General features: G+C 38.5%; 17 protein-coding genes across 41 annotated transcripts in view; 6 read left to right on the plus strand and 11 right to left on the minus strand.

Moving 5' to 3' along the window:
* LOC116262050 (uncharacterized) overlaps positions 1-3007 on the plus strand; it is a 3557-nt gene extending 550 nt beyond the window's left edge. The window contains exons 2-5 of the mRNA XM_031641066.2: positions 1066-1205; positions 1631-1993; positions 2319-2381; positions 2686-3007. Of these exons, the coding sequence (XP_031496926.1) occupies positions 1066-1205; positions 1631-1993; positions 2319-2381; positions 2686-2922 (803 nt within the window). The 3' untranslated portion in view covers positions 2923-3007. The remainder of the gene's footprint in view (positions 1-1065; positions 1206-1630; positions 1994-2318; positions 2382-2685) is intronic.
* Positions 3008-5869: 2862 nt separating this feature from the next.
* On the minus strand, positions 5870-19470 carry LOC116262049 (uncharacterized). Its single transcript, XM_031641065.2, has 17 exons — positions 19050-19470; positions 17988-18076; positions 17420-17539; positions 15734-15823; positions 15456-15571; positions 15256-15355; positions 10162-10233; positions 10025-10072; positions 9870-9947; positions 9658-9777; positions 9328-9433; positions 8756-8919; positions 8356-8490; positions 7804-7934; positions 6698-6760; positions 6519-6597; positions 5870-6330 (listed from the first exon to the last, which is right to left on the minus strand). The coding sequence occupies exons 1-17, from the start codon at positions 19369-19371 to the stop codon at positions 6238-6240; spliced, it is 1926 nt and encodes a 641-aa protein (XP_031496925.1). The 5' UTR covers positions 19372-19470; the 3' UTR covers positions 5870-6237.
* Positions 19471-22693: 3223 nt separating this feature from the next.
* Positions 22694-28516, plus strand: LOC116262203 (uncharacterized). Its single transcript, XM_031641338.2, has 7 exons — positions 22694-22852; positions 22952-23026; positions 23465-23522; positions 24948-25003; positions 26483-26545; positions 27635-27703; positions 28159-28516. Exons 1-7 carry the CDS (start codon positions 22802-22804, stop codon positions 28420-28422), a joined length of 636 nt encoding a protein of 211 aa, XP_031497198.1. The 5' UTR covers positions 22694-22801; the 3' UTR covers positions 28423-28516.
* Positions 28517-29276: 760 nt separating this feature from the next.
* On the minus strand, positions 29277-33440 carry LOC116262202 (probable L-cysteine desulfhydrase, chloroplastic). Its single transcript, XM_031641336.2, has 2 exons — positions 31692-33440; positions 29277-29689 (listed from the first exon to the last, which is right to left on the minus strand). The coding sequence occupies exon 1, from the start codon at positions 33037-33039 to the stop codon at positions 31693-31695; it is 1347 nt and encodes a 448-aa protein (XP_031497196.1). The 5' UTR covers positions 33040-33440; the 3' UTR covers positions 29277-29689; position 31692.
* A 2546-nt stretch (positions 33441-35986) lies between these two features.
* LOC116262074 (protein translocase subunit SecA, chloroplastic) lies at positions 35987-54651 on the plus strand. Its single transcript, XM_031641124.2, has 20 exons — positions 35987-36487; positions 37821-37893; positions 38655-38861; positions 40269-40372; positions 40531-40710; positions 41289-41507; positions 44297-44410; positions 44498-44611; positions 46039-46206; positions 46301-46476; positions 46986-47052; positions 47145-47291; positions 47699-47794; positions 47908-47976; positions 48547-48648; positions 52149-52400; positions 52578-52645; positions 52791-52908; positions 53192-53431; positions 53940-54651. Exons 1-20 carry the CDS (start codon positions 36089-36091, stop codon positions 54057-54059), a joined length of 3033 nt encoding a protein of 1010 aa, XP_031496984.1. The 5' UTR covers positions 35987-36088; the 3' UTR covers positions 54060-54651.
* Positions 54477-60333, minus strand: LOC116262075 (uncharacterized). 5 transcript variants are annotated; one of them, XM_031641126.1, is made up of 8 exons: positions 60043-60333; positions 59851-59965; positions 58607-58684; positions 58298-58355; positions 57177-57299; positions 55938-56105; positions 55489-55607; positions 54477-54611 (listed from the first exon to the last, which is right to left on the minus strand). In XM_031641126.1, the coding sequence occupies exons 2-7, from the start codon at positions 59898-59900 to the stop codon at positions 55530-55532; spliced, it is 555 nt and encodes a 184-aa protein (XP_031496986.1). In that variant the 5' UTR covers positions 59901-59965; positions 60043-60333; the 3' UTR covers positions 54477-54611; positions 55489-55529. The 5 variants fall into 5 exon arrangements, with proteins under 5 accessions (XP_031496986.1, XP_031496987.1, XP_031496985.1 ...); XM_031641127.2 differs by lacking the exon at positions 54477-54611 and having other exon boundaries at positions 55293-55607; positions 55944-56105; XM_031641125.2 differs by lacking the exon at positions 54477-54611 and having other exon boundaries at positions 55293-55607.
* Positions 60334-62244: 1911 nt separating this feature from the next.
* Positions 62245-86706, plus strand: LOC116262258 (uncharacterized). Of its 4 annotated transcripts, none has more exons than XR_004174436.2 (22): positions 62247-62494; positions 62686-62777; positions 62923-62995; positions 63921-64043; positions 66263-66429; positions 67994-68143; positions 68894-69040; positions 70338-70404; positions 72489-72775; positions 75723-75854; positions 76753-76869; positions 77189-77269; positions 78183-78299; positions 79313-79443; positions 79552-79664; positions 82086-82220; positions 83692-83846; positions 83997-84146; positions 84304-84436; positions 84514-84668; positions 86052-86289; positions 86355-86706. XR_004174436.2 is itself a non-coding variant. In XM_031641437.2 (21 exons), the coding sequence occupies exons 2-21, from the start codon at positions 62724-62726 to the stop codon at positions 86082-86084; spliced, it is 2520 nt and encodes an 839-aa protein (XP_031497297.1). In that variant the 5' UTR covers positions 62245-62494; positions 62681-62723; the 3' UTR covers positions 86085-86706. The 4 variants fall into 4 exon arrangements, 2 of the variants coding, with proteins under 2 accessions (XP_031497297.1, XP_031497298.1); XR_004174437.2 differs by having other exon boundaries at positions 86052-86262; XM_031641437.2 differs by having other exon boundaries at positions 62245-62494; positions 62681-62777; positions 86052-86706.
* A 6009-nt stretch (positions 86707-92715) lies between these two features.
* LOC116262532 (probable polygalacturonase) lies at positions 92716-98999 on the plus strand. Its single transcript, XM_031641984.2, has 6 exons — positions 92716-93287; positions 94111-94431; positions 94613-94733; positions 94889-95063; positions 95186-95256; positions 98216-98999. The coding sequence occupies exons 1-6, from the start codon at positions 93177-93179 to the stop codon at positions 98920-98922; spliced, it is 1506 nt and encodes a 501-aa protein (XP_031497844.1). The 5' UTR covers positions 92716-93176; the 3' UTR covers positions 98923-98999.
* Positions 99000-100405: 1406 nt separating this feature from the next.
* Positions 100406-103074, minus strand: LOC116261991 (uncharacterized). Its single transcript, XM_031640963.2, has 2 exons — positions 102736-103074; positions 100406-101012 (listed from the first exon to the last, which is right to left on the minus strand). Exons 1-2 carry the CDS (start codon positions 102881-102883, stop codon positions 100864-100866), a joined length of 297 nt encoding a protein of 98 aa, XP_031496823.1. The 5' UTR covers positions 102884-103074; the 3' UTR covers positions 100406-100863.
* A 1991-nt stretch (positions 103075-105065) lies between these two features.
* LOC116261767 (uncharacterized) lies at positions 105066-109535 on the minus strand. The gene is made up of 7 exons (XM_031640615.2): positions 109023-109535; positions 108160-108212; positions 107799-107891; positions 107490-107713; positions 106915-106981; positions 105860-105970; positions 105066-105307 (listed from the first exon to the last, which is right to left on the minus strand). Exons 1-7 carry the CDS (start codon positions 109456-109458, stop codon positions 105284-105286), a joined length of 1008 nt encoding a protein of 335 aa, XP_031496475.1. The 5' UTR covers positions 109459-109535; the 3' UTR covers positions 105066-105283.
* A 5847-nt stretch (positions 109536-115382) lies between these two features.
* On the minus strand, positions 115383-140192 carry LOC116262079 (uncharacterized). Its single transcript, XM_031641137.2, has 26 exons — positions 139796-140192; positions 138832-138887; positions 138225-138300; positions 138093-138138; positions 137347-137513; positions 137197-137252; positions 137002-137077; positions 136584-136644; positions 132261-132327; positions 131699-131765; positions 130344-130427; positions 130171-130212; positions 128955-129110; positions 126854-126931; positions 126706-126774; positions 126539-126604; positions 126326-126454; positions 125807-125863; positions 123654-123743; positions 121922-121987; positions 119724-119792; positions 119549-119653; positions 119030-119155; positions 117094-117152; positions 116994-117030; positions 115383-115738 (listed from the first exon to the last, which is right to left on the minus strand). Exons 1-26 carry the CDS (start codon positions 140162-140164, stop codon positions 115523-115525), a joined length of 2490 nt encoding a protein of 829 aa, XP_031496997.1. The 5' UTR covers positions 140165-140192; the 3' UTR covers positions 115383-115522.
* A 4194-nt stretch (positions 140193-144386) lies between these two features.
* Positions 144387-147885, minus strand: LOC116262807 (protein S-acyltransferase 18). Its single transcript, XM_031642312.2, has 9 exons — positions 147589-147885; positions 147383-147496; positions 146960-147283; positions 146168-146236; positions 146000-146071; positions 145789-145917; positions 145591-145671; positions 145112-145276; positions 144387-145025 (listed from the first exon to the last, which is right to left on the minus strand). The coding sequence occupies exons 1-9, from the start codon at positions 147628-147630 to the stop codon at positions 144477-144479; spliced, it is 1545 nt and encodes a 514-aa protein (XP_031498172.1). The 5' UTR covers positions 147631-147885; the 3' UTR covers positions 144387-144476.
* Positions 147886-152485: 4600 nt separating this feature from the next.
* On the minus strand, positions 152486-155687 carry LOC116262724 (uncharacterized). The gene is made up of 2 exons (XM_031642211.2): positions 154768-155687; positions 152486-152614 (listed from the first exon to the last, which is right to left on the minus strand). The coding sequence occupies exon 1, from the start codon at positions 155534-155536 to the stop codon at positions 154772-154774; it is 765 nt and encodes a 254-aa protein (XP_031498071.1). The 5' UTR covers positions 155537-155687; the 3' UTR covers positions 152486-152614; positions 154768-154771.
* Positions 155688-161812: 6125 nt separating this feature from the next.
* LOC116263163 (probable transcription factor At3g04930) lies at positions 161813-163450 on the plus strand. The gene has a single exon (XM_031642779.2). It carries the CDS (start codon positions 162041-162043, stop codon positions 163283-163285), a length of 1245 nt encoding a protein of 414 aa, XP_031498639.1. The 5' UTR covers positions 161813-162040; the 3' UTR covers positions 163286-163450.
* A 12781-nt stretch (positions 163451-176231) lies between these two features.
* Positions 176232-184127, minus strand: LOC116262018 (probable WRKY transcription factor 47). 3 transcript variants are annotated; one of them, XR_004174392.2, is made up of 7 exons: positions 183325-184127; positions 183016-183087; positions 182736-182891; positions 182220-182501; positions 181884-181997; positions 177523-178305; positions 176232-176738 (listed from the first exon to the last, which is right to left on the minus strand). XR_004174392.2 is itself a non-coding variant. In XM_031641012.2 (6 exons), exons 1-6 carry the CDS (start codon positions 183598-183600, stop codon positions 177583-177585), a joined length of 1623 nt encoding a protein of 540 aa, XP_031496872.1. In that variant the 5' UTR covers positions 183601-184127; the 3' UTR covers positions 177112-177582. The 3 variants fall into 3 exon arrangements, 2 of the variants coding, with proteins under 2 accessions (XP_031496872.1, XP_031496874.1); XM_031641012.2 differs by lacking the exon at positions 176232-176738 and having other exon boundaries at positions 177112-178305; XM_031641014.2 differs by lacking the exons at positions 176232-176738; positions 183016-183087 and having other exon boundaries at positions 177112-178305.
* Positions 184128-197528: 13401 nt separating this feature from the next.
* On the minus strand, positions 197529-204356 carry LOC116262439 (guanosine deaminase). 16 transcript variants are annotated; one of them, XM_031641823.2, is made up of 6 exons: positions 204332-204356; positions 203425-203522; positions 203273-203335; positions 202748-202938; positions 198526-198630; positions 197529-197828 (listed from the first exon to the last, which is right to left on the minus strand). In XM_031641823.2, the coding sequence occupies exons 2-6, from the start codon at positions 203438-203440 to the stop codon at positions 197640-197642; spliced, it is 564 nt and encodes a 187-aa protein (XP_031497683.1). In that variant the 5' UTR covers positions 203441-203522; positions 204332-204356; the 3' UTR covers positions 197529-197639. The 16 variants fall into 16 exon arrangements, with proteins under 16 accessions (XP_031497683.1, XP_031497692.1, XP_031497690.1 ...); XM_031641832.2 differs by having other exon boundaries at positions 203273-203332; positions 204332-204355; XM_031641830.2 differs by lacking the exon at positions 204332-204356 and adding an exon at positions 204198-204315 and having other exon boundaries at positions 203273-203332.
* A 5774-nt stretch (positions 204357-210130) lies between these two features.
* LOC116262340 (1,4-dihydroxy-2-naphthoyl-CoA thioesterase 1) lies at positions 210131-215205 on the minus strand. The gene is made up of 3 exons (XM_031641618.2): positions 214662-215205; positions 214318-214509; positions 210131-212905 (listed from the first exon to the last, which is right to left on the minus strand). Exons 1-3 carry the CDS (start codon positions 214788-214790, stop codon positions 212753-212755), a joined length of 474 nt encoding a protein of 157 aa, XP_031497478.1. The 5' UTR covers positions 214791-215205; the 3' UTR covers positions 210131-212752.
* Between the last annotated feature and the right edge of the window lie 18065 nt (positions 215206-233270).

Consider the following 233270-nt stretch of genomic DNA (forward strand, 5'->3'; position numbering starts at 1 on the left):
ACGATTTTATGATGCACACACGTCTTTGAGGTGGATTTGCTATTTTTCTCCGTCTTTTTTAGCCTTCCCTTCCGCTTGTTAATTGTGCATTTTCTTTCAAAGGCATCTGGTAGCATAGTGAAGCTTGCCGGTCCGAAAATGATGTACAAGGATTCCTTAGACCAAGTGAAAAACTTCTCGGAAAAATTTTTCGTTTTATGGGAGCAAGTAGTGGAAGATTCTTATGAGGGACATGTTGGCTAGTCTGCTATATTGCGCCCTTGAGCTGATCCTTTTGCTTGGCTGGCATGATGCCTTGTTTTGTCCTCACAATGAAAGCGCTATTTGGTTGCGCAGCATGGGAATGAACTTGATGCTGGCAAATAACTGATTCTGCCCATCTTGTGGATAACTGGAAGAGGAGTTTTAGTTTCCAAAAACCTTGATTTAACATTGTAGGATAACCATTACGTATTTATAATTCACTTATTGAAGGCGTCTATTTTTCAAAGTACTAGCTTTATATGTTCTGGTATCATAATCTTACCGATATTGTACATTGTAATGATAGGCATTGTCTTATAAATAATGAAAAGCAGACGGATTCATATGACTTGTGATTGGTGGATTGGACTCTTTTGTGTTTATTATATTTGTTTCAGTTCAGTTTGGATGATTAAACATCTAAAAAAACTCACGTAACTTGAGTGGCTGGTTGTTGATGGTTTGCTTGATGGGTTTAAGACTTTGATCTACAAAAGGAAAGGAATAGCTCTGCCCTGGATTTCCTGTACTTGTATCAAACTGTGGTTGTCTTTCTTTCAGAGGTGGTTCCTTTATTTCTTATAGTGAATAAATGGATACTAAGAACGTGCAAAGATACATAGGATTAAGGAAACATCTCCAGCATGCTGTCATTGTCTTTGTGCTCGATATGGCATCTGAGTTCCTTAACTTTTTGTTCTCATAGTGATGCTACAGGTATTATTTATTTTTCCTTTGTCGGAGAAATGAAATGAGAACGATGAGAAGAAAAATATGCAAGAAAAGCTTTCTTCAACTGATCATGGCTTTATGACTTGTTAGGTTGGCAGTATCAGCAAACTCCAGCCACCGTCCAGTCCACCGTGGAGAATGCCTTAACAATTGCCACGAAATTGGGGCGACGTGAACTTGGTTTGGTTGGGGCAAGTAGGACTGACACTGGAGTTCATGCATGGGGTCAGGTTTGTCTCCCTAGGTGGCTGTGGACAGCATGATTGATGAAAATGTGCAAATTCATGAACAGTTCAGATGTGGTTTTCAACACTGTACTAGCTCCAGAGAAATGGAATTGCAGACCAGTTTGACAAATGGCTGGGGATATCTGCAGGATATTATAATTAGCCTGTCAACATTTTCAATATTATTTTCTGTTACATCTCAGGGGACTTTCATTCATAAATCTTTGCCTCTCTCTGTTAACCCTTCATTTGCAATCCCTAGCTGTCATGATTTCTTATTTATCAGAACTTGTCAAACATTCGGTGTTCTATCAAATTTTTATTCATCGAAGTTAAAGATTCAATTTTTTTTCAGTCAACCTTGTCATCTAGATCGTGACGGAAAGAATGTCTAACTAATAGGTTTCGCCGTTTCGGTATATTTTCAGGTTACACACTTTGTGACGCCTTTTCCTTATGACACTCTAGTGGAACCGCATGCTGCACTTAATGGAATACTTCCTCCTGACGTTCGAGTGAGAGAAATTAGTCCTGCATTGCCTGAGTTTCATGCTCGCTTTGCTGCACACAGCAAAATTTATCATTATAAAATATATGCTGCAGCTGTCATGGACCCATTTCAGCGATTTTATGCCTATCATTGTGCCTTCAAACTCAATGGTGATGCTATGAGGGAAGCTGCAAAATATTTCATCGGAAAGCAGGACTTCTCTGCCTTCTCTAATGCTCAGCACAATGATAGGAAGCTTGATCCTGTTAAGGAGATTTTTCGTTTTGACGTTATTGAAATGGTACTTAAGTCACACTTTGTACTAATTGCAACTCTCCTTTTAGTGAAGAAAATTACTGGTTCTTTTTTAATTTTTGTTTTTTTGGGGCTTCTTTCATTATTCTCATTTTCTTCCTATTTCACATGTCTGCACCTCAAAGTGCCAGGTTTTTTGGAAGTGGTAAGTGGGAGTTGTTCTGAACAGTCAAATGACAAAATATTTTTTCCTTTTGTTTGTTCTCCTTGGCACTCTTATCTTCAATCAATTCCTTATCTGCTACGAATGCTACAGTTTGGCTTTGACTAATATATGGACTTCATTTTCTCCTATCTCTCTTTCTGGATAGGGTGATCTTTTGCAGCTTGAGGTTGAAGGTTCTGGTTTCTTGTATAAGCAGGTTCGGAACATGGTATGACATCTCTATCTGAGATCATAAAGCTGCAATCTGTTGCTTTGTTAGACCAAGTTGTCTGAACATTTTTACTTCCTAATGCTAATTTTATGATACCAATGACTATTATGGGTATCCTCAATTTTCTGGTGGAGATGTTCATGCCTTTCTATTTAGTAATTATTTGTTGTGGAATTGCCTATCTACAATGTGAAAGCAATAACCATTCAGCATGTAAATATGATAATTTTTTTTCATTCCTGGAGAATAACTCATGCCTCTGCTGTGACTGCTGAAACTGTGTAAATTCACTTTTCTGCAGGTCTCCTTGCTGATTCAAGTTGGGAAGGAAGCACTCCCTCCAAATATTGTCCCTGAAATTCTGGGAACCCGCGACCGAAGGGAACTTGCAAAGGTTGCTGCCACTGCCCCACCTCATGGACTCTGCCTTGTATCTGTCAACTACAGCCAAGAAATCCTCCAGTCTCCACCCGGTTCTCCGCCCATTAGTTTTGGCAGGACTCATCAACTAACCAAATGTAAGCTTCCATTTTACTAATTACCAGCTGTTTATATGGCTCATTTGCCAAATAATTTTTTCAAATCTCTATCATATTCTTTAGTATTCCTATTGTGAATTTTAAGTCATGCATCCCGGAACATAGCTGAGTCCATATCATTCGATTCTACCATCTGTGACAGCTATGGCCTTTTCACTCAAACCATATGTGAATGTGACAACGATGAACTTTTCCACAGAATCATGGTCCCATGCATTATGGTATAAGTCGACTGACTTGAAGCGATTCATTCTCCTTAAAGATAGATGATCTATCATGGTGGAGTGTTAAAGTCACCTTCATTCCTAACTTTTGCTGGCCTCAGCAGTTAAAGGTGAATAAACATTAAACAAAATGTGATTTAGGGTCGTAGACCACATTTGGGTCTTAATGCTGAGGGCATTAACTATGTTAAGATCCTGCTGGACGAGAAGCAAATGCATGAAATTTTGGTCGTCGAGTTCAGTCCAAAATATCCGATCAAACTCTGGGTTCAAATAAAAACTGATCAATTTTTTACCTGCTAGTCTGGCAATCGTCTGACAAGTGCCTTACTACAATGAACATGATATGGTGGCAAAGCACCAAGGGATAAAGGAATCTGACTAATGGTCTTTCACGCAACCTTGTTCTCTGCTTACAGGGCAAGCAAGCACTCTCGTTTATTTACAACTTGATCGAAATTCTCTCACTCAAGTCGGGGATCCTATCAAGCATTTCACAGAGTAACTCCATCACGCATACGAAATGACCACTACGAGGCAAATAAATTTGAGAAACTAACAATTTCCCATCTTACCGTAGCACCGAAGCTCCTTGAGGTTCCCTTTTACTCCAGAGGAAGCATCTCAGTGAACCAACTGGCAACAAAGTTATTCTTCCAGACCGGACTGAGAACCTCTGTGCTAATTGCAGACAACGCCTGCCCAGATCAATTCTGCTTTAAGAACACATCAGAGAAAACTTGCCAGGCCTCAAGGTTTGCCAACTTGACCGACTTCACTATCCCCTTATGCACTGCTAAGTTGCGAAAACCCCACATCTTCCAGATAGCAATGCTAAAACAAGCTAGCCAATACCAGCAAAGCTCTTTACAATAAACTCAATCTATTTATCATAATTGCCAGCTAGCCTTGATAGACACGATGCATATACCTTGCATGCGTAAATGCATCGCCATCAAAGCAGACACAACAAACATCTTTTCGAACTCAAAGGTGTTTACCTCAATGGAACTTAAGCACCTGCTGTGAATTTTCTAAATTCTAGTAGTGACGCTTCATTTTGACCCAAGAGTGGCACCCAAACGACAAAGGATCTGAAGTGGAGCTCATTTGCTTATGAGTCATGTCTATCTTGGTATGGCTCTTCTGGTCAGAATCATAACTGTACGAAAACGTGGATCTGATGATCCCTCCTTTTTGCATGGGATTGTAAGGAACAAGTCAGATTCATGGATTCGACAGGTAACAATACACAAAGACGTTATTTCGTCTTGCTCGATTAGAAATATTTTCATGTAATATTTGTCGGCTAAATTTATTCTGAAAATGGTAGATAAACGATAACATTTCAAAGTCATAGCTCCACATGGCATGTTGGCTGTTGCTATCTTTGTCTGACCCTAGTGTAGGTCACTGGGGCTTGTTCTTAAGACTTTTTCTTAATCCTTCTAATTTACCATTGTTCTCAAGAGGTTTTCTTCATCCTCCTAATTTAACATTGTTCACAGTACCGTTCGAATCTTATCAGATATGAAAAAAAAAAGAAACCTTCTTCTTTTCGTTAAATTCGGTTGAAAAAAGCGCGAGGGTGTATGTAGCGACTTCATCGTTGCATCTTTCATTTCAAACTGAACACTTGGGAGATTTTCATGGAGAGCAAGGGTCAAGTATCTTGAGAATTTTAGGTATTTGCTTTTGAAACCACAGATGAACATGTTGAAGTTGTTGATCTGAGATGTTACCGCATCTCCCCGTACCCACCAAGAAAGGTCTTGTCACTGGTTCAGCCTGGTGATAACAGGTGCATGCTCGGGGCATTGTACATTAGGCTTCTTCCAACTTGAAGGCTTTAAGGCCACACAAGTTAGCCAGGTAGGCGGAACCCTTTTGAGTTGTCATGGGAGTTTGGGATGGATTGGGCTCAGCTCAATTTATAAAGAGCACTGCTGAGCTTGCGGAGCATCCCAACCAAAAAAACCAATCAGGTTTCAAGAAGTCCATCTCACCTCTTCAAACGTCAAAACTTGAAGCTGAACTATTACCATGACTTGTAAGCACTTTCCTCCGCAAGCTGGATGCAAACTGTAGCCCTTGACATCCTATTCGACTGCAACACTGGAGCCAGGAACTCTGAGTTGTTGCAGAGTGGAGAACCGTACACTTTTTAAGGTTAATCAGAACCTGATACAGTTTGAAGCAACAGAAACCATGTGGAATAAAGAAAATGAGTAGTGTAGCTCCAGGAGTGAAGACACTCTTTCTTTGGTAAAAGCATTGTTAATCTGATGGTGGCCCATTCCCTAATCAGAATGGCCCCTTAAGTGAAGGCATCTTTTTAATATGTAGAATCTGTAGATTGCCTTTTTTGTACAGTTTCCTTTCTGACCCTTGGAGTTTTTGTCTAGCTTTGGAAGGTTCTTTCTTTTATCCAAGAACCCTGCTTACCCAGCAGGGTTGCGCAACCGTTTTTTCACCCCTGTAACTGCAAGTTTCTGCATACTGTTTGGGTGCCACGACCCCCAGAAAAGGGTATCCTACTACAGGATTTCCTTTTTCTTTTGTTTATTTAACAAGCCCACGCTCATGACCAGCTGAATAAGCAATACTGTATGTGAGAACAGATTTATTTTCTTCCTGGACAACTTAATTTTTGACTTTCAACAAGACGCAATTTTAAATCAAATAAACGAAGAACCAAAGATACCTGAGAGTAGAAAAAATGGAATTTAAAACTATTGCACTTTCATTTCCTTAGTAGGCATACGCCATTCTATTACGAAGGTCCAAGGGATCACTTTCAAGTGTACAGGGTATAGTTTCCAAACTTGAGAATCGCATATGCGATCACTTTTAAAGTACAGGGTATAGTTTTTTTCATGCTTTAGATAGAATCATCTAAGGTAACTCAACGTCATACATAGATTACAATACAAGTTTTTCTCGGGTTTTTCTTTTTCCTTCCCATTGCAGTACACACAAATCCTATTTCGTCTCTTAGTATGTTGCTTTCTCTGCTTTCCAAATCCTTCTAAAAGTCAAATATCCTGCTTTGGACTTCAACCTCTCCAGTTTCTCATTCAGCTTCCCGCTCTAGCAACTGGTTGAGGGTAAATTTAGCATGTCAACTGTGAACTCGTTATGACCATCAAGTGAAGAGAGGGAATACGAGTCATGAGCAAGTCTCTGCAACACAGCACGATGAAGACAAGTTCAGTAGAACTACAAGGGCAAGTGAGGAAAAGGTTGGAATCTTGATGCAAATAAGAAGAAACATTTCCCTAATCAACAGAAATGACAACTAACAGTTATTCAAATAAAAATTGAGCCTGAGAGCAAGTTTCTAGAGACATAAGGTCCAAGTGGTTAATTACCTGCTCTTGTGACCGGAAGTACACAAATGGAGTATAATACAAGAAATTTGATACTCTAGATGTATATATGTCAGCATATCTGCAAAGTGCACAAGTTTTAATGAACAGATCAAGAAAATATTCCTTCAACTTGAGCAGTAACAATAAATTAGAAAGAAAGAAAAGAGGGTATCACTAACTTCTCAATTTGTCTTGTCAAGTGGCTTTTATCCCATAGCCCCGCACGGCAAAGATAACCCCACCTGGTAGGAACAAGAACAGATGTTACTGACAAGTACAGATATCCAACCATGAGATTAATTTAATAGGCCATAAAACCAATAGACAGTGTATCTTCAACATCAAGGATAAGCATAATAATGCATATTACTTTGCATATTTATAATGCACATTGAACTCCTTAAAAATAAATAACGGTAAGCATTAATCTGATAAAACAAAAAATCATACAGGCTACCATTTATCAGCCTTCACATAGCAATATCTTTAAACAGAGAACACTGAAATATGAATTCTCAAGAACAATATACAATTCGTACTTTCAACTGCATGCTAAAAAAATGGAAAAATGGAAAAAGATAGAATAGTTGAGCCCATGACAAAATTAAACTATCTAAAGTTCTTTATTTATCCATTACATGCATAAGGCTTCCAACAAAACTTCGTGGGAATAGTATTTTTATATAACATGGGTGCTTGATAACACTCCAGGTGAGAGCATGCATAGTGACTTCAAAGAGAAAAACAGAATCCAATTCATTGCTATTATCAACATAACATTACTTACAATTTAAGGCAACCAGCAACACAGACTACCATGCTACTCTTTGAACGGCTTCATATAGGTACAAAATGCATACTGAAAAATATACGAAGCAATGTAGAAAGAAAATCCAAACACATAAGCTCCTATCGAACATTAACCTGATCATGCTTTGGTTTATCAGATCCTTGGTTTGCATTAAGCCTGACAAGGCCAGCCTAATGACAGGGCATTCCTTCAAGTATGGGCTTGGCTAATGAAGAAGTTCATCCATAAGTTAACAATCATCCACAAGGCGAAAGCACATTAGTAGGATCCTCACTGGTTTAGTTGAAAATAAAGCTACTTCAAGCAGTACACAATCAGTGCATCAGACAAAAAAAAAAAAATCAGAAGCTGCTTGCACATGGCTATCAAATCTAGAATATATTTTTATGCACAAACTACAGAGGATATATTTAAAGGAGGGGAACTGTCCTGGAACCCTTTTTGGGAATATATGAAACATAAGTTTGTGGTTACCTTTTATTGAATTTTTCTCCATCTGCTTCTAACATGGGAGCAATTTTCTCATCCAATCTTTGCATAACAATCAGAAGCTTCTGCATGGTCTCTGTAAGTTCTTGATCACCCATACTGGTTGCAGCAAGAGTCTGCATAAAGGCATCAGAAAAGAATAATTATGGGAACTGCAACATCCCGGATTGAAAAAGAAGCACAAGTCAATCTACGCGAAAAAAAAAAATCTTTTGTGACAATAGGTAAAGCATATGAAGCTCACAGATGACGATCTTGTACATTCAAACTTCTCTTTTCCAATTTTTTTCCTTCTCATTTCACATAGAAATTTACCAACAGGAAATGTCTCAAAATCCATAGAGGCATAGACACTATTGATGAAGGATACTGGAACACCATCTATGGTACAGGTGTAAAACAAACTAAATGCTAAAAAAAGCTAAGGCATACTGATCATGTTGCAAGCCACACAAGTGATATATAAGAAACTCAAACAAGGTATAAGGCAGAAGTTTGGATAAATAGACTACACAGAAACAGCTAGCTAAAGTTCACCTGTGCAGGACGCTCTTTTGTTCGCCGTTGTAATGCCAAGCGCAGCTGATTAAAAAGTTCCCCCACAGTTTCCTTTTGGTTGATAAGTTTTATCAATGCAGTCCTATGATTTTTGCTATCAATGAGTGCCTTGTACTGAAAGTACACAATGATGGTAACATCAGTGAGCAATCTAGGAATATGACTTTAAATGTGATTATGAAAACAATTTTGTCCATTATCAGTGCCACAGAAGTAACCTTCTCTTCAAAGCAACAGATGATAAAAGTAGAAGGTTGAAATACGGTTTGAAAAAAATACATCTGAATACATTCAAACCAGCTAAGAAGTAGGAACACCATCTTCTTGGAACAGATATTCCACAAATTCAAACAGGAAAACATCAAATAGCAAGATTCACCTCTTCTTCCAGCTCCCGACAAATAAGAGCTGTTCTCCACCGCAAATGGACTTTGGATTGGCTAACATCAGTATAAATATGGTCTCCAACATATAGTATCTCATCACCATGAATATTTAAAAACTTCTCAACCATCAGGGCACTTCCTCCAGAGTAGAGTCCCCCTACCAGAGCAAGAAAATGTAGTCTCATTGCAAAAAAGCACACAAAAAATGATGAACTATTGATGGAGACACTTTGTTCAGACTCCAGAGATGATTTTATGGCTATTATAGCCAAGTGATCTAGTATAACCCAAGTAAATGCACACCTAGATAATATACCCAAAACAAAAGAGCTTGACATCAGTCTGAAAATGGCCTCATACCAAAAAACTTAGTACAGAAACAAGAGTTGCTGATCCTAATGGCTTGAACACATCATGAATTTCAAACTGATACAGGAACCCAACGAAGGATACCGACTACAGAGCCATGTCAGAACATGGAAGTAAAAAATGGCCCATCAAAAGCACCACCTCTTAGGCATTTCATCAATATGTATATTCTACTGAGAAAAAAAATTAAGTTTACCAGAGTGAGCCTTAAAACAAGGCCGCATCAGTCCATCCTCTGTCACAACCTCATACATTGGTTGAGATATTTGGAAGAATTCTGGTTTTCTTGCAGAAACTATTACCTGCATAGAACATATGGGATAAAAAATATCATAAACCATTTGACATACTGCCTACACGTTGTTTTCTAGATATCCCTTTACAAACAGCCAACAAAAACTGTTGGAGAAAGTTTCATTGGTCATGTTCATGATAGAATTTGATTTCTGTGACCATGAGAAGTAGAATAAAAAAGCATAAAGGTTTTGCATTTTCTTGGAAAATTAATGCACCGGGAGGATCTCACCATTTCAAAAAGATCTCTCCATCCCATATCATTTGGAAGGTACCTATTGAAAGCATGCTGCATCATTTTGTTTGTGTAATGGTAATCTGAGTTTGTAATTAGCAGCAACTTTTTACCTGACTGAAAATATAGCAAAACAAATATCAGATCTACAAGTGGCAGGCTAAGCCGCTAAAGCTAAACACTGAAAGACATCAGGAATAATCATTTACCTCCTTTTGGTCCAGAAGAGCTAAAGGTAGCTCTGGATCAGGTATTACAAATCGTTCCGGCTCACCAATAATCTCACTCTATGTGCAGGAAGATCACGCATTGGAATGTGAACGACCAAATCAATCTTAAAGGATGAGGCAACATAGATGCTTACCTTCAACCGCCCTTCTACATGAGCATTGAAAAGTGCCAAGGTAACCGCCTGACAAGAAATTATAATTTTCACCATCCTGCTTGATGTATTGCTATTGACAAAGACCTTTATCCATGAATAAGGAAGGCAACAATTACTTTATAAAGCCCCCTGTAATCCAATGGCCCCAGCTCTGCTGGCAATGCACCTTCATCCAGTCTGTCAACCATCTACAACAGAAAAAAAATGAAACAGCTTATTCCCAGGATAAAATGGTGAAAAATTGCAAATTTAGGTAAGAGAAAATGTAGAGGTTGCCCTTTTGTGTCCTTTTTGTTTCAAAAGGCCTATGTGTGCCCTTTTGTTTCAAAAGAGCTCATGATCAATTTAAGGTAGACATTACATTTTAACAGCAGCAACTTACTATAGACAATTTGCTCATAAGTGAGAAGACGTGTGCTTTTGTTTGAGAAGGAACACTGGAACAGAGTCCAGCTCATAAAAATGTATTTTGTACGATTCAGATCTGTTTATGTTATACGTCAGACTATTTAATGCACAAGGTTTAGATTCCTGTTTGTTTGGCTCGTCCAAGGAGATATATGAAGCTGAAACTCAAGGATGTGTTAATACGAACCATATATATATATATATATTGTAGAAACACGAACCACAAAGAGAGAGAGTGGAGAACGAACACACAATCTACGTGGAAAACCTCAGAAAGAGGTGAAAAACCACGGGGAGGCTCTGACCTAGGGGCTCACCGCAACCCCAGGAGAGAGAAAATTATATTTCACTTAATTCAACACTAAACACAAGTGACAAAATAAAGAGGGAGAGAGGAGAAGCCGCCTAGGGTACCGAGCCCGCCTCGGTACCCGCGCCCCATAGAACCGGGTCCAGGAATGGACCCGGTTCCCACAGCAACATATTCTAACACTCCCCCTCAAGCTTGGCATACATGTCAAACATGCCAAGCTTGCTAACATTCTTTTCGAATGAAGAAGTACAAAGCCCTTTAGTTAGGACGTCTGCAACTTGATCTTCAGACTTCATATATGGCAGAATCAGCTCCTTTGAGTCAATGCGTTCCCGGATAAAATGACGGTCAATTTCCACATGTTTGGTCCTGTCATGTAGAACTGGATTATTGGCAAGATTAATCGCAGACTTGTTGTCACAGTACATCTTCATTTTATCTCCCAGTTCCACACCAATATCAGTCAAAAGAATCTTCAGCCACAGCATCTCTGTAACCCCCATTGCAACAGCCCTGTACTCAGCCTCAGCACTAGACCTCGAACATACTTCTTGCCTCTTACTTCTCCAAACAACTAGGTTACCTCCAAGAAAGATACAATACCCTGTAGTAGACCTCCTTGTGTCAGTGCAACCTGCCCAATCTGCATCTGAGTAGCCCTCAATAGTAAGTTTGTCTTGTCGAGTATACAGCAGTCCTTTTCCTGGGTCATTCTTTAGATATCCCAACACTCTTTCTGCACTCTTCCAGTGACAATCCGTGGGAGCATGCATAAATTGACTTAGCACATTTACCGCATACGTGATATCAGGGCGAGTTAGAGTAAGATAGATAAGCTTACCTACTAGCCTCTGATATCGCCCTTTTCCTTCCTCATCCAGAATAGTGCCCGTCTTGATACTTATCTTAGTTCCCGACTCTATAGGAGTAAGATAGGGCCTACAACCAAGTTTACCTGTCTCCTTTAGTAAGTCGAGAGTGTACTTCCTTTGATTCATAACCAGCCCTGTCTCTGATCGAGCAATCTCTATCCCCAGAAAGTATCTCAGCTTACCCAGATCCTTGAGGTCGAATTCTTTAGCTAATCTCTCCTTCATCTTTCTGTTTTCTTCTTCATCACTGCCAGTGACAATCATATCATCAACGTAGACAAAGAGAAGACTCACCAGACCATCTCTCTGCTTTATGAATAGGGTATGATCTCCATTTCCTTGCTTGTACCCAGTAGACTTCATAACGATCCTTAGTCTCTCAAACCAAGCTCTAGGCGACTGCTTCAAGCCATACAAAGCTTTCTTGAGGTGACAACATTTTCCCTCTTGAACATACCCGGGAGGCATGCTCATATAGACTTCTTCCTCCAGATGGCCGTTCAAGAACGCATTTTTAACATCAAGCTGGTCCATGCGCCACTTCCTGTGCACAGCAAGAGCAAGAATAACCCTCACGGTCTTCAACTTTGCAACAGGGGCAAAGGTCTCAAGATAGTCGATCCCATACTTCTGGCTGAACCCCTTTGCAACCAAACGAGCTTTATATCGATCTACAGTGCCATCAGGTTTGTACTTCACGTTGTAAACCCACTTAGAGCCAACTAAGTGTGTCCCTTTAGGGATATCAACAACTTCCCATGTTTTGTTCTTAGCTAACGCACCCATCTCCTCTGTCATAGCATGTAACCACTTGGGATCATCCTTAGCATCATCCACCGACCTGGGAATAACAACTTGGGATAAGGTTGTGATAAAACATTTGTAATTTGTACTGAGCTTAGCATAAGAAACAAATCTCTGAATAGGGTGAGAAGTACATGACCTGGTGCCTTTGCGCAAAGCAATGGGGAGCTCTTCATTCGATGGACTTGGGTCATCCGGGGAGATCACAGGATTGGGATTGGTTCTATCCTCATCACCAACATCTTCCACTGTGGCTTTCTCCTTTCTGACATAAACCTGGCCAAACAAGTGATCCCGGGCAACAATGGGCTGAGCATCCACCGTGGCCCCTTCCATATGGCTGCCCTTCTCATTACTGACCGTGACCGTGTCAATCACACTGGGACTAACCTTGTAATCCAAAAACTCCATAAACTGAATCAGCTGATTAGAGGAATACTCTTCCCCTTTGTTCCCAAGACACTCCCCCTGAAGAGGATTCATCGAAAAATACGACTCATGTTCATGAAATGTGACATCCCTCGAAACATACACTTTGGAAGTAGTGGGATCCACACATTTATACCCCTTCTGAGTGGAAGAGTACCCCAAGAAAACTCCTTTAATAGACCGGGGATCAAGTTTTTTGAGAGTAGGGCTATGATTATGCACAAAACAACTGCACCCAAAGACACGAGGAGTAAGAGGCCACGGATTCTGAGTGGGCCACAGGGTAGAGTAAGGAGACTGACCATCCAACACCCTAGTAGGCATACGGTTAATGAGATGTGCACTAGTGAGAAGTGCATCACCCCAATACCGCTTCGGGACATGACGTTGGAACATAATGGCCCGGGTAACATTCAATAGATGACGATTTTTACGTTCAGCTATACCATTTTGAGGAGGGGTATAACTACAAGAGGTTTCATGAACAATACCCTTGCCTTTCAAGAATTCATCAAGGGATTGGGAGACATATTCCCTTGCATTATCCGTACGGAAAGCTTGAACAGTAGTATGGAATTGAGTCTCAACAAAGGCAACAAAGTTTTTCACAACTGCTGGAACCTCACTACGTTCTCGCAACAAGTACACGAACGTACATCTAGAGTAATCATCAATAAGCGTCAAAAAATAGTGACAACCACCACACGTGGGTACTCCAGAAGGACCCCAAACATCGGAATGAACTAAGGCAAACGGATGAGTGGTTTTATTCAAAGAAATAGGGTACGAAGCCCTGACATGTTTAGCCAATTGACACACTTCACAAGCGATGAGTCAATGGAGACAGAAGCAAACAAATGAGGAAACAACTTTTTTATTAACTGGAAGGGGAGATGTCCAAGACGCTCGTGCCATCGCAGAACAGTAGATCTATCGTTCACACCAGACAAGTGACCACTCGTGGCAGAAATCAATGCTGAAGCAACTTGTACCGGCAGCCTGTAGAGCCCATCAGTAACCGAACCAATCCCAATCTTCTTCCCCGTCACCAAGTCCTGCAGGGAACAATGATCAGCAGAGAAAATCAGATTACAGTTTAATTCTTTAGTAATACTGCTGACAGAGAGTAAGTTCACAGGAATATTTGGAACATGCAGGGCATTGTGGAGACGGTATTTGTTCAACAGGGACAAGCTCCCTTTCCCAGCCACAGAGATAGAAGACCCATCTGCCATAGACACGCGTTGCTTGCCAGAGGAAAGTTGATATTCTTGAAAGAGTTTAGAGTCCCCTGTCATGTGGTGAGTGGCTCCACTATCAACAATCCAATCACCAAGAGAAGGGTTACCTTGATCAGTCGAGGCAACGAGGGCTTGGGCTAGCTGAGCCCCGTCAGACGTGGAGGACTCCTCAGGGGTAGTAGATAGACGGCTGATGTATGCCTGTAGCTCCTTGAGTTGAGCAGGGGACAACTTGGACTTTGCACCACTAGAAGAATTGCTCTGACTGGAATCAGACACAGAAGGGCTACGCTTGCCAGAGGGAGGACGACCTCTGACCAGTCTCTTCTCGGGATGAAGATCCCAACAGAAATCCACCGAATGCCCCAACTTGTGGCAATGAGTGCAATGTCGGGTAGGACGCTGCCCAGTCCCTGAGGCACGGCTGACAAAGGCAGAAGGGCCATGACAGGTGTCAAGATGCATCACCTGGCGACGTTGTTCTTCAGACTCAACACGAGCATATACTTCCTCTATCCCCGGAATCTCATCACCATTAAGAATCTGGCTACGAATAGACTCAAATTCATCCCGCAGGCCTCCCAGAAACAGAAACGTACGGTCCATCCATTCCTTTTCCCAGTAGAGGGAATGATCTGAACCGCACGTCCACTCATCAGTCACACTCAGAGTGGCGCAGCGGAAGCGTTGTGGGCCCATAACCCACAGGTCACAGGATCGCAACCTGTCTCTGATACCATGTAGAAACACGAACCACAAAGAGAGAGAGTGGAGAACGAACACACAATCTACGTGGAAAACCTCAGAAAGAGGTGAAAAACCACGGGGAGGCTCTGACCTAGGGGCTCACCGCAACCCCAGGAGAGAGAAAATTATATTTCACTTAATTCAACACTAAACACAAGTGACAAAATAAAGAAGGAGAGAGGAGAAGCCGCCTAGGGTACCGAGCCCGCCTCGGTACCCGCGCCCCATAGAACCGGGTCCAGGAATGGACCCGGTTCCCACAGCAACATATTCTAACATATATATATATATATATATATATATATATATATATATATGTGTGTGTGTGTGTGTGTGTGTGTATTTATATTTATATTTATTTATTTATTTATTTGAAACAAGAGTACCTTAAATTACCTGCATATACATCACTGCCTCTGATACAGAAAAAAATGTATTTAAGAACTCCCACCTACTCTCATTCCTTAAATCAACCAGCTCCCTTCCATACATCTCACTTCACAAGAAAAGAAATAAGTCAATAACCACATTTTTATGGCTGTCGAACAAACGTTCACAATTAAAGAAGTCGAGACAATGCAAAGGAAGATTCACACCTTACAGCTTTAGTTGAGAGCATTCTGGTACCATGCATAGCCCTTTTTACATAACCAAACCGATCAGCCTTTACTAAGTTTCCTCTCTCTTTGTCCATGATCAAACCTCTAATGACCTAAAGTTTGAGGAAAAAAGCAGCTTTGACATTCCACCTATCCATAACCCAAAAAAAAAGAACATTGCACGAGGAGGAAAAAGAACACCTAAAACTTCACAGATTACAGACAATGTTTTCAATAATATGATGCCTTTCAGATGGCCATAGTCATAGTATTACCAAGTCAGGATCAAATTTCAGCCCATCAACAGGAAAGCCCATACTTTTAAGGTTAGCTTTGCAGTAATCATATGCTCTACCTTCCCATGCCTGCAAGAACATAGTAATTTATGACTTATTTCTTACCCATAAGAATCCCCGCAAAGGGCAGAGCAGATTGTTTGAAAAAATACACTAGTGAACTTCAAATGCATCAATCCAGCTCCTGAAACTATTAAGACAATTAAGCAGCAAGATGGGAAGAAAAAATTGAATTACTGCTTCCTACACATAAAACAAAAATGAGAGCAATGAAGAACTTCGTAGACTAATCACAGAAGTGGAATTTGATGATTGAACCAAGAGAAACAGCACAAATGCACGATACACTTTTTTTGCATTTGCAAATATTAGGCAAACAATCTTTTGAAAGGGGAAAGAGAACACTTCCATGCACAGTATGTAGTTTTCAGTCTTTTTAGAGTAGTTCATTCTAAAATTCTAAAAATGCCACAAAATCTTCATGTTGGATCAGCCTTGATATGGTATTGTTTCACAGCTTTTCTGCTTTATCTTCACAAACTTTCTTCATGTCAAGCTCAATCACTTCAAGTTCATAATGCCAACAAAAGCTCTGTCCACCGGGCTAAGGGAGTTGTCTTAAGACCTTAAAGTTAACAGAGCTTGAAGCATGTTCTGATGCAGATCCGCTTAACCCAGCTTGCGCATATATTAATGTCAATGGGAAAAAAAAATGTGTGTGCCCTCGCTACAACATAAGAGTATGCCTGGGTGAATTGATTATGAAAAAAAATCTGTCAGTCTTCATTTTGCCTGTTGTATTGACACGGATAGCCAGTGTCGCTTCTATTTTGTGGTCCACAATGCAACAAATTTCTAAACTAGACATGGCTCTCTTTTGCTCTTTTCTCCAAACCCATGAAAGCTCTATCTATTTTTTGCATGTTGTACTGTCTTCTAGTAGTCGTCACAATATGTGCTTGTTATGTTGACAGACTTTCTGTTGTGCAATTTCAAGAAAACTATTTGTGGTTGGCCTTTTGATGCCAATAATTGGCTTTTTTCTTTTCATTTTTTTTCATCACATTGGTCTATGTATGTGTCCTCATGATAAATTATTTCTTCCTCTGTTTCCTATGTTGAACACGCATGATTGCATCAGCAAGTGAACTTTTTCTTTGTTAGATGACATAAGAATGTTAAACAAAAACTATATGAAAAATGTCACAAAATGAAAATGGTAGTTTATGTTAGGTCTTTTTGATTTGCCAAGTCATCAAACAATCTTTTGTTGATACAGGCATAAGTCAACCGTGCTACTTCAGGAAAGAATGTAAACTTTAACATTTTAGGTACTGGTTTGTTTGGCCTACTGAAGCTGATCCAAATTTGACTTCCCAAGTATTTAGATAACCCAAATCTGGACCACTTACATTCCCAACGTAAGGTTGTTCGCTTTTAGCATACTTAAGATTGTTTATGCAGCATTTGTTCCCCATGTCAAGAACAGGCTTCATATTTTGTTCATATTCCTTTGATTCCTTTCCCCTGAAACTTTTCATGAAAGAATCATTATCCGCTAAAGGAATGAGAACACAGTAACTTGAGGGTAACACTCCAAGAGTCACTAATCAAAGCAAATAAGGAACAATCCCAAATAAATACAGCACTGGAAGCATTACTCACCATCACATTGTATTGAATCAAGGTATAATCCATATCATACCCAATAACGCTGATTGACCTAAGATTTAAGGTCCTACTACAAAAGATGCCACGAGGTGAATGTCTTGACGATAATGGAGCCTGCACAGCAAGAGTGTAGGTTAAAATTTTTCTTTTCATTTTCGCTGCACCCACCGTTGACATGCACTGGCAAAAGGAGTACTAGGACATATAGGTAGACCAAAAACTTGCAAGATGTGAACAGATACTCTAAATAGTTGACAGAAAGCCGTAATTGTTCCTTTTATGTTCAATTTCCAGTAAGTATCGAGTATTTTTTTTGTATATCTTTTATAAGCTCCCTTTCACTGCCAATCACAAGCATATAAGCCTACAAGAGGACTGACTCAACGGGGTATAGTCAGAGGATAAAAAAACGTTGAACATCAGTCCTTTAATTTTTCACAAACAGTAATAAAACTCGTTCATAGGATTCAATAGATCATTATAAAGAAACACTAATTGACGATGCAGTAGTTGAGCAAAAAATAACTAAACGATGAAGCAAACAAATTATATAGCTATATACAGGAAGCCCCAGCTCATTTAACATGGTATCCGCTTCCATAGCCTCGATTCGAGCAACCTCTTCGATCGGACCTTCCCGGCCATCAAGGCCTACAAAAAAAAAGGAGAACGAACGCATGTCAATGCCTGTATGCCACTATAAAAATTCAAATTCAATTACCAGAGTAAAGAAAGTTCTGCAGCAAAATATTCTGCAACTACTACAGCAATCGACTGACAAAATAAAACATAGTTACAATAACCAAACAAAGTCTCATAACAAGAATACGAGAAGCTTTTAGAAAGACTATTTGAACATGACCATTGCAGCTGACACAAAAACGAGAAAACCCATGTCCTGGTATTCATCAAATTATGCACGGCTCAGTCGGGTGTGACCATACGAGCGTGTGAAGATCAAAAGAAGTGCCTACCTTTAAGTGCGTTTGAACTATTGATCACATCATTAGACCTAGCCAAATAAGTTTCTCACTGATCCAAGACCTTAACAGAAAACTGAAGAGTAAAGGCAGCAGTTCGGTTTGTCTTGGATTAAATTATTAACTCTAGAAGCATGATAAAATAGCCAAGGCAAAAAAAATTTGCAGCTAGAAATATGATAATATGGAGAAGACATAATTGTTTTCATCAAAAATACAACCCCGAGCGCAGCTTGTTTCGATGAGAAGAGTGCACAAAGACATAATGTCGTTCGACCCTTGATTACCCCAACGGTCTCCCTCGTTCTTTCCACTTTAGAACCAGGAATGAGAGGTTTTTAAATGTGCTCAGGATGAGTATGTAGATATTTTTTTTCATGTTTTCTCCTACAACTTACTTTAACCTGTGTCTTCCTTCATATGGTACACTGGAAAACGTTGTGTGCCTATCTTTGACTTCTGTTGGAGAGTCCAACTGAACTTTGTGCTGTTAAGAACCACAAAGATTATGTGTATCCATACACTTGATTTGCTTGGTTTCATCCACGTTCTCCACAACAATGAGCGTCTCACAGAAAGTACAGTCAAAACGCAAAACAGAGGCGATAGAGCCAATAAGATTCTCTACCAGAATCTCAACTCACCTAAACTGCCCAAATGCTCCTTTTTGACGTTCAAATCTCCCTTGGTGCTTTCGCCCAAGTAATCAATGTCGCACTTGCTGGAAGAGGTGACGGAGAAAAGGTCACCACCGATCAACTTATCCCCCCTGTTAGTGTCTTCGAGAACCCCCTGATCACTCTTTCCACCTGAGCAACGGACCCTGAGCCCGCTCCTAGAGCAAGAGGAGCGCGACCCACGTGGGGAAACCGAACAAGCGGCTGGATGCCTCAAGTTGGTAGTAGCCATAACCGAAGATGATTGCCCGGTAGCAAAGAATCCGTTGAACACCTCGGCACAGTCCATGGTTTTCCTAGCTGAGAAGGACAGAGGGGGAGAGAGGGAGGAAAGTTAAAAGAAATAAGCCTCCTACAGATTTCTCATTGTCCACGCCCTCTTATTAGCGTCTTTTACCCTTGCGCCTCGTCTGCCACCGCCAGTACTGTAATTGATGACGTCATCTCTCTCTCTCTATATATATATACCCACTTACTGAGTCTTTTCCCGTCTCTTCTCCTCGTATCTTCTCTTCGTCCACTACTTTACCGCTCAGTAGAAACTAGAAAGATGGGGAGTCGCAACCTTTGCCCGCGCGAAATCCGAATCAATGATGTCGGTCCGCACTGACGTCCGACTTGGAAAAACCGATGGTAGTTGGAGTAATCGACTTAAAAATACTTCCCATGGATAGAAAGCAGCAGCAGGTGAACAGTTGATGTGGAGGAGGTGAACGCCTGAATCAAGTCCAAACTCGTCGGCTTTGGACAAGCACGTCTCCAATAGTTGAAACGTTTTTCTTCTTTCCTATGAGATGACTATAGTTTTCCTAAGAAACTTCCGATTTTTCTTGAAAACTTTCAATCACCGTACGTGTGAAATTCTTCGTTTTTTCTTTTTAACCGCATCAAACGCCCCTTGTAAGAATACAATCCCAGAGGAAAAGCTTAAGGTTGCAAAAGGGGAGAAACGGAGTTTCACCTAAGCTCTTCAGTCTTCATCTTAGCACAAATCATTTGTGGAGTAACTAGACTTGCACTTTGGAATTGGAGTCCGAAAATGTAGACGACAGTTTATTGCATGGAAAAGTATTAAAAGGTCTGGATTAGTGAAATATAGTTCCCCGCTTGTGCAGTGAATTATATCAATTGTACTGCTAGTTTCTGTGCTAACCCGTGAAAGATAAATCTACACAATTGGAGGGAAAAAAATGAAACATTTGATGTTTTATTTCATGCACTTACATTGCACTTTACTGTTCCTTCTGCAAATTTGGCTATTGGAAATCGACAAATGTTGATGGTGCACTGCTTGGGATCACATTCAGGAGCCAATGTTGTTAGTCTACTAATTAAGGTCAGGGAGGTATGTGTGATAAAGGAGTTGCAGGAATTGCTTCCATGAGAGACCAGGTCAAATTTTCTTTTTCAGTTTTATTCCTCTCAACATTGGGTGGTCATGGTCAACTGAGTTTCAAGATGAGGCACTAAAGGGTTCAATATTTAAAGAGTTGAATAATACTTTTTGCAATTGGTGGGGCACAGGTTCACAATTAATAAATGGCCAAAAGAGGAAAAGGTGAACAATGATTAAAGGGCAGAAGAAAAGATGCTCCTCCAAGAAAGAAGACACACAGGTCATGAAAAAATGTGTGAAATATAACTAATCTAACGAAGACACGCTATTTTTTTTTTCTTGTGCTGCAATGTATTTGATTGGAACCAATCTGTAGTTTATTGTTCCAAGCAAAGGCGCCACTAGCAAAAAAGTAGTGGTGCAAGTCATGAGAAGATGACAAAAGTTTGAACAATGATCACAAATAATATTATTTTTCATTATTGCTTTAAAAACCAATTTTTTTTTATAACTCAACAACTCTGACCCACAATTTTCTTCTTTTATATAATTTTTTTTATGGCAATTGCGAACCGGAATCAACAATCCTGGACAACATTATTGGTAATTATATCCTACAACTAAATCGCAATATTAAGATTTGGTCAAAAAGCTTCAACTTGACCTTAAAATGGTTTAGTTTAAGAGAAAAGTTTGGAATCGGTAAATGTTTGTTTTTCCATTGCAAAACTTTTTTCTTGCTATTATAGACACAATTCTTGTTTTCCTTGTTGCGCTGGTAAGGAAAATAAAAGAGTTGCTATACGGGGAAAAAAAATTATTGTTTCCAATTTAAAGTTTAAAACAATTTTTCTAATTAAACTTACAACGAAAACCCGAATCAAACATGTATCGAGCTCCTAGTATGCAAAACGAAGCATCAGAGTTCATTAACAAGCTATGGGCATTCCGGTTCTTGCCTGAGATATTCATGTATTTAGCCAATTCTAAGCCCGCATTGGATGTGTTTCTTCAGTTTAAAAGTAGTATCTGCCACTGTTGCAGTAGAGAATCATGCTTATGAGAATCGAACTGGCGATCATGCTCTCATCATCAGTTTGTCATTCCGACCAACCATGCTACACCCCTCAAAACATAAATTTGAGTGAATTACTTTACTGTAGAAGGCATATAAATTTATAAAATTTAATCAAATAATTAAATTAATCTTACTAAGTACTCGTATAAGAGAGTTTACTCACTAGATTAACTTCGACACTAAAATTGAATTTTACTCATGGGGGCCGGTAAGACCAGCCTTAGTATTACTCAAGCTTGCAAAATCAAGTCAAGAGATGGGTGCCTTTATCAATCGTAGAGCCAGCAAAGTGCAAACATATATATATATATATATATATATATATATATATATATATATATATATATTATTTTGTTGAAATAAAGTTTTTGTATTTCATTTGATCCTGTGAATTATATTTCATTCCTTAATTATATTTCATTCCTTTTCAGTTACTGAAAATCCGAATCCAACTCCGAATTCAGTGCATCACATCTACCTGACCGTGGGACTGCATCGGAAGATCAGTAAAATCAACATATAATCTTAATGTAGACCATCGACAAAAGAGCCACAGGCCCACACGTAAAAATATGAAAAGAGATGGTTTAGATTAGGATCATATGTTGATTTTACCGATCTTCCGAATCAGGGCTGCCCACTAGCAAGGGCTCCACTTGCTCAAAAATCTTGAGCTTGAGCTCCGCTCGCAACTCCAGTCGAGCTTCTTATGACAAGTTAGAATTCTACTTGTTTAACCAATTTAACTTGTTTAAGCGTTAACTTATCTAACTAAACAATTTAACTTGTTTAAGCGTTAACTTATCTAACTTGTGTAATTTATGAAAATTTGTTTTTACCTTAACGATTAAATCCGAATATTTGGTGAACCGATTTTTGGCAATACTATAAAGTATCGATTTGTGAGTCGAGTCGAGTATAAACTAGTTGGAGTTTTTGAAACTCAAACTAGTTTAAACTAGTTTATTGTTTTGAGTATAGCCTGAATTCGACTCGTTTATAAACTAGTCGAGCAGTCAAGTTTTTTGAAGCGAGCTTAAGTCGAGCCCGAATTGGCGTGGTTCGTTGTGCAGCCTTGGCCAGGTAGATGTGATGCAGTGGATTCGGAGTTGGATTTGGATTTTCAGTAACTGAAAAGAAATGAAATGTAAATCTGAAAGTTCAATCAAGGCCCGATCCGTAGACTTCGAACGGGTTTCACTTCCATTTGCCCTGTGTTTTTGTTTGGAGCTCCGGGAAACGAAGAGAACAGCGTGAAGAGAGAGAGAGAGAGAGGGAGAGGGAGCGCAGAGGGGAAGGGGAAGAATGGCCGAGCCTCCACCTCCCAGGCTCATGAATTTCGTCTCTGAACATCAGGTTCTTCATTTCTTACCATGTCACCCTCTCTGTCTCTTTCTCTTTGCAAACCCCTAAGATTGGTGCTTAATCTGATTGTTGGCGGGGAAATTTGAGCAGTTGGATGAAGCGAGGAGAACGAGGGGAGAGCGTGTCGAGGACGGGACCGCGCAGAGAGACAAGCCTCTGTATCAGGTAAAACGCTTTGCGCTCTTTTGATTTACGTTCTCTTTTATTATTCCCTTTCGTCATCATTTCTCGGTCGAGTCGCTGCTTTCTAGTCAGCGTCTTCATGTGAACGCCTTTCCTGGGGCCAGGCGTTATCTGTCTAATTCATTCCCCTCAACTTGTTCTTTTACTTGCCTGGCTGTTCTATACCAAGAAGAAGAAGAACTAGAAAATCGTCCACATTGTCTTTCTACAAGATAAATGTGGCAGGCTAAGGAGTACTGTCAACTGGTAGATGCTACTGGAATAAAGCATAGAAGTTATAGAGATAGAGATAAGTTTAAGTAGCCAACAAGAAAGAAGGCGGTTCTTCATTATACCGCCTTCAAAGTTTCCTGACGATGCTGGTAATGGTGTCGAAGGTGTAAATTTATCTTTCTCTATTTTTTTTTTTGTTTCATCTAGATTCTTAAAGAGAACAAAGACAAGCGAGACGCGGAATTCAATGAACGGTTCAAACATAGTAAGTATAAGGAGATAAAGCTTTTTGATTCTCCATGTTGGCTCGATTCAATGTTTGCGCGATGTTACTTCAATCTGGTATCACAGACTTGTCTGAATATTCATACACCTTTCACGTAATCGACTAGTTGAAGCAGGATCATATAGGAATAATGTTTATTATTATTATGATCTTTTCATTGTTATGTTAGTTTTAGAATTTAGATTCTACTGGCCAGTGGTTTGTGCCTTTGTGGTGTTACATGCACTTCATTCGGCCGTGATATATTAACTCTTGCAAGAACAGATGGATTCGCTCATTTTAGGGCCTCTTTTCCATAAGCTGCGTATGTACCTTACAGTGTTTAGGTGAAGTCCCAGGTCAGCTCGGGGAAAAATGGAACACATTTGACTTTGCCAACATATGAGCACACTCAAATTGCTCTCAGGGAAGACATCCTTTTGTTGTTCTAGATATTACTTCATCCCACTGTTGTCATGCGACTCAAGCCATTTGATTTTGAGGTTTTTGAGGATCCGACAAACTTGACGTTGATATATATAGTTTAAATTTCTCTAACTATAGCTCATTATACGTATAATTTAAAGCCAATCCATAAGCAAAAATACTACAGTTTAATAAATTTGTGTAATTAGAAATTTGGCTGTGCTTATAGGAGAAGGCCTACTCAAGTTGTAAAATGTGACCTATTTTGCTATTAGAGAAGTGCAACTCTTAACTGGGGAAGAAAATCTTATCACAAACATATGTTGTTTATCTGAAAAACTCATTTAGGTCCTTGTGGAAGTGAGAAGAGCAGTAGTTCATTTTCCAAATTTCTTGATTATCCTTTATTTATTTTATTTTTGCTATTTAAGAACTCAATCTTATTACCAGATTTGGGAATATGATTTTTCATCCTCTGTTTGGAAGACGAGCACTTCTATAATGTGCCAATATGGAATGACAAACTTTCGATATTCTCCAAAATTTGTGTACTTGCAACAAGAACGGATAGTGCACTTCCATATTAAGTTGCACTATAGCACAGCTCAGAACCATTTGCTAATTGTAGATTGAAATCATTTTCATGTTTCTGTTTTTCTGAATTTAGTTATCCATGTAAATCATGGCTGACTGTCTCTGATGATTTTCATACTCTTTATGACTCTGTAATTATCATTCCTGACAATGTTGAGTAGCAGTCTTGGTGATGTTTGTCTTGGAATTTGCTATCAAGAACTTTCTATTGTATTTGACTTTACCTGAAGGTTAACATGGATTGGAAACTTGTGCTGCATCAATGAATTTCAAGTTTTTCATTATTTCTGTGTGTTTGTGTGATATTTGAAGTTCTCGTATCAGCAAGAATGTGTACAGAGAAGTACTCAATGAATTGGAATATGCAACTTTACTAATGCTGGTTTTCATGAACCGAAATTTCAGGGCCTCCCAAAGCTTTGGATGAAGATGAGACAGAGTTCCTGGACAATTGGGAGATGGTGAGAATGGGTTTTAAAGATATTCACTACTTGGGTATGCTTGAACCAGCAGACTGGAAAGATGAGAGCATTCTTCTGCTTTACTTAAAAATAGAAAAAAGCAGCTATTTCATATTACATAAACGATTTGATATTACATAAACGAGAGAGAGAGAAAGAGAGTGTGTGTCGATGGTTGGAAGAACAATCTGCATAAATTTGCATAAACTTTGAGACCATTTTATGTTTTCTGTGCAATATCATATTTATTACTTCTTCTTTTATCTTCATTTTCCAAATTGCTAGCTGTAGTCATGCTTATACTGCTGTCTGTGCATCTATAATGGTAGTGCTTTAGGATGCACATCATTAGTCTGTGTTCTATTTCTGTCATAACCAGCTTACATGCATATTAAAGGAGGAAAATGAGATCTTGATTCAACTGAGACTTACCACTATCCGCCACAACCTATAAGTTAAGGATCCTTCATCTAACCTCTCTGACTCACAATCAAGGAAAGAAATAAGAAGATGACATCCACTTTGTCTGTATCTGTTGTTTCTTTTGTGGGAGGGGAATTGGCGATGAATGGCTACTATGTGCACGAATAATGGTATCCAAAACACATCAATAGTAATAAACTGATCTACCGCACTTCTCTGTTGCTCTATCTTGGAGTGTACTCTTCTTTCTGCTCAAGGACATCTCACTTTTTCTCTACAGCCAAAGCTATCAAATCATTATTTATTTTTCAGTCTAAGTACTGGCAGACCTGTAACTTGCAAATGTAAGTGATCTTCCTGATTGGACCTTTTTTAATACCAGCGTGGATGTAGGAAAATGTGTGGATGTAGGAAACTGTGCATGCTGTGACCGGCTTTGGTTTCCTTTATTCTTTTTTGTGTATTTTATTCTAAAGTATGACATCTGCTATTCTCTGAAGTCTGAACAGTTCTTTTAGAGCATAGTAGGTCTTCGTTCTAATATAAGATGAATGTTAAGTAGACAATCTTCATTTTTTTTGTTCTTGTAAAATTAGAGATGTTGCGAGATTAAAGATTATCTAGATAAGTACTGTTTATGAAAGCAAAATCATGTTTTCTGTTTTAATTACATTAGCATTTAATTTCCATGGGGCATTCGACTTTTGTCTTTATGTACAGTTTTCAGCACAATGTATCACCACTTCAACCATCGGCTTTTACTTAATGAAGCACACATATCCTGAGGATTGGGAGCATATCCTTTTAATTTTAGATATTAAGATTATTCTTCATTAAAGAAGACTGTATGCTGTAATCATGGTCTTATAGATTAATTTGTGCTAAATGGTCTTTGTTCTGGTGTAGAACTGGATTTGTAGCGGCTTTACAAGCAGATTGTTGTTTCATTTTTTTGAGTTTTGTTTCTCCATTCTTGGAAGGCATTTGCATGTCAGCACGTTTTGTTGACATCAAATTTTTGTGGATGATTTTGGGATTGTGATGCCTTTAATGTAGTCAAAGAGACAGTATGAGCAGCAGATGGCAAATGATGAAGCTCAACAGCTCCAGGGTTTCCAGGTAACATTTTCTCGCTGAATGAATAAGTATTGAATGTGTTATTTGCAGGTTAGGTCATAACAGAAGTAATCTTGTAAACGTACAGCAGCCTGTCCGTATACCAACTCATTGGCCAGGTAAATGGGTATAGTTTAACGTCCTGTCTGCATGGACATTTTCAGCCAAAAAAGTTCCATTCACTTGGCTGGGGGTTTTGATTCAAGTCCTTGAACTGCATAGCCACAAATATCCGATATTAACAAGAAAAATAAAGAAAACAATAAAAAAGGGAAAATATCGCGATATATTGAAAAAAACGTTACAATGAATTTATCATGATTTTATCACGATTTTTCCCATTTTTCATTTTTATTTCATTTTTCTGTTTTTATTTTTTTCAACCTTTGTTTCGTTGTTTTATTTCCTCTTGTTTTAGGTATTTAACATAACCTCCTAAATGCAATACAATACTTGTTAGTTTTTCATTTCTTGTATTTTTACCTAACATTTTGATTTTTTATGCTTTTAGTTTTCCTGAAATTTTCCCAGAAAAAAATAACTATGTCGTTAAATACCCAAGCAAAACCTTGTCAATAAAAACCTGAGAACAATATTTGTGGCTATGCCTTCAAGTTGAAGGAGGCCAATAGTTAACAACACTTGTTCGTGTGTATGCATGTGCAAGAGAGTGGAACTCCTGCTCCTTCATAACTTCCAAGTTATTCTCTGCCCTCCCTCCTCCTCGCTTTTTCCCATTAAAATTTATTAATTTCTAAAGAATGGTTCAATCGAGAGCCATGAAACCAACATTGATGTGTATAGCTTATACATCCCATCTGCAATCTTGGAAATTTTGGACCCTTCAAACATGAACCTGCACTACGTGAAACTAGATTCTTCAGTTGAGTTCTTGCTGTATCTGATATGCAGGTACTGGTTATCTACTTTAAATTGGTGACATAGTAAACCTTGTCTAGGACCTTGTTGGATCAAATAAATGAGCTCATTTGCCCTTACAAATTTCAAATAGCTTCTTTTGCTTTTCCATATTCGTTGTTGCTTCATCATTGTTAACTTTATAGCCTTTTAACGTATTCTATTTGTTCTCAGGAAGCAGTCGCGGCACGTGCATCTGTGGTTCATGAGTTGAAAGTTGTGCCTTCTGAGTCGAGAGTTGAGGTGTGTTTGTTTGTACTCGAGTGTGAGATCCCTAGTTAAATATTTGGTTGTGGGTATATTTTTACAAAAGTAACCAAATGAATGTGTTCTCCATGCTTGAAAATGTAGTTTTTTTTTTCAAGTTGGATAGAATTTTGTAAGCTGAGAAAAATTAAAATTTTTACCTTCAAAGTTCAAATTCTTAAAAAACAGGATTTATGCACCAAAAATTCTTGATTTTCTAAACCAAAGTTTTCAAACATGGAAATCAAACCCGTGGGGTTAGTTTTGCAAAATTGTTCTGGACTGACATATTCTGCCGGTGAGTTGCATTCGAGTGTGCATTACATATTTATGTGTGTATATATATATATATATATATATATATATATATATATATATATATATATATATATATATATATATATGTAGGGAGAGAGAGAGAGAGATGATCTATTTTGCTGCTTTTTTCCTAGGAACGAAAACCTGTTAGTAAGAAGAACCCACCAGGACGCCCTTTTGGCAACGTGATAATGGTAAAGCCTCTAAAGAAGCAGAAGACAGATGCTCCAGATACTAGTCTTGGCCCCACGTCAAGGGCGTCTAATACAGACGAAGATAAAAAGTCCAGTGCTGTTGATGAGACAAAGCCACAGGATACAGATGAGAACATTAATGGCAACACAGGCCTCTGTGGTTTGGTGTCATATAGTGATGAAAGTGAAGATGACAGTGGTTAGAACACCTGTTTTATCTGGTCCCAATGTAATTTTTGCACCGTGACTATCACATGCCTTTTTTAGTCAATGGAATGAGTTCTTTTCTGACTGGTTATTTCGAGTTCTTTTCTGAATGTATGTTATTGACTGCAAGGCTGTATCCTCACAAAGCCGGCTTCGCGGTTGGAGGAGCAAGATTTTTGCCGTGGATGTTGTTTACTAGTGCGTTCATTCTGATAAATGATCTCAAACCCCTGGGTGCTCTCCTTTTTTTTGCTCACATTCAACAGAATCTGTACAAAGACTCTTGTTGAAATAATATTTCAGGTAGGAGTCTACCTAAATCCGAACGAAAAAAATATTAAGCCCCCTTATCCATTCAGATCAGGAGGCAATGGGATCGTATCTCAAAAGCAACCTTGGACGGCGGACCTCTCTTTTTGTTACAACCTTTTTCATAACACCTAGGGTCCTCAACCTCGGCAGACGACGGTTCGATTGGTTTCTGCTTCCACACTTTCTTTTTCAAAGATTTCGGGCATTATGTGTGGGCCTAGCTTCTGAACCTTAGCCTTAAAAGGTCCCTGCCATTCAGAAGACGGCGGGCCTAGCTTCCAGGGCTTTTCCACAAAGGCTGATGATTTTCGGGGCTCTGGATTCCTCCCGCCATGAAGGTAAAAGGTTGCATCAAAAAATTTCCGACGCTTACCGCCACAAGTGAAGGTTTTGGTCTCCCGGGGAGGAAATTCTCTGACGGGAACTTCGACGTCGTCTTAGTGTTTTTCCTTCATCGTGGAGTTCTTGTTTACAAACGTTCGTCTTTCACACAGTATTATTGGCCGCACTGTACCATTTGTGGAATGAAAACCCCCAGCGGTTAACTGCATGCGCTTCAAAATCTTCAGCAAATGTGAAGAGTAGAACGATTGTTCTACAAGCCCTATGGAATGAAAGAGTTGCTTTTGACACTTTGTACAGAAAACTAAGCCTTAGAACATCTTCATTTGAGGCTGGTTATTCTACTTAAAGCCCATGGAGGCTACTAGTAGCCCGGCGTGCTGGGCGTTCACCTGCCTGTCAAAATGTTCTAATTTATGTCATTATAGAAACTACTTGCTGTAGGAGCCCTAAACCTCGGTGCAGTTGATCTCTTGGTGGTTTCTCCACCAAGTTACGGAGAGACCCTTCGAGGCAGAATTAAGAAATGCTGGTGGTTCACAAACATCTCTGCTTTGGGGCAGACCAACCTCGTCACGGCACTCTTGGATCTCTGCATTCTACCATCAGCCTGCAGAAAGAAAGAAAAATCCCTCATGTCGTCAGCTGGCCAAATATGAACAATAATATAAACATCAGGCATTTGAGCAGCAAGCTAACATTTACACGTACACATCCACACGCATAAGTCCCTATCAAATCTTTTATACAAAAACACATTCTGTGGAAGAAAAAAACATGTAATACAGCATCTAAACCTTGTTCATCGGCATTTCTACGTCCATAAAATCACTGAAAACAAAATATAAAACAGAAATAGCGATAAACATCAGCAGACCATTCTTTACTGCAGAACCAATTATATATATCTAATACCCAGAAGCCAGGAGTGAAGCTATCTTGCCAACAAACCTTGGAATATGCAGAACCGGCTGTTTGCCAGTTTTGACAGGTTTTGACAGTTCTCCAACTTCGAAATTCCTAATATGAGCAATCAAGAGGATGGCTAACGCCACCTCAGATCCAAAAAGGAATCAATGGAGAATAAATAACCCAACATGCAGCACAAATACAATAGATGCGTTGGAGCTAGCGATCTTTCCCATAAAGGTTTGAAGACGGAACTAAATTGCATGAAAAGTAATATGTATCACATGAGTGGTCAGCGACTCAACAGAGCAGAGAAATCAGACAAGTAGGCCTTTACATGGGCTTGTGAAGGAAGATGAGGTGCCTTCGGAGCTAATATTTGCTACATAATAGCATTGGAAAGCTCAACGACACCTTTCTTCTTTGCCATACCGTGTAACAAGATCTGAAATTCTTCTCTCTCTTTTTTCATCCAAAGATAGTGTCATTGTGAAACTGGAACAACCCTAAGGGTCGAGAAGGTGCAGGCCTAGCACCTTGGACCACTAGTTGAACACCTAGGATTCTTTAATATTTTCAGGAAACAACTATGCTTTGGATTACTTAGATGATTGTAATTGATAAAAACATCCTTAAACATGCATAAAATTGAGAATATGTGAAATGATGACATTTTTCATGCTCATGGAAAAGGCTTGTTGCCATATAGCATGAACAACGCATGAAAGACAAACAGCCAACGGTGTATGACAATGATAATTATGATGAACAATGACGAATTGTTTTTCAACCAAAACAATTTGCCCATCCTTATCTAAAAGAATATCAGCCGAGCACCAGATGTGGAACATAGTCCATTGTCTTTGATGGTCAATAACATGGATGATGAACCATGGGAAACAGACAAATAATAAGGAGCAAGGTCAGTTCATCATGACAATTTCAAATAGTCTGCTCATCTAGGTTCACATTACAACGATGGAAAAATCATAGCTTATCAATGGAAGCATCTCTTTTTGAATTTCCTTCGTCTGTTACAATGATCATTTGATTTCACACAGTTTTCATCATCAAAGCAACTGGGTCCTTTTGAAAAAGATAATACCATGAAAAAGAAATTCATGTAAAAATGACATGTTTAGTTCTCAATCTTTAGTTCCCTACGCAATTGCTGTCCCGTCAGAAAAGGAAAAGTGTGATGCACCTCTTAGAAGGCCACGTTGCCGGTAGAAAAAATAAACCGAAACATGGGCTATCTGCAAGTGCAACCAACCTGAGGTCTATGAGGTGGTGCCAAACATGCAAATCAGATTCATGGATCTGGGCCATGTGGCCAGCTTAAACACACAGCAGGAATGCAAGTATAGCATGCAGAACGGAATGAATACCCCAAACATTGAACAACAGAAATCAAGATGAGATGCTTCACAGACCAGCTACAAATGTGCAAAAGAATTTTAAACTCCAAATAGCCGAATAAACTAAAGGACTTCATCCAAACAGAACCAATTAGATGCACAGGGAAGATCATCCATCAATAGAATAATGATAAAAGATAAAACTATTATAATTCAAGATTTTGCTGAACTAAAACCTGCAACAGAGAAACCGGGAGCAGTCGCTGTCAGGCACATCAAAGTACTTCACATCCATAAGAAGGGCCATGCTGTGTATCAAAAGACTAGCGGGGAGAGAGAGAGTACCTCAATTAGCCGCAAGCTTCTCGCAAGTTATTGAATCTTCAACGAGCTTCTTAATGGCATCTCTCAACTTGTAATAGTCATCAACGGTATTATAAATTTGATGCGAAATCCTAGCATACCCACTGGTACAATTCTCTGTATCTCGGCCTTCTAAATCTTTCGGGAAAGCATAGTGAATTGGAACCTCTACACCGAAAGTCACTCTTAAATGGGTTCTCAATTTTATAGCGTCCTGGTTACTCTGAATCTTCAAACTGGATGGCAAACCTACCATTATCATACTGCAGCTCATCTCTGGAGGCGCACCGAGTTGCGTCCCCCATGCCTTCGCCAACATCTTCCCCATCTCAAGAACATTTGCATGGTTTCGTTTGCGAATCCCATCGATCCCTCCTTCGAAGTTCTCAAGGAATTCAAAGACCGAAGGAACAACAAGCTGCGAACTATAGTCTCTGGTGCCAATCCAAGCACTCTCGATCGCCAACCCGTTTCCATACTCATGGGAGACCACCGGGTGGTGGACATCAGCTGATGCCGTTCTTTTACAGTACAAAAAGGCAACCGATGGCGGGCAGAATAACCATTTGTGCAGATTGCTAGTGTAGAAATCTGCCCCAATCGACTGAAGGTCAATCTCCACGTTTCCTATCGCGTGGGCAGCATCGATGAAGACCCGATCGACGCCCTCTTCCCTGCAAATCCTCGTCAATTCCTTCACCGGAATCACAACCGTAGGCATCGAGGTGATGTGGTCAATGACCGCCAACCTAACTTTACGGCCGCCCGACTTCCCCTTCTCTAAGGCCTTCCTGAACTCAAGGATAATCTCTTCGTCCGAGCTCACCGGAAACGGCATCTGCACCTCGACAACAGTGGCGCCTGCCCGAGCACAATAGGCATGGATGGACTTCTTGACTGCACCGTACGCGTAATGAAGCATGATAACGGAGTCGCCCTTCGGGTACTTCCCCTCGGTGAAGGACCAGGCTAGGTGCTGGAGCACGATGGCAGTCGCAGTGGTCGCGTTGTCAATGAGGGAAATCTCGTCGGGATGGGCTGCATTAACGACGGCTGCTATGGCCTCCCGGGAGCGGCGGATTCCTTCCTGGAGGGGCCCGAAGTAGAAGCGGTCGGGCTGCCTGAGGAATTCATTCTGCCACCGGCGTTGGGCGTCGAGTATCGACGCCGGGCAGCTTCCGAAGCTGCCGTTGTTCACGCGGGCTACGTGGGGGTCGTGGTGCGCGAATTCCCGCCGAATTAGGTCGGAGAGATTGTCACTCTGGTGAGAGAGCTTCGGCTTTTTCGCAACCTGATGGTTGTTCGTCCCGTTCTCTAGGACTTCGTCCATGTCGGAGTTTCACAATAAATGGGTAGGGTTTCCCGTCCCCCTTTAGCACAGTAGCTAGGGTTTGCAGCAGACAAGGAAGAAAAAGAGTGAAACCACGAAATTGGGGTTCGTAGACAGAGCACGCAGCAAAACAAAATCAGAATCAATTCTGATGTACTGCAGGGTTATCCGATGATCAGAAACAAAGAAAGAGAGGGAGAAGACGCAGGCAGCGGCAGAAGCGTCCGTGTTTGTGAGTTTCCGTTCCCTAACTTTTTACCTGAATAACCTTCATCAATCATCATTGCTAAAATATTCCTCTCCCAATTATAAAGCTAAGTACACATGATTTTGTTTTCTTTCTTGGGTTTCCTTCCATTCCCACTGCCTGAATTACATCGGAGCTGAGATAGGCAGTGGACTGCTTTCACCTTTCTCTTCCAAACTACACAAACAGGCATTTTAATAAGTCATTTATTTTCTTTACATCTCATTTATTTCTTCAATCACCATTTCCTTTTCTCTTATTTTCTTTCCATGTGAATAAAATACAAAAGAAAAGTTTGAATGGCAGCTTTTTGAAGGCAAAAACTGGATTTTGTCATCTAAGTTTGTCAACCAGATTTTAAAAACAACTTATTTATTTACATGGCAAATGTCTGGTAAGTTTTCTTTTCTTTACATCAACGTTAGGTTATTGCAAATAAAAAGAGTGGCGTGGTTAAATCAGCTTAAGATATGCACTATAGGCGGCTTAAATTGAAAGAGACATCCCACTATAAGCGGCTTGGTTTTTTCTTTACAAACACTGTTCTTCCAAAATAAATGCCCCTTTTTAGTAGGTCGTTTTCACAATATCCCGTGGATGAACAAAATTGAACACTGAACAGCTGACTGAACCAATCAAACAATGAACTATTGGAACCAAAGTATCATGTATTGAATGCAAGTGTACTTGAATTTTTGTAACAAGTATGAAGTAAATCAAGCCATAACCCGTAAAGCAATTTGCAAAATTTACAACGTAAATTAAGTCATTTTTTTTGCAATAGACTTGTTCGACACACTCGACCGATAAGTTTTGCTGGTGGAGAGAAAAATATATAAAAAAGTAATAGTTATTTTTATAATTTAGTATTAATTCACGCGTTTTTTATATATTTATTTTCTCAGCAACCTTCGTGACTAAACTGGACGACAACCAAAAAAATATATAAAAAAGTAATAGTTACTTTTATAATTTAGTATTAATTCACATATTTTTTTTATGTATTTATTTTCTTAGCGATCTCTGTGAGTAAACTGGATGACTCTAGGATGAAAAGATCGTGCACATCAAGACCAACTTTGTTACGGATCCAGGTTTGATCATGCTCGATCCATTCACCACCTTTTCAGTTTTCCCCTCCTGCGACTCGCGAGGCGTTGAGGCTAGTTTGGTCAATTCATCTCTGCATTGTCCATTCTTCGATTTCGGCACTTTTACGAGCTTGAACTTCGGGTAAAGATTTCGGACCCGATCCGTTTGAAGCCGAGGGGTAGCATTGTCATTGGGGTTTAAAGCGGCCCCCCGGACCTGGTGTCGGACGTCAGGGACAGGGAAAATCTGGACCTTTCCTTCGTGTCGCGTGGACGTCGCCGCATGAAGGCGTTTATTTTACCGCATAAATGCGTGCTAGCAGATTTGTCTTCGCTCAACTAATTTCTATATTTTAATCATCGTCATTTCTTTCGTTTTTCTTTATTTATTTTGCTCTTATACTTAATATTTTTTTTTTTTTATCATTATTCGTCGTTGGATTACGATCAGGTTATGTCAACTAGACGCTTCAGTCATTTGGACAACTTGAAGGTATTCAATTCGTCCACTAAGGCAACTGGATGAAGATTTTATTGGCTATTTTCTTTTTTTAAAAAAAAATCGTTTGGATATAAATATATTTCAATAGTCACAAAATCTATGTTGAAAATGAAGTACGTGGTGCACCCGTTAAACTGACCGCGGCCCTTTTACTTGTACTTTAACTTTTCAAATATTAAAATCAGGAGGCCGTTAATTTGATATTTTTCTTTTTAATTTTTTTAAATTTAGCTTGTGTAAAAATGTTGAGATCTCCTTAAAAAAAGAAAAAGAAAATGTAATATAGAGACTTCCTAGAAAAACCTTTAAGCACGGTAGAATTCCATTTGATTTGAGGTTTGAAGTTTGAACTAACCAGCCACGCTACTAATTCCTGGTAGGTTCGTTAGGCGCGAGTAGTTGAAAGGACGCGCGACCATTCTATTTGGATTTCAACTTTTTAATGTAGTTTCGTAACCAAGAGTTTAAAGTTCTGTGATTGATTGAATGAGGATGAACGTGTGAACCGTGTTTTCTAAATGTAAGAATACGATTTTAAATGTTTTGGACGTGATTAAATATGAAATTAGTCGATTGTCAGATGTGATTAAATATTTTAAAAATAGTTACTAAAAACGCCATGCTATGTGAGCATAAGTAACATTTTATGGTGGTTGATTTTTCTATGTGAGTGGAGGAATCAAAATCAGTCAGCTGCCTAACGAATGATTAAATATCTAAAAAACCTTCCTTTCAAATCATCATGTCACATGAACACTAGCAATTGTTTGTGGCGCAGCGAAGTGAATAGTACGATTAAGGCTGTTATTTGAAATTATTAACAATGATGGGACCTAAAATGAATGTTTCTCTAAAAATATTACCTCCCGCCCCCGCTCAACGCCCAACGGCACGTTTCCTGGAGCGGATACGGTTCTTATGGGTCGCTGATCCATATCCAACTATTTTCCCGCGTATTCTGTAGTGAGATCGATGACACCGAGTCCTATCCGTATCGATTCGGCATAGAGGGGATTGACGACCAATTTCCCGGTTCAAGGAACCGAGTCTTCACTGCCCGCCTCGCCTTATCCTATCCGAATCCCCCACCTGGCATGAAGTGGAAGGTTGTTAGATGACTCCATCGCGCGCGACGGAAGAGACGACGAGCATCAAAAAGCAATAATCCGTCGCTGAATCGAGAAGGACGTCCCTTCAATTCCCTCAGAAATGGCGGCTCCGTCGTTTCCGGGGACGACCATAAGGAGCTCTCCTTCTTTCCCGCCACTGTCCTTCTCTCCTTTAGCTTTCCGCACGGATTCTCATCCGCAGAACGAGATGGGAACCTCCTTTTTAGGTAGAACCCCGAGGTGTTATTCGAAAGTCTGGAAATCAAGGCGCGGGAGAGGAGGTGGGTCCGCAGCAGTGGCGTCGTTGGGCGGGTTGCTTGGAATGTTCAAGGGGGACGATATGGGGAAATCTGCAAGGAAGCAGTATTCCCCCACGGTTTCCGTGATCAATGACATGGAGAAGGCGGTTTCGGCGCTTTCCGATGAGCAGTTGAGGGAGAGAACCGTGGAATTCAAGCGGCGTGTTGCAGTCGGTGATTCGTTGGATTCAATTCTTCCCGTAAGTTTCATCACCCATGTTTTAATGCTGGATTGTACATGGTTGTACAGGTGCTCAGTTAATGGGCAGTGAGAATTGAAGTTTCTTTTTCTTGGTGTTTCTTCTGTTCGGTGTCTCGACAAGCCATTGGAGGATTATGCATAACAAGAGTATTGGGATGCAGTGGATTGAAATCATTTCGATTTTTGTTGTTAATTATAAGTTCTTATCGATGCAAACGGCAGGAAAGTTTGGTTCTCTCAGTTACTGCTTGCTTATCGTACAAATTGCGCTAAAAGCACCTTGAAGTGTATACAAATGCTGCATAATTTGATTGCAGAGGACCAAAATTCTGATACCCTAGTTCATGATTAAGGGTTGCGATGCATAAACTTGAGTTGTACTGTGTAGATTGATATGGCCAGTTTTAGGAAATCAATACTTGACGTGCCAATGAGGGAAGAAGTACATAGCTTTGTAGATCAGCTCCGAGCAGTACTAAGAACTAAGCAGTATGGTCTTGTGCATCACTGGGCAACAGAGGAATATTGCATGGTTTTGTTTGTTATTTCCTTTTGGACGACATTGCCTCTGAAATCCACTAACCTAACTTGAAATTTCCTTGTTCCTGTCCAATAAAATTCTTTATCGCTTCCAATTCTTGTCTGCTTATACAGATCCAAATCAGTTACTGGTTTCAGCATGCCTTTATTAAGTTGTACATCTATGTTTAAAGTTTAAACTTTGAAGGTTGAACAGCTTATGACGTGTATCCATAGGTGCTACGTGTAACCATATTTGTTTAGCTGTTATCTGTAGTTTATGCCTTTATGGAATATCCTTTTTCACCATTTGTTTTTGGGCAGTTTCTGCTTACAGATTTAGAAAGTTTTTCTGAAGGTCATTTGGGTGCATTGTATGGTTCATTGTCTCGTAACATCTGTTGGAGGTAGAAAAGTGCATTAGATTTCAACTGAAGGTAAATAAGTTTTTAGAATGCCGTTCTATCAATGTCGTCTTCATCTTATTAAGATATTCACAATTCATACAATGAAAAGGACATGAAGACCGCAGATTGCACTCGTTTTGTCAAATGTTTGAGCATTAACCTAGAAAAATCACAGGTCTTATTTGCTGATCTAAATTGTAACAACATTTTGATGCTGAATTATGCTTCTTAGATGGTGTAGTATGTATAGCCTATGTGTATGTGGATTATTTTGTGCATGCTGATGCTTGGACATTATAAATACTTTTCTCTAATTTCTCAAATTTGTTTACCAAGCTCATTTTACTTGTAATGTTGTTTGTTAGTTCCTTGCTTCTTACGACAGATGATGTCTGCTATTGACAGGAAGCATTTGCTGTTGTCAGAGAGGCTTCAAAAAGGGTCTTAGGCCTACGTCCTTTTGATGTGCAGTTTATAGGTAATTTTCTTTTAATTTTTATGCTTCATAATGTTCTGGGCATTTAGTATTTTGTTCTCTATTGATACTTGTAGTGAAAGAAAATACCTTGATAAAAAGGAAAAGCAAGACTGTAACAAGTTACTGCTTCTGAAACAGAGTTTCATTTTTTAAGCAAACTGAATGTGTTGTGATCACCAGAAGGTGTTGAAGAGACAGAAATGAGATATTTGATTTATTGATTTGAATTTGTTTTTTCTGTGGGATCCTCATCCCTAGCAGTCCCATAAAATCCAATAAAAAAATGGATGAATCTTCATTTTCTGCCATCTACTGACCTTTGTTTGCCTAACTAATTTACTTCGTCCATATAATATTTTAAATGTCTCTGCAGCCTCTGGTTGCCCAAAGAACAAGCAAGTACCAAGTTCAGTCTTTTAGAGCATGTCACTAGGTTGTTGAATCTTTTTAAGTAAAGTGCATCATGTGGTGTTTGGTGCCACTTGTGTTCCAAAACATGAAGTTATTGATCACGCTTTATCTAGCTTCCGAGTGAGAAATTGGGAGCTTCTCACTAAATTTTACCTAGTTTCGCTTAGACGAGCCAAGATGTCATTTCTTCTAAAGAACCTCGGTTGCTGATTTCCTTGTTATCTGTCATTTTGGGTGAAGATATGAAAAAATAATATTTAATATGGCTGAATTTCAGGAAAATATCTCTTCCTGGTTTTATTTTAATGGTTACTTACCTCTTGTTGCTGTAACATTCTATGTTAGTGTAGGTGGTATGGTTCTTCACAAGGGAGAAATAGCAGAAATGAGGACAGGAGAGGGAAAGACTCTTGTAGCTATCTTACCTGCTTATTTGAATGCTCTGAGTGGAAAAGGAGTACATATTGTTACTGTAAACGACTATCTTGCCCGGCGAGACTGTGAATGGGTTGGTCAAGTTCCTCGATTCCTTGGACTACAGGTTGGCTTAATTCAACGTATGTCTTATCACCACTTAATTTTATGTTTTAGTTTTTGAAATAATTTATTTCCACATACATATTTTGTGGCACTTGAGAGTTTGCACTAGTTATAATAGCTTATGTATCACAGCCACTATCGTCTCCCAAATTCTGGAAGAATCTTGATACCAATTAACTTTAGGACAAGTGTTCATATTGGTGAAGTATCACATGATATTTTTATAATATCAATAAAAATAAGATACCCCAATAGTGTGACAATGTTGTTTTCAATAATATGGTGATGTTTAGACTTCATAAAGCAGCGCTGTATCTTCACAAGAATCGTGATGTTTCAAATATTTATTCCACAGATGCACACGGTGCAGCTGAAATATCTCATAAGGCAAACTCACAAAGCACAGGTGCACTATGTCACAAACACATAAATAAGTCCTTATTGATCATCAGCATGCTTAGCTAAAGCATATCCAATAAGAGGGACTGGCCCCTCCTTATAGACAACAGAGTAGGGCAGAACTAGCTGTTGGGCTAGTCCCAATGGCTAAATTGAGCCATTGGGAGTTTCAGGAGGAAAACCATGTTTTGCAAAAGCTCCTGAGAAGTCACTAACTACAGTATTTTCGACTATGGTGCTAGTGCTTTTACATATTTATGTTCATGGATAAAGTAGGGTACATTCCTAGACCAATTTGTTCTGTCATTATTTATACTTGAACTCATTTTTTGAAGTAGTGATTGCAAAGTTAAAACCTAAACTGATCAGCAGATTCCTGGAGTGAACTTTCTCAAATACTGAGAGATAGAAGGCTTCTTTCTAAGTTCAGATTTCATGGGGCTTCTTTCCACAACTGCTTTCATGCAAAAACCAAGTTTCAAAATTCTATGCCATTAGACGGTGTCAAAAATTAGGTTTTATGCTTGAACCTGGTTTGGCCCAAAGTGTCACCAGACCAGGCCTTGGCAATTTCTAGAAATCGAAGATACTGGCCTGCCTGGTTCTGATGGGGCACCTAACCTGACAATATTAAAAATTTCCTTTGCTTTTAGTTTTCCATTTTTTTCTTATCCTAATGTGTACTTGGGTGGCTCTGTGTGAATGTGTGTCTTCATCCATTGATTAGGAAAAAAACCCATTGCTAAAATTTACAACTCTTCATGTGTAAAGTGTCATCTTGTGTGCTCTTTTCCAGGAAAACAAAAGAATCTCATAAAGTGGTCCAAATTTGCATACCGTTTGTCAGATTTGATATTCTTAATTATGTACAACAGTGCAAACATGTTCACAGCTGTCAGCACCTATAGATAATGTAACTATCTAACTTCTTTGGATTATTCATTATGACACATTTTTGTCACATTTACCCTTTTTTGTTATTGCTGCTGCAAATGACTGCATAACTTGAATTTATGTGATGACAGAGAACATGACCAGTGAACAAAGAAGACAAAATTATGCATGTGACATAACATATGTCACAAATAGTGAGCTTGGTTTTGATTATTTGAGAGACAATCTGGCAACGGCAAGTTTACTCTTATCTTGATTGTCTCTACATATTTATTTTTTGCTGTTTTTACGCTGTGGAATTAACAATTTCTGTGAGTTCCATAATGTCTATATTGCTGTTTCTTGTGCTTTATAGGAGGTTAGACTAATTTAGTTATCATATGTGGACAACAGAGTGTGGATGAGCTCGTACTGAGGGATTTCAATTATTGTGTTATCGATGAAGTTGATTCCATTCTCATTGATGAGGCAAGAACTCCACTTATCATCTCTGGATCTGCAGAAAAGCCAAGTGACCGGTATTATAAGGCTGCAAAAATAGCAGCTGCTTTTGAACGAGATCTTCACTACACAGTAAGAACTAAACCGTAGTCGGATATCAAAATGTTTGAACCTGTCACATCATGAAACTGGGATACAGTTGGTTTTGAGTAAGATTAAAATGCATTAGAAATTTAGAACCAAGCTGTGTGGATCAACTTGCATTCTCGTGTGTGTGCAAAAAGTGGTTTTGGGTCAATAAGTTTGTCTGTATAGGCTGGTGTTCTGTTTCACAAGACATGACCTAATAAAATCCTGTTCTACAAGATTGAACCAGGACTTGGCCCAAGTCTCTCTCACCCTTGTTTTTTCAGCATGGATCGAAGGTTCATGAGAGGCTGATCTGCGGCCTTTAAATTGGACGGCCAGAGATGCTGCTTAGTGGGCTAACGGTTAGCCGAACCTGGTTCACCAGTGGGTAGGATTGTGCCTAGGCCTGAATTCTTTCAGGCCTTTTGGCTTGATGGCCTGAATTTAACCTGGCATAAGGATGTCCATGCAGCATGTTATTCTCTGTAGAGCTGGTCTCTCGCTCATCCTTATTTGTTATTCTAAATAGATACAATATTGAGACACATTTCCCAGCATTCACCATCTCTGATTACTTTCAGGTTGACGAAAAGCAAAAAACTATCTTACTAACAGAACAAGGCTATGAAGATGCTGAAGATATTTTGGATGTAAAGGACCTTTATGATCCTCGAGAGCAGTGGGCGTTGTATGTTCTTAATGCAATAAAGGCAAAGGAGCTCTTTCTCAGAGATGTCAACTATATTGTTCGAGGAAAAGAGGTTTTCATTGTTGATGAGTTCACAGGACGTGTTATGCAGGTAAGCTTTTCAGGTTATGTGTATAAGAAATCAAAGAAGTTATATCTCATCGCTTCCTGTATAAATTGGAAACTTGAATATCTTTATGAACCAGTAGCTGAATCTATTAGAAGTTTCTTCTTTTTTCTGTAATTCAGAAGGATCTGGAAATTGCCAACTGATATATATATATATATATAAGACCACTGTAACTTCATGGCAAGGAAGGTTTTGTATTCATGCATGTGGTGTTGTACTTGTCAGGTCCCATTAGATGTCTGCATTCTTCAATGTTTAAGTCTTCAATCCTTGTATACGTCTTTTAGCTTTCTTGTGACATCAAATGCAATCTGTTGTCGCAGGTTACTCATCTGATAAAACTAGCCAGAAGATAGGTATTAGAACCTGAGCATAATGATTAGAATTTTAAAAACGTGAATACGATCTTATACAGTCTCCTTATGACTGGAAATATTCCTTTCCATTGCTTGGCTTCTTGGTTTCCTGCTACTTCCTTTTTTCCTTAACGATATAGTTTTTTATTTCAGTCTTATGCTTAAAATTGGTGTTGTGGGCGCATGGTTCTATGATTTTTTACCCTTTATCATTCTTGTGCTTATGAATCTATATGCTAGATTTCCTATTGCAGCTTCTTTTGTTTCTTCTTCTGGTCCTCTGGATTGTATCATCATCCTATGGCAACTTTACTTTGATACCTTTATGCTCTTGCCTGATAAAATGCGATTCATAAAATTTCTTGTGGCTTGGCATGAATATTAATTTTTTGTTCATAAAACTTTGGACTTTTGGAAGTCTATGTTTGCATTTTCATGTTCATATTTAGAGATGAACCTCTACATTATCTGAATTCATTTTGGTTATGGCTCAGTGCTTTTCTTCGTGATTTGTGCTTCATATTTGTATTTACTGACTGCTCAAAAATGGGTTTTATCACTCTTTTACTTAACAGAGCATATCGTATGATATGTAACATAAAACTCTTAAGGGTACTGATATGTTACACCCCTAAGACTAGTTTCATAGATGTAGCTACACTATATAGAATGTGAATTATGATACATCCCTGTACATGATATGGAGTGTATCTTATGTCAGACCTTCAAATTACAAAAGCTGGCAATTTTTTTTTTCTTGAACTTAAAGGCGCATAAATTCCTTGAGGTTGAATATTAAGTTTGTCATGGAAGACGTTTTTATACATTTAAAGTTAGAAAAAAGAACTGGCTACATGCAATAAACTTAGGGCTTTCATGGTTTTTCATATAAGAGCTTATGTATACCTCCATAAATAATTTGGAATTTTCGACCAGTAAGTTGTTTCAAGACTCCAAGGTGTCATACAAAATAAAACTTATTTATCTGATAAGAGTCATAAGACATTTAAGTATTGAGGGCAATTTAAGCGGTCAATTTTAAATTTCAATTACTGCTAAATTGCTAATGAAAATGTATATGTTATAAGTAGCATGTAATTGTTATTCCGTTTTATGCAATTCATGTTTTCACAAAGAACTTTTTCTTTTGCCATTTTCTACTTATAATTTTTTGTTATTTTTAACATGAAAAAAATTAAAATTTTGGTTTTGTTTGTGTCATGTTACCTTATGTATCTAAGTTGGGCCAACTGACACGGTTTATGATACACATTTTACAATGTTGGATGTTATGTGAAATTTATATCAGTTAATGAAAATAAAATTTGGAGATGCTCAGTCTGAGAAACTATTTTTGCCATCCATTTGAAGGATAAACACAAGTAGTTGTTTTAGATATTTTGACACAGTATAACCTTTCACATTGTTTATGAATTATGTCTAATATAATTGATAATTGTTGACCTGTACCTTCTAAAAGACATGTCCAACTCTTGTATACATGTAGAAATAGGAGAGAGGAAAAAACGCCCACAATGAACCCTTGATTTTGTTTTATGGTGAATGGTTTCACCTCAGGTCCTTCATTAGCATGTAGTTGTGCTGGTAGGGCTGTTCAGAATGGCACTATACAACAGTAACCATTCTCTAGAGACAGATGCACAGATGTCACTAGAATTAAATTCTTCAGACATGTATGCACATGGCCAGAAGCATCCAGATGTCTCACATTCACATTGCAGTATATTAAACTTTGCATATAAGAATAGTTAATGCATTGATAACCTTTGTTGGAGAGGTGCACATGTGATGTTACGCTCTTGTTTTCTTTATTCATATTTAATCTTGTAGCTGTTGCTATTACATTCGTGTTCATGTCATAATCTTCACTAACCAACAGGACTCTTGATATTTGACCGCCTAGGCTATTTCTTGTCTTGCTTATTGATGAAGAATATACATTTGCTTTCCTAGTTTTCCCATACTTAGACACAAGCTTGCTTCAAATATTGCATATCCAAACAGGTTCATAGCAAACTTTTGGGCGTTAATGGATATACTTATCATTCATCGGCAGAAAATAGCTCACTTTGTTGTGGCCTATGCATAGCATCTAAGTGGTGTTTGAGAAGTCAGATTTCCTAGCACTACCTTTAAGATATGGTGATGATCCTTTATGCGTAGTTATCTACAGATGTGTTACATTCTTTGTTCATTCATGTATTTGCTTTATATATAACAAAGTTGTTAATCTGTTCAAACTTTAAGTAGTTTGAAATATCATTGGCATTATCTGATGATTTCTAGGGGGGTCCCCTTTCTATTTGTTCTCTTTTTTTGGTGGCTCCTAGAAACATTTGTCCTGATGTCACTACCATTAAAGTTTTGACTGGTTTTGTGCTTGTCCCTGCACAGGGAAGGAGATGGAGTGATGGGCTTCACCAGGCAGTTGAAGCAAAAGAAGGTTTGCCAATTCAAAATGAGACAGTTACGTTGGCATCCATCAGCTATCAAAATTTTTTTCTTCAGGCAAGGATGTCTTTTTGCTGATGTGACTATTATATTTATCTAGTCCCAGTATTTTTTCATATTCAAACTTTATCTGCTACAAATCAGTTCCCCAAACTCTGTGGCATGACTGGGACTGCAGCCACTGAGAGCACAGAATTTGAGAGCATATACAAGCTGAAGGTTACAGTTGTCCCAACAAACAAGCCTATGATTAGGAAGGTTAGTGAAAGAGTTCGTCTGTTGAATTTAAAAGCTTTTATTGTCTGGAATTTGCAATAGGAGAAACTTTTAGCATTGGAATCAGCCAATCAGCTAAGGCTTGTCTTTTAGTAACACATTTTCCTGTATTACTTGCTTCTACGAGTTTCTGACCTTGCTTGAGTCCGTTGCCTTTCATCTGGTTTTTATTTTGATGTTGAAGCATGTCTTCCTCTTGATAAACTATAATCTTCTTGTACTGATGCAACTGAGGGTGATGTCAGAGGGGAAAAACGTTTCAATTGTACATTCAACACCTGCCTTGGGATGTAGCGAGATTAAGGTTCTTGACAGTTGCTCTGATCTAGACATTATACTATCATAGGATCTCTGTAAGCCTGAAACAGGTTAGTACTTGTTTGGAAAAACAGTTAATATGATCTCGTGTTAGGAAGACTGGATTTATGGTATGCCGATGACACAGGAATAAAGCTGAAAATACAGGGATATGACCGTTTTCATTAAGTTTCCTATTAAATTTCTGTTTAAGTGGATATGTCAGAGGAACCAATCTAGAATATCCCTGTGTCTTAGTCGTATGCAGAATGAAAACTGGAATAGAGCTGAGGATACAGGGATATGCCATTTTAATTAAGTTTCCTATCAAATTTCTATTTAAGGGAATGTGTTACAGGAACCAAAGTAGAATGTCCAGGTGTCTCTGACTCTTAGTGATATGCAGAATGAAGAAATAACTAATAAGAATGCAACAATAAAAAATATCAAACTGAAATCATTTTTATAGAAATACAATGCCAAATGGGAATGAAGTGCCCTAAGAAGTGATTATGCACTTAGAGAGAGTTGTACTCCTAAAAGGCTAAATTCTTTATAAATTCCTTTTGAACTTCCAGTGAAAAAAATTGCACCCTATTGTAATTATGTAGTGAAACAATGTTAATTGTTAGCACATTATAGTTCCATATTGCAAAAAATGAGCAAGATCAAATTTGTTTCGCGAAGTCCTAGTTTGCAGACATGAAATGATAACTGTGGGACGGTTTCACTTACAGTTACAGTGATCTAATGAGTTCAGTAATTGTGATAAATCTGTGCTAATCATTTGCCATGTAAAAATTTTTTAGTCATGTATTTTATTGATTGAAAAATGTTTATTTTAGTTCACTCAGTTCACATTTAATATCTGGAAATGATGAAGCGGATAGAATGCTTACTGTTGACAGAAGCATATCAAAATGAATTCCATTGATCAACTTCTTGTTCACTTAGTTTTCTTCATAATAAACAAATTATTGTCATTCTGACGATATTGAGTTGTTCATTTTATAGCTGAAAATGACCTTCATATTAAATCACATTTTCTCAGTCCAGCATGATGATTCTGCAGTATGCATCTCGGAACTGAACTCTTTCTGCTGCTTATCCAGGAGGAGCCGGATGTGGTGTTCAGAGCAGCCACTGGTAAGTGGCGTGCTGTTGTGGTAGAAATTTCTAGAATGCATAAGACAGGACGGCCTGTGCTTGTTGGTACTACAAGTGTTGAGCAAAGTGATGCCTTATCTTTGCAGTTGCGTGAAGCAGGCATACCCCATGAGGTCAGGTGTTCCGACCTCAGCCATCAAACACATGCTCTCTTGTTGTCCACTCCCTCCAAATGGCCATCTGCTTATGATTTGCTTTCATCTGCAGGTTCTTAATGCCAAACCAGAAAATGTAGAAAGGGAAGCAGAAATAGTTGCTCAAAGTGGACGGGTTGGTGCAGTTACAATAGCCACTAATATGGCTGGGCGTGGAACTGATATTATTCTGGGAGGGAATGCAGAATTCATGGCAAGATTAAAACTGCGAGAAATGCTAATGCCAGGGTACATAGTTCATTACCTTTAGCTGTTTTCCTTATGATTTTATCTTCAATTGTATATGAACTCTGCCTGTTGAGTACCTGCCGGGGCAAACTTTCTCTTCAGGATTTTCTACTAGCTTTGTTTTGATTTTTGGCACCCTCTGCTCATCATTTATTTGTTTGTATTCCATTTTCTGACATTTATGTGTGCCATATTTCACTGACAAATGTTGACAAATATGTAAAGTTGAAACAATCAGGCATCATGAATTCAAAGTTCCTTAGCAGATTCTCTTTCACATAATGTCTATTAGGTAAAAAAGCATCGAGGGAAAAGTGTGTGGTTTTGTTAATGTGGTTCAATCTTGAATTTCATAAAATTCACATTTACAATTTTTTGATGCTTCTGTCTTTAAAGGCTTTCCAAAATTTTGTGGTATGTATAGTATATTGTTCTACTATTCACGATTTATATGCCTGTCTGCTATTCATGATGTAAACATTTTAATGACCAGATGCTTATGAACACAGTGTTGTTAAGCTGACCGATGGGGGTTTTGTATCTGTGAAGAAACTTCCTGCAAAGAAGACATGGAAGGTATGATCCATGGAAAATCTATCAAAGTCATTTTTGGTTTAAATGGTCTACTCCTAATCCATAGTTCACAGCGGTCCTATTTGGAATTTCAGGTAAGTGAAAGTCTGTTCCCGTGTGAGCTTTCCAAAGAAAGGATAGCGTTAGCTGAAGATGCAGTTGACTTGGCTGTCAAAACCTGGGGCAAAAGATCATTGACTGAACTTGAAGCAGAGGAAAAACTTTCATATTCATGTGAAAAGGTTCATTTAGTTCCCCTTAAATTCTGATCCTCCCCTATTTGTTTGATCCCTGAACTTTGTGAAATTGAGTAGGAATATGTCTGCATGCTCCAGTGTAAATTTCTGGGTAAGCATTCAATTATCAAGGAAATCAAAACATGCACTGATTTTTTGGTACTGCACAAGGACATTGTTGGGATCTCCACATCTATGGTTTAAGAAAACAAGTCGAATGGAACCTTGGTGTTTACTTTGCCACAATCATGTTATGACTTTTTTATGTGGTCTTTGTTTTTTGAAGTTCAGAAACTTTCAAATCCAACAGCTTCATGAACTCTCCAAGCATGTTGATCTATAATTTCATGTAATAACAATTTGATAAAATACTAACAAGGTCATTGATTCAACTCATTCTGTCAAAATTACAGGGGCCAACAGAAGATGTTGTCATATCAAAGCTCAGGCATGCCTTCAAAGAAATTGTGGAAGAATATAAAATCTACACTGAGGAGGAGAGGAAGAAGGTTTGCTCATCATATCATTTGCTAATGCTTGTCTTCCAATTTCAGATTTTGTTTTGAGCAGTTTAAGATGAACTTCACGTCTAATGTGGCCTTTTTTATGTTGTCTAATTTAGGTAGTGTCAGCAGGTGGTCTTCATGTTGTGGGGACAGAGCGCCATGAATCTCGGAGAATAGATAATCAGGTTAGTATTTCCATACTTCCATCAGGATGACTATAAGGTGTAGCTGATGCAATCTCTACATGATTGGTTTATCAAACTCTTGGTTCAGCAATCCATTCTTTCTTGCTTTCTTGGTTCATTTTTTCTTTAGCTCTTCAAATTTTAAATTAAACTGAATTTATGCTCTCACAATATGGGAATGAACAAATCTTATCAAATCAACTTTATTATTATCATTTTATTTGTTTAGATCGTCTTCCTAATGTTGTATCTTTCACCATGAAGGTCTTTTTCCTTGGTGGCCAATGTTCCTTCTTTATATGGAAAGTCAAGTTCCATACTTTTAGCTACTCATTGATGAAGTTTGCAGAAAATTTATTCAGTGGATATCTTTCTGGTTGCAACATCTAGACAAGATTGTCAGCTATTGGTTTAACTTTTTTTTCTGTTTTGTCGTAGTTTTTTTCCAAAAGAAGATTAACATTGTGATTTGTATGCATTAGCTTTTACATCTGGCATGAAGTTTGCTTTTGTTTATTATGTGGTGAGATCTTTTCATGCTTACCATTTATTGACACATAATTTTTATAGCTTCGTGGTCGAAGCGGCAGACAGGGTGATCCTGGGAGTTCAAGGTTTTTCCTGAGTTTAGAAGATAACATATTTCGTATCTTTGGTGGAGACCGTATTCAGGTTTGTATCTGGATGTTTCTCTTCCCTTCTTTCCTTGGGTTTTTGTATTTGAACTGCTATAGGAGTAGAAAATGCATGATGTCGGTTATAATGCCAAAGTATGTACCAGGATTATTATACTAATTAAACTTGCCTCCTAAGTTTCGGTCTTGCATATCCATCTGAAGGTTGATGGTTCAACAACGCTTGTTCTGGAAGTGGGACCATAATTGGATGCCTTGTGTTTACTTTGGTCAAATTGCGCAAACTTACCTCTGTGGCTCACGTAAGTCTATCAGGTTTCTGTTGACTGGTCAAATTGCCCAACTGTTCAAAGTACCGCTGTAGCTTGCCTAATTTTATCAGGTTTCGTAGTCCTTGTTTTGAAATTTGAACTCATGATGTGCGGAAGTCTATAGTTAAGATCCAAGCTAGGTAGAAAACAGAGACAACAGATAGTACATGTAAACAAGTTCTGTTTAAGGTCAAAATTAATTAATCATGCGGGGTTTGACCTTGCATCCATTGTTTGATCACCTGGATGGTGTTATCCAGGATTTCGTGTGTCTGATTGCAAAATGTCAGCTTTCAAAAGAAAATTCTTTTCTTTTCAAAGGTTCCTTCTATGCTGTTGTGAACATCATGCAGCACAAGGTTGGCATGATCCATTCAATGTGCATTTGATTTTACTGTATTCGATGAATTGGTAGATCCATTGCATTTGGTTTTACTGGTTTAATGGCTCAATCCCTTTGGTTGATCCCCAAGATGGACAAAAACCTCAAAATTTTAATCACCGTCAATTCATACTAGACTTCCAAAATTCAAATCCAGGATTTATTGGCTCAATCCCTTCCACAGCTTCATGATCAGACATTCACATAGCTTCATGGTTTGACAAGCCATCTTTCAGATTATCGACAAAATGAGGAGCCCAATTATGAATCCAAGATATGCAGAAGGAATAAACAAAAGAAGGTGGGGTGGGGAGAACAGAGCAACTTGTTAATTTTGCCATCTTAAAACAATTGACTGCTGCTGATGGCTCCTATCAAACTGCAACCATGTCAAACTAATTAGGAAAGAAGCTAGTAATGGCTCTTACTAGCCACGTGAAGATCTTGACAACTAGTGTGAACAAAGTTCAAATTGGAAAAACAGGGGGATTTCTCCTCTTCGTGATCCAAATTCATTTTGTTGTACCCCTTGAATGCCTTTATATTGAGTACTTTTTTCAACACAAAATCATCCCCAACTCATTACTGCACCCATGAGGTTTTATGCCAAAAAAATGAAAACTTTCAGTTCCGATCTTAAAGCGTCGTCCTTTTAAGAATCAAGTTGTCTTGGCCTGTGACAGTGATGGATAAACGTTGAGATCTTCATAGGCAATTAGAGGGGAAAAAGGGAAACATGGGCACAAGGAAAGGGTTTTGGGCACCATGGATAAAACCAGCGGCCAGTGGCGGAGCCATGTTATGCTGCGGGTGGGCACTTGCCCACCTTATGAAATTTCAATTTCAAAAATACTAGTTATGGTTAATCATTCCTTAAATTACTTTAGTACCTCTACCTTAAATGGTGCCGCTTGAACCATTCTCTCTCTCTCTCTCTCTCTCTTTTGCATCTCAAAAATGAAAAATAATTGAAAATTTGAAACTTGAAACATAATTTATGGTAATGTAAAAAAGAAAATATGCAGATATGTAGTTTTATTTTTTAGGAAAGGGTAATATTGAATGCATATAATGGTATTAGTTTACGTTCTCTGTGGAAAAAAAAAAGTTCGCATCTACCTCTACTTTAGACTTAAAACTCACTTTAAAAATTAATGTTTTCGAAAAATTTTTGTTTGAACTTTTTTTTTAATAATACATAAATAAGTTTTAACGTGCTTCTGAATGTTTTACCTTTTTCAAAAGTAGAAAAAAATGTTACTGACTTGAAACGACTATACAGTTTATGTCATTTTGATTTTTGTATAAGTTGGAACAAATAAAAGGCTACCATTCTCATTTTATTGTTATTACTTATGAAAATTACAAAAAGTATTGTTTTTAGCTAAAAAAAAAAAGCCATGTCGCACATCCGGTTGCCATGCCCAAGCTGCAGCCCCTATTTCGCACCCACAGGTGTGGCAACTTTTCTGAAAATTCCATGTTGGGAAAAATGTTTGTAATCAAAATGGATTGTTAATAAATATTATAAACAAAATTGATTTATATTATCATGTATAGATAATATTTGTGAACATAACACTTCTACAAAGTTCTTATATAGTTTTGAAATTTTATTGTTATTTATTTTTTGGTCCTAATATTTTGTTATGTTTTCATTTATTGAACTGTTTTTATTAATGTATTCTTAAAGGTTTCTGAAAAATGGTGAAATGATTTATCCTGTTCAAGATTTGCGCCAAAATGAGATTCTAAAAATCTAGACAAAATTTCTTGCTCGGCCACTTTCAACGACATTTGCAAATCAATCAATCTACCAGCCCGCTGGCGGAAGAGAAACAGAAGACGAATGCAACCCAGTGCTCTTCGTCTGCCCAACCCCTTTGCCAGCCTAGTGGCGGAAGAGGGGAGGGAAAGAGAAACCTAGTGGCTGCTTGTGGTGGTTGTAGTGGCTGCTTGTGGTGGTTGTCAAGCTCTCTGGCGGCATGGATGGTTGGTGGTCAGCTACGACAGTCTCGTTTCTGTGATGGTGAATTTGCAATGAAAACTTAGGGATGCAATGAGGAGCTGTGGTAGTAATCCAATTTGGGATGCTTGACCAGGTGGAGAAAGTCCAAACACCTCAGGGCCGATTATCTTCACCTAATTTCCTGTAGGTAAGGAGAAAGGGTCCTCCTCCAATGTTTGATAGTCTCCCTAACTTCACCCGAATGTTTTTGGTTTATTTATCCTTGAGAAATTAAAACTTTCCCTAAGGACGAAAACTCCCTCCCTTGAAAAGCTCAGTCTGACCCAGCTTTAGATCCCCGACAGAAAACAACTACTCCTAGTTGCGGTGAGACTTCGCCTGCAGTAATATCGGCAAAAAGATCTTATTAGTAGTTATTGGTATAGACAAACAACAAGTTTCATGTAGCTTCAGAGAAATGGAAGGCAAGAACGTCCAACCTAGAGGAGCTTGGTGAAGCTTAACTCTGTACATATAGATAAGACAACCAAATTCACGATATGCTTGGGTATGTTCAGAATTGTTCTTAACTGCAATTTACAAGTATGAAACTGGTTGATCCTTGTATGAACACCGAAATTGCTACCAAAGTTGCTGAAGTTAGTGTCTGATGTCTTTTCCAATACCTTCTGTTGAAGAGGAAGGAGTGCAACTTTGAAGTACCCTTGGTATAATTAAACCGCATGTATTCTTCTTGATCACGTTAATCCTCTGCTACTTGGAGATTTTGTGTATGATGTAATAGTCTCACTATATCTAGAAAAGAACATGTTTTAGATGCATCCTTTCTAAAGGAATGGATATTTTCTCTAACATATTGATTGTGCAATTTCTAGGGTTTGATGAGGGCCTTCAGAGTTGAAGACTTGCCTATTGAATCCAAAATGCTAACAAAGGCATTGGATGAGGCTCAGCGTAAAGTTGAGAATTACTTCTTTGATATCCGGAAGCAGTTGTTTGAATATGATGAAGTCTTAAATAGTCAAAGGGATCGTGTATACACAGAAAGAAGACGAGCTCTGCAGTCTGACAACCTGCAATCTCTTCTTATAGAATATGCTGAATTAACTATGGATGATATTTTGGAGGTGATGATAGATTTGTATTTTAAATACTGTTGGTGAAAGTCGGTTCTGTTGTTAGGTTTCATGTTTCCTTCAAGCATCTCATACTTTGTCAAGTACTCAGTTTTGTTCACGCAAAGATTCGCTGCTTGCTTCCTTCAAGGTTTTTCCCTCCTTTCTAAAGTGAATCTAATTTTCTAGGCGAACATTGGTATAGATGCCCCAAAGGACAACTGGGACCTCGGCAAGCTGATCGCAAAAGTTCAACAGTAAGTATTACCTCATCAGCTCGATATATATATATATATATATATATATATATATATATATATATATATTCTTGTTTTGAAGGATATGTTGATTATTTGGAATGGAAGAAGATTAAATTGCTTAAAATTGTGTTGATCTTTACAGGTACTGCTATCTCCTCAATGATTTGACACCAGAACTGGTTGACGGCAAATGTCCAGACTATGCAAGCTTGAGAGAATACCTTCGCCAGCGTGGACGTGAAGCATACATGCAGAAACGAGTAAGTGTAAATTAAAATCACACTCTAGAGGTCTACTTTGTTTGTTTAGTGAAATTTTTAAATATATATAATTTATTATGGAGGCTTTATGCATGAATTTGAATCTAAAACCCTGGAGATTTTGTGATCTCTAAACATGAAACTTGTCAAACGCGATCACCACTAAATTTTCAAGTAATTCTTAGTTGACCTTATAACAAGAGTATTCTGTCCCCTTGATGCTTGTCCTTTATTAGTTTTTTATAGCTAACCAGCCCCTTTACTCTCAAAATCTGTTCTGTAGGAGATCATAGAGAAGCAAGCACCTGGATTGATGACAGAAGCAGAGAGATTTTTCATTCTAAGCAACATCGATAGACTATGGAAGGAACACTTGCAGGCGTTGAAGTTTGTTCAGCAAGCTGTTGGATTGCGAGGATATGCACAGCGAGACCCACTTATTGAATACAAGCTAGAAGGATACAATCTGTTCCTGGACATGATGGCGCAGATCCGAAGAAATGTCATCTACTCTGCCTATCAGGTACATATGAAATCTTTTGTCTTTCCGTTCCATGTGTTTTCATGAGAAGACATGCCCTTATATTTTTTATGACGAGGGAGCATTGGTCTTGTGGGCAACTGATACAAATAGTTTTAAAGTTGAAAAGAAGGGTAGAACCAGAATTGAAGAATGCGCACTCAGTTTAGTACATGTGGTGGTTGTTTCAACTTGCATTGCGTTAGAGGAATAACACAGCTGATCAACATGGATATTAAATCTGTATGGGGAAAATATTATACTAAATAAGAAGCCTAAGCTAGTCAGGTGGCCGAACTTAAGACCCTCAAATTGAAGAGTGTAGAGCTCCCCATTCTAGGTGCACCTATGTCGGCATTTCCTGGTAGCTCTTCTGCCTAGCTTTGGCTTACGAAATATTTAAAGGGTAGAAACCAACGTTCATGGAATTTCAATAAGACACCTTATGCTACATTTGAATTTATTTCATTAGCCTTTTTTTAGTGATTGAATGTTTCAACATTTGCAACAGTTCCAACCAGTCATGGCAAAGGATCCAAGAGACGAGAAGAAGAGCGCAAGTGAGGATTCTAATGGAAGTGCCAGTAACAATGATGCCAATCCCGCTATCCCAGCTAAGGCTTCTTCATGACCACATTGGCGGTTCCTACTCCAAAATTATCATAGCGCCGGAGTTTTTGGTCTCTCTGTTCGCCATGGTATTCATAAGGAAAGGGAAAAGAAAGCGTGAAAAATGTAACATATGCAGACCTAAAGGAGCAAAATGTAGAAACTCATCTTCTTGGTGCGCTTGTTCCATAGTTGTTCTTACGACAAGAAATTATTCCACTAGATCTCATGCGTCTGGTACTTGAAAAAAAAAAGGTGCCGCCAGCTGCTTTTGGCCAAGAATATGAAGAAATCGGTGGACTCAAAACTGCTGACATGTTCCACAGGGCTGATAGATGTCACTGGCTTTTCGTCAGCGGCCAACAATGGCTTGATCCTCAAACAGGCCCGGTTCATCCTTTGTTTTACCGACTGTGCAAAAATGACACGGTTCCATCTCTTCCCACTATGTTTTGCACATCTGAATTTTTACAAATGATTCTTCTGAGTTTGCGAACAAGTGTAACAAGCCTTCTTCTATTATGCCAACAAGATCTTTGGCGATAATCTCCATAATGTAATGCAGACACAATTTCTGTTAATGAAAAGGTGAATCCTCATCAGTTTTTCGGTTATTAGGAGGTCAATATATCAAGACAAGCAACCTTATGAAAAAGGTACACCAATTGGAAAAATTGTTCACCCTTTTACAGAAACATCAGCGTCATGGAGAATAGCTCCGTCCACCTGCTTATGTGTTTGAACGTAAGGCCTTCAAGTTGAAGAAGGTCAAGGGCTCATGCATGGAGTTAGTCGCTACTCGCTAGGTAAAGGCCCGCACTTCTCCAACTTGCCCTTCCAAAAGGGAAAGATAATCATACCGAGTCTTTACTGTATACCCTATTCTCAATCTCCCACTGGTCGCCGTAAAGCTCTTCACATCAAGGGCATGATTTGAATTTTTTATGGATTTAAAAGTTATCAAATCAGACCATACGTTTTTGAGATAACCGTGTACAACATTTGAATTTTTCTGAACGAAGATGATCCGACGGTTAAAATTTTTCCCCGTGAATTCTGCTAGCACGAACCGCGTTCCTAAATTTGCAATTTTGCACTCTTTCCCTCCTGGGAATATTCCGTGCACCAAGAGTCAGGATCTCCTGGACCCCTGGTGGAGGCAGTAGAAACCTATGATCCTCTGAGATTTTCCCCAAAGTACACGAAAAGATCCGAATCAGTTTACTCTTTCAACACACGTAAAATTCACTTCCTCTAAAAAAATGTGTAGGTTAATTAACAATAAGAATACATATCTTTTGTTTTTTCAAAAAGCGGAAGGACAAAACCCAGTCCTGAATCATCACAGGAGCAGATTAATCTCTACAGAGTAGATTTTCTATTTGAACAATTAATTACTGCAGTTGACAAATGAACAAAAAGCTGCTAAAATTAACTGATCCTTGACCGACCTCCATTTTTGCCATATGGCTCCCAGGCATGCAAATGTATTTCACTCACCACCTTGTCCAGTCAAGCACCTCCTTTCAAGAAAATTTGTGACAAACTTGTTGATACCGCTCCCATTAGCCTGTGGACAAGCACAATGTTCACATGTGAGACACTCAACTACGAATTCAGAAACGAAAACCAGTATTACTAAAATCAGCCTGAATTTTGTGGATTCAATTGTGTGGCCGATTAAAGAGTGTCATTTGTCAGTTTTCAAATGTCGTTTAAATATTTTAAGAATTTTTATTTTTTAATTTAATTTTCATGTTTTTTTTTTAAATGAGTTTCTAGTAATTTTTTCACCGATTCATCTAAACCAGTGAACCGGCTGGCTCACCAATTCAGCTCCTGAATTGATTCTGACAACACTAAAAAAACACTGTAAGGGGAGTTCTCGTATGATCCAGACCTTTACCCCTATAGCGATGGCGGTCTTTAGTTTCACAACTTCACCTAGTCGCAGAGAGCCTGCCTTATTATCTGCGATGGAGATTAAGGGAACTCCTCTGCTGTATGCTAAACTTGGGAAATGCTTTATCAACCACTTTGAACCACAATCTGATGCTACTAATAAAGCCTGCATATAAAACACAATATTGATGAGATGCACTTCACCCATGCAACTCTCCCATAAGTTCCTTTATAAATCAATTTAAGCAGTAAAAGATGTCGACAGAATTTAACAGAATAAAAATGAACAAGAGTAAGGAAGATGAAATTACTAAACAGAATTTAACAGAATAAAAATGAACAAGAGAGTAAGGAAGATGAAATTACTAATGCGAAAGAGAAAGAGAGTACACCAAGATAAAATGCTGTGCATCTACTATTATAAAGAAGCTAATGCAGGTAAATAATGACTACTGTAAAAAGGGTAAACCTCAACTAGCTCACGTATGCAACATAAAGAACTATGTCATGGTGCCTAAGTACATTAGGTCATATGCCTGATTAAGTTCACAAAATTGGCCTGAACAATAATGGAGAGAGCCATTACTTTCACTCAACATATACAAAGAGACATCATTGAACATGTGTACCAAAGCTGAGACAGAGAGAACAACAGAGACATGCATATTTTCGATAAGTTCACCATATCAGCAAACATTCTTTGATTTAATCTCAGTTCAAGCCATTAAAGTACACTGTGAAGGTTTCTAGTTTCTACAGCCCTACTACAGAAGCGCAGGTCACTTTCCTGTTTTTTTGAGTGACGTTTCCAAACTTTTAGAAACTCCAGCAAAATTGGAGAACACAGCCAGACACATGAGCACAGAGCAGAATGCATGAAAATGAATTCTAAACCAAAATATGTAAAACTGGTTTATGAAACAATAGTGAAGCTAATGCATTCTCATCAGGTTAGTGTCTTAAATAACAAAAAAAAAAAGCTTGCAAGAAAGCAGAGCATCCTATGTTAGATGGCTGCGATGAAAGATAAAAGAACCAATATGATTAATCTATAAGATGAAAAGGAAGTGGAGTCGGATGGAGGATCCTCAAAGACATGCCATAGACCTATGGCCTCTTGGATCAGAAAGCAAACAAGAGAAATGAATTCCTATTTCTAACATAATGGAAGTGTTAGGAGTTTTGCCTTTTGAGTTAATCAAGAGAACAACGAAATTGATCAACTGTAGGAACTTACTTGAAGTTGAACTGACGACTCATTCTTACTTTCAGAGGGCATTGAACACTCTGGAATATCTTTAGCTCTAGGCATCCTCTCCAATACACGTGTGGTATCATTGACACCTATAGAAAATTGTTGCTGCACAATTTCAGACAACTGGCTTTAGCTTTTGTCCATCTCAAAGTAAACAAAATCTTGCTAGTTACTAACGTTCTCCACATATGCCCCATATTCCACAAGACAAAAGCCTCCAAAGTCCAATGCATTCAAAGCACTTTGACAAGCCAAAAATTACGCAGAAAAAAGCACTTATTAGAAGAATTGTTGATGCAACTGTGATCCATTTGCTACACAAAAATGCTACAATACAAACCACATGTTAAAATTATCATTTTAGAATAGCTAAGTCGGCCATTTTGAGTAGGTGCAAGGGTTGATTTGGGACTGTGACAAGATCTCAACCTACATCCATAGCCACAACTACCATTTTCCAAATACATCTTCCTCATGAAGATAATAAAAGAAAAAAGTGACCAAATTTGAAAGGAAAAGCAAGAAACTGCAAGAGTTTGTACTTCTTAAGAGCACTCAAAACGTTTTGTCCTAAAAGTTGCAACCTGAATGTAATTAGTGAATGCTTCCTTTTTGTAATTTGATGGAAGAAGTTTGACATCCAGCCGAGGAAATAAATTGTTGCTGGAGCTAAAGATGAACGCCCTTATATTTGTGTACAATAATGTGCTTGTGGTTGACTGCTTCCTTCAAATACTCTTGCTTCACACGGCATCAGCTGGCTTGTTCTCCAAAAGTCTCTTTCCATCATAACGGAAATGACAAAACTACCACCATAACATCATAACAACAATGACAAACTGCAACGTTCATTTTCATGCCCTCACAATTAATATGCATTCCTGAGTTTAATTATGTTTTCTAACCCATGATTAACCTATGAATTAACCAGTAATTCATCCAAGGTTCATGAAGTGTTTTCCAAGCTTTGGTTTATGAATCAGGACAATTATCAATGGGTGAAAATGAGCTGGAAAAAAGGGAGAACCTTTCTTTTCAGGAAGATCATTGGAAGAAGCATATGATTAAGAGAGAAATAATGAGTTTTAAATTCCCTCGCTTACCTTCATCCAGATCTTTTCGGGAGCTGCTCCCCTTGAAAGCTTTCCCAATTCTATTTCCCTGACAAAAACTAAAATAAGAAATTATCATACGTTCCAAAGAGCTTATATTAAGAAGCATTCAGGTTATGATAAATGGCGTGGCGTGTTGGTTTTTAAAACTCTTGAAAACCTTGTATATATGTCACAGGGCCTTGGGATAAAACAGTTTTTCCACTTCTCACGGTAGAAATTAGAATATAAGCCAGGTCTCATGCTTTCAACCAACTTTGAGCTAGTAAGTTAGAATATCACCAACTGTAAAGTAATTACCTTCCCAATAGTTCCAGGAAGCTGCTAAGATTTTCCCCATCAATGATGCATGTGCCCATCTCACTGCCAGTGACACCTCTGAACAGAAACAAAGAACCAAATGCCTCAAAACAGTAACAGGAACTCATGAATATTAAAATCTAACCACGCTAACGGAAGCTCATGATTGTTGAAAATCTGATCACATTCAATGGCCTAGAACGACAGTCTAACGGCCTCATGAAGACAGTTACACATGATACACGGCATGCTCTGCCAAAGCCAGATTCAATAAGTGAGAAAAATTGAATCCTTTTTCCTACTCGAACCTGTTTCATTCTTCAGGCGGGTGGAACCTGGGAAGTGGGCTAGTGCCTAGAATTTAGACGCATATATCCAACTACTAATTGGAAACAGAGGTTGGGAAGACCAAAACAGACTTATCATAATGTAAACGCCTTTTAGAGCTCAACCATAGCATGCCCGTCAAGTGGCATTTCTTTGTTCCATTTTACACTGAGGCATGATCAAGATTGATAACAAGGATGACATGATCGGCATTGTAAAAACGTGGAGCTGATAAATCTTGCACGGGCACAGTTCTTACAAGGGGAAACACCCAAAGGGTACTAATAGAGTCGGGATCCACTCAATTTTCATTAAGGAACTCAACAGCTAACCAATGGATCAAAATAGTTAGTCGAGTGATAAAGACAGACAAACAACTGACAGAATGCGACAAAAACGAACACAAATCTCCGTCGCTTTATGTTCTTTTTGCTGCAGCACTCATCCTTCCAAACAGGAAATCAGGACCTCTGAGTAAGAGCATTACACTTTAGCTTTCATATCACCCTACTTACACTAGCAATATTCGGACTACCAGACAGGGTGGCAAACTATTAGATGCACAAGACCGTTAGGTTTAACTCGGGCTAATCAATAACCAATCCAATAAACCAAATTAGAAACCACGCCACTAAAAAATAATTAGATTTTGGGCCTTAAAATCACCGGTTGGAGGTAAACTAGAGAATGTACAGAAGAGATTATGCCCGTCAGCTTTTCTCGGTACAAAGATCAATCCCCCAAAAAGGGAGCAACTGAGTGTCTCCTAAAATACTACTATGAACCCTCACAAGACTGCGGCGAACAAAATACGAATTCAAAACAGGCGAATGCCTCCGGTTTGCCAATTGAACGGATGAAAAGACAGGAATTATAACAAAGTCAAAACACACTATGTCTATGAAAAACTGCCCCACCTAACATTTGAAACTGAAGGGCTCGACTGACGCTTCCTCTTCTCCCCCATCCCTATGTTCGACGCTTCGGCTTGTCTCTGCAACGCTGTTTGCTGATTAAGTCGAAGGGCTGCTACTGCGGTAGAAGAGAAGGCGAGCTGAGCGTGAGAGGAGGTAATGAAAAACACAAACAAAGAGAGAGACGTGCAGTACCTGAATGGGGCGGTGGCGGTGGTCGCTGGTGAAGCTGGGCGAGGCGGTGGTCGGAGGTCGCTGCCGGAGAAGAAACGACGGCCTGAGAGAGAGCGCGCGAAGGAGGACTGGGGAAACGGCTAAACTTTGTATCCGCCGATGTGGAGACGGGTTGAGAGATCGAACCATACAAAGAACGAGGAAGGCGCACACGAGAAACGGCTATACTTTTTAACGGCGGCCAAATGTTCGACCTGTTTAGGTCCGACGTTTATACCCGGGAGAGCACTGTGGAGTGTGGGCGTATGTATTTTCTCAGGTTTGTGATGGAGTGGGGATGAAAGGTAAGGTGAGTACTAATGGTCATGTCCTTTCATCGTGAGTACTAATGGTCATGTCCTTTCATCGTGAGTACTAATGGTCATGTCCTTTGACCTTTCAAAAAAGGTCGGTCCTGACTTTGAAATACAGTATTGACCTTTCAAGAACTGTCGATTGATAATGTTGATCCGCGGTCTATAATAACATTTAGCGCTTGTCAAAAGTTAGGGGTTTATGAAAAAAAAAAAAAAATCAAGTGAGGAATATCTCCATCTATAGTGCCCCTTAACAGTCTACTCCATAATATTGAAGGTTGGTTATATGATCCGCTGGCAATTGATCTTAAGTTAAGTTGGTATTATCCTAAAATGTGAGAATAATGTTATAAGATATTAGGTATATGAATTATACTGGATAATTTATTATCCTAAAATGTGAGAATCAAATCCGAATATTCTCATTGGCAAGGAGAAATCTTAACTATATCCGCATTTTATTCGTTTTTTCATGTGTCAACATGCACTCGTAGGTTCCATATGTATGTATGTATTTATGTATACTGTGTTCTTACACACCCTTATACTACTTTTCAGGAATTTCAAATTACCGATCAATTAATTCAAAAAGTTACTTTTGAACTCGATGTTAAAATTAGTAGTTAACTGGATACAAATTAGTAGCCAGTGTTTTATTATTACAATAGTTATATTAATATTTCTTTCGTTGATGTTAAATAAATTATATACGGGAAAGCGAATGTACTGACAAAGGAAGTACTTTCTTCATGCTGATTTTTAAAGATCTTAACGCATTTTGATCGATTTAACATAAGGTATAATCTTAGAGGTTTTATGTTGAAGGCGGTTTGTCTTAAGCAAACATTCAAAAGAATATATGAAATTTTGCATGTTGATTTATGATTTCCGAAACAAACCAACTTAATTAATAGTGTGCAGTGTGTTGCATGGAAGTTGCATTTTCAAAGTAATGTAAAAGTTGTCAATTTACTTGTTTTTAAAAATGATATACAAATGGCACGTTATGAACTGCCAATTAAATCGGTAACATGGCTAATTGATGATTCGCATAACTCACATTCTTGTTTCAAGGCATCCTTTGTTTCATTTCACTTGTGCAATAAAATATCCTCTTTCCTAAAAGAAAAAAGGTTATTTCTATTGGTCTATTGAAACGAACATTAGGAACCCACTGTTTTATGGGAGTCGTTGTAAACACTTTCGTTTGAGGGCAACCCAACTTTCTTATAAAAAACAACATCACTTTGCTTTGTTCTTACATTTAAACTTTAATATGGCAAAACATTATATATTTTCATGCGAGTAATCTCCATCATCCGAACAAAAGAACTCCAAAATTGCAAGGAAAAGGATGAATGAGTTTAACTAACCCATTGAAGTGAAACGAAATAAACTATAAGAATCAAAAAAGTCTCCAATCATCTTTACGAAAATAACATGAATCTTTTAAAAACTCTTTTTGCATTGTGGATGACTCTCTTAAAAACTCTTGATACATTGTAAATAATTTGTATGAATTATTAAAAAATTAATCATTAAGGTTCAAATAAGGTGCCGGGGTACGAAGTTGACAATCAAACCCATCTTCATAACTGAGTGGGCCGAGGTTGGGCTGCCAACAAAAGCTTTGAGCTCGTTCGAACCTGAATTTGTTGAGCCGTAGGCCGGCGTGGTTCGGCCGATTATCCGAAAACGGTTTTACCGATAGATACGGATACCCATCGCCCGGAAAAGTGAAACGTCAACCAGTGGCCGCATTCGATCTCCTATGGCTGCGCTATCTTGGACTTCTTGGACCTCGGTTAGCCGTCAAACTCTTGTCCGGCTCAACGGTTGATCGGCCTAACGCAGTTTCTTGTGGAACTATACATGTTTAAAAACGATAAAAAGGAAGGAAGGGGAAGCGCGTACCGGCTCTCCCACCGTGTCACCCGCCCCCCTTTCACACTCGTCTCACCGCCCCGCCAATCTCTTCCCCCCCTCATTCATTGTGGTCTCCCGCCAATCTCTTCCCCCTTTCTTTGTCCTTCATATTTCCCGCCGATCCCTCCTAGGGTCTATCCCTCTCGGCCCTCTCTCACACAGTCTTCGGTGCACGGCAGGCGGTGGCAGGGGTAAGCCAGTCTGTTCCTCCTCGCGTTCCTTCACATTCTCTTGTCGTTTAGATTATTTTCTCCCTTGTTCTGTTTTCTTCCTTGTGGACTTATCAAGCATGCCTATTTGGGATGATTGCGATTATTGTATTTCCGTGAGCATCGATTTTTTATGGTTAAGTAATATTGTCCATGGTGCTCATCTAGTGTAGGATAAGCACAGTTGGGCACTGTAGAGGCGATCACAAGAATGGTTCGGTCCAGGGTTAGTCTGAGCAAGAAGCCGAAGGGCGTGGACTTCAAAGTGATCTCTCTTTCTCTCTCTATCTCTTCTGTGTGTTTGCTTGCTCGTTCCTTCTTTACTGTTGGATAGGAAAAGTGGCTGGGCCTGAGCAGTTTCCTCTGTCTAAGGTGGTTTATTGAAATGTGCATTCTATGAAATTTTGTAGAAAGTGCGACGTAAGATTGGACGCAAGTTACCACCTCCAAACAATGCCACCAATACCCAGATAAAATCCAAAGGTATAAGGCCGATTAGAGCACATTATTCTTTTTATTTGCTTGCTTCAGGTTCTTATTGGATTGATTTATTCAACATATTGCAAGTTAACAATACAGAGAGAGTCTTGCCTGAAGTTATTATTTTTGAGCTTCTTTTTCTGTTTGGAAATATCTCTATTTTTGCAATTGGATCAATGGGATGTTGGAAAAATGCACGATATGATATTTTCTGAACCGTCCTTTTTAGCATTCAATTGGATTCTCGAAGTAGGTGTTGACTGCATAGGTCTTTTCATTCTGAATTACGGATACCAATCAAAAGATTTTAATATGGACTGCAGATGTTTTGGGCGATGTTTCAGTGGGTCTAACAAAAATTTAGTGTGAAGTATACGCAACGTCCATTATGTGTTCCTTGTCTAATCAGCTGGAGTTTATTATTTCTGGATTTTCTGGAGTATAATTTGGCAAGAGATCTTTGAGAGTAGTCTTGTTGCAGTTGCTTATAGTGTACGTGCATGCTTTATGCTGTATACAGTTTTTCATCTATTTTGTTTCGTGCTGGCACATCCTGGTTTTGATCATGCTTCAGTCCGTCTTTGTTTGACCATCTCTTATTCTTTGATCAAGTTGGCATCGTATACATGTTTTTGGTGCTAAACAGGCCTTGCTTTCTCTGAAAAATTACTTGTTTCTTATCTCAGTCCCTGTTAATAATTGTTCCTGGTAGTAGGTGATTTTTTTCTGGGATTATGTATGCTTCTTTCATTTTTTGGTTCCTCATTTGTTTATTTATTTATGTATAGGTTTGCATGCTTATTATATGATAACTTTGTCTATATCCGTGCGTGCGTAATTGGTGCATCATTTGTACTGGAAAATGTTACTACCATTCATCAAAAGTGGTGCATATACTCATTAGTTTATATTTTCTTGTAATGTTCAGCTATAGTCCTTCCCGAGCAAAGCTTAGCATCAAACAAGGAAGGGCTTCTTCTCAACAGCAAGGGGAAGTCATTGACTGAGCTTCTGATGCAAACAAAACATTTTAATCGGAAGAATCGAACGGGTAATTTGCACATGAGTGCTCAATTAATGATGGCCTAACTACCAAAGATATGGAAAAGTAACATCTTATGTCATTGCTTTGAAGGATTTTACCCTTTTATTGAGGTCAAGCCTGATTTCCATTCCCATAATCTGCTTTTTTTTTTTTCCCCAATGCTTCACTACTATCATGAACTAGATTGTACTTGGTCTCAATATGTTTGAAACATAAACAGTGGGTGTTGCTGTTGTCTCCAGATACTATATTGTTGCTGAAGGCTATTGATGTTTATTTGGCAGTATTTTAGTTTATTCTGATGAAAAAATAATCAAGGCTCCGTAGAGTTGTCTTGATCAAGCAGCACATGTGCAAATAAAAACTTAACTGCCTCCCATTTTAAAAACTTACTCTCAGCTCTTCCTGTGGCAGGTTCTGCTTAAGTTCTATAACCATTGTTGAACTTATTTAGTATCTATGCAACTAGCTTATGAACTCATGGTTAATGGTGAAGCTAATTTTTGTCAATCAATTAGCCTTCTCATTGAATTTACTAGGAATAGGAAGCTCAAAAGCTAATAAGCTGATGGTTGACTTACATTTTCACTTTCCAAATGTGGAATTTCATTCTTCTTGTTCTTTTCTACTAGCACTGCACTTGGTCTTGTATGTCTTTCTTGTCTGATTGGCTCTCTGATTGAACTTTATGTGTCTCAGTTGAATCATGTCAAAGGTTGATGAAGAGGGAAATGAGAAAATTAAAAGAAAAATGAAAATGAAAGTATGAATATCTTTCTCCATGCCCAAGAAGTGGCAAAATACTATGAATGGAATGTGAAAAAATTGAAGACACAAAAAAATTTTGAGATTTAAATTGCAACTAAGGTGAACACAAATTTGGTTCTTGTCATCATAAAGCAGGCTCGTATTGAAACAATGGTAGTACAAAGTACAAACTACAAAATCCCATGCTGAATTACTACTTATGCAACATTGTGAAGTTGTGAAGAACGTGTTTACTCTTCCGCACGATTAAGAAATTTTACCAGTAGATGCTGACAACAAATGATCAGGTTTGATAATATCTACAGAATGTTGCGACTATGCAATCACAGCATACATAGATACAAATTTTCTTAAGAAAAAACACATAGGACTGGGAAAACAAAGAACAAAAAGAAAAATTGTGATATCTTGAAAAAAGGCCAAGGATGAAAGTATTGAGTTTTAACTTTTATCATATTTTTTTGAAAATGTTTCTTTAACATTAATAATTATTTGATATTTTATCGATATTTTTCAAAGTACATCAATAGAACTCAATTTTTGATGTTTTCTATTATTATTATCCATTCTTTTGCACTCTCAAGTTTTTTCTTTCTGAAAAAGACAACCCTTCCCAATTAATACCTGACACAAACGTGGCTGATGAAACTGGAGAACAATATTCATGGCAGTGGTTTCAATTATATCTACAAAATGTTGCAATTCTGCAGTCACAACAAGTACCAAGTCCAGTACTTGGACTGGGGTGGGTTGTAGCACCTCAACATAGGACTTGAAAGTTGAAGCTAGTCTTAGATAGGATAGGTAGAAAATCTGGGAATATATTTGGAGTTCATATATCTGTATGTCATGCTACTAGTTTTCTTTGTTGTTAGCTTTTTCTAGACATGAGCTGAAGCTAGCCAGGGGTGAGTGGGATCCGTCATATGAGGCACTTGGGGGGTTGTTATACTCCTCCATTTTATAAATGCGTATGCGTTTCATCTTGTTTCTATCGCTACTAAAGTTCTTCTTTAACTTTCACACATTAAGATAAAAATGATATTTTTTAACATCAAAGATTTTTTACTCAATAATTTACATTCCATACCAATTTTGTCTTTCTAGTGATCTACATCTTAATATATATATTACTTTTAGGTTTAATTTGTTTATAAAATATAATTTTCAATATTTGATGTAACTAACTTGCATATCTGGGGCTCGTGCACATGCTGCACATATGTGTGTGAACATATATATTCTTGAAGTAGAGATGCTTTCTTTGTATCAGATATGAAAGCATTTTTTAGTCGTCTGGAACACTCCTATTCAAGGTATTTTGAGTTGAGATTTTCTTGTTGAGGTTCAAGACTTGGCTTTATGTTGTAAGCTATACGAGACTTTTCCATTTTGGATTAGTTGGCAGCCTTGTGGAAATTCTGGGCATGCACCTAATTGTTTTGGATGTTTACCAGATGCATTGATGGGTTTAAGGGATCTTTCTCTCCATCATCTTGGGGAATTAAAGTTGCATACAGCTGTAATTGTGGAGACTTTGAGTTTGCTTATCAGCGATCCTGATAAAGGTGTTCGTGAAATGCTGCATTCTTTTCTGTTGACAATTTTTCGTGGACTAAAAGAGGTAAATGGAAACAAAAACACTGGTGTCAGAGTCAGCAGCTCCGTTTACCAGGGAGCCTGCATATTGACATACATGTCTGCACGATATGTTGATGATGCTTTCCTGTTAATAATTTATTTCTCAGAGGGACGTTTGCAATATGGAATCAGGTTATCTTATGAATTAAAATGATAAAAATAACAGTAGATAAGTTTCCCTTTTTCGTATGGGTTCCATTAGCTTTATTTTCCTAGCGCCTTAAAATTTTTGCAATCCTGAAACGATAATTCATGTGTCATTGTTTTTTCATACATTCTGCAATCTCCCTCTTTCCCTTATTTAACTATTTTATTCTTTGGGTTTCATGGGTAGAGCAGTATTTGTACTGTATTGTTCAATTAGAAACAAAGGTATACAGCAAAAGCTTTTCAAATCTTTCTTACTATCATGCTGTTGATCCAAAAATTCTTTAAATAAGGTAGACGTTCCTTCACCTCTACAGATTTCCTGTTACAATATTTTTAAATAAAGTAAATTATTTTTCTGACTGGAAACTTCTTAACTACTTCTATAAATATTAACTGAATGGAAAATAACGACCTCAGTTCAGAGGAGGACTCTGAAACTGACTATGCAGATTGATAATGTGGTTCACACAGTTTGACTTTGCTTTCAGTGTAGACTTGGACTTATTTGTTAAATCCTATTCACATGTTACTCATTTATTCCTTTCATATTCAAGATCATTAACTTGAGCCTGCAAATTATTTTCCTTTTCATGGATACTACCCTCCCACAGTTTCCTGATGGGCTTAAAATCTCTGGTGAAATCAAATAGGTTTCATTGAAGCACATAAAGAGATGGTTTTGCATCTAAAAGTACTACTTAAAGTACTTATAGTTAACTTTTGTTCCGTCTAGAAGTTCTATGCTCTAGGTTGTGAAGCAGTAACAGGATGCATGACATATTTGGAGAATTTAACAAGAGCACAAGTAGTAGAGCCTCCTTGATTTCTTGACTCCTTCCTCTGTGATGTAGCTGAAAAAGGAGAGCAAGGAAAGGTGGGGTGAAAGAGGAGCACTTTCGGAAAATTTGGGTTGGAATTCCTAAGATAAAGGAAAAGTTCTCCACTTTGAGGGAGAAGCAGCCTTTCCCATGTTTCATTAATGTCAAATATTAATGTGCAAATTTGGCGCTGCCTTTTAGTTTTACTCTATAATCCCTTCTTGGTGTAGTATAGAAAGCAGGGGATGATGTCACCCACTCCTGATTACAACCATCTACGATTCTGCATGGACATCTCAAGAGCTTGTTATCTATGACAAACAGTGGAACAAACATTTAAACAAAGTCATTAGTTTTGAACTTTCTATTGAATGATAACCATCATTAACTATTTTTTTGCATTCTGATTTCATGGTAGTCAGTTTTCCTTTGGTTAAAACTTAAAAGGATATTATATTCACTGTGCTTGTGTGTGCACACATATGCATGTAGCTTTCATGCTTTTGTATTTTATTATCTTTTTGAGAAAAACATATAAATCTTTTTCTTTATACTTTGGCTGGATTTTGCTTTTCGCAGGACATCAAAACGCCCATTATTTCCAGAATGATGCTACATATTTTTAATGCTATGACACACTTGCAGCCTGATATTAGGTTAATGGCATTGAAATTTTTGGACCTTATTGTTCAGCACTATCCATCATCGATATGTCTGCACATTGATAAGGTTAGTTTCTTTCCTCATTGCACATTGGCATCAGACCCTTAATTATATATTTTCAATGTTCAAGAACCTCTTCTATTCAGCTTCAAGTTTTTCCATGGGAGATTTATGGCATCCTCTAAGGTACTTGCATACTGCATCAAAATTGGATTATTTAATAGCATTGTGAAGATAATGGAACAGTTCCCTTTTTCATTGCATTTGAAGCATTAACTATGCTTCTTTTAGTGTTGATTGGGTTGCTTGTATTCTTCCAGGTACTTTTGTAACATAAATTTGTGGAGTGCACATTTTACTACGAGTAGATATAAGGGGCTTCCCCCAGTAAATTTTGGGATAATTATGCTCGTTTTACTGTGGGTTCTGGCATTGGGTTTGCTGGCCTTTCCTTATTGCTGTGCTTTCTTTTCATATGTTTGATTTGGTAGAATTGCATTCATTTCTTTATTTATTCCCTCCAAATATTGATGTCATCTTCTAGCTTAATTGGGTTGTGTCGCGCCATGCTGCTTGAGTGTAAGAAGTTCCGAGTTCGAACTTTATTTGCTGATATTCTCTCTTAGCTATAGTAATGTCTCAAAACTGTTATTATTTTTAACATTTTTATCTTTTTAGAGCTTCCTGAAGTTATTTCTTCTCAATTTCTCATTCTGTTTATTTTAGGTATCTTATACTTGCACTTTTACTTAGATGAATGGAGATATTAGTTCTCTTCTATATGAAGCTAAATGCTGCTTGTTTTTTATTCAACAGGTCCTTGATAACTATATCGGCATACTCAATAACCATCATATTTTTCTGGAATACTCAAGCAAACTCAAGGATACACTTGATGTGCTAGTTAGCTGCTTGGCCTCATTGACATCACAGAAGCAAAAGGCACAGCCTTCATATGAGCAAGTATATCTTTCTTTATCCAACTCATCTTGGTTGCTGGGGAATACTAAATGTCCAATTTTATGACATTCTGACATGTATGAATGTTTGCTGGGATATCATGCTAGCATCTTTGTTTACTAAGTTGGCAAGCACACTCCTTCTGTTGAATCTCCTGTTTTTACAATTTTTCATCTTCAAAATTTTATTTCTTAATTGATACATCCTATCAGGTCTTCTTTGCTCTGGTACGTTCATGTGTTATTTTTCTGTTTTTTAACTATATTTTTTCTTCATTTGCCTGCGTGTGGTGTTTCTCTGTTGTGTTTGTGATCTAGTTTTTGATTAGTTCCGAACAGCTGGATTCTACAAGTTTAGGTCTAGCCAATTTCTAGGTAACTTCTCTTGATTTGTCTGGGGATAATTCCTCAATTGACATATGGCTCTTGCACGTGTTGTTATAAGAGATTTGTACTTTATATGTGCTTTGGTGCTTTTGTTGTTGAAGTTAGTGAATGGCCATACCTAGTTTTATTGAGCTGTTTGGTGAATTATTGCTTTTACTTGAGCCATTTTCACATGGTTTAGGGGCTGGGCTACTATCTCCTTGAGAGGGTTTGACTCTTGCCTTGGTAAGCACGCTCTGAGGCAATAGCCTTCAACTTAATCATCTTGTGGTTGGGAACTTCTCTATTTTTATATGTCTGAAGTCCGATTCAGGTTGTGTCCCTCTACACTTTCTAATCTAAACCGGACTTACCAGGTTAGAAGGAGTGGACAAAATTCTTGAATGGGAGGACTTTTGCAAAAGAGAAAAAAAAATACTGTAAGATATTGTGTGAATAGAAGAGAATTTTTGGATTCTTTCTTTTAGTAAAATAGATAGTCAAATGCTGCTAACATTTTGAGCTTCTGTAATGCTTGTGAGGCTTGCAATTATGTTAATGGGTATACCGTGGAACTTGATGACCCTTAAGTACTGTTGAGAAGAAAAGAAATTAGAAACACCAACCAGTGTGGTCTTTTCTTTCCCAGGTGCTGTAGAAGAACATGAAGAATTTTGAGAAATTAGTTTAATGAGTCTTTTTGAGTGCACCATATATTAAAGAAAAATATCTTTTCCCTTTCATGTGAAAAATTCATGCTTAGCAAGCAGATCTATTTGTCCTTCCATTAATTAGTAGCTTGCAATTGTTGATTGATTCCACCACTGGGTAGCGTTGTATCCCCATTTACATGCTTGTTTTGTTGTTCTCCTAGTTGAATTCTCTTTACTTTCCTGGTTTCTCTTAAGTAGATTGACTGCCTTTTTTTAATGTAGGAAGCATCTAAGAAAGGTGTATTGCATGCATATTTGGACTCATTCCCGCCGACGAACACTGATAAGGGTACTGCTTAGGTTTCTCTGCTTGAATGCAAGTCTATAGTTTTACAGTTTTACTGCTTGCTGTTTTTGGTGTATACGTGCTCCCTAATGCATTTGTTATCATCATGATTTTGTATGTCTATTATCCTTGCATCTTGGCACTTAATAATATTATTGTTTGACTAACGTTCTTATTTCCATCACTTAGATTTTGCTAGGGAAATGCTGGGATTTCTTTTTTCAGTCCCTTATTAACAAGTATTCAAACTGCTTACTGTTTGACAGCATTTGGTCCTGCAACTGAGTTATATTGTGCTTTCTTTCCAAGTTGCTGTAGATATTTTTTTCAGGATGAGGCGTGGATCTCTCGTTTTTTTCTCTCTCTCTCCCTCATGCTGTTTATTTTCTTGGTAGCTTTATTATCTCCAACGACTTGGGTTGTGAACTGTATTAGATAAAAATGGGATGGAGAGAGAAATCATCAAATAAAAAGGGTGAATCGCTGGAGCTCTAGGGTATAGAATGTGATTATTCAGCATGTGCTTGTCATTGATCCACTTCAACTGTATCCATGGAAAGAGTGCTTGCATCTTCCCAGGCTGACCTTACTTGTTTTGTGTGGATCATTGGAAACAAGCTTATTGGGATTACTGCAATTGGAAAGCAGCCTTTTTTCTTTGAGTTCCACTCCTCTTGTCTTTCTTAAATGTCAGGACACATGGGACAAACTCTGTGCAGAAACGTGACAAAGTGTAATATCCAACCTTATTACTTTTCCATATTGCTGGACCTACTGAATAGGATCATGGATGAACATTCTCACAGATAGTGGTGTTAAGAACTCGGAAAGCAGTACAGTCAAAATCCCATTATGCAAATAGAAAATAAAAGCTTGCCTTAATAAATGTCATTGTCTCAAATATCATTCTCATGATTTATCAGTGAGTTTTTTTCTGGAGCATTAATTGGAGAGTTTGTTTTTCCCAATAATTAAAAATAAAAAATTAAAAAGATACAAAAAAAATGTGTTCCTTATTTTCTTACAAAAAATGGTCAAAATTCAAATATTTAAAAATGCATTAGGTGAAACCTCAAACAAAAATTAAAATTATGTTAAAAAGTATTTCTTGTTCTGAAAAATGTTAAAAAGTTTGATAAATTTTTTTAACTTAATATTTTTAAATATCACTATTTTCCCTTTGTTTCCATTGTCTTTAGATTTCCTATTTTTAGTGTTTTTTGAAAAAAAATTGATATTTGTAATAGTGATTGATATAGCTGATTTTCTTAGAAACACACCCTGTTGCCGGAAAAGGTTGCCTTAATTGATATATAACTCCAAATGCCTCTGACCTGTCCCGCCACTCGTGAAACAGGTAGTCTACTTTAACTATTCATGTTAGAGATTTAGATTTTGTTTGTTTACTGGGTGAAACACTATAGAGGCCGAGGGGAAATGGTACAAATTTCCCCTCTTTCATCAAACTGGGCAATTTACTTGGTGAAGTTAGGGCATCTTGGTTGAAACTTGAAACTTATGAGAGTAAAAAGTCGAACCCCAGGGGATCCAAATATTTACCTAGGTGAATTTCACCTCCAGTGCCCTTTCATCCTCAATGCCCTTGCACCCTCATACCTCCAGCGTCCTTTTTTCCTCAGCAACCATTCATCTGCCGGTAAGGTTTCTTCATTGCTGTTGAGAATGGAACTCCCCTCCCACCCCTTCCCTCTTCTCTCTCTCTCATTTTCCCCCTGTCTGTTTGATTATATATGATAAAGTTAGTCAAAGTTGAGCAAGTCCATAAAGGACAAAAAAGGGTGTAGGCCCTGTAGGGTGTATTGACTGCTCTGCACATGGCTTTGACAGTATTCTAGTATTTTTTGTATGCATCTTTGTCGTGAAGTGGTTATACAAGTTCAACAGCTTTCCAAGCATGCCTAGGAAATCCTGAATGTTTACTATATCATTTTTATCCTCTGGGTGCTGCCAAGAAGACGTTGCTGTTATTCTTTGTATTCTCTTCATTAGAGTAAGCTCTTATTCTTTCAGTTTAGTGAAATTGCTGTGGGTTTTGTCAGTTTTATGTTTTCTTCCTGATATTGCAGCATTTTCAACCATCTATAGCAAACTTCAAAAGCTAGTCCTTATTCTTGTCAGCTATTGGAAGGAATGCATTCAGTTGGTCAACTCAGAGCTTAGAACCAACGGGAAAGAGTTTGATTGCTTACATTACATGCTGCAAACTGTTAATCTTTCAGTCAAGTTGGTTGTAGGAGATCAGACATCTATAAGGGATTCAATCCTATCTTTAGATAAGGGAGCGGCTGGAAAAAGTTGTAACCTGCCTGAGCTGTTAGAAGAAGTATTTGGACCCTGTTTTTCAGCAATAAAGGTTATATATCCAGCTGGAATGGTCTATTTGTTGGCTGTTCTTTCTTGTGCTTGTTGAATGACCATATTACTATTTCACTGGTCTGAATTTCATTTTTAAACCTCATTTTCTATTTGAAAAGTTCAGCATGAAGATAACCATTTTTGTTCTCCATTTTAAGCGCATGCATAATCTAAAATTATTGCATATGACTTCTCATCAGGTGATCCACTCCGAGGAACTCTAGAAGGCATTTTTTTATTAAATGCGCTGTTTTAGTGGGCAGCCTTTAATTGAGGTCTTAGATGCCTTACTAGAAAGCAAAAGTGCATGTGTAATTTGAAGATGTGTTTGTGCACGTATAACTACAATTCTGTTAGCAAAACCAATTTTCATATGTGCAATTACTTTTTTATATTGAATTTTGTCCAACATTTTCTTTTGGAATTAAGGACGAGCCTTGACCATTAAGCTTATGAGGACTTCAATAGGAAAGCTCAGCCAACAGAATGGCAAGGTTGGGACTTCATCCAGAGTCTTCGACTTGACACCCTTCATATTCCCCTTCTTCCACCTGTTCTGATGCAAATCAGCGAGAGATAGGTCTCCCAACCTTTTATTGATAAAAAAATAAAGCTATGCAAATCATAGGAACAAAAGATTGGAGAAATCTGCTGCATAACAAAAACAAAAACAGCAGACAAAACTAGGACAAAATGGAAACAACAAGCATAACTCAGGACTGCAAGGCTGGTCAGTCCAATGAGGACAGGGATTTGCAGCTCTACGCTTCGGAAACAAAAGGCAGTCTACCATTTGGACAGGAATGTCATCTGAAGATAGCTGAATTGATGAGGAGGAAGCCAGCAGACCTTGAAAGTGGCATAAGAGTCTGTAACGACCTTCAGAGACTCTGGTAAGGAAAGAGAGTGGAGTCTCCTATCATTAGTACATACCATAATAGGAACACCGCCTAGTTCATGAGACATCACTATATAGTTAAGAACCTTCAGCTGCGGCAGAAGTAGATCATTACATCTACAGAAAGCTCCCCACTTGATGAAACCCTGCTGTTCATTTCCAATAACGTACCCAATACGAAGATCTTTGTCCAGGCAAAGGGAGAGAAGGTAGACTTGAAGCCTATCGGCATAGGTTGAGAGGCGGGGGCTTCACTAAAATGCCATAGCAGAGCCGCATGTGAAGTTCTCTCCTCTTGGCTTTACAAGCAAGGCTGAGGAAGGAGTCCACACAGGTTGGCCAAATCTTCTTGACGAAGGTGGGGTTAGATAGAGCAGCCCCCTGGTGTAATGCCTCATTTCTCAACAACCAAACCTTCCAGATGACAGTAGGAAAGGTAATACTCCAGCATCTATTAACCCATCCTCTCTTGAAGGAGGCCAATTTCCACCTCTTGGGTTCTTGGATAATACCCCGTTGGGGTGTTTGAGATCTCTGAAATTTCCTACCTATGTACAACCAGCTATTGGACTAGTAACTACAATTAAACAGGGGGTGGTTGAGACTTTCTTCATATCTGAGACACAGTGGACAGCAGCGAGGAAGGTGATGGCCAATTTTCTTTAGTCGACATTGGGTAGGAAGTTTGAGTTCACTAGCCATGAGTAAAAACCATTAGCCCTGGGATGGCAGGGGTTGGCCCATATCTAGTCATGCCAAGCATGCTCGGGGAATTTTGTTCGGATGAAATCCCAAATGCCAGACCCTGCCAATGAGGATACCTCCTTACTTCCCCACATGAGCTTATCGGGGAGCAGCAGCATAGGGGAAGGAGGGTAATTTAGATGCCTGCAACCAATGAATCCAGAAAGCATAGAATCAAATCTGTAAGGCTGCGAAAATTGTCCCATGTCATGAATGCTAAGAAGAGAATCATGCAGGACCATAGCTTAACGCTCTCCATCTAACTCCAAAAGTGGAACACCAGAGCCCCATCTGTTAAGCCAAACTGCTGATGGTATTATTAAGTCCTATAAAACCATGTCTATCGCATTTTTAGCATTGTTTACAAAATTATTCCGTAGGTGCTATTCTATCCTATAAGAAGCTAGAATTGCTGTACTGGTCTATTTCCTTCCTCTAACCTTAAAACTTGGAAATTTTTTATGAGTGAGAAGAAAATAGCTTTTTGGTGATGTCCTTGTGAAAATAATTGATCAATGTGTCAAATTGGCTGATTCTGTTGACTCAAGAATTAGCCAACTAACAGAATCAGTTTAAGGAACAAGCTTGCGCCATGCCCACTAGCACAGAAAAATCACAGATGCAGATAGTTGTCTTGGTTAACTGAACAATGCCTGAACTTATTTGATTCTATTTAAGTTAACAAAAACCAATCCAACTTGGTAGACTAGAACCTATTATTTCTGAAATCCAGGGTCAAGTATTCCAGAAAAGTGTTTGAAATCCTTAAAAGGATCGTCTTTCTAGTGCTTGTCTCAGGCATGATTTGAAAGACCACTTTTTTGGCCTTCTAGCTGATGCATATATGAGAGTTTCAAGAATGACCTCCAAAGAATGAAGTATCACACCAGGTGTTAATTCCAACACTTTGTCTGGTAGCTTCTTGGATACTTTATAGCCTGGATTTAGTTGCCAAAAGAGACTTCCTATACCGTAGACACACAGTTATTTTAATTGTTCCAAAAGCTGATAAGATGCTGTTCGTGGGTGCAGGAGCAATGGAGGTCCAAATTATCAGGTCCTTCATTCTCCTTAAAGTACGAAGCTGCAGCAACAAAAGATAGAAAAAGACTAGGTTTATATTACTGGAGGATAAGATAGGGGTGAAAAAGGGCTATCAATGTCCCAGAGGAAGGACAAATTACCAGTTCAAAGTGTGACATGCATTAAAAAATATACACATAAATTTAGCTCAAAAAATGATAAATTAAGTAGCTTGCTTTTTTATTCCAATGCGGTCTTATCTCGTATATATAATTTGCAGGATGGTGAGAAAGAATTCATTTTGAAAGCTGGCATTGCTGAAATTTTTCTACGCCTCAATAAGTGGATGGATTTCAATCAGGACTCACTGGCAGGTTTTCTTGGTTTTATGGAAGATTCATTGTGCGGAAAGGTACTACTTCTGATTAGATCAGATGTTTTTCCCATGAAGCATGCATGGTAGGCGAGTTTGGGGCCTTTGGGCTATACCTCTCTGAACACATCTATGGGTGAGCATGAATGCAGGGCACACCTCAGACAGGGAGTCATCTTATCTGGACTGGATTTAGTGAATTCGTTTTTTAGCTTGTTCTTTTCGATCTTCTGACTTAAGAAGGGTACCTTCTTACTATATCATTTAATTACAAACTTTACAATAATATACTTTCTTCAATTATGTGTATGTATCTATGCATATGTGTGTGTATGTGTGTGTGTGTGTGTGTGTGTGTGTTTGTGCATACTTATATATGGTCCTTGGTTAAGTACCACATTGTGCTTTTTTTTTTTGGTAATTTGTATATATATATATATTTATTTATTTATTTATCAGCTGGCTACCTCTATGACCGGATGGTTATATTTTTATTTAGCAACGCTAAAAACCGTTGCAAAAGGTGCATTTGCAATGGCTAATTTGTTGGCCACATAATGCAGCTTTTGTGATGATATAAATGCATATATACACCTAGCCATGCTTTTGTGTCCGCATTCTTTGGAAATGTATACCAAGATGATGTAGTAACTTTTGCTATTATTGGAACACAAATTTGCACAGTAGTTTGGTTGGTAGCAACTAGTAACTTTACATGCTCCCCTACTTTACTTCTATCTTTCAGCATTATGCATTCCCCCAGATTGGAAATGGTTTGGTGCTTTTCTGTCTTGGCTTATTTTAGCATTTATTATATCTTGGTTTCTTTCTTATGGGCGTTCTTATTTTGTGTGTCTATGTAGAATGCTCATCCTTTTTATGTGCTTGGTGTTCCAATTCTTGAGTTTTTTCTTTTGCTTTTTGTATTTAATTGTAGGTTGGTGGAAGCATGCAACCTTTCAAACTTGTAGAGAAGTATTTGATATCATGCATCTATTTGATCCCAGATCTTGTAACAAAAGTGACACATGATAGGGCCTGCCGGCTTTTACAGGTCTTCCTGGCCATCCTTTCTCCTTTTTCTTTCATTCATATGTTTATCATCTACTGCTGCTTTTGTTTTTCTTGTATTCGGTGACATTAAAGTTCAACTCTTCCAATTAGTGGGATACCGTGTTTGGAACAAAATTGAATCTTTTTTTGAATTCTAATATCCAAAACATTCAAAAGTTTAATAGTTAGTTTCTATTAAAGTGTTTATGAACTAGTGGTTAAGGGGGCCCAAGTAGTGGTTAAATGCTTCTCTAATGTTATTTTTTTTTCATTGTAAGATGTTATATTCTCATTACATAAATCTTTCTTCTGGAAAACAGGCCTTTACTAGTACATTTAAAGGTTGCAGATCCAAGTCAGAGTTGAAGCTGGCTTGCTTGTCATCAATGAAACAAATTTTTGTAAGCACACTATTGGCTCGTTTTTTTGTCTAATTGCTCTGCACATGCATAGTCTAAAAGTCACCTTTTCCTTTTGTTAAATGGTTACTTTTAGATATGCTTTCTTTCTCCCATCTGACCTTCATTGTGGATGTTGGGGAATACTTTTAAGCATGTCAGTGAGAAGAAATAGAGCGGTGAGATGCATATACTGCTGAAATATGGTTTAATTGGTGCATTAGTATCACGTCCAAATGGTGAAATTGTCAAGATGTTTAAGGGCATAGATCCATGCTGCCATTTCTAATTTGCTTGCAGCATATGCATAGAGTTATGTGCATTTTTTTTGAATTTATTTGATGTACAGAAGCTTCTTAGTTTTGGCATCTGTGGATTAATAGAAACTCAGAAAGCTTTAGTTCTAAATGCATATCTATTATTTTTCCATGGAACTTGCAACATTATGTGCTATTCATATTTACTTGAAGAGTAGTATCCAATTTATTGCTTGAAGGCACAGCCATATGCTGTTCAAAGTTTGAGCTAGATTTTTTGACATGTAAAACTCATGCTTTGTTTGGTCTACCTTGTTCATGCATTACGGGGTCCTCAGATGTCTTCATTTGAGGATGATGTATGCCATGTATGATGGAACTCCTGAATGTGCTTCCATGTGTATTTGTGTGTCTTGTAGAGATTATGTCGAATGCTGCTTAAGTTAAGTGGGAAAAAATTTGAATCAGATTAATTCTCTTTCTCTCTCTCTTTCTTTATATATATATATATATATATATATATATATGAGAAGAATATTTTCGGATCATTGTTTACGCTTCATGGGTATTGCAACTATTTACGAAGTGTCATGCTGTAAAATCAACCCAATTTAAAATCTACTCTAATTGCTGATCCTTATTTGTGTTTCTGTTTGAAGGGGAGTGGACAAGATATGCTTTTCGCCGATTTAGGCAGGGAAATCCTTAAAATTTGGGTTCAAGCACTACCGAGGTTATTGTTGGATCTAGGACAAGAACATCCTGCTTCTTCGGAGGTGCATTCTCTTCTCCAAAGGAACTTATACACATTTGATTAAAGTTCATTTCTTATTCCTTTGAAAGGATGACATTAGTATCTGGATGGACGTTTGGTGTTCAGCATGACATGTCTTGAAGACATTAGGAAACTACTTGTCATGACATTTATTGTTGTATTATGTGCTTGCAATATAAGGGATTGTTTTAGGTGGTCATCTGCACAATGAGGGTTCTGTTAAATTGTTTATGATATCCATTCTCATCATTATGTGCGAGGAACTTCGAAAATTTTTTCATTTTTAAGATCTGCTCTCTCTCTCTCTCTCTCTCTATGCATGTGGATGTATGTGTAGTATTTATTTATGTGTTTTCTCTATATTTATAGTTCTGTATTATAAGTAAACATCTTTAATACTTTCAGTAGGTCAAACCTTTTAGTATTCATCATGATTTGTTGTGTAGAGAGAAAATGTATGTGCATAAGTATGCATGCTTGTATATACTTGTCTGTATATGTACGTATATGTTGTATATAATAAATCTCAGCTGTCTCTTTCCTACTTTTTGTCTTTATTTTTTTCTATTGTTTCAATCCTTCTCTCTTGTTCCTTTTCCTTTTTTTCTTCTTATTTTTCTCCTTATCTTCTTCTTTGCGGTTGCTGCCTCTTCCTTTTTTTTCTTTTTCTCCTTTTCTGCTTCTCCCTCTTTTTTTCCCTCCTTTCTCCTCTTCGGTTGTCCTTTATTCTTTTTCTTTCTGTCTTGCTTTCTTCGTTCCTCTTCTTTCTGTTGCAGCCAGCTGCATGGCTCAATTCTTTCCCTTATTGTCCTCTTTTGAGATAGATATGGAAGCAAAAATTTTGCTGCATTCACCATTTCAAAGCTTAAGGATTATTAAACTTAATGTGCTTCAAGCCATTGGCAAGCAATACATTATGCTATGTGTCTAACAGGAAGTGTAAGTGCAATCCGCCTTGTTCCTTTATGTTGAATACTTACGACCTCAATTTGAATTGAATATCTTTTTTTGCAGGTGGTTCTTCGTTTTTATCTTCATATTTTACAATGTGAATGTATGAATTATAGCATTTATTTGGCTTGTTTCTCTGGAGAAGACATAGAGCCTTTTTATAGTTGTGGTCAAGCAGAAGGTGGAGAATGTGGTAATCATTTGTCATTACTCTATGTCATTATTGTTTGGTGATGATATTGTTAGTTCTTTATCACAACACTTGTTACGGATTCTAACTTGGTTAATTTTGCCTTCACAACAGGGCCGTTTATGAAACTTCCTAGGGTCTGCCAAGAGATTGCAGTTTGTTGCTTATACTATATGCCAAAATTGTCTAGATCATTGCTAGAAGCTTTAGCTCAATGTTGTCAATGTAAGTCAATAATACTTGCAGTCCTGGGTGCTTATATTAGAATAGATTTACAAAGATTTTCTTTTCAGGTCGTTTGTCTACTTTAGTCACATTCCTGAAACTTTAAATCTGTATTTTCACTAAGAAAACGATTTTCATCACATCTTCAGATGGTGTAAAATTGTAAATATCATTATCTTAATCGATAATAGTTCTGAAGACTGGACATTTAATGACCAATGACCAAAGTTCATTATGCATTAATATCTCCTTGGTTGAAAATGCAACAAATATAGTTGCTGTATTATCATGACAGTTTAATGCCTTTTAAATAATATGATGACCTCTTTGGGACGTTGAGTTCCATGCTGCTCAATGTTAGAAATGTTTACTTGGTATGTGTAACTTATGTGTTCTGGCTGTGGCTTATACACTAGTGACAAGTGAAATGACCAGGCTACTTAACTTTGAGCTGGGGTCCATCTCCTTATTTGGACAACATGAGACGGCTTTTGCCTTATTATGTATTAGTGTTAGTTTACCTCCACAGTTACATAATTCAATAGTAATTAATATTATGGTTATCGAACCACAGTCCTATAAGCAAGTATCTCTTTATACCGGCACAATTTTTTGGGGATGGATGGGGACCAATGGTGGAAATGATGCATTGTGATCGTCATCATCTTGTGTGGGAAATGGTGGCAGTGCAGCTCTTGTTATTCATCCCCTTCTTTGATCTCCTCCATGTAGCGATGGGCTCTTCACATAGATGAAGCAGAACTTACACATCACCTCTCCCACACATGACCATTTGAAAATTTGGGATTTCATTGCTTGCAATATGTCAAGTATCCCTGCAATTTGAAGACAAGAGGACAAGACTAAAGTGTCCGATGATTCAATTGTTATGCAATATTTCTATGCCAGGTCACTTGCTTCATTGCCCAATCTTTTAAGTTTCAGCTAATAGATGAGAAAGGTAATTTGAAAACATTGTAGAAAGAAAGAAAATAAAGATAGGGTGGGCTGAGGGGTGTAGTGGAAGCAGAAGAAGAAGAAGAAGAAGAAGAAGAAGAAGAAGAAGAAGAAGAAGAAAGATAGTAAAAAGGAAAAAGAAGAGAGCAGGCAAGTGTCTTGGGAGGAAGGAGAGAAAAGGCAAAGACTTATCCATTGTGTATTGCAAGAAGAAGAAGAAGAAACAAGAGTTTTGGTGGGGCATATAAGAGAAGAAAAGAAGAGTAAAATGAAAAAAAAGAAAAAAGAAAAAAGAAAACCTCTCTTGCTGTTCTTCTGCATCTCCTCCTCTGTGTCCTCTTTGTTTAAATAAGCGGAAAAAGGGCCTAACTGCCCCCATATATAACTGATGGCAAAAGAGAAAGAAAAAAAAAGTGAAATATATTATTGTGCTGTATGGTAGGACACAGTAAAGGCTATAACTTACACAATTCCACTCAAACTGACACGTCATAGCCTTGACATAATGATTATAAAACGTCATTCTGTGAGTTGATGCTATGACCAGTAATCTTGTACCATATGGTAAAGTGTATCTCTGTTATGTTGTTTCTAATGTTAACAGCTTTTGTTAAAAAGCACGAAAACACATTTGTCACAAATTTGGAAGAGGCATGAATTGTATGAACAGTTCAAGAATGCCCTTAACTTTTGAATTATTTACAAATATGTGCCGTTTGCTTCAAAGTATTTATGGATGTGCATCTAATTGTTGGAAATCTATAAAATGCTAACTAAATGAAGTAAATGTTTCACAAAAAGCTACCACGACTGATTATAGTAGGTAAACCATAATGTGATGCAATGTTGGTTATTCATCTCTCCTCATAAGTGAGCACTAAACATGGTTATTGTTTTTTTTTTTTGTGTTCTTAACTTACGATACAATTCTGCTTTTGGTTGAAAGACATTTTCCTGCTATTGTAACCTCCATTTTTGGTTTCTATTTCTGGTTTTATTATTTCTTTCTTTTGTTGAGTAGCTTACTGTACATCAATCTGTTTCTTGTAGCCAAAATTGTTTTTCTCCATTTGTTTGTAGGAACTGTTAAGATAAAAGATAAAGGGTAAGATACTGACCGTTGTTGTGCAAACTTGTAAATGATTTTTTCACTACATTAGGGAATATCCATATGTAACATCTCCTTAGTGTCTGTATACTGCAAATGCTCGTATGCCGACTGAACATAATGCCTTCTCTTTTTTTGTTTCATTATAGCATGCTTAATGTATGCTTGTATGCAGACTGAACATAATGCCTTCTCTTTTTTGTTACATTATAGCATGCTTAAGGTCACTATAATACCTTTTCTGCAAAATATTTTTCTGGGATGATACACTTTGTTGGTTTGTGGACTTTATTAACCATGAACTGTACATGCGTTTTTTTTCTTAATGATAATTGATGTTTGCTTCTGACTTACAGGTCATGATTTAGAAGCAACTTTAGTGTTAAAGGTCATCAATGTTGTGCACTCATCATATCAAGCTGGCCATGTTAGTATAGAGGATCATATCAGTTTCTTGATCTCAGTTATCTTGTGCTACCAAGTAGGATCTGGTATGTACCGTGTGGTCTTCTCCAGTTTCTAGAAATATTATCCCCGTGAACAATGTTTTGTTTTTATAAGCTTGGTATCAATCCCTTTTGTTTTGATTCGAGGTAATAATGTGCAGCCTCATATGTAATGTCGATGTCGTTTATGGCTTATGCATTTATAATTTGGAGAGAAAAAAGAGAGGAATCAGTGAAAAGTTCATTAATAGTATCTAAATCAGTACTATTTTGTTGTCTGGTATTGCATATTCAGTTAGTGTAAATCATAACATTTAAAGTACCACCCTTTAATAAACTAAAAAGTTGTGTGATTTCCTCTTTTATACAAATTCTCTTGGTGCTCTTGCCATCTATGTTGCATGGTCAATGATTTGGGTGCTGGTAGGAGGCATGGGTATGAAGTGTTGGATATGGAGAGCCTTAAAAAAAGTACACTATATATGTGCATATATATGTATTTGTATAATAGGAAGAGATAATGGTACGAGTGAAAGGGATCCTGGAACCACAACTTCAGAAGTGTATTTATCTGAACCACCGCAAAATATGAATTGGTGTCAAATGTGCAATAGGGATGAAGCTGGGAATGGTTGGGAGGATCCAATACTGCAGCGATCAACTATGGTTCAACCATTACCACAAATGTTGTTCTCAGATATTTAACAGCCATGTTTTTCTTGAATTTTTTTTTAACAAATGTGCAATAGGGATGAAGCTGGGAATGGTTGGGAGGATCCAATACTGCAGCGATCAACTATGGTTCAACCATTACCACAAATGTTGTTCTCAGATATTTATCAGCCATGTTTTTCTTGAATTTTTTTTTAAGTGTTTTTTCTCTGGGAAATCTTTGAAAATTTAAAAAATGTAAAAATATAACAAATAAATAAAAAAGGAATTACGAATTTTTTTTACTCATTTTTTGTGCAAAAACATTGGTAAGTTCGATTTTGTTTTAAAATTTTAGATGAAGAAATAAATGGAAAACATACAGTTAAAGTACATGGTTTTTTTGTTTACAAGCGGAAATGGTTGTGATATTTATTTTCTGTCGATAATTTGAAATATCACTTTATTTTCCTAATATACATGTTTTCTTATTTTTAAGATAATATTGCTTCAACCATTTTCACGAATTGCAATTTTCTGATGATCCATTCCGTATGTCTTGTCATCCAATATTAAAATCTGTGAATGATTTATCGTGGTCTATGGATGCTTCTTTCTTTGTTTATACTTGAGTCTCTTAGATTTCCATTGGTAGCATATGCTTGGTACGTGTAATATGTGTCAGTTGCTCAGTCTACCTAAATGTTGTCTGGTGATGATTCAGATAGTTCTGCTTGGCTTATTCAATTAATCTGTATTTCAGTTTTCATTTACAGCCAGCCCAAGTTTACTCTTCGCCTTCTTTTAGCTTATTGCAAAATCAGTCATTGCTTGTTCTTATGTCACTCTGATATGCTTCTGGTAGCAAAAGATTTTTCTACTATGGGAATCTGCAAGGAGAGGGATACATATTTCAGAAACTACAGGGTCATTGTGCGTGCAGTATGCTCTTGCCTTTCTGACATGGGTGACGGGGATCTCATTTTCAGGATCCTTCAGCCTGTCATTCTACGTCAGCTGGTAGGATTCAGTTTGATGATGCACTTTTATCTAATCCTGGTCATGCTTCCTTAAATGCATGTACTTTCATTTTATGCAGTTATTTTAAGTGTTTTTTTTCTCACTGTATGGTCATTTTCTGGTTTTGTGGTGCCAATTGATGCAATGCAGAAGAGCGATCTACCAATTGACAAGAAATGTGCTGTGATAAGGATGATTCTTGTTCTGAATTCGAGATTGGAAAATCTTCCTGAGGACATTGTGGATGAGCTGGGACATTGGCTATCAGAATATCTGATTAAAGCTGCTGCCATAGCGCTGGTTTTTCTGCCAACTCATTTGTTACTGTTGATTTCATGCTGTCTTGATGCTATGTGTACATTTTTTTGTAAAAAAATGTTGTAGTGATTGTCCTGGCATGATTTTCTTCTTTCATTTGAATGGTTTTACTATAAATTTACTGATTTATATGTGTTAGGAAAATGAATCTGGTGCTGGACAAGCCGATTGGAGAAGAAATGACATGTACTATATTATCCCATGCATTTATCTGCTTCACCAAAGCTGGAAACTTTTTTCTGTGGTGCTAGAATCATTTCTTCGATCACATGGTATGCCCCAATATCGCTTTGACAGCTTTTTAAAGATTTCTGGAGTAGTAGATATCTGACGTTCTCTGTTGTCCCAGAGTATTCATCTTCTACTCTGTCAAGCCAGACTAGCCAGATCCAATGCATTAATTACATTCTCTCACACATGAATGGTTTCAAGATATTCCAGAGACATTCTTTGTCTTGTGAAGCACTTATCATGGGCATTATGGAGAAATTCAGAAAAGCAAGAGTATGTTATCCACTTTTGTAGTGTGTATGCGTTCAGAGCCAATGTATGTATATATTTATTTGTATACTTTCAAAAGCATGGTCTTCTTTTGTGCCTAAGTTTTGATATTTCGTGAATTTAAATAAAGTCTTAATTAGAACCGGACACAAATGCCTATAGTTTGCAGGAATTTTCAAGTGTGCAGCAAAAATAGAACTGTAAGGTTCTCTTGAGGACTAAAAGTTGCCAAGACATTTGCACTGTGTCGATGATTACTGCTCTGAGGTTTATATCAGATGGAGTTTGCAAGGAGATCCATTTGATCATGTTCATTTTTTACTGATGTTAAAATCTCATTTTAAGTCAGCCATTTGGTGTCACAAACTAAAAGCACCATAGAATCAATTACTTGTGCCTTTAGGATAAAGACTTCTGTGAAGTTATTGTTGTCCAGTCCTCAATCTAGTCAGTTTGTGGATGATCCTGTAAACTAAGGCTAGTTTGCATTTTTTCTTTGTGTACTGCCTCTTATCCTGGTAGCTTGCTTTCTCTTCGTATAATGCATGGCCTTCCTCAGTCTACCTTGCATGGGCTACACCTGTATAAAGTGGCTACAGATTTCGATGAGAAGTCCTTTGTATTGGCATGAGTTAAGTGGCTGAAACTAAAGCTACTTGGTTCTGCTTTGCTCTTCAATGGCTCAACCAATGTATTCTCTCATCAGCAAATAGTTCGGTAGCTGTGTTCTTTTTTTTTTTCCTCTTTTTTTTTTGTTTTTTTATCAATAATTTCAATAGAACTTTTTCAGTCTTGCTTTGTTAAAGTGGTAATAATCCATAATAAAAGTTCTTACCGAGAACACACTCTAAGCCACGGTGAAGCTATCCTACATGCTAGCTCCTCATAGAAGCTCCTGGTGGTGCTGGTCCTGAATTAGATCTCTTGTGAAACGTTTTTCTTTGTCTGCTTCTTTGGGCACTAGGATTTTTTTTTTTTTTTGCTTTTTTTTTCCTGATAAAATGGTGTTGCAGACGTCCCTTTATTATTTTGATTAAACTTGCTCAACCTAGATGAGATGAGAGGTGACATGAGGAGACGGGTGATGGTGGGTGATATGGGCAACCACTGAAGCTCCCCACTCTTTAGGGATAAAACCGTATTTGGAGATGGAAATGGAGAAGGATGGGGAAATGAAAGTGGTGGGCCTCGTTCTAGTTTTTAGCTATATTGTTATGATATAATTGGCAAATCCACCAGTCCCTGGATCCATCTCCGTCTTTTCTACAGTTTATAGGCAGACCGTCAGTGTCGGTTCAAGGTGATGGTTTCTTTGTTCATGCATCTCTGTTTGTATGTTTCCGGTAGGTGACTCATTTGTTTCACGTTTGTGCTTTGCAACTGCAGGAGCCTCTTAGAGAATCAAGATGCATAACCTAGTGATGAAAAATTTGTTGTCTACTGCATTCTGATGAAGTGGCTCATCTCTTCATAATCCATGTTTGCACGCTAAGTTGCAGCAGGATCAAGGAACTTCCATCTAGGATCTGTAAAGGACAATCTAATCACTGATGGCAGTTTTTGATGTGGGATTATTTGCACGCTTGAACTGGCCCTTGTGAGCTGTCTGAAAATACTTTTGGAGGTAAGCAAGTTTTGAGCCTTGATGGGAACTGAGGTCATCTTGCTCCGTGTTAATGCTTTTGACAGGTTTGTCAGCGTACTGATGGCACACCAACTAGGACATGTGGCTGACACTAACGTGCTAATTATCTGGCACTCCCTCGTTGGACTGCAAGGGTGAACTGTTATTCTTTTAGGAGCTTTTATTTTCTTGAAGAACAAGATGCAAGTCTGCGAAAGCAAAGGACGGATGTAAATTACGAATTTCGGATCTTGCGTCTTTGCTTCTGTTATTGGTTTTTTGGCAGTAATTCTATCTGGTGCTGAAAATTTTGTCTTGACAGAACCCTATTTGTCATGTCCATCGGGCTGTGTATGGATATCTCACAACAATGAGCAAATAATTTTTGAAGTCGCAAGTAGATTCCAATAACTTCAACTCTTCTTTCATTGATAAAACTTTATGGGGTCTCTGTATGGTTGCGCTGCGACACTCTAATTTCATTTGTCATCACTTCTTTCAACATGATTCAGTCGTTTCTTTCTTAAAGCTGGTCGGTTGAGACATAGACGACATGTCAACAGGAAATGAATGAAAGGATGGTAAGAGATTTGTGAATGGGAGACACGGGAAACACTACGAAAAGGGTGTGGCAAGCATCTCTAGAAAGGACCACTTGAGAAGCTGACGTGATTCTGACCATATAGAAACAATGGAGCGATGATAGATTTTCAGCATAGAACGTTGGCTAGAATCGATCTAAGAGGGATGAGGTATAGAGGGGATTGAGGCTGGGAGGAATAGGATAGATTGGTAAGTGTAGGAGTTAAGTAGGTTCGCGTAGACTCTACAGGACGGTTAGGGCTGACATGGACATTCCTTTGGGTGAGTTAGGGGGACTGCTACACCAAGAAAGGAAGTGTTTTTTTAGAAAAGAAAGGAAGTAACAGGAATTCAATTCATTGCATTGTAATAAAACAAGGTTTTGATTCCTTCGTTGACCAACAATCTCGTCATACCTGTAACGCGATTTGTCGATATTGCTTTGCGGCGGCTCAGAATACTGTATGATGGAGGGTCAGAATGAGGAAATGAGGTTTTCTGGATTCACAGAGCCTAATGATCGGTTAATTCAGTAAGCAAGGGGAGTTAGCGCGTGATTTTGTTGGTACTATTCATTCGAGCCCAGTTCAATCGCCTACTGATTTGACAAGTGACATGGGCAGAACTTGAATAGCAAATCTTGTGAAAAAAGAGAAGTGGGAACGCGGCACAGGTGGTTTTATTTTAAGGCTGCAGATTCAGTAATCTTGTGTTGTGCATACCCAACGAAGATGCTACTACTATACATAAGCGCACTAAATTTGGGTGGTCACGGGCACGTTTGACTTCATATGAACTAGTCGTTCATGAGAAAACTACACCCAGGACGACTTTCTTGTTGGCTTGTTGCTGCTGGCGGTGTCAAGCCCTGACCCTGCATCTCCCGATTCTAGAGCCAATGGCTGCTTTGGCTTCCGATGAGAGTCGAACTGTCTGCCTATCAAACAAGGGCCGGCAAGCACGGTTAGCTCTCATTGTTTCGCTGATAAGTAATTGGAAGACAGGGAGTGATGGACAAAAGTAGAGGCTGAAAAGATCCGAGATGAAGTCGTTGTCGTTGCCATTAGGACTGGGCTAGGGAACAACAGACCTGGCATGTTCAGATTTTGAAAGACCGACTTGTATTGAAGTATGTTACAAGCGTGATTCCTACTACGAGCTGACGAAGAGACATCTTTTGAGATTGACAGTCTCTGCTCTACAGGAGGTTTTACTGCTGGGAGCATTTCACTGTGTGGTGTACTCGTCTGCTTCTGTTCATGTTGTTTTTACTTGGGCAGTGTACGAATTTACTTCACAGTTATAACTAAGTTGAAGGTGCGCGTGCTTTCAACTTGGCCTCATATATTTTGTGCGCAATGAAATCAGAAGAATCTCCACTACTGTTTCAGTAGCTAGAACGCTTTCTCTTTCTTAGGAATATGCCGTGTCTGCAAGACAAAAATGAAGAACGAAAAAGAAAAAAAACAAAACAAGAAAAGGTTCCGATTGTTCATGCCGCTATTATTTCGTTTTTGGATTTGGCAAGAAGTTATCATTTGATAGTGAGTTGAAAACGTCCTTCTTCAGCTTGTTTGTGTTTTGCCTTTTCCTTTTTGTTTTTTTTTTTGACAAAAATCAACATGGCTCGCTTAGTAGCTAGCAAATGGATTCTGATTCACGCAATAGCAATCTATAAGCAGATTTTTCGGCCCTCAACAGGACGAAAGATCCTAGGATTCCCAAGCTGAAGAATGTGAAAAGCAAAAAAACACATGGTTTTGGTTTCCTTTGACTCTACAAAATTTGGCTAAATTCATTTCTCCAAGTTATTTAAATTATCAGAAGTCAAATTTGTTTAGAGCATCATAGTCCAAAAAGTTTGATTCCTGGATGGTGGGGTTAAAGGCCTCTGGCCCTCTGTTGGAACGATCTGCTAAGGGTCTGCCTAAGCCCCTCTTGTCTACCAAAAGAAAGAAAAAAAAAAAAACAGAAAAGACCAAAGGTGCAACAGCATTGGAAATTTATGGGATTCCAAAAATCTCTGGAAAACAGAAAGATACAAATTAGGGAGGTCAGATCGAACCAATATAGCTTGCACGCAAGTTTTGCTGACAAAACAAAAAAAGTGACAGCTTCTTTCCTACATTTTTTCCCCCATTTTTTGAGTCCATCAGGTGCTATAGTGTGAATTTTGTTTTTAATGCATGGAGAAACTACCTTGGGCATAAAACCCTAAGATTATATCCTTATTCTATTAAGGTTTTTCTTTGTTTTGGGGTTTGGTGAGATTTATGACACATCTTCTAATTCTAGTGTCACATTTGCTACCATTTGCAGCTTAAAAAAATGACACACAAAAATTTGGATTTAAACATTGGGCCCCTTTCTACGTTGACGTCTCATTGAATATAGTGATTAGACGTTTCATTGAATATAGTGGTATACAATAAGCTTTTTGAAGTGTAGATGAAGCTTATTAAAAACATATAATTATGACGTGACGTGGGTCAACCTAAGGCCTTAGAAGATCAATCTCACCAGATCACATGAAAATTTTGTGGTCCAAAAGTCATGACTTTTCATAATTAAATTGGGTAATCAAATCAGCACATAGTACTTTCCCTGCAAAGTTTTAATCTCTCTGTACTAAACAACCAGACTGGTAAGTGGTAACAACTCTTATTCAGGAAATAAAGCAAGTGCTTTAAGTTATTCGTTATTTAAAGTTTAGCTTACTGCAGTTCTTTTCTTTTCCCTTTAATAGCGATTAACTAACCAGGTTGGGTAGGTTTTCATCAGATTATGTGGACCTCCTTGCACTTCAACTTAAGAGTAGGATTTGGAAGAGTGACAGTTTTTATCCACATATTACATCACCCCATTCTTCCGGAAACAATTTATCCCTTCTATCAAATACGGGTGAATTTTTACCTTAGAATTATGTCCTCCTTTTTCAGATCCCAGGATCACTCTGAAATAATATTGGAAGAACAACTCCCAAAATAAGAAAAACGATTTTCACACCAAAGAATAGTGATAAGTTAAATTCACATAAAGCTTATGTAAAACCTTCTAACTAGTTAAAAGAAATTTCATCAACCGCTTAAAAGATTGAAGATCCTAGACAGAAGCTTGAAGGAAGGGTCTTCCAGTTAGATTCCACTTCCATTGCATAGAATTATAGATGATGGGCCATGAAGGCCATTTTGGCAGGAAAGATGAGCAAGTTGGGCCTTTCCAAGATTTGGTCTATAATCTCCATCCTTCCTTCCCCTCACCCAACCCCAAACATTGGATCCCACTATGGTCCCAGCCACAGCAAACACCCGTACGTGTTTGCTTTTGGGTTTCTCTGGCTTTGTCCCCTTCTTTAATTATTAAAAAAAACCAGCTTTCATTTTTTTTTTCTCTTTCTTTCTTTTTAGTTGTTCATTTCACCCAGGACCAATCTGCCCTCCCCTCCCAACCATCCCTACATCAGTGCTAACGAGAGACTGGTAGAAAGCCCATACAGCTGCACACCAAATCCTCTGTTTGACACTGAAACATTTTCATGGGAAAATGACCAAGCTGTCGAGCCACCAAAAGACCTGCCTTGTTTCGCTATTTTTTTTTTTTTTTAATGTGGCAGCGTGAACATTAACTTGAGCGGGGGGTTATGACAATGGGAGTGGTCATGCTCGTTTGATGGGTAGATGTGGTTTGACCTTTTGGTTGTGTTTGATAGTATTAAATCTATTAAAAGGTGTGTTTTGAAAAATCCTCAATGTGGGTAACGTCTATATTAAATTAATATACTAAACAGTTGATTTAAGGCTCCAAGCTTAAATATCTAGATCTTAGATCCGTGGCAAAACAAACACACCCTTAGAGCTATAGAACCTTGGTCAGCAACACTCGAGATTTTACTACACCATCAGCGGCAAAAGTCTTTCATGGTCACATGAATATCAAGTTCTATATCATGTTCTTGATGAAGCCACCAACATCTCGTGTTTGAATAATATCACCAAAGGCTTGGTAGCTAGGATGAACCTTTTATTGGCCTCAGTTTGTAATAGAAGTAGTAGTGGGTTCCAAAGAGTCCACGATGGGCTCGATCTAGAAAAGTGTTAACTTTGGAAGCTGGTGACATGCTAAGGCTGGCAACGGGCATGGTTGAACTGGACTCATGATTCACCTGGTCTAACAATTATGACTAGCTGCGTTTAGGTAACCGGCCCATATTATGTCAGGCCAAGCAAATGAATCTCATGGCCAGTTCAGGAAAGTTAAGTAGTTATGTAACCCGTGCACTTGGTGGGATATCCAATCATTATGATGACCAAACCTAACCAACGTATTACTGGTGAAAAAAAAAGGGTTATCAATTGGATTTCCAATTATGAGACAAGAACTTCCATGCTTGTGTTTGGTACGTACTAAATTGCTGGTTTCCATTACAATGCCGACCAATTAACAGCCTTAATAAACCTCCCAGTGTCCATAAGTTCATGGTAAAAAACAAGTAGCATCTTACAACTCCAATTGAAACTGGTAGCTCATTCGACCCAGGCATGGGGCATCATACGGATTCTATTACTTCGATGTGAATCATGTGGATTGATAAGTGGTTGACATTTGGTGCATGGCCTTGTAGTTTATGGAAGACTGAGAACTGTTGTCCCTTTCCCGCACTGCAACCGACCTCAAATAAGCATATAAAGGAGCTCGTAAAGGGTGCAGCATCGACACATGAAATAGCACGCAGTTGCTTCCTTTTCTTATTCGGCGTTTGGTTTCATTTATGAGCAAACGTTTCCACATTTATTGTAAAGGGGAGGACGTTTCCGAACATGGCTCAACAGTTTCCATTTTTTGGCGTGTCCACATGGAGAGGAAATCAAACGGACCATTACTAGAGTCTAAGCCGGAAGTATTTTGGGATGATATGACGAATACCATGGTCTTTCATCAATCAAACGACTGCCAACATGCTTTCCTTGTACTTCGAAATAGACCACCACTGAGAATTCACAAAGATGGTCTTAAACTTTGGAAGAGAGAACCAAAATGAGCTCGTTATATAGAATCCACTAGCTTAAAAGGGACATAGCGCAGCTGTTAGTAAAACGGCTCACACTCAAACGGTTCAAGATTCAAATCCAGTGTTAAGTTTCTGAACTGCAAATGATGATAAGTATGACATAAGTCTATTCAAAGCTCGAAGCAACCACGAATAAAATATGATTTTAAATGTTTTATGCGAAAAGAAAAGCGGTTTCCCTTCATTAAAAGGGAATAAAACCCACTAAGTCGACATGATCAATGAGTGATGCTTATGCATAGGTTAGGTGATGCTGCTACCGGAATTGGTTTATGCCTGTCTGGCATACTTGGTCGGGATCTTCATGTTTCATTGTTTCAAAGCTCCACAGAAGGAAGAAAAGGAAAAGATCTGTTTGATTTCGAAACGCACCCTACGGAATGTTGCAGTGCTTTTCTTATTTCGGTAGGAGCGTAGCCGCGTACTAATGAAGTTTATTATGGGCATGGCGCCTCAGACCAACTCGGCCATCGCTACTGCCTTTGACAAATGCAGTTTTTTGAAACTTGAGGTTTTTGTAGTTTTACTAAAAGTTAAGCGCTCTTCGTAGAATATTCAACCCCCATGGATGTGACATATACTGCCAGCTCACGGGTCTCCACTATGAATACATATGAAAATCTCACGCATTCAGATCCAGGTTGGAACAAATTTCCCACGAAACACGCTACTCTGAAAACGCACACTGCACAGGGTGGTATGAGTGCAGTTTTTCTCAGAAACAAGGCCAAGAAATCATTTTTCCAAATTTAATGATTCCAAGAATGGTGCGCATAAATGGCATTTAAAAATTCAGTTTTTTTTGCGATAGACATCGATCAGTAGTTGCGTCATGTGATCATCTGCATGCTTATCTTTCTCTCTCTCTCTCTCCAACCAATCGCCTTCTTCTGCAACGCCAAGCTCTCTAATGGCTTCCAGCATCCCTTTGAAACTCACTAGTGAGTTTCGCTATAGCAACAGTGTGCATTTCTGAGAAAACCATCTTTGTACTGTTGTTTTTCTTTCCCCTTTCACCACTTAGGTGTAATGCTTTTTGCACACTGGACTCCACTTTGGGACTCCTAACGGACATATATTGGTCCACAGTCTGTCCGTTGTTGTTTGGCGGGTACAACAGTCTCTTTCATGCATCATGATTGTCTCTTGGGTGGCTCTCAAAAAACCCATCTACTCGACTCCATTCTGATGCTTCCTAGCAAGGTTTCTGGAAGGTGGTCCTTCAGCTTCAATTTGCATGCACATCAATCATTCTTTTTGGGGATCAAAAGGATCAGCAGAATCTGAAACCCGTGTGCACAAAAGCAGAGGAGGAACTAGCCGGAGGCATATGAAGGGATCAACTTCTGTGAGTATCAGATCAGCCTTCTCGTCGGTCTTCATCTTTTCTTTGCAATTCTTTAGTTGTTTCACAAGGTCGGTGTATGATTTTCTTCCTATTGGAGGAAGGCTGAAAACTGAAAAGCAGTTTCTTGTTGTAGTTTGTTCTCGATTTATGATTGGCATAAAAAAGAACGAAATTTCGGGAGTTTTTGTCCATCATTCATGGATTGTTGCTCGGCGGATGCCATTTTTATTGTCGGTGGCTGCTTGCTATCGACCCTCCGGTTCTTCTCTGTGAATGGAGGGAATTGTTAGTTTTGATTGATCTTGAAGAACTGAACTGCGGCTCTCCTTATTTTAGGGAGGAAACGGTTGTTTCTTTTCCGTGGCACTTTCGAGTTTGTAATTTTGTAACTCTATTTTAAATAAAAATTGAATTTTAGAGGAGTTGTAACTGCTTGCTTTGGAAGAACTGAATTGCTAATAGTTGATGGTTTTCTTGCTCTTGCGTGCTTGAGCACACGATGTCTGAGGCATTTAGACTTTCTGAGCAATGTCTACTTTTGAGAATCCTTCTCCTAGATCGTGTGTCACAAATTTTCCCTATTCGTTGGACAATTTGGTCCTACTTGTTGAAATCTTTTCTTGTATGCATTCGAAAGTTTCAGTGCCCTTTACTTCTTTTGTACTATTTGACCACTAATATGAACGAGGCCATTTAATGGCTCGGTAAGATGTTCTCCCCTACGAATATAGGTATGGTGCCACAATATATGCATTTGAATTTCTTGTTTAGTCATCACTGACATTAATCGTATGTCTAATTGAGTTTCTTTCTTCCCCTGCAGCTGTTAGAAGTGCTACTTTTACTTGCATCTATCAATGTGATTGGATGGGGAGTCGCAGGTAGAAGCTTTGATTGTCGACCAACACCTGTTACCAAATTTAGGCCACACAGAGTCACCATAACTGAATTTGGTGCTGTGGGAGATGGGATCACCCTTAATACAAAGGCATTTGAAAATGCCATGTTTTATCTTAATTCATTTTCTGATAAGGGGGGTGCTCAGCTTTTCATTCCACCAGGGAGGTGGTTGACTGGAAGCTTCCATCTCATCAGCCATCTCACAGTGGTACTGGACAAGGAAGCTGTAATTCTTGGGTCAGAGGTGAGGACTTGGCCTGTACCCTATCAACTTTGACATTTATAACTTGGTATCTCACTGCAGTGATTGTATTGAGATGTATGATCATCATCAAGCAAGTCACAGATTGCTTAATCATATTATGCACATGTTAGGAGTTTTGCGCTGCTCCAGAATGTTTCAGGTATTTTATGTAATTTTGTAGGATTCAAGTGATTGGCCAGTCATTGATCCATTGCCTTCATATGGTCGAGGTAGAGAGCTTCCTGGTGGAAGGCATAGAAGTTTGATATATGGATTTAACCTTACAGATGTCGTCATAACAGGTGGGTTTAATTCCACAAAAATTCTACTTTACTGATTTTGTTTTTGATGTTGAGGAGAGTAACGATCATGAGATTATTGCGGGGTGAAAAGTAAACTAGGTGGAAATCTGATTTTTCCTGCTCTAACTCTGTCTTTTGATGCTCCCATGTCCAAGGTGATAATGGAACGATCAATGGACAAGGCAGTGTTTGGTGGAGCTGGTTTCAGAACAATACTCTTGATTACACTCGTCCCCATCTAATTGAATTGGTGCACACAGATGGGGTGGTCATCTCGAACCTAACTCTTCTGAATTCACCATTCTGGACCATCCATCCTGTATACTGCAGGTTTGTTTAGCAGAAATGTTTCTTTTGCAAATTATATACAAGTTTTCTGAAAAAAATTTTATAGTTCAGTGCAAAATTGGAGTTGTAGGTGATACTTGAGATTATTTTTGCTGGTTGAACAGCCAAGTCCATATTAAGCACGTCACTATTACTGCTCCTCATCACTCACCGAACACTGATGGAATCGACCCTGGTAATTAATAGTAAACTTATATTTCAATGTCTTGTTCTTCTGTTCAGTTTCTATTTTCTGATGGTTGTGCACAATGCCATTGCATTTTATGTTCACACTTTTATGGATGGTTTACAGCTGAAACAATTTCATCTTGTGGCACTGCTTGTAATAGGTACCATGATGATTATTTCCAAGTGTCCTTCTTGGTTAAGAAGTTGCAGCTTGTTCCCTTGCATCTAAAACATCAGTTTTCTTAGCTTTCACTTTCTTAGTGGTGTCTTAAATGATCTTGGCTGCTAAATTTTATCAAATCCGATCATTATAAGTATCAATTTGATAATGTATCGAACTTCTAATGTTTGATCAACTTTCGCTTGCTGAAGCTGTAGGCTTCATCTATTTTGGGGACGTTTCATGCTTTCAAAATCAGATGCTTGTATGAATCAAATAATTTTTACCAGGTTGTGTTGCATAAGTTTTACCATGAGTTATGCATGTACAAAATGTTCATGTGTCTATTATTATTCAAGTACAAGAATAGTTAAATTTAATGTATGGTCGTATAGGCGCTGTGAAATATTTTTACTGACAAGCATGAATAACCATTGTCTCTTCACTTATGCCAGAAGTTGGTTAAAATTCTTGCTTAGGCTCTGTGTTTATATCATGCATGCAGTCTAACTTTGGCCAGCCAAGTGAAGCTTATGCTCTATCAAGCAAGTTCCATAGTCACAAATAACGTCTTGGAGTTTTAAACGGCGAGGTTTTTCTCGGGTATAATACGGCGAGCTTGAAAAAAACAGAAAAAATACGGTAAATTTTAAAAAATTTTAAAAACCTAAGAATGGAAGAAAAATAAAATAAGTGAGAAACTAATAACACAAACATCACAAGATAAGTAGATTTGCAATAAGTAAAAAATAGAAAATGAAAAAAAAACTCTTTGGCATTAAAAAAAGTGGAAAAAGTGAAAAAAAAGTGAAAGAAACGCAAAAAAAAAAGCGTTAAAAATGTGTTTTTTTCGTTTTTAATGTTTTTTTCAAAAAATATGTTTTTTTAAAGTTTTAAACGGCCATTTAATTTATCACGTTTTTTTTTCACGTTTTTTTTTTCGAAAAAAAAACACGTTTTTTTTAACTATCTCTATGCTCGGCAGTACACTAAGATGCTTGAGAAATACAAGACAAAGCAACAGATACTGTCAAATATTTTATTAATGTGTTGCTTGTCTGCAAACATAGGTCAGATTACCATATCCATATTGGATTCAGTTTCCAATATGCTACCATTGACCTGCTAATGTACCGAGCAAAATGGTGGTTAATGCTGAACTGTATACTCCTTGAAAACAAGGTCGAATGTCCAAATCCACATGTGAAAAAAGAAGAATTGTCGAGATTGGATGTGTAAATGTGATTCTCTAACCCCTTTATTTTTGAAGGGTATGGACCATTCATCTTCATCCCTTATAAAATTTGATCCACATCTGTTTTCAATGATTTTCTTTTAATGCAGACAAATTTGGACATTGGATTCTAAATGGTTTGATTTCAAAAAATTGGCCAGTCAGCCAATGAAATTGGATGGTCAAATTCTTGGACCCTATATATTGTCACAAATATTGGTGTTTAAAGAAAATGCAAAAAAGAGAAAATAAAGGAAAACAAGAAAATTGTGGAAATTGCCCCAAAATGAAAAATATTGCATCTTTTTTTGATTTTTTGAGAAAAAGTGTTTTGCAATAAGTTTAACGTTTTTAGGTTTCCTTTAAGATTTTCATAACTGTCTTGAATTTTTTTCAATTTCATTGGAAAAGAAAGTAGAAAAATAAAATTTCATAATTTTTTGTATTATATATATTTTAAAAAATTTTGGATTCCCAAGATTTTCTCGAGAAAAATAACATTCTGAATAATATTTGATAGAAACCTCGCTGATAAAAACCTGAGAACAATGTACATATTTGCACAAAGGCTGAATTAATATCTAATATTGTGCCCTTTGTGCCACAAGGCATGAAAGCCCATTGTTAGCAGCATGTGTTGGTTCTACATTGGTAAGGTCCACATAATTTCATGCTTCTTTTCTGAACTGCCCTTTTGTTTTAGAAGACATGCAAGTCTTCTCAAATGACAGACGTTGGCTGTCATCTATATGTTAATAAGTGCATCTCACTGCACCTCTTCTCAAAGTTCTGCTTTGTGGTTATTTTCTAATAGATTAAGACATGCTGAACCCAGGAAAAGTGTCAGATCTTGATTAAGATTCTGTCTTCTTGTTAGGGGGTAGCTTTCACTTTTAGTTAACATGCTGAAAATGCTTTCCACGTACTTGAAAACCTAGGAAGAAGATTATTTTTCTGCATTTGTTCTCTAATGGGTTGTTTCAATGTGGTCAACCTTCATACTAAAAGTTGCTAGGAACTAGCTGAAGTTGGAAAATGTGTAACTTTCTTGCTAAATTACGAGGCTAGGCAAGCAAATCATGTGAAGAGATGCACTCAGTTGAAACAATATTCTTCTTATAAATAAATATAAATGAACCTATTTTCTTGTAAGGCAGAAATACATTCAGTTTGCAGATTCCTTAGACTGAAATTCTCCTGTCCAATCACTATGCACTGTTTGTGTGCCATGAACCATTGAAAAATAGATGCACATAGAATCTTTGCTTCCCTTCTGCATTATAGACAAAAGATGAACTAAATGCATTCAAATGGTTCTGAGTTTATTATCTACCATTTGGAAATCATGGCAGTTTACGTCTGTTTTATTGCTATTTTCAACCAAACTTAGGGCATTGAGATTGTGTGTAAAATTTTAAGCATGCGAGCAACTGCTTTTCCTATGAAGTGTTTCTACCAACTTATGAATTTTTACAGCCTATGGTTGATAAGTGGACTGCAAAGGTCTCACACATGGGCATGCATGTTTGTGGATGTCCATCACAAACGGTTGCTAATACATCTTCTCTTCAGATTCATCTAGAGATGTCTGCATCGAGGATTGTTACATTAGTACTGGTGACGATTTGATATCCATCAAAAGTGGCTGGGACGAATATGGAATTGCCTATGCCCGCCCTAGTTCCAACATAGTGATAAGAAGAATCAGTGGAGAGTCTGGAAGAAGCTCAGGCATATCACTAGGAAGTGAGATGTCAGGTGGCATATCCGAAGTTTATGTTGAGGATGCACACATTTTCAACTCTGTCAGAGGGATAAGAATAAAGACTTCCCCAGGCAGAGGTGGTTTCATAGAGAACGTATACATCTCTAAAGTGGTTATGTCGAATGTAAAGACAGCTTTGAGTTTCACCAGTCATTATGGTGAGCATCCGGATGAGAATTACGACCCAAATGCTCTTCCAACTATAAAGAAGATCACATTCAATGATATAAGTGGAAATAACATCATTTATGCAGGCTTTATGGAGGGCATTGAAGGAAGCGTTTTCCTTGATATCTGTTTGTCCAACATCACCCTCAATGTTATGTCACATTCCCCCTGGAACTGTTCTTACATCCTCGGGTACTCTGAATTTGTTTCTCCCGAACTATGTCAGCCTCTGAGTCAGAAAATCCCCACAGATTCTACTTGCTATGTTCCAAAAGATTTGTCGCCCCAAGTCTCGCACGCCAACCGTCTGATCAGCACTATTTTTGGGTTTGTGTGGGTTACCTAATCTCATTCTGGTGAAAAATTGCCTGTTGTTACAGTTTCATTCTTTAATATATATAAAAGAATGATTTGTTTGCATTCCATGTGAAGTATAAGAGAGAGAGAGAGAGAATGTATTGTGCCGTGCGTGCCTTTGTTTCTGCAACAAAAGTAGCTGCCACGAGTTTGGACGTTCCAACAACAGGCCATGAAACGCCACATTCACCAAAAGTCCGTTTTAGAATTTGCAGTGTAGGACTGCATTGTCATCCTCCCATGCCTACCGGCAATATTTTCCTACTGGCTTTGACCTTGTGTTACGGTAAAAGGTACGCCAATTTTCTTCAACTTAAGGCCGTTCACTGGAAGCAGGTTTCATGTCCAACCCTTTGGCATCATTGACTTTCAGAAATTTAGAAACCCAGACCCCTACGGATCGTGGATCCATGTCCTTGTGTCATTTTTTACCGTGCCAAACAGAACCCTGGAAGAAGAATAGCAGCTCAAGTCTCATGCGCAGGAAGGAAAATGCACTAGGTTTTAAGCTAGAACTCCACAGACTCGCAGTGACCGGACGCCATCAAGAGCACATTGAAGGAATAACATGCAAAACATAGCACGAAGCTGTGAAAAATATACAAATTTGCTTGATTGTTTTCTGCAAAGGAGCCTCTAATGTTCAAAGTACACAGAATTTTCTCACCTCACGAGCAGCCATAGATGTCTGCCATGACCCATATTTTCAACATGGAGTGAATTTCATGAATGGTATGGCACACCCTTCTGATTCTTTCTCTAAGAATGAGAGTTAACGATTTATACATTAACCACCATAGAGTTAATGATCCAGGAGTTGCACCCTGGGTCCAACCCTAACTCTGCCATTCTACAGTATGATCTTTCCTTGTTATGTTGCTCAAGAAAAGCATGAGTCAGGGCTCATCCTGGCCTTTCCTTTCAAGGAACATGCTGATTAAGCTGTCCGAGCTTTGAAAGGTACATAGCTCAGCTCCTCTGCTCATGCATAACAGCTTTGACCCAAGAAACAGCATTACTCTTGCAACAAGGGAGATGCACCCAAACTCTATAGGAAAGCATTCTGACTGTACAACAGTATCAGAGAAGTTCAGCGTGGCTACAGTGGTACCTTTCATTAGTGGCATTACTTCCCTGTATATGCTTACATGTTGGAAACTTTCCATGTTGAGGGCACGTGGACCCAAAAGTCTTCGCAAGTTGGATGAAGCAACCATCCATTGCTCCAAGCATGTCTCCATTATCAACATGCAGATTCATTTCAAGGTAATGTAAAATAGTCCTCATGGTCATACAATGAGAAGCGCAACGGAGAAGGTGAATCTCTTAAGGTAGCTGTTTGTCGCTCTTTCTTACATATTTTTTCAATTTCTATATACAAGATCTGAAATAAAACTATTATACGGTTCAAATATTTGTCCAAGGGTCCAGAGCACGGAAGTCAAAATATGCATTCGAGAAGCATTGAGCACTGAGCACAAAGACACCAATAGGTCCAATACCATAAATTCCAACTCAAGAACTTTAAATTGGAAAATACAGAGAAATAAGATATCCTTGCTAAATTGATACTAGACACACGATCAAGCCTGACACTAATACAACTAGAGATAACACAGCCGCTCCAATGCAAAGCTACCATAAGTCATGAAAACCTCCCCAATGCTGGTTCATCACCCATCAAAGGTATCATGTCAGTCAATTTGGCCAACAAAAGTATGTCGACAGATTTTCTTCTGAAGTTGAAAAGCTTACACATGTTACAAGCACACTCACTATTGTTCAAGAACTGCTATTCCATTCCACCAGTAAGGCAAAACAGAAATTGCCTGCCCTCTTGCATCTTACAAAGCCACATCTGCTAAGATGCTAAAAACAAGAATAACCATTTCGACAAATGCCTATCTCTTCCAGTCTAACCCATATCATATTACTTATTCTTAGGCTTGTCGTATGCAGCAATATTCTGAGGTTCACATTCAGGACTAAAGAGACGCACAAGCAATGCCGTTGTTGAGCTGACACATACTGCTCCACAACCTGCCCACCGAAGTTGCCGTGGCACAGTTAATCTTGGACCTATGACGAGAATACAGATAGTGGAAATCAGAAACATAAGTCATTCTTTTTCCATTTGGAAAAAAAAAAGAATAGAGACTACATGCAAACTGATTCAGTAGCAAACAGCTTTTCGTGGTCCGACTTGCAATCATGAATAGGATGCTGTTTTCTCGGTAGAAATCAACTTTGAAGTAGTCCCCAACATAGGGCCACCCAGATATCGCTGTTCTCAAAAACCCACCAGGAGAACCATGCACATGCTGGTTTTTACTCCCAATAATGGAACAGAAATTACTCCGCACATCAGACGGAGAAATCATTTGACTAGGCCAACCAAAGCATAAGTTAGGTCACATCAGCGACATACAACTGGAGCAAGTCTAATGGACTCTGGGTTGTTAAAAAATAGAATCATACATTTGACAATGTGAAACAGATTATTCAAACCCCAAAAGAATAAGATAGGTTAGTGAAACAAGAATGTAACTAAATATTTTTAATAATGAAGATTATTAACAGCCCCAACTCTAAGATAGACAAAGATTTTTCAATCATACCAGTTAACATAATATAGACAGCAGCAGTTCCCCAATATTTGGCATGCAAAAGTGTATGGACAGGAATACGAAGGTGAGAGAAGAAGGAAAAAAGAGATTGTTCAGCTTAAGGCAGAAAAATAAACAATCCTCATACTCAACAATCAGCCAAAATGTCTTCTGCAGTTTAAACGCTCAGACATGTCTAAACAATTAATTACTTTCAGAAAATTAAATACAGTCATCCATCGGAATGACAATCTACTTTCTTACATGTTTAACAGCCTTTCTTGTTTCTTTACATTTTCCTCCTCCGCCCTCCTATTCTCTTGTCCATAAAACAACTGATTTCCTTAACATGATTCTTCATCATTTATCAGAAGCAATAAAACAATCGCCCACTTGTTTATCCAGTCATTCCGAAATTGAGCTGATACTATTTGAACCCAAACGACAACAATAAACATAAAATAGATATTAGAAACCTATGAAGAATTAGCGTATGCCATATTCATTTTTAAGAGAAACATGATCCATAAGAATGCACCACAGTGGAGACTTTTTTCGCCCTCACAATTTTCACGAATCATAATCACTTACTCGAATAAGCAGGATCTACGGTACAGATGACCATGCCAGGAAAGCCCTTATCCACAAACTACGCTTATTTATTTATTTAATCACGAACATTCTATAAGAATCTAATTTTACGCACAAATTACCAAGACTAGCAGCTAGAGCGACCGTATGCCCATAACAGTAATCTACCAGTTAGTCTTCCACCATGAACGAAGCTCTAACAGGTTGCCTTACTAGAATCTCAGAACAATTTTTCCTTATAGAGAAAATAAATAAATCAGAGAGGCAAAGAAAAACAAAACTCTGACACGATTAGAGACAGAACTGTAGCTTCCATTTTCATAAATCAGGTGACGACGTGCAACTACGATACCAAACATTCCACACTTGAATGTACAGCTGACAGACGTTTTCATGACGAACTAAAGGAAAACGCCTAAAAGGAACCCATCTCATTATTTTTTTCAGAGCCTGTATATGTAACCAAAAGTATATGAAAGGCAAAAAGCATCGGTAGCCATCGTTTTATAACCTGTAACTCTGTTTCTGTGGACCAACAAGGAAAAACGGCAAATTAGGAGCACAGCAGAGCAAGCGAGGGTGGGGGGGAGAGAGAGAGAACTGACCGTAGTGGGTCTTGCAGAAGGTCCAGAACAAGAGCGCGCCGCCGACGGTGAAGATTCCAGCGGTATGGCGCATGAGTCTGGAGCAAGGCTTGGAATCGGACCTCATCAGCTCACCGTCTGAGAACCCGAAGAAACGCCTCAGAGCCATGGGATCACTCTCTTGCTCTCTCTCGACGATGCGAGTGCAAGAGCGTCAAAGGAACAGCCCCCTTCTTCTAGACCCCGCGAAGCCTTCGGAAGCAACCAAATGTAGCTTCCAAGTTCTAAATATTCGCTTCCACTCTCCCTTCTCCTTCCAAAAGAGGAGGGGCCTGCCTACAATGGGGGGACGGTGGACTGTCCGTCGAGAATAATGGGAGTAAATAACAAAAACCACAGTACATAATTTAACTTCTCTGGGTGTTGTGCTTCATCAGAAAAAGGCACTTAATGGCCGGTGGGATGGTAAAAAATAAAACCAAATAAACTGGAAAACATTTCCTCTTTATAGAAATTAATATAGAAAGTGTAATAATACGAAACATGCTTAAGCTTACTCTTCTTCTTTTTCAATGCTTCTTTTATAAGTATTACAACGCCAATTTCTTAACCGTTAGAGCAGTTTTTTTGTAAAATTTTCCAATAGGAACGGATGCTTGAGCTCCCATTACCTAGAAACTGGCATTTGCCTTGAAACCTATGAGGAAAGCAGTATGGCAACACGACGAATTTCAATTATCCAAAATGACTTGCAAATCCAAGAATTGAAGCCTAAATGACTGAATTACAGGCAGCGGTGGTACAACGTTTGCAACTCAACATTACAGTTCTGAAATCTTGCCGAGCCTTGTAATCATACGCTTGGAAATTTCGTCGGTGAACTGTTACTTTTGTCGAAGAAGGAAGCTGGGAAGAGAGAAACCAACTGGGCAGTTCGCTCTTCCAGACTTTGTTGCTTTTGCTTGCTGCATTCAGGAAGCAGACTCCTCACAGGAATAATGAAAGGAACCACAGATATTTCAGCCTCAAGTTCTAATGAAAGTGAGATGTGGACAATTTACATCCAATTTTATCCAAATAGAGACTTGCATTAGACCGTGGTTTAGATGATATAAATGATTAAATCAAATATGAATATGTAACTTTTTTTTTGCTTTTATGTGCAAAGACAGATTCTAACAATGGCTTGAGTCAGATCCAGAAGAGCAAAACTTTGAATCAAATCCAAGTTTGACAAGGTATCTTTAAGAATGAGATTTCTCAATCCATTTAAGATAGTGCCACGTTTCTTTTGGTAAAATTTAATTGAAAATGAGCATTTTAGACGACAACCGATCTTGCAACCAACATTGAAAATATAAACAACCTTGAAGTAAGGCATGATTATACATTTGGTATGAGGGAAATGTGAAAGGCTTTGAGTTGAAGACCCCAGATCAATTCTCAACTTTGTCTTTTTATTGCATAAGCTTTCAGATGATGTCCTCGCAAGGCTTGGACACAAATTCATTCTCTCAAGCTCTATCACGCAACAGTCACATAACTCTAGAGAAATGCAGCAAGACATAATATTTCAAGCCCAGGTCAAATGCTTTCAAGGAACCTGATATGTTTTGCATGCCAATGCCTAACCCTAATTAAAATGAACACTGCCCACAAAGAGAAGTATCAATGTCGACCCGAGCGACATGGATACCCATGCGGGTGAGACTATGGACACAGCTTGGGTGCGGGTGCGATTGTGGACACGGGCTTGGGTGCAGTTCTGACCGTGTTGAGTGCGGTGAATGCCTCCAGAGATAAACTTGTCCAATTTTGGTCCGAAATAATCCATGTTCGTTTTTCTTTTAAGTTTACACGGGACATTCTTCCACTTTCATAGGCTGTTCTGCACAACAGAAACCTTCGGCATCCTACCCATAAACTTTTATTTTTAGACATCCGTAAAACTTCCCCAGTTAGTGGCGGCATTCTCCAGCGAGGCAACCACTTTTTACAGTGAAGGCACTCTTGTCCTGTCACGTTTTTCAGTTTTTTTTTTTTCTTTCTTTGATTGCCTATGCTGCAAGAAGAACCAATTTGCTGTTTTTTCTTTAATTTTTGTGGCTCCCTTTTCCTTTGTATCTACGCCTCTTTCTCTTTCCCTGCAGATCCTCACATCTTTCTCACGTGTTTGAATAGGACTATAAAAGCGCATCGGTTCTTCATTATATATACAACTGTGGACCGTGGATAAGTTTGTATAGAATCTTTGGTGTGTGTACGTACGGCAGTATCACCGTACCCAAAGTACTTGCCCATACCATCACCCATACCTATACCCGTGTCACAAAATTTTTAGCTTATCAACAGATCTCTCCAATCATGCAAAGTGACTTTAAATTACAGGCCGTGTAAGTCATGACGATTACAAGATTAACCAGTAGCACTAATCAATTGCACTGACCTTCATAAAACATGGAAGACCACTGGTTTTTACCGTAACTGTGAAAGGGAGAATTTAATGGAATTATGTACACAGTCTTTAGTCCATATGTGGCAGCAAAAAAATGTAGTTCATGCCAGTCAGCTACTCAATATCCTTAATAGCTTCCTGCAATAACAACATGAAGTACTTAAAAGCTTAAAATCACAATCTGCACCGTTGCCTCAAATAAAACAGTAATGCACATCCTAATAATCAAATACCATCCCATCATGTCAACATCACAGATACATAAAAATAAAACCATCATGATTTATTCGGAGCAACTGACAAACTGTCACTGTCACTGCACTTAAGCTTTTGCTTGTGCAATTCAGGTGTTTTTTCTCCATAAAGAAACATGATCGAAAGGTCAATTCCTACCTCCACTAAAGCACCTAATAGGTTAATCAGGACTGTTCATTCTGAATAGATGGCAGCAGAGCTAATTCTATATCCGGATCTTTATGATTTCCTAATAATTTTTCACCTGTTTTTGTCATAATGTCCAGCATCAGACAAATTGATCAATGGAAGAGAATTTTTTGAAAACAATACATACCCTGTTCTACATTTGTATCATTTGAAACAAAACTCTAAGCTAAAAGCTGCAAATATACTCAAAGACAAGCATTATTCATTTTGGGTAACAAACACGAGCATATTTTGGAACAGCTCTACCTTGGCAAGACGTGTGACGTATGTTGCAGCCAGAGCCGTTGCAAGAAGGCCAAGACCGAGGGTCAACAATTGCCCATTTCCTCCTGGTAAACCAAGATCTGATTCTTCTTGCTGAAAGACCATAACAAAGGAATTCTAGTTACTCAACAGACAATTTTCAAATATCCAGATACATGAAGCAACCAAAAAAATGGACAGCAAGATTTAAGAAAAAAAAATTACTACAAATGGAACAAGTGGAAATTATATTTTTCAAATGAATATAAACTCCACAAAGAAAATAAACTATTGTTACGGATCAACCACTAGAATACTTGGTTCTCGATAAAGATAATAATGAATCACATACAGATGTATACATAGTGATTGGTTCCTACCAATGATAGGTGGACATGGACCATTTTACTTTTCCTATTATCTCAGTTTCTTGGGTTCCATTTAGAATTCGTCCACATGGACGTGATATAACTCATTCGTTTAGCAGGCAGCCACCGCCAAGTCCTCCATTTACAAAATATAGGCAACTCAAGTAATTAAAAAAAAAAAAAACAAAGAAGACCATATAGACTGCAGGATGATCCACACTGCAGTAGATAACACATTAGAAATTTACAATTGGTCGATAGGGACACAACAAGGCCACCTACCAAAGATTAGGAAAGGCATGTCACTGGAAGCAAAACATACCAAAAGTATTTACATATAAACAGCAGAATTATGCTAAACTATGCAGATTTCAGGAGGGGTTCTAATTTAATTTCCATATTAAAATCTGAAAGGAGGAAAATGGAAGAGACACTCTATACCAGGACAAGAGTCGACGTACTATGAAAATTATTCTCTTTTGTCAATGAGACATGAACAAGAACCCAATAAGTATGAAGAGGTCTTAATGTATAGGGGACAAACAACAAGCACACCCACTCAGACCAGGTTACTGTAGGTTTCAAGGAGATGAAAATTATTGTCGGAACATATACTCAGTCTGGAGACTTCATAACATGTGAAGTAAACAGTTTGATTACCAACAAACGGATAAATCAAAGGCTGCTTACAATGATTGCTCGACCAAATGCCCCAGCACTGACATAAGCCCATGTCCCAGGCAGCATCCCTAGCCAACTGCAGTATAGATAACATTTTTTAAGTCATAAAAAAAAAGTGGTAGATCAAGTTCCTCTGCCAATGTAAAAGAAGCAGTTCCAAAAAGCCTTTTGCAGACAACAAAATAGAAAAATACAGGCTTGAAGATAAATTCATGGTTTTCTCCCACTCACTGTAGGACAGCTTAAAAAACGAGGTTGGATAAGAGCATAAGACAGAAATTCATATGGCAGAAATTTCTTTCTTACTGTCTGAGGTCCAAAAGTAGGAGATATATCAGAAACATAATAGCCTGGTTAAAAACAATAACAAATTCCAGCTCAACTGGTTCAGAATCTGAAAGAAAATAAAAGCCTGGATAAAATGGATAAAAAAGCTTAGATAAAAACAGTCAACTGTAATATGTTTTACAGCTTCAAATGCATGTCCACACCGAACTAGTCATGGCCAAGTACCATAAGCCAATCTATAAAACATTTGAAGTTAATAAAGAACTGGCAGAATCATCAAGGGTTAAGAGTAACACCTTCCCAGCACATATGGGACAAACTTCACTGAAGTAAGACCATAGAGATAGTTCCCAAGAGAAAATGGTAGCAACGGACTCAGACGCAACAGAGTGACCACTCTGAAACCATTCTCTCCAATTGCTTTATCTATTGCTAAAAATTTCTTGTTGCCTTCCACCAATTTTAAGATACGTTCACGAGCAAAATATCTGGCAATTAGAAATGCAACGGCTGCTGCCACCTGCCAAAGCCACAAATATATAAAAAACCACAAAAAATGAAAATTGTTTAAGCAAGAAGGAGAATACAATTTCGTGAACTAATACCGTTCCACTGATGGAGACTATGATGGTCCCTGTAACACCACCAAAGAGAAGTCCCGCAGACATCGTCAATGGAATAGCTGGAATTGCAAGGATCTAGTAGAATATAGGCAATTCAAAAATCAAACAGACCGGAAGATGAGAAAACCCAAAATTGGCATTTATGTTTGAACTCCTCAAATAATCAAAGTTTTACATTACTGCAAAGGGAAAAAGGAAAGATGCATCAAAATACCAGTTTACAAAACCAAAAGCCATCCAAAACACAATGTGTTATTATGGTCAATTTAGTACTGCAAAACACATTAGCCCTGGTATGGGGCGGACGAAATATTGGTAAAGTTTAAAACAAGTGGAAGCATACCTCCAATCCAGCATATACAGCAACAAATAAAGCGTATCCTGCCGGTCCATAACCTGTATATGGGAGCACGATCAATACTAGGAAACTAAAAGCAAATAATCAAACTTCTCATCAATATGCAAACCATAGGGCGATTAAAAGTTGGCAGGGAGATGATTTCTAGCATCAGTAATGCAAAGACTAGATGCCCAGAAAGTCCCAGTACTTGTTAGAGATTGTAAAAAAAAGAAAATGGAAGTTAACGAAATAATTTCATGACAATTTTCACGAAGATGTCTAATCAGTCAACAACGTATGGGATTACGGGTCGCAGATAACCATTCATGCCTAATATTTATCGATCCTTTTTTGCGCTTCTGATGAATGAAAAGGTATGAACGGCACCATCATACCAAAATTAGCCAACTATATTGCTTACTCAACACCATGCGAGTCAATGCAGGACAATAATGCGGCAACAAGAAATGCCAAAAGAGATTTCAATCCTGATATTTTGGAATAGAGCACTGTTATGAAGAGCATTTACAACTACAAAAAATGAACTCTAAGGCTCGCTCATATGTCCATTCGGCGTTTGCTGACTTGGGTCCAACGAATACACAACAGTTAACATGGCAAGACCGTATTATACCAAGTTGGCCTAGATCCCTACTTCTGCTTGAATCAAAGCAAGAAGCAAAGAGAACCAGTAAAAACCAATGGCCGCATCACAATTTCCTTACCTTCTATCCAAAAACTACACCCACAAATCTAAACCAACAAATTGCAGAGGCAGAATAAAAAAACTGTCGAAATTTGAAACGACAAATCATGTGAAATCTGCAAAAATCAAACGACAATCGCGAGAAAAAAAAACTGCCGACCTTCAATGAACCCAGAAAACTGCGTCAAGAACGAATTTATCTGGTCCCGATAGATGTAGCCGATGGTGCCGAACCCTCCGACGACACCCACGAGCAATAGCCCTGCCAAAACAGTCCCCTTGAGGGCAGCATCTCCCTCCAACCCACCATCCCCGGCGTCCTTAGGTCCATCGTTCTCCTCCTCGCCGGCGCCCGGCGCCTTCCCGATCCTGGGATTGGGCGGGACGCTGGAGACCCTGTGAAGGGTTTGCTTCTTGCTTTTCTGGAGGGAGGAATGCGGACGGAAGAGGTGGAGACGCCTGGACCTGAGAGAGAGTGGGGAGTAGAAAAGATGAGACGAGGAGGGCCTGAGGGGGGTGAAGAGAGGGAAAGAGAGGTCGGGCGGCTGCGATGGAAGGGCGGCGGAGGAGGAGACCGGTGGCCTCGATGGCCACATTTTTTGAAGGCGGGAGCGGGAGGGATAGGGAGCCGCGGGATGCCATCGTCTGAGTCTCCGGCTCTCCCTTTTTACTGACAGACCTTACACTTCTTTGTACAAAAATCGGTGGGTGATCTGAGAGAACAAAATTGTGTGGATCATGGGGAGCCATTGCAAGAGCCCAGTAGGCCCACGTGGCATCCAAAGGGTGGTGATTTGGAAGTTACCGGGTCGGATAAATAAGACTTGTCCCGGGCCAGCATACTTTCCAATGGATCTAAATCTGGTATCCAACCCAAGATTTGTTTAGGGAAAAGACCAAATACAGTCTGTTGAAAGATCGACATTCATGGAAATGCATTTGCAAGGTGGGAACTTATCGCTCCTAAGAAGAAAGAGCCTAGATATACGCAGTTTTTCTTTAATAAGAAGCTTATGTGATGAATGTTCCTAAAAGGGAGACGCATATACAAATAAGTGATTGAATGGGAAATTCAGATGTAGAACTGTCGACTCTAGTATTGGAGATACATAAATGGTTCGGTTTCCGATAACCAAATACTTGTAAACTAAATTCGGAATAGCCAAAAGAGGATTCCATTGCCCTAACAGTTTACATCCCTAAGCAGGAAAAATAACTTAAACACATCCACTTTAACTTATCAATTGATTTGTTCTAACTTCTTCATCAAATTTTATATTTTTGTAGTTTTTTTTTTAAATCCTAGCTTCCTTGAAACTTTATTTTTGCAATAATAGATTATATTTTCCTTTCACCTTCTTCAGCTTCTCTTTTATTGGTATTTTCGGTTAATTGACACCGGTTTATCCATAGAGTTCATTTATCCATTCACACCCCTATTAGTTATTTTAGCATTAATTGGAAGGCCCATGACTCAAGTGTGTTCCAATTTATACAAGATTTTTCAGGGTATCAGTTAAAAGTATAGGGGACATGACAATTTCGATATGCTGAAAGAATCCGTAGACTTTAAAAAGGAAAGCCTGAACTCTTACTTACATCATTATTGTAGAGTTCATAATGTGATGACAATGTGGACGTGTGGCACCACTGACAACTTGTCAAAAGAAAAGATTCAAATCTACAAGCCCTCAGTAAACCGGCCCCCAGCGCAGCGCCGTAGGGATCCGTCTTCTTCAGCCGGCCGCATTTAAGGCGGCACCGACAATCCAAAATGGTAAAATCTATTTTACTCGTCATTTTTTGTAACGCATATAAAAAGCATGCAGATCATATGTACAATGTTGAACGACCAAAAAGCCAATCTTTTGCGAGAAAGTAAAATTCTATCTTGTATTGTCAACATAATTGACAAAGTGGGATGATATTCACTGGGTCGTAGGAGACCAACGTTAACAAGCTCGTTGCTACCCAACCCAAACCATAAGGTCTTCGCGAAAGCAATGGCTTTGAAACCCCAATGTGGCGGTGGAAGAGAAAAAGTAGCGCTCACGCGCTTCCCATTTTGATCCAATCTTTCAATCCAGCAATTTTTTGTGTTTAAAGAAGACAGGCAAGGTCCTGTTCAGCCAGGAGAAAGAGGCAACGCACTTAGAACACTTCTCGGCAGATACGGTGTTCAACAACGTGGATGACTAATGGAACGGGAAGCACATGAATCACAGGGAAGGCAAGGGATCGCTGTCTCATAGTTCATGGCAGATACATTTCAGCAGCTAAGGAGATTCAGCAACCACGAATGGTTGGACCTCCATGGAATATTTGACACTATCCCAAGGAATATTCTAGCAGCTATACTCTGACCTCCAACATACTTCAGAGCCACTCGTTTTGGAGTGGGAAGCACCGTGCAATTTGTCAAGCACATATACCTAAATTTCTATACATGGGCCTTGTTTTTTTTTTTGGAGGGGGTTTGTGTGTGTGTGTGTGTGTGTGTATATATATAGGGAGGGGCAATCTAAACACAACAGTCTTCAATGCCATCAAGATAGCTGCCCTTCAGAAAATCAAACTAAGAAATGGTCATAGACTAACACACCATGCAACAAACATATGATCCAAACAATACTGAAGTCTCTTTGAACCTCATGCCGATCAAAGCATTGGAATTGAACCTTACTTGGAGACCATAGAATCTCACCTGTTGAACCCATTCTAAGGAGATCTTCTTGAAACATTCAACCACCAAGACATTTGAAAGACTTTGTCACTTATATTGTTGTTACACATCCTTTATAAAATTTTTTAAGTTATCATCACCACCCCAAACACCATGTGGCCTTCCTCAGTATTGTGCTCTATCACTTAGTGTGTGAAAGAGAATATATATATATATATATAAAGAGATCCAACTAATCCGTGCGCCACCTAAATGAGACCAAGTAATTCCTACTAGTAAACCTGATGCTGCAAAGACTAGGCTCGATTGTTCACACCGCACAATGTCCCTCGAATTGAAATGCACATGACCACACATTCGCATTGCTTCTCCAGTGACATCTGATAAAATTGAAACGGTAGCTACACATTTGCACACACGCAAACGGCCCATCCAATCCTGTTAAAGCCTGGTGAGTTGTGCCATCCACAGGCACGGGCTAGGTAACACATTGCGGACAGAAGAACAAATGTAATGTAGGACTTAAAGAGTTGGATGGACATATAATTCACGCCTAGCTTAAAACAATAGAGTACATTTCTTGGTTATTGTTTTGTTGACTGAGTATTGGAGTGCTGCTGCTCTTCATCGACAGTGGCTTTGAAGGTAATAAAGAATACTCAATTTGCCGCATGAATCTTGTTGATTTCTGTTTTTGGGTTCAAAGTTTGAACAGGTATCAGAGGTTGATGGGTGAGAGTTGATCTGGACGCATCATATGCTGCAGTTTTCGTTGATGTGAGTGTCGGTATTCCTGCTTGTTTCTGGCTGAAACTGCGGCTGAGTTCTTTGGTGGGAACCTTTTATCTGCTGCTGCTTACCCATTTAAGAGGTTATCTTAGTACTGCTGGTTGAGTTTCCGTTGGCAGCTAGGTAGAATATAGAAGCATAAGTCTCTAAGAGGCTATGACGGGAAAGGAAATAGTGGAAAGTTTCTTAATAGAAGAAAAGATATGAGTAATATTTGATTTAATTATTGTATATGAAATTCAATGCCCAATTTTGAAGAAGAAAGGAATCCGTGTTGTTAGTTCATCTGTGGATGAGATCATGAGAAGAAGCCTTAGTTCTTGTCTAGGGAGTAAACTTCATGTTAATGATTTTTATCACGTCTCTTTTCTTGCTATGAACCTAATTTCTTTAGGCCAGGTCCCTAAACATAATCGTACTGTCATTTTCTCTCATGTAGATTGTGTTGCGCAGGATCAACAGTCAAGGAAAAGACGATCGAAGACGAATCAATGTTGTGACATCAAGTGTTGAGGCAGGTTTAAACATTCGGATTATATTAGAGATTTTTTGTGAGTTAAAAATTGTAATATCTGATGACAGGGAAAATTGTAAAAGCAAAGTCAGAGAATCCATTTGACTTAGTTCATTCAGATGTTTGGGGTTCATCTCTCATTTTATTAAATGGGAGATCAACTTATTTATGACCTTCATACATGATTGTGCCAGATCTACCTTGATATACTCTATGAGGAATAGAAATGATTTTTTTGATATATTGGAAAGATTCAGTGCTATAGTAGAAACCTAATTTTCAATTAAGATCAAGACTACATTCAAATTCAAAGGAAGAACACAATAGACAGCTATTTGAAAGTAATTTGCAGTTATATCAAAAGTCTTGTTCTTACACTCCTGAATAAAATGGAGTAGCTAAAAGAAAACACATATTGGAAACTACCATATCCCTTCTTTTTTATACTAATATTCCAAAATAATATTGGCAAGTGTATTAAATAAATCAGATGCCAGCAGCAATTTTAAATGGAATATCTCCCTACTAGAAATTGTATGGGTAGAAGCCTAACTATAACATGTTGAAAGTGGTTGAATGTATAATCTTGGTACTCATATCATATCCAAACAGTTGAGAGACACTTTATCACCTAGAGTAGCAAAATGTTGTTTCTTGAGGAGATGAAAAGGACTGTAAATGTTATAATCCAATTGGAAGGAGAATGTGGGTCTGAAGATGTGTTTTATGAAGAAGAACAATGCTTGTAGTAGAAACATGGATTTGTCATTTTCACTAGTATACCTTAGTGAAGGCAAAGAAAGGTTGTTTGGGAGTCAAAATGAAAACGATAAACAATATAGGAAATGAGAATGATGTTAGCCAGGTATATCAAAGGTCCAAGGAGGCATAAAGTAGTTATACATGTGTCATTTCTTTAGCTGTTTACTGTTTAAAGGATTTAAAGGAAGACATGAAAAAGTCAATTCTGATCTAATTCATACTATGGGTCCCGAGCCTCTAATGCAAAGAGAAAAAACCTTAATACATTCTTCTCTTTTTTTTTTTTTTTTTTCATTCCTTTGTCATCTCAGGTACATCGTAGTTCAAGAGTCTCAGTTCCTCATTCTCGCTTTGTATCTTATGATTCTTTTCCCCCCTAAACATTGTGCTTGTCTAGTTTTGATTCATTGAAGAAAATCTTAAGTCGCATGAGGAAGCAACAACCAAGAATGGTAGTTTGCTATGACGGAAGAACTGAATGTTTTAGAAATAATGAAAGCATGTGATTTAACGAGATTTCTGCAATAAAGAATGTGGTGGGCTCCAAGTACTATTCAAAGTCAAAACACATCAATAGAACGCTGTAAAGCAAGATTGGTGACAAAAGACTACAACCAACAATTCGAAATAGACTACTACTTAGAGACATTTGTTCTTATAACACATACGAACACTATCGGAACTTTTCTAGCAATGGCATTGACAAGACAACTGAATCTATAATAGCAAGATGTAGAGGATGTCTTCTCCAATGATGACCCTGAAGAAGAAGTTTATATGCATCTTGCACCACCCAAAAGGTAGTGTATGGAAATTAAAGAGAGTACTTTCTAGGTTAAACCAAGTCTCAAAAGCATGCCTTGAAAATTTTAACAGTTGAAGAAATTCGACCAAAACTTTCTTCACCATGCACTATTTGTATCATCTACCGAAAGAGGTAAATATTTACAAAAAAGTTTACCACCATCAAAGTTCAGAAATTTTGTTAGCAAACTAGTCTGATGTGATTTAATCACACCAAGTTTGAAAAGGTGACGGGGGGTGGGGGGATGCGTGTTGAAACTCACGAGTTTATCACAAGCCTTGTTAGTTACAAGGCTACATTCATCCTCTCTTCATTATAACTTGTTTTAATCTTATTTACCATATCATCAACCGTTGCAAGTGAGGGCAAATCTATACGTTACCGTTTTATATGGGTTTTAGTTAGGGTTTTCGTCCTTTTCTAGTGGCTATTGTTTTCTTGACTGCTTTAGTATTGGAGTGTTGCCGCCCTTCATTGACAATAGATTTGAAGATAGTAAAGAATAATGTTTGCGGCATGAATCCCATTGATTTTTGTTTTTTGGGTTCGAAGTTTGAACAAACGTAAGCTGAAAATAAAAAAGCCCATTCGAGACAGAGAGAGACAAAATATTGCAATTAACCGGTAGCATTTGGGGTCTGAATGAACCTGCCACGGGTAAGCTCAACGTGCATGGGGTAGGATGGGTGTGCAAGGCTGCAACTGCAAGCCAAGGAGGAAAGCAACGGCCTAAGTCAACCAGATCTCCGGTTATGTTAAGAACAAAAACCGCAGAATCCCAACCTATATTAGACAATGACCAGCACGGGAAGAAATTTTTTGTGGCTTCGCTTGGCTATTGACAAGGACCTGGCCAGACCAGGAGTACGACGTTTCAAAGGAATGCATAGTCAGTACCCAAGGATTTCAGCCATGCTAGTAAAGAGGAAAAACATTTCCCCAAACTTTTATGCTAATTCCAGCTGCGTGACGTATAATTGCTGAGAGGCCTTTCTCACAAAAGCAACCAATAGATATACATAAATATACATACTTGACCTAGATATATACATACAGTACATAATACAAGCATATGCTCGAAAAAATACAGCACCAACTGATGCAAACTCATGTCCTAGGCTTCTTCGATGTAGGAGGATTAGAATCACCACCATGACTGCGATCAGGAGGCTGACAGCGCTTCAAGAACAACTCTAGGCTTAGCTGCTTGCTGGGGCTGCACTTTGGCTGGCTAGACGAGACTTTTAGACTTGCCTGCTTCATGGGACTGCATTTGGGCTGACTACCCAATATCTCCAAAGAGTTATCACGGCCATCAAGCACCTGACAATTCATGATATGGCTTTTAAAAGCACAAAAGGGGCCAACATGATACTTCGCAAGAGATGTAAACAACCTTATTAAAGAAGAAAAACAGAATGCGAAGAGAGACAGTATCAAAGATATTATGTTCCACATGGGATCCCATCAATTTGATGTGGCAATAGCAGATATGGGCATGAATAGTCAACAATATAACCCAGTGACAGAAATTGGATCAGTTCAGTTTTCAATAAAGGCCCACTAGAAGACAATGTGAAGCTAAAATCAGAACAGGCCTGATGGAGAGATAGGAAGAAATACAAGCCTGTTGGTGAGACTACTGTGTAAACCAATACAATGTTTTTACATCCAGACGTGTTAATTAAAGGCATTCTGACCTTTGACGCCCCAATATGTTCTATTTTAGAAGGCAGAACATCGTGGGTCTAGTTTTGGATGCTGGACTGCTGCTACTGCTGCTCGCCAAGGAGAACATGTTCTCAGTGTCGGTTGTTGCTGCTCAGAATCAGGACAGGTTCAGATCTGCCTTCTCCTTTTCTAACAAGATCTAATGAAGTTCATGCAATCTTGCAGAAAATTAACGTTCATACTTACTAGTAGTTTGGTTCCAGGAATTTAACAGGGAAGTTTTCAACTTCATCAAATTTTAGCAATATTGTTGTTTGTTGCCATTTTGCACATACATTGCAATATCATTTGTTCTATGACTTCCTCACGACCAAAGACTCTTGCAAGACTAGTTCCTAAAAGAACATATGGAAGAACTAAGACACATAACCGACATAGATTTTAATAAATGATAGGTAGTTACCATCATGTAACAAGAACAAAATACACGACATGATTATACATTTCATGCACAGGGAATGCTGTGGCTACTAAAAGAACCAATAGGTTTCCAATAACGATTGCAAGCTTTTAAAGGGCGTATAGATCATGTGGTTTTGCTACTGCTATTTACACCCCCAAGGCCCAAGCAGATATATCAGCCACAGCAAACGAGTTCCATCAGTTCAAGTTTGTCCTTGTGAACGGTCACAGAAGGATTTGAAGGAAATGTGAGATACCAAGGAAAAGCACTCAGATGGTCTTACATGTAATATAAATGACCAAAGGACAGTTGTGATTCTAAGAAGACAGAAATTTGCACGGCATATTCGTAACCATGGTTTCACAGAAAACAAATGTAAATAAAAATAGAAAATTTCATTTCTCTTAGTTTCATTAATAGCTCCAAACAGGGAAAAAGATGCACCTGTCCAAGATTTTCCAACTTGCTTTGGATGACATCCCTGCACAAAACAGAAGAATTTGTCATTGAAGTCCACAGCAAAGAGAAAAAAAAATGCATTTACCATATTATATCATCTACTGTGTCATTGGCCAATAGATAGTAGACGTTAACAGATGAAACCTGCAATGACAAAATCAAACCTCAGGCATCCAAGGTACAAAAGATTTATTATGAATCAACCACTTCCACCCCATATAGTACTGAAGAGCATCTATAAACCAAAAAGATAAGACATACATCAGCGCGGTATGTGGGGGAGACCTGTGTACCTGTACCGGTATGCCAAAACAGGTACACAGTGGTATGCTTTGGATCGGTTCCAGGTTGGAACCTATACAAACCGTGTTAATTTTTTTTAGCTTACCCACCCAACGTCTTTCCTCTTCTGCCATTTCCTCTTCGACTTCCACATTCTTCACTGTTCTTCCTCAAGTCCACAAATGGTTGGTGGTATAGAGATCTTCGTCCACCGGGGTATAGAGATCTTCGTCCACCGGTGGTGGCAACCGGTGCCGGACGGTTGCAGCTTTCAGCATCGCCGACGGCATAATCTTCTTTCAACTAACTTTTTTTTTTTAGGTTTTCTGCAATTTTTCCCCCTTTTCTATTTTCCATATGCTCTTTTCCTCTTCTTTTTCATCTAATGAAAAACGTTTTTTATAATGCAGTTTCCCCCTTTTTTGTTGCATCTCATTTGGTATTAGATTTATCATCATTTCCTAGTTCTTCATTTTTCCAAAATCTGTCTTACCTGCACCGGTTCTTCAAAATTTGCTGCATAATCATCTGCCCCTACTGCCATTCTTCATAATCTGTGATTCCAACATGTTCGTTTCTTCACAACCTATCGACTTGCCCTCTTGGTAAGGTTATTCACGTCTAGAACTGTACATATCATTGATCTTTGTAAAATTGTGCATATTGTTAACCGTTAGAGCTTATATAAATTATGCTTGTTGCCCTATTGCTTACATTATGCGTCAAATTCAAAACCTGCCGATTTGCTCTGCGTTGCTGTTATGTTGTGCTTTGTTAATTGTTATGCTTCATAGTTATATATTTATATTGTTTAAGGTTATATATGTTTTCTAGTATATTTATGTTGTTTGTTTGCTTAATTATCTTTCTTTTTTATTTTTTGGAATTATATATATATATATATATATATATATATATAATTATATAAATATAGATAATTTTTCACCATACCACTGTACAAAAATTTGCTAAAATTGTCGTACCTGTACCAGAACCTGTACCTACGTGACATAGAGCCTGACAGGATATAATGTTCCCAACAACACCAAAGTTAGCAAAACAAATAAGAGATCACCAGGACGTTGCAAGGAAATATATGCTAGACAATTACAACGGTCATGAATAAAAATAAGGCAATTGAATCACATCTGTAGAATTCTTTAAAATTCAGCATTCACTCTAACATGTTTATTACTCAAACTGAGTTTTTTACAGTATCTTGCCTACAGGCAAATTTCAAACTGCGGACTTGATGCCCATTTGCTTCCTCATTCAAGTAAAATTACAACATTGTTCTTATGATGAAATCCTAAACAATGGCTTTGAATCCATAGCATGTCTCACAAACAAACCACAGGTGCTGTGCAATAAAAGCAGATCAGCCACCAATGACACTAATCTGAAAAAAGTTAAAACAGAGAACTGATAAAGCCAAATAAGAGGAAAATGAACTATTCAGTTTTGAAAGCAGAGGTAAACATGAACCTGAAAACAACTTGTAGAAGCAGGCCACTGAAACTGTGACAACATATAATAGGTGATAACTGATAATATGAACTAACTACATCAGCAATTTAGCATCAACAACTGAGATCAGGTCAAAAAACAACTCACATGCATGGGACAGGGTTAGCAGCATTTGAGCACCCAACAAGAATAAAATTCATCAAGAAGCCAGAACGCTGAACAAAATAAATTTTAGAAGCTACTACGCATTTCAGAATGGCTACTATAATTACTTGACCAATTCGATGAGCACGGTCTTCCGCCTGAATGATATCACCTGGAGTCCAGGATAGCTCAGCAAAAATAACTGTGCTTGCAGCTGTCAATGTCAATCCAACTCCACCCGTTTTGATTGACAGCTAAAAATTTGTTGTAGTCAGAGCAAAATGGTTAAGAAAATCTAATGCAAAATGAAACAGCAGTGTAGGACTTTCTGAGCATGTGAATCAGAAAACAGCAGGATAAATAAGAAATAATGTTCAGCCATCAAATCATATTAAATTAGAGAGCTCATATTGCCACATCGAGAGCGTATTCACATTTCACAGAGTTAAATTGCAGCATTTTTCATGTGCCAATATGTGAGCTATCTGATCAAATCTGACCAGGCAACTCACAACAGCTCTCTCTCATATTGCAGCAAGGCCAATACCAACTAAAAGAATAACAACATGAATAGTTCAGAAAATCAAAAGAATGATAACAAAAAAAGAACAAAAGACAGCTAATGACATTGGAAGAAATTAGCATACCACAGCTGCCCTGATATCATCTCTTTCCTGAAAATCAACAGCTAGAGATTGTCTTGATGATGGAGGAGTTTCCCCATCAATTCGGATGCATCCAACCTTCTTTTTCTGGAACAGTTGGAAGTGACACATCAGTTATTACTAAAGAAGAGGGGGTAAGAAACAAGATGGACCTTACCAGGAGAAATTCATGGATTGAGTTGATCATCGGCCGATGATGGGCAAATATCAGGAACTTGCATCCAGCCTGTAACAGCAAAAAGGGCTTGAGAGAACACAGAAATATCAACACACTCAAAGGCAAAGGGACAGCTACCATTACGATGAATATTGCTAAAAACAGTAGAAAAACAATTTTTCCTTTCACAAGCTTAATCAAGCCTGTCCAAATCTACTTACACTAATGGAGAGTGAGCAGGAGATCCAGATGCTAGGAGATCAGTCCCAAGGTATTGTGTTTCTAAATGGAAATTTTTATATCTTGGAATAGTAGGAAGAGAAAATCCATTGCAAGGTTGAGTTACTGAGTATACAAGTCGAGTTCAGGCCTACGGCTGCCCACATATCTATGTTATTTGAATAAACTATGTTGATAGCTTGAATATTTGAACATGTCTAATATGGATTTCGGATCAGAATATATCCAAATCCACATGTCTATGTTATTTGACTAAACTATGTTGTATGCCAATGAAACTATTGCACTTGATTTTTATGCATAGATTTAAAGTTATAAACTAATAAAAAGTTGATGGAATGCAGCCCCAAGCCTCATGTTGAGGATGTGAGTTCCCATCGTCTCTTTTATCCTTTACTCCATCATTTGAAATATTTCATGGTGGTAAAATAATTTCATAGGTTCTGTTAATAATCACACTTGCTAATTGATATAATCTAACACAAGTTCATATGATTATACCTGTTTATGCTCATCAATGTAATTGTTAATACTTAATAGTGCACACAAGCTTATTCAGATTTTCACCTCATGCCATTAGCAACAGCACTTAAGCAACACAGAGAACAGATGAAGTCAAAATTAATCTAAGATTTTATACAGTCGGGAAATCTGGTGGGTCGATTTGGATCATCTAGGACCTGGGTCACAATTCAAGTTTTGACCCATAAACACCGAAGTTTTAAGGGAATCAGATCTAAATAATGCAGATTGCTAAACCGCCGAGTCAGATCTGGATCAACTGAGTCTGGTCTGATATGATATATGACAATATGTTCCAATACCATGATTTGTATCACATCTGCAAGACTGCAACATAGAGGCTTGAATAAAAGGCCAAAATAAAGGGGCAAAGGTTTAGGCCTCTCTCTCCCACCCCCCCAGAACATGGCGATAACCCACAAAAGAAGGGGTGCCAATGATGAAACCCGAAGGGGTTCCTCTCCCTCTAGAATGCATAGCAGTTCCTTGTTTTTTATTGTCTTAAACACAATAGCCAGCAGATAGGATCTGGTTCATCTGACCCTTCATCTGTTCCACCATCTTGCTTTTTCTTAGCTGATTGGTTTTGTTTTGACGAACACCCTTGGACATTCATTTGCAATGTTGCAGCATCTCTCTTTTCCATGCATGAACTATAGTGTGTGTTCCACATCTCTCTCATTCACCTTAGTGTGGTTAACTTATGTTTGAGTGCTCAATGCTTAGTTAATGTATTTTTGAAGTTACGAAGTTATTGCTACTACTTCAGCCTTAACATGTTCAGTTGATATCAGTTAATTTAATGTGCTAAAATTTAACTTGTGATTCTACTCCACAGATTCACGATAGTTTTAGTTCAGTTCTTTGGTTAAGTAAGTACTTAGTTTTTACTGCTTTATATTTCTTGGTAATAAAAAAAAGTTTAGAACATAATTGGACCTGAGCAGGAACACACCATGCCTCTTCCATGTTACCATCTTTTGCAGTATGCTTTATACCATATCAGGCAATAATTTAGATACTTTTGTAAGTCAGAGAATCAGCCGTCTAGTACATACAATATTATAATGTGCATTAATATCACACACCTATTTGATATTTTCATTATACCTGAACACTTCCTACTTGTTAGATGTTTATTAGTTGTTAATTTAATTGTTAAGTCCTAGTTGCATATTTGCAACTTATGCTGAATGCTCCTCCTAAAATATAGTTATTAATTATATATACTTGACAATTACTTTTTTTAATAGATATGCCCAACTTCTTCATTGATTAGTAGTACAATATTGAAATTTATGTCCAGACCCGAATCAAGTTCCAGACCTGTGATCCAATAGTCAGGCAACTCACGGGCTTGACAACTATGTTATAACTTGTAAGACATTTCATTTTTCACACATTAGAAAACTGAAGTACAAAAGCAAGAGAAGTACCTCAATAACAGTTCCCAAGTAATCTATAACTGCAGGAATTTTGGCTTCAGCAGAATCAGTATAAATCTGAAAGAAAAAGGTATGCCAAGAGTCAACTCAAAGAAACGACTCAGTACTAAAGAACAGTGCCACGATCCAACAAATATATGTCTGGTATGTATAGGTTTGGTATGTAATTGTAGTTCCAGGAACAGGACCACTAGGGCAAACATATATTCATAGAATATTTTGAACATGTTACTATGTTAGTGCTCTATAAGAGGGGGATAGCTGTATTCAACCCCAATGTTCACCATGTTCATGCCACAATTATTGTGTTAATATGAGCACGTTGGGAATTCAGAAGCACCCATATGACCTAGCAGTGAAACCTTTGGCAGAAAAAAGAACAAGAGATAGTGGTTTGAAACTGAACAAACCAACTCATAAACTATCCAAATGGACATAGTCAATTTAAAGGGAGAATTAAGTATAAAATGAACATCCTCCACACTGAATACAAAAATGACATATACGAAAGAACATGTTGCCATTTCACCCGGAATATTAAAAATATCAGCAAGTTAAATGTCTTATGGAAACATTGTGACATTGTACAGAATAACTAAAGAACTAGAGAAAAGTTAAGAAGGGAAACTTTGGAAACAAAATTTCCAGAAGTAACATTTTCTTATAACTTTTTTACTCCATATTAGGCTCATTTCATTTGCTGAACAATACTTTTTCCAATTTTTCTCCATGCTTTCCCCACAATCTTCTCATATCTCAAGACTACTTTGAAATTTATTAACATGCAAAGGTTTAACCTTGGTTGGGATAGCACAAGCAGAGACCAACATTTGTGATACGCCTAATATGTAAATTCACTGCTATGAGTCTATGACTACTTAATGCACATGGAAGTACATATTTTAAAGAAAATATGCATATCTTAGTGTTATGTTGCATACACAGTAACAAAGATGAATATTTATCAGAGTACCACATCAAAAAAAAATATTGTTATTTGATGCAAGATTTACACATCTTTTCATGAGACAATCATAAATTCGCTTCATTATGAAAGTTTGAAATATTACAATGAGAGTCAAAGATCATGATCATCCTGTTACTTTTCTAGGTGTCAGGTTAAGACTGTAGGGCGTTCTACCACAATAGTTACCTGCACCCTCTAATGTTTCACTCAGGTTATGCCACCATGTAAACCATGAAGGAGATACCACCTTTTATGGGCATAGTTTCAGCCTCATCCCGCTGACGCCATCTAATGATAGGATAAAAGTAAAAAGATGCACTTCCCAGAAATTTTCCAATACAAGAAGCGTAATATGAGACTCTCTCCCTCAATATTTATATTCTTTATATCCTCACATGTGGTTTTATATCAATTTGACATCCTAATTTGTCTGCAATAAATGCATTCAATCAAAATCAGAAGAGATTTTTCAAAAAAAAAAAAAAAATTGTGGCTCAGTGATGCATACATCTTTTTCCATTTGCGAAGAATATATACCTCAACCATATTGCATAAACAAATAAGAATTTCAGACTCAGCTTCTCTAATGGAACCAAATCCAACACCAACGTGATCAATATAAAAATAAAAGTACTAGCTTTTTTTTAGTCACATACGTAAGATCCTTGGTCAACAAAAGGTCATAGAGATGAACAGACCATATTTTCAGAAGAATTTGCAATCTAATCAGCAGATGAACTTAAAACTATAACAGACCTTGTTAATAAGCTGCTTTTGAGAATATTTGAGAGATTGGGCATCCTCCTCGGAAGCACAGTTGTTAATTTGTTTCTTTATTATCTCTAACTGCAAAAGCAAAAGACCCAGAACAAATCAACTGCCATTCAGGCAAACCAATGTGCAAGGCACAACAATGAGATTCATGACAACGGAAAGGAATAACAGCAGAAAATAAACACCACAACCAACAGTCAGAATACTACAATACCTACCATAAACAAAAAAAAAATGGTACATTAAATGTTCGTCAGAATATTTGCCTGCACGGCCATCTAGAGGAAGAGGTCTATATGAGAACGCCTCCTGGGTATGCCCAAGGTGGAAAATGTTGTCATCTCAAGAAAGCCTTGTATGGACTAAAGCAATCTCCTAGAGCATGGTTTGAACGACTGAGGGTAGTAGTGAAGACTAATGGATACAAACAGGGAAACGGTGATCACACCCTATTCATTAAGCAGAGAAATGGTCTGGTGAGCCTTCTTCTTGTATATGTTGATGATATGATTGTCACAGGTGACGACAAAAAAGAGAAAAGGAAGATGAAGGAGAGGTTGGCTGCTGAATTTGATCTTAAAGATCTGGGTAAATTAAGGTACTTTCTGGGAATAGAGATTGCTTGATCAGAGACAGGACTTGTTATGAGCCAAAGGAAGTACACTCTGGATCTTTTAAAGGAGACGGGTAAACTGGGATGCAGGCCCTTTCTAACTCCAATGGAGTCTGGTACAAAGATAAGTATCAAAACTGGTAATATCCTGGATGAGGAAGGAAAAGGACAATATCAGAGGCTGGTTGGTAAGCTTATTTATCTTACTCTTACTCGCCCTGATATTACTTATGTTGTAAATGTGTTGAGTCAGTTTATGCATGCTCTTACTGATTGTCACTGGAAAAGTGCAGAAAGAGTGTTGGGGTACCTGAAGAATGATCCAGGGAAAGGGTTACTGTATACTCAGCAGGACCAACTGAATATTGAAGGATACTCTGATGCTGATTAGGCAGGATGCACAGATACTAGAAGGTCTACCACAGGGTACTGTATCTTCCTGGGGGTAACCTGGTGGTATGGAGGAGTAAAAGGCAGGAAGTCTGCTCTAGATCCAGCGCTGAGGCCGAATACAGGGCAGTTGCTATGGGAGTTACAGAAATGTTATGGCTAAAGATTCTTCTAGCAGATATTGGGGTTGAAATGAAAGAGAAGATGAAGATGTATTGTGACAACAAGTCTGCGATTAACCTAGCTAATAATCATGTTCTTCACGACAGAACCAAACATGTGGAGATAGATCGCCATTTCATACGGGAACGCATAGACTCAAAGGAATTGATCATGCCTTATATGAAGTCTGAAGATCAAGTTGCAGATGTCTTAACTAAAGCCCTATGTACATCTCAATTTGAAAAGAATGTTAGCAAGCTTGGCATGTTCGACATGTATGCCAAGTTTGAGGGGGAGTGTTAGAATATCTTGTAATAGGGAACCGGGTCCGGATATGGACCCGGTCCCATGGGTGCAGGTACCGAGGCTGGCTCGGTACCCTAGGCGGGCTCTCTACCTCTCTCTCTCTTATAATCTCCACTTATTGTAAATTTGTTGATTAAGTGGAATTAAGTTTCTCTCTCCTAGGGTTGCGGTTTTGCCCCTAGGTTAGAGCCTCTCCGTGATTTTTCACCTCTTCTTGAGGTTTTCCACGTACATCGTGTGTTTCTTCTCTGTTTCTCTCTTCCGTTGCATATTTCTACAATATCTAAAACAGTTATGTGAATGTTTTCCTTTCATTAACACTAGAAAGTTAGTCAATGACTCAATGGAAATCAAGAAATGCTAACAAAGTTAGGCACATTTCATGTTATTTTTAGAGGGTAAAATTGTAATTTTACCAATTAAAATAATCTTAAGGATCTTTGTTACTGACCAAAGAAACCTTACGTTTGTTCTTAACAACATCAATCTTTTATTCATTATTGCCAAACCCCTAGGAGTGCTCCTGAAAATTTGCCTAAAAAATACATACATTCATGTATTGCTACCCAAAGCGCCATTTCAACAGCCAAAATTCTGGAGAAAACAATGCGAAAACTGAATAGAATAGCAACTTGGAGTAAACTCTTCCAGTAAACAAGATTACCTCCTGGAATAGGACACGAATTTGCTTCATCTCTTTCTCATTCAACTCTAAGAAAACCTGAGGAGGAAAAACCATAATTATTACCATGGAAACCTTGGCAACTGAACAAAATGAGAGGCAACTTGACTACACAATTTCATTACATTCAAAATCTATTAGGTGCTGATAAAATTGTCAATTGTTGGCAAAAGAGGCAAGCCTTCAGGATTGCAAAAAAGAACTTGGGTTTTAACAACCACAATGAAATTATTCTAGTGATTTATGTAGACACACTTGGAGAAAAAAGAAAAATTTTCTCCTTGAAAATCAAAGGTGATGGCCAATTCCGATTCCTGAACCTCTATAAAAGGAGCAGTGGAGCACTTGACTTCAGTGGCATGCCTCAATTTGATAGACAAATGTTATTCATGTTTGCCCTATGCATGAACTGTGAAACACATAAACACTAAAAGAACCAGAAGGCTAGCCAATAGACATGGGAGATAAAAAACACAAAGGAAAGGAAATGCCAAATCCTACCTGTTGTCGTCGTTTTACAGGTAGCTCGGATAAAACATCTTTCTTAAGTCTTCTTATCATCACAGTTGCCTTCATCAAATTATGAAGCTCATCGTGATTGCTTGCACCTTGGTACATTCCAAATGTACCCTGACAAAAGCAGAGGTAACTCTTAATTCAATTTAACTAAATAATAAAAGATCACACAGTAATTGAGTAAGAAACAGAACTTACACCCTTGCAGTATCTGTTTCCATATTCATGAACACTTTTGTATACATCAGGATACAATGCCTGTAACTGGATGTTCAAATCATTTTTTAAAATTGAAGAAACAGAAGCAAATTCCTGTCAGCAGTAAACATTCATGAAAAAAGGTGGAAAATATTTTAGCAATTGACCTGCTTGAAGAGCTCAATTGGTCGTGACAATGCTGGGGTTCCAGTCAGCAAGATGGTAAATTGAGCTTTCTGACAAGAACATGGTATGAGAAATCGTTTCATACAAAGAACCTAATCTGTAATCATTCTCCTCCCTGGAAAATAATACCTGCAGGACAGGAAGAGAAGCGTTTGTTCGTTTTGCTTGAGCATTCTTGAGAAAATGAGACTCATCTGCAATCACAACCTGATAGAGGGAGGGTCATTCCAATGTAGGACCAGAAACAGAAGCATAACTGACAACTAAAAGACTTGAAATCTGAACCAAAGGGTTACTAGAATCGACCATGTATATAAAACTTTGTTTACGCATGCCTCTAAAGTTAGGTGCAAAACAAAAGTTAAGAGAAGCCTCCAGCATTAGCTAGCCAATTGAACTTAAGAAGACATGTAACCATGCCAGCAAGAGAACATGTGTATAGATAGCACTTTGCTTCACACAATTTTCCATGTGTTTTACTTTAAACTAATTTTGAAGACATTTTAGAATAATTGAGGTAGCAGACAAGACACATTTAGGGAATTTAAATGGGTAGGTGTAGTTTTTAAGGAATTAAAAATAAATTACCATAAAACACCAAACCCTTGATGGTAAAAAAACATTTTTTTAAAATAAAATTTAAGCTTGCCAAAGCAAGGTCTATAACAGGTAAGCAATATCAAGCAAATCTGTGTTTTAATTATGCCAAAAGTAAGTCAAACTGTCAAAGTATTTTGGTTTTACATATTTCAATATGTTCACTGTTCATGATATAGACTGCCTAGGAGCTTCCAGTCACTATACAAATTACATATACATACATACATATCTACCTACCTACATACATACACACTCTCTCTCTCTCTCTTTCTCTCTCTCTCTCTCTCTCTCTCTCTCTCTTTCTCTCTCTCTCTCTCTCTCTCTCTCTCTCACACACACACACACACACACATATATATATATATATATATATATCATTATCATAAAAATCTTGCCCTGGGTCTTATGGGTGAGTTTCTACCCAGGTATCAATCAAATAATATGTGTCTTTAAGGAAAATCTTGCGAATTTAAATAATTACAATAATTATGGTGAGTTCCTTCTCAGGTAATAATTAAAAAAGTATGTTTTCCTCTGGAAAATCACAGGAATTCAAATAGTAAAGATATAAAAATAATAAAAAAAAGCTATGAGTTTACTGATTTCCTTACAGAAAGATTGATAAAAATCAAAATAGTTATCAAAATGTCAATAGAACAAAAAAAAAATTAAATATAACACATAAAACTTAAAGCGCCTTTCAAAATCGTGATACATTTTGGCAATATTTTCAAAAGATAAGAATAGATTCCTGTTCTTCATTTACCTGTCTTTCATGATATTATTGCAATATTTTGAAAATATATTATCAATATTGATGATGACACACACACACACACACATTCCAATCTTCTCTATGTGCAATCTAGATGTGTGTAGTTACATTTTTCTTCTGTTTATCCATTTTTTGCCAACTAAGTGACCTGTCAGGCTTCTTTGGTGGAGATTAGTTTTTGAAACAGTAAGAACTTGCGGTGGTTAGTAATACATTTTCTAAGCTCAACTAATAGTTTTCAATAGAAAACTAAATGTAGGTAATGAGCAGGCTTTGGATCATCTTCAGTTCACAGAACCATTGAACAAGTCAAAACAACATCAACAATGAGATCCCACCTAGAGAGTCCAAAATAAACATACAAATCAATGGCCATGAAAGACGGCCCAAATCTGACGAATCACACTTCTTGATGAAATTCAACAGGGCATTAAATAAGCTCACTAAAGAGCAGGATCTATTTGCAATATAAACTAAAGATAGAATTCTTCATTCCAGTGTTATCATAATCAGCGTAAATCAGCTGATTTGAATCAAATCGGTGGCAAACTGGTTTGACTCTACACAATTCAAGAGTGTGAAGTTTCAAATTTTAACTATCTATTAATAAATCTTATATTTTTTTATTTTTAACTCTTTCTACGCATTTTTTCATGTATTTTTCCAGAAAAAAAAAATTAAGTATCTTTGACTGATTCACAACTGACTCAGCTGGTCAGCGCATTGCCAATTCACTGAATTGCAGCTGCTAATTTGGTTCACAAACTGATTTTTAGGACAGTGTTTGATTCAACATAAGCAGAAAGTAAGTTGCACATGGCATTAAATTGGAAAAAAAAATCACTATCAACTTGCCTTATATTCATTTTGCAAAAGAATGTTCTGCAACTTTGGAACAATATCATAAGACACAATATTGAATACACCGTCCAAAAAGATATTTCTCATATTACTTGACTGTACAATTTTAAAGCCGCCTCTGTTGGATCCACCCATTTGTGATAAAACAACCTGCAAGCAACGTATAAAAAAACCTTCCAATCAATGCATATCAGCATGCAAACAAAACATATAGATCGAAGATTCAGAAAAATACATGACAAAAATTCTGAAAAGGAAAATTGCATGTGTCTAAATAAGCATGCCAGAAATCTAGTCTAACAAGGGAAGGGAAAACATATTAAACTTGAAGACAACAAAAATTGGGAGATTGTGCCTCATTACATGTTGGAAATCAGGAACATCACATGACAACCAAATTTGAACACAGAGAATGTAGGAGAAGCTATGGCAGTGACAAAACCATAATACAGGGGTAACCTGATCTCCTTTTCATTACACTTAATAGCTTAATTTCACAACGGACAACTATGCCCCTAGTAAGTAATGACAATTAATATAGTATATACCACAACACCTCTGAACACAAACCCATACCTGAATCCAAACTCATACAACTTAACATCCCCCTCAGTTGTACAAGGTTTTGAACCATGGACAAGTTGCCTTTTGAAAAATGAAAAACTTGTGTTTCATTAAGCCTTTAGTGAAAAAATCAACAATCTAATTCTCAGCATGCACGTAATAAGATCCAACTTTCTAGTCTTCAATTTTTTGTACAATAAAATGTTGTTCAATCTCAATATGCTAGGTCCACCAGTGATGAATTGGGTTGAAGGCAAGTTGTATGTCACTTTGATTGTTGCAAAGCAAATAGACTCAAAATAGGTTCCCCCAGTTTTGTAAACAGATATTTGATCCATGTGACTTCAGCAGTGGCACTGCCATAGATTTGTACTCTGTCTTTAGTATTAGATCGAGCCACTAGTTTCTATTTTTTCTGCTACTTCAAGACACAAGCTTAGCACCAATAAGAACACAATAATAACCAAAATTTAGTTAGGACTGCATTTAAGCAGTCAATTTGACATGGGCATGGCATTCAAAATGCTGCATCAATAAAAATATCATAGGTTTCAAATAAAGAAAGATAAACCCGCAACACTATGAATAACTGAAATATCATTATATGAATTGTTTCATCTCACAAGAAGGTTCAAAAGAAACATGCCACTATGTCACTTGAGGGGATGCATAGCCACTGCTGGATCATCTGTAAGACAATATTAACACATGGAACAATAGAAACACTTTAGACAATATAAAAAACCGAGGGATTACCAGATCAACAAAAAGAAACATTTAAATCAAATTGCATTTATCAGTACAAAAGATCTTAATTACAGTGGCCCAATGTAACCGCAATGATGAGGGAGTAAGCACAAGAACAGGCCAGGAATCTTGAACACAAGAAGCCACCGCAATTGCCTGAAAATGTCAGAAGCATATTAAATTTCACAAGCTACAAGCTCGAGGCAGCATCTACTAAAATACACCAAAAGGCATTAAAACAAATGGATTCCATAAAACAGAAAACAGATATGCAGAAGCTCCATTGTCTTAATACAAAGTGCAATCCATGTTAACTAAACTAACAACCACAAGGAGGTGAACGTTCATGTCAACAAAAAGATCTACAGCTAGTGGTGACAAAGGAAACATGCAGTTTATCTGCAATTTATGTCATACACAATTTAGTAGTTCACATCCACATGTTAAAGCACATGTTTTGCAGATTTGTAGACAAGGGATTAAATCATGCAATGAAGTTAACAAAAATATGTAAAAAAGTTCTGAAGAAGACACAAGAGACAGTTATAAAGAACAAAAAAGTCTGACAAACTGATCTATATCTGTTGCTAATAGAGAATTAGAAGATTTTCTGAACAAAAGAAATATGAAAGGGAATAAAACAAACAGAATTTGATCAAAAAATTGGTAAACACTGTTGCTTCAAGTTTCATTCCTTTCAAAGTAGCCAAAAAAAATTCTTATTGGAAAGATATGATTATATCATTGACAAATTGTAAATGGTTGGTTATATGCCTCCTAACTCATAAAAGCTACGAATGAACATTCTTGCAGAGTTTAAAGAAAAGAAAGAAGTCATATTGAAGAATTGTTAGAGAGAAAAAAAATTGTATAGAAATGAGATGGAATCCTTACTATTTCTAATGGATTGATTGATATACAAAGGCAACCCTTGATAAATTTTATTGCATACTCATTTAATGGGAGTATATGGAGAGTAAAAGATTTCAAGTATCTAATTAAAAAATCAGTGAGGAGAAGCATAAATCCTTATTGATAATGCACTTGTGTGTAATCATGCAAAAATGAATTTGGCAAGTGATGACAAGTACTGTAACATTATTTTAGACTCCTTGTGTAGCACATAGTTTAAAAATGCAGTGGATGCTAAATGTACCACAAACTATTTTTACAACAGCAGTGGATGCTAAATGTTCCATCTTATAGGATAATGTTCCATAATGCATTCAAATAAAACCCTCTTCTAATATCTGCCTACACATATACTCTTCGCATCTGATCTGACATACCAAACTAAGAAACAAGATTTATATTTTCTTATAACCACCATTTTGACAAGAAAATTAAACAATATAATGCCACATAAGACAAATATAAATAAATAGAGAAAAAGGTTGATAATGAGAATAAAGGATAAATTGCAATGCCTGTAAAGTCTTGCCAAGTCCCATCTCGTCAGCAAGGAGAGCCCGTCCAGCATGTTGTAAAATGAACCTGGAAACAGGCAAACTCATTGACTGTTCCCCTCAGTGTACAAGAAAAAGGGAAACCATCATAAAACTTGCAAATGGAAATATAACTGCTGGAAACAAGGAAAAACAGTTAATTTTAGAAGTACAATCTAGTTTGTTTACCAGCTACCTCCACAAAGGACCAAAAAGGAACAAGAACAAACCAAAAGAAACAATAAATTAAAGCAGATATAAAAACATCCAAATGAGATTGTAAAACCAGAAAATGAAAATGCAGTAAATCAGAATAAGAAATTGTAAGTGGCACCAAGTAAGTTGGATTAAGAACAATGATATCATAAGAACACAAATGAATAACTATGACAACAATAATCAAAGTTACAAACTTCATAATTCTCTAGATACTGCACAAGATTTTGGTCCTGCATGACTACCATTTCACCATCAAGGCATTTTGCAAGTGAATGGCTTTCCAGTAACCAACAAATGCCAAACATGTGAAAATAAACAAATATACCTGACACCTTCACGCTGAAAAGGCAGGAGTCTTGATTCAATATATTCAGGCATAGTATCATATAAATCTGTGATTAACAGAAGTGTCATAACCTCAAGTAATAACATAATAGTTAATGGTTAATGTACATAAAAGCTATCGTCTGTCAGTGCATCTACAAGTAACTTGAAGAATATAGTGACTGAACCCAATGAGAGTAACAATGACATGTCGAAGTAACAGCTAGATATCCTAACAACATCAACCAATCAAACAATGGGAGACGAAGGTCACAGCACTTCTTAAGGTATTGCTAGGAGTTGGTATAGCCCCATTAACTTAGTCAATACAGATATATTGCACAACTCTTATTAAGTCATTGACATGAACTTTATGACATTAATTTGAGGCAAATGAAAGCGAAAAGCATAAATAAAAGCACAAAACAATGGAGACATGCAAAGGCATTCCTGGGAGAGGAAGACAGAAACACCAGAAAATACCAAGATCATGTTCCTTTGATTATTCATTTCCTTTATTCACAAGAAAAAGGAGTCCCATCTCAGATATAAGCAAGCTAACATAAGGAGACCACAAAAAAGCAAGAGCATGTGATCAGCAGCTAAGAAAAATAAGAATCAAACAACATGTCAAAGATGATGTCATTGAAAACCATGAAAAGAAAGAAAGGAAAATCAAACGTTGAACTCCATATTATGTGGCCCAGGATTAGTCTCAGACCTATGGGCTCATGCCAAAACAATCATGATAAGCTGCATGAATATTATCAGCCAAGACATCACAACATGGATTCTCTAATTACATTGGTGCTGAATCTCCCATCCCCGAAAAAATGTTGAAAGAGAGAAATCAAATGATGTGTGGCCCATGTTATCGAGGTATTGCCTAGGCACGTGTGTAGGCGACACCTAGTTGCTACCAGCCTACCCCACCTGCATCGCCTAAGTCCAAGCACTTATGCAATGCAGGTGATATTGCGCCTAGGCACACGCCTACTATGGACTAGGCATGACTAGTCCAGATTGCACCTAGTCCATAGAAGTCCAAGAGTCTCTCAGTCGGGCTTTCTGTTTGTAGATTCTCTTTCATTATAAGTTCTGTAACTAATTTGACTGCAGTCTGTTTATTTGTCTATAATCTATTTGACTGATAATTTTAGTGTAATAGTCTTTATACCTGCCTCATTGTATAGTCGGTAACTCTATTTGTAAGTTGTAACTCATTTGATAACAGCCTATTTATTTGCTATTTACAGTCTGTAAATCATTACAGCCAGTTCATAATTTTTTCAGTTTTCCTATGAAATAGACATGCCCTTTTATAACATCAAACATTTAATTTGATAATGCAAAGCTTTCTAAAACCCTTGATCTGGGAAGTCTGATTTCTGTTTTGTGAAAAATCTGATTCATAATATATTGACTGGACTTTAATCTGTATGTATCTTTTTAAAGTCAATTTTGTTATATTTTGAGGAGCTAGGTTTGTTTTACAGCCTTTCTTTTACGTTTGAAGTTTGAACAACCCATTTTAAACCTTTTCTTGAAAATGATTTACGACTTCTGCTAACTGTTCATCATTTCTTAATCCAAAAGGTCTCATGTTTAGACTTTTAGGTAGTTTAGAATTCAGAAATTGTAGTTTGTCATGATTTTTTGTTATCTTTGTAAGATACGTGGCTCTGCAGAAAACTGGTTTTTGAAGAGGCATCTCTAGTTCTAGGATAGTAGGATTTACGTGTTAAGTTTTCTAATATTAAGTTATTTGCATTTTAATCTCTGGATTTGCCTAGGATCACCTACAGCATGCATGCAATTTTTGCTGGACTATTAGATAAGTTTTTGTTAAAGTTATTTCCTGATGAACTTCTGAATAGTGATTCACAGATTCAGTGAATACTCTGTTTTTGTTTGTTGTTAGTTTGTTATATCCTAAACAGCATAGGCTTAGAAAAGGCTGCGTTATATACCTAAGAATTTATGTGTCATACTGTTACTAAGAATCATATTCTGTAAGTAGTAATTGTCACCTAAGTGTGCCAAGGCGCTAGGTGCAGCCTGTCGCCCAGGGTGTGCCTAGCGACTTCCATAAGTCATAACAAAGGCTGTGCCACTTTTCAACTTCATAATTCTCTTGCCTACAACACAGTTAACAACCTCCAATTCCTTGTTCCTATTATATCAACAATGTCACATGAGTTCAGTTAAAAAGACCCCTGAGAAACGCTGCGTTTGCTATAAGAAATACAAATTTCTTAGGGACAACAAAGGGTAAAGCCTACACTATGAAATACGATCGACAAAATTTGATATCCAAAAATGTTGAGATAGGCCAAAGCCTCAAAGCTAAAATCACCTATAATGAAAGCAATCAAATGACAAAATGATAAGGGTCTCCTCACTTACCAAGTCCACCTTATGGTATCTTGCCTTGTAGATTATTTTTGATAATTAACAGAGTGTTGTTTCCCCCACTTCGGAATAACAAAGGCTACAAGCCTAGACTATAAAATGCAATCAACAAAATTGCCACCCAAAAAAATATTGCATCGTGTAAAGGCTTCAGAGCTCAAATGACATTCTAAATAGCAATGAAATCACATAATTAAAAAAAGTCTGCCCCCTAGTCCACCATATGGCATCTCGCCTTGTAGATTGTTTTCGAAAATTAACAAAAGGCTGTTCCCACACAACTACTCTTAATTTCAAAATACAACTATCCAGTGGATCCCAACAGTTCTTACATCCAACACAAATGTTGATGAAAACATGCCCTTAACAGCCTATGCCCCTCATTGATCCTCCAACAACGATTTGGATCTTCCATTTCCAAGTCTGTCCTAGTTCGCTTAATGAAATATTCAACTACATCCTATGATTCTTCTACATTCTCAATTTAATTTGCCAACAACGAACACCATTCTTAATTTCACGGTCAATCAATCTCTTGTATGGCATTTAGTTCTAACTAAATCTGCTCCAAGTGTTACCCAACACGGTACTAGAGTAATATCATTTAGGAGGAAAGCTTAATAATTTTCCTACCATCCATGATGAACTTTCTGAGGCAGCTCACTAATTGCCTAATGTCCTTCAAAGCCCAAGACCGGGCTTTCAAATCAGAACGACAAAGATGCAAATATGGGAGAATAAGGTGGCATGTCACCATGTTTGGCCCCACCCCCTTGGTACGAGAAAACTCCGAGAATTTGTAATATAAGTCCGCACGTTCTTCAGGTTATTAAATATTCAGACAAGGTAAAATAAATGAAATGTGAAGTACGTGTAAGGTATCAATATGTTAGCTAAAATATAAGAATTGGACTCTTAGATCTGGATCCACAGATGCATTTGTTTTCCATTCTGCCTAAAATGGGGGATGCACTGACTAAGACCAGAAAAGAGAAATTCTTCACTCATTCTTATCCTCCACGCTCCAGCAGAAGACCAAAGGACAAGCTAAAACTACCATTACTAGGAACTGAAAGACCCCAAGCAAGTAAATTCAGATGAATAAAAGACGAGACAATGTTTCCAGCTCATAAAATCCACAACAAGGCCAAGTGCTGGAGATTTATACAAATGCAAAGAGATACAAAATATAGCATCCATGAATGTATTTACGACAAGAGCATATTGAAGATAGGATACAGTAGCACTTAATATAGAGATACTTGGATCTCTCAATCTTTAGCCAAAAATAATCAAAATACTTGGAATCTATTTTTTAATGAAATTCCATGAAAAACAAAGTTCTTCTAGCATTCAGTTCACAAGATAACTCATAGATGAATTAAGTGATTTTTTATATTGTCAAACAACTAATTCATACCAAATAAAGTTTGATTCCCATTTTAAGAAACCACCTACCATATGAATTAAATCTTTATAGACGTTAATCTTAATAATAAGCAGAGCAAATAAAATGATGTGCCCACAATACAAGGATGTAGATGAACAAATAATCTGCCCATGCAGAATTAAGGGATCCTACAACTCAATTTCCTGTTAATGGATTAAAGGCAGCATATGTAACTCGATCTCATCAGACGAACTAAACTTGGTATATTAACAATAAATCAATTAACATGTAGAATACTTTTATCTAAAAACTGTATCAGTAAACAGTGAGATGGAAAGAGTAGCAGGTGGATTACAGGAAACAAAAGACATCAGAGAGAAGTGACTTTGACATGGACACAATCATCTGTTTCTCCAGAATTCTTGGAGCAGAAACTAATGCTCTCATCAAATTCATAAAATTTTACAGTCCTCATATCTTGATGCAGACAGACCTGTAAGATGGAGAACAGTTGGCACTTACATTCTAGATTTGGAACAGTTGAAGCAACATCTAGAGCACGTTGTACCAGAGGATCTAGCTTCTGCACTTACAGGTTATTGTACAGAAAACAGAAAACATTTGAGAAATGAGAAATAAGCTAAGCTAAGGAATTGGAACTTTTCACCAAAAGTAACAAAAAAAAAAAATAGGCCCAATGGATTTCCATTATCAGCCACTCTTATGATAAACAATGTGTTTTAACTTTAACTTGATGGGATTATATGTATGATCAACTATCAATTGTTGTGTATGTATGAAATTTTCTTTATATATACACACACACACAGTGCACACACCTTGTTGTACCTCCATACCTACATTTTCTAAAATTGCCATGTACAAATCAACAATATCATACCCGCACCCATGTGACTTAGCCAGAAATCAAATTTATTACCTCAACACTAGCATCATGGATTTGGCTGAAAATGTTTTCTGCAGAAGACAGAGAAGAAACTGGGAACATCCACAATCTGCAACAGCATCCAAGTTGTAACAGCACTACCAACAAGGTTAAAAAATGAAGAAATAGAAAGCAAGATCCACAAAGATATTGATAGAATTCCATTTAGATGAATAGAACTGAATAAACCTTTCTTTTGCATGCCAACTAGCTTTTGGGATCATATGCATTGCGCCTACTAGCAACTGGAAGGTTAAACATGGCTATCAGATAAAGTTCACAGTACATTGAACCAATTTGTGATACAACGCAGAACCTACATCATGTATCTGAATGTACCTGATGATAATCAAACTTAGCAGCAATATTTCCACTAGAATGAAGGAAAAGCCTGAGATGTAGCTTGGGCACATCATTTATCTTATGATCTTCCACATTATTGTTCCTTTCACCATCAAAACAGTGCTGTGAATTCAGTTTTACTGGAGAGCCTACTCTGCAATGGCCTGCAGTTAGAAACTATATTCATTGCAAAGGAATATATCGACTGTAGATGTACAGTTTATGGAATAAATAAATCATTGATTGTGCTGTTAGTTCAGCCCACATAAGCGTATATTTGAAACAAAAGAAATGAAGCATAATGTGGATAAGGATTAAAGGAACTGGTGAAAAGATTCAGACAGTTAGCTGATCTAGAGAAAGAGCTCCAAGGAACCACTACAACTAAGTAATAAAGAAATCAGATCTCACATAAACAATAATGAGATATACAAACATATAAAAGGAACTTGTAATGATTAGAGAACTGTAGATAGACAGCAATAGCATTTTCTCAATTTTTCATGAATTTGTTCTCAAATTTTTCATACACATAATGGTGAAAAGAACCAGTCATACTTTAATATTGAAATTTAAAACAGAAAATGCCACCACCATCCATCCAAAGGAACAAGCATTAAGCGAGCAAATTTTCACAAAGAAGGGAGTCACATATAGACGCATTATGTAAATGAACTTAAACCAACTCCCAACTATGCAAACAAAAGAGAGTTAATAAGAAGTCCAGCTAAGCAATCAGCCACCTTCTGTGTATTCTTTATGTCGCTTAAGTGGGGGCAAAACTTCAACCTGGCAATGAGAATATAACAGGACATTAATAAACAATGAGAGACTGAAAAAGTGAGCAAAGCACCATCAAGAATAGGGTCACTCACACTGGATAAAAGATTCCCAAGTGAATCAAGAGCAGCTTCTACGTTCCATAACTTGGACTCAGGGTAGATCCAGATCCTAACAAAAATAATCACTTATTATTCATAGTTAAATTATTTTATATTAACAAATAAATAAGCAGATACTTTAAATGCATGACTGATCTGTAATTATAGAAGACAAAGTAAAAAAAAGAGCTACCAGAAAGCTGATAGATCTACAATCCATGTCTTTCAGAATCCTAGCTTTCAGCAAGCATCTTAGTGGAAAGTGTATATCCTGAAAAGATTTAAACACACACACAGACACACGCACGCACACTAAACAAACAAGGATTTAAAACATTTTATAGTAACTCTTGAAAATCCAATCATTGTGCAAAAATAACAAGCATAACACCTTTGTAGACAAACTAGTGCGAACTCAATGTTCAGAGTCTCTAGACACTTTCTCACCAATAATTGCTACCATAATAGAACCATTTAAGCAGAAGAATTATCACACAAACATAAAAGAAAGATAACATGTACTGCAAATGCAATTTGTGCTTACTTAAAAGAGCAGGGGAGGTGAAATAAAAACTATAAGGGAAGGAAAATTAGAAGTTACCTTTTATTTCTATCCCATTCACCACCACCAACAGACTTCAAAGCAGCTAGCAGTTGCTGATTATGTAGAAAAATTAGAAAAAAAAAAAAACAACAAACTTTTAGCGTACGTGTGCATGTCCATTAATTTAGGTCGATACCAAAACTTCAGATTTGAGACACATATATATGCAAAGAATTGTGCAAAAGAATTCCTGACTGCACTTCGTTACAGCTAGCAGAAACCATCAAGGAACGGAGTGTTGATTATATTAGTTAAAGCATAATCATTCATAATCACCAGCATAACTTATGGAACCAATAGGAGACACCTTGCTTACTAACGAATGTTATATCTTATAACTGCCTCGCAAGATCAGTTAAGCATGATTTAATAAGTTATTGAGCTATTAGATATTTTTAGTTCCCTGATCACAAGAACCGTATATCGTACGTGTGAAGACGCGCTGGATCTGGATTCAAAACTGAGCCAGAACAACAAGCAACAATTGTGGATATCGTTTGAATGCGTCTTACTTAGCCACGTTACTATTCACTCGTGTAAAAATGTTGTGCAGCCCCAAAAATATAAATCAACAGAGCCATGGCCCCATTATCAGGCTGTGACTAATGGCATCTCTTTGTCCTCTTCTTCGTTGCTCAGAACTCTTGACAAGGCAGATAACTGGGCTACGGTTTGAAAATCTTCAAACAGAAAGATGATGTCGATGTGATATGAACGCATTTTAGGAGAAGCAGTCTGACGCAGGGTTTGAGAATCTCAAAACCACAAAAGAACCAAGAATTTCTTAAAGACGAGGACGACAACGAAGATGGGCAACGACTAGGATGAATTTTAGCTACAGCAGATCGCTTAGGGTTTGAAACCTTGAGTAACGAACAATTTCTCGAGGAAGAAAACGAAGACGACGACAACTACATGCACACGAAAAGATAGAGAGGGAGGGAGGGAGGAAATGTATTACAGTATGGTAGGGGGATTCTACGGCGATCTTCCCAGGGGAATGCCAAAAGATCTTGACGGAAAGCCTTTTGGAAGGGGAACTTAAATGGGATGGATTTTTGACCGGCGACGCGGCGGGAGAAGCGGATGAAGTGGCAGAGGAGGAGGCCTGCCTCTCTGCGACCTTCTTGAGGGCGTCCCTCTCCAAGGACTCCAGGTCCTCGGCGTTAAGCCACCAGTCATCATCGTTCTCCATCGCCCTCTCTCTCCCCAGCCACTCTCTGCTCACTCGTCTATTCACCCACTCTTTGAAGCCCCGCCCTTCGGCTTTTGGGCGGGAGGCACACCTTTTCGTTTTGCTATATCGTCCCTTCCCTCCTCTACCATACATACGTAACGAAAGCGTCCGTCCGCACCAATGGCGAACCATGCCCTTCTTTCTCTTTATTCCCTTCTTATTGTTGTTTGTTCGATTCGTACAGGCGGCAAGGCAAGTTCGGATATGGCTCGGGTTCTCTATGATCCTTCCGTGATTGGTTCAGAATTGGAGAGCTTGGTCCAGACCCACTGTGCATCTTTCTTGTGTCCCATTTCTTATCAAAAGTTTGATGCAATCTAATGCTCTCCCGAGTCGTTTGGCAGCATGGACATTCAATCGGTATGCCCTAAACATTGGAGCAAATTATCTTATTCAAGTAATAAGTCGATGAGTGTGTTTGATAGTCTTGTTTCTCATATCCAAAGCTGACCTAAGATTTGTACTCACAGTATAAATAAACACCAGATTTTGTCACTATGTGGAGAAATAAGGTTTGAGATCTTCAGTTTATGACCAAAACTTGGTCGGTTAAAATGGGGTGTGACCTAAACTTTGCAAGATCTGAAATTCCTAAAGACCTGAAAAGAGAAAAAAAAATCTAATTTCATTTTTTGGATCTGGGTTTTGCTAGATCCTTCCCTGCAAAGCAAAGTGGCAATACGTAGTGGAACTCCTTTTCTTTTCTGACGAAAGAGACTAGAACCAACCAACGGCCCTTGTGAGGGAGAGCACATTGCTAAAGCTAATGCCTTTTCTCCTTTGTTGCTTACTTTCAAGGTTGAAAGATCAATGTGACTGGACCTCGAATCTTATTTGATGTCAGCACAAATATGTCGGATGCTTTAAGCTATCAGTCTTTTCTTAGTTGAAGGGGAAATTCACCTTACTGAGTGACGCTGCAAAAGTAGTAAGGACTACGGCCTTGCTTCTCGTTACTGATATCCTCCAACTGCATAGACAACGAGGGATGACAACAGATTGGATTTGAAGCAGATATACTTTTATTTGATTTGTGAATATTCACATGTTCCGATTCAAATATTAATAAACAAAAGTAATACGCGAATCTGATTTTTACATTCATATCCAAATTTCATCCGAATTTTGAACCAAGTTGATTTTCAATATGTAAAGGTGTCAGATATAGGAAATCTATTTAAAACTAAATATGTTCGGAATCCGAACGGATACCATTTTTTAAATCCAAATATGATATTAATTTATTAATCAGATATTAATTTTTTTTTTTCAATCCAGACTTTTTTGGAACGGCTCGATCGTATATCAAATATCCAAATCAGACAACATTTCTATGAACAAATTGGCGAGGTATTGCCGTTTCATTGCTTTTGAAAAATATGGTGCAAACATCAGGTAGTCAGATTCAGCGATTTAAGAAGGAATTAAAGTCACCTGGTGTCCTTTACGAGTATCGAGAGTCCCAAATTGTTACCAGTAAGCTTCACAGCTGGGTCTGTCACTTCGGAACTGCATCATAGACGCTGGTGTTTGAATAAACTGAAAGTGAATTCAGAAAATCTGTGGATCATCATTTTTGATGAGTTCAACAGCTGGGTCAGTCTTTCTCGTCTGCCTTCAGTGGTGGAGGCAACTCTATTGTCCGTGGAGTGGGGGAAGATATGACTACCCGTGCCATCTGCCTCAAAGTCTGTGTTCTGTTTGAGAAGTTCTCTTCGAGTTGCGGCCATTAAAGAGTTAGGGACAATGATAAGCACTTTGGCTAATAATAGAACGAACTATCTGGGGTCTTATGCTCTGTGAACTAGACAAAATTTCCGGTAATAACTCATCGAAGCTCATGTTCAGAGGCATTTGTTTCCACTATATTCAACGAGAGAAAGGCTTCTTTGGATCACAACCCCATTATCCTTCATTCATCTAAAGCAATTTGGTAGGAATCTTTTACTAGATCTCTTCATGTTTTTTCTCTTATCGCTAAGTAGCTAGAGAAGAATTTGGTACGGTGGTCAGGAATAGCCGGAGCATAAATGGTGATTGGTGACTTGAACAGCCTTTAGAAGCAATGTTGTAAAAGGCCTAGCCTTAACTTGTGTTGGTAAAGCCAACCCATATGCCGTATTGAAACGTATCATAAACATTATTTAGCGTATTGTAAAATTAATTTAATAATTTTTAAAAATATTAAAAATCACAAAAATAAAGAAAATCATAGAAAAAAACCCAAAAATAGCAAAAAATTAGAAAAAATCAAGAAAAATGTATTTAAAAGAACATTCATGTATATCAATAACACATTCAAAAATAAAAAATCAGATATTCAAAATAAATATAATAACCATCCATTATAATTTTAAAATTATAAATTTCATATCATTTTAGGACTTGGAGTCTTAGAGTTTTACCTTCATGTTGTTTGAAACAAAAAAAAAACTCTCTTTCTCCAAGCTTTCCATTGTTCCCACTATGACAAAGCTCATTCACCGACTAGTAGACTCTCTCAAATCGATAAATTTTTAGTGACTTTTAATGAAAATAAACAAAATCTCTCTCTCCTACATTTCTTGCAGTATTTAAAAACAAAAAGAGAGAGAAGAGCGTAGAGTCTTTAAAACATAATGCATAAAGGGTTATCGGGTCCCTTTTTATCTTTTTTCCCGTATCGTACGATGTGGAGGTGTATCACCCTTATCATACGATACGGTGCTTGTTTTGTACGATAAAGGCAACACACTCAACACACTTGCGAATATACGAACGTATCGTGTATCTTAAACATACATATAGGTTTTCTATCGTAAGGATGGCACTTTTTAGAAGTTAGTTGAGAATGGTGGTGGATATTATTGTGGACTTGATAGATTCATAAAACAAGATGAACTGCGACCCAAAAGAAGAAGCAGAATATTGAAGACAATAAGCCTGTCGAAGTGGCTAACTATTGGGGATCTTTATTCTGGCTCGATCGGTCAGCAAGGTATCAGTATTCCCCTTTATATTGTCAGACGTTATGGCAGTGGATGTCTTGGAAACATTAGTTGAGTATTTCAACTTGCTCCTGCTATATGTGACAAATGATTGGTGCCTCGTTAGTCACGAGGATAACTCCGACATATTAGGAGGGGGAATGATAAAGAAGTCAGGTGAGTCGTTTCCAACTCGGATAGCAACAATATCCCCTGGGTCCGATGGTGGGGCCCTTTTTTTTTTTGAAAAAAAAACCTTTATGAATATTAGAATGCTCGGAAACTTTTCAACGAGGGGTTGCTGGTATAAGAAGGATGAACATCTTCCTCTTTGTGTTGGTCCCTGAAGAAGGGTCTGATCAGCTCAATAACTTTAGATCAGATGCTTTAGTAGATCAGTAGCAGTAAAATAAGAGGACCTTTCAGTAAAGTCACGAGTAGAATCCAAGTAGCTTCCTTTCATGATAGGCAATCCAAGATTTACGTTTTCTTGTTCATAAAATGCTGAGATCCTTAGACAAGGCAGTCAAGGGTTCGTTTGTGCATGAAGCTAGACCTTAGTCAAAATTATGATTGCGTCAATTGGAGTTTCTCTATAATGCTCTTTTTGCACTCAAGATCAACCCAACTTGGTTTCAGAGAATTATGACTTGTGTTTCTTCTACATTCCATGAGTGTGCACTAATCGAAAAGTTGGGGAGGGTTTTTTCAATGGTTTCATAGCCTCTAATAAGGGGATCCTGTCCCTCCGATTTTATTTATTGTTATCATGGAGATTTTTGGTATGCAGGCCTAAGAACTAACGGATAACAAAGAGATCCTAGCCCCAATATTCAAGAAAGATGTTTGTAGTCCAATGGCAGTGCTTTTTGATGATATTATGTTGGCTTCTAAAGTTGATAGTCGTTCTAATGGAATTACCAACAACCTAGTTGTTAGCATGGAGGAAAGGGTTACCTTGGTGCTGCGGGACCCTCAAAGAAATGTCCAACAACAGGGAATCAATGAAGATGTGCAGAGCCAAGCAAGGTGACAATGTCAGATGGAATGTGGAGTTTAGCTTCTGCAGAAGTTTCACTTTACACGTGTCTTATGCTCAAATGCTAAGCCTGAATATAGCTGAGTTCATTTGTCTGCGGTGCAACCATTATGTACATGGCCAGGTGATCCTTTTTTACTACCTCTGGTATGTCAGGTTGTTGTTAACGGAAAAGGTCCTCGTGAACCTGTTGCGGTTTTGGCAGCCTGTATTCTTGTTTTTCTAATTGTTTGGCAAATAAGCATAAGTGCAGGTACCCAGCAGGTTGAGGGGAGAGAGAGAGAGGGAGAGAGAGAGAGAGAGATCTTGATTGCATCTAAGAAATCCAATGTAATATACCAAGCAATTCTCAAAGAGTGAGAAACAGTTGAAATGATGATGTGCTGTTGTAGTGACTAGTTTACATCGGGGACTCCTCTCCCCTTCCTTTCTTCAACATTGAACTTAAAACCTGTTTAGAGATATAAGTCTCTAGTTCTATAGACACCTCCGTCAGCTTCAAATCAAAGGTATTCTTGTACACTCGAGGTGAGTCCAAGGGACTCTGGCGGCGGGAGACCAGCAGTGCACTAGGACTGCTGGAGAATACAGTTGGGGAACTCGGAATTCTCCTTCTTGGACTTGATCTCACCGGTGAACTAGGCAACCAAACTCTGGTAATCACTGGATCTATAGGAGGACAGGCTTTTCTTTCTTGATTCATCAATGGCCCACTCTTTTGCTCCAAGGGAAGTGGCTTTAGTGATGCTTGTATATCCAACTCGTCTCCTTTTCCTTTATCAGGATGGACTGGCGCTTGTTTCCTAAGTCTTTCACGAGCTTTCTCAGCTGCCATCCAGGCTTTTTCTTTGCTCATTTTTATAAGTCTCCACGGGTCAATCGGCACTTTGAAGTTGCTTTTCGTGCTGGAATTGTCCATTTGTCTGTTTACCTTTGCCAGTCTGTCGCCCTGCGGTTTCACCAAAACAAAATTAGAAGTGAAAAACAAGCTGAACAAAGGAACTTATTAGATCATGAGATAAATAAATAACATACAGAGTTGGTAGTGCATCCTTTGCACGTGAATTTTGAAGCAATGGAAAGTTTCTCAGGAGTGCCAAGATCAATGCTCTCATCAGATGAAAAATCTGATTCGTCCGATATGTCCATTATCTCGTTTTCTTCCTTCATTGCAAGAATGTAATCATATGTTCTCATTCCCTACATGAGGAACGGGAAGGCACCAGACGAAAAGGATGATCATTAGAGATACGTCATCCACAGAGAAACATCAATCACAAAAAAAAAATAATAATAATGATGCCAATCCATCACATTCCGCTGCTGTGTCAGGGTGAAAAATAAATTTATCTGCCAAAAATAACATAATATCTAACAATTTGTTCACCAATGGCAGCTCGCCAAAGCTTTATTTGCCACTATTGTCATGTCATGCTACTGAATCAACTTTTTTGAGCAAATCATGGAAAGACCATCAACAATAATTATGCTTTCCCAACCAATTAATATTGTACCTTTCGAATAAGAACTACATGAAAGAAGAAGAGCTGCCCAAGTGCTATGGAACTGTACGCTGCAATTACAGACAGGGAGGCCTGCAAAAGGATGTCAATGTGAGCTAACTAGCTCCACTTAACAACAAACATGCTCAAGAGTTGGCATGTTTTATTTGACCATTAATACGTGAACTTAAAACTGGGAAGGATGCATACAGAAATGGTTGCAATGACCCAAATTGGCAATCTAATGTGCAGTTTCAGTTCTGCATCCTGCATGATGCCCGTTCTGTCAGCGAAGCAACGTACAAACACCACAATCCCTATTCCTCCTTCAATTGCCAGCTGAAAAATATGGAAGTTAAGCAGAGTGAGTACAGTTAAAGAATCCAACAGTAAATTCATGTTGTGTTGTGGGAGGCCTGACCATTAACATAACGAACACCATCAGGAGGATGAAGGTGGTATAGTTCCTTTTTCCAATACAATTGTTCAGCCACTGTTATTAGGTAACCGTTAATGCCAATTTAAAAATATTCGGTACGAGAATTAGCTGAAAACAACAACTCATTTAGTCTTAGTTTGGTCTTCTAACCCTGCAATGGTGATCAAACCCATCGACACAGCGATCACAACTCCTGCAGTGCTTGCTGTGCTTTTTCACCTGCAACATTTTAACTTGGATGTCAATTATGCCCTACCATGTAGTCAAACGCAATGATGTACTTAAACTATAAATCATAGTTCTGCAATTCTTAGAAGGGTTGACTGTTTCAGTTGGAGACACGAAAATACATATCCATGAATTTTTCCTTGATTAAGCAAAATTTAATTCGTTAGATAAGGCATTTATTCTATTTCTAATTGTCCTGTTCTGCCATCAAAGCATGATAATAATGCTTCAATAAGAGGTATCGCTGATAAGTCATTTATTCGGGATTATTATTATAAGGGTTAAAAGGAATGTATTCTTTAGGGCAAAAAGGTCAAATTTTTGCTTGTTAAGCCGAAAGAAAGGGAGCAAACTATCATAATATACATTTTGCAGAAGGTTTTCATGTTCTCAACGAGGAGCAACAATAGCGTCTTTGATAGTGAATAAAACCACTCTGTTGGATAATATTCTACTCGTCAAACTACATTCTAAAGCATGCTGGCTTTACAATCTTGCCGAACGGGCCACTTTAACATCAAAATTCAGTTCATTGCAATTTAATGAAACCTTGAGACGTTCAGCCACTTTCCAAATACAGTGACAGTTATATCTTTCAAATTGATGAATAGAAAACTTGGAAGAACCGACCCCTCAAAATAAGCAACATATCAAAGAAGCAAAACCGGAACTATAACATTCTGCTATTAAAACAGCATAAAAGTGTGTCCCTACCTCAAGGTCACAAAAGGAACAGAACGAGATGTCTTCATATTTCAGATCAGGCGAAACTGCATCGTCCTTGTCAACAAGTGGAAATGGCAATAATGGCTCTATCTGTACAGGAGATGTCCATGTATCAACGTAGTTTCTCTTCAGGCAACCCCTCAGTACCTTCTTCTCCATCCTCCTGATGAACCTTAACACAATCTGAACCAGAAGAAATCTATAATTCAGCCTCGAAAGCGCGTTGTGCTTAGACCGCATTCTCTTCTGATGAGTCCGGTCAGTCGGATCAACAGCCGTGCATCTTACATACAGCACCATTACTGAAAACGCCTGACAGTACAAGAACCACAGAATTCAGTACTCAAATCAAATTGAGCAGCTCGTATAGAACAGAAAGTGATTCGAAACAGTGGGGAAGTAGGCGCTTACTGTGAAAGTGAAGAGGGTAAGTATAGTATTCACGGCGACCCGGTTTCCCACGAAGAGGCCTAAGAAGACGTAGAAGAATACTACCAAGAAAATGTAAATTGAAATCCCCAACATCTGAAGAGACGAAATATTAAATGATTAGAGATTTACTGAATTGGGTGTTTCAGATTTACCAATCTGTCGAGATACTGTGAGGAGTTGATCACCTGAAGGGGATGAAGAGGGAGCTGCCACCCATGGCGTCTCATGGCTCTGTGAGAGAGAGGGAAAAAGAGACTGATCGGGGGAAAGGCGTTCGATTCATAAACTCTTCAGGTGGGGATTAGAGTTCCGCTTCATAGCTAGTTGCGCGACGGTTTCGGGATCAAGGAGGAACGGATACCTACACCATAGCCATTTTGCCAGCGGCGGTGGGCCTCGTGAATAGCCGAGACAATGAACTCCAACGGTCACTTCTCTTTCTTTTGAAATTTGAACCCAAGAGATCGGTTAGGGAGTTTTAACTCTGAAGCGACGGACTCACTCTCTCTTCCCTCACTTCTCGCTAGAGTGATTTTACTAGTAAAACCAACATATTATTGAAGAGGCAACATAAAAGCTGCATTTACATTGTGGGCCTGCGAAGGAATCAGGCTCAGCAGGTAATCGAAAAATAATTGCGGAGCTAATGACCATTTTGGCGCCGCTCAACTGGCAGGAGGGACAACTCATAGATGTCCGCAAACTGAACCGACTTGATTGCTTGACACTATGAGTTCAACAAGGTCAAATATGTGTTTACTGGTGAACGTTAGAGAAAATTTATATCCACTTAAAAGGGAGTGTGCTGGTTCAAGATCCCTTTAATGTGGGACCTATAATATAAGCAAACATTGAATTTCACCCCTATGTGAAAAAGATGTTGGAGATCTTTAGTTGATGACCAAAACTTCATATTTGAGATCAGATGGAAGGGGGTCAGACATTAAATCTGAGGATATGAGATTGTCAATGATTTCAAATCATCTCAGAGCTTAAATTTAGGGATACAAGTGGGTGTTTGATTGCCCCTGATTTAAAATCATTACCATCGATTTAAGGTCTGACCTGCCTCTATTAAATCTTAATTTTCTTTTTTCAAAGCAAAAAGGTAGAATAATGATTTCAAATATCGGTTTTAGCTCTGACCTAATAAATCATGGATTTTACCGTGGATATTTTGTCGTGTCAGCAAAATACATACCAGATCAGATCCATGGGTTTGGTTTCAAGTTTGAAGTAATCAAATGCCTCAAGGTAGGATTTTGTATCAAGAAGAGAAGACCATCGAACATGCAGTCTTTATAAGTGAAAAAAATGGGGTTCAAGAGGAGTGACTTTCTTTTCCTTGCTTTTATGCTTTATATCCCAGTGAATTTATCCAGGGCATCAAACACCCCCAGAAAGGTCCGTTGGTGACAAGATAAGAAGTCATTTTAAAGTGCACCCTGCCCAAAATGATCTTACCGCAATAAAAAAGCCAACCTAGACTTTTAATCCGTTCCATTTCTATCAATTTGAAACGTACGGCGTTTGAAAGGGTCATGTACGAGAGAGACATTCTTCAATAAAATAGAAGTGAAAAATGTTCACCCATCACATGCGCCTTAAAATATCACTTATTTGTCATTGGCAGAAATTTAACACTCCCATTCCTCAAAACTAAGATCTGGAGTAATCAAAGGCAACTATAAAGTTTTATGGTTCAATCGTTGCCCATCCCTATTTCCGATGCAGTGACTGCGGGAGAGTAGGTCTCCCAACCTGTATATAACAAAAATGAGCTGCATGAAACAAATTCCGATGGTGTCTGTGGACTTCCTCTTTACAGGTTTCACTCGGTCATCCTCATGTGGAAGTGCTCAATATTGTTGACTACTAATCACATTGCATCTGATGAATGTTTTCTCAGTTTGTATAAGAAACAATGTAAAGATTGATGCACGACCCGCTCAATCTAGTTTTTATTGCTCCTCTCCAGCATCGGTGGTACTGCTCTTTAACTAAAGAAGTTAGTGAGAAGAAGACTAAGAAAAATTTCAATAGAGAGAACCGTTTGCACGGGCAGAGACACAGACAAAAGGGTATAAGAACGTCAAGTCGAAGGTACGTTGGTGTTCAAGGTGCAGGTCATCGAAACGTCCAAAGAGATGCTTTTTTGCTGAAGGCTGACAAGAACACGCACCTTGGGTAGTGAAGTAACAATAGGTTTCAGCTCATCGAATCTTAAGAACAGCAATGTATCTTATAGGTATTAGACACTTGTGATTTTCTGACAGAGTCACAGGTGCCTTAGTGGTATCTGCGTGAAAACATAGGAGTTGCCATGACAATATAAAGGAACACGGGCAGGTGCATAAAGCATCAAATTGTAGGAGGTCCAGAGATCAAAATCGTATTAGGTCTGCATTTCAAAGCAATGTTAAACCGCCTTTAACAGAATAAAAAGGTATATGGGAGTGATAGGAAAAAGAGCCACAAAAGAAGCTAAAAAAGAATATGACAAAGATTTGTGAAAGCAGTTATAGAAAGAAAGAAAGAAAGAAATACATCAGCCAGAAATTGAGCCGAACAACATGAATAATCAAGTGAAAGTGAAGACTCTGGTAAGAGAAGCATGAACACACCAGCGGCTTATTGGAAATAAATGAAGATAGGGGTCCATATAGAACCAGCCCCAATGGTCGGCACGGGCTTCGCAATGGTGCCTGACTGCTTGTACTACTTTGATGGTTTACCTGTCCTTTATCTTAGGTTGAAAAGGTGAATAAACACAGAATATGTTCTGTCTAAAAAGAAAAGGTCCCTGCAGGCTTGGAATATGTTCTTGCGCATAAGCATATTTTAGACAGAATCTGCAGTAATGGCAACCAAAGTGTTTAAACGACGATGATACTTGTATCTTTAACATGCAAGGATTCATTCTTGTCAACTCTCTCTAAGGCAGTGAGCATGAACGCACTATCATGTAATGTTCCGCCTTCTTCTGTTTGGTCATCTCTCTCTACCTCTCTCTCTCTCTTCTCTTTCTGTCGCTGTGTGTGTGTTGTTGGGTTGGGGGGAGGGGGGTGGAGTGGGTTGAGCAACTATGAGCATTACTGCGAGTTGTTTGTTCAGTCCAATCAGACAACTAACAGTTTTGTGGCTCCAATAACAACTTTTCACAAAAATAATTGACAGCTAAAGTTTGATTTCAACATATTTCTTTAAACATGTTAATGTTTGGTTGTTGGATCAAATTTGACCACACTACTGACACGTTGTCCTCTTAGCCCTTTATTTATTTATTTATTTTTTATCAAAAGCGTCGGAAAACACATCTATTATTCTACAAGTTCAAATCAGACAGGAAAAATCATGTAGTAGGTGTGTATGCATGTACACATACAATTTGTTCAGAATTTGCTATTGTTCTTTCAAATTTGTTTTGGAAATCCAAACTTACAAGTCATGATCTATAAAGGTTGTTTATCGTTGAACAACTCTTCAAAATTTGAATTTCTTGGTTCCAAACAATATCGAAGTTGTTTTGGTGACTAAAATATCAAGCGCTGAAAAATATATCAAATTTTGTAGGTCTAGAAAAACCTGTTAAGATGAGAACACAATGTAAAGGATTGATTTTGTAGGTTTTTTGTTATAGTTGAACAAATCTCTTTACCATCAAATTGAGTCCAACCAACCTGGATTCAGGATCCCAACTATATTGTATATACAAACATTAGTATCTTATGTGTGTTTTACAGAAGGCATGGAGTGTTTATGCCTAGAATTACTTGTGGACAATATTAGCAATAACTTATGGACCAGTTAGCAAATACCACTAAAGCAGAAGAAACCTAATATTGGCCATAGCTCAATAAGACTACAACCTGCAGACAAAAGAAAACTTTCAATGTCCTCTTGGATCTTGCCATCACCAAACACCCCCAAAAGAATATCACAAGGTCCTTTTACATTGCCCAAGGCAATTATTGCAATTTCATGAATGGTCAAGGCTTTATTATTGTTTGCTTTGCATGCTCTATCTAGGTTAGGAACTTAGGGCTACAAAAAGTGACATTGAGCCAAAAACATCTGCAGCCTGTGGCTTCTTCATAAGCATACTTCCAGATTAATCTTATGATGTTCTAAACTATTTACTAGCAGTAGCATATAATGTGAAATTTCAGACTGCACCTTTCACACCCATTAGGCATTATAGTTACAGCTGCCATGAATCACCAGCCTTTTGCTCCCATGGTCCAAGTTTTATTGCACCTGGGATGTCTATATAGCTTTGCTATTATGCTAGACTGTCAAATCTCAGAATCCATACAGTTCCATGTTGATCTGGATTTGCACGATGGATCAATATTCCTACTCACGTATCCTTCCAAAGGAACTACCAGGCACATTGTTATAGGCACATGACAACCATGTGAGGGTTCTGCAGCATTGTCTGGTCAAATTCAAATTATGCATCTATATGCTCTCTTACCTGACCCTGGTAAGATCTCAATAGGTATGTCCAGAAAATGTATCTCCATTAATCCACACAAATTTGTTTTCTGCTGTGATGCTGGTGATCGTGTGAGTTCACTTACAATAACTAAGATCCACAGCTTCAGCTGTGCAGCTCACAGATACAATATGATAGGTTCAAGGATCAAACTTGCATAGGTTCAAGGATCAAACTTGCATAGGTTCAAGGATCAAACTTGCAGCTGCCTTCCCCTTCTGCATGTTGTTGGCATGTACAGTAGTTCAACTTCTTTGCTGATGAATTGCTTCAAGCTGGGTTACTTACTAAAAACAAATGGGCGAGACTAGCAAATGAGTGTTTGGGTTCCTTATTATCTTTTCATTACATAAATGAAAAAACAATGACAACCAACTCATGGAAATGCCATTTAGACTAATCAAGGTGTCAGTTCATGCACATCCTGAATAGGAGAAGATGATGGCATTGTGCATAAAGTGCATAACATATGGAATTCTATTGTTCTGTTATATCAACAGAAATATATGGAACTCAGGACAACTTACAAACAGGCAGTTGATAAATGTCGCATTCTTTGTCCTAGTTCTACCTAGACATCTTGTTCTTTATTTGTGCTTAATAATATCCAAAATATGATCTAATCCTACTGGAAATCTTAAGACCCACAAAGATATAATGGACACGTCCTGCACCATCTGCCAAATGTCCATACCTATATGTCTTCTGTGAACCTGTGGTGTTAGAAAAGAAAACTGCTTGACAATCTGGCAAGGCAGAATCTTGAAAAATAGCAACAAGGATTCCAGAAGCTAGCCACAGCCACAGCCACAAGACAAATAACTAGAACAACATGAGACCCAAAAGCACAAAGCAGCAAGAAAGCAACCATGATACAATGACTTTGATCCCCATTCCATCAGACATGACAAGCACTGCACCCGAGGGGAGTATCCAAATGCTTCAGCAGAAGAGTACATTATATTGGTTATTTAATTCCTTGCTGCTACTTCTAGATTAGTTTGCAAGGTTCCATATGCAACTGCTTTGTTTGTTATTGGTCAAGACTGGAATAAAGACTAAACCTTAATTACTTTCAATATCATTCATCTTGCAACAACAGGAGACCAAGATCTGTAGAGCTTTGAATTCAAAAGAAGTAGCACTATGTTAGTGGAGTTTCAGCAACGCTTTTGGGCTTACTTATTACACTTTGAACAAATTTAGCAGAATCTCGTCCTGCATTAATACTTGAAAACAAAGAAAAGGAAATTCTCTAACTATGCATTAACGAGACAGATATCATACTCTTTGGATGCACTACCCAAAGAATTTTGATGAATTAATGAAACTATTGTGCATGACCTCAATACATAAGGCATGAATAAAAAAGAGCAGATGTGTGTGTGTGTGTGTGTGAGAGAGAGAGAGAGAGAGATCATTATTCCTGTATACTCAAGTAGGAGAGAATGAATTGCAAATGACATTTGTCTACTATTTACAGATTTACTCTATGGGCTGCTAAAGCAAGAGAATGCCAATCGCTAACTATAACATCTCTTACAAGCCTTAGTGCATCTAGCTTAACGAAACATGCTAATAAGGTACCAGAAATAATAGACATTTCATATACAACAACTCGATCTAGACACTAATAACTGCTATAGACTGTGTTGGTTCAATTACAAATTTACAACCTTTCACATGAAGCCTCCATCAGCAGCAGCTTTTGCATCTGTTTAGGGAGTATCAATAATTTCCTGCTTTTTGGTGAACTTCCTCTTTGTTTACACAACATAGGTAATTGATAGAGCTTCTTATGCAGCCATTGGCTCAATTTCATTCCATAAGTACTACTTGCATTTGTCTGAAACTCTACAAGGTATGGTCATTACTATAGAGTGACACGACGAAGAAAACAATCCAAGAGGCTTTAACAATAATTAGGATTTCAGTTCATGGATTTGAGTTATAATCCAGAACATCACTATTGGATTGCAATTGACGATGAAAGTTGGCATACACCATGTATTTGAGTCATTGAATTTTGAATTGAAGAACAGATGGGAGGGCATTAGAGCATGTTCCCTGATGTTAAGGTAAGTGATGATTTGTTCATGGTTAAAGATGTAAACAACTTGCTTCTTCGACACGATTATTTTCTGGTCATAACATTTGGAAGATCGCTCTTTTAATTTTAGGATTCAAGCGAAGACAATGTGAGAGCTAGAAACCTAGACATGAAGAGAAACAACAACGTTGTTAACAATTTATCCTTCTTGACAAGCGAAAGGGTTAATGCAGGAAAAAGCAAACAACTATTCATGATTTATGCTACACCTCTGCTTCATGATCATATGGGGTCGTTACTACTCAAAAGTCAAAAGTGTTCAGAAGACAGTTTTCTAGTATGGGATTAGGCCATGCTCTCTTCTGTACACCTTTCCTAGACAAAGTACCATGTCTATACCACCTGGTTATTGTCTTTTAAAGCAATGAAATGTAGTTACTCAAGATTCTGAATAGCAGAAGGGAAACATGCTTTTATGATACTCTCTTTATTTCGAGATAACAAGGACGACGTCTACTATTGCGGGCATTGGCATCTGCTGCATTACACAAGCGTGCTAGTCCTTGCGTCTGTTTTGCCCGTGATCCTACGTCGTCACTCTGACTCTTCTAGGCGAAACATTCTTGAAAACAATCAGGGGTTACGAATTCCATTCTTTGGTTATTCATCTTCAGAACTAATATACACTGAGAACTTGTTCACCGAACTCTCAAACAGAAAAGAACAATCTTACCATTCGATGTAAGTTCTATTATCGAAGAATTACAGACAGACAGAGAGCACATTACAAAAGAGGCATAAGCATATATTTGATACCTCTTCATTGAATGAAGTACCCGGAGAGGAAGAGTACAAAGAAGAAGATCAAGGACCCATAGATTAACACGGCCTTCTGCCCGGACGTCAGGGAATTCCCGCCAAGCCCGAACTGCTGGTTCTCAGCGAACCCCGCGATCTCCACGCTCTTGTTGTCGAAGAAGGACTTAGCCGCCCCGCAGGTGGGGCATCTCCAATCGTCCGGCAGCTTCGCGAATTCGAGCCCCGGCGGAATTGGGTAGGAAGGATCCCCGATTTTCTCATTGTATTTGTACCCGCAGGACCTGCATTCGTGTATCCCGGTGTTCAGTACAGCGAATTTCTCCTCTAATCTACGCTTGGCGGCCTCTTTGATTGCCTCCTCCTCGTCCGTCTCTGGAGTCTCGCCTGGTTCTCCGACGCCGTCAGTGGATTCCGGCAAAGATGAGGTGTTTTCTGAGACGGGTTTGTCTTCTTTGCTGATGTTAAGGGACATGCAGATGACTTGCCTTCCAAGGGAAATGGGCTTTGAGGAGGGGAGATGGGGTCTTCTGCAAAGAGTGGGAGTGAAAATGGGTTGGGGTACCCTTGAAGACAGGAACTCCCTTGTATGGAGCTGGAAATAGAGAGCTGTTGATCCACCTGCCGATAACGCCATCTTCAGTGGGATTTTTCTCTTACTCAGGAGACGGAGAAACAAAGGGAGAAGGGGCGGAATCAACTCCCACGACTTCCTATCGTGTTTCCTCTTATGCCATGGTTGAACGGAGATGCGGAGAGCAGAGAGCATATGCTTCTTGTCATGGCAATGAATCGGATAAGATGGTTTCTACGTGTTGTTGGTTGCTTGTGGTCTACACGTACGAACGGGAAGAATCAAATCGGATACTTCCCCTTCATCTTTTCCCATAATTTTTTCTTTTTATGGAAGAACTTGTGGTCGCAAATGCGGGATCTCCCGCCCTGCTCCTGTGGGGAAAACTTTCGTGGGACAATAAACTTTTTAACCGTTTCCAACCAAGCACAGTGAAAACTCTTTTCAGTGGAAAGTTGTAAGGGTTTCTGGTGGGTGTTAGCCAGAAAATTTTTTCAGAGGGACACTTGTTCACAAATAGAAATAAAGAAACATTGAGGGACTCCATCACTGCCCATATATTGCTCTACCACTAGTGTCTGCAAATTGCGGTGGCTAATCTGTTGCATGGAACTCGGCTGCAAATGGTTCGATTTTTCTCAGGCATTCCACTCAGAATTTCAAGTTTGGATCATTATTTTCCACTTATCACAGATTACACTGAGATTCATATATGATCTTGATTGCACTCGGGTTTTTCAACCTCATCGGTCCCCATCCTCCAGTTACAGTGAAGTTGGAGATTTCTTCTGATAATCATTCTCAAAATTTGACAAAATTATTCTTGCAATGGGGAGTAAGCAAGCAAACGTGCCAATCTCATGTATTTGAGAAAAAAAAAATTCATTGCCATGATCGTCATCATCATCACTGAGCAATGTGGATTGAGCACTGTGGCATCAACCACGTGAATCACGATGCTTCGGCAACTTTCCCCTCTCTCCCACAGCCTTTCATTGTCAACAAGAACTTGTTCCCCATGACTAGATTTTGTTATCTATTGTTTTCAGAAGAGCCAATTGGCAGTGCTTTGCATGTGCTAGAGTTTCAATGTCAAGAAAGAGAAGGAAATTGTGTTTGCAAGGAGACGAAAGTTGGTCCTCACCAGGGACAAGACAAATTTTCATCGCTCTAAAAGCACATGCGTTCCATCACTTTAACTGCTCGCTAGTTCCAAATATGCATAGGCAATGCTATCATATCATTTGATGCAACTATCCCAAAATCGTCTGCTTAGATGTCGAAAAGGACATAGCTTGAATTACTTTAAACTGTATCAATGAACTTTTTGGTACTAAAAGTGCCCGCCCTTTTCATAGTGAATTGAAAAAGAGTCGATCATAATTGATACAACATTATTGAACTCAAGAGCAATGTTGTCAAGATTTGTTTCCGAACTATACATATCATTACTTATTGACCTATATCAACCTTATTTTATTAAACAAACTTAATAAATAATCTTTGTCAATACATTATATGGTAGTCCTAACTTCTGAGTTCTTTTAGGTATGATATGTAGGAGACCCATCTGGTTACAGCATTTGTATTGAGTTGAAAATCAGAGATAAGCAATCTAAAGATCCTTGAAGTGGTTAGTACAATAGACATGGTGGATACTAGTAGTTTGTCAGTTTCTAGTGCGAATTATCAAGACATCAACCTTATGTTCTGCAAAATGGAAGATACCATTATGCAAGTTGAAGCATAGCAAAGGCGATACCTCGAAACACCAAAACCAAACATGATTTCTTGAGAAAATAGGTAGAAAGGTGTGGACTTCGGCCATCTTGTTGAAACACCGAAACTAAACCTGATTGCTAGGGGAATAGGTAGAAAGGTAGGGTCCTTGAACATCTTATCTTATTAGTGGTAGGATGAAATATTCATCCTGCTAACTAATAAATAATTACCAAAAAGATGGTTTCCCAAGAGCTGACTTGATTGCTTTGCAGTTCAAATGCAATCATGAAATCTTTTAATGGGGTATCCTTTTTCTCTTATATATAAGACAATTTATTCTTCATGTGCAACGAAAAGTTTCCATCTTACAAGAACATAAATGACTAGAAGTAAAAGTATGCAGGTTATTGTAAAAAAACGTACGTACTCTTTCGCATCTAAATCTTTATGTTGGAGGAGGTAAGAACAGTGTGTCCGTTCCTTTCTGTCAAACAAGCTCCACAAAGACTCTGTGAATTGGTGGCAAACGTTTGTACACTTAGAATAAGCAGGCAGAGTTAAGGTTTTGAATAATTTTTTAATATATCATGCCCACATTGGCCCCAAATAGGCGTTAGAAAAATAATCTAAAAGTTTTGAATAATTTTTTAATATATCATGCCTATTGGCAGTGCACATTGACCCCAAATAGGCATTAGAAAAATAATCTTAAAGTTTTGAATTTTTTTTTAATATATCCTGCCGGTCAGCGGACATGGGCCGATCCGCTTCCGATACCCGAGTACCTGACTTTTGAAGTGGGGTGTATCGGTTTACATAGTGCATCGACAAGCAACCGATACGATTTGTATCGGTTTATAGAATCCCACACACATCGGACATAGTTCGTTTTTCAATTCAAGCCGATTCGAGCAGTTGAATTCGATGGTTAGGAGCACCTTAGTTGTTCTTTTGGGTGCGCTCATGTGACGTAGACGAGTTTCAAAGTTCAAGAAACGTGATTACTTGTTACCTCCAAGCCGGACCTCAAATTGATTGGATATTTTCTTACGTCCATATATTTTTCAAGTCGTCAGAAGTCGACATCAAAATATGACTGCATGGTTGACAATAGGAACTGATTGTTATTGTTTCATGAATCTGTTCTAAAAGTAAAAGTTACGAAAATATGTATAAGATATTATGTTATAATGTTTCATGAATCTTTTTGAAACTTTAAGGTAAATTCATGGAATTGTAATAACCTGTTAGTGTTGTCAAACAAGTAGGAAGTGTTTAGACAAAAGAACAATGTATAAGTATCTCATGAATCTATTTTAAAAATTAGACTAATTCATAGAACAATGTGTTCTAATTTTAAATGAACCTGTCCTAATCTATGAGGTAGCTTAGTGGAACATTTACATAGTGTTCTTTTGTTCAAACACTTTCATAGGACTCGTTTGGCAAATAGAAAAGTTACAAACTGTTTATGAATATGGCTCCAAGACAAACAAAGCCTTAGAGATCTATTGGCATCTGGACAAAAACTGAATTTGGGTTTGGTAAAAAATGATCCACTTATAGTTTTATGCGCAATTAACAGTTTTTTACTTGAGATATAAAACGTGGGGCTTGCGTTTGATTCGGCCCTGGCTTGTTGAACAATTCAAATTAATGATGGAAAATGTTGGTCAATGACTATTAAGCATAGAAAATGATCTCATTAATAGCAGACCCCCCCCCCACACACACACATATATATATATAGAGAGAGAGAGAGAAATTGAATGGTAATTTTGGTTTTTAAAATCATCCAACCATCTAATAAGGATCATCTGATCCAACATCCAGGATGGTTTAGAAAAAAACAAGGAGAAAAAAATGAACAATGTTCTTGTTATATAATATTAGTTTACACATTTTTCTTTTTGTTTTTTTCTCAACAATTCATCAATTGGATGACTGAGTGATCTAAAAAAACTTGAGTCACCATTCAATCATATATATATTTCTCAAAACTGAAAGGTAGAGATCTAATTCTAGCATCAAAATGTAGTTTATAAATGCTTGTACTTGGCTTCGATGATGCCAAAACCCAATCAAATATCTGGTTTTAGTGCCAAAACAAGAGGTTGATCGAGGTTTAGTGTCATCCAAATGGGCCATGAGTAAGACATTGATTGCTTAGCATTGTGAAGAAAGGGAAAATTCTAGCCGAAAGTAAGATGACTTTTTGAGCATGGGCTAGAACACATTCAGGCCGACTTTCAGGAAAGCTTATGTTGCGTGCTGCAGCTCTCATCCTTGCCTCCTCGCTCGTGGCACAAATAGTTCGCGAACTTTATGTGCAAAAAATCAAAGAGAAAGGAAATTATGGTCGTGAAATAACTGGATATAAAGAGCATAGTTTTGACTTCGAATAAAGAGAATGAAAGCGAGAGTGGAATGTGGCAAATGCTATTGTACTTTTTCTCCAAGGATGTTGTGATAAAGCTGTAACTAGAAACATTGCATTGCTCGCATTTGAGATATGTGAGTAAAGCTGGGGGTAGGTAATCGGACAGGCTTTTGCTGGTTCGATAACTTTTTGCAATCAGGGGTGAAGTCAGAAATTTTTCATGAGGAGAGCCGAATTATAGTTTCAAAATTTTGGGGCTAGGGCCCTTACCAGCCCTCCCTTGGCTCCGCCCATGTCTGAATTTGGGCACGGGCTCGGGCTTCGGACATGTTGGATACGGATTTTGTATCGGGTTGGGCAGCCCTTAATTTGAGGAAATTTCAAGATAAGGGAGATGTATCAACTTATTTCAGCTTAGACATTCATTTTCTTTTTGGTTTCCTGGATAGTCTTAGTCACATAAGAGTGGGTCCTGAACCGAATCTAAAGCACCGGCGTATGATTTGGGTTGGAACCGAATCTAACGACATGGAAGAGATGGATCAAGATAGAAAAGCCATATTCACAAATAAATGCTCGTTCAAATTGGATATTCGACCTCCACCAAGTTTGAGCCGATCTGAAACCTTGGTCCAAATTCGAACAAAAGACAAACTCAAAAAATTTAAATGCAGTTCAAATGCATTGATGGCCTTCTTGTGATGATCCAAACCCAAGAACCATAGCCGGCTTCAAGTTTAAGATCTTCATATAAATGGCTTCAATATTCTTCGTCTTTTCTGCTGTCTCCAGAGACCCACAGCGCCCGATTTCTAATGCATTTAAATTCTCACCGTTTGGTATGTTACTTATTATTACGGATACGTCACAATCACGAACAAGCCGTTGCTAAGAGCGTCTTACTTTGGTCATTTTACAAAACAAAACCAAAGTTTCAGCTAAAATAATAAAGATACCAACCAGATGAATCATGAATGATTTTTTTTCTTTTTTTATTAGTAACCCGGATTGGTGAAAATTTGTTTTTATTTTTTAACGAGTTGTGAAAATTTGATTTGTTTATTTGGGCGACACAGCTAAAATCAATTTTTTTTATGAATAATTTTAAGGATTTCAATCATTTTTACAAGATTAAGCCTTGTCAAGATTGGGTCTTCGTCAAATATATCACGTTGAGGATACTCAAGCACCCAAAAAACATGATTCTGAAAGAAAAATCAGGTTTTGAACCGATCTTTTAGGATGTCGTAGGCTCAACTTTGGCAAAATCAAATACTTTCACAAAATCAATTCTCTTGAACCCAAACGCTATCTTTTAACGCAATCAGCCGTTTTAAGCAATCTTGCGTTTCAATTCAAGTGGCGAGACAAAAAATCGGTGGTCATATTTTTTCAAAGAAAGCGTCTTAGTTTTTGAGAGAGGGAGGGAGGGAGGGTTAACCAACCCTGAAGACATGTTGGCTTGACCCGGAATTTCCTGCCCCTCGCACTCGCACCTTCCCCCAGTGGACTTGACCCAGAACAGGCCCTCGACCTAACCCTAAGCCCGCAAAGCCCTTCATCTCCGTCATCCAACGGCCAGGGTTTCTCCGTCCCTTCTCGTGTGGGCCCACCCCACCATGTAGAGAATTAGTAAGGTGGGTCCGGGGACATATCCAAGTGGGCTTGGCCACCCAGAGCAATTTATTGGGAGGGGGGGTGGGTTCGGAAAAATTAGGCCTGACAGACTGGCCTAGTTTAGGTAGGGCTAGGGGTTCGGGCCCGAGGTTTGGGACCTAACCCGTAGGGCCCACGTGCCCTGGGTTGCGTTTAGGGATCGCTCCTCAGCTCGGCCCATGGCATGTTTATCTCCTCCTCCACTCCATAGCTGGCAGGTTTGACCGACTACACCTCACCCCAGGTCACGCCATCCGTTTGGCCGCCCCCTCTTCATGCACGCGATGCGTATGTACCGGCGTTCCGGGACTACTTCATGAAAGGACTCCTTCCTCTGCCGCTGAGGTGTTGGTATTGTGCTCCTCCCGGCCCACATGGCAACTGAAATGGGTCTGGATATATCCAATTACTGACGGCTTCCCGAAAATCACCTTATTTATTGATTTTGTAAATTTAAAAACGATTTTAAAACACTGCAAATTGATTTATAAAATAAAAGAAAATTCGACCCGTTCTACCAGCCCAGCCATAGAAGGGATTGGAAGAAAAGATTTAGGTTTGGAGCCGGGCCGTGATCCAAGACCCGGAATACGGACCTTATCTCCAAGCGGCGGCCTCGTCGTACATACTGCATACGCATCCAGAGAAGCGTAGCCGTATTAGTTTATTGGAGGCCATTGACTCACTATTCGAATCTGACCAAAAATCCCAGGGGGACCGTCGGAGTCATTCTTGGGGTGGGCCGAGGGCGTTTTCGACGTTTCGGTACGCGCGTGCCATCGCAACGAAACGACTGGCCTCCATTTATAAAATGTCCGGCTTTGGGCGCCCTCGCCCGCATTCGAAAAGGCGCCCGTGAGACGGTCGAGGCGGAGAAAGAGAGAGACGCAAGGACGAGGCCGCTGGAGAGTTAGGAGAGAAAAAGTTGCGTGATTCCGAAGATGCCCTCGCCGCCCCCTCCCGGCCCTGACCTCCCCCTCTCCTGCTCGTCGGCGTCCTCGTCGGAAGAGGAGGAGGAGGAGGAAGATCACGAGGAGGAGGACGACGACGAGGAAGGGGACGGTGTCGGAGAGGCTGAGGGCGACGGCGACGGTGAGGGCCACGTCACTCCACCTGCTGCCAAAACCCTAGGCCCTAATTCATCCCCTTCCTTCTCTTCGTCTTCCTCCGGCAGGGAGAACGGCTCCGCAGGCGGCGGCGGCGGCGGCGGCAAGAGGCCGCCTGCGGCGGACGGCGGGGTCGAGGGAGACGTCAAGCGTCTCCGCACGTCGTCGACGGCCGTGGTCGCGCAGGCGGTGACGCAGGCGACGCCGCTCTCGGTCGTGGTCTCCATGCCGGCGCAGGTGCAGCCGATGGACTCGGAGATGGAGAAAAAAGCGATTGTGAGCGTAGGGGAGGACTCCCGCCGGCTATTTCAGAGGCTTTGGACGGATGAGGACGAGATCGGGTTGCTTAATGGGTTCTATGAGTATTCCCGGAGGGGAAACCCTAATTTCCATGACATGACGCCATTTTACGAGCAGATGAAGGCGACTCTGCAATTCGACTTTAACAAAAACCAGCTTGTTGAGAAGCTCCGAAGGCTCAAGAAGAAGTACCGGAACGTTGTTCGCAAGCTGAGCTCCGGAAAGGACTTCGCTTTTAAGAGCGCCCACGACCAGTTAACGTTTGAGATCTCGAAGAAGATCTGGCATGCTGGCTTCGCCCCGGTGGTGGACGACGAAGAGGAGCCGGTGGTCGAGCGCAAGCCGGGGCGCGGCTCACGGAAATCTCATGCTCAGACTCATCAGCCGGCCCCTCCACCTCCGCAGCCCGTGGCCGACGGTGGGGGCACTGGAGTTGGTGGAGCAGGTGGAGGGGGTGTAGCGGGCACCGGTTCTGGAGGTAACTGCGGGATCCCGTCTGTTCACAGCGTGGTGGAGGAGACGGTACGGAGCTGCTTGTCGCCGATCTTCAAGGAGCTGATGTATTCTGCAGTAAATGGGCCATCGCACTCAGGGTTCGGACTAGGAATGAACCCGTTGCCGTTGAGTTTCGGTGGTGCGGGTGAGTTCAAGGCCGTTGGGTCGGATGAGAAGTGGCGGAAGCAGCAGATTTTGGAGTTAGAGGTTTACTTGAAGAGAATAGAGCTGGTGCAGGAACAGATCAAGTTAACCTTGCAAGAGTTGAAGTCGTTGGGTACTTGAACAAACTAGAAAAGAGAAAAAAAAAAGGGATCTTCTTCTTTTTTTCATTTCCCTTTCTCTTCTTTCTTCTTTTCCTTTCCCCTTTTTTAGTTTCCCTGTGCTCTTTTCTTTGTCTTTTCTTGATTGTTATGACTCTGTTTATTAATGTGAAAATGATTGGGCTTACATTTACAGTTGCATGATCAAAATCTTCCTCTATTTGTAGTACATTTTTTGTTTTCTGAGTTGCTGTTGTGTGGACTGATGATTGGTTGGAGGTGAGCGCAATGCTCTTTTCTTTACTCTCCTTTCCCCCTTCTTGTCGTGAAATGCTTCCTTCCCACTGTGTTTATTTGATACACTTTCGACTTTTAAGGGGTCGTGCTGTGAGGCCTGGAGGGCATACAGGCCTGGAGGGCATGCATGCAAACCATGTCTTTATGTGATGTGAGCATACTTTTGCTCTGCACTTGATGCATGATTGCATATGGAAGTGAATAAAACTAGAGTGTGTTTGCACCATCTAGATGCTTGAAGAGATTGTTTTGATTTTGTAACGTAGGTATGCATGTTGGTTGGAGCATCTTTTTTGAAGGATTTCAAGCGTGTTTATTTACCTCCACTGATGTTAGTTAGCTATCATTCATACAAGATGGTTTCTGATGATTCAAGGAAAATGTAGTTAACCTATTGTCTGCATGGATGTTTGTTAAGAACTTGTGACGGTAAGTCTTTTCCATTTTCTTGATGCCACATTAAGTTATTCCACAGAATATGCAGTTTTTACCCTAAGGATCGATGATGTATATAAGGTTCTGCTCATACTAAGGTATGCCATCTATTTCTTCTTGTTTGGCTGCAACAACTTGTAGCTTTCAGTGATTATGCTTTAGTTTAAGATGTTTATCTATTTGAGTGGCCAACGGTCATGGAGAATGCTGTTCCTTTACAGTGTTCACTTTTCAGCCTACTAAATGTTGCAACTGTTGCGAAGCATATGATTATTTTTGCTAGTTTTTCTTTTCATAATTCATAGTTAGGTTAAGGTACTTCTACCCGGTACTAATGAGGTTAGTTTATGATGATGGTGTCTGACTTAAGGTGGCATTTATCACTTGTAGGACATGCATGATGTGCTATTGTAGAGAATCTGATCACACTCCACTTTTGAATATTGTCAAAAAAGCTTGTCTTGGGCCTTCAACTGGTTTTGGCTTGCCATCAACATTATATGGTTAAATGAAATATGTTTCATTTATGATGTCTTATTCCATCTACTGTACAGAATATATAGCATTTATGAGAGGTAGGAGCAGCTATAAGATGTATGTCCAATTAATGCTTTGAAACCAATTGTACTATTAAAATATTCATTAATAATGCTATAATTTATTAACTGTTTGGATAATTTTTTTTTGTTGTGTGAAAAGAGAGTGGCAAAACTAAAACAATTTGGGGATAAGTGGAATATGTGAAAAAGAAAGCACCAGGTTGGACATCCTTGCTTTGTTTGATCCTTTTAGTTGAAGTATATGTTCTTAGATAAACGAGGGTAAAGATGTGCTGACAATGTTGTAGACTAGCTTTAAAATTTGATACCTTTTGGTGTTCTAGCCGCTTATTATTATTTTTTTTTAGCTTGGATCAAAATATTGAGCGGTTATGATACTGGGGAATGTTGTATTTGCTTCAGTGACTGGTGGCTGGGTGCATCAACTGAGCACCTGGCCTAGCTGTTCTTGGACATTTCTAGATCGTGATGGGTTAGACAATAATTTTATGCTTGGCATACCCTCGCATGCACTGGAAGTCTTATCGAGCAGTGAATTGGTTATATTGACTGTGTTCAACTAATTGGAAATTTGGAACAATCAAACCCACTTGAATATGGCAACAATTTCGGAAAGATGATGCTTCCTTTTAGGTTAAGAAGCCAACTATGCAATTTGGGCAGTAATATTGCTTTTGAAGATGCTTTTCTCTTCTCAGTCAGCTGACTGCACTTAACAGTTAACAATTAACATTAATGTACTTGTTAAAACCGCTCATAGTGGGTTTCTGTATTATTATATGGGTTTAAGGGCACTGTACCCCTTAATTGTATAATTTCTCTATGACATTTATGCATGACATATATAAAGTGGTTGATATACTAATTTGTCACTTGTATAAATTTGGGTCGTAGGTGAATGGGGAAACCCCAATGAACATTTGATTGTAATGTTAGCAAGATTTTGTTCAAAAATTTTGGTTGAGAGCAGATTTAGTTTTATTCTTTAAATAGTCTAGATGCTGAGCTGATGAAATTTGGCACTGAATGTGCTGTCAAATACACTAACTGTACTGTGGTGCTGATGTGGTGGCTGATATAGTTTGCCACTTGTATAGATTTAGGTTTTAATAGACTGTGAAACTCCCAACAAGGATTTGGTTGTAATGTTAGCCAGCTGTGGTTAGATGTTCAAATTTCAAAAACATTGAGCCATGACTGATGTACTTTTACTTTTAGTGATTTTGGTGCAGGCCTTAGAAATGATATCTGGCCAAATTTGACAATGAATATGCTGTCCAATATAGGAACTGTAATTTATTTCTCCTTGGGGAATTTTTTCCCTGTTTAATGACACCTGTGGATCAGTACATATGCCAAATGGAGTCTGTATGGCTGTATCCATTGGATATTTGTGAAATTGCACGATAAACTTGAGAAACGAAAAAGATGAACCAAAAACCACTATTTAGAAATATATATATATATTGGTTATTTCAAGATGTTGTAAGTATACAGCACATGTATGGGGCTGGATTGTTGAAGTGCTTGGTAGCACTGTCTCTCTATCTAGTATCTATATATATACATGGGGTTTAAGCATATCAGCAGGCAAATATCTTTTGTTTATATTTTTGAGAGCTTATTGTGGACAAGGTAGAACTTGAGACAAAGCACTAGGTTAGTCAATAAAATTTCACTATGATAATATTGTTCTTCATCACATTTAGATCTTAGGCATAAAAGATTATTGACGGGTGTTGTAATTATGTATGTGTGCGAGTCAGCTGCATTACGATGGGCTTTGTTCAGTGGAAGAAATTAATTTCCAAGGAATTAGGTGAATCCTTTTGTACCAAATTCATTGATTCATGTCCTGTTGAAAAATCTTGTTACAAACCCAGAGGAGACAGCGGTACTTAAGGTACAAAGGAAGGATAGTCTTAAGATATTGTTGGTGTTTGAAATGATACTGCATCATATTAACTGTATTTGGGTGACAGTGCTTTCTATTCGTATGTGGTTTGGTCAATAGGTTTTTATGGGGTTATGGTTATTGGTTGTGGACGATGATGGTTGCGGCAGTTGCCTGTATAAGTTGTTGAGACGGTTTGACGCTGTAGAGTTCATCCTGGCTCTTATAAATTTCCATTTTCAGTTGGAGTCCCAATTTTAGCATATTCTGCAAAAGGTTTCTTTCCAGCTGATGAGGATCAGAAACAGAGATGGTTGTGGTGATGAATGTATCACACACGTTTCCATGCTTTTAATTTATCTATACAAGCTTTTCGTCTCAAGTATGCACAACGTGCGTGTGAGATGTGTGTATTTGGAAATCAATCATCTTTAATGCCATTAGTTGAAAGGTTCATGGTGCTTCTATAGTTGATTATTCTTTTATTATTTTGATTTGAAGTCCGATAATATGATTTCTGACCAGGATTGAATTTTAAAATGAAAATGTTATGAGGTTGATATGTTTGAGAAAAGGATGGAACCACATTTGGTTCATTCTTTTGGCATGCGTGAAAACCCCCTCACTTCAGAGAAATCCTTGGTTACTTGACCTCTGTACGGGCCACTGCAAATCAGAGGCATTCTTAGCTTGAAGAATGTCCTATGAACCATGCGCTCCCTGAGTGGCTGTTTGGCAATGGTAATGACTTGTCACAAATTGGGATAGGTTTATGGAATACCATGTTACAGCATGTTGCCCCAATCTTGGGGGCAGATTCACAGAACAGTAGTTTTGTCGAATGACCTTCTTCATGTTAGATAAAATTGTTTCTCTGTGCAGGTTTAATTGATCCTTGGCTTTGGATTCAACTCGGTTAAGAAAATTGTGGTCAGTTGATCTGGGTGGATTCTTGGTTGGGTTAACTTACTGACTGTTGCTGTGGTGAAAGCATGACATGAGCGTGAGTATCATGTATCTGTATTTGTGTGTGTTAGTGTTAGTAGTGTCTCCTGATTATCTGGTTATCTTCGTTCTCACCGTACTTGCCATAAATATGTTTGTGATTCGTGTCTCTGCACAAAAACTATGGTCATGGATCCCATGCAATTGGATTATGGCCCCTCAAATGCTTTCTTCTTGGGGCATGAAATGGATGATTATTGGATGGGACGTCGTTCATGTTTCTATCAATGGATTATCTTGGTACAACAACAAACCAAACCACGAGTCTCATCATTAAGGTCCTGGATCAAGTCTCAAACCTTCCTGCCCGTTGCCTGATCTTGAGAAGACTTGGTTGGTGGTGGGGCTGGGGAGACCTTCTTTTTTCGGAAAATTCCGAAGGGAAAATCTGGTGATGGTTTCTCGTGGGGGGCCAGTGGTGAAAGCCAATGGGTCCTCTCCGTCTCATTCTCAAGGGTGTGCGCCCTATTCTGACAGCGATGACCTGCCCCCACCACCTTTGATAACCCAATGGCAGGATCTCGCTCTCCTCCTCATGTAAAGGAATGTCTCTCAGGCTTTCACAATCTCTCCTCAGTCTGTTGTACTCTCCTAAGTCGGCCATTCTACCAGGAAAATAAGAGATTTTCTCGACTTACTGCATAGTGTTTGCTATTCGCCTCTTGTATTGTATCACTCCTCCCACTGATTTCTTGGAGGTAGGCTGAACCATCTCCCTTTCTCCACCCTTCCTTGGCTTTAGGAGCCAGTTTCGGGACCTGGGTGGAAAACGGAACGCCCTTCAACTAGAATACAACACATCAATTGTTTACGGTCTAAAAGGATCGCGCTTGATGTTTACAGTCCAAAAGATTAGCGCTTATGAAAACCAAATTGATGAGACATTCAACAACCTTTCAGCCTACCTAAGGCTCTTTGGGGCCACTCACTTACTTCTTGGAAGATACGGTGTTCAAAAGTGGAGGTAGACGTTCATTCCACTAATGGAAGGTCATCGACCAAGTCGCCACCCATTTTACCATTTTTGTTGTTCAGCAAGAAGGAGCCTTGGTAAAAGTTAACAATGTACTGTCGCCGGAACCTTGACATTTTTGGTAAACCAATGTGTGGTTCAGCTTTGCGAGGTGACATGTCACAGCTGAGCGATACACGGTGGTGGTGAATTGGTTTCAATTTCTCACAAACTCAGCAAAGGCTGCCGTTTAACAATCTTTCAGCTTTCATTTGATTGGTATCGCTGTATGAAAGCAAGATGTGTTAGAGGCAACTTTCTGGTAAGAACATTGAAGCAAGGGAAGTAAGTGGGAATCACGAAGCAAGTTGTTCTTTTAAAAGGCAAAGGCACAGAGAAATATGGAAGAAAGTAGCAACAGTGAACAGAAGAAAGAAGAGGCGAAAGCTATTGCGCAATTGCAAAATGGGCACCATCAAAACGTACAGGCTCGTCCTTGGCGAATAGCATAGGCTTTACAATCAAATTACATAAAATATTAAAATGAATATTCTGCAAGAGTGGACCTAATTGTTGGTAAACAACTTAAAAAGCTGTAGTTCTAGAAGCTGTCTTTTGGACCATCTATTTCACATGTGAAACTCAACCGGCCATTATACAATATTCATACATGACCGGGTTTTGTTATTCTTACAAAAGTCAGATATGATTAACCATTTAAGTATTACTAATACAATACAGTAGATAAAATAATAATGTAAAGAAAATAAAAGGCAGGTGACCGGCAAAGATAAAGAAGAAAGTAGAAGGCAGAGGCTCTAATTTCAGAAACGCAGGTAAGTATAACTGCTTGGGCTTGCGAGTTATTATAAGATGATGTCCAGGGATGTGCAGAGGACGTGTAGATAAAAAAAGTGATTCCTTGAAACAGCAGAATAACTTGAAAAGTCATAGCTTTTCATTGATCTACTTGGCCCTTACAGGCTGTTTGATTCCTATGAACAGTTATACAACTGCCTCTGTCCAATGCCTTGACAAAAGAAAACAGAGAAAAACCTCGGTTTAATTCCAACCCCATCATGAAACGTGGGTTTTGGAGATTACTTGGTCCACTGGCTTTATAGACAAAAAGGAATTCCATTTTGTCTATACAACTCAAACTTTATATTGAAAAAGGTCAAGAGTTCAATACTTGGAATTCATGCTTTGGCATATAGTGATAAGGGTCCCCAGTCTGCTACCAAAAATGAAGTAAGGTTGAGAAATCCAGCTCATGACTTCAACCTTTCTATACAGCTCAAAATTGCTGTCATGAATGGCATTGTACATGATACATCACCTAAACTTTTGAGTGAGGTGGTCCAGCCAAGTCGAGTGCAGGTCCCCTGACACAGGAGGGGAAGCCCTACCATCATGTCTGATCAGCTGCTTCCTCCATGGATGGACCTCACATACTCTCCAAAAGACATCTGTAAACAATATGAACATTAACGTATGCATTTTTTTCTTAACTGTAAGGAGACTTACAAGGACCACTTAATGAACCTACCCCACTTGTTTTTCTAAGTATACAGTACTTACAGCACCTAAACTGGACAGCTGCAGAAGTGCAGCTCACTAGTGACATCCTTACAGGCCGACCATGGTGTAAAAAAAATGCCGTCGTTCGGTGCTGTATTGGTCTGTTCACCAATATGACATTCCCACCCGTGCTTAATTGAGTATGTTTCAGTTTTTCAGGTTCAACTTGTTGGGATGTGAAGCCTGACCTATACTTAATAGGTTCCATAAGCTTTTGCCCTAAACCCCATGATTTTTCTTTTTTGGGGTTTTTGGTGTGGTGGAGAGGGAGCGGTTTCTTGTATTAAAAAAAAAAAAATCTGTAAAGCTATGCTTTCTTCTTCTTCTTCTTCGTCCAGAGTTTCATTCCTAACAAAGCTTACCAAGCAATGCATCGAAAACCTGAAAACGACTTTTTCCTTTTCAAGTTCGAGTACTTTTTTTTGTCATGCCTTGAAAGGTCAGGGTATTTTCTTCTGTGATTCCTTTTTCCCGTTTTAATTCTTCACCATGAAATGCAACAAGAACACCTTACTCATACATACTGCATTTCCATTACGAGTAGAAGTTAGACGTCTGTTCCTGTCATCGTTCATTCTTCTTTTTTCTCCCCCGTTCGCTAGGATTCACCAAATTACCATGGAAGGGGATGCATAGATTAAAAAATCGTTCAACAAAAGGGAGAATGCCAAACGACAGCTTTACCGTCTCTCTGCCTGCAGCCATGGCCGTCGAGCTCCGGACACTGTCATGGCTTGGAATCTTGTTGCTTGTTATTATCTGCATATTTCAGAACGGGCGGTGGACCTTAAAAGCAGAGACGCATATAATTCACAAAGTGGAGAAGATGGGCAGTCCCCACCATCGCTGCAGGTCAATCTTCTACACGGGCGATGCGGATTTTTTGAACTGCTGCATGGGACCAGCGTCGTCCATATCTGGATTGGAGGTGAATCCTTTTTTGCGGAATATGAGAGGGAGAGGGGCTGCACGGATGGGACATGGCCGGCCTGTGTCAACTTTTTAAATTTTCATCAAAAGTGTAAAAACAATTATTTTTTTGTTTTTATCGTAAGATGCCTCAAAGAGGTCAAAGATCCTCTCTTTTTTCCCCTCGTTAGTTTGGAGAGAGAAACTTTTTTTTTTTTTTTAAATTTTTTCCCAGAAGGGTGCATATATTCGTGTTATATGCAAAGTCCATTGGCCTTTCTTAACATTTTTTTATAATATAATATCTTTTCCTGAAAAGCCAGTGGAGGATTATAATTTGGTACAATCCAGTCTTCACCGAATTCGACTTCATCGGATTCAACTTCGAGTTGGTTTTAGATTATAGCCTTTAAATCCATATCCAACTAAAATATGATCTGACATTTATATGTAATTGGGTCGTATCTGACAGTCAGAAACCAAACTCTGATCTAGACTCCGTTACCAGAAAACATATAGAAATTTCGATTAATGATATTGGATATGGTTTCCTTACTAGTTCCGGTTAAATGGGTTCAAAAGCAAAAGCCGCAATCGGCCATATCATGAAAAAATTTTCTTATTCGTATCTCTTAAACATTTAAAATTTATAACTTGTAAGCAGAATTTTCTGGCCACCACCAGACTAGATCATATGCTGGCCGATCAGAATTCGGCTTAAAGACATCCCGGTAAAAGCTAATTCCAAACCATTTGCATTCCTGTACTGACAATAAGTGGTCGGGACCTCTTTGCATGTAGCCACTAAAGAAATGCAAGATGAAACAAGAGGGACCAAGCAACACGTAACAAATGCTCATTGGGGGCCATACTTTCAAAAGACAGGTTTAGCAGCCGGCTGCTTTCCGAAGGAGGCCCACTTGAATCTTTGTAGTCTTTTCCATATTGCCGTATTCAAAGACGCAATTCCCAGACAAGCAATTGACTGAAACGAGACAAGCAGAACTGGCGCAAGGAATAAGGACAGAGAGTGGAAACAGCAAAGAGGACGCAGGCAATATGGAGACCAACAAAGTTAATAATTGCAACAATCCTTCTTTCTTGAAAACCTTGTGTTATTTTGGAATATCTTGGTTTCTCTTCAAAATCTGGGAGAAGAGCAGGATATACAGTTCACCGGAGATGTGCTAAAATATAACAGAACTTATGGAGGACGTAAAAAAGCTTAGGTTCTACCGGGTAAATGTCGACATAGATCAGAATTACATGGCTCTTCAGTATCTGCCCACGGGCCTTTTTGCCTCAGCTCCTCATAAAATCCTTTGTAGACTCTGAAAACGGTGCTTTTCTTTTGCGTTGAATCTTAGGTTTTTCAACATTGAAATCACAAGTTTTGAGGAGAATACTTCCATACATGCAAATGAATGTGCACATGTATAAATTGTGTTTAAAATCATCCTTAGAACAAGGGTAAGACAGTTTCTTTCTTTCATCAATTTTGACAGCTTCTGTTCATCTGTTCAATGGTTTATAACAGGAATCGAATTTGCCCTCCAGGTTGAGGAAAAGGGGAAGGTGAATCTGGAGAAAGTGAAAATAAAAGATGAATTGATGATCTAGTGACTAAAGGCTTGATCTAATGACGGGATATTTGGCTGGATAACAATCAAACTCAGCAGAATGATTCGACAGAGCTACATGTCTCCGCCAGCGATCCATGCCTTACGTCGATGTATCAGCAGTACCATTCATCTGCAGTTGATACCAAATATACAGAGCAATCCTTATTGCCAATGGGGGAGACCACCAATTCCTCTGAAGCTCTGCCCGTAAAAGACAAGCTACAGCTGCACGGAATATTTCAGTGAACGCACGCGCCTAATCAACCTGTTGATCTGCAGTTGATCAAGAAGGACCATGAATGTTTCTCAGTCTATATATATATATATATATATATATATATATATATATATATATATATATATATATATATATATATATATAGCTCATGTGTTACAACATGTTAATCTTACGAACACAACCATTGAATTCAAAATATGACCGATTAACAAGCATGGAATATGGTAACAATATATATCATGGAATATGGTAACAATCTATGTATATATATTGTTAACATATTCCATGCTTCTTAATCGGTCATATTTTGAATTCAATGGTTAGAAGGGGTTGTGTTCGTAAGACTAATACGTTGTTATAACACATGAGCCAAAAAGATTATGTTCTTATTTAAAGAAGCATACATAATGTGATTTTATAGATATAACTTCTAGATCTATCAATCAAACATTGGACATAATCAAACTATGTTTTCTGAAACAAGAACATTGTGTTTCGTAGATATATGAATATGTGATCCAGAAACACAATATTTTTCTGACCAAACACCCTCCTAGATTAAACTAGCCATACAGGCAGGAACGGTGAGGGTAAAAATACACTTTTGGCAGTCAGTAATGAACACTACACTGAATTATAGTTGGACGGAGCATGATTTACAAGCAAACTATCGACAACTGGGCAAAAGAGTATCTCGATATATTATGATGATGATCAAAGTTCGAATTTCTTGTATCTCCATACCACCCAGCATTTTACCTATTATAGTGTTTTCTGAACATCTCACAAAAAAACCACAAGATTTTCAGAATCTCGCGGAAGCTTAAGGTTATGCATGACACTAATGCCGACTGCACAAATCGGTGGATTTTTGAATTGGGAAAAAGGAATATTGTTCAAGAAGCCGATCACTTCAATTGCAATTTAGTCTTCCATGAGAGATCAACTTTCTTCAAATACAATATTGTTGACTATAATACATTCTCGATCAGAACCCGCAGTTGGGGCTGATCAACTTTTGCAAATATTTACAGCCTAAATTTATACTCACTCGTAAAAGTTTAACAAATGTATCAACATCATGAATAAGTCCCTCACTTGTTGAAGGAATAAAATATGATGCCAATATCCATGGATGATGAAATATTCCACTGTGACTAGCATCATCAAGCGTGAAATGATGGTGCTCGTGACTGTGAACTAAAACAGCATGAAAGTGCTTTAAATTTCATATTTTTTAAATACATATGAACCTACATTTTTGTAGAATTTGTATAAGAAATTAAGCATACGAACCTCCTTTTTTACGCGTATATTCCGATAAAAAAGAACTGACCATTGATGTGAATCCTCATTGGACTAAATTAATTAAAATCTTCTCACTTAAAACCGCACTGAGCCCGAGTAAAGCCAGAACTCATTAATGGCTTATCTTGGTCAGTAGCTAAACCTAAATGGGTTTCTTTCTTTCTTTCTTTTTTTTTTTAAAAAAAATCTTGTTACCCTCGGTAGTGCGACCTCAAGGTCCTCAACCATATCCTATATTCGGGGAACTGTGAACCCGACAAGTCCGGGTTTGGAAAAAATAAAAGTATGATAACAAAGTCCAGGTACCCGAGATTTGATAGGCAGATGGCAGTTTGGTATGTTTCTACAATGCAATTTTCTACTGTAAACGGATCTCATACGAGTTGCAGTTAAGATCCGTAACCTTAATTTTTCAATAGGTTAAAAAGTAGGGAGAAAAAGTTGTTGGTGTGTTTTCATAATCTATATTAGTTCATATTCTTTTTCTCTTTATTTTAGTTCCACTGCCAAACCAAAGAAGGTCAATGACTGAAATTGTTGTTTATCCGTTTAACATCTAAGTATCTAACACTCATCAGTTTCTTTATATATATGTACAGAGAAATTGATAGATATGCAATCCTTAGATGCACGACCCATGAGAATACTCTTGTTCAAGATGGAAGACAGTGAGAAAATGACAAAAAAAATTATAACTGATGCTTGATAACTAAAATATCTTCCTTCATTTTTCTTCTTGATTTTCTCTCAACATTTTATCTTAGAAAGATCAACGACACTTAAGGGCCAAATAGCAAGTTGATTTTTATAGTCATTTATTAGCACACTTACTTAATGTGCTTATCAGTTATGAATCTGACCACCAACAGCTTTGAGACCCCCACAATGTAGGGGAAAATGTACTCGGGTACTCCGTTCGAGCAAATAGATCTCAGTCTCCTTTGTTATTAGTAGCTTGAGACTTGAGGCCCTTCTAGGAGACGAATTCAGCTTATAATAGGGTCTGATATATATCCAAATGGCCTTTTGCCTTCATGAGAAACTCATACGCCTCAATGGTGGTACATTTTAACCTCTCGGGCTCAAACAGATGTTCACGTCTTTAGAAGTTCAAAGACTAGAGGGATCAGGGGATGGGTAGAGGTTTCGGCTTTCAGCCAGGCATTAGAACCAAACAGTACTCCGCCTAATCATCCCCAAGATTAACCTATCCATTGAGCAAAGGCAAAACATGTTAAAAGCCCACTCTCATTGGGACAAAACGAGAAAGATAAAACCATACATGTTCTTTACCCTACTAAAAGTGCGGTGGCCGTAGAGCATGGTCAGAGAGACGAACTGGGCGAGGTGTGTTTGACTAGTGGTGTAGCCATATTGTGACTGGTCCGGGCAGTTGCCCACACTACCCTCTTAAAAGTTTTATATTTTTAATTGAGAATCTTAAATATTTATCCTTATATACATACATATATAAGTGCCCTACCAGATTTGAGTATTTTTAAACAAGTGCTCCTCCAACTTTTTTTTTTTTGGCTCCGCTACTGTGTTTGACCTCTATGACATAATACGAAGCTGGCCATGACCAAGGCAAAATGGAAAAATAACTTTTCATTTTACATTTTATCTTATCCTGTTAGGAGGGCTTTGTCTTCTTCTTTCTATTCTAGATAGATCTTGGTAACAAAAGGACATTTTTGAAATTACTGAAGAAATGTCTTTTTAAGTATTTTCACCTTTTCAACTTTCTCCTTTATTCTCACAAAAAGTTTCTTTTTCTTATAAAAATAGGAGCATTTTCGTTAAACATGGTACTCACTACAAAATTTGGTGCACCAGCCCAGGTTGCTCTTTTTCAAAGGCAGTGTGATTTCATTTTTCCTTCTTTCCAAGTAAACTGATCCCGGAAATTTAACCACCTTAGCTTATAATTGGTGGTGGGTGAAACACATCATCCATAATTGGGCCAGAATGAACTGAATAAGAATGTCAAAACAAGCCCTTTATAAGGACAAAATGATATAATTATAAAAATTAATTTTTCAAATGGCAAAATTACCTAAGGTGTCGTGCCCCCCTTGGTACCGAAGTCGATCCGAAGAAAGTCCAGTCAGTAGAAGGAGGTGTGGGTTAAGCGTGGGCAATTGCCCACAAATTTTATATCTAGTGCTCTTTAATTAGACTTTTCTGGTTCTGTAATTGTACCCATCTCCTCTTCAGATCTTCTAAGTACCAAATTTACTGAGGTGCATGACATCAGACCAAGGGTTGCGATGGTAAGGTGATCGGCCATGGCTGTCATGTGGGTGCTGATGGTTCAGGTCTCATAAAGAGTGGATCGAGAAGGTACGCGCAGAAGAGGTCGGGAACTCGTTCAGGAAAGTGGAAGAAGAATCCATGGACTAATTCCAATTTGGCATGTAGAAGCTGGATTACTTCAAGAGTAGTTCTTCTAATTCGCTTTCTTTAGGTTCACCGTGAAACTCGTCTGATCCATCTCCTTCTGCCCTCCATGTGCAATTCAAACGATGCCACGTTCTTCGCGCAGCTAACTGCCTGCAATCAATCTTTTAGCCGAAAAGGGCGGAACTGGGGACGTCTGGTGTGAACCCCTTCTGTGAACCATATTTGGCACGACGGTCTGATGCCGCCGTAGGAACTTGAAAATGGTCGGCTTCTACAGTCAAGACAGAGAAATTAAATTCCTCGGTATATACATATATATCAAAGAATAAAAGGAAAGCATGATCAATCTCTGAAATCAACAATAGTATTAGCTTCTCTTTTCCTTTCGAAAGAGAAGAAATCACGATTTTCTACATACGCGGACACACACATGAGCAAAGAATGACTATGGTTATGCTATCTTCATCGTTGAAGAGCAGGCACAGGCATATAATGTAGCTCTAATGATTCAAATTACAGAACACAACGTACCAAAATAATACTTAATACCAACCGAACTTTCACTTGAGGCAAATTAAGCTCAACAGTGCCAACCCTAAATATAGAGGCTTCATTTATGTGTTTCTGTCATATATATATATATATATATAACATATATGTATGTATTCTTCAAATATATGTATGTACAAAGCTTAGACAACTTTTGAGCAAACAAAATAGGAGATACAGAACCTTTTTTCCCTTCACATGGAAAGGTATCCTCTCAACTAGGTTGAAAAGGGAAATAAGCTGCTTTAACAAATGAAAACAACATGCTACCTCGATAGTTTCTTTTTCATAGTACCCATCTGATCTCTTTCTGTATCTCAGTTTTGGCATAGACCAAAACTGCGTCAGGATTCAGTACTTGGTAAGGAAAGAAGGCTATGGTTTCCAAAAGTGACAAAAAATGGCCAAGGGGGAGGCTATACAATATCTTAAGGACATTATTTCCCATTATGTGCTTCCGAACAGAACCAATATTGATAATGAGGGCAGAAAGCGGAAGAATTTACAGTATGAAACACAGTAGCCAGTCTCCTCTTCCAGCTCAAGCTGGTGGCGTCTCCGTTCGATCAAAAAGAAAGTGGTGCATATTTTTGGAAGCTGTGGTCATCCGAATGGCCCTGCCGGCTGTCGTCGCTGGATTTGTTGCCATTACTGCCAGCGCCATTGCTACCGGCACTATTGTTGCTGCAACTGTTCATGTTCATGTTGTTGCCGCTGCCACCATTGTTAGTCACGTTCCTTGTTGCAGTCCCCACGATAGAGGAGATAGCGGCGGCTAAAGCAGCCGTGAAGTTCGGGACAGTAGCAAACGATGCTGTAGCAGCTCCAACTTTTGCAGAATCTGCCAACGACGGCGGTTGGCGTGGCGCGAACTGCACTGGCATAAGGCCCACCGGATGTCCGGCCAATTTAGTTGAACTGTATAGAGGTTGACCCACAATTGGAGCACAATTGGGCAGAGATAGAGAGAAAGAAGGCTGGGGTGGTTGAGGTTGGAAGTGAAGAAGGTCCAGGGTAGGGTTTGTGTGTTGGGTCAGGTCTAAGGTGACTGTTGGGAATGGTGAAGAGGCAGATAATGTAGCCATGGTACTGGAAGGGAAGTTGGGTGGCATTGGGAAGAAGCTGGGGTGGAGAATGGTAGTAGCTGAGGAAGACGAGTTGGCCAGAAGCATGGTTGCCGCTGCAGAAGTAGTTGCTGCCATTGCTGCAGCAGTTGGTGGCAGAGGGTGGTTGTGGCTCCCCTCATATGTTGTGATGAGTACTGTCTTGTCCTCACCGCTTCTTTGAACCTGTTCCAAGATGGCATGAGCTTCTAGTACCAGTAAAGAGCAAACGCTGAACTAAAGGAACGGTGTCAACATGAGAAAACAAGTGTGATAATGTAAGCTAGAGCTATGGGGAATTGGATAAGTTACCATGGTTCATTGCGTGATTTAGCTCATTAATGACTCATAATAAGCTTAGAAATTAGCTGAACAGTCAAAAGGGCATGCATCATACACCGGGTTAGGTGGGTTAGGTTCAATCCTCCAAATTAAGTACGGGTGTAGTTGGGCTTTAATTTGTGTTCCTTTCCATCCCTTCAAATCAAATGAAAAATTTTAATTTTCTGGTGTGTGTAAAGAAGGGGGTGGTTGGTGATTTTAGAGCATTTGACAGCTAAAGAAGAGCATGGTAAACACACAATACACTTGATAAATCAGAACTACACTTGTGCAAGAAACTTGGGTTTTTCTCCTTAAAACAAAAAGCTTAAAAGCATAAGAAGCTGACATGAATGAGAAAATTGCTTAAGTTCTATTTGTATAGGCTCGATCGGTGAGCCTAAATTGTTCTCATAGGCACCCTCACGACAAAATATTCTCTATGGTTGGATTGATAATGTGGACCTCTTGCTGGAATGTTAAACAATGCCAATCAATTGCTAACGTGAGATCGAAGTCCTAACCCCTACCATTCTATTGCGCGATCAGCTTTTCGACGGTGTAGTCTTCATAAAACTTGATGACCAGATCTCACATATCAATCCATTGCTTTGTCAACTAGTCAATGCCCATGGTTTGGAAGATCCCCTGTGCACTTGTAGATCCACTTTCCCTCGCTCTGTCTCTCTCTGTGTGTGTGTGTGAGTGAAGCTCATGCTATGCTCGGGAGTGGAGCCAGCATCCCCCTCACATTTTGAAAAATCAAAATTTACCCATTAAAATTTTCAAAAATGCGAGTTTGGCCCGGTAAAACTTTTGAAAGATAGGTATTGGCCCCAGTGAAAATTTTTAAAAATTATATTGAGTGTGTCACAAGACAGGTCGCCCCCCTAAAGGCAAAATTCTCGCTCCACCCTTGACTATGCTCATTTCTACTTGTTTCAACCAGCTGCTGAACCGAACAAGGGCCAACTGGCTAGGACTAATGAATTGAACATGAATATGTTGTGCTTGTTCAAACCTAGTTCCATTAAGCTTGTAGTTAAAAATGAGCTATTTAAAGAGCTGCATGCTTCACTTGGCTAGCCACAACAAACAATTCAATCCGATATCTCTCTGAGTCAACATATCTATCAAGTGATGATCAAGGAAGAAATTCGCGCACTTCTTTGAATAGAACCACGAAAATAGTACACTTACATGCATCAACTGAGTCCTCTGATCAGCATTTGAATTAACTGATTAATCCCTCCAAAGGTGCACAAGGCGATTCGGGACCCCAATTCACGGGGTGTTACACTATCAGTTTCAAAGTTAGGTAGGTTACATAATCTGGCAGTTGGCATATTTATTAATACATGTTCTGACTCACAGTTGTCTATATTCATACGAGCTAGAGCCCCTCAGGGATTCCATTTAATTATTTGATACCATTGACTTCGCAGACATCACGAAGTTTGGAATATAAAGCGAACGTCGTCAGCTGTAGGTCGAGGGTTAGGGCCAAGAGAAAGGGAAACCTCACAAGTTTTACCAGTAGAAGAGTTCCTCGATTGGAAGTTGGAATAATAGATCAAGTCAAGTAGCATAAGGACACACACATATATATATATACATACATATATATATATATATATATATATATATATATATATATATATATATATAATCTTCAATGTTTGTATATTACAGTTCCATGCATGTGAGAAATATGGCTTATCTATATATTATATTATATATTTGGAGCAACGACAAACACTGTACACCAAACTTTTAAATATTTATATTACTGTAGTAGACCTAGCATGATTTGGTTCGAAGGTTTTTTTTATTTGTCTTCAAGATTTTTTTTTAAACGCCTTAGTCATACCTCCCACTTTTCTCTCTCTCCCTCTCTTACAAATAGGTTTACTTTAAATTGGCTGCAAGGATAGTCAAGTTTAACCAGAGACAAGAGAAATTGGAAATAGCAAATCAATTATATAAATCAAGAGGGTGAAAAAGAGTGACGGTGTTGAAAAGACTGAAAACTTAGGAAACTGAATTTCAACCATGGCTTAGGAGCGACGGCCCGTCTCTCTCGTATTATCTCTTATATTGGTTACATTGTCTCCAGTTGACAAATACCCTTAGTCGATATATTGATGTCAAGTGACAAAAGCGCGATAGTCCTCATCTCTCTCTCTCTACGTCTCCCTCTCTTTCAGTCAATTTATGGATATTCCAACCGTATAAATGCAACCTTGTTGTTTAAAATTAAAAATGCACATAATGGTTCATGTATATATCTACTGGATTTTACATGCCGAAAAGTTCCAGGCCACTTATATATAAGGTTTATACGCTTACACACACCAAAATTAAGAGTGTGATTTTCATTTTAGACATTATTGTTACATGGAAAATTCGAAAACATAAATTTAGAGAAATATAAATACGAACACCATATTCACTAGTCACAACCATCTGACCTCACAAGCCATCCTATCTTGCTGTCCATTAATTGCGACCCATCTCAGAAAGAAGAGTTGGCACATTCTTCTTGTAGGAATATAAGGCAAACCAGCTGAACAGATGGATGCCATTTATGTATTCGAAAAGTAATTTAATTGGCAGGGCATGTTTCCTTATGAGTAATTGGATCTTATCAATTACGTAGTTTATAATTAACGATGCACACAAATACTGTTTAGATTCGAAATTGCTCCAATAAGAGACACAGTATGTGCAATATGACTTCAATTAACTCTTCTTACAAGGTCCATTTATAGGAGAGAGAATAAGCTCTTCTGGACCATCGGCGTCCGTTGATTCCTTCAAGCAAATTCCTTATATAACGAGCTCCAAAAGGTACTGAGAGTGTCACTATCGATGGCCACGCCGGTGGCCGTTGAGAAAAAAAGTTAGGTGATAGTCCACGAACTCTGCGCTGGTAAAGGGGTGCGATGAACTGGAAAAAGGATACTCAAGCTTGTCACATTCCCGGAGGTGACCCAACCTAAGCTTACCCTCACTGCAAGCTTGTTCAGTTCCTAGACTTCCAGCTGGCTTCCTCAGAAAAAGTACCCTTTCTCTTAAGTTCCAAGAACCAACATGATTTGGACTTGAAAATGATTGATCCAATATCGTATTACCAAACTGCAAACTAAATACTACACATGTTTTATTAATGAATAGAAGCCATTAGGATTCAATCCCCTAAAGATGTACTGAATGTTCATGTACAATGCTTGCAAAGCGCATTTAGATTGGTTTAGAAATGATTTGTCTTCTTCCTCTCTGCTACTTAAAATGGAAGGTGCTGGTTATGATCGTTCTTAATTGAAAATCTAGTGTGTTCGATGAATTGCACCAGGCGATGGGATATGGCGGACAAAAATGGCAGAAACATATGGTTCATCACATTCATTCGATATAATTTGGATTCATGGAACGATATGTACCTGCTTTCGGACTGGACATCCGGCAGCCATGGTGCAGCGATAGTACGCTCTGGGGCAAGGATTCCCCTTGGCAATCTTTTGGCCGTATTTTCTCCATTGGCATCCATCGCTTATCTGAAATCGGCAATCAAATTTTATACTCTGCCAAGTTGCAATATGATGGGGGGAGAGAGAGTTTATGATCTAACTATCCAGAATGCTATATGGATCACTAGTGCAACAAAAAATGAGGGAATCCATTGTGGCAGTGCGCCGAGTTGGTTATGGTGCTGCTGCATCATGGAGTTTAGAAAATAGATCAACTGATTAAGTTGCTTCAGAAGCTGCAGATCTTACCACAGACGCTTCTGATCTTGTCCGCACGCAGACCCTCGTCCTTCGGCTACCAATTTCTGAAGATCGATCGGAGACGGCCCCTTGTCCTAATGCAGAAGTCCGGATGCTGCCACTGCTCTCTGAAATCCGGTCTGCAATATTTTCATCGCCGTCATTATATTTGCCAGGGAAAAATGGATCGAATTCAAGTTTCCTTGGCACCACATCAAGATCCGGCGGACTGAAGGGAGCTGGGTCCAAGAAGCGTGGCACCAGGATGCTGCCACCTTCAAGAGAACTGCACTGTTACATCAACCGCAGCGGAACAAAAAGACAGCGTATACTGAATCAGGTGCTGTTACTAAAAGTTTGTATGTTTATACATCAAGTTGCAGATATACCAAATTGTTTTGTCAGGATGATTTTTTTTTTTTTTTAATATGCCCTCAAGTCAAGCGAGCATGGAAAATTAAAACGCATCTATGTCGTGTAAGAAATAAAAAATGATGAAGAGATGATATCGTCTCGAATTCCAACCTGCTTAGTCTCCGGCATTAATCTATTTTGATGCTGCAATCCGAGATATAACTGCGACTCTAACGAGCTGTAACTCTTTCCGATTTGTTCCAACATGGCTTTCAACATGAGATTTTCCTCTTTCAACCTATTCAGCTCTGACTGAAGAGTCACCACCTACCACCAGAAAAAGCGAAACTCATTTCGTTTCTCCCAAGTATCGGGATTATGATCTGAGAATATATACGTATACATATGTAGACATGGCTAATTATATCAAAATATGCACCAGTGAGCTCACCTCGTTCTTAGTTTGATCAGCATCTGGAGAGCGCTGATACTCGGAGCTTGTAGTCAGTAAACTCAATCCTATCTGCCATGTCAATTAATTGGTTTACCTTTTCTATTGTAAGGATTGTAAATGAAAATTTTCACCAGATTCAGAAGCTATATGGAAAAAGCTCTCACTAGACAACATTTGCATGGTTCCCCCCGGTTATATTATACACAAAATAATAATTTCTTGTGCAATCCAGGTTGGGGTTTTGAATTTGGAAGAGAGGCAATCGAATCCATGATTTTTACTGAAAATCGGATTAGCAACACTTACAATGGAACAGGAATCACATTTCTCGCGTGAACCGCCATGAAAAACTGGAGCATCTTCTTTGCCATGGATCGCCGCAGGTGCTTCTCCACAGGTATCGCCTTCTTTGGTTGCATCCCTGGAAAAGAAGTCCAGCTCCATAATTGAGTCATGCCGACCAGGTGTGGTCGCTGGCATGTCCGTCCTTGAGCAATTAGCCGGTGTTCGTGCAGCGGCGGCAGACCGATGCAGAGATATCTCACTGGAGTCTACGATTCTTATTTCTCCAAACCCTTCCATGCTTTTAGAGAGAGAGAGAGAGAGAGAGAGAGAGAGAGAGAGAGAGAGAGAGGATGTGCCTGTGATTTTCAGCTGTGAGAGAAGAGGAAGAAAGAAAACAGGAAGCACCCGGGAGGACTCAGTAAACTGACGGCCCAGTGATAAAGGCGGTAGGTTGAGAAAAAGAGAGAGAGAGCTAATGGGTCTGTGGTACGAGAACAATAACAATAAAAATAAGGGAGGGAGCAATCAGGATCACCAACTGAAGCCCTTAAATGACCGATCGGTGGACGAAAGGAGGTGGCAGGAATATAAGAAGTCCACAGCCACAGAAGTTGGTTGCAAGAAAAGGAGTGCGTAATAACTCAGGGAAGTAATGGAACGAAAAATGGCAACGACGAAGACGATGGTGGCGACAAAGACGAAGAAATTGAACCCACAAGATGATGATAATGATGAGCGCGATGAAGGCAGGCAGACCCTGGAAGAAGATACTACTGGTCAGAGAGAGAGAGAGAGAGAGAGAGAGGTCTTGGTCGAGTAAGGACAACGTCGCTCGCGGAATGGGGAGGGGCGGAGGGAAGACTATCTGTTATCGCCGGGGCCACCACCACCACCAGGCGCCGTTACCGTTGACGTCAAGCCGCGTTCTCTCTTGCAGAGTGGAAGAGGGAGGGGGCCTCCCTGTAAGACGACGCGGCTCTTCATTCATGTACTGCTCCCAACGGAGTCCGTCGCCCGACGACGACAGCCTCTCGTCGCGTAGTTGCAGCCGCTTTTCCACGTCAGCGTCCTCACGAGTCAATAAGGTTGACGCCACCTCTCTCAAAGGTGGTTGAGCCTCGCCAGGCCCCACTTCTGCAATCACCTAATCTATCCATCCAATCATCGAAGAACACGTTTACCCTTAGCCACGTCATCCTGACGATAGTAGATCCCGAGACTGGCTCGCTCCCTCGGCTCATCGTCGGCTCAAAATGGACACCTCTCTCTCTCTTTTCTGGTAGTGAGTTAGTGAGCTAGCTGGTACTGTCATCCATGGCGGATGAAGACGTGAGCTTCAGACTCCGAGCGAGTCAACGTCACCAGGACCCTCATTCTCCTTGATTTGGGAGGAGGGACCTAACCCCCTCCTCCCCCCTAGCAAGATAGCTGGGTATAGCTGCGTCCAGAGTCAACCAAGAGTTTCAACTGTGCTGCTTCCATGTGTACGTGCTCGATTCCTTTTCTTCCTTTTTCTTTCTTCCATGCATGTCTTATTTAATCTGTGCTGTCCTTTTTTCTGGTTCCGGCAGGTTGAGGCGGTGATAGAATATTTCAGAACAGGCTAATAAGACATGGCCATGGGCCTCTCTCTGTCAGACCTGAGGGAGATCGATAAATCAGAACAAACCACAGATACATCTGCTAGATATGTTTATGTATTTACCCATTAGGAAGTTAAATATGTCGTGTGAATGACTACTCCTTCTATAAGTGCAGTTCGAAACTTCACGTTTCAACTATATGGCCTAAACGCTAGTTGCATCTGCGACTTAATTTCGGAGGGCGACAAATTCATTCTGTCTCGACTCTTACGTGAGACAACTAGAGTACCAGTACTCCTGTAACTTGATTGAGGGTTTTAAATGCTCAAGAATTACCGCGACAAATGACATTTTACCAACTGAAACAAAAGGTATCGTAGACCTGAAAGAGAGAAGCGTCGTTTTCGAAGTTGCAGTTTCGTTGATCGGTTTATAGCACTTCAAGTGAGTGTTTACTAGAAAATCTACAGTCTACTTTTTTCCTTTTTATTTTAAAGTTTAAACGAACCCATCTGTACGTCACCTTGGACACCATCTGCCTAACTCTACAGTGCACACCCATATGAATACAAGAAACACAAACCAACCGTTCCCGTAGTTACAGTAGGGCCCTTTCATACGAGAGAGAGGACATGAAAAAGAAACAACTGGTAGTGCCATGGTCATGTGATCCATGAACTCCACTCTGACTAGAAATTCAAGGAAAGAGAAGAAAATTCTCACAAGCTATCACTACAACCATACATAGATTGCATTAAATCCATCCATCTAGCCTTAAACCTAACTTTCTACGTGTTAATTGAACCTGCTGATGCTTGTGATTGCACTCAAGGTTATGGTGGCCCCGCTCTTTTCAACATGAAAGAGACCCTTGAGTGGAACTTAACATTTTTGTTCAGTGATAATATTGTTCATTTCAGGATCAGACTCCGGATTGTTAAATGAATTATTTTAAGGAGCTGGGGCTTTATAAAGCGAGCCATTTAAGGCCGAGGTTGGCCCTCTATCAACGGAGGGACCCCACAAATTCGAACCTTATTCCAGACTGGTTCCCACTTATCACACTCCTCATCCACCCTCTTAATGACCGGCTAGACTATTGAACCCACCTCCGTGGCCTGCCTGACAAATTTTTGACCCTGACTGAGCTGCTCGGGCGCCTAAGGTTAGACCTGTTTTCTAGAAAGAAGAAGTCACTACCTTTCATGGCCATGTGTTTAATGGAGTTGGACTGGGCCAATTTGTGGGTTTACTTTACTAACTGAGTCTGACAGTAGCAATAGCTTTAGATCTTCTGTAGATGGGAAATGGACTTCTTCTTTAGATGGGAAACGGTCTAAGAATAAGTCCTTTCTCTTGGGGATTACAAGAGTCTTAAGTTTAGATGGTCTCCTGGGCTTGAGCTGACTATATTGCCATCTGATCTACTATATGTCCATCCACACGTACTAGAATTCACTGAAAATATAGAAATTTTGAAGACAACTTTCAGACTAATCAATTTCCAATGGCTATTCATAGGGAAAATAATCATATTTCAAAGATGTTGATGGAATTGGAGAAGATGGGTTGGATGTTAACTACAATCTAAAGGTCAATTTAGAATTAAATGCAAATGCAAAACTCCAAATGACCAAAAAGTGCAGAGTATGGTCCTTTCCAGACCATATATTGAACCATATAGATTCCTTCCCAGTGTAATTAGGGTTTCATGCTGATTCTTCAATGCCATGACTTAGGGAGCACGTTTGTGAATGGTCTAGCATGACTTTTGTCATGGGAAAAATCACATCTTATGCTGATACCTCAGCTACCTTCTTGTGAAGGGAGCCAATTATTGGATATGATTATGAATAAAAAAGCATAAACATATTCTTGGTTTGTTTAAGATATTTATTATGTAAAAATAGCATTGCAGATTAGAGCATCACCTCACAAACAAATATCTTGTTCTCGCAAGGTTTTTGCCATCCATTGATATTGTCGTGACTAAAGCTTAGATGGCAATTTCTTGTTTGTTCAAAATTAGGAGGAAACCTTCGTCAAGACGCCAACGGAGACGAAGAATTTCAATGGAAGGACGGATTTTCCGTGTGGAAAATGCTATGAATATGAACATAAGCTAACATGCATGCTCTATACTCCATATTAGGTGTAAGCTTAATTATTAATTAAAATGTTTCCTAGTCTATGAATTCCATTTCTGCTTTCTTCTCTAGCATAATATTTCAAGTTCAAGATCTGGGTCAATGAAGGTTCTTGTGAGCAACTTTTACCTGCTAGTCTATGGCTACATTGTGTAGCCTGTGAAAGCACAACCTGTTAAGTAAGTTCAAGATCTGGATCATAGTAGGTTAATATGAGAAGCTTTATTTTAACTAGTTTGTGGATCTCATTCTGCCAAATGTAATAGAATGAGCTGGTAGCAGTTTATTTCTCACAACATTTTGTAAAAGGCAAACTAGCTAGGGTTTCATGAACTTAGCTACCATGTCACATTGAGGAAGTCTACTGATCAAGACTGGGCTCAAGTTACTTCGGTGAAGAATCTGAGTCACCGTTTCATGCTTTCACATGGAGAACATAGACTTGGTTTACACCATGCCATCCAATTTCCACCTTATCCATTGGAAAGCCCAAGAGGAGGAAGCATGCCTCATATATATTAGCTTGCAATGGAGATATACTTGGTCGCACAGTAAATGCAAGCGTCAAGGTAATTGAATTTCAGGAACTTGGTCTCACGGACGTTTTACTACAGGGCAACCTGTCACACTGGATGTTGAATGTGCAATAGATGAGTAAATTATGCAACCGAAAGTTTGATAGAATATCAGGAACTTCGTCAGGTCTAACCAATGATGCATTCAAAAGTTCCAAAGTTGCATTTATTGAAGTGCCAAGAAAAAAAAAGGTGTCCAATATCTCAGAATTAAAGTTAGTTTCCGGTATTGTTCAACAACTTAAAGCTCAAGAAACTAAAACCATTGGCGATCTGGCGAGTCGAAAAGTTGGTAAGATATATCACGATCTCGGCCACACTTGAAGAAACGCACTTTTTGAACCAAACACGTTAGTTTCGAGTTCACGAGATCAGGAACGCACCTAATTTAGCTAAGATCTCAGCGTCAATGAGTCTATCTTTGGCGACTGAAAAAGAGGGGAGAAATTAGAAGGAGAAAAGGAAGATGGAGCTACGGAACGTTGTGGGGAGGAAGATGGAGAGTCCCACTGTAGTATGGCGACGGCCCTTCTCCGTCTGTCGTGTGGCCATGTGAAAGTGGGCAGTGAAGTCAAAGAAACGGGAGGCCGGTTGGCCACACCAGCCAGGCGTGCAGCAGACGATATCGGCGCCCACATACAGACACACATAAACACAGCGTCTCGGCACTGCCACCATAAAGAAAAACCAATTTTCTGCCATGGAGGACGTAATCAAATGCTCAGAACAGCTTCTCCTTCACCTTCTTCCGTTGGTTCACCTTCGTAGAAAGACTTATCAGTTTACTTTTCTGGTCTAATCTTGGCGCAGAGACAGACAGACGAGAGAGAGGCCCGCTTAATCTGCTTTTTGTTCAACTTTCCTTTCTTGCTCAGATCTGGGGTGTCGTTGCTTCTTCATCTTGCTTTCGCTGTCGTCTGTTTTTTTTCTTTTAAGGTCAAAATGAAATTATTTTCTGCATTTTCATCCATGGAACGAAGATGAGAAGAGCAGGTCAGAAGGCCCGCATAGGAGAACTCCAGATGGTGTCCTCAAGTTGGTGGGGTTCTTAATATTAAAGTTCCGGGGGACACCATCATTGGTATTCTGGACTGCTGTGGCCACTAATCTGCATAAATGGTCGGTGAGGATATCAGAGCACAGAAATGGCGTGATTCTCCTTGAAACACCGCCATGGTGTTCCCTTGTGCATGAGAAGCTCAAGCACTTTGCTCAAAGTATGCAAGACTCAATAATCCATCTTGTCGGTTCACTTGTTCTTCCTTGGCAAGGAAGCTCTTGAATCGAAACCTAAATTGAAATCCAGTTCCGTGAGAGCTACCAGCTTTTAAATAAGTATCATATCTAGACTTGTGCAAAATAGAGGACAAACAAAATTTTTTCTTTTGTTGTAAACAATACAAAGTGAATTTCTCCTTGTTCTTTGTCAAATAAAGAAGCAAGGACTCGATCGATTATTCAGGCCCGTTCTCAGCTGATTTCTCTGGAAATTACTATGGTAGAACATTGATCAACTGACTTTTCATTGCTTCCCTATTGTATTAGTAGATTAACATCGTAACCTTGACACATTCTCGTAGTTCAGCCCTTTTTTGACAATTATTGTGGCAATCAACACCACATATGAAATTCAGAAAAAAGGGCAGATCTATTGGAATTGCAGCCCTATAGGGGGCGCTTGTAGGTAATTTGACTTCATCCCAACCAAGGTCACCTTGTCTCGCTCTAGAGCTGGGTCCAAGCTAGTGGGCGCGGTTTTGAGTGATCAAGCTTGAGTGAGATATTTTAAAAGGTCAACTCGAATGAGTGCCAGAATTAGCTCGTCAGAATTAGCTCGTCAGAGTTTGATATAATTGGATGCATAATATCCTGAAATACATTGAGAGAGTCCATCAAAACTTATTTAAATTTAGAACCTAAGTTTATTTGACTAAGACATTTGGCTATGTCAATATTGTCACAGATAACTTGCCGTATATGGAAAGAGTATATATACTTTGCGATGTCTTGAGAGTCCACGGATGCGTCTGAAGTTTTGATTCAAGAACAAAGTTAATTTGTTTGATAAGTAAGTTTAAATTCCTTAATTGGAGCCTCCTTCAACACTGAATCATTCCTTGATGGTCTGAGCTTCCATCAAACAATTTTGTTGAGCTCAGTATTTGTGCATGGCTCATCATCCTGCAAATTAAGCTCCAACTTCCTGCTTGTTGGGGGATAGACTCTTGACCTTTAATAACTTCATTTCTAATGGTAGTGAGTGAATGATAGCTCCGACTATCCAAATCACCTAGCCAACTACCCAAAGTTGTCTATATAAAGCAAATGGATGTTTGAAAGAAAAACAAACAAAAAAAAGTATAAATTAATATTAAATGATGAAAATGGCATTCACTTTTTTCTTATTGTTTTTCTCTCAAACATCCATCATGTTGAATCAGATAACCCTAGTTAGATGGTTAGGTAACTTTGAAAAGCCAGAGCCATTATACAATTTTCATATATATATATCATGGCTCATCATCATGCCAAGTTTGGGGATAAGCTCCTAACCTTTATTAACTTCATTGTTAACGACAATGAAGCATACATTCTTACATAGTCTAAGGTCATAGAGTGGCACCCATTTGGACATGGTCAAACCCTATCTCTCTCTCTCTCTCTATATATATATATATATATATATATATAGGAATCCAAGGCTGCCCACATGCAAGATTGTGGTCAATGGATCTGTAGCTAAGAATAACTTAAGTGGAGTTGTCCGTCTTCGCAAGACCTCGCCGGGCTCAAACCGCCATTAGATTAGTAGGAATTGTGCACAGAACAATATTGCTCAACTTTGAATACCTTGCCCACATAATAGGTCAAGGTTGCCCAGAATGGCCAACAATTTCATTAGCTCATAGTGGCCCAGAGACAGACGGCCCAGCCGGACCTTGATTCACCATTTTCAGTCACATATAAAAGATAAATTAGGTGGCGTGACACCAAAAAGATGACAAAGAAGCAGGGAAGAAGAAAAAAAAAGGCAAAATAAAAGGTGGAACGGCAATGAGAAAGGAAGAAATGTGGGGCTAAGAAAGACTTGGCTAAGACTTGGGCACCTAGCAGGACCGACCACAAGCCGCGCCAGACCAAGGCTGTCGTGATCGTTAGTCCCACATAGTGCCGGCCAAGCCTGATAAGGACAGGGGACCTCGATGGACTCGAGGTCTACCCAGGTTCCGGCTGGGCTGGCAACAAAAATCTAGGTGCAAATATTCCCCCCCGCACTAGTGAAAGTTAAACAAAAAAGCAACGAAATGTATGCTGATATATTCGTATCAAGCAAGGAGAAAAACACGAAAAACAGATCGGCTGAGAACCTTTAAATTAGAATTTTTTTTCCGCATGATGTTCACTTTCTTAAAGATTAATTTATAGATCTATAATATCATAGTAGCTGTCAGCTCTTTGGTTGAGCAGTATGCATCCGAGAAGAAAGGCAACCAAACAACCAAACTTCGCTTTCATTTTGGCTGGACAGAATTTGACAAGGACACGCATCTCAAATTTCAATGAATTCAATGTGCATAACTTTGACTACTTCTTTCATCTTTTTTGTTGTTAGGGGGATGTTTTCTTCTCAAAAGTGATGCTTCATTTGTCCTTTGGGAAGAGGAATCTTGGGTCTTGTGAATGAATGTGTTGAGTTCAAACCCTCGATCATGAATGTTTGGTTTCCACGACGCGGGAGGAAGAAGAAGAAAAAACAGAAGAAGATTGGAGCCTGATAGAATATGGTAGCTAGCTACATGGATAGGGCGACAGTAGCATCGTAACGTATAACTTGGACTCTTCTCCTTATGCGTCGCCGAATATATCGAAAGCCGACTCGTCCCTACGCTACTACTAGCTTTGCCTAACAGGAAGCTCATTACAAACCATCTAAAATTAGGCACGCAGAATATTCCAATTTCAACGTTGGTAGTATGTTTTTGTATTCACAAAACTGAAAAACGTCATTTCATCGTCTTCGCTATCTCTCTCTTGTTTCCTTCTTCGTCAGCGTCGGCAGGAGGAGATCCGTTTACACAGCCAAATGGATCGAGACTTGTTGAAGAAGGTCAAAAGATCAAGTGTCGGTTGCGCCTACATCCCGACATAATCTGGTAGGGAAGCCTAACTCTACTTCACGATTAATAGAGGAAGATGCTTACCGGATTCATTTTGTAGTGATCGATCGAGAAAGTATAAATATGGTGGAGAAATTCGATACCATTAATGTCTAAATTGCCGCAAATTTAGTTTCACAGATGAATACCGAAATTTAACGTGCGAAGTATGTAATCATCCTAGCGCCATTCCCAATCAACTGAGAAATCTTTGCATGAACACCCATGCTCATTTTATCATTTTAAAGGTTACATACCATTTGCCGCCTTGCTTAATTGTGAGAGACTCAAGAGAGAGAGAGAATATATATATATATATATATATATATACATGCCTCTGTGTTCTATCTCCATCTAGTGCCAACCTGGCCAGACAAAGTCACTATATTGTCATGACTGGTCTAGGTTGCCGTATCAAATGTAGGGTGACAGTGCTTGTGTGTATATATATATATATATATACATGCCTCTGTGTTCTATCTCCATCTAGTGCCAACCTGGCCAGACAAAGTCACTATATTGTCATGACTAGTCTAGGTCGCCCTATCAAATGTAGGGATTAAGTTCCAAAATCTGATAGTGCTTGTGTGTGTGTATATATATATATAACTCTTAAATGCAATACTTATAAGGAATCATCTTGGCCATTGATCTTTCCAAGATAGAAGGTTGAGAGAAAATTATCCAAGATAAAAGGTTGAGAGAAAATTAAGAAAAAAAAAAAGAAGATAAGATATTTTAGTTTTCTTATATTAATTCACACACGCACACATACATATGTACACATAATTAAAAATTTGTCACTAAAAAAAAGAACAACAATTTATGGTAATTTTGACAATTGTTTATAGTGCTCTCAATTCTTATTTTTAATCCTTTGTCCTATGTGAATATTCAGCGTTGGCAGATTTGAGTCCTCTTATATATTTGCGTTTTGGTGTGTATGAAATATATGTTTAAAGTGCCTACACATTTGAGATATTTGAATAAACACAAGCTCTTCAGGAAACTATGAGAAGATTGGCGTGGCCTACATTGTGCATACCTAACTCCAACTAACCCTCTGAAATAGTTTGCTGTTTTTTCAAGTTCCTAGCCTTGCAGCAGATTTTTATTCAACAGAGATAATAAATCGCCAGAGTGGTGGTCCTGGGAGCAATTATATATCATAAAAGGCAGGTCCTACACTTGGACATTTAAAAAGAGGTGTTAACATCTTTCTTTTTGAATACATAGGCAGACTCTGGTCACTTGACTTTCTTCAACCCAAATCCAGCTGGGCGAAAGGGGTTGTTGGTGAACATTAATTTTATCGTAGATTAGATGCCTATTACTTGGAATATCTCTAGAGAGGCTCCTTTTTCATGTCAACAATGTGAAAAGAAAAAACTCATTGTCAATTTAGATATTTCAGACATAAAATGCAGCTAATTAATTGGCTTCATTGTGATGCCGATCGAGCCACTGGTCTCTGACATCTCTCAGATTCAAACCTTACTGGCGTTCGACCAATATTCTCTTCATATTCATATCTTTAAGTAAACACAAAATATAAATGTCCACAGAAACATGGTTTGCAGCTTACAAAAATAAATTAATTTAACTTTGGTGCGACAAAAAAGCAAAAGAGTAAGATAGAGATAGAGAGAGATTTTAGAGGCCAATGTATATGCCAATCGGCTATCTTCTATCAGCATGTCGTCATCGATCGTAGTGTGACATCATATATATATATATATATAGACATGCAGAAGCGGGCGAGCTGCGCTTTCAATGTTCAAAAAAGTAGTTTATTCTTCCAATGTGGCGTCCCCATATCAACATGTACAAAACCCAAATGGCACCACCTGGTTTCAAAAGATTATCATCAAGGGCGGAACTAGAAATTTTTTTTATGAGAGAGGCCTAATTAAAGTTTCTAAACTTTGACAAGGGCTAAAATATCATTTTTTAACATTTTTATATAAGATAAATAAAAACTTTTAAAATTTACATGTATTTTTTTTTTTTTGAAAGGGGGCAGGGCTCGTGCCAACCCCGGGAATCCACCCCTGATTACCATGGCTTTTGAGAAAATGTTCAAGGGAATTATGTGGACATATGAAAGTACCTTTGGTCATCTGAGCATCTAATGGCTTTCCAGTGTCTTCTTCGGATTCTAACGGTTTTACCCAAATTCAATTATACGGAAGTGGTTTTCCACAGAAAAAAAAAATGGGCGATCACATTTTATAGGTAAAGATTCAAAACGAGGTGCAGCAGGCTTTTCAGATCACACAATTCCACTTATACGTCAAAGCAATATCTTTTTGAATAATATAATTTTTGGAGATTCCAACCATATCCATGTATATTGTCGAATTTTTGAAAACTGGGACAGCTATATATTGGACGGCTGATTAAATTAATCTTGTCCATACAAACCCATGGAAATGATCGTATTTGGGTGTTGCAATGGAAAACTAGAACCGAATTTGTGATTCAAAATTTTGACGTTTTTCCTTGTGCTTTGGTATGATCTTTCTCCTCTTATTGACAAATTCTACAAGCTATAACTTCGTTCTTTAGGATCGAGAATGATATCCGTTGATGAAACCATGCATGCACACCATTTTTACACTACAGGAAATTTAGTCATTACTAACGCGAACAAAGAAAGTGTTGGTAAGTTTAGCAGTTCACGTATACGAAGACGAATAGCGTCTACGATAAGCTCTTTAGTGGCGTTAAGCAGTATCGAATTAAAGAATCCAAACAGATCACGTAACACACATACAAAAATTGGTGTCAGTTAGAGGTGAGCTTCGGATCGGGCTCCATTAGGATTGACAATATAAACTTTTATGTTATTTTATGTTATTATCAAAAGGAACTTGATAATCTGAAGTTATTTTATGTTAGTTGCAACTTTTAGACGTTAAAGTTTGAAGTGACAAAAGCCGCATGGTCACTATACACAAACAGTTGATTCTGCATATGTAAAAGCCGCTTTGTCTTTTTGAAAGATACTCCAAAAGAAAGGCAGTACGTATGTTACTTTTAAGAAATAAAATCACCTCTTTTGCTGAGGCTAATTCAAGTTTCAAGTGCACAAGACTCCCAGTTAAAGGTTAAGAGATAATTCACTATTCACAATCTATGGGCAATCTATATAAGAAAGTGTCTCCGTGTGTAATGAAGAATACAAGCCAGACCTGTCTCTTCCTAGGATGTCACATCTTAGCAAATACATTGAAGGGAAAGGCGTAATGGTCGGAATTTTTATGGTTTTTATAAGCCAAGGTCTACTTCTTATTATTAGTATTGTTATTATTATTATATGTTGGGTGAGCGCAGCCATCCAATAACTTGGCAGTTCAGTAAGTAATGTTCATACTGGACTTTACGTATCAGCTTGCTAGCTAGGGAAGAGTGAAAACTCAGTAACTGCGCAGAAGAAAAATTAAAACTCAGAACTCCTAAAAAAAGAAAATCCAAATTCAGCATGGAAATTGGATTTTATAACTCTTCTGCTTCTAGATCAGTCTGAATCCACTGATTTTAAAATTCAAAGAATTTGATTTCTGCAGCCGGTTGAATTGACTAATGTTAATTGATATGAAAGATTACCTAAAACCTTTCATAACCACAACTGAGGATGGGACAACCATTTATCCTGAATCAGGTAGACCAGTGGTGGTGGCGGCTCCCACCATCTTGACCCCCAGGCGCCACGGATTACAATACGTTGATGAATAATGAGGGATTGGGACGTTCCACATGCATGCACTCATCAGTAATCAAACTCAGCAGCAATTTCAATTTAATCGAAACCTTTCCACTCAACTTCATTCATTTATGTGTTCGTCTGTGGAAGAATGGCAAGGTGCCTGTTGCTCGATCTGCTGCAGAGTGCTTATTCCCGAGGACTTCGTTAAACTAGCCGGAAGACAGAATCCTCCCCTGAAACTTAACATTTTCCGATTGAATTGACAAGTTTCTAGACAGCTTCCTCACTCCAAATCCTGGGACTGTAGCATTTCTTGGTCTAATTGTAATACCCTTGAGGGGAAAGGATGTTGTCATGTTTGATGCGAAATTATACTAGATTAATCTTGCCCTTCTAATTAATCATCTTCTAATTGCTGAAAATCTTTTCTTTTTCTCTACTGTGCAGTCATGCTCGAAAGAAGGGGAGTTTGTTTCTCTAATCGGCAGACCATAGATGCATATTCTAGCTTTTTGGGTTTCATGATAGCAAGAATCTTTCAGCCATGAAAAGAAGTTTTCGATTCTCCCTTGTAGTGGAAGCGATAGGAAAAGGCTAGTTCAATCTAGTAGCCGTTTGAGTTCAGAAAAGAAAAAGCGTTCAACTTTAATGAATCTGCGAACCTCACAAAATTCAGGAGGACCACCCTTTGTTTGATTTCGTTTGTCTTTATCTCCTTCTTCACTGTTTGGATAACATAGACCTGGTACCACTCGATACCCATCCATCTAGATGCCAATTCTCTAGCCTCTGGTCCATCTGCTGACACTACGTAGACTGCCTCCCAAACGTGCAATGACGTGCACAACTTACATCCATATGATCCACGATGCATGAAGGATAACGATGTAGCTAGATTTCTGTACTTTCAATTTCCGGTCAATTGGCCAAGTTGGTCTTTCTGATCTTCGTTTGCTTGGTGGCAATTGATAATCTTATGGGACTATAGAAAATTCAACGATCATAGAAAGCGGAAGGATACAAAAGGCTTTGATTTCATGTTAACATCGGCCATAGATGCATGAACGTGGAAGGGCGGGCGACATATGGGCTTTTTAAACCTTGCAAGAGTGTTGTGAGCAGTGTTGTCAGTCCCGATTCTGATACTGTTTCAGGTTGCTGGATGATGGGGCGTAATGGCCGATTCGCATTGGTTTGTATCGGAATATTAAACTATTTAATAAGTACAAATGATTTAGAATTTGAGATACCAATCAGACTCGGCCATTTAAGTTTTCATTTGTAATGCAATGTGGCAAGCGGCCAAAACGAGATCGGTTTTTCATTCACTTTCTTGGTGCTATCTTTTTTCGAAGGACTTGTTCATTTCGTAAATTTTTGTCCGTGACATGCTTGTTATGCCAATAATAGTCTCGATCACTTTAGGCATTGGACTCACAGTGTTCAAATCTGAGGTCAAGATTTCATTCTTCGGATTCCGAGGTCCATCTCTTGGCATAAACCGGAAAAGATCTGCCTAACCCCAATTTTGCTTGTTTGCAGAGAAAACTCAGTGTGAACAAGGTAAAGGTGCTAGTTTTCAAAAGCAGAACAAAATAGCTGGCTGGCCACCCAATTTTTCAGAAACATTATCGGCTGATGGGTGTTCTATCCTTATTTCCATGTTTGCCGTGCAATCTTGGGAATCAGAGTCCCTTTTGTCGAAATTCTGCATTTTACACAGTCCAGTCATCAGATTCAACATCACCTACCACTACCAGTAAGACTCTGCGTGATCATTCATTTCCTTGGTGAATGTGCATGCTTCCAAAACCAGTGATGATAAAATAGCTGCTTGAAGGAAATGGCTTAGGTTCATTCTGACATGCAAAATGACGCACTTCACCTGTTGCATGCGCTATTTTCTGCACTACTGGTTCTCAGGCCCGAGTTGATCTGAGGTATGCATGCACACACTGAGACTGAGACAGAGACAGAGACAGAGACAGAGAGAACAAATGTGCGCGTCATCCATGTTCCACGCTTAAAACTCAACACACGCATGAGTTGAATGGTAGGCAAATGAGAAATTGATTGAGCAATATCAGAGGCAATATTCTGAATACTAAATACAGCAGGAATCTTCTTGAGAAGTCATAAATGAAGCATGTCCTAGAAAGCATAAATCAGTACATTTGGAATTTTTCCTTGGTTTTCTCAAACACTTGCTCAGCAATTATCGCACCATTTCCATCGGCCCTCTTGATCTCCAGATTCGCTTTCTGGTAGAAACCAGTGCCCCTCAATGCATCTGCTATGAAGTCATCAAATCCAATTGCTATTGCAGCTTCTGCTTTAGCTCCATAGACCAACCTCTACATAAAAACAGAAAAAGCAGCCTTGTTACATAACATACTAGGGAGACAACAAAGAATCAGCAGAATGAAAACAAAAGATGAGAAGGGAACTGGTCAGGGATTGGGTGCATCATTTGCAATCGTATGCCATCAAAGTCCAAGGCATGAGTGATCATATTGTTGTTTGAGATACTCAACTGAACTTGGCCAACATTTGACGAGGTTTGATCAGCCACGTTCATATATAAAACTGGATTCCTCCAGCCTCTCACGGCACACATGCATGAAATGAGGCCACCCGATGGAGACCATCAGGTGGATTGTATGGGAGAGGACCCCTCCTGGCTGGAGGGATCCACCCCCTCTGTATAAGTATAATAAGAGAGAAAGAGAGAACTCTCCTATCTCCACATTCAATAATTTCTCTTAAGCATTTGAATGAGAGAGAAGAGAGAGTTGTCAGAATGTATCTAAGAGTGGGTTTTTCTGGATTTAAGGCTTTTTCTGGATATATATACATAAGTGTAAACAAAACAAGTCAACACTTCATATCGGTGAGTATCCCTCAGAAAGGCATGTTCACGCTAGCTGACAGAACAGACAACCTATCCAATCCACAAGACAATGGCCCTCCCTTACATAGCAACCGGAGCAATCAGAGTATGCCAATCCCATGAAACCTAGATTGTAACCTGAAAATGATGATTTTCAATACCTTAATGCGTGAGAGGTGAATTGCCCCAAAGCACATAGGGCATGGCTCACAAGATGCATAAATTTCACACTCTGACAGCTCAATCTGCCCTACCTTCTTACATGCCTGCATAAAAAAAATATTCACATGATATGACCTTCAGGCTTGTTACGAAGAACAACTACATAACAAGTGGATCACAATGGCGCTTTGCAACATATTCTAAAAATTGTATCATCCCAGCAAATAGCACAACCATCAATGTTTTAAACATAAACAAAGACAAAAAGAAAATATAATTCTCGGAGATGTGACCATACCTTGCGAATTAAACAACTTGAAAATGGAGCTGGAGAACTATGTTATCAAATGCTAAATAGGGTTTTATGTCTACAATATGACAATACACTGCGATGCATGATGCACAATAGTAGCTGAAAACCATTTATATGTTCCTAAAGTTTGATTTTTTTTTTATTTCTTACGAAACTTATTCTTAATAACCTTTAAATTTTTCATTATATGCACATCTGAAAGTGAATTGCCCAAAAATCAACATTTTCATATTCATTATATGCCACACCATCTGTTGCTTCCAGTTACATTCTCTATGTCGAAGATTGTGCACAGAAAAAACCCTTCTCCTAAGTGGACAGGTATCCTCATTTAGAACAGAACAGTTAACAGAGAGAAAATTACAGAAATTTCATGTATTTTTACTCTCCAAAGTTGCCAACCAAGCAATGACCAACTGACATTGGAAAACTTTAATGGACCACTTCAACATCTTTGATGAAATTGATCACCAATTTTAACAGATTTTAGTGTGAGACTAAGAACAGAGAAAATTTTAAGGACACCATCCAAGTGATTCATTTGTAGAAGCTCGGTTTTCCTTTAACTTTGGTTTGTAGATTTTCTCCAAGGAAACAAAGTTATAGAATATTATATAGCTTAATGATTCTACACGTGATGAAAACTATGGTAAACCTTAAGATTAACATTCTGGAACCCAGGATATAAGGATCATAAAATCTCTTAGATAGAGAATTCTGCATTAAATATTTGGTACTGTTGATGGTTTGGAGGCTGAAGTTGAATCATTCGAAACAAATTGATGTTAGCCTGGCAACAGTATATTATTAACTTGTGCGGAAAAAATGAGGATGCAGCCCTACACCAAGGCTCATAAAAGGATTGAGATATGCTTTGGCTTTCCAAATTTGACAAATTTGGTTAGAGACCCATATGCATATGGACATATTCAAAGCTAACCAGTTTTTTATTTTCATGAAACAAAATAACCAGTTCAAAGAAAGACAGACAAGAAAATCAGGTAGGAGCATGTATTTGATTTGGTGGTGCATACATTTCTTTGAGACAGATATTCAAGTAGTTTGCTAATCCTTGATCAAATACTAAATCTAATAATAGGACAGAACTGCATATTATGCCAACAAATTTGTTTCTTAGACATTAGTTCTAGATTCTAATGCATTACTTGCTTTAGAGGATCGCAGATTTATGAATGTTGAATAAAATATGTCAAGTTCCTAAACAGACCTTGCAGCAATAATTACATGGACAAACCCTAGGACTAGCTGTACATGTTTCATTTCCACCTAATAAACTGTTCATCGGTAGATAGCTGTCTGGTTTATTCTTTCTCTTCTTTCTTTTTTTCTCTCTCCAATAAGGAGAGCATTATGCATGTCTACAAACCTAATTGCACCTTGCAAAATTAGTTTGCAAATCATTTTCCAGAGGAGGAAAATTGGGAAACTGACTAACATGTTCATTTTCCATTTGAATTTCACAAACCTGCAGAAATGCTCTCTGGTTCGAGACAAAAGTATATGCTCTCAGGCTACAAATGATTTTAAAGATCTGCATACATATTTTAGAATAGGAAAACATAATCCTCTTCCATTTGACGCTATAATAGCCAATTCTGGAATACTTCCTTGATGTTTTATACAAGTTGATTATATTAGATTGGTCAAAGGTCATTTATGAAATATGATAATCCATACTTAACGTCAATTTTTCTCATAATCATATTTCAGGAATCTGAAATACTAAGAAAGTTAGCTTTGCTAGTTACCATGAAATGAGGTATTTTATTTGCTCATGTTGTTTCTTGTTGTTACCTAGAAACAGGTACAAGTATGGGTGGAAGGTCAAGAATCAAAGCTATAAACTGGTATATCATGTGTGTGTGTGTGTGTGTGTGTGTGTGAGTGAGAGAGAGAGAGAGAGAGAGAGAGCATAGGGATAGAACTATGTGCGAGGGGGGGATCCTGGCAAAAGTCAAAACCCTTTTGATGATTTCCTGGAAAAGTCCATTGGTCCTTCCCAAAAACATTTCGTCAAATAAAGAGTCAACTTCAACGTTTTTATACTGACTACACTCTTAACATTCTAATATGATCAAAACATTTCTTATGAAAGTAAATTATCCTGGGCCCCCATGTAAAACATCTGCTTCCTCCCCCCTGTCAAGAGGTGGACACTCAAACTGCTACTTAGGCAAATGATAATTTAGTGTTATTAAAAGCAATGGATAGAGAACCTGGTGGACTACTAGCAGACCATTACAATGAGGTTAATATAGTTGAATTCCAGTTTGAACTAAATGATATAAGGTTCCAAAAGCATTAAGGCTGATGCTGTGGCTGATAATGAGACCAGATGTCCAGAGTTCAATTCTGCACGATGCTCTGGAAAGAACTGTTACCAAAACAATGATAAACTATGAAGCAGAATGGTGATGCACACTTTACCTACTCCTCAAGGCCCAGTTCCAAGCAAAAGATGCTCATAGGTTTAGCTGAAAAGGGTTTAAGTTTATCGGGTGAAGGATCAGAGCTACAATAGCTTCGGTAAGTTTTCCAAAGAGAATGAGCATTCGTATGACCAATACTCAAAGAAGAACAGCTCATCCTCTCAACCAGTTTGTACTGATTTTTTTTTTCTTTCAGCTCTTTGTTCACCATAATGTAAAGTAGATGGATTAAAGGACCTCATCTCAATCTCTTTGATGCTGAAAAGTTTCACTAACCTGTTACAAGTATATGAAAAACATTGAAGCCATCATTTGTGTTGCTTCTGATGAAGTAGCCACTTCACAAATGACAGGCTCAATAACTTCTGAAAGGCTAAATGTGTGTAAAGTACGTAAATAACTTGTAAATCGGATCAAGAAAGGTAATTTATCTTCAGTTGTTTTATATCTTAAAAAGGATTCTCTTCTCTGGTTGATATATGATTTAATTGCGATAACTACCAAGTTATACTAACCACAGATGCAAGAGTTGTGTGCAAAATTTTCATCAGCCAATTATTTGCAACAAGAGATGGAAATTTTAGCAGACAGCACTACTAAGCTTTGTTTCAGAGGAAAAGGGAGCCATGTGGCTGCCAACAAATGGTTAAAAGTCATAGACCAAAACACTATTCGAAAGAGAAAGATGATTTCATAAGATTGGCAGAAGGTTAACCTAATATACGTTTGTTGGAAAAAAATTCAACAACTCCAACTTGAATGCCTAAGTTGAGAAAACTCAATTCGATATGTAACTCAATTCGATATGGAATTCTAGAAGCAGCCGCTTACACTTTTCAAAAACTGTTGCATGAATGGGCCTTTTTCTTTGCTTATTTATTTATTTGTTTATTTATTTGTCTATTTTTGATAGGCAACTCAGGGTTAGGCAGTCCCCTCTCAAAGTCCCCTTTTGGTAAGCAAATCAGCCAATACCACATGAAAAATTTTCAAAGCAATTCTGGAAAAGTTTGTGACAATTGCAGATAAAGGCATAAAAGCAAATGACACAGCAAGACTGGTTTTGCTGAATTCCAAATGCAACCAAAGATTTTCTATCCTAGTTAAGGCTTCTACTAGTCACATAGTTTCACAAAGAAAAACCATGTCCTGTAGATGCAATGCAAATATTCACTGGTGTTCACTGCATTTTCCCAACCAAATTTGATAATCGCGTACCAAAAATGGGCATGAACCAGTTTAGTTCAAAACTTCAAATAGCCCTTTCATAACCAGAAGAGCAGAAATTTGGATAGAATTAAGATTTCTATGCAAAAGCACCAAGAAGAAGATGTCTGTACTTGTATATTTCAACAAGAAACGTCGAACCCTAAGCAAAGAGATAAACGAGAGTAAGATAGGATCGTCCTTCTATAACTGAAAAGAGTATATTGAATGCAATTCTACTATCGCTCTGACCTCTCTAATAGCAGTGACCTCTGCATGTGCAGTTGGATCGGTGTTCTTCAAAACCATATTGTGACAGCTTACAAGAACTTCATTGTTTCGAACAACGACTGCACCAAATGGCCCTCCGTCTCCACAATCAACACCACGGTATGCTTCTTCGACAGCAAGCGACAGGAAGACATGATCCCTATCCTGAACAGCTGAAGCCATGTGCGCATGAACCAAGTAAGAAACTCGTACAACAAAATAGATATATGACGACTGACAACTGCATGGCTGTACCATAGAAATCAGGAGTATTTATACGATGTTTCAACCCACAGTGAAGGTTATTAACGACCATTGCAAGAAAAGTACCATGCTCGCTCACATCTTCCCTCCAAAAGAAAGGAAAGAGAGGAAACAGAGGAGCCCACGTTCTCGGTTCCAGATTATAATGCGTGAACATATAGTTACTTAAATCGTGAAAAGCTAATCCCTGCGCTTCGATTTAATGACACATAAGAAAACAAACATGGATAGCACCAGTATCACCTTCATGATGGCCAGAGAAAGATGAGGCTACAGAGATGGTACCGTCCTTGGCCTCCACAACTGCTAGAAAAAAAAAGAACACCGGTAAATCCAAATCCACGAGGCACAAACAACAGAAGAAGAACGAAAGAAATTCTCTGAAAGATCTATACCATTAACCTCTTCCATGTCAGAAAATTAAAAGAAGCCCGCAGGAGCTGGCAAGAACGGCCGCTCGAATATGAGCTCTAACACCCAAGGCGAGCGAATTCTGCAGGCAAACGATAACTATTCAGGACAAAATTCAAATGGCTTGTAGGATTTTCAGATTTTGAGACGTCGGTGTAGCTGAATTAACTACGCTGGATGACTCGCAGTGGAGAGTCCAATCTCAAAACGGAAGTGATCGTCGGAAAAGAATGTCACAAAGAAAATCCACAACAGGATCAACAAGAACCACTGCCCGAAATGCAGCCATATCCAAATAAAAGAAAACCGAACTTTTTAGCCAAACCTCAGCAATGAAGCGGATTCGGAAGAATTGCAGAGTTTCACTGCTTCCAAATTGGGTGGTGATCTCAACAAAAGGGAAACTAGACCAAAAGGATCAAAATCCGAAGAAAAAACGCACAAAGAGAACAAACAAGCAGATACCGAGCTCCTCAAGGCACCTTCTACAAATCTGATACCAACTTCGGTTAATTTAAATGATTTGGCGACGTTGGTGCTGCCGAATCAGGTGCGAAAACGAAAGACTAAACGAGCGGAGAGTCCAATCTCGGAAAAGGAAAAACCAGCCCTCAAAACAAATGCGGGAAAAGCGATTAGAAGAAGGACGTGGCGGCAATACGTAAGGGAAAGACCGCAGGATTCTTCCCCTGCTTTTTTGGACTTTTTGAAGGACACAGTCATCCAAAAGGAGAGGAGTGAGAAAGAGAGAAAGCACCGTGTACAAAATTGCTTTTTGGTCATTCAAATGTGACGTTCTCTTCTCGCATGACAAAAAGTACACACAGAGAGATGTACATCCACAAATATTTGCAGAAAAGGAATTGCGGGCCTCTTTTCTTCCATCCTCACCTTCGGTGGAGGTACTGGTGGTGGTGCCCACTACAAAATATACCGCAATGAAAGCCTGCCTTCATCAACAGGCTCCTTTGTGCCGTTTTAAATGCTTCATCATACAGGAAATGTGTTCGGTGGGACGACCTCGTGTTCATTTTTATTTAAAAAATATGTGTCGGGTGAAGATCCTTGGTAAATGAAACAATTTGCAAATGTTTCATGAATGACTGAACGATTCGGACGACACTTTTTTAAGATATTGTATCAATCTCTCTCAATCTTTTGAGACATATTTATATTTATAAAAAAAGTTACATATACGTTGCCGATGTCTATGGAAAGAAGCAACAGCCTAAAGAACAAATAATTTTGTGCTTGTGTTTTGGTGACGTTTTGCAAAAATCAGGTTGTTACAATATGGTTTTCTAATCAGTTTTCGAAATCTGGTTTGTTTCTTTTCATGTCATTTTATAAATGTTGTTTTGTGAAATATGTCTCCAAAATTGCATCTAAAAGCGCCACCCATACACATTAAACATTTTGTTTACAATTACTCAGCTACTTTTAGAGCAGTTGATAATAGCATCATTTACAGATACATAGTAAGCAATCAAAGTATCAATGACCCAATATAAATATTCATCTCACTTTCTTTTGTATAATCGAGTTTTAGCCGTGTTCAAAGCTGAAAGAGCGCTTTCAATACTTGTTCCTGCAACTTTAAATTAACAAAAGAACCAACGAAATTTTTTTGTGCTTCTTAACTGGTATGAATTCTTCTGCAGACTTACTGCCAATCATTTAAATTTGTGAATTAGATAGTGCAATGCACATCAGTAGCGCATCTATTTGCAATTTGGTCTGGACTTCCTATCAATTTAAGTTTGTTCAATAATGGTGTTTTCAGTGACAAACTTATCCATTTCTAAACATGAAGACTGTGAAACAAGAGAATATAAGAACATCTAAAAATACATATAATGATTTTTTAAATATTCTCCATGACAATCATATGTGACGAATATTTCCTATAACAATGTATAGGCAGCAAATGTTTCTTGCCACTTGTCATAATTTAAATTGTAAGGTACTACACATAAGCAACTTGTTTTTAATATTATTATAATATATATATGCACTAATGTGTTTTTGTCATATTAATTATATTTATATATTTAAATTATTTAAAAATATATATTTTTATTTTAATCAAACCCACCGACGTTGAGGGCGGCCAAGCAGGGCCCAGGCACCGTCATGGGCTACTTCTTATCTAACCAAGTGGATCATCACAAATGTTATTGTGGCGTACGAGCGTGTCGCGTTAGGGCTGGATCCGACAAAAGTGGTTGCTGTTTATGACATAAGCATGAATTAAATATAAAGCTAGCGTCGGTTGTTTTCAGCGTGCTTTGTTGGAGTAAGTGAGGCTTTTTGCTTAATCAAGTACTTGTGTGTGCCACATGCACGCTTCTTATTTCTTTTAGATGATTTACGTAGAGGTGCCAAAACTTATGCCGAATTTACATAATACGGCCTCTCGTTTGACCATATTTGATGCAAATGCACGCTGCGAACATGGCCGATATGACCAACTTTCCAAGTGTTAAGATCAACGATTAACACAAGATTGCCGGAAGAACAACAGCAGATTATTAAATCTCCTCAGGAAACAGAGAGGTGGAGTAGAACTCGGAGAGAGACTAAAAACTAAGAAAAAAAAACAAAAAACAAAACTGGACTGCATGAGGACTGCCTGATATAAAGATTGGACTGCTTTACAAATAAAGGATGGAATCATGGTTTAGTTTTAATATATATATATAATTGCTTATATGGCTATGTAATCAAAGCAACGCGCTATAGATGCTTTTCAAGGAGTTACCAACCAACTCCAGGGAATTTGCAATTAATGAGATTAAAGAAAAGGATATTTAATTGTGGGTTACCATTAAGAAGCCAACAATTATGGGTAGCATGTGTGAACGGAACCTTTTGCCGGTGGAAAATTGTTCCTCACGGGTCATGATCATGTCTTCTCTAGAGGCGTGAACGGAATCTATGTACTAATTTTCATTTTGTGGAAATCATATCTATTGCAATTTGAGTTATATATGCATTCAATATGGTCCACTAACTTGACGTAAATTATGCCTTTGATAAATTGGACTTTTTTATGCTAATAAACATTTGTAGGTAAGTGTTAGGTGATCAGGAGGAATATATCAAAAGGCTAAAGCCCCCACCCTCCACTGCTTTTGGGGGTGATGCCCCAATTATACTTCAACTTGCATATCGATACTATTTTTTCTGTATCAACTTTGGGTAAGCGATTTTTCAAAATCTGAAGATAGGCATATTTACAATTTTTTCAGCCGACAAATATAGACATATTTACATTTGAATTGCATGGCTCGAAAGTACTTGTTTTTCACTAGAAATTAAAATTATACGTGTCTCATGTCAATTCGCTTTGATGAACAAAAAGATTATCATGATTTACCAAACTATGATAATCCCAAGCAAACAACTGACAGCACGACCAAGAGGCACTGTTTTTTTTTTTTTCAATTGACCATAGGGCAAGATCTCGTGGGGCTATTCCATGCGACTGAAAACAAGTTTACCTAAGTTTCAATACTAAATTAACATTTCAAAGAACGAGCTCCGTAGACCAGACCTCCCTCTGCCCCTAAACAATGGTTCATGATACTTTTATCAACCGCCCGCTGCTTTTTCAGCAATAAATTTTAAACTTTTAACATCTAGTAGCAGATTTTTAAGTCCTCCAAAGTCATGACTAGCAGAGATGCTCCCTCTAAATAAGAACTTGTCTTTTTTTCTGTTTTTGTTTTCTCCCTCTGTTTTTGAGTAGGGTCCGCGCTAGCTTCTCGTTGCGCAAACGGTGGATAAATCTTTGTGATTTTGTTTTACTATACCATCGTTCTTAAACAGAATCCAAACTCTAGTCTCAGACATGAATTTCGCAATACACAAGCTTCTCTACATAAATCGAAGGTTAAAATCGAAATTGGAGAAGCAGGAAGGTGTTGATCTCATAAGGGCGTTTCAGAACTTTATATTGGATTGTATGAAATCTTTGGATCTTAAGATGCAGACTAAGATCAGACAACGACATATATTTCTTCCAATCGCTTTTTCTGTTTGGTTTAGTTGAATCTGGATAGAAGTTAGATCCAGACAATTCTTACATGTAAATAGTACGTTTTGGACAAATTTTGCTAGCTTCAGCACTAAAGCATACGTTTCTGACTCATATGCTGCTCTGCTTTTCGATCCTGTTACGATACAGATGTGGTTCAGATCAAAGGATGCAGATAAAATTATATGGCTGCTTTATAGCGGGTTCTGATGAATTGGGAACTTTAATGTTTGTTTCACTTAAATACTTGTGAAGCAAACGGGGCCTTAGAAAACCGGATGTTTCCTACCAAAGAGGGTTCGAGCACAGATGGCCCCGTTACATGGGGAACGCCAATTTCGTCTCCCCCCTTTTCTCGTCATTTCTAGTGAAACAAACGTTGCCCTGAGTCGTCGACGGAAAGATGAGTACTCACGGTATGCTCTCTCCTGGTTTCCTTTTCGATCGTCTTCTACCAATTCCTTCTATTCATTTTCTCCACGGCCCATCCAACATGATGACTGCTGGCGGCCCGTCCGCGTTGCTGGCCCCACAGCAGACGAAATGGGAGCTGCCTTTCTTCAGTCGTCCTCCCATCTCGATGTTTCCTTCTTGCCGGGAACGGCGTTTTCTGGCGGGTCGTCCCGCCACCGGAGGCACCAGCCACGCCAGATTCGTGACTTTTGCAGCTGTCCGCCCCGACGCCTCAATTCTAACTCACTTGTTTGCCTCCTCCGCTAAAACCCATCTTCCTACATGTTTCGTCTCTCGCCCCCAGCTGAGCTGGGCCTCCTTTCTTTGCTCTTCGTCGTCTCAATGGTATCATCTCTCTCTATCTCTCTTCACTGGCTGCTTTTGCTGTGGCTATAGTCGTTCGTTGCTCTTTATTGGTGGATTCAGACAGTGTAATTATCATCTCCACTGGCTGATTTCGCTGTTGCTATAGTTGTTTGTTGCTATTTATTGGTTGATTCGGTTAATGTACATACTGTAAGGGCCGAAACAAGTGTTGTAAGTGGTCCTTTGCTTGTTTAGATTTCGTCAATTCATGGCGAAAATGGGATTGGTGTGCTTGTTGGTAGGTAGGTTGGCATCTGATTTCCTTTGGGTAATGGTCCTGGTGTCGTGAAACTGGTGAGAAAGAAAAAAGAACCTTTCTGTGTTTTACTAGGAGCGGATCGAGCTTATCGCTAAAATACCCCTGCATCCTGAAGCTCGGAATGATTGTGTTGACCTGTCCCCCTTTGCGTCTCTGATTGTAAGTCATGTTATCAATGTCACGACCGCCCATATTGTACTGCGACTTCCGAAACGGTAAAGTTATTTTTGATGCACTATTTTGTTAATGGGTAATGATGTTGAGCATTCATGAGTAGCAGTAATATTCTTTAGCGAAGTTTTGTGGCGCTTGTACCAAGATCATGAGAATGACCATGATATTTCCAAGTGTTCAACTAATGAAGAGTTAGGACAGTGCAGTCTGCAATCTTGATTAAAAATGAAACGGAACTTTTATAAGTTCTGCTAATATGAGCGAACATGGTATATTAGCATATGCATTTGATGTTTACGACTCTCTGTGAAACTAGTATCAGCCCACTTCCTTCCCAAAGCAAAGTAACTGATGGCCTTATAATCACGGTGATCTGTAGGACATGTCCTTCTATTAATTGCTACTTCAAGCTTAATCTGGAAGCCATAACTTTTCCCTCAGTTTTTCAGTTTGTAGATTTTCCTTCGTTTCCCGGAGTGGCTTGCAAGCATAGTTGTGGCAAATAATTGTCCAGTACTGAATGCAACCATATGCAGGCGATGGGTGCATTTCTCTCAGTGGCTGTTATTTCTCTCCCGACGATGAATGTAAGATGGATTGTGTTTGTAATTGCTCCTTTTTCCAGTCATGTTCTTTCTTCATGCATTTATGCAAACTATTGTTGATCAGGCATTCAGAAGGTTAGCAGTGTCAATGGAGAATCTGTCAAAAGTTGCATCAGAAGAAGTTCCTGGGACCTTGTCTTCACTTAAGCTTTCTGGCTTGGAGATTAACGATCTTACACAACAACTTAGTGGCCTTAGGTAAGGGTGGTTTCCTTATGGTTGGCAACTTCTTTTCTGTAAATCATTGTTTATGAAATGATCGTTTGTTTTATCCATTACTGAAGACAAAGATTGACTGGGAAGAAAGGAAGAAATCAACGGGGCAGTCTCTAGGGAAAATGAAGATTCCATAATGAACTAGCTTTTTATGTTACAATCTATCTGACAGGTCATTTGCTTTGATATGCTGATATAAAAAATGATGCTGCAGCTGAATGCTTGTCCACCCTATGTAATAGAAAAGCAATCATTACGGTATGCCTCATTACAGAGAGAAGGAAAGAATAAGTTAGTACTGTAAGCTGTAACTGAAAAATTGTAGCGCAGCTGCAGCCTTCTTGTAGCAGATATGAATTGAGAACTAGTTCTGGCATGTGTACCATCTTTTGACATCAAATGTTGAATTTGAATCCAAAATCACCAAGTCCATGATACTCAGTTGAATCCTGGCTGTGAAGGAAGATTATCTCTTGCTAGATGGATGTTATATATATATATATATATAGGCAAGAGCATCATTCTTCAAACCCTGTGGGTCTTCTGCACCTATATGGCATCTTATGTTAGATGATGTCAAACATTAGCAAGGCATATGTCAAATCTTCTTTTGTTAGACCATTTGACTTAGCTTACATGAATATATGATAGAAGATGTCGTTTGCTAAGGCATTTACAGGATGGTTTTGTCTTTTTTAGGTTATTTGCTTTGATCTTGTGCCGTGATTTTAAGGATGCTTTTACTGGTGCTACCTTATTTCTGTACATAGTACATATCATGCAAAATGTACATAATAAAGTTCTGAGGTTTCTTCTGATGTAACCTTAGTGGTGTTACCATTTTAGAGTGCATAGTTGTAGAGGAGAATCTTGGCTAACAAACAAAAAAGTGGGTAGAGAGAATTCTCCCTCTACTCTATCTCAACACCACAAGGAAGCATAGCACCACAGGAATCGAACAGTAGGCATGCCTCATCTTGTGCCTGCTGCCCAACCAGCCATATTATCCTTCTTGGGCCAAAAGATGGAGAGAGAGAGAGAGAGTTCTTTTTACCACACATTTGCAACGAAGTAGCTTAGTCATTATTGTTTCCTGTTCTGTTGCTCTGTGCAATACCAAGTCAACTGAGTTGGCTCCTTAGAACATCTTTTACAACTGTGCATCAATGGTTGTTCCTTTTTCTTCGTCTAGTTTGATAAAATGTATCTTACAGTTTTTAAGGTATCACTTTGGGGACCTTTATGTTAGTCTAGTTTAGATTTTCGATACTGCTAATTCTAGGAAGTTGTGGGTTGCAGTTTGCCATTGGCCTCTCTTTTTCGTTCTTTAACATTGTAAGTTTTTTATCCAGCCCTCTCTTCTTTCTTTCTGCTAATCTCATTCTGGTATGATTTATTCACATTTTTGCCCCATCTTTCTCTAAAATCTCTCTCTTTATATTCCAAATATAATCTGTTTGATGCTCCTGAGAACCCTGGCGAGACTAGCTATGCTAGTTCCGGTTGGACTACCCCTTGCAGAGTTGCAGGTTTGTCCTTTGCATTCATAATAATGGGCACTGCAGATCACCTGTTAGGATTATAGGAATGGTTGTCCCAAAACTCAAGCAATTCTTCTGTGTCAATATAAATAAATATCCTGCATCGTATCTTGCTTTTTTCTGAATGAATGTTTTCTTCCCACTTTTAGGTGTTGGAAATGATCCTGACTGGGAAATCATTTCTTGCTTCAGGTGCATTTGGAACTAGTCCCTTTCTTACTTCAGAATTTGCATTTATAACTAGTCCAAGAGTGAATGTTCCCAATCTTGCCAAATTTGGTTCATTTACTAGTCTCATTGGTGGATGTCACATTAGCATGTATATACCTGAGTTAGGAACATAGATCAGGTTGCCTCCGGGATGACCAAGTGAAAGGCTGAGATTGCTGGACGATCGTCCAGAGGGTGACCTGATCCGTGTTACTGTTTTAGGCTATGGGGATTGCAGAGGTGCCGAGTGCACTATATGGGTACCAACCTGGATCATAGGCGCTCCTCCTAGCTCAGCCTGTGTGTTGTTAGGGAAGTACTTGCGCTATGTGATGACATATCCTGTTAATATATTATCTCACGCCCATTCAAATGAATATGGGTGAATAATTTGATGTTCCGAGGAGAAGAGTTGAACTTCATGTCATTGAGTTATCACCTTATCAAACGCATTTGATGTTTAAAACATTCGGTATACTTAGTTCAGCTATAACTGTCCAATTGATTAATGCCAACCTACCATTTTCCAGCCTATTAAATGATCAGTTGCTACATCTTGTTTTGCTTGTTTCTCCTCAAACTTCTCTCCTTTTTCTTCTTCCACAAAATGTCGGCCTTTCTTTTTCTGGCCATTGGGCCATTTTTTAGTTCCTAATGGATGGCCTTAAATAGAAAAGGCAATCCATGAACTGAGCCTAAGCCCATCTGCTGCTGAACAAATTGATTCAAGTGAAGTGTCGAAGTATGCATCATTGTAATTATTAAAACATTTACTGATCGTTGGTCCTCCCTGACCTGAATTTCTGGCTCCGCCACTGGTGGGTTGCATGTAACAATGCCGGAAGCTGTTGCTATGGTTGCCTTTGATAACAAGAACTTTTTGTGGAAGGTACATTTTAGAAAAAGTTGTTCTTACCATTTATCAATTGAACCTGTATGGTCTTGCCAAATTTTCTTTCCGAAGTTTTAGGTCAAGCATGTTTCTTGGAAAATTTTCAGGAAAAAGCTCTTCTGAAAAGTTTTCAGGGCCATCAAATGCCTGAAAATTTGGTGTTAATATGGTTTTGTGGTGCGCGAAGTCGTCCTCTTTTGTTTGAAGTCTACAACCAATTCCTGGAAATTTATCAATGTTGATGGCTGTAAGCAGCCATGTTCAAGTACCATTCTCAACTCCCAAGTGACAAGTGCATCGTGAACAATGGAGAACCGTTATTTTAACTGTTACCAACTACCAAGCTGTCTCATTTCCATTTTTGAGGGAAAAAAAAAAATTAATGCAGCTATCACATTGGATTCTGTTGCTGCCTTCGGTTCTTTGCTATGAAATTTTTTGCAGCACATATTTCCTTGCCATTTCGTAAACTAGTAATGCAGCGCCATCTTATTTTCATTTGAACAAACATACCGCGCGCGCGCGCACGCGAGAGAGAGAGAGGGAGAGGGAGAGATCTACAATTTGGCATACTTTTTCAATTTAGTTGCAGCATCACGTGCATTTTCTGGAATTGGTAGGCTGATCAAGAGAGTGACTGTTGATGTGGAGATGAGGACGCTTCTCTCCTGCGTCAAAGGGTCGATCTTCCACAGTTGTACAATCCACACCTTGACATTATCAAGCACAGAAAAAAGTTGTCTCAGTACAGGCCGTCACATGATCTGTAACATGGCATACTACAACTATTAAACTCCTTACTGCTTCAACTGTGAAGGCCTGTGAAATCCAAAATGAAAAATGAATTTGATGACTCCTCATCTCAATTGGTTCGAGGTTATCTCTGATTATTTGAGTTATTTTCTTAAGCTTGTCTCCAAATTTTTTGCTAGTATTTAAAACAGCCATTATTTGGTTTACGGCTAAAAGTCTGATAGTCAATTTGATGATTTTGATACTGTTTCCATGCGGTATGATCTCAATGCCAAAAGCCCCCTTCACACACACACACACACACACACACACACACACATATATATATATATATATATATATATATATATATATATATATCTCCAAACACACTATTGTTGTTGGATTGCTAGAATATTTATAGCTTAGGTTGTTCTTGTTAAGAAAAGCCAGTCTGCGCATTGGGCTAACCTTGTCAAGGGTCAACGGCAATTGAAATACCCACTCTTTTATGACGTTCAGCTATTAGAAGAGTATCATTTTAAAATTTCATGATTTTTCATATCAATTTGCAAAAAAGTACTTAATTATCAATAATTGTATTGGTCTTTCTTGGTGTACAGATGATACAAACACGTATAAACACGTATGATCTTGTGATCATGGGTTTTTATTTTAGATAGATAACTTAGTCGCTAACACTACTTTTGAATTAAAAGGAGCCCAAGTTTGGACGTAGCTTTCAACCCTATAAATAGAGAAATGGAGGGAGATTTCGACCTCCTCTCACTCCAATGGTGGGGTTCCCTCCCGCAAAAACAGTTGCCACAATTGTGCAGCTTGCCGACCAACGATATGGTCTCTCAAGAAATTACCATTATTATTAAAAATATAGTCTCAAAATAATTTAAAATTTTACAGTTTTCTTTTAAAACACGACCATCGAGACATAAGCAATTACGTCACTGGATATCCATATCTTGACCAAACGCATGACTTGAAAGCCTCTTGCCAGGGAAGTAGTTCTTCATTTGAAAACAAAGACTATTTCCTCAGAGGTGGACCAAAATGGGCGTCTGGTTATCTCAGATCTCGTCAGATTTGACAGGTTATCTCACATCCATAAATTCGGTAATCGATAACCTTTTTTACGGTCTCAAATCAGACATTTCGCCGGCGGATGTAAGAGAAGAACACAAAAATTGTTTGCCAATTCAAAGATGCTGGATTGCTTCGACATTTGTGAGTACCATCACTGCCCATTATTTGGTATGTTACCGACTTCTTTTAGTTCATGAGTTCTCTTATCTTGGTGCCATGGCAATCCGCACACACAGAAATATATGCAGACAGATGAAGGAGAGGGTAGGGGGGCGTGAGGAAGACGGACCTGAACTCGGTTGCCCTTGTTGAGAGGGGTGGCTTCTGCCTCGACGAGGTCTCCTAAGTTGGCAGGCTTCAGGTGGTTGATGCTCAGCTGAACTCCGGCCACCCGCTGGAACCCCGACGAGAGGTGTGCCCCCATGCTCGCCAGCGCCTCCGCTATCAAAGCCGATACTCCGCCGTGCATCACCTTGAACGGCTGCTCTCCAGTTCCAGTATTCCATCCCAGAATCAATGGACAAAGGAGAAAAAGGAAAAAAAAAAAAAATCTCAGGATTCAAGAAGAATAGGAGGAAGAAATCCGGAGGCAAAGAAAGATGCAGAGACAGAGGAAAAGCAAAAGAAGCACACCTGGCAGCAGGTCTCCCCGACCTTCAACCGGCCGCTGACCTTTTCCCGGGAGACGATGTCGATCTCGAAGCCCATGGAGTGCAGGGGTGGGTCGAGCTCGGCGGTCTTGCTTTCCGGCTTCTCTGCCATGGCTGTTCGTTCCCCCTCGCCCTGATGTTTTAGCCTCAGAGCCGCTTCTTATCGTCGTTGACGAGATGGAAGAGGTGGGGGAATACAGGAAGGCCTTTGGTTGTTGTTGCTGCCCCTCGTGGAAACGACGCACCTACCCAGACCCAACCCATTCACACTTTTGCCCAATATGCTGTCCGGGAATATTGGTAAATTTAGGTCACATCAATTGGAAAGTAGAGCTGCTACTATTTACAGCTGTATAGGAATCGAACCAATTATCAGAAATAGAACCAATTATGCTACTGCCTTTGAATTAACCACGCTTGAGCAAAAACTGTAGAACTAGAAGGTCACTCGGTTCATTAAAATTAAGTAACTAAAAAAAAGGGAGCAGAGGAGAAGTCGGGATTCACGTAGCGTGGTCTGGACCGATCTTTATTCTGGGGCAACATTCGAAGGCATCGGGGAAATGGAAGAGAGCCCGTTCCTGCGGAAGCCATATAGACGCAGTTTTTGTGGCTGAAAAGTGTCCCGTAAGTCCGTAGTCCGCTACACCCGGTGGGATATAGCATGGGGCAAAACTATAGTTTCACAACTTTTTTTTTTTTTTTTTTTTTTTAAACTGTTGGCACCATCAGCTTATTTATATATTGATAATGGAGCCTTCAATTATCTATGGTGCCTCTCAATCATTTTCGAAGAATTTAAATTTTTTAACTTAGTGCACTTCAACCAAAAATATTTGGCTGCGTCTGATGCTTATGTTATACTTATCTTGTTTGACATTAAACTTGAATTTTTTTTTTTTTTTATGGCGGTGTGGTTAGACTTATCCTATTATAAATTAATAGTAAAATAGTTTTTTTCTTTCAAAAATTTATCATAAACGAGCTGTACAGCCATTCTACTGGATGAAAATAAAAATAATTGGGTTCAAAAGATTGACACCAGCTCCAAATGTAGCACGCGTGTGAAGTAGGTAGGGGCACGTGAAAAAATTGGGTGTCACATTTCCCTTGGACACTTTTTCCATACAAGAGCAGCAAGTGGGTCATCTACGCACGGCAATCCGTATTCTATTCAGAATTGAGATTGGTTACACGCACAGTAATGAATATTATATATATATGTATTATATGTATATATATTGAAATTAACTTGCTGCCAGATGCTATTAGATAGCTAAATATTTAAAATCTGTCGGTAATGATATTATGAACCATTAGTAAAAGTATCATAAATTTGTAAGTTGTAACCGTGTTTTAAGTCTGATTTCTCCATTCATCTAGGTAAATAGTGAAAGCACATGAGTTGTCACAGTAAGGATTTTGAAAATACTCGTCGGTCATTCCATTGGATGTCCTTTTTGTTTTGTTTTTTTCGTTCCGCCCTTGACCCCATGTCGGCCAATGTCCGGAAAAGCCTGAATTCATCGTCCCCAGCCGCAGCTCAGTCTCTGAACCTTGTAGCAGAGAGTGGGGAGGAGGTGCCAGCGCTTCTGCTTCATCCAACTTTAAACAAGGGCAAAGGCCTGAACACGACGCTTTACCATCTTATAATTATGAAGCGCGTTTCCCTTTACAATCTTCAAAATCAATGTGATCTCCTAGTGGGAGGTGACACGGATCGGTTTTCATCAGAAGCACGACGCAAAGCTAATCTACTGTTTAGACTTTCTGATCAATACCGCATAATCTGGATCCAATGAAATTAAACGCGATCTTGACAAGCGCGTCTTTCTTTTCCTGTCACTTTCTATCAGATCCAATATGCTGTTTTTGGATTAAACGTTTTCTGCAATAGCTTTATGATACAAGATTAGGATGGTTTATATGTGAGGTAATCGACCCGATTAGCGGCGTCCAGAGGTGTAACGCAACCAGGTGGCAGTGTGGTTCACATTTAAGGGGTATGAGGTTTGAATTGTACGACTGTTGTCACGTTTCAATGCCTTATTCCTCTTCGCTGCAAACAGTGGCAAACATGATACTCAAGTTGAAGGGTGTACCATATATCCATCAAAACAAGCCAGAACTTGGAAGCATAAAGGTATGGTCTTGCGAGTTTTATGCTGACAGCTGGTTCCCCTATTAAAGGAATTTGACCCGCTTATGAAATGGAAGTTGTTTATTAGATTTGATCGGCCCATTAATTTAATTTAAGCTGTAAATGATTGAGATTCCTGATCTGTTTTATGAAAACCTTAGTCTCATTTCTTTTCTTGGCATCGCTTATCGAGTGTGATCATTTGGCATCTATCTCCAGATCAAGATGCTGATCTCCAAATTAAATACAGAAATTGGTCTTTGTCCTTGGTCATCCGGTAAAAAATTTGTACAGGGAGCTTTTTTTTTTTTTGATGCGCGCATCTACACCCCTATAATGTCCTATGATGGATCAGTTTCATAGTTTATGAAATAAGTTGGTACTGCCCTCCTATGTACGTGCAGTCATTTTCTGATGATGTTGGCTCCTCAGAAGCGTTGCAAAGAAGATTTCCGCCTATTAATGGCAGAGACGTACTTGAATCTTCTGGTGCAAGCCTGCCAGACCTTGCAGATATTTAATCTAGTTATTATATGCACTACCTACAAGCTTAGTTCACTAGTGGAATGTAAATTAATCAGTACTCTTTCGGCTGGGGCTGCAAAGGGGTCGCATTGGTTTGGGCATCTTATTCCATAGAGATTGGATTATTTCCAGGAAACATGAGAACATGAATTTGTTTCCATCGGATTCACATATGGTATCTAGATTTGGGTCCGAATCTGAACTTGGAACTAGTTCAGAACCAACTTAAATTACAAACCAACTGCACACTGTTGGTCTTTTTATTGGATCATACATAGTTCTTCTCAATTTCTATTCTAGTAGATTCTCTGATCTGATTATAACTTCATTTACATGAACCTATTAGGTCCAATTTCAGTTTTTAACATTGCATTTTGGGTTCAAATATCTATTCACTAGGAGCTAGCTCATTTGACAAAAGCTACATTATGTTCTTTGAACACGTGCTCCCAAAGTGCATGTTTGAGAAACATCGTATTCTTATGTCAAGAAATATAGTTAATTTGATTCTGTCCAAACACAATTGTTAAGAGCAAAATTTATAGTCACATTTAATGTTTCTTAAAACAAAAAGATGTGCTAGTCAAGTATATGTACAAGAAACATGTGTTCGAAGAACACAATGTTCTTCGTATCAGGCAACCTAGAATTTGCTCTAAAGACTGTGTGGCAGATTCATCGACATTTAGTTTTAGTGTTCCATGAATTTGCTTTAATATTTGAGGTAGATTCGGAAAACACATACAAAGTGTTTCAACTGCCAAACGATCCCTTAAGAGCTTGTTTGACAAATCAAACAGTTTGTACAAGAAACATGTGTTCGAAAAACACAATGTTCTTCATATCAGGCAACCTAGAATTTGCTCTAAAGACTGTGTGGCAGATTCGTCGACACTTAGTTTTAGTGTTCCATGAATTTGCTTTAATATTTGAGGTAGATTCGAGAAACACATACAAAGTGTTCCAACTGCCAAACGATCCCTTAAGAGCTTGTTTGACAAATGAAATAGTTTGTACAAGACACATGTGTTCGAAGAACACAATGTTCTTCGTATCAGGCAACCTAGAATTTGCTCTAAAAACTGTGTGGCAGATTCATCGACACTTAGTTTTAGTGTTCCATGAATTTGCTTTAATATTTGAGGTAGATTCGAGAAACACATGCAAGGTATTCTAACTACCAAACGATCCCTTAAGAGCTTGTTTGACAAATGAAACAGTTTGTACAAGACACATGTGTTCGAAGAACATAATGTTCTTCGTATCAGGCAACCTAGAATTTGCTCTAAAGACTGTGTGGCAGATTCATCGACACTTAGTTTTAATGTTCCATGAATTTGCTCTAATATTTGAGGTAGATTCGGGAAACACATACAAAGTGTTCCAACTGCCAAACGATTCCTTAAGAGCATGTTTGACAAATGAAACAGTTTGTACAAGAAACATGTGTTCGAAGAACACAATGTTCTTCGTATCAGGCAACCTAGAATTTGCTGTAAAGACTGTGTGGAAGATTCATCGACACTTAGTTTTAGTGTTCCATGAATTTGCTCTAATATTTGAGGTAGATTCATGAAACACATACAGAGTGTTCCAACTACCAAACAATCCCTTAAGAGCTTGTTTGACAAATGAAACAGTTTGTACTTATTCTATGAATCTGACTTAAAAGTTAGGCCAGACGAATAGAACACTTTTCAAGGTGTTCCATGCATCTGTCTTTCACGGATTTGGTGTATGAATTGGGTCTGCAAAAGAAATTAATCTTCCAGCTTCATGATATAGAACCATCGACTAGCTGGTCCAGTTTGACAAAAACTGCAAGACTACTGTGGCTGTGGATAGGCCTGATGCTTTTGTCCTCCTGATGGAACTGCAGACATTCTTTCCATATTTTACGAGAAAAAGTTTGTTCTTAAAGGACTAATTCTCTTTCCATTTGGCTTAATTAACCATAAGTACTCGTTTTAAATATGATTAGTTGAGGAATTAGTGAATGAGAATATGCTGTTTAATCATGTTTGCATAGATAATTATCACATATTATGGAATCTGTCTGCTGAGAAAGTAAACATGGACTAATTTTGTGAAGCAAATTTCGTTTCAGACATAAAACATGGGAGTCTAAATGGTTCAGAAACGGATAATTTGAATTCTTTAAAAAGCAGATTCGGTTGAATTTAGTGCATGAAGAACACAAGAAAAATAGCAAAACCATATCCTAACTATTTACATCCCCACATGAACGCTGCCGGCATATTAGGTCCTTGTTAAGATCAGCTGCAAAAGAAAGAAAACCGAATCATCAGGTAGTTCATCTGTCATTTTCCTTTGGAGAACTCATCGTAGAGTGTTTGACGTTTTAATGTAAATGAATCGTAGGAATGAACTCAAGTGTACTCCAAAATCGCTTGGCCGAGAACCAAAACCTCCTACACTTTCCCCAAAGATAAACTCAGTGTACTTCAATGCACAATTTTTTTATAACAGAAAAATATGTGGTTAATTTTCGACCTGGTTTAGCTTATGTTGTAAAAGGTATATCAAGGGTCATACCTGTATCGTAAATTTATTTGTTAAATTAAAAACAAAAAATAGAAAAATAGAGAAAAATAAAAATGAAAAAAATCAAGAAAAAATGTGTTTTAATAAAAAAACTTGTTATACATAATGACAAACTTTACGTTTCATGAACATTTGTAAGTCATTGATATCATATGACAAACAAGATGATTTAACACATCAAAAGGCACACAATCACAACCTAATGAATGGAACGGATTAGGAGAGATAAGGATATAACATAACACGATCTACATCATAGTAATAAATAAGTCATAAGGTCCCTAACACGTCAAGAAATATATTTTAATTGTTATACATTATATTACAAGATGATCATAAAATTTTTAATTATATCTATACAAATAAGAAATGAAAGCACTTCCGATTCTAGTTCATAATCTTCATCATCTTTGTTCTCATTTTCCTCTTCATAAAATCGAACACCTTCACAGACATGATACAATATTCTCTCCTTCATTAACACTTGTTGTTGCTTCGGCTTCAATATTGAAGCATTGATGATGATCATCATCAAATAATGTTGTTAGTTCTTTCTCAACCCATGGTTCCAACACATGTAAATTGTCCAAGCTCATACGATCAAACTGAAATGTGTGCTTTCTTGTTAATATTTTTTGGTAATACCTATGTTAAATAAGATAAAAGTTGTTAATATATAAAGCAAATATATGCTACAATACTGACTAAACTACCCTATATTAAGTTGCAACACGAATTTGTATCAACAGCCCGCTGTATTAGTACAAAAACAAAGTTATTTAACCTTACGATCGAGCTAATTCCTTGTTTTCTGTGGGTATGTTGAAAAATGCTACAATTCCTTTTTTCATCCGGTCGCACTGAATGTCTTCCTGAAGATTTTAATTGCAAAAGTTTTAAGGTTTGCATGACCAGTCCCAAATCTATTCCACTACAAATCTAAACAACAAATAAACGCAATCCTATATAAAACAGCAAATAGATAACAAATGCAAAGACAGATAAAATTTTCAGTGTAATTACATGGACACTTAGTCATCATGTTTCGAATGGTTGTATATTGACCATTTCTTCCTCTTCCATTTGTTTTTACATCTTCTTTTGCTGTATAGCATTAATCATACCCATATAATGTTGATGCACAAATGGAACAAAGGCTTCTCTGAATCTCTAGTTTACTTATGAGTATAAGGAGCCTCATTGCCGTATTGGTGAAGGCTGAAATTTTCTCAAAATATTCACATTTGTTATAATTTTGATATGAGAAAACTCAAACGCCATTTTTTTTGTTTGAAAGAAAAAGGAGTACCAACGCAGGAAGCTACAACGGAAGATCTGATCCCAATAATTGAGCCGCGTATTGGCTCATCGCTTCTGCAATTTTGGGCAACGCACTAAAAATTGTATAGAATAGTTTTACATGCACCACTGCCAATTTTCTCAGCTTCCACATTTATGTACTTTTTTTTTATGATAAGAACCTTGTTATCTGAGAGTGTACATTCACCGTTGCCTATACTTAAGGGGAAAGCCAGAATTTTTTCATGAGGCAAGCCAAAGGGGGCAGGGCCCATGCAGACCCTACCTTGCCTCCGCCTTACCTGTACCAATGAAATCTTTGGCAACTCAACCTTACCCCCTCAGAGCTCTCTCCATTGCTTCAACCTTGTGGCAAAGGGCAAACACTTCAGTATTAAACCCTATAAGATGGATCAGCTCGCCATGTATAAGAACAAAGTTCGCTCCAAATTTTTTCTACTCGATCTTCTCAATCTGTCATTAAGCCTGTGGAGATAGAAAAAACTACAATCTTTATATTGCTAGAAAAAACTACAACCTTTATATTGCCTGAAATCATCACAGGAATTCATTAAGAGTTGGAATAGATTTGCAGCACCAGTCATATATAGCATAAATGACAGATCCTAGAAAGCACTAGCGGAGCCAGAAATTTTTTCTGGTCGGGGCACTCATTCAATACCTTTAATTTCTTTGGACTACTTATATGTATAACAATCAAATATATCAAAACATTAACATATATATTAAACTAATTTTATGAGGCTGTTGTGGGCAGTATGTGACTACACCAGTGAAAGGAGAAGAGAAGAGAATCATTCAAAGTGAAAAAGAACTACATTATTGAAGCGACTGCCGAACCATGTGGAACTTCTGTTTCTAATGCTTTAAACAATCACCATACCATGAAGATGTTTCAAAAGATTAATAAAAGGTGAAGGGACGGAAAGACAAGCAAACGATCACATTAATGGCCGTAAACCTTGACTCCCCACATAATTAAAACCAAAAAGCAAAAGGAGAGGGCTGTTTTGATATGTGATCAAGAAAAACCCACACACCTAATGCGTGTTATGTTCTAGATTATCAGCAGTGATGAGACAGCTGGTGCACAACCTAATGCTGCTTGCTGGGGAGCACCTCTCTCTCACATGTAAATATATACTTCATAATATGAGGATCCTTAATCTTTGTCTACATTCGAGTATTATATAATCATCAAGGTCTGTGGAAGTACAGCTGTTTCCATTCCTGGACATGGTCCGCACACAAGATTTAATATATTCATGTTCTATTTAAAATGTTAAAGATCCTTTAAAGTTAGATATACTTTTATAAAAATAATTAAAGATGATGTTGAGGGCAGAATCCAAGGCCACACATAGTGCTCGTACAAAACATAGTGCAGACCCCAAGTGTACCGTGCAGAGTAAGGTGTCCTTTCAACTTTAGTGCAATTTGGATGAAACCAATCGATGGAGGTCATGGACCTGCCTTACTATATGCCCGTTTCTCTGCTTATATAAGAAGAATATATGTTGGTTTAGATGCACCAATAAATAAGAGAACGCGTGATAAGAAAAAAAGAAGGTATAAACTATGCAAGAAAGCTGGCTCTTTACTTTATTTGTCTTCTACTTTGCTTTCCGCGGGAATAATTGGCTTGGTATGTGAAAACTTGGCATCCAGTGCCCTGCCCAAGGGTTTGGAGTCTTTGGACGAAAGAGAAACTGCTTGTGCCTAACTTAGGCCAACCCTGCTTTCCTAAATTTGAGTCCCCATGTATTCACGATTAGTTGATGTTGAGCGTGCTCAAAAGAGATTTAGGAAGAAAAGGCGATGATTAAGAAAGATGCTAGTCCGGTTTGTGATGCACCAAGTAATAGAAAAAACTTTTGGGGTTATGGAGAAGTTAAAAAGGGAAAGCAAGAAAAAAGGGAAATTCAAAAGCTTAGATTTCACGCGGTAGCGGCAATACTACGAACGTGAGCGTGCCGGAGACCTGCGTAGGCGACCGTCCGCGGCTTGTCACGACCATGACCATGACCATGACCTAACAGCTAATTAATGGCGGTCAATCGTGGCCTCCCCACGCAGCATCTGCCACAGTTCCAGGAGATTAAAAGCTCTCTGATTTCTCTCTGGATCGTTAGCTAGTGGGAAGTGGACGCGATTCGAGTGCTACACTTTTGAAGTACTGCCGATGCCTGGCCGTAACCTTCTTTGTTCTCTTACATTCTTGAAAGATGGTCTGACGCCAATGGGCATGCAAATCAGTATTCACAGGTGCTCAGCGCAGCCATTTATGAGAGAATTAGTTCTTCGCACGAGCAACCAATTCTGCGCAGCTCTTTCATGATCACCAGGCACCTTGTCAATGAAGTTGAAAATTGACATTGCTTTTTTTCACGTCATACAAATAAAGGAACAAGTATGTGTTTAAGTATTCGCAGGTGTATACACGCAAAATTATTTGGGACTGATTGTTTGAACTTCTCTTTTCTCTCTCTCTCTCTTTCTCTTTTGAATTTGTAAAATATCCCAGGAAAGAATTTTCTCCATCACTTTGAGATAATTTTACTTACATATATAAGTATATATATAGGAATTGAATGGTGACTATAAGAAGCCCACTTATAAAATCAGGTCTATATGATCCAACAAAAAGAACAGTTAAGAAAAAACAATAAAAAAAAGTGGTGGACATTTTTATTATCTAATATTAGTTTACATTTTTTTCTTGCTTTTCTTCAACCATCCATCTCCTTAGTTAAACAGCTCTGTGATGACTCTAAATAGCTAGAGTCATCAATCACTCTTATATGTATATATAAAGTCTAATATTCTCTCCTCATAAAAATGATTCACTCCTAAAGAAAAATGGTTTGTATTTGAGAGGTATCAGCTTACAATTTCAGTACTTGTCGAAATCTGATTACTTTTCAAGAATTATTGGAGAATAAAACTCCGAAACTTGTAGTTTTCATAGGCCCAGCCTCAACACTGGGCTCTTTCCAGCCGCTGCCCAACTAGTCAGTGGACGATCCGGAGGCACCGGCCAAAGGCGGTATTAATAAATAAGAGCAGCTGGCCGCGCTCAGGATTCAAATCTTTCAAGAAACTCGACTCGTTTTCCTTTCTCCCCTTTTAAACTGCTCAACTTTTGCTTTATGGATACATGACAGCTGCCCTTTGCAACGCACCAAACGATTTTCCATGTAAAATAAGGAATCAAAGCCTACTGCTAGTGCCGTATTTGATGGCGTACACGAAAATAAATTCATTTTTTTAATTAACAAAATGAGAGGTCTTCTAGTCTCCAGTGTTTCAATCCAAGTTAGGAAAGCGAAGAATCAGAAGGCACCCAGTACGCCATATATATTTGACCACTAAAGAAAAAGTAAAGAAGAAAAAAGGAGAAGGAGAAGAAGAACCCATTTGTGTCAATCACAAGATGCACGACGCTGAAGTCGCGGTTGTGGTAATGGAAATCAATGCTGACCCTTCGTATAGACAATAGATAGTCAGGGAATCTAATTTGGTTTCACTCCTTCTCTCCCCACCAAAGCTCTGCTATAAATAAGTGCCCGAGGCATTCATTGTTGGTAGCAAGCAGTCCACAAAGAGAGTAAGCAGTCGATAAGCTGAGAGAGAGAGAGAAAACATGGCAGGAAAGGGCAGGCCATTGAGAGAGAGAAACTCCTACTCTTCTCTGCCTGAGAAATCAATCTGGTTCATGCTCAACATATTCAAGATCCCTGGAGCCAAGCGCCGGAATGCCAAGTATGGCCGGGAGGAGGCAACGAAGGTGAAGGCAGCGCCGCCGCGCAGAGCTCGAGTGAGTGACGAAGACGCCGGTTTCTGGGGTGCAGGTGAGCCCGACATAGACCAGAAAGCTTCTGACTACATAGCCAGGTTCTACCAGCATCGTGGCTAGGCATTCTCGGTCGACTGCAGCAAACAAGTTCCTTAGCTTAATCTTCTGCAAGATAGCCCACGTAAAGGAGCCTTCCAAGTAGTTCTGACACCAAGATTCAATAGCTTCTTGTATAATTCAGTTTATATTCATAAATAGTTAAAGCTATTCATCCTTTGTTCATATATATATATATATATATATATATATTACATATATATATATATATATCTGTTAACCTTGAGTTTGAGCTTTGAAACCTTTAGTGTTCTAGACTTCTAGTGTGTATGTACATGAAATCATAAATAAAGACGTTCCTCCTTCACTCAATGTGTTTTCGGAGATAAGCTCTACATTTCGGATGCAACTTTTGTGGAAGCACACATTTTGCATTTAGGAAAACAAGAAGAAATTGAACAGGCTTGCCATTAATTTGTCAATAATAATTTTTTTCCGTGCACGATCACATAATGTCTCAGAACTTCAACTGTGGTTGTTTTTGTTTGCACATTAAAGAGATATCTACACCAAGCAATGGATTAATCGTGATGCAAAAGACTGCAGTAGAAACAGAACCCCCCTCGAACGTACATAAACGGTTCGAAGGGTGAACAGGTGAATCTCAGTGAAGATCGATCGAATGTCTTGTACTCTATGCACTTGGAGAATGCCATCGAGTTTTTTGGCACCATTGATCCAAAGAAAATATTATGGAGTGAGAAGGTATCATTTATACTGCGTGGGCCACCGCCAAGTGCAAAAGCAAAAAATAAAAAAGAACCAATGGGGACATGAAATGTGACAATTCACAATCTAGCCTTTCATGCTAAAAGAAACGCCTTTGCCTGTCATTATCTTCATGATTAAGCCTGGAGAGGAATCTACTGAATGGGGGTAACTTTTAACTGGGGCCATATCTTTTCAAACTATGGGCATGACATGTTTTACTACAGATGCAAATATTCTCATCACATGATTGCTACTTGTGTGATATGAGGACCATACAAAATCCTTCCCTAGAAAAATTCCTGCTGTTCCTTGCCCGTTTTAGGTTTTACCTTCACCTGTAAGCAAGTAAGAATGTAGAACTTATGCTCCTCAACAGATACCTATTAGACGAAGGGTTTTTAGGCAGCAAATCAGTCCAATTGTCTGCTCCAAAAATTCTCAGTATCAGTCATCATTTCTATGAAATGCCATTTACAAATGGTAGATGCATTGCTACCATTGAGCTTCAAATTAAAGTCTCGACATACTTGGCGGAAAATCAATGCACGAAAACACTTCGACCTCTTACAAAACCCATCCGGCTGCACAGTCCTTCCAGTACTCAATCGAGTTCTCTTTGTGCTAGATGAGGCCTTGCTTGGTTAAGTTATATGCCCTACAATTTTTGTCTTCCGAAACATGCAAGGAATGTTCTCAGAGCCTTTCCACACAAGAAATAAATTAAGGGTTTCTTTTTAATTTTCGTTTCATATATATCTATCAACAGTACCTGAAGGAGTATACAAGTTCCAATTTCAATTCATAAGAATATCAAGAATTGAAAAATATTGTCCTCTCAGATTCCTTTTCTGATTATATTATTTTTTTTTTAAATTTTCATGAGATCATTCTGAAAAGGCTTTCACTTTAGTTTGTTAAGATCTTTTGAGATAGCTGTCGACTATGACCAGGTCTTGCCACGAAAGGGTCAAAGTATAGTAAGCATCTCGTAATTTTATGCTTATGAAGACCATGGGTTGTTAATTGACTAGTGAAAATAATAATATCTATTTTCTAACCAAACTGGAGCTCCTAAAGTCCAAATTAAATGAGACTAACACGATGCTTGGAGCATTAAAGGGTTCAACCACTATACTAAGAATGGGTGCTGCATGTTGGGACGCCCTCTAAAACCATCATGTCACCTCTAAAAAAAAGTGATATTCTTTTGAGCTTTTCATTTTTGTCCTCATATTAGTGTTTTTTTGTATATATTATTTCAGTCCCTTCTCGTTTAAAGATGGGCATTTTTGTATCTTGGCATACCCGAACACTTTCATCGTGTTCGGTCCTGGAACATAAAACCTGCCTTGCTATAGTAATTTGCATGATATCTACAAGTTCACGTAACTAACAAATATCTTGTGATCACACAGATGCTCACTGCTGTGGTCCTGAAAATTAATTAATTTGAACTCCGTTTCCTGAACTTAACTTTGATGCCCCACCAACTATAGGCTCATAGCACATTCTTGCCATACATATTTCTATGGACACTACAAGGACAAAACGGATTCCACTAGGACGACAGAGGCGAAGGACATATTGTTGGGGAATTTTCTCCAGGCAAAATCAATCAATTGGTTGAAAATTCTAGGTGAAAGATAAGAAAAGAACTCTTCCCAATTTGCTAAAAGTAACTGTGTTGGCCTTTAGGTTGGTCAATGAACAAGAACGACAACATCAATCAAAAAACCTGAGGCTAGCATGCAGATACACTCAAAATGTTCTAAAAGCATATGATGCATGATACCATAAAGCAGATTCTGCAAGCGCGCACAGTAGGCTAATTAAGCAAGGAGATCATGCTGTATCTTGGCTCTGAACCTTCAAATTGCAAAAAGTTGGTAGCACAGAATATGATGGAAGTATCAGTCCAGGTATCCGGATTCGCAGAGAAGGTAAAGATATTTTGAATTGAGTCCTAGCCTTTCGTACAAAGCGAACCAGCGACAGCTGTGCTCGACTTTGAATGTACAATGGAGCAGCAAAGATCTTGGAAAATTTCTTGTAGTCAAGGTTTGCTATTCCAGTTTCAAATGTTCGTGATTTCTGTCCGTGGAGCTCTGGATTAAACTACAGCAACAAACTGATCATCAATCCAATGGAGATCTGGAGGCACAGTCATTTTTCTGAGATTTCCAATATGTCTCCATCTGCTATATGACATGGAATAAGAACCAAAATGGAATGTTTCAGTGACTTTACATGTTCCTGATCACCAACATCGGCACCATTCTGCCATGAATTTGGTGCACAAACAGTTTCCTCACTGTTGCATGAACAAAACAGGGAACTGAACTTCCACCTCCCAAAGAGTTATAGGGGACCCATCACTGTTCCTGTGAAACTTTGCAATATACCTATACCCTTATCAACTTCATTCATCAGACTGACCATCCAAGGTGCTTGTAGACATTTTAGATCTCTGGACTCGACCGTTGCTTTTACTGGTCACCAAAGTTCTCATACAGTAGCCGCACTCACGCAGTAAAGCAACAGTGTCTCCGATGACATTTCAACAGCATGAACTCAATTCATCAGTTGATTAAAATTCACAGGCTAGCGCATGCATGCAGAGAGACGCAGAGAAAGATGCCTCAATGGCAATCTGCTAAAGAATGATAGTGATTTATGTCTTCATCAAGGTTCAAAACCATGCATATATTAATGAGCATATGACGTGTGTACAATTCATCAAGTCCAAAATTTTTTCGAAGAATAGGGCATGCATGAGACATGGATTTCGTTTTCTAAATTTTTCGTCAAGGTAAGCATCTTCTTGAAATGAAAAGAAATCGAATTTTCTCCCCAGTACCAATTAAAATAATGAAATTATGTTCATGTTCAGTGCCTACATCCATGAAGGAAACGGGCATCCCTGAAAGATTTGAAGAGATCCCAGACGATCGAAGGAAACAGTGAGATTGCACCACACTTGGGAGGCATCAAGTTCTCGTTTCCGGGCTTATCCTCATGATGTACAGATCTGAACGGACCTGTACCAATAGTTTAAAAGGGCACTAAATATCATGATCACTTGCCAATTCTTCTTGAGCAAGGCCGAGAAGAATCAAGGTGTCTGCTGCTCTCTTTTTTTTTTGTTCTCTGGTTTCCATTGTATGCTGTTGACAGCTTCCATGTCAAGAAAGAGACAGCACTCTTCACTTGGTGCTTTGATTTGAGCTCAGAACTGATGGCTGTTGCCTTCTTGCAGGTTATTCATCGTGCTAATTAGCACATTAATATCAATGATTATGGAGCAATTTTGGTTAGCACATTAATATCAATGCTTATGGAGCAATTTTGGTCACAAATATATATATATATATATATATATATATAAGCAGTCTGATAATCAAAGCTGATCATAGAACGTGCATTTGCATGTGTGCCCACAGGCATGTCGATCCATGGTGGGTGGACTTGGATTCATGGCGTATATGTCATGAATGTGAATCCTCCATTAATGCCTGCAAACATTTCCATGGCTAGTGCTTTAAGGAATTCTCCTTTGTCGATGAAGAAAGTTCTTATAGATGCAATCTCCAGGTTTTTGACTGCAAACTGATTTCTTTCGACATTATATATATGTAGGTGTGTGTGAGAGAGAGAGAGAATTGATAACGTTCGTACACTAAACATTCCTCAATACCATCAAGATAGCACCCTCTAAGATCCAAATTGAGGACGTGACTATAAGACGCCAACCTAACCAGTTGCACTACCTATATCTATATATATATATATATATATATATATATATATATATATATATATATATATATATATATATATATATATATATATATATATATATATATATATATATATATATATATATATATATATATATATATATAATATATAAGATAGAGAGAGAGTATTGACTTGCCTAAAATATCCTTACTTTGTATAGAATATAGATATACATAATCTTCCTGCCTTTATTCTTATGTTCTTTATCAAATATTCTATTTTTGCGTAGATAAGCTTCGTATCATTATTGAAGTTTTTTGACCTATCATTATTGAAGTTTTTTGACCTATATAAACGTGTACTCTAGTGATAAGATAAAAATATATAAAGTGAAGGAAGATCGAGACAACACCCCTTCATTAGATTCATTTTATTTACTTTAATTTCATAAATGTGAACTTCTAAATCTGTAGGTGCTTAATTAACTTCTTCAGCTTAAACACACTCACTAAACCAACTTCTCAGGAGAATAAGCTCTCTTCTATGTAATGTGGACTTGTATTGGAGCAAGTTCCGGATATGTTTAGTGCAAATTTGGCTCAACTTGATCATTATTAAGCTAAAGGCCCATCTCCAGCTGCTTGACTTGCTTACCAAATATTGAACTTCAATAAAACGCTTAACAGGTCTGGTGGAACTCATGAAGGTACCGATTTGCTGGCCAATTCAAAAAATAAGACAGACTTTTCACGGGGCCTAATACTCTTCAGATGTACACCAGTGGACTTGTTTATCTAACGACAGCCGACATGTCAAATAAAAACTATTTCTTTAGTATATTTTAGTTTCTTTTATTTATTTTAAATTATTTTTAATACATTCCTTCATTTATTTTCTTAAAAATGACTTTTTTAAAATATTTTTTGCTCATTTCACGACCAATGTTGATGCCACCAATTTGGCATCCCCGCCGATTCAGCTGAAAAAACAATTTCAATGATACTGCTTTCAGAGGCCCCGCATAGCTTTCATGGAGAAGATAGGAAGTCCTCTCTCCATCGGAGCAGTTTTTTTTTTTCAACTTTGAAAAATTAACTACGAATGCGGCCTAAGTACTGACTGTAGGCATGGGAATCTCTTGGGCAAACATAAAGAACTTAGCGAATTCTTGATAATTTACTTCATTACTTGAAGGAAACAAGTAACAGACTACAACTATTTGCCATGCAATGTTCGCCAAGAGACAACGGCGAACCAGCTGGTCGGCTTGCCTGGTCCCCATCCATCTCTTTCTCTGTCAGGGGGGGATGCTTCTGCCGAAGAGCCACGTATACCTCCGAGAAATCTCGGCTTGCCTGGCCACGACCTGGCTGCATCCATCTTTGAACCTTGATTTCCCATACGTTTTTCTTCGGCTGTGTCCATCAATCTGTCCAAGGCAACTGCCCGGCCATGGTCTCGGCTAGTTTGGCCAAGGTTTTTGGCCATGGCTCAGCCACAAGCACGTCCAAGGTCACCGTAGTTGCCCGGGCCGTCCCCAGCAATGGCCTTAAGGCCAAGCCCGACCATGGCCCTACCTGGCTGCCGGGTACCAGCATTGGTGTTACAGGCTTTGTCCATTCATTGTATTCGACGTCTCTCTGATGTAATCTTGGGTTTGTCTTTAAATTGCCAAACTGCACAGCATCTTTCCCAACGGCTCTCAGTCTCAGGTAGCCCTTGCCACATAACCTAAAGGTCCCTGAAGTAGCTAGCTCTGCTATGCCCTTTAAGCTGATGGTTAAGTATCTTTTCCACTGGCCTGTCAAATTGCTTAGAAATGCTTGGGAGGTTGCCCTTACTGGATGAGTACTGCTCGGGTCCTCTTTATCTTCCAAGTAAGGTTTCAAGAAACTTACATGAGAAACGCAGTGCCATATTGCCCATCTTCTGAATCACGGTAAAGGGCCGCATAAAATTGTCCGTCTAGATTTATGTGGTTTTCGTAATCTTTCTTCTTCTGTTTCGGGGCAATTTGAGCATATTTTATACTTTCACTTGCATCAACAAATCAGCTGTACACTAGATAAAATATAACAACTACATCATTAAACTGAAAATATTTTAATTCCTTGTTATCCTTCTCCTTTTCGTTACGTTAAAACCAGGCATTTATCTCTCTCTCTCTCTCTCTCTCTCTCACACACACACACACACACACACACATATATATATATCGCCTAAATGGGTTGTTGGCATGCTTAACCCAACGGAGATGAGGACATCATGGAACGCAAAATTAAAGTTATACTTTATCCGGTTTCCTCTTCTTTGATACAAGTGAAATTGTACAATGTGGGGCTCATATAATTAGCAGTTCAAAGATTTGATGCCTCTTTCTGGCTGAAAACAAATATTTTTACCTTCATGTTAATAAACAAACAACAACAGCTAATAGTTATTAGTTTTCTTGTTCATAACAAGTTTAACCTTTAGACGGCTTCTGACAAGAAGGAAGAAATGTGCAATTGGAACACATGCCTTTAGAACTACTAACCCGCCGTATCTACTGTCTCGCTACTTATCTTCTTCTAAATCGGCGGTGTAAATTTCAGCGTAACTCGGTCGGCGACTTCAAACTTAAAAAGGGCCGCTGATGTTTATCGCCATTCTTTGTCGTTCGCCTCAGCGTTTGCCAAATATTCGTGTGCTTTTGTCTAAACGTTCATGTCTGTCCTAGACTCTATCTTCACAGTGGTAGCGGATCCCACTTGGACTGAAAGGGCTAAGTCTGGCGGAGCAAGGTGCTGCTAGCCAACAAAAGACCATATTGCCTATCTTCTTGACGGTGAGTTTGTACAACGCATGGCGCAACCGGAGCGATCCGCCTTTGTTCTAAAACAAGAGATTGAGTTGTGTACGCAACTATGCACGCCAAAAACCAAAAGAGGAATGGGTATTTTTCAAATTTGTATAAAGTAGTGGGCTTTTTCACCTCCTTCAAAAGAATTTTAACAAGGGTATTTTTGTCATTTCATATAAAAGAATATTCCACGTTGCGTTTGCTAAAACAACATAAAAAGGCACCAAAAAGAGCTTCGAGTGGCTGGATGCATCTAGCCCACAAACTTCATCAAGTTGCCATCGCAGTTCAGCCAACCCCGATGCCACCTGGTAGGCTGGTATGGGCCTTCACATCAGCCGGCACCTTCAGCCACGCACCACCCCTCTCCCATTCCTTTGTTCTTTCCTTCTTTTCTTCTGTATTGTTAGCTTGTTTGTTTTGCTTTTTCCCTTTCCTTTTTAAACATCAGTGACATCTTGTCGCCTACTTTTGTCAATACATTTTCCATTTTGTCAGCTAAATCTCTCTCTCTCTCACATTCCCATTTTATCGGCTATCTCTCTCTCTCTCTCTCTCTCTCACGCACACACACTGTCACATAATGCTCTAAATCAAAATATGCCGCATTATCTAGCATGGCCCCTCTCTGTCACACGCGGCACTCTAAATAAAAACCTGCAGACATTCATCAGCAAGGACGAGTACTTTGTGTGTTTGATACAAGGTTTATTTATCTTCCTAGAAGAGGAATCATTCAAATATATACTTGTATGCTCCAATCCTTCTATTTAAAAGAAAATTAGTAACATCAAATATGTGACTTGCATCTGTAAGGTCACTTAGAACGTCTTGCTTT

Source organism: Nymphaea colorata, chromosome 10 (genome assembly GCF_008831285.2).
Source record: "Nymphaea colorata isolate Beijing-Zhang1983 chromosome 10, ASM883128v2, whole genome shotgun sequence".
Classification (NCBI taxonomy): Eukaryota; Viridiplantae; Streptophyta; class Magnoliopsida; order Nymphaeales; family Nymphaeaceae; genus Nymphaea; species Nymphaea colorata.

Excerpts from the sequence above, each read along its gene's own strand:
- LOC116262049 (XM_031641065.2), bottom strand. The coding sequence starts at position 19,371 with ATGGACTGTGCCGAGGTGTTCAACGGATTCTTTGCTACCGGGCAATCA. Across the intron at positions 9,948-10,024 it reads ATGTAGAAGGGCGGTTGAAG|AGTGAGATTATTGGTGAGCC; the intron begins GTAAGCATCTAT and ends TCCTGCACATAG. Across the intron at positions 8,920-9,327 it reads TTGTTTTAAGGCTCACTCTG|GGGGACTCTACTCTGGAGGA; the intron begins GTAAACTTAATT and ends TTGCTCTGGTAG.
- LOC116262203 (XM_031641338.2), top strand. The coding sequence starts at position 22,802 with ATGGCCGAGCCTCCACCTCCCAGGCTCATGAATTTCGTCTCTGAACAT. Across the intron at positions 22,853-22,951 it reads ATTTCGTCTCTGAACATCAG|TTGGATGAAGCGAGGAGAAC; the intron begins GTTCTTCATTTC and ends AAATTTGAGCAG. Across the intron at positions 23,523-24,947 it reads CAATGAACGGTTCAAACATA|GGCCTCCCAAAGCTTTGGAT; the intron begins GTAAGTATAAGG and ends CCGAAATTTCAG.
- LOC116262202 (XM_031641336.2), bottom strand. The coding sequence starts at position 33,039 with ATGGACGAAGTCCTAGAGAACGGGACGAACAACCATCAGGTTGCGAAA.
- LOC116262074 (XM_031641124.2), top strand. The coding sequence starts at position 36,089 with ATGGCGGCTCCGTCGTTTCCGGGGACGACCATAAGGAGCTCTCCTTCT. Across the intron at positions 46,207-46,300 it reads AAGCAGGCATACCCCATGAG|GTTCTTAATGCCAAACCAGA; the intron begins GTCAGGTGTTCC and ends TTTCATCTGCAG. Across the intron at positions 47,292-47,698 it reads TTTCATATTCATGTGAAAAG|GGGCCAACAGAAGATGTTGT; the intron begins GTTCATTTAGTT and ends TCAAAATTACAG.
- LOC116262075 (XM_031641126.1), bottom strand. The coding sequence starts at position 59,900 with ATGGGGGAGAAGAGGAAGCGTCAGTCGAGCCCTTCAGTTTCAAATGTT. Across the intron at positions 58,685-59,850 it reads CCTTCAGTTTCAAATGTTAG|AGGTGTCACTGGCAGTGAGA; the intron begins GTGGGGCAGTTT and ends GTTTCTGTTCAG. Across the intron at positions 55,608-55,937 it reads CCATCGCTATAGGGGTAAAG|GCTAATGGGAGCGGTATCAA; the intron begins GTCTGGATCATA and ends GCTTGTCCACAG.
- LOC116262258 (XM_031641437.2), top strand. The coding sequence starts at position 62,724 with ATGGTTCGGTCCAGGGTTAGTCTGAGCAAGAAGCCGAAGGGCGTGGAC. Across the intron at positions 68,144-68,893 it reads TATGTCTGCACATTGATAAG|GTCCTTGATAACTATATCGG; the intron begins GTTAGTTTCTTT and ends TTTATTCAACAG. Across the intron at positions 79,444-79,551 it reads GCAGAAGGTGGAGAATGTGG|AGGGCCGTTTATGAAACTTC; the intron begins TAATCATTTGTC and ends TGCCTTCACAAC.
- LOC116262532 (XM_031641984.2), top strand. The coding sequence starts at position 93,177 with ATGCACATCAATCATTCTTTTTGGGGATCAAAAGGATCAGCAGAATCT. Across the intron at positions 94,432-94,612 it reads CTGTAATTCTTGGGTCAGAG|GATTCAAGTGATTGGCCAGT; the intron begins GTGAGGACTTGG and ends GTAATTTTGTAG. Across the intron at positions 95,064-95,185 it reads ATCCATCCTGTATACTGCAG|CCAAGTCCATATTAAGCACG; the intron begins GTTTGTTTAGCA and ends CTGGTTGAACAG.
- LOC116261991 (XM_031640963.2), bottom strand. The coding sequence starts at position 102,883 with ATGGCTCTGAGGCGTTTCTTCGGGTTCTCAGACGGTGAGCTGATGAGG. Across the intron at positions 101,013-102,735 it reads CTTCTGCAAGACCCACTACG|GTCCAAGATTAACTGTGCCA; the intron begins GTCAGTTCTCTC and ends TTCTCGTCATAG.
- LOC116261767 (XM_031640615.2), bottom strand. The coding sequence starts at position 109,458 with ATGTGGCCATCGAGGCCACCGGTCTCCTCCTCCGCCGCCCTTCCATCG. Across the intron at positions 106,982-107,489 it reads GTCCCATATGTGCTGGGAAG|TTGGCTAGGGATGCTGCCTG; the intron begins GTGTTACTCTTA and ends TCTATACTGCAG. Across the intron at positions 105,971-106,914 it reads CATTTGGTCGAGCAATCATT|CAAGAAGAATCAGATCTTGG; the intron begins GTAAGCAGCCTT and ends ATGGTCTTTCAG.
- LOC116262079 (XM_031641137.2), bottom strand. The coding sequence starts at position 140,164 with ATGTATGGTAGAGGAGGGAAGGGACGATATAGCAAAACGAAAAGGTGT. Across the intron at positions 137,253-137,346 it reads CTAAGTTTGATTATCATCAG|TTGCTAGTAGGCGCAATGCA; the intron begins GTACATTCAGAT and ends TTAACCTTCCAG. Across the intron at positions 119,793-121,921 it reads ACTTGGGAACTGTTATTGAG|GCTGGATGCAAGTTCCTGAT; the intron begins GTACTTCTCTTG and ends TTGCTGTTACAG.
- LOC116262807 (XM_031642312.2), bottom strand. The coding sequence starts at position 147,630 with ATGAGACGCCATGGGTGGCAGCTCCCTCTTCATCCCCTTCAG. Across the intron at positions 147,497-147,588 it reads TCCCTCTTCATCCCCTTCAG|ATGTTGGGGATTTCAATTTA; the intron begins GTGATCAACTCC and ends TCGTCTCTTCAG. Across the intron at positions 147,284-147,382 it reads TTACCCTCTTCACTTTCACA|GCGTTTTCAGTAATGGTGCT; the intron begins GTAAGCGCCTAC and ends TTGTACTGTCAG.
- LOC116262724 (XM_031642211.2), bottom strand. The coding sequence starts at position 155,536 with ATGCTCTCTGCTCTCCGCATCTCCGTTCAACCATGGCATAAGAGGAAA.
- LOC116263163 (XM_031642779.2), top strand. The coding sequence starts at position 162,041 with ATGCCCTCGCCGCCCCCTCCCGGCCCTGACCTCCCCCTCTCCTGCTCG.
- LOC116262018 (XM_031641012.2), bottom strand. The coding sequence starts at position 183,600 with ATGGAAGGGTTTGGAGAAATAAGAATCGTAGACTCCAGTGAGATATCT. Across the intron at positions 182,892-183,015 it reads CTGATCAAACTAAGAACGAG|GTGGTGACTCTTCAGTCAGA; the intron begins GTGAGCTCACTG and ends TTCTGGTGGTAG. Across the intron at positions 182,502-182,735 it reads TAATGCCGGAGACTAAGCAG|TGCAGTTCTCTTGAAGGTGG; the intron begins GTTGGAATTCGA and ends TTGATGTAACAG.
- LOC116262439 (XM_031641823.2), bottom strand. Across the intron at positions 198,631-202,747 it reads AGGTCACTGCTATTAGAGAG|GCATGTAAGAAGGTAGGGCA; the intron begins GTCAGAGCGATA and ends TTTTTTATGCAG. Across the intron at positions 197,829-198,525 it reads TTCACCTCTCACGCATTAAG|AGGTTGGTCTATGGAGCTAA; the intron begins GTATTGAAAATC and ends GTTTTTATGTAG.
- LOC116262340 (XM_031641618.2), bottom strand. The coding sequence starts at position 214,790 with ATGGCAGAGAAGCCGGAAAGCAAGACCGCCGAGCTCGACCCACCCCTG. Across the intron at positions 214,510-214,661 it reads TCGGGGAGACCTGCTGCCAG|CCGTTCAAGGTGATGCACGG; the intron begins GTGTGCTTCTTT and ends ACTGGAGAGCAG. Across the intron at positions 212,906-214,317 it reads ACAAGGGCAACCGAGTTCAG|GTGTGGATTGTACAACTGTG; the intron begins GTCCGTCTTCCT and ends GATAATGTCAAG.